Below are 283,884 nucleotides of genomic sequence, written 5' to 3' on the forward strand. Positions count from 1 at the left end.
TCGTCAATCTGGTCGCCTTTTTTCTGAAGTTTGGTTCTTTGCATATGCTTCATGAATGTTCTTATTTTGAATTGAAGTCAGTTTATCAACGGCTTCGATTTGAAACGAGTTTTCTGAAAATGCCAAGACGTAAATTAACAAACGCTGAGGCTAATAGGGCTATCGGAACGCTACAGGGTGGCCTAACTCAGGTTGTTGTAGCGGAAAGGCTCCAAGTCAGCCAAAGTGTGATATCTCGACTTTGGAATAGGTTCAGGGAGACATTTTCCGTGTTGGAAAGACCAAAGCTTGGTGGGCGACGAAAAACAACACCTGCTCAGGATCGTTTCATCACCGTTTCGGCGAGAAGAAACCCTACATCTACGTGTAGAATGCTACGGAATACTCTTCAAAATACAGATGGGGTCCAAGTTTCCATCGAAACCATCAGACGACGTTTGAGAGAGGTGAATCTAGGTTCTAGACGCCCATTGAAAGAAGTTCCATTAACGCGTGACCATAAGCGTCAAAGACTGGAATGGACAAGGCAACATATCAATTGGAACGATCAATGCCGTAGTGTCCTTTTCACTGATGAATCCAGATATGGACGATTTTCAGATTCCCGAAGAATAAGGGTATGGACAATCCCACGCATACCCAGTAATCGTCGCAATGTCCAAGAAGTCCATCCATTCCGAGAGGGTGTAGTGTTATGGTATGGGCCGGGATATGTTTCAACGGGCGCACAGATCTACACATTTGTCCTGGGAATATGACCGCCTCACACTATAGGGAGCATGTCATTGACAATGTTGTGCCAAATTTTCACGCTGCTTTTGGTGAAAATTTTCAATTTCTAGACGATAACGCTAGACCGCACCGTGCAGCCATAGTTGAGAATGCTCGCGAGGAGCTTGGTATTCCATATTTACCAATATCTCCGCACTCACCAGATTTGAATTGCATAGAACATGCATGGAATATGCTCCAAAGAAGATTAGATAATCATCAACCTACCCCAGAATCCTTAAATGATCTGAGAGAGCTTCTGCCCCGTTTATGGAACCAAATTCCTCAAGAAATGTTCAACAACCTCGTGTGTAGTATGCAAAGAAGATGTCAAGCTGTTATTGAAGCCCGTGGAGGCCATACATTGTACTGATAGTCTTAAAATGCTTGAATTCTCTGGGAATGAAATTTTGTTATTTTATTCGATTTTTCTTTACCACCCTGTATACGCTGCAGACCTACAAGCTAAAATTAATTTGCAACTTGAAATCATGTTAATATGAATTTTCATCACATAAATCTTATTTTAACTATATTTTTTTGCAATTTAAGTCAATATCCTTAACTCATGTGGAGCAGTTTATCTTAATAGTAGATTCTTGAGGTCAAAAGAAACAATTTTTTCTTATACCATTTTTTCCGTATCTTTTTCGAACACAAGATCACCCACGTCTTCTAGTTTTCTCAGTATGACCATTACGTACCATAAAAATACCAAAAATTCAAGGAACGCAACTCTTGGAACTAAGTTTTGACTGACTTAGCTCATTATGGAAACTCAAGATGGCTATATCTTTTTATCAGGGCCGAATCCGACAAAACGGCATGGGAAAAAAGTGTTCCTCTTGACCTCAAGAATCTACTATTGAAATATTCGTAAGAGTCAAAGACTCCCCCTGTATATATTCTTTACTGCTTGCTGGCCACTGCTATAACATACAGTTTTCTGTTCTTGGTATCTACATGAATAACTATTTTTGTTCCAATGAACCATACTAAATCCAACTCTGATTTGATATCATGTAGGGATGAATCTAGCCTGCTAGAAAAGGACGCGTTACACCAACCCTCTCTCCTCCTTCTTCCCGATCGTAGAAACATTTGAAATAGGCATTAGCCCTTGTATCTAACCCTTGTAGAACATTTCCCCGTAATTAAATGAAGAAGTTTCGCAGCTACACACGCATTAGGCATATAACAATTTCCAACTGCTCATTCTGAAATTGCCACCATTAGGGGTTAGTTAATTACCTGCGTTAGCTGAGTGAATACCAATGAGGCTACAAACCACTCGCTCTCTCTCCCGACTTTTTGAATCCTCACAGGTCTACCTGCCATAATTTCATTAAATTCGGACTGGGATAAATTATTTCTGGGATTGGGTCTAGGCCGGTAAAAAGGGGAGATGGCTAGGAATTACTAATTTGTCGATTGATCGAAGGGGAATCCTTGTCGGATTCCGGATAAATTATCGGAATTGAGGGATTATTCTGGCCATTGATAGTTGGATAGTTCGGATAGTTTGAGAACTTTGTTGCTCGTGGCCACGTGGTGCGATGTTCAAGACCCTAGAATATAACAGAATAGGTCTTTATAACAAAACATTGCAAAATCCCAAAAATAATTTATCATTCAAGATGAGAATATACAAGTTTCAGATTGAAAAGGAACCATGGGGCATGGGGCTACGCCCTCTTCTCCTTTGAGAACTTGAGAGAAAATTTTGCATCTTGAAGAGGTTGATCTTTTAGAATATCTATCACATTTAGATCTACTATTATTTTCATGCATACTAATTGCATACTAATTAAAGAAATACGAAAGCTGCTCTTCCTCATTCATTGTCACTTTTCTTTCTTTTTTTATTCGGAAAATACTTTTCCATAACGTTCCCTGGAGATGGCAGGCTTCGCTCTGGAGTTTGAAGATTCTTACGCAAATAAAATGCCGTCTAAAACACGTTCAATAAATAAATATAGAAACATCTCAGAACTCAAAACAAGTTTTTGTTTATTGGAAGATGCAAATTTCTTGATGTCTTCTGTCGTTAAATCCTCCATGCTGACGACACTTTTGAGCAAGAGCCTGCCCCGAGTTGGAGTCCTGGCCACCCCGATGCGAGAGTGCCAAAAATAGACATTTCCGAGAATCCAAATAGCCATAGTATCGCACCGGAATACAGAACCGTTCGAGAAGAAAATTCCTCATGCAAAATTCCGAGAGCTCGCTCAGGAATGCCGATCCATAAGGGAAAAATGGAGTGATAAATAAAAGTTCGATAGCCCGGCGTCAGAGCCCGTTCCCATTTTCCACTTAGCGATCGGGAAAAATCGTTTCCAGGCAACAGATTCAATTGAGACGCAAGCATGGCATTGTTGGATTTTATTAGAGGAAGAGGTTCACAGAATTCCCGTTAAATTTGATTGGAGCCATGAGGAAACCTTTGGGAAACGTGTTGTAACGTTCATCAGGTCATTACTGGAAGGTTGCTTCAGTATTTCGTTCTCTCCTTCCTTGTGTTGGGAAACCCTTGTTGGTTGGAAATGTTCTCTCCGGGGAGGAAAAGAACGGGGCCGTTGGAAGGGAAGTTTGTTAGGCCCGCAGTTTTTATCGTTATTGGCTCGCATTCAATTAGAATATTCCGAATTTCGGAGTTCCAATTGCTCGGAATGATGTCGATTCGTGTTTAGATGGAAACAATTATTTTTTTTTGCTCTGTGCTCAATACACTCTGCGCTCGTCACGTACAATGTTGCTGCGCCATCTAGGAATGGCGATGGAAGCATTAATATTAATATCTTAGGTTAAAACTAATTCAATTTGCGAAAGTGAGAATATCTTCAAAATTTAAATGAACAAACTACTTTAATCTTCTTCGTAGATATAAATGTGATACATATTCTGAAAGAGCAACTCTTCTAGTAATAAATCTGAAAATTTCTTTCGTTTCGGCACAACCGTTCGGTCTTGAGGAAGTTTTAACTGAACCCTGAACCCAACATTTTGGGAATTTTTCGAAGGTCATCTTTAGAGTGATTTATCTTCTAGGAAAATTATTGTAGATCTAAATGTGATACATATTCTGAAAGAGCAACTCTTCTAGTAATAAATCTGAGAATTTCATCCATCTCGGCACAACCGTTCGGTCTTGAGGAAGTTTTAACTGAACCCTGAACCCAACTTTTTGGGAATTTTTCGAAGGTCATCTTTAGAGTGATTCATCTTCCAGGAAAATTATTGTAAATCTAAATGCAATACATATTCTGAAGGAGCAACTCTTCTAGTAATAAATCTGAGAATTTCATCCATTTCGGCACAACAGTTCGGTCTTGAGGAAGTTTTAACTGAATCCTGAACCCAACTTTTTGGGAATTTTTCGAAGGTCATTTTTAGAGTGATTTATCTTCCAGGAAAATTATTTTAGATCTAAATGTGATACATATTCTGAAACAGCAACTCTTCTAGTAAAAAATCTGAGAACTTCATCCATTTCAACACAACTGTTCGGTCTTGAGGAAGTTTTAACTGAACCAAACTTTTTTTTTTTGGGAATTTTTCTAAGGTCATCTTTAGAGTGATTTATCTTCCAGGAAAATTATTGTAGATCTAAATGTGATACCTATTCTGAAAGAGCAAATCTTCTAGTAATAAATCTGAGAATTTCATCCATCTCGGCACAACCGTTCGGTCTTGAGGAAGTTTTAACTGAACCCTGAACCCAACTTTTTGGGAATTTTTCGAAGGTCATTTTTAGAGTGATTTATCTTCCAGGAAAATTATTGTAAATCTCAATGTGATACATATTCTGAAAGAGTAACTCTTCTAGTAATACATCTGAGAATTTCATCCAAGTCGGAGCAACCGTTCGATCTTGAGGAAGTTTTCCGTTGAATGAACTAATCTAAATACATTCCTGTGAATAATTTTATCCCCCCTCATTAATTCTCACCGGACAAAAACGAAAATAATTAAGTGGTCAGTGTTAATTTGTCTGAAATAACAAACCGAAAAACCCCTCCATCCCGGACAACGTCCCACACTGCTCCAATTTGTGACAACGTTAAAACTGATTTATACCCAGCAGCGGATGATGGTATCGGAAAAATTATAGCGGTATTTTTCGCATCTGAAAAAGCAATTAAGGGCGTACGGAGAGGAAACACAGGAAGGCGCAATTAAGTCGGCGAGACACGCAAAAATTTTTATCGAGGTTCGTGATTAAACCGGGTTGCATTGTATTTTAAGCGTAATTTAACAAGATTTTCTAGCATGAAATTGCACCAAAAAAGTCATCAGCTCAGACGACACGGCCGATAATAAGGGGAACTGCAGACCATGACTTATCCACCCTTGACGAGGCAGGCCTTGACTTATTTAACGTCAATTTAATTACGGGTAGGTACCAGTCGTCTGGTTGCGCACTCTGGAATCGGTCCACTTGTTTCGGAGATTCCGTTCTGCACGTTCCTTAATTGATTGCAGGTGGAACGTTTGCGATATGCGCTTTCTGCTAAATAAAAAAGAAGAGAATGCTCTACTGTTGAAATTATGCATTTCCGCAGCTTTAAAGGACAATAGATATGTCATTTATTAATTTGTGTCTTCATCTCGACAACAGATGTTTGGCCATGTATAAAATAAGTCAGTCTTAGCACTTTTCGAAAATTTTGGCTTTAATGGCCGAAATCACCTTCAGAATAACTAGCCTAATCTGTGACACTATACTCCATTCACTCTTATTTAAGCACTCGGTTGGCCATGGAACTTTGACACATTTCATTCTGTACAGTACGAAAATGTGGGGTTATGAAGATTGTCAGAACATTTTTGGGTTTTAAATCAACGCTATGTTGCCCGTTCTACGTGAAAGTTTCTGTTATTACGTATTTTATCACAATGTCAAATCTCTTCGGAAAATATGTGACGAACATAATTGAAGCTTATGCAAACTGATTGAAGGCATATCAAATCCTGTTATTTGCATGGAAAATAGAATAGATCAGTATAATATCATAATATGCACTAGCTTGAGGAGAGTTAATGTTCGTTATCTTCTTTGGCTAAAGTTTGAATATGTTACATCAGTAGTAGATTTCAAAAATATTAACCCGAAGATGAAATGCATATGATGCAGTGGTTAGAAATGGGTATCTCCCGAAGGAATTAACAGATAATTACAAGAATGTTAAATTCTTCAACAAAAGTTATCTTGCATCAATATAAGTAAAAGGAATTAAAGGAAGTTTCAAGTCAAGGTGAACTTCACCTTTGAACAAAAATTTCACATGAATAAACAATTAACAGGACAACTGGCGCGTATTTGTGGCTGTTCATCTTAATACATTGATATAATAATAACAATTAGGTATTTATTGGTACCTTAAGACATTTACTATGTATAGGACAAGTCAAATGAATAATAGAAAAATCAATTTTAGAGAACTTATTCTACGATGACATTAATCGAAAATCCTCTAGTAAATTTTTCGCATTAATTCATTCAAACATGAAATTCTCAAATGCCACCACTTTTTTGGGTCTCCCAATAGAAGGAAATTCTTTGTCATCCCCTTCATTCACAATCTTTCTGATTGTGGAACTATTCAGCTGAAATATAAGTCGTTTAGATTCAGATGGAACATTATATAAATTCTCTTACATTGAATATGTTCGCTATCGTCTGACGTATTGTTCATTTAAAATATCAGGGTATAACTATTTGAATAAGAGGACCTGAATCCTGTCTCTTTTTTCAATAACTTTCGGCATTTTCGTAATAAATATTGATATTAGTTGTGGCAACGGCGTTATGACATTAACGACATTTCATGAGTGCCAACCTTACGTTCTAGTTACAAAAACTTGAGAAAATTATTTCATGACCAACCGACTGCTAAAATAAATGTGAATGTAGTATAGTCATTTTATGTTTTCATAATGAGCTGTGCCACCCCTGGAAAAACAGAATTACCTTCACAATAAGAAGCGGAATCTGTGACACTATACATCTGAGCAAGACTGCTTTAGGCTTTAGAGCCACAACATGGTAAAGAAATCCAATAATTCAGAGTTCGCGACCTCATCTTTTTGGGATTTCTTAGAAGGTCAACGTTCGAGTAGTTTTTCTCTCAGAAAAATTATCGTAGGTCCAAATGTGATACATATTCTGGAAGAGCAACTCTTCTAGTAATAAATCTTCCGTTCTTTCTTGAGGAAGTTTTAAGTGAACCCAACATTTTAGGAACTTTTCGAAGGTCAACTTTCCAGTCGCATATCTTCCAGAAAATTATCGTAGATCTAAATGTGATACATATTCTGAAAAAGCATCTCTTCTTTTATGAATCTGAGAATTTCATCCATTTCGACAGAACCGTTCGGTCTTGAGGAAGTTTCAACTGACCCCATCTTTTTGGGAATTTTTCTTTTTGGGAATTTTTTTAATGTCAATTTCACAGTAGTTTTTCTTCCAGGAAAATTATCGCAGATCTAAATGTGATACATATTCTGAAAGAGCAACTCTTCTAGTAATAAATCGGAGAACTTCATCCATTTCGGCACAACCGTTCGGTCTTGAGGAATTTTTAACTGACCTCATCTTTTTGGGAATTTTTCGAAGGTCAACGTTCGAGTAGTTTTTCTCTCAGAAAAATTATCGTAGATCTAATTTTAATACATATTCTGAAAGAGCAGCAACTAGTAGTAGTAAATCTCGAAATTTCATCAACCTCAGTGCAACCGTCCGGTATTGACGAATTTTTAAGTGAGCCAATCGGGATTTTTTTCGAGTCAACTTTCGACAAGCGTATCTCCCAGAAAAATCATCGTACAGCCAAAAATGATACATATTGTGAAAGAGCAACTTTTCTAGTAACGGAAACTTGGCATAGTGGGAACAAATCTGATGGGACCGCCACTGTTCTTTCCAATTTCCACCGCGATCGTCGCGCGGTCCTTTAGCGTGCAATTTTTCCGTTCCACCGCAGGATAACCATTTGCATGACAATGTCGTTCAGATATCCGACGTATCGCTTCACCCCTCGAATCATGAATCATCCGAACAATACCATCGAAGATACAGGAAGCGAATCGGAACTTTCAATCGTCGCAATTACGATCGGTAGAAACGCGTCCCACGCGCGATGGGTAATGACGGCCTAATAAGCGCCGTAAAGCCGAAAAAATACGACCTTTTTCCCGTGTCTGCTCAATTACCGATTTGGCGCAATCGGACCGATCGTGACGTTCCACAAACGTCGCACTTTAATTCCAATTAATTACCAGAGATGAGTCATTTGTTACGAGAGAACTCTGATGGGCGAGAGTGACCTCTTCGTAGTCTGATTCACCTCTTGTAGCACTTCCTGCCTATCCCGTTCGTCGCCCTGCTATCTCTCTCTCTAGATGTTGCTCATTTTTTTTTCGACGGGGAGGAGATCGGCTACGGCAAATGAGAAAAAAAAACGAAATTCGGTGCTCTGCGGTCGATGGCGAGGACCTCATCGTCATGCGGCGGTGTCGGTGGACCGTGAACCTACTTGGTCTTGTGGAAGGTATCGGGTTTATACAGGGTGAGATCTCCGGCGGATTGGAGGTGGTCGTTTGGTCGTCGAGGGAACCGTTCTGCACGGCAACTAGTCCGTCTTTTGCTCCTTACAATAAGTGTACAAGACCTATTGATAACAGCCTTCTAACATATCATATAAGAAAAGCATTTTTCTAACAGATTAAGCCTGTATCGAGAAAGGAAAATGAATTTTCCACCCAACAGAGGACGTTTCCCTCCATAAAAAGGTCTTTTTTCAAGTCAACATTTCCTCTTTCACCAAAGATGAAGGGTTTATTGGGAATTCAAATGTAGATTGCAGCGACATGGTGTTGACAGTTTGAAATAAAAAGTTAATACAGTAATTGTCATTTTTGAAGGGGATTTATAAAAAAATTCCGAGTATGTTCTGAATCAGCTGATAAATAAGAGAAATATTTTTTGAATCCGAACTTCTTGGCTCTTTACACGATCATAAAGAAGGAAATTGATTCATGGTAGCCACAACTATGATATCTTACCTTCTCCATTATATATAATGGCTAAAATTGTAACATTGATGCTAAGAGAAAACTTGTCCAAATTGAACTGGGAATCAGAAATGATTTTCTGAATGAATTTTGTGTGAATGTTATCGAAATTCATTGTATATCCACTTACTAGATGAAAAAAGTCCTGTCTGAGGGAAACATACTTGTTTTTTGTGTAAATCCTTTCATTTTGAGGTTAAATATCCAGGTTATTTAATTCACCTCTTATTCTTCGTAACTGATTTGAAATGTTCAAAACCTTCATTATGCTATAAGGACGAGTTACATATGTCCTTCAACATTGAATAAAAGTTCATTTTATCCAGGAAAATTGTAAAAACTGACATCTTCACAAGATCGAAGATTTGCTCGAAGGATACAAATTATGAAAACTTCACTTGACTAGGCTTTCCCTATTATCACGAGATAGATAAAGATATTTTTAACAGATTGAGATATATTTTTTATGAAAGATCTCATGAAAACCCCAAAATATTCTCCGTTTCACGATGTAAACAAACAAAAGTGCATTAACTTTTTATTTACAAAAATTGACACCAGGGGTCGTATCGCTTGTTTTGAATTCCCAATCTTGTTGTTAGTTGTTATCTCGTATCTCCGAAATCAGCACAGCCTGTGTAAGGATTTTTTGCAGGAGGCTGGTAATACAGTTTCTACGAAAACTGTTATAGTTCAGATCAAGGTTCCTTTCTCGTCTCGAACTGAAATTCCCTAATCAATGAAAATCCCCTCTGAATTAAAAGAATGTTTTACTACCTTAGAACTTTATAAATGAAAATGTTTCGTTGTGTAATGGCTTGCCATAAAAACAGCTGAGCCGATTTTATCCAGTTTTTCTTTAAAACCTTCCTCATACTATGTAGAAGGTTCAAACGAAAAAAAAATCAGTGGAAGATGCTTAGAAAACTGGAAAACCCAAGAAAACTAGACGAAATTCAAATTTAACGCTCAAGTGTATGTTGGGTAGTCTACCCTCCAAGGAAAATTTATTGGCACTTGCTGTCGGTTGAAAAAAACATAGCAAATCGAAGAACATGCATAGAAATACCAAACAGCATGAGGATTTTGGGGTGGTTTCCCATTCTTCAATCCTCCTTTGTACTTACAGCCTTGTAGGGAATGTTTTTTTGATTATGGTTTTCTGTATCATCTTACAGGAATCTGCTTTCTTCTGAAAAATAGGGTGACTGGTCGGATTCTAAATAGTTGGGGAGCCGACGATGCTAAATCGGGATTTACTGGAGCGTCGTGGAGACCTAGTGGATTTTGAAGATTAGATGGTAGAAGAAAAAAGGTTATATGATGTATGCACTTTCAGCGGTGGGAAAAGCGTATATAGATACTGTATATGCCCTATGTATCTCTTATAATATTCATGTTAATTGACAGTTTGCGTGGTGGGGTTGGCCGTATGGAAAAGTTGAAAATGGTGAAAAAAAAATTTTCGAGCGTATCAGATTTTTAGAAGATATGTTCAATGGTCCCAGAGGAAGCTACTTAGACTGACCATTCGGACGTGACGCAAAGTCACATCATACAGATAGTTAATCTCGGTGTTGCAGACGTGTTGACTCATTAATCTGACACTCATCAGGGGGAGGTTTTCTTTATCTGACAGTTTGAAGACGATAACAAGGCATTTTTTTTAATATCTCCCTTCCTGTACCCTTAATCGTTTCTGAATTCATTATGAAAGTTGTAAATAATAAAATTCTATACAACTTTTGTCTGAAGCAATTTTGCCTACTCTTAACTCTGAGGCTAGCCACACATGCGAAAGGCCAAGGTCAATGTAGAAACCCAGTTTAATGCACATTCATCGCCATATATCTCAAAAATGTACAAACGTAGAAAAAATTGCTTCGGACAAAATTTGTAGAAAATGTTATGATCTACAACTTTCATGATGAATTCGGAAACGATTTGAATCCCAGGAGAGGAGATAATTTGAAAAAACTGATATTTGTGACCCTTATGGCCAATTTTTATTGTTTCGGCTTGCTGAAACTGCCAGATTATATTTTTCCCGTTATACTTGAATCATTAGCTTCATGATAAGAAAAAAGCCACCAAGTTCAAGACTTTTCTTTGCAAATTTGGCGCCCTCCCACACATTTTCATTACGCTCAAATTTTCAGTTTAATAAAATATATACTTTTCAACATGTACCTAATTAACCACATATATCTCAATCTGACACGCTGGAGTATGTACAATGATCGTTTTTTTTACTATTCTGACATGCTGTCGTAGACGATTCCGAATTCCCCCAATATACTGGTCTAATTTTTGGTAGAGGTACTCTACAGGGTCCAAGGTATCTCCCCTTATATTAATCTGACACAATCCTGAATGTCCCTCTTGGGCTCCCTAACTTAAAACGATCAATAACACATAAAACATTCACTTTTCTTCCTAACTGCCTATGTATAACAAATAATACCCTATAATAATTTTTACTCGAAAACTAATTGCCTCGTCGAATTAAAAAATCGCTGAAAAACAAACGACCTGTCCCATTATCGAAAACCGTTTTGTAGAACGAGAATAACTCGGGCAGGTAGATAAAAAAAGAGCCCGACATCATCCTCGAGGCGCGTTTTAATTGCCGCAGCTGATAAAGAAAAATATGGGTACCAGTGTTGTTTCCTCAGACTCTTATCCGTCCATAATTCAGTCAGTTTGAAGGTAAGAAGAGAAGGTCATACGAAACGCAGCCGATCTTGTCGTATACGAATTCGATACCGCTTGCCGGAGGCAGAGGCTCGAGTACATGGGGGTACCTCCATGCCACCGGCACCAATATGACGGGTGTAATTGGAACGATCTGCATTTTTGCACATCGGCCGGTTTCATTAAGGCGAATTTTAATTCGGGAGCTGAATGGTGTCGAATTTTTGCCGATTTATCATAGTGGTGAAAAATTTATCCACAGCGATAACCCAAAGAAACGAAAATCGCCGAAAAATTCAGATGCGACATAGTTCTCTGCTTCCTCTCGTCTGTGAGAACCCTTAGAACTATTTCGATGATTTTGCAGCAGCCTGCGCCATCTATTCGATGTTTGAAAAACCAGCATTATATATCAATAAGCAACTTATACCTTTCATTTTAACAATCTTCAAGATGATGTCAAGAATTATAACACAGCAGCATTAAAATGAAAGAAAAGTATAACGTGTACACAAAGCGGATAACGCTCATTAGGACTGAGCATGCCAAAATGAAGAAAATTTGCCTTGACAATTCACTCCATGTTCTATGGATGTTGTCATTTTTGACACATAAAATTAAGGTTATAATTACACGTATAGATAGAAAACACTGTTTTCCACCCAATTTTTTGCGTAACCGGCTAAATAAGACCAATAATACTATAAACGTAAGTATCAATTTCGTCTAGGATCAAAATCCTGAATGATTCAAATCTGATTTTATTAATATTAGTTCTATATTTCTATATAATTCATTACTGTTGCAAACAGCAATCTTATATTAGAATTTTGGGTAAAAAAGAATTTAGAACCATTTCTGATCGGATTTCATGTGAATTTCTGATGGTGATAGCATATGTATTCAGTATAATATTACTTCAACAAAATTCGAAATCTCAGAAGTAAGGTTTGGTAGGTATCAAAGGAGAATGAAAAATTTTTTTTTCCTCTTTTCCAATTGAAATGTTCAGTCTATTTTATTCGAATTTTATCACATCTAAATGTGGCAAAAAATAAATTGGAGAAAATTCAAATGAATGAAAATTTACAGTGACAAGTTGCTCGCCATCTAGCGATAATTCGTCCAAACTTATTTAATTCGAACTACGTTCATAGTTACCAAATCTGCAATGATGATGGTACTCGTACCAGTTTTCCTAAGCGAAGATATATACATTCTTGAGTTTTCTTTTTATTTCAGAATGATAACTGACGTGCATTTGATCCTGTTCTCAAATGGTTTAGGAGTAATTCTATTTTTGCTGGTCGTCCTCTACCATTACATCTCAGCCAACTACTCAAAATGAACACGTCTAATATTTGTATTTATGATTTGAACTTTGTTCATATGGAGTTACAATGTAACTTGTTCGTTAGTTGTAAGTGAATGATGTGAAATAAAAGTTTTATATTGTACCTTTTGGTATTGTTTTTTTACATTTTCCTCCCAATCTGAAAGTTTTCTTGTATTGTGCGTATATATTTACTCGAGGGCGAATCAATATGAGATAAAAAAATTTCAACCAAATTGAAAGAGAGTAGATGACCTTATTCGTCATTATTTTGTTGATTTGAAGAGGATAATTTGCAACTACTATAACGTGACGAAACTGCGTATATATTTAAAATATTCTGAAATCATTTTTCGTACACGATTGCTCATTTCCATAGACATAGAGTCTCTATGTCTATGCCATGCTCATTTCTGATTCGTTGATGCAAACGATTCACTAGTCCGGAAGTACATCATCACAGAAAATTCAAAAATCATTACATATTTCATAGTAGGCAGTTTTAATTTTGAAATAAGGGAGTCTTTGAATTGGTTTTAAATGATACTTGAGTCATAATGGGGTAGCTTTACTTGTTGCATTTTAGAAATGAACCGTTTCCGGACATCCTCTATGTATCAATGCAATTCTAGCATTTTAGAGAAATGGTTTTCCACATGTTCAGCCATTTAAGATTCTTGAAAGGGCAGAAAGACTCACTGTTTCAAGTTGACTGTTTCATACGGCCACCTTGTATATTGTAGTTTATAGTAATGGATAGCTAATTCGTAACAACCTGGGTATTCTTTCTTACGCGACGAAATCCGATACAATTTTCGATATGCAATCTCAATAATTCGATTTGGGAATCAATAATTGCAATGGAGGGGGGGTTTCCTTGAAGACCATGTGGTATACCGACAATTATTAAATGCCCTACGACATCGTTTACCTGAAGCGAGACATCGTAATGCCGCTTTCTTTGTAGTGCCTGCAATTAGGCATTGTTCCCCGAAATTATAAAATTTCGATTCGTTTCTGATGATCATGACTTACAAGATTGGTACGTTGTGTAGTTTGTGAAATTTGTGTGTAATCGAGTTAGTGGTTTGCGTCCCGGTGTTCAGTTTATGAATGAAATGCGACAGAGAAACGTGAAAATGAAGTTGTTACCCGTTGTGATTTTTGTTGTGCTCGCTGTGGTTTCTTGTGATGAGTTGGACAAGAAAATGAGTGAGGCCCTTTGTCAGCTGAGATGTCCCAAAAATGTAAGGTTGCCTTAGATTCATCATATCATTTCGAAATTTTTGTTCTTATTCAATTTATTTGCGTTTGGAAGGAACACTGTTAACGTAAAACGAATCTTTTTTTCAATTCTTGAGGTAACTGCATCATTTCAACAATTGTTTTAAAGTTAGTCTTCGTCTAACTCCGGAGACCCCAAGTAATAGGCGCATTATATGAAGAGAAATATTTTGAATTTATCACACGAGTTCATTTCTAAACTACGGAAACAAAGCTGCAAATAATGCATAATAAAAAATTATTAATTTGAAAAATGATTAAAAGCAGAAGTAAATGTTAATGATAAAACTGATTGGATGAAACCGAAATTCGAAGAAGTCCAAGAAAAAATTAACCAATTCCTGTATTTTTACCATCCTATAGTCTTCCTCATGATCTAGATTCTACAGGGTGTCCCGAAATTATCCAACGAAGAGGGGGCCTCCTACATAGGGGTCTCTCCTTATTTTGTCTGTGACTAAATGTTGTTTTGAAATCGGGACAACCTCTATAGAAAAATAATCAAATCTTCCACTCAATGATTTAAAGGTACAAAAATGCAGCTGCGACATAACATACAGAACAAAAACAATTCAAATGAAAATCTTCAGACTCACTTTAATGATCTAAAATCGAGTAGATAAACTAATTATTCAGGTTCAACGATTTTTATTCGAGGTGGCTCTAAATAGATCATGGTATGGTAATTGGGGTTTTTCTACTTAAATCCGCTTATCCCTCACAACATTCATCGATGAAAACAGAAAATTATGTGAGGAGAAATTCCGTAAATATTCACCAGAATAAGAAGTTGTCGAAGAAGTCCGCTATACATTCTCAAGACTTTTGTCTGGTATTTTGCATAGTTTTTTTTAAATGCTATGCAGTCTCGAGAATAAATAATGCATAGCCTTGTTGATCGATTACAATCTGTCATAAGATTAAATTATACTCCCAGACGTGGTAATGTTTGAAATGAAATTGATATTATTCACATTTTGATCTACTTCGATTTCAATTTCAATTGTCCATCTATTGCATGAATAAAACATGGGCAAAAGGGAAAAGAGGAATCGCAAAAGACAAATATTGTTCAGAATATAAACTTATTATCACGTTAGGTATATCTTTTATATTTCTTAGGGTTTTGGAGAATGCTTCCCCGCTGAAGATTGTGGATGCATCGACAAGAACAGTTCTGATTCAGGTGAGTTGATTTCTAGTCTATAAGGATATCTGTAAGGCATTGATTATAAAATTAACTTTTTTGTGTTACTGCGTAGAAAAAAGTTTCTTAATTCATAACAGAATTATATGCTTATGATCATAGACTCGCTTCTTCGATCAGTAGTTATTTTTTGGGAGACTCCCTGAATATATGAAGTTGGGTGTTTTCGAAAATTCGTTATAAATTATGAAATTTTTTTCATACACAGTGACGCTTAAAAGAAGTCTTGTTACGAAAACTTCTCGGAACACTTAATACACTTTACACTTTCAGATTTGACGAACTGGACTACTAAAGTTGGACTTTACGATCTCGCTGTTAAATGCAAATCTCAGGATATGTTCCACATAGAATGGGATGAAGAAGCTATACCTTTTTCTGGGAATCGGAGCAAAATCGTATATTTTTTACATATTTCCAATAGATACGAAGAAATTTACACAGAAGTGGTAGGTATATATATATATTCTTTTGAATGTATAACTAACAAACAATAATTTTTTCGAATAACACTGTCACTGTCCAGTGTGCAATGTACCTATTCCTTAATTTTTTTTTTCAGATATTATGTAATTATTACAGTGTTTTCAACGTTCTTCCTAACGAGAGCTATAGAGTAACCCTGTGGGCTCTTGATGAGAACAATATTTTTCTATCGAACAGTCTCACTCTGTTGACCCCAGAAAAAGGAAGGATTCCCTACCCAGTTCAAAACTTAACCATTGACCTCATACCGGGAAAAAAAAATTTTGAAGCAGAGGTTGTCTGGAGTCCAGCCGAAGGTCAGATTTCATCACTGCAGCATCAAATTATAATATTTATGTCACGAATATTCGTTCCTATACTTTTTCTTTTATTTTTGTTTCTGTTTTAGATCTTTCCTGCTATTATGAAATTATTTTATATTGTACACATTCTGGAAACACTCATCATACAGTACCAGCTCCTGATTTTTATGAAATCACTGATGTAAGTTAAGAAAACGTATTTTTTTAATAAGAATTTTCAATCAGACAATCTGGTGAACTGATTTTGAAAAAAAAATTCATTCAGACAAATCTGTTTCAGGCATCAAAGTTATTCAAACTCAATATAGGCGATCTACATTTCGGCTTTGGATATGCACTGACAATTAAAGCTAGGTCAGCTGATTTTGAGGAAGAAAGTACAAATAAAACCGTAGATTTTATTGTGCCCTCCTGTTTAGAAACACTGAAAAGTCTTTCGTTTTGTAGTAAGTAGATGTAAATTTTTCATAATGATTTTCATATTGTTTGTTTGGGATCCCCTGGAAATTGAAAAATCGTGAGGATTATTGTTTATTTGTTATTGTTTTTCAGAACCTGAACAGCCAGAAAACCTGACGATCAATGAAATCCAATTGTCGCCGTCCATCTATGATATCCACCTCAACTGGTCCAAACCAAGTCTAACACCGGATTATTACATAGCCAAATTGAACATTATGAATAAAAGTGTGGATACAAGCACTATTCCAACCCAGAACATATCGGGGGTAAGTTTGATTTGGAGAACCACGAGGAAAGGGTGATCCAAAAATTTTTCTTCGAAAAGTTTGACCTAGTAGTGCTTCACTATGACCTGATGATGATATTCAAATAGCGAAACACGCGTCAAACTGGCTGTCACGTCAGAAAAAGCGTTGCCAACCCCAAAAATTCCCCTGACTCAAATTTTCCGTTCCAGGAAGCAACGAACGCAACCTTCAAGCAGATCGAGCTAACCTCCTACTACCAAGTCCACCTGCAAGCGTTTTCGAAGGCCGGTAAAAGTCCATCCGCCGTCGCTGATCGACTGTCCATGCACCCCCTCCGGTTACCCTCCATGCCGGACGAGAAGTATCAAAATTTGAAAATCCTGATGATCGTTCTTTTTTCTGTAGGCTCCGTCTCTGTACTGATAGCGATCCTAGTCCCGATGGTGCTGCGGAGGTTCGGCCAAAGCTCGGAAAAATTCGATGCTTCTGAGGACCAAGTGAGTGCCCGTTTTAGCTTGATTTAGCCCGCAGCTCAAACGGGAGGTAATTATGCAATATGGCTCGGAAAGAGTGTGGGTCAACACTAACACGCATGTTCAAACGAGTGATCGTCCCAATCTAATTCAGGATCTATCGATTAGACCCAATGAGCGACTTGGAACTCCTAATTCTGAGATACAAGTCGGAATTCTGAGATACAAGTCGGAATTCTGAGATACGAGTCGGAATTCTGAGATACAAGTCGGAATTCTGAGATACAATTCGGAATTCTGAGATACAAGTCGGAATTCTGAGATACTAGTCGGAATTCTGAGATACAAGTCGGAATTCCGACTTGTAAGTCGGAATTTTGAGATGCAAGGCAGGAGGAGGGCTGAAATAGTTCTAATGACTTTTGTTTTTTTGCATTGGATCCGTGAATGTGTTTTTGGCTTCTTGGAGGAATTTTGGATGAATGAAATGATATTCTATTTTTCTCTTCGATTGCACCATAGCTGAGCACTCCCAAAGCTTCGTGCTCAGTGCTTGTTAAAGCACTTGGAGTATTTTTGTACTCCCGAGAATTATGCTCCTGGGAACTTTTCAAAACCTTTCTTAGTGATTCGAGCACATTATCGAAATTCCTACATCCAGTTTCATAATCAAGTTCAAAGTCACTTTAAGTTTCGTTTAGTTTCAGTTTCGGTAGGGTTAAAGAAAGGCTTTAAAATTTAAGGGGCTTTAAGTTTGATTATGAATTTGTCCGTTAGTCCTTAGTAATCCCTATAAAGTGCTCGCGAGAGGCCTTCAGAAATCGTGTCAAAACACGAAGAATCGATCGACTTATTGTCACCCTACGAGCATATATGGATACTACAGATATATTATATATTATCATATTATCCTGATTACCCGTAGGTAACGACGAACCCCTCAGAAGCTCTGTGAGCTTGTCAGAATCAATAACGTCCGTTAAAACTTTTGAAAGAAAAGAGATAGGATAGGCTTAGGTTAAGGGTCCAAATGTGCCTTTACATGCCTTAAATGAGACTAATCTGCTCTACAAAGGGCATTTTGCTCACATGATTCGGCAACAATCGAATGCAACAAAGCAAATGTCATTGGACCAATTTTATCTCAGAATCCTGGCTTGTATCTCAAAATTCCGACTTGTAACTCAGAATTCCGACTTGTAACTCAAAATTCCGACTTGTAACTCAGAATTCCGACTTGTAACTCATAATTCCGACTTGTAACTCAGAATTCCGACTTGTGACTCAAAATTCCGACTTGTAACTCAAAATTCCGACTTGTAACTCAGAATTCCGACTTGTAACTCAAAATTCCGACTTGTAACTCAGAATTCCGACTTGTAACTCATAATTCCGACTTGTGACTCAGAATTCCGACTTGCAAGTCGGGGAATTCCGACTTGTGACTCAAAATTCCGACTTGTAACTCAGAATTCCGACTTGGAACTCAGAATTCCGACTTGCAAGTCAGGGAATTCCGACTTGTAACTCAAAATTCCGACTTGTATTTCAGAATTCCGACTTGTAACTCATAATTCCGACTTGTAACTCAGAATTCCGACTTGTAACTCAGAATTCCGACTTGGAACTCAGAATTCCGACTTGCAAGTCAGGGAATTCCGACTTGTAACTCAAAATTCCGACTTGTATTTCAGAATTCCGACTTGTAACTCATAATTCCGACTTGTAACTCAGAATTCCGACTTGTAACTCAGAATTCCGACTTGCAAGTCGGAATTCCGACTTGTATCTCAGAACTCCGATTGTCACTCAGAATTCTGACTTAGCAAGTCGGAATTATACATTTGGATTTTTTTTTGTGTGGTCCGCCAGCGCTTTCGTAGTGTTCTGTGTCACTTTGTATAAATTAATATGTTGCTGTCGGTTGTGTTTTGTTTGATCTTCAACCGAAACTGTTTTTTTTTTCAGAGTTTCGGTCGGACGCAGCAGTATCGGTCCCTGCCACAAGTTGTGTACACAATTGATAAATGGCAAATAAATTTAGACGATGTTACTTTAAAGGCCGTTATAGGAGAAGGAGCGTTTGGCATTGTCTGGCAGGCCAATATCGGGGACACAACAGTCGCCTGTAAACTTTTAAAGGGTGAGAATTGAGAATTATTTGATGATCTACCATGTAGTTGGGGAGCCCATGAGGCAAATTTGGGATTCACTCGAGCGTGTCAGATTAAGATATACGTGGTTAATTACATGTTGAAAAGTGTATATTCTCTTAATCTGACAATTCAAGCATGAGGAAAATGTGAGGGCGTCAAACTTACAAAAAAAAAAGGCACTTGAACACTCTCGAGCGCGGTGACTTTTCTTCTTATTTTGAAGCTAATGATTCAAGAATAACGGAAAAAATATAATCTGACAGTTTCAGCAAGCCGAAACAATAAAAATAGGCCATAAAGGTCATAAAAATAAGTTTTTTTTAATTATCTCTTCTCCTGGGCTTCAAATTGTTTTCGAGTTCATTATAAAAGTTGTAGAGCATAACATTTTCTATAAATTTCGTCTGAAGCATTTTTTTCTACGTTTGAACGTTTTTGAGATATATGGCGATGAATGTGCATTAGACTGGGTTTCTACATTGACCTTGGCCTTCCGCATGTGTGGCTAAGCTCTTCACCCTCTAGCTTGAAAACGGTTAAGGGTATGAAAAATTGCTTCAGACAAAAGTTGTATAGAATTTCATTATTTACAACTTTCATTATGAATACAGAAACGATTAGAGGTACAGGAAGGGAGATATTTTTAAAAAATGCCTTGTTATCATCTTCAAACTGTCAGATTAAGAAAACCCCCCTGATTAGTGTCAGATTAATGGGTCAAAACGTCTGCAACACCGTGATTAACCATCTTCATGAAAATCTGACACCTATGTACACCTGACGCTTTTTTTTACATCTTTGATAATCTGCAGGCGGTGAAAGTGCATATATCATAGAACCTTAATTTCCTTCTACCATCTTATCTTCAAAATCCACTAGGTCTCCACGACGCTCGAAGAAATCCCAATTTAGCATCGTCGGCTCCCCAACTACTACTTATTACTGAAAACCTTAAAATGTTCGCACGTCAATCTAGAATAGATAGTAGTGAAAATTCAAATTCTATTGTTTCAAGAAGCAATTAAGGGATGGCGAACTTTTCCATCCTGTTTTGAATATAATCTAACGTAAGATACTTTGATTCAGATAACGCCACCGCTGAAGAAGTGCGCCAGCTCTATCAGGAAATCGAGATTATGAAGCAGGTCGGAACGCATCCTCAGATCGTTTCCATGATTGGGTACATAACCCGGAACGTCCAAAACGGTCCCATCTTGGTCGTCGAATATTGTCCCAAGGGCAGTCTGCTGTCCCACTTGAGAGAGATCTACACCCACTTCGAATACAGGTAAATCCTTGATTTTTTCCCAGAATTTGGATTATCACCACAACATTGTTTCAGATTGAGAAGATTGCAAGCGGAAGAATCCGAAGAAGGGCAACATGGTTTCACGAACAAACTGTACACGTTCGACTGGAAGCAATTAGACGATGAAGTTGCGATCACCAAAACGGATATGATATCGTTTGGCAGACAGATAGCGAGTGGAATGGTATGTAAACTTCAAGACCCTTTTACGTCACTAAAATTAGTGCTTCACTTCAATGGGGAATTCTCCTCAATTTGGGTTATCACTGCATATGCAAGTTTAAACTGGATAATTATGAGTTTCATTCATGAATTTTTCAAATGCACCGCGGAAACTATTCAAAATCATTCTTCAAATATGGGGTTTTAAAATTTAAATTGCTTGGTTTCGAGTTAACGATTTGGCAACAGCGCCTACTAGACAATGAAAAGAACAATGTCCGATCAGCTTGTTTATAAAATAACAGCTGTTGATCTACATGCGCGTACTTACTGGCGAGCTTCAACTGCAACCGGCCATAAAAATCCCATAAAATTTTACGACCTTCCTCGTTCGTCGCAGACTTCATAGACAGCCATCTTCGTCTGTCTCATCAAGATAGTGTATTTGTTGTCCTTTATTGTCAACGCACATTTCAGTCGATGTTGCCAACTTGTGTAATAGAAACGAAACGCTTTAAATTTTAAATACCCATTTTTATTCTTCATTTTTAAGTACTTAAAATATTTTTTTGGGAAACGGTTGAAATGGTTATTTCAAAATTTGACCTTTCAAAGATATTTCATAAAAAATACATCATTTTCGTCAGAAGGAGTATTACCTATTCGTCTTTCAGGAGTACCTATCCGGTCAGAAAGTCCTCCACAGAGATTTGGCGGCGAGGAACATACTGATGATGGACAACAAGACGGTGAAGGTTTCCGATTTCGGACTCAGCCGAGACGTCTACATGGACAGCATCTACTGCAAAACGACCAACGGCAAACTACCGCTGCGTTGGATGGCGCTAGAATCCCTCACGCACCAGATCTACACCAGTCAGAGCGACGTTTGGTCCTTCGGCGTATTGATGTGGGAGATCGCGTCGTTGGGCGCCATTCCCTACCCGGGCGTCGAAACGCACGACTTATTGGCGTTTTTGAGGAAAGGAGAACGAATGGCGAAACCGCAACTTTGCCCCGACGAATTGTGAGTAAAATCCCAAGGCTTTGCCTCGATTTTTTTAACTTTTTGTTTTGAATTTTGTTCCATTTTTTAATATTTTGTTTCAGATACTCGCTGATGATCAACTGTTGGAATGAATCGCCTAGCGATCGTCCGAATTTCACCTCATTGAAAGAGGCCCTTGAACGGATGCTGTCAGAAGATATCCTATATTTGCAGATAGCATTCAACGAAGATTCTTAATACTCGAGTACTACACTTAATTTTCGCATCAGTGTTCCGATATTTTATGTTTCAACGAAATATTTAACGTGTTTTAAACGTGAAAGAGAATATTTTATACATCTCTCTCGAGACACAACTACAAAGTAGGAAAAGTTGATTTTGTATGGAAAAAAATTGTGATTTTGGAATGTGTGATACAATTCGAGAGATTTTATGTATGAGGAATACACATTCGTATTTTTATACCTTTTATTGAAACATTTGAATAATTTATTTTTTACATAGTTTTTTATGAAATCATCATATTTGTATTATAAAATTGTATTCGTTTTAACAAGCTTTTATTCAACCATCCATGAGGTTAGCGAATCTCAAACACATTTTAGCGCATTTGTGCAAATCCTTATCCAAAGGATCTGAAATAATAACACCAATAATCAAAATGCAGAAATAATTGCTTCATTTTTTGAACGAAGAAGAAGGGATATTAAATAACATTTTACGCATATCAAGATCTGAAAAAACTTGACTCCAGAGGATTCACAAGAGTCAGAACCACTGTGCTCCATCAGTTCATCAAAAATCTCATTAAAACACCAAAAATCCGTTTCTCGAAGGAATCAGACTACCAAGTTTTAGTTTTTATCAGATTCTACATAGGAAGTGAATATTTATAGAAAAAACAAAACTGAAATTACTCACATATCTTATGTTGTCCAACGATGGGATAAAAGATCGGCAGAATTATTGGGTTCTCGCAAATCAGAACGAAGGGACTCCCGCTCTCCCCAACCGGATACTGCTTCCTGTAGACTTCCTGATTTAGACAATCCTCCACTTCTACACAACCCAACAAACAACTGGTAGGATAACTCGTGGGAAATTTCAAACTGGGATCTGAAAAAAATCAATCAATTGGAATCATAGTCGGTTGAGGCAAAAAAATTAATTTACCGTTATAGTACTCCCTGTAAAACTTTTCGACGTCGGATATTTCCTCAGGTTCGGGTTTATGTGCAGCAGCGGCTATCCATAATATACCCCTATGATTTGTCGGCCAATTTCTCCCTTCGTGTCTGGAGAAATTGGGTTTCCGATAATTTTGAAAAATTTTAATAGCAATGAACACTCACTTTTTAACCCCAGCTATTAATAAACTGGCATATGGTTGGTGCATACTCAAGCATAAACCTTGGTCGAAACCTTCTGAAAACAATTTGGTTTTGAACGTTAAATCCGGCATAAGTGAATCTTCTTTTTCGAGGTCAGGTTCAATTCCGGCTGGTTTTGCATGTCTCATCCGCAGCAGAAGATTGACCATCTCTTCATGTAAATTCTAGACAGGGAAAAGATGTAAGGGAATACTTACATTGACGGTGTCATACTTATAGGTTAAAAATAACTCACTGCAACTGGCTTATACTCTGATGATTTTTGCAGATTTTTAAACAGCTGCTCAACATTTTTCAAGTGTTTTTTGCAGTCTTCCAACATTTTTTTTCTCAACCTTTCGTCTTCTTCCGTAGACTCGATAACTCTTCTTGTAGCAAAATCCAAGGCTATCACCATAGACTTTTTCTTCTTATTTTCATCCCGTTTGATTTTGAAATAATCATTGTCATCATCGTAGATCTTATTTTCTTTTGGGGCAAAGTTTGCTGAAATTTCATTACGACCAGACTCGCTCAACTGAAAGAAATTATGGGATTTATTGAAACTGAGAAAACATCAGTTTTGGAACCTACATAGTTTCCACAGAAAAAGCAAGGCCCTGGACCCTCCTCTAAACAATGTATTCTGCCACAATTTAGACAATTATTCATGAAACCATGTTCTTGCCCTTGGCAATTACATTCAGTCCGTCCTATAACAATAAATATTCAAGATAACCAACGTATTGAAAAACTATTTCTATGGTTAAAATGTTGTTTTTCACCTTTCTTGATTTTTTCTTTCTCCTTAAATTGTTTGATATCTTGAAATTTTTTTTTCCCTTTGGAAACATTCTTATTTTTACCAATGGAATGTTCAGGAGCTCTCTCCCTTTGAATAAGGTCAACTTTAACTTTTGAGTTCCCACTGTTATTTTTATTATTGGGTTTTACATTCTTATTCCTAAATAATATATCTCGGATAGCATTATATGCTCTTTGATGTGCAGTGTTCTGAAGATCCATTATATCATGAGTGAAATCTTCAAAGTCAGCTTCGGTTTTAATTCCTAATAAATAGCTAACGAAAAATACAGTTATATTTGGAAAAAATCTTTCGATAACCACTTACTCCAGTATGTTTTCTTCTGGCTCGTAAGTCAAAATTGTTGTAAGATGTTTTTTGATTTGATGTTTATGGTTTTCCATTTTGATCCTCAAATGAAGAAATTAAATATGAAATTCCAGAAAATATTTATTTTGATTAAATTTCTGATTAAGTAGAAATCAAAATATTCATTTGACAAGAAAAAGTTGGGTTAAGGTTAAAGTGAATTTGGTTGGATCACAGAAAAATGTCTTATTCGTACTGTTAACTTTTTTAGGACTCAAATTTTTCTGAAAATATTTTTCCTGGTTGCCTTCGTGTTTCACAAAATCCATTGAATATGGCAGTGTCCATTAATTTATCGGGAATTTTTCGAAGCGCACCGAAAAAGAATTGAATAAACCAAAATATTACGTTCGCACTCTCCCACTCAAATTTTCAGAAATTCTTATAAACAGAAAAAGTTAATTGTAAATCCAAATTTATTCCTATTACTTACAGATTTTTCCTTATTTATAATCATAAATAAATAAATAATATATTATTTAGGAATGAATTTATACATAGATGAGAAAATGAATGTTGAAAATGAATGAAGTCTTGTGAGTCTATTCGTAGGACATGCAATATCCACAATACAAGAATAAATAATTACGATAAATAGAAAATTTCAACACATTTGGACACTACGTGTTGCAAAGTTTCCCTCAGTTCCTTCGAATAAGAATTTGTTTTCCAGTTTTTAGTCCAAGTAAAAAGTGACAAACTAGTTACAGTCAAAAAAATACATGCCCTCATTTTATAACAGGAAGTCTAGATAAATCGGCACTATACTTATAATTATTTTACGATTTACACCATAATCTGGACGGGAAAAAACTTGCAAGTATTCTAAATTGAGTGGAATATTCCAAAACTCATTATCACAATATCAAAATGTTCCTAGGTGATTTCATTTCATTTTCCTTTATCGTTAATATTCGAGAAAAAAGCCTCCAATGGAAGAATAGGATCTTCTGTTGAAATTGTATAATGGTTTGGCACTCTCCTACTATTTGAGGGAATTGCTTTGAAAGTCTCATACTCGTCTTTCATCGAAGAAGTCAAATCAGAGACTCTCTGCGAATATTCAAAAGCGTCATTTTTCAAAATGTCCATCGCAGGGTGTAAAGTAGTAGCTTCAACCTCTTCTTCACGTTCTGTTTGTATCTTCTCAGTAGTTTGTTCTCTGTGAATTTCTGCGTTATCTGTTGTTGTAATAATTTCATGATGCTCCTCAGTTTCATTCGGAATATCAGTTCTATTTTCAGGTTCATTCGTTCTGTTCGAATTTTGAATTCTAGTTTTCAAAGAATGAATCTGAGGTCTTCTTCTGTTGGAGAATAGGTTTGGTTTTATCGAAATCTTCATGGTTGTCGTTGGAAATTCTGTTGTGGGCTTTGTTCTTCCAAAAGGTCTTAATCTAGTATTAACAGCTTTGACGTTTTTTTCTGTGATAACTTCATTGGTTGAATGCGTTGCAGTGTACCTTGGTTCTTTTGGTATGAATCTAGATCTAGTTGTTTCCTCGTAAACTTGAGTTGTGGTGGAAGTTGATGATATAGGTCTTCTTAGTCTTGTTGGGAACCTCAGCCTTAAATTATTGTCACTAACTGGTTTCGGAAATTCCGTGCTTGTTGTAGAAGTTGAAGAGTATTGGTTAAGTCGCTGACGGTAGTCTTTAACGCTGAATCTAGGCCTGCTGGATGCGTTGTACTTGATGGGTCGTCGACGGTTGGATTTTGTTGGAGTAGTTGTGGTGGTTGTAGTTAAGGGTTCTGGAGTTGTGGTTACTTTTGAAATTTCTTCGATCACAACTTCTTCCAGATTTCTCAGTGTGGTATATTCCACTTCGTTTTCGGGTATGTTGATGGTTGTTGGGCTCGTTGGTACCTCTGTGGTTGTGGTAGTGTAACTGTTCTTCTCCACTTCGTTTCCAGGTTGTTCTTGGTCGAGAATTTTCGAGCTTTCATGATTTTGCAAAGTAACATCGTCTTCTTGTGAAGCACTTTCATACGAAGCCATGTAACCAGACTGTGCAGATTCCGTGACTTCTTCTTGATGAACATTTTCTTCTCCACCTTGTTCCTCGTTGATTCGATATGGTTGCTCCCTATGGTAGGGTCTTCGTCTAGTTTTGATTCTTTCAGTTTGGGCTTCCTCTGTTTGGGTTTCTGGCGAGTATAAGGATTCTTTTTGATCATCTTCGTGCCCTTTGTATCTTTGTGTTGTGAAGTATTGGATTATCGGTAGGACTTCTGTGGCCTCTTCTCTAGATTCTTCTGTGGGTTTATTGGTGGTACGTTCTTCTGATTCGTATCTGTTAGGTCTTACCCTTTTCCTGTAAGGACCGTTTCGATTTTCATGATGGGGTCTTTTGCGGTGTCTATCCCTGTGTCTGTTGGAATGGTGCACTTCTTCAGAGCTGGGTCTAGGTCTGACAGGCCTTCTTGGCCTATAAGGTCTCTCGGTTTCAACGTCCATAACTTCAGGGTGGGTTGTGGTTTCCAAACTTTCAGTTATAGGGTCGGTTGGGAGTTCAACTGGTGGTGTAGTGGTTCTAGGTAATGTAGGTCTTCTTCTTCGATGATTGGTTTGTATTTTAACTGGCTGTTCCGTGGTCTGCTGTTCCCACTCGGTCGTTTTCTCAGGCTCTTCAATGTAGGGTCGAGATGTGGATTTACCAGTGGACTCCTCGACGGGTTCTGTAGTTGGTATATATCCAGGTTTACCAAGGATGGGATAATGCGTCGATACTTCTTTAACATCGAAGAACAGAGAGTTGCGTGTGTACGACTCGGGATGCTTTTTGACCACGTTCGATAGTTGCCCGAAAATTGTAGACACCTCATTTTGGGTTGGAGATGTAGGAACAGCTTTATCTGGTCTATATGGCGTAGGGAGGAATGGTGGTACGTCTAATTCCACATTACTCTGAACCTGATCTGACGATGATGTATGTTCCTCCCATTTCCCTTCAGTTACTTCGTAAGTAGGTTTCTTGGGATACTCGGTAACAGGTCTTCTGGCACCGTGGTTGATTTGTCCGAATTCCCCTTCAACCTGGATGAAATTCTGCGATGGGTATTTCTGGTACTGCTGGATTTTCTCCCTGGTTATTTGGACGCTCGGACCATTCTGAGTCTGCTGCCCGAAACCGAAGAGATTGGCTTCATAAGAGGGTAGTTGAAGAATCAGATCGTTGGGTCCGAGAGGATTATGCCCGAAGATGACCTTATCGTCAGGTTTTCGAATTTCCGGATTGATGCCTTGCTGTTGACCTTGGCTGGCATCCGCGTAATTCTTGAAGATTGGTGGTGGGGACAGGTTCTGATAGCTGTCCACTTGGTAAGGTGGTATCACCTCGTTCACGTGCTGTTTTTGGAAGATGATGTGCTGGAGAGGTTGATTGGCTTGTTGGTAGAGGGAGTTCGGTGGAAAATGACTGGAGAATTCCATGTGCGGATGTTTGACTGTGTAGACTTTCTGGCCCTCGTTAGACAGTCCGGAGGATTCTCTGGTTTTGACGTTTTTTCCTTGGGAGAAGAAGGAATAAGAACCTGGAACAATAGATGGTTTTTAAGGCCAAAAAAGAGTTGAATTTGAGGCTTTTAAGGGTTTTCCAATAAGGAAATTAGTGAAACACGTTGAAGATCCTTAAAAGAGGTAATTATAAGTCGAAGCAACGCTGGAGCATATATATAGAAGTGATGTATCCTTTTTCTAACTCACCTGGAGAAGGAGCAGGAACGTAAACCTCATTCCTGGTACTGTGCGCAGTGACCAACTGTCCAAAACCCGGTTTCTTGACCCTTTTTCCTGTGTTATGGCCGTGGTGCTTCAGAGGAAGTTTTTTATGCAATCCTTGCTGGTTCTGATTCCTGTACACAACAGCGTTCAGTGGTATGTGAGGCCCATGGCTACCATGGTTGGGCAGCACGTAATATTGCGGTGCATTCTTGCTGTGTGGTGGTAGCTTTCCTAAAAATATGATTGTCAAGACGAATTGGAGAGCTGCCAAGATAGACGCTCACCTTTAGGGTAACCTGGGTGTACCACGTTGATTGAAATCGTTTTCATAGCTTTCTGATCCAGGCGGGTTGCGTTGTTTTGTGTTGTACCAGGGGTCGTGGTCGGTAGAGGTTCAGCTTTAACAGTTTCCCTGAGTATGGGGTTCTGGTAGTATTTGATTTCGTCTTGGTACTGGTTGGAAGATGGACGGTTGCTACCTAAAATGGGTTTCCAACCATCTGCGCCCATCGAAATTGGATGCTATGGAAATATATGGATTTTTTCATCATATTTTTGGGCTCTAATGAATTTAGTCGAGACTGGGGACAATAAAACTAATTCCTATTCAAGGAAGGCTCTGTATATATCGCGTGCAAGCAGTAGGTAGGCTAAATTATACACCAAATAAACATCTTACTTTCTTGTGTTACATTTTATGGGAAAGCCTGTCTACTGCGGCAGGAAACTCAACCTGTTGGAACAATATTTCCATTTGTTGAAGAACATTATTATGCGATCGAAAGTAATTGAATTAATTTCCCACAATTAAAATACACAATGGAATCGATTACAATATGGAAGACATAATTAACGATAAGCAATATATGGGGAAAGTGACTTTTTCAAATCGTCACGTGGTACTTTTGCGTCTTACCTGCATTCCACCTGTACCATCTGCCTGTCTCGCCAAATGGCATAGCAGCACGGCGGTAACTGTAAATGGAAGTGAAATTCTCATATTAGATCGGTGATCAGTCTTCCGTTGTATTTTAGACTTTTGTGAGCATTGAAAATCAATTCGACAATTGGTCGATGAAACGACACAGCCTGATTAATTCTCCTTCAAGATCTCTAGGAATCTCTTTGTTGGTTTTTTACCTTTATTCGTCAATAAACAATAGAAAAGCCGAGGTAGAATACCGAACTAAAATACTGAATTTTCTTAAAAACCTAAAAACGTCAATCAGGCACCCGAGTCGAGAGTATTTGCTGAAAACGCTAAGGTTATCCTTCTTTCCTTTGGCATTCTTCACAACCCTCAATAAGCAGCGGTTTGCTCACAAATAACAATTTACCAACCTTCTAAATCAGCTTATTCTCCACTCGAAATTAGTACTTACCGATTATACTCAATTTCCCTTCATTCGACAATTCTACACAGACACATATTTCTTCGGATCTAGTGCTTTAAATGGTTTGAATATACGAAGCACTTTCGATGATTTATTAGTGATCAAATTTGTGATTTTTCTCTATAATTCATAACACATTAAAAATGTGATAGAGATTTATACATCTTAATGAATATTTTGATCGCTCGTCTGATTAAAAATGCCAAAAATAATCAAGTTTTCTGTTCTTATTGAAATACTCTCTATTCACACATATATTCTCAAGAATTTCACTATATACAATACATTCATTCGATAACACTTATGTAAATAGTGAGAAATTATGCTAATTTATCGGCTATTAAGATATATTTCAATATTTAGTATCATTGCATAATACGCATATTTTTCCCATGAGTAAAAAAAGTATGGTCTGATGCTTTTCAATGAATCTGTGAGATGCTAATGACGAATGGACAAATTGAGTAACTTTTTTTTGAATTTCTCAAAGATAAAACAATCGTTAACTTATTCGCAAGGTGTATATAAATGTTGAAAATCTTACCAATTAATGATCCGCATTTCCATCGCTCTGATGGCATTTTACCCTAGAAAAAAAAATTGTGTTATCGAATTGTTCGCAGCTATTCCAAAATGAAACATTTCTTAGATTTCGAGCTACACATCAGTGTAGTGAAATTCGATCCTTGTTCTAACATATTCCAGCAAACTTTTCCTCATATTAAGTCGGATTTGTATGAAATGTATATTTACAGGGTGAGTCTTTGACTTTTCAGCTGATGTATACTGAAATCAAACCACAGTTGATTCAGCTGTTATGTTTAGACAACCTTACAGACCGACAAAATTGAGGAAACCATTGTCTAGGACCATGAGGTCAGGAAAGGTAACAAAAATTAGTTCAGAGACACTGTGTGATTCTTTGTGTACAGGCAGCTTTGCGTTTTCGGTAATTACACGGATAGTCCGAGTAACAATTAGGTTCAACGTTTGTAACAACAGTCAATTATTATTATTCGGTCTATAAAATACGTTTATTCCATTGATGAAAAGAGAAAGTGCTCGGAACGGAAAATGTATTACTTATGCGAGTCGTTTCTCGTTTCTATTTGCATGCCGTTTTTGAAATAATCGCTTCGCTAACGTGTGAACTGTACGTAATTTTTTTTAGTTGCAAAACATCCGTTTTAGGGCTAATCGCTTGGGCGATCCTAATGAGTAATAGCCCATTAACAATATATGGTTTCGATTATCTTTTAACGTTATGTAAACAATTAACGATCGGTGAAGAATCATACAGGCTCTTCATAAATAACATGTATAAACACCCTGTACAATCTACATATAGCTAAATATAAACACAGTCTTCTATGTCCACTATTTGAAATAAAATATGAGAATGAATGCCAGTAAAATTGAATACACTTATTTCGATTTTAACCGATGAGAAATATCTTGATACTTGAAGTCTTATCCACTTTTTCAGTTCCATTCATTGATGATTCCCCGAAATTATCATTTAGAATCCATTTTCTACAATACAATAAACTCTAATACCGCGAATTATTGTATTGTTTCGTTAATTAATCATGATAGATTCCAGGTAAACATCTAATAATATACAGTTTTCATTTCATCCACATTATGCATCTATACAACGATGCCATGCACTGATAGTCATGAGAAACTCGGATTTCAAACCGTGATAAACATTTTATTTGCACAGAAAACTGGAGAAAACACATCTATTGCGATTTTAACCAATGGATTTCCTTTTTAGTTCCATCATCCTAATCCACGCATCAAATATTGCCTCATGCATATATTATCTACCAGAAAATTTCATAGATGTGTTGTAAGAACCCTATGTGAGCATAAAAAATCGATTTAGTCGAAAAATTCTGTATGTATAACAAAAATAGGGAATTGCACCGTAAAAATGTTAAAAATAAAGTAGATATCCTTTCTGCGGTTATAATTGAGGGGTCTTTTTTGGCCTTTTGTTTTCAGTCGTCCGTATTGTGAGTTTAAGTTCTCTTTTCTACCTTAAAATTTGGTCTAATGAGTGTCCTTTTCTCTTAGGTTTTAGGAAGTCCGAATTATTGGACGCAATATATCTATAAAACTTAAGTAGGTACTATAAGTTGACAATATAGCCCCTATTGGTAAAATAACAGTTGAAAATCGTAAAGATTTCCTTATTAAATACAGTTAAATTTACACCACCTGCTATTTCAAAAGATTTTTCCTTTCTGAGAGGATAATCTTTTTTCTACTTCCAAGAAAAGTGAGTTCAGATTAATCGCACAATCATATCAAAATTAGTTGGACAGATCCTATATCAAAGTAACAATCAACAACAGTTTCTCGATGTTGTGAATTGCAGATGACTTCACCTGTTTTTGCATCAATTCATTTATACTCAAGGAGTAAACCCGAACAGAGAAAGCTCCACTTTCGCTCTGTGTTTTCAATAAGTTCATACGCTTCCTGTATCTAAGTATGGAACAATTGAACTTTCAAATTATGAATGGACCCTCTGAAAAATCACCTATTTAAATCTTATTAGATTAATCTCTTTCTCATTCTTACCATAAGCTTAATTTGATTAAACAACAAAAAATTGGTCTTTCTCACACCAGCATATCTTGGAGCTGTATTCCAGAAACGTACCAGAAATAATTCAAGATCGAGTGTTCTAGAAATTGGAAGGAATTGAAAGTAAAAACCGTAATTTCGTATGCATACCGCAGTATTTGCGTATGTGAGAATGTGTCAGAATCAGAAGTTGGAGCACGTACTTGAAATTAGCTATAGATAAAAAACGAAAGTAGAGTAGAAGTAATTAGTAATTAGATAGTTCGGATATCTGATGGATGACCATAATTCGAATTAGGTTTTGTTTTTGTTCGGCCTTAAACATGCATGGTGAAAATCATGACAAATTATGAAAGTTCACGATGATGACGAACTTCTTCTAGGTCATAGATCGATTCATATCTAATTATCTGATCGGGTAATATTGGTACTCGTTTCAATATAAGTGAAGGGTTTTCAGATATTGCAAAACGTAATTCTCACTGAATTAAGCTCTATTTCGATTTTAGTGAAACCACTGTATTAACAACGTCAAAACTGTGCTGATACACTGTACGTAGTCTTGGAAAAGCATACTATCCTACAATCGTCGAAATCCATTTTTATAAAAATAAGCGAAAGATTATGAGGTGATTAGCCTTCAAGAAACTCAAGCTGCAATCACTCCTTGAAAGGTTTTTTCAGCAGATTATGTATTAATTGATTATTATCTATTTATGGTCTGGCTTGTCGTGTTGAGAAGTAATTAAGTCTTCATAAAGTCTAATAAAAATAATATGTGTTTTCTTCTTGTTTTTTGTGAATCAATTTGTAGTTAATGCACTGATCAACTGGTCAGATACCAGAGTATATTAGCGTTCTGCAAAACAAGCATCCAATACATATATCGAACAGCTTCCGAAAGCAGTTGTGAATATCTATTGAGCTGGGATGACTCCTATATCAGAGTTATTTCGAATGAACCTTTGCGAAGCCCAACTAACAAAAATTTTCAGATTTTTAACTAGAACTCCTTCATGTATCAAGTGTCGAACAGTATTTCAGCTTTTATTTGTATTACGATGTCTTTCACTTCGAAAATTGAATTCTGGCGCTTACAAACTGTCTTTTTACCCCCCATTTCATATATACTGACCAATGAAAATAATGTAAATCCAATATAATTATTTCGGAATGAAACAGATAATATCTTACCGTTATAACTATTTATTTATATCAGCCAGAATCCTGTCGTCCTTGTCATATTACCTGCACTCATATTTCCAACAGGCGTGAATGTCACCTCATATCAAGAAAATCTAATACCTACTCTGATAAAATACTCGAAAAATTCTCATAATTTCCATAAATCTTGGTTCAATACCATTGTGCAATCGTATATACAAGATATGTCGTGTAGACTTGGTACCTACATTTAAAAACATACCAAGTTATGAAATCCGTCTTATGGATCACTCTTTGTTAATGAAGGAATTATTATTCCACCAGAGGAACAAGAGCGATGAGATTGAAACATTCGATTAACATTTCCCCACTTTGAATATAAGTATGGTGAATGTGTGCAAGTGTGCAGTGAAGATGTTCATTACGATGAAAGTTAATTTATGTGGTGAGTTTATGAGCGAGGAGAGCTAAAGAGTGAAGATTAACAAATTTTTCACCTATATTATGTGCCAATACGAGACTACAACAGGTGTCATTCGTAAATGATGCTCACAAAGTTTTAGAGTTTTAGACCGATTGGCAGAACTTTAGAAATAGCCAATATCCTGAACACCCTTTATCAAAGTTTCCATTATTCTCTTTTCAGAGATGTGGTTAGCTGGAGGTTTTATAAATAAATATGTCAAGCAATTTGTAAAGCACCCCAATCAATTATGAGAAAGATAAGCTTCATAATAACTGATTCGGTACCTATCTATACTGTTTGACCGTTTCTTATTATAATAATATGTAGTTCATCGGCCTGATTCACATATATGAATTGAATCCGGATGATAAAATCATACGTCCAATGACCGTTCGATTAGCATACTATACGATGATCAAATTGAGTCAGTCCATACTAATCAATTTTTGAACGCATCTTTAGCTCATTCACGAAATTAAGTCTGATTACAGGTCTTTAATTATGCGGATATTGGTCATCGAAACCAGTTTTTCTGTAACATGAAGTAGTGGAATTATATTCCTTATACATCGTGACCAAGTTTCATTCATGAATGGGATTAAATTCAAGAAATTTTTTTGGTAATCTGAAATGATATAGGGAAAAGGATTATCAAATTTTCTGCTATAGAAAGAATTGAATTCATAGTCGTTCATTACAATCGTGTATTTCAAATGTCCAAATCACTATTCGAGATCAATCAGATCTTCGTATTCAGAATATTTGAGTATCCTATAAATCGTAAAAGTAAACGGATTTCAATCCGATAGGGCCAGTCCATATGAGAGGCTTGAACCAACAAGAAGTTCCGATAAAACTCGTATATCTAAACGCGGGAGTTTTTGAATGATATCTAATTATGTATTACTAGAACCTCTACTTCGGAGAGTTTATACACTGTTGTGTTTTAGGTGGGTATTTTTTCAATTATACAAACAATTCGTTTCTTCATATTGATTTGTTGTTCAACAATTGTTGCCGAACAGAATTTTCTTCGTCCCAAAGTATCGATTTGCTTGTCGATGCCACTTTCAAAGTATGGATTTAAGATAACTCAAGTTAAGCCTAAAAAAAGGTAATCATTGACATATCAAAAGGTAGATCCGAAATGAATTTTTCTAAATACGTATAGGTGCATCTTTGAAACTGTGTCAATCATCCAAAATTCATTTCCACTAAGAGATCTTAATTTCTTCTCCAGGGACGCGTTGTGAATCTAATTCAGCGTAAAGATCATCTAGGTTATCTAAGATTGGACTCACCAAATATCGGAAAATCGGCGAATTTCTCACAGAATTACTGGAAAGTAGGTGTCCCGATAATCGCACCACAAATTGACGGTATCCTGCGGCTCGATATACTGCGAAACTGCACACGACAACTTCTTAACTCTTCTATCGGTTAGCGGTCAGTTGACTGCTCGGCAGTCTAAGCTGGTGCCTCGAGTAGTCTTGAGGTTCTCATGGGGGTCCCTACTCCGACTCTGGCACGCGACTTCAGTCATTCAGTGCCCGATTTCACGTTCGCTGAAAATGAGTCCGCCTCAAGAAAATCCTTCAACTATGAATAGTTGGGGAGCCGACGATGCTAAATCTGGATTTACTCGAACGTCGTAGAGGCCCAGTGGATTTTGAAGATTAGATGGTAGAAAGAAAAAAAGGTTCGACGATGTATGCACTTTCAGCGGTGGGGAAAGCGTCTGCAAGGTCTCAAAGATGTAAAAAAAAAATTGTCAGGCGTACATACTCGAGCGTGTCAGATTAAGATACTGTATATGCCCTACGTGTCTCTGATAATGAATTCATGCTTATCTGACAGTTTGCGCGGTGGGACTGGCCGTACGGAAGAGTTGAAAATGGTAAAAAAAAAATTTCCAGCGTATCAGATTTTTGGAGGATATGTTAATTTGACCCAAAGGAAGCTACTTTTCAAGGGACTGACAATTTGGATGTGACGAAAGGTCACAGCGGACTTTTGAAAATGTAAAAAAAATCGTTACTTGTACATACTCGAGCGTGTCAGATTTTCATACAGATGGTTAATCTGGGTGTTGTAGACGTGTTGGCCCATTAATCTGACACAAATAAGGGGGGGTTTTCTTAATCTGACACTTTGAAGATGATAAAAATCCCTTTTTTTCAGATATTTCCCTCTCTGTACCTTTAATTGTTTTTGTATTCATTATGAAAGTTGTAGATAATTAAATTCTACACAACTTTTGTCTGAAGCAATTTTGCATACTCTTAACCGTTCTCGAGTTAGAGGGCGATAAGGGCGAGAAGCTTAGCCACACATGCGAAAGGGTAAGGTCAAGTAGAATCCCAGTCTAATCTACAATTGTCAAAATGTTAAGGTATTTCTATGATGACAATTTCGAAATTAGTCACGAAAATTTTAGTGTTGTCTGTGACTGAACCTTAGAATGTACTATTTTCCAACGAGTGAATTTTCGCTTCAGCATGTATTGCTAAACGCCTCGCATTGATCGCCATATACATATCTCAAAAACGTTTGAACGTAGAAAAAATTACTTGGTACAAATTTTATAGAAAATGCTATGCTCTACAACTTTTATAATGAATGCGAAAAAGATTTAAAGCCCAGGGAAGGAGATAATTCAAAAAAACTGATTTTTGTGACCTTTATGGTCAATTTTTATTGTTTCGGCTTGCTAAAACTGTCAGATTATATTTTTTTTGTTATTCTTGAATCATTAGCTTCAAGATGAGAAAAAACGCCACCGCGCTCGAGAATGTACAAGTGACTTTTTTTGCAACATTTAATTAACCACATATATCCTAATCTGACACGCTCGAGTATGTACAATGATCGTTTTTTTTACTATTCTGACAGGCTGTCCTAGAGAATTCCCCTCATATACAGGTCTAATTTTTGGTAGAGGTACTCTACAGGTTCCAAGGTATCTCCCCTTATATTAATCTGACACGCTCGAGTAAATACCGAATTTCCCTCGTCGGCTCCCAAACTAGAATGGTTGTTTAAGGTTCAAACCCCTTCTTGAAATACAACCAAAAACGTCATATTCTTGAGAGTAAAGAAAACCGAACATCTTTCCATAATGTCCCAGGCGTGAAATATCGGGAGATCTAGGAGGCCAAGGCAAAAAAAATGACGAGCTACCTGGTAACTTTTGTAAGAAGTATAAATGATTACCTTTTGTCGATCTTTGAATATGGATCGAATGATTTTGAGGGTAGAAAATGAAAATGAAACATAAAACAGTTTATTTCTTATAACGTGCAAGGATACTAGATATGGAGATAATAGCTAATAGGTATATACTACAATATAAAGTTGAAGCGTAGTTGTGTAAGAATAAAATCGTTCAATATTATTTCCAACTGCGGTCCATCCATGATTACATTCATAAATCACTTGTGATTAATAAGCAATTATTCATTAGTCATGAAAATCTGCAGTCAAAACCACAGGCGGAGGCTCTGAACATAAAGATGGTGCTCTATAGCAATAATGAAGCGTGTCAAGAGTGGCTGAAGTAAGTAATTTTTGAAAGAAGTGAAATATTTCAGAAATCTTATTTTATATATAGATATGTCTCTATATTCTTTTTTTTTATAACAAGTGTTGGCGATATTTGACTCCTGCAGCGTCCAACATTCTTCTTGAAGCTATAGTATGATTTTTGTACTTATACTTGTCTGACAAATAAACGACTTCTTTGATGCCCACTTGAATTATTATTTTCGCACATTCATTGCATGGAAACAGAGTTACGTAGATAGTGCAATCCTTGAGATCTGCAATAGTTTCAGCACTTAGCACTGCGTTCAATTCTGCATGGCATACTGAAAATAAACGATCATTAAGTTAGATTCCACTTATAACGTATAAATATACTTATACAGTATAAATATAACATATAATATAATATAAATAATTTTCACCGTAATATTTTTTGTTATCCACTTCATTTGGCTGTTTTTTATGCCACGGAAAATCACATCCATTGGGCATTGTATTGTAACCTCTACCAACAATTTTTTTATTTTCCTTAACAATACAAGCGCCCACTTTTGTGACCGGGTCTTCGCTCTTTCTGGATTCTACAACAGCTAGCTTCATGAAATTGTCATCTGGGGACCTTTCATTACTAGAAATGAAGAATAAGTATACGAAGTTCCAGCAATTCTAGGAATTAGTTTAATAATTGTGATTCAATACTTACTCGAACTGGCCAGAACTCATCTTGTTGAAGAGGAATTATTTTCTAGTTTGAAATCAGGGATGTTATATTTATTATTATATTATTATTTAAGTGGGAGATAAGCTAAAATCAGATGATAGGGATGAACAATGAAGAAAAAATATAACAAGATAAGATCAATGCAGTCATAAAATAAGATAATCAGTAAAACAAAGCGTTTTGTTTGTTTATCAGTTTCTTCATTTAACGAAGTAACTAGATATCGAGCAATAATTAAGCAATTAAGATTTCGATAGGACGAAAAAAGTTGGTATAAAATGGCCGATGTTCTCGATGAAGTTAGAAAAATCATTCGAATCAGTGAGTGATGAGGTATTTGTGCCCAAGTTCTGAAGACGATATCGCTAAGATTTAATCGATTTCGACCAAAACCTGCAGTCCCTAAGGAACATAAAGAGCCCTTCCACGTCTACCTGTCCCCACCTAGACCGAACAATGACTCACCAATCGGTTCTGCCACACCCTGTATGACACCCAATATAAAGACATGTTTTAGAAAGTCCATCAGGATAAGAATAATTGAAAGTCACTTTTCGAAAAAATATCTGATTGGCATATTTGAAGAGAGAGTGTTCAATCAAGATGCCCGATTGTCTGCGTAACATATGGCATCCACGAAGAACTTAATAATACGTTTTCTTTGGCATCTTCAGTACCCAACTGGAGAGCCAAAGTCGTTATGGAATTTATTAATTTCATATCATCAGTTTCATTTTATATCGACGAATTGAATAATTTGTGACCAGGAAAATGCACAAATAAAAACTGGGCTTTTGACGACTAATATGTACATCAGCTAAAATAGTCGAGAAATTTATTTTACTTTAGAATATTCGGTCAGTGAAATGGTTAATACAAAAGGGTCCAAGGAATATTAATAGATTTGATCGTCATACATTTATTGCATACGTGACCGGAATAGCAAAATGTTGATGAACAATTGTAACTTGATTTTCAATAATTTAAGGATGAATAATTTTATTTGGCACAGTGATTGAATATTCACAATAAACATGTAGAGAATAATAATAATAATAATATTTTATATACAATTTCGACAACTAGTTTCGAACAGAGGCCATCTTCAAGTCAGCTGAAAGAGTGAACATATGAACATGCATGAAATTTAAATAACAGTATAAACGCAGAAAAATACATAGGGTTCGGGTGGCTCCTGTTCATTTCAGCGCCCATCTCAAATTTTATCACTGATTTTTCGTAAATTGCAATCAATTCGAATATTGAATTGTCTTATTTTGTTTTGGAGGAAAATTGAAATGAATATAATTCAGGTTAGATTAGGTTCTTTTGGGTTGGGACAGTGAATTATGTAATTACATCATTCGTAGATATTAATCTAATTAATCAATACCTTAACTATATAAGGTCATTCAGAGTAATATTTCAAGCACCGGACGATGAAAATGTAATAATTTGACGGATATCAGGATATAATTCGATATTTTTATACCTAGAACTCTAAAAAATCTCGTGAAACATGTACCAATTAATTTTTTCTATTAATCTTCATATAAAAAATAATTCAACCAAATCAGAGGTGGGCGCTTATAAATGAACTTTTACCGTCTCCCTTTACAAAAACCACAACTCACCGTCAATGGAAATGTAAATTGCTCGAAAATAAAACTTCAACGAAAGTTCGTGGGGGTGGAACAATGAAGAAACAACGTAACAACGAAGATAATGAATGAATCATTCAGAATGATAAAGGTGTCACATATAGGTGCGTGCGCAACAGGTCCACAGATAACAGAGTATGCAACTCATATATCTATTATGAAAGATTATAGAGTTATAATATTTGCTAATCGGGTATTTTTATTCTTAATATTTCTGCACATGCGCAGAAGTCAATTCCTCCCACGGGCTGGCTTCACTTTTCTCTGCCTCATTATCGATATAGAATATAATAGATGCAACCAAAGATATTACCTCTTTGATATTACACATCTCTGTATGCAACATTACTTATAGGGTGTAAATGAGCAGTTCAATTCCTTATCAAAAAATAGTGTGGGTCTTTCATGTAAATTTTTTGTTGAGCAGTCTCCTGCCCACATAGATACGTACAGCCCCCTGAAGATGGCACTTGAAGGGCCATTTTTAATTTTTTCCTTCGAAACTAAAAAACTGCAAAAAATTGGATCGACCAGAGCGAGAAAGTAATCAAAAAAGGGTAAACCCGCTGTTAAGACAAGTGAGATTCGGTAGTCAAATTCCGCGTGCGGTAACAGTGTCATTCGTGCTTTTTGTTGCCAGATTGTGCAGAAACCTTATATTAGAATCAGATTTTGATGATTATTTTTTTATAGATAGAATTTTTTCATGAGGAATCTAATCAATCTGCGGAAAGTTATAATTCAGTAGCTATAATTTTTTGAAATGTTCGTTAAATGCACTCAATTATGACAGCTGAATGTTTGTTCACTGTAATTCGTAATTAATTCGAATGTTTTTCTCTCGATTTTTCTCAACAATTTGGGGTTTTGAGATAATTCATTGGGAAAATGTGCATAATTGATCGGTTTTGGCCAAAAATTTAATTGAATCATTTGGGGGTTAGGTTAGGTTGTTAGGTTGGGTTAGGACAGTGAAATAGTTATTTTCCTATCAAGTGCGGAAAGTGATACTTGCCCGCACGAAACTGCCGTTGCCCCATTGAACTCTATGGGAACCATAGAGTTCAATGCGTTGCCCGAACGATGCGAAGCAGAGTTCGGGTAAGCCGTTGAGTGCGGGCAAGACACTTTACGCAAGAGTTAGGAACAATATTTTTTCTACAAGCGCTTGAAATATATAAATATATCCATTTTACGAAACAGATCATATCTCATTTGATTAATTCATATATAATGACAGACGTAATTCTGCATGTCATTACTATGGGTTTCTCACCGTTGACATTCTATGCATAGAAACATGATAGAATTTAATTTACTCTATAATATTTGCGTGCGGGAAAGTGACTCTTTGCAACTTGGAATGCGTGCGGGAAAAAAGTTGAACGCGCACGCTTGTAGAAAAAAACAATTTCATACATGAAAATATCATTTTTGTGGATTTAAGAGTAGGTTTGAAGGACCGAAAGGTGAAAATATAATATTTCATGATAATAAAATGATAATGCACGTATTCTGATGAAATTTTCGAAAACTCGTTCCTCTCAAATTAAAAGTTAGTTCCATATAAAGAATTCTAACTTTAAAAAATAATCATTAAAATCTGAGGTGCGGCATAAATCGAAGTTCTACTCTTCCTTCAATTATCTGAATAATCGTACGATCTGGCAAGGTACCGTCGAGTTACAGACCACCCCGAAGCCCACTTGTTTAAACAGCGAGTGGTTATCAATAACCACGGATAATTAAACTTGGATAATTATACTTTGAGTATCCGTCACAGATTACAGAGATCTGTGGTATCCGTGATACTCAATACTCATCACAGATCAATAAAAAACAAAGATAGGTGTTTTTTATTGATCTGAGATACTCATATCAAAGAGTTGTTACTCTTTGCTCATATATACTCATTCCCAAAGTTTAATGACCTCACTTTGAATCACAACAAGCAACAAGTGTCAATTGTCAGGTGCTAATGCGGTTATAAACAACAATTATCTCTTAATTGTTGGTTATTAAACGAGTATTTTTGAATGATGAATGATTTTTCGTAGTTCAAGAAACTATCCGGGACTGAAATTCAATCGAGAATATACGGATATGTTGGAAAATCCTCTGCCGACAATAATTAGGTTAGAAATCCCAACCCTTTCATTACACTTGTTGAATCGTAAGTGTTGAGAACCTGCTGAGTGAGAAATATCAAGGCCTCTGTACAACAATGATGGATCCTTGGAAGAAGATTGAAAATGAGAACGGTTTACCTCTTTATTTCAAGTATGTACCTAGAATTTACAATTTATCTAATATTCATTGGGGCGAGTTTTAACTGAATATAATTTTTTAGCGATGCTACAAAGGAAAAACAATGGAATCATCCCAAATTTTCAGAGATCAAGCAGAGATTGGATGAATGCAACTATGTACGATATTCAACATATAGAGTAGCCCTTAAATTCAGAGCATTACAGCAGGCACTGTCCAGTAAGACGAAACATATAAATTTTGTTACAGTTGATGAAAAAATTTGTTAATTGCAGTGGATCTTGTACCTCTTACTCTAGTTGGGGGAGTATTTGAAAGGCACAAACTTGGATCAAACGAAGGAGGATTATTTCTAGATTGTTATGATTTAGAAGCAATTCTTCATGACATATATTTCGCATGCGATAAACAAAATCAAGGGAGTATAGATGTGGAGACCTCAACAGAATTAATGTTGAATTTGTTGATAAATATTTATGACAGGTGGAAACCCTATTCAAAAACAAGTTTTCAGTGTGATTAATCCGATTTTGTTACAGTGAGAAAACGGGGAAAATTCAAGTATTATCTGCTAAACTGATACTGGCCATTCTTAGCAGTTATAACACTGCTGATTTATTCAGATTTTTATTTGAATTGAGTGCAGACCATAATTACTGTGTAACAAGACTGAGATTGCAACTATTATTGAAGAAAATTACAGAAATTGTGGATTTTCTTCATGAGGATTCCAATTTTGGTCGTCATTTAATCAGTTCCTCACTAGATTGTTGTTTTTCACAAGTAAGTTCAAACTACTTTTTCTGAATATATTGTAGTTAGGTATAAAGTACCATTTCAAGGTGAGTTATGGTTTAATTGAAGTATATTCCATTTTATCTAGTCGCCGGGACTCATAGGCATAACAGAGGGACTTTTAGTGTCTTGGTTCAAAAAGGGGCCACAAATATTATCGTGGTTACCAATATTATCGAAAATCAAACTTGCTGAGACAGGTAAACTAACTAAACTGATTTTGTTAAATTTGTTACAATATTTCCTTTCAGTTCACCACAACACTAAATGTTCTTCTTGCAAATTGAAACCGTTTACTGGTTTGCGCTACACCTGTTTGAAATGTGCCAATTATAAACAGTGCCAGAGATGTTTCTTCACTGGTAAAACGGATGGCGCTCATAAATTGTCACACTCGATGAGAGAGCATTGTGTTGAGGTGAGGTTCGATAGAATAGGCAATTTTATTAAATAAATATGTATTTTAGTCGCTTTTTTCACATATTTACTTTATAATATCTCGTTACTGTGTGCTCCTGCTTCACTTTACTTCACTTTTTCACTTCACATTCGTACGATATGATATTGATTTGGCACTTTTCTCAGGAAAATGGCAAAAAAAACGAGAATATCCTCTTAAAAAAGATTCTTGGAATCTTGATATGTTCGTCTAGCAAAAATCGGCCAAAAAAGAATGATGTAGGAACTAATTCTACAGGGTGAGTGGATCGATTTTTCTTAGTGATTTGAAAACTATTTTATCACTTGAGTGCAATCTAAATTCTTATAAATATGTTTGTTCCGAGTTCAGTGAGAATCAAATTGAGTGTTTTTAGGAAAGACAATAAATTTTTCAACAGTGACAACCAAAATGATGAAGTTACAAGCGATATCTCCGATTTGTCTTCACCATTAGGTCAACTTCAAATTATAATTCGTCAATTAGAAAAACAAAACAGGTAAGATATAACTGAACTCTCAATATTGCATAACCGTCCAAAATGTTGACTAAATAAAACATTCGTCTTCAGGGAATTGAATACAATTTTATCATCGGGAGATCGTAACGCTGAAGAAATAAAAATATATTTGAGAAGTCACAAAACGCAAGTGTCCAATCAAATAAATAAACTGAAAGTATTGAAGGTAATGTAGAAATTCTGTTAGTGTAGACAATTTTCAATCATTTCGCATTTTAGGAATATCTGAAACTTTCAGATAATGAATCTCTTATCAAAAAAGACAAAATTCACATTCAGTCCACCCCAAGGATATTGAACGGGGCAAAATCGAGAATTTTATCTAAGGAAATGGAATTTCTCAGTCCCATCGCTCAAACCGATGAGAATTGCAGTGATTCCGATAATATTAATACGAGTACGCGAAATACCCTCAACTCAAATCGAAGTATTGATGTATTTCCCGAGAATACAGTATCAAATACGACGCAGTATACTTTAGATGATATCAGCAGTTGGATTGGAGGTGAGTACTTATCCTTTAAAATTGGAGAGGTTAACTTTTTGACATAAATGTCAAAAAAAAAGAGGTTAGGGTTAGATTTTTGACAGTTTGAATATCATTTGATTTTTTCTAGACCACCCTTCCCAGCGTACAGATATATTCAAGAGCAAATCCAGTTTGTGTTTGGGACGAAAAATGCATACAGATTTAGATAAGGCTCTGGTGAAACTGGAGCAAATTTTAGCCAATAATTTCACGCTGGATGGTTGGTATTCCTTGTAAGATGTCGTTGAACGACATAAAAATTTTAATATTTTCAGAATCACTGGTGAATTACGACAATGGACAACTGAAATACGCTGTCTCAGAGGTAGAGGGGATGTTAACATCGTTCATTGACACAGTGGAAACTAGTAGAGCTAGTTCTACCCATGGTTCTACAAACAAATTTTGAAAAAAAAAAGTTTACAACTAATAATGTGCAAGAATTGGTACCAAAGTGTGAATCAATGAAAGAAATATATAAAATGATTTCTTTGCGAAAAATTTTATCTGTATTCTATTTTTGAATGAAATTTTTATATCGATTGAATAATGAAGTTATATTTACGTGGAATTGTTTTTTTTTTCTTCTGTATACTAACCCACAAAACGAATCACGTGATGAAACCATCGGAAGCTGTTGATTTGACGTCAACATATTCGTCGGGAAGATATGTTGGAAGTTCGGAGAATCCCGACGTGGAATCTTGTAGATGTAGTCAGGAAGCCAAAGAATCAAGAACGATGACCTGAATGATTCATTCAAAATAATAAATTTACGGGAAATATTCTTGGAACATAGAAACATTTATGCTCCAAGGAAATATTTGAAATTTCACAAGTCATCAGAAATCATAGAATTCACGGGGTCGGCTCTTCACAGTAGACGATGAAGTACGTGAAGATGGCTCTAGAACGGCACAGACATGGGCGTAACATTCGACTGGGCATTCACCACAGATTACAGAGTGGAATTCACAGTTGAAAATGACCAATGGACGTGTCTTGTGTCATTTTTGAATCTTTTCAGGTATTTTCTCGTTTCTAGCGGATTTTATCGCATTTATTTTCGGATTCACGAAACTTAAAGATTGCATTGATTTTTAGAAAAATCGATATTGAAAAAATTCGGATTCAGTTGAAGCTGTAGGATTTAATTAATGATGATTTGTAGGAAGGAGTAAATGGAATAAAAAAACATTCATAGATGAATAAATTATTTATAGTCACAAAGTCAGCGGAACTAATTTCGTAATCACAAGTTCCATTAATTGTAAATAAACATTTGTTCAATGTAACAATCCGATAACATGCATATATTATATATTAAAAATTCAATAAATATGTAGCGTATAAAAAGTAAAATTTAGAACAAGCAAATATCAAAAATATTTTTATTGCACTCGATAACAGAACCAAAAAGAATAGTACTCATGAAACCGGTTTTACTAGAATGGTATCCACCGTGCAAAACTTACCTAAACACTTTTCGGGCGTTCGAAAAAAAATTCGTCGTCCAAACAAAAATTGACGTTTAGCGAACCGTCGAAATTCCAAGGCCCACTTGACGAATTCTTCGAACGCTATTTACATACGAAACGAAAAAATGTATTGGAGAAGTGTAAACTTAGTATCACATAACACTAAATGATTATTCGAATTTATTAAAAACATGTACCAATTTTGGACGTGAAACGATGATATTAATGAGTTGTGTTAACAAAAAAATACACTTGTGCAATGAAAACTTTGTTGTTTTAACCGTCACGAAGTACCAACGCTAAGAAAAATTCAATAATAGAACGCGAACAATGAGAGGAAGACATTTCGATGAGGATTATTCAAAGTTAGCTCCTCGAAATCGTCAGTTACGTTTCGATGAATTTATGAGATATTTACAGCAGTGTGTGAGGAGGTGTTTCTCCCCTGGCGTGTCTAGGCTGGACGCCATTTCTCTGGTGTAGATGTCCAAGCCGTACTGCCCCTCCTCCGGGAAACTGATGTTGAAAATGACTATGTCGTCGCTGATCTGATGACTGACGAATTTCGATAGCCTCTTTTCTTCCACGCCGTTCTTGTGCAGGGTGGCCATGAAATCAGTCAGCTGACGCGACATCCTGAACTGGATCTCTAGTTCCCTTCCGGCGAACACCAAGGCATCCTGAAAAAAATCATCTATTGTCTCGCCTGCTTGCAATATTTTGACTACGGTGTATAGTTAGGGAGTGTACAAGAGTTAGAAGCTTGGCTCTACATGAGATCCAGTCATGGCAACACAGAAAGGTTTATTTACCTGGTGTGTGATGGGCACCAGACCGAAGAGCCTTGTAGCCTTCGTGGGGCCCCACTCTCCACTGGCGCAATCGGGCAAGGGCACCATGACGGTCTGCAGATCCTCGCAGCATATTTTGAACTTGCAGACGCTCTTGAATTTCATCGGCTCTCCCGTCAGGTACTCTTTGGGCGTCACAGCGTTGGCGAATATGTCCAATAAGAAGGCTCCGCTGCAGGGCGCGTGCACCCTGAAGGCCACTATGTTGCCAACTACGGACTGTATGAAAAAAAAAATGGTCATTCTTCCTTGATAACTGGATGGTTTAGATGCCAGGGTGAACGGCGCTCTTAGAAGGAGGCAAGGGAGGCTAAGCCTCCTCATACGAGGATGTGTTGATATCTAGTTAGCCTAGACCAGTTCCATGCATTGCGTTACCATAGCAACGAACAATAACTCATTAGAAGTGTCAGTGTGAAGTTTGAGGTCAAAGAAGTAAACCAGAGTTGTGCAATGAATTAAAAGAAAGAAGATGTCCACAGAAATTGTGAAAATCGAAAAATTGGAGTATCGAGGCATCATCAAGTTCCTGTATTCAAAAGGGTTAAGAGGGTTAAGATTTTCGAAAGATATGCTTAATACCCTTGGTGATCAATGTCCTTCGTATGCGACCGTGAAAAATTGGATGGCAAAGCTTCAAAAGAGGTAAATTTTCCATTGAAGATGATGACCAATCGTGAAGGCCATTTTCTATGTCAGTCCCCGAAAATATCGATGCAGTTCATGACACGATTTTATCAGACCGTCGAATTGGGCTAAAACGGATATCTGAAGCACTGAAAATTTCAGTGAACAGAGAAAAGACGAGGAAACCTATACAAAGGTGTGTTGTTTTTGCAGGAAACGCCCCTGCACACAAATTTGATGTTGCAATGCAAGAAATTCGTGATTTATGGTTCGAATTACTAGAACACCCCCCTTATTCACCAGATTTGGCTCCATCTGACTATCATATCTTTCCTCAACTGAAAAAAAGTTTAAAAAGTCGTAAATTTTCTTCCAACGAGGACGTAATAAAAGCTGTGGAGGTCTGGTTTGCAGAGCAAAAAGAAACATTTTTTTTTTTGAAAGGTCTAGAGACGTTGCAGGTTCGCTGTAATAAATGTATCCAATTAAGAGGAGAATATGTTGAGTAATAAAATATTTTGACGTTTAAATTTTGTTTTGTTCTATAGTAGGCTAAGAATTTTTCAATATATCCTCGTACAGCTGATGAGCACCAAGATTCATAATATAGACTTTTCGAACCTATGATAATTTTCATAAATAATTATTTAAGAACGCCACGCTCCCCGGACTTGACACCTTCAGATTTTCAAACGAACAATGTTTGTCCTACCTGCATCACGAACCTCTTCAGCGAAACTCCCTCGAAACTATCCCCGTCGCTGTCGTAAAATTTCAAATTGTAGTGGAAAATTAGGCTGCTCTGCATATGATTGGGCATCGCTATCCTGACAGTGGCAGCACCTGAAAGAGAAGAGTCCTCAATCAAATTGGGATGGGTGCGTCCACCTTGGCTCCTACCTATCTACGCCCGTGATCTTCCCAATCAATGTCTTCATACAACATCAAATATCTGATCAAGTTTTGATGGAAATCAATGCGTGAATAAATCGATTATGATTATTTTTCTGAGAGATACGCGTGTTGAAACTTGACCTTTGAAATATCCCAAAAAATATGGGGTCACTCAAAAATTCGTAAAGACCGAACGGCTGCTCCGAAATCGATGAAATTTCGAGTTTTATAACTTGAAGAGTTGCTCTTTGAGAATCTGTATCACATTTAGATCTACGATGATTTTTCTCGGAGATTTGCGTCTGCAAAATGGACCTTCGAAAAATTCCCAAAATTGGGGTAAGTTAAGAATTCGTCAAGACCGAACGGTTGCACCGAGCTCTATGAAATTTCGAGCTTTGTTACTTAAAAAGTTGCTCTTTCAGAATAAGTAAAAACTTGACCTTCGAAAAATCCCGGAAAAGATGGGGTCACTCAAAAATTCGTGAAGACCAAAGTGCTGCTCCGAGGTCGATGAAATTTCGAGATTTATAACATGAAGAGTTGCTCTTTTAGAATATGTATAACATCGCCCTGAGGAAGTGGAAATATGTGCACGAAACGTTGGCAAAGTTAGAAAATTTCAGTCACCAAAAGTCCTATCAACCCTGTTAACCTACATCCATGTTTTACAAGGAGGACGTGAAAAGTCTAACTTTAGTTCTCACAAAGACCTTACAGAATTTCAAATATAAAATAATGCACATCAACTCACCGGTAGAATCCGTGTACATCACGGCTTTGGTATCGCTATCTGAAAAGTAGAGTCCGTATCTGAAGAACAGAGATCGAACGAAGGGCAATTCTTCGAACTCCTGCAGCGTGATGGGGTTCTTCAGGAGCTGCCAGTCCGACTGGAGTGGGAAGAACTCGTAGATGAACTCCTTCGGGTCGGTCAGGAAATAGTGATCGTCGTATTCGTACCTAGAGTTGATTTTACCAGGTTAATAGAAGACTACCGGATTACAACGAAAACTTCAACAGCTTTTCGATGCAGAATTATAGAGTCACCGGTAAAAATGTATTAAGCCCATTTCCATTGGGGTCTCGCTCACCTCAGACTATCCGATTTGGTCTTGTTTCCCGCTTTGGGGGCTTCTTTAGCGTTCACCAGATGCCTAGCTCCCCAGTTACACTGGACGAACCTCCAGGCTCCGGCTACGTAAACCGCGTTCCAGGAATTCCTGAACCTGTTGTCCTCGAAACGCACCCCTGGCTGATATCCCGCCGACTTCGAATAGCCCTTGATCACGACGCAGTGCAAACCGGCGTAGCTGAAACGGGTAAAAGAGGGTTGTTCGGTTAGAATTTGATTCGAAATGATCGAAAAACATCTCGTAGAAGCTTCGAAGATATCTTGTAGTTGGGGAGCCGAAGAGGGAAATTCGGGATTTACTCGAGCGTGTCAGATTAATAAAAGGGGACATACCTTGGACCCTGTAGAGTACCTCTACCAAAAATAAGACCTGTATATAGGGGGAATTGTCTAGGACAGCCTGTCAGAATAGTAAAAAAAAAAACGATCATTGTACATACTCGAGCGTGTCAGATTCAGATATATGTGGTTAATTACATGTTGAAAAATATATATTCTTTTAATCTGACAATTGAAGCGTGTCGAAAATGTGTGGGAGGGCGCCAAACTGGCAAAAACAAAAAACGTCACGTGTACATTCTCGAGCGCGATGGCGTTTTTTCTCATCTTGAAGCTAATGATTCAAGAATTACGGAAAAAATATAATCTGACAGTTTTAGCAAGCCGAAACAATAAAAATTGACCATAAGGGTCACAAAAATCAGTTTTTTTGAATTATCTCCTTCCCTGGGCTTCAAATCTTTTTCGCATTCATTATAAAAGTTGTAGAGCATAACATTTTCTACAAATTTTGTCCCAAGCAATTTTTTCTACGTTCAAACGTTTTTGAGATATATGGCGATTAATGCGAGGTGTTTAGCGATACACGATGAAGCGAAAATTCACTCGTTGGAAAATAGTACATTCTAAGGTTCAGTCACAGACAACACTAAAATTTTCGTTACTAATTTCGAAATAGTCAACATAGAAATACCTTGTCATTTTGACAATTGTAGACTAGACTGGGATTCTACATTGACCTTGCCCTTTCGCATGTGTGGCTAAGCTTCTCGCCCTTATCGTCCTCTAACTGGAGAACGGTTAAGAGTATGTAAAATTGCTTCAGACAAAAGTTGTGTAGAATTTGATTATCTACAACTTTCATAATGAAAAAAAAACGATTAGAGGTACAGGGAGGGAAATATTCGAAAAAAAGGGATTTTTATCATCTTCAAAGTGTCAGATCAAGAAAACCCCCCTGATTAGTGTCAGATTAATGGATCAACCCGTCTACAACACCCAGATTAACCATCTGTATGAAAATCTGACACGCTCGAGTATGTACAAATATTTTTTTTACATTCTCTAAAGGCCGCTGTGACCTTTCGTCTCATCCAAATTGTCAGTCCCTTGAAAAGTAGCTTCCTTTGGGTCCAATTAACATATCCTCCAAAAATCTGACACGCTGGAAATTTTTTCTTATCATTTTCAACTCTTCCGTAAGACCAGTCCCACCGCGCAAACTGTCAGATAAGCATGAATTCATTATCAGAGACACGTAGAGCATATACAGTATCTTAATCTGACACGCTCGAGTATGTACGCCTGACGATTTTTTTTTTACATCTTTGAGACCCTGCAGACGCTTTCCCCACAGCTGAAAGTGCATACATCACAGAACCTTTTTTTCTTTCTACCATCTAATCTTCAAAATCCACTAGGTCTCCACGACGCTCGAGTAAATCCCGATATAGCACCGTCGGCTCCCCAACTATTGGTTGTCATCGTCGGCGACTTATGCGGCGCTGATGACGACTAACAAGTCAGGAACGTGTCTGCCTGCTACCCTCTCGATCACTTTTCGTTGCAGATTGCGACTACATCTGCCACTCCAGCTTCAAATGTTTTGCCTCCATTGGTGATCCACTTAGATGCTTATATTCCGTCCTTTATATTAAATTTGATCTCACTCACCTGCATAGTCTTTTGAATAAGACGTGATAGCTCTCAGTTCCATTTTTGATGCCCCTGAGAAGTCCCATCGGTGTGTCACCCCTGAGGTTCTCGTCGAAAGACATTGTGTTCAGATTCTTCACGGTTATCCACCGAAAAATGGTCCTAGAGAAATGATGCGTTATCGAAAAACCTTCATTATGGCATATAACCGAATCAAAAGTAATATTTATATCGAAGAAGGAAGTATACTGCTTGGTAAATTTCAAATACGAAAATTTACGGCCTGCGGACAATTATTGAATTGAGAAAAAGTACTTCTTCGAGCGGGACTCGAACCCACGACCTCCTGATTGCCGGTCATGTGCTCTACCATCGGGCTACCGGAGGACAGACCTCCCCAGAAACTTCAAACGTCAAATTTATTCATCATAACATCGAATTTCAACTTCCTTTTGTGGACTAATCAAGTCGTTTTCTGTGTTTCCGAGTTTTTCCTCGATAATTCTCACGTCAAACTCACCTGGCCTTCTCGATATCGGAACCGCACCTCCCCACCAGCTGCCTCACCAGGTCGGTGAAGGATTTCTGGTCCTCCTGAGCCACGGAGATGGCGATCTGGTCGACGTTGCTGAACTCCACCGGGTCGTTGTAGACCTGGAACTTGCTGAGGGCAGGCGGAGCTGGGGCGGGCGCGGTGCTCGGATAGGGTTCTACCTCTTCCAGGGGCATCCCGTCGCCCTCCAGGTACAGCGACTCGGCCTGCATGAACTCGCTGCGTTTCTCGTTGATGAGTTCCAGCATCTCGTGGCTCTGCTTCTCGACCAGCGCCGCTGTGGCCGCCCTGCGATCGGGAAATTTCATGAGAAAACGCCCAAGATTTGTTACCTTAAGAATGTTCCTAGCGACAGCTCGGAACCATTTGCCTGGCCTGGCGTTTACAGGGTGACTCTTTGATTCTTACAAATATTTTAACAGTAGATTCTTGAGGTCAAAAGGAACACTTTTTTCCTTTGCCGTTTTTTCCGAATCGGCTAGGTTTGAAAGATACAGGCTGTTGAAAAACCATAAAAAATTTTATTTTTAGTTTTATTTCACAAACGGTTTCATCGAATGAAATGAATTTCGGAATATAGTTCTTTATTCATCTGATGAATCTTTCCCGAACACAAGATATCACCCATGTCTTCCAGTTTTCTCATTATGACCATTACGTACCATAAACATACCAAAAATTCCAAAACCCAACTCTTGAAACTAAGTTGGATGCTATCAAATGAATATTTGAACGTTTTGTGAAATGAAAGTATTCTTCATATTATCTCGTATAATGCGCCGTTTTTGAGTAATTTGAATCGGAAAATTGGGTACATTGGCTGAATGCAACTCTGTTTAAAAGATCTACAGATGTGTAGTGTCATAGATTTAGCTTGTTATTCCGAAGGGAATTTTGTTTCTCCAGGGGTGGTATAGCTCATTATGAAAACTCAAAATGGCTATATCTTTTTATCAGGGCCGACTTGGAAAAATAGTATAGGTAAAAAGTGTTTCTTTTGACCTCTCGAATCTACATATTTGTACGAGTGAAAGACTCACCCTGTATAGGGTGAGTGAAAGGTAATGTACGAAAGCATACCTTTGGTTATTCACAATTTCGTATAAAAATGATCGAATAGGTAAATTTTGATTAAAATCACACTTATGAGGATTTTTTCATTGGCAATCCTAAATTTTTGTGTCAGAACTGGACAAACCCTTTTTTACTGAGATACTGAGAATGATTTGGTCATTGATGGTTTTTTTTTCAATCCTTTCTTCATTAGATACGGACGAAAAGGTCAATTAGAATTTTTTCATATATTTTGAGTTCAATAGCAAGCACTCTAGGAGTGATGGATATAAACACCCTCAAATAATGCCTGAGAAATTTTTCATTGATCAAATTTCCTATATCAAGACGAGTCGATGGATGTTTTAATATGAACTCTACCTGAAAAATATACCGCTCTGAACTCAGAGAGGTATATTTCATAGATGCCTACACGTAACGCAAAATTTCATAGAATAAACTGAGAAAAATACCTCTTATTTAATTTGATGGATAAACTAATGCTGAGACACATTATTTCTAGACTACAAAAGGTTAGAAAGACACTCATGCTGTTTAATCGATAACAACGTCGCTATGTTACATTTCTCAAAGCTCAAATTTTTTATAACCACCAGTTAGAATACAAAAAACACTGTAGATTTTAAACGAAGCGATATTGCCGATTGGCTCAGAAGAAATTGTAGAATACCCCTTCTCGCAGACAGCCTGTATAGATGTGAAAGCACATACATAAATAAAAAGTAACTAATTCGAAGAAGAGAGATTAAACGCTAGAGTGAAGCTTTAACCTGGAAACTCAATCATGTATGAGGAAATGTAACACGAAGACAGTTAAAAGAATTATCTCTGTGAAGATCTCGGCCATAATTTATGGGTAGTTTGGAATTAATTAATCTACTATGTAATTGATTCCATGAAACTTCAAAAAGAGACTTTCTTCGTCGATTCGACGGAAGGAACAGTCGTCGAAAGAAAAGCAACGACGCCGAGTCGGGAGCTCGTTTGAATTCGTAACCGGAGCGGTCATCCATCCAGGTGATGAACCAAACCAGATCTGCTTGGCTCCCAGAAAAAATGTTGAAAAGTATGATTTAGATTTTTATTCCCAAAACATTTTAATTTGAGGGAGAAAGTGTGAAAAAAACTAAGCTCACCGTTCGTGCTCCAGCATTTTTCTCGTCAAAGATTCTTTCTTTTTGTCTCTCCTCAATGTCATGTTTTTCTCTAAATCGTCCTTCTCTTGTTGGTGCCTCAACGTGAGGATATTCTGGTCGTCTCTTTTCCTCTTCATCTGCATCTCTCTCTCGAAGCGATGCGTTAACCTCTCGAGCTCTTTTTCCCATTCATCCTAGAAAGAATTGAAGAAACGTTAAAAAACATCGCTGTCGAAATACAAATTGAAAAGTATTTTAAATTGCTCACCCGTATTTCGTCTTTTATTCTCCTCTCTTCTTCTTCTCTTTGTCTTTGGAATTTTCTATACAAATCGTCTTCTTCCTTTCTGTGTTTCATTTCTAACTTTCTCTGTTCATCTCTATCCTGAAATAGATCGATAATTCGATGTATTTTTATAGATACGTTGATGCAAAATAACTATTTATTCGGGAAATATGAACTAAAAACAAACTTTGCTGTTTTTTTCGTGAGAATTTGATATTTCGGTATCGTCTCAATGTGGGAAGAATTGAATACATCACGGTTACGTCCTGAAATTAGTTCATTGATATTTTACACCTGATTGTCCCTGAAGGATGAAATATTTTCGCCTACGTTACACTCGATGATATATAGAATGACCCAAGGATTCTTCGTTCCAAAAATGGAACATGAATTCGTAAAAACCGCCTACTCGATTGTAGAAATTTATTTCTGTATTTCTTTTTGGTATACCATGAGAAGAAACATAGAGTTTTCAGAAATATGACATAGGTTTTCGTTGAATTCGTCACTCACAGAAAATTCTGGTTGTAAGTACCGAGAAAGGATTGTAGGAGGAACTGAATCATACTACATAAATTCTAACTGGGAAAATTCTGTATGGTTTTTCTTCTTCTACCTTTAAGTATGTGCCTGGCTGGTAGCCATCTGCACAAAACGTGGCTTCAAATAATTCGTCCTCAAATAGCCTTTTGAATTCTTTAGTTTGACATTCTGTGTCTAAACCTGGCGCATAGATTATGCCAGTAAGTTATTCGCAGACTGTTGTAGTTAAATAATTGAGAAGTGAAAATCATGTTATGCAGTTTTTAGTTTACACAAGTGTGGAGAAACAGTCGAATTCACAAAAGAACAAATCCAAAATGATGTAAGAAGGTCCCACGAAGTTTCCCATTCTAATTTTTCCGTCTGTATAACATGGGGAAAGCTTCTAATCTTTGTCATGAGCGTACATAGTTATAATCAACGAATAGGTATAATTGAAAAGTTTATTGTCTGTGCGAAACGACCAACTGACCCTATTCGAAACGTTTAATTACAACAGTTCCGTGTATTTCCTTCCATGTAGAAGCATTTCCTCTTTCCACAGCCACAGAGGATGAACGGCGGTCGGTTCACAGAGCAACGCGCTCCCACGGATGGCGTTTAACATAGAATGGAATACCTAACTGATTCTGGGTAGGTACAGTAAGTACGGCAGTTCCTGTTCGTCGAGAAATCGCGGAATTCTCAGACAACGCACGTGATTTCAAGTATATCGACTAATTTGCATGGTATTATAGCTTGATTATATGATTACAAATGAAAATAATGTGTTGAGTGGCTAGTTACGTCTCAAAACGTCAATGAGTTTTAAAAATGTGTCGTTTTATATATCTATGGTGTCTTTTTATATGTCAAAATCAGAAAATAATTGACGTGAATTGACAATTGTAACTTTTCTGTTGATTTTAACTGTGAAATATATTTCAACCATAAGAAATCACTTATTATTATAATTATATTATGTCATTTTTTTATGTTCCACGAAACTCATCGATGAATTACGTCACGATGAGGTAAGAGAGCTGCTGTTAGGAACCTTACTAGGTTAAAGGCAAGAACAAGACCGTAACCTCCTGTTTATTGTCGTGGTCGTCCAGTGAAAGTCGTGGGCTTAAGGAATCAATGACGTTCATCGAGATTGATTCCATCAATGGATCATAAGAATTGAGAGGAGATTGAGTAATTTGAACCAACGAAGGCGGTCAACTTCTGAAAATTTTCAGTTAAATCACTGCATATCTTACATCTTGATTTATTACAGTGGGTATACAGGGTGACTCTTTGAATCGTACAAATATTTGCAGCTCTTCTCTTTGTTGGGGATATCTATGTAGGATCTATTCTCCCTAACTCGTTCTGTAACTCCCTCGAGAAATTGCAGAAGGGGCAATTCATTTTCTACATTCTAGACTTATATTTTTACATATACATATTGCTCCTAGGAACAAGCACGAATGAACCAATGGTGCTAAATCTGGGAATTACGGTGGCCGTTCAATGCGACGACAATTTATGGCAAGGATGAGGTTGGATTTGAATTCAATCAACATACCCTCTTCCACTGAATCTCGACCTTATGTGTCCTCACGAATACCCAGAGAGAAACGACTTTTTCGAACATTTCAACGTTTCGATTCGCAAAATCACAACTGAACTGATAACATAACAGGGACCTTTCTCTTTCACTGGACCAGAAGTAATTGCCTCAATAATATAGTCTCGAATTTAGCAGACAGAGCAACTTTACGGGTCGGATATTAACGATTGGGATAATTAAGACCAGTTTTGATTGACTGCATACGATAAAAAAGGAGCAGGATATGCAAAATTGTGTTGTTCGAATCTAAATGTTAAGTACATACAAATTTTCGGGCTATTTTATACTGAACGAGAAAAAATAAGAACGACCAGGTACTAACTACAATAACTTTTGGTCAATATGTTACATAGGAGCCACGATACTCATTTAGATTGTTTTAAGGGTACAATGCTCAGTGGCCTTAAGACCTATTGTGTGTCCCATCATCACTGCTACGTCATCAAAAGCTCTTCTGCAATTCCAGACTTCTAATGACCTCTAGTATCTAAGGTGGCCTTTCTTACTCCTACAGGTTTCTCGTATAAGGCATTTCTTGCATTGGGGAGGCATTATGTGAACAGGCAATTCGAAGTTTCTTACTGCTCTTCATAAAATGACCTCCGGTATATGAGAAGGCCTCAAGAAGTCATCGTTTCCTTCCGAGGCATTTTTTGCCTTGGCTAACATTGGTGAGGCATTCTGTGAAGAGGTGATCCGAAGTTTTTCACTCTTCCTCACAGAATGAACTCCAGTATCTGAGATTTCCTAAAAGAGCATTTCTTCTTGCTCTTATAGGTTTCTCGTACAAGGCATTTCTTGCGTTGGAAAGGCATTCTGGGAACAGGCGATGCTGCTTCTCACAGAATGACCTCCGGTATCTGAGATGGCCTTTCTTGCTCCTACAGGTTTCTCGTACAAGGCATTTCTTGCATTGGAGAGGCATTATGTGAACAGGCGATTCGAAGTTTCTTACTGCTCATCACAGAATGACCTCCGGTATATGAGAAGGCCTCAAAGAGTCTTCGTTTGCTTCCAAGGCATTTTTTGCGTTGGCTAGCATTGGTGAGGCATTCTGTGAAGAGGTGATCCGAAGTTTTTCAATCTTCCTCGCAGAATGAACTCCAGTATTTGAGATTGCGTAAAAGAGCCTTCCTTCTCGCTCTTACAGGTTTCTCGTCCAAGGCATTTCTTACATTGGCGAGGCATTGTGTGAACAGACGATTCGAAGTTTCTTACTGCTCTTCACAGAATGACCTCCGGTATATGAGAATTCCTCAAGGAGTCTTCGTTTGCTTTCGAGGCATTCTTTGAGTTGGCTAGCATTGGTGAGGCATTCTGTGAAGAGGTGATCCGAAGTTTTTCGCTCTTCCCCGCAGAATGAACTCCAGTATCTGAGATTTCCTAAAAGAGCATTTCTTCTTGCTCTTATAGGTTTCTCGTACAAGGCATTTCTTGCATTGGCGAGGCATTGTGTGAACAGACGATTCGAAGTTTCTTACTGCTCTTCACAGAATGACCTCGAATATATGAAATGGCCTCAGGAAGCCTTCCATCTCGTTCAAGGCATTTTTTGCGTTGTCTAGCATTGGTGAGGCATTCTGTGAAGAGGTGATCCGAAGTTTTTCGCTCTTCCCCGCAGAATGAACTCCAGTATCTGAGATTTCCTAAAAGAGCATTTCTTCTTATTGCTCTTATAGGTTTCTCGTACAAGGCATTTCTTGCATTGGCGAGGCATTGTGTGAACAGACGATTCGAAGTTTCTTACTGCTCTTCACAGAATGACCTCGAATATATGAAATGGCCTCAGGAAGCCTTCCATCTCGTTCAAGGCATTTTTTGCGTTGTCTAGCATTGGTGAGGCATTCTGTGAAGAGGTGATCCGAAGTTTTTCAATCTTCCTCGCAGAATGAACTCCAGTATTTGAGATTGCGTAAAAGAGCCTTCCTTCTCGCTCTTACAGGTTTCTCGTCCAAGGCATTTCTTACATTGGCGAGGCATTGTGTGAACAGACGATTCGAAGCTTCTTACTGCTCTTCACAGAATGACCTCGAATATATGAAATGGCCTCAGGAAGCCTTCCATCTCGTTCAAGGCATTTTTTGCGTTGTCTAGCATTGGTGAGGCATTCTGTGAAGAGGTGATCCGAAGTTTTTCAATCTTCCTCGCAGAATGAACTCCAGTATCTGAGATTGCTTAAAAGAGCCTTCCTTCTCGCTCTTACAGGTTTCTCGTGCAAGGCATTTCTTGCATTGGAGAGGCATTATGTGGACAGGCGATACTGCTTCTCACAGAATGACCTCCGGTATCTAAGATGGCCTCAAGGAGCCTTCTTTCTTTTCGAAGGCATTTTTTGCATTGACGAGGCATTCTGTTAAGTTTTTCCTCCTCCCCATAGGCACCAGAGAAGAATTACCAGATGTATCGGGTGTATACCAAAGTTGTTCAATCTCCAACTCTTGATATATTCCAGAGGCTGGAATTTATCGCCCAAAATTCTAGAGTTTTCGAACCTTAAACTTAAAACTAAACAATCCTCAACGAAAAAGTGCTGCAATATGTATTTTATTTTATCTTAGGCTACAAACACTTACCAAATAGCAGTCGATGGGTTTCTCTCTCGATTGCCTGTAGGATTTCTGCAATTCGGTCTGTTTGAGGGCATGTGCGATGTGTAGGGCGCTGGCGTCGAAGCGTCCATATTGGTAACCTGGAGAATCGTTGTGGATGTTGTTTATGGGGTAGGAATTTGGGCTGTATTGCGAGGCGTGTTTTTCGCCATAGTTGGGCGACAAGGGGGAGTGCGACCTGACGCCGTTGACTGTGGTTCGGACGTGGAGTGCTGCAAAAATTCGTAAAAAAAAATAAAGAAAAAGAAACTAATGGAAAAAGTGGTCTATTCTTAAACTACTCCATTTCTGGGTATACAAGTGTCACAGACGTCAATATCGAACCAGCTGATAGGCCTAGTATTGATGGTTATTATAAAAATATTCAAAAAAAAATTTCAGTTCCTATTTTGGGAATTATAGACATTGGAAAAAACGAGCATCTTAGTCTGCTCTGTATCCTGTCACAATCTTTTCACCGCTGTTCTGTTATCTCAAGTCTTCACTTTTCTATATTTTTCTTCTAATGTAATCCTGAATAATACTTGTTAACACTCTGTCCTGAAATTTTGAGCGAGCTATTTCAGCTTCTCCGATGTGTTACCTACTCTGTTTCGACTTTAACACAAAGTAATACTTACTAGGTTAAATCATTAATATTCAGAAACCATTGCGGGTCATGATTTATGTATGCTTATAACTTTAGTCAGTCTAACAAATTGTTTACATGGCCGTGGACAAGAAATGGATCCTACTGACTGCGTTAGTTGAAAAATCAGCGGCTACTTTAATTTTATGGATGTTAAAAGTCATGACAACTCTTAAAGGTAGTCGTTGGTTCATCATCAGGACCTATAAATCATCTGAATAATTCATGCAAATTGGAGATTCTTCTTAGTTGCGTCTAAGTAATTTGATATTTACAAATTATACCTATGGTGATGTATGTTTATTGGAGAATAATCATGGTCTTGTAGTTGCATTGATAATTAAGACTTCATACGATGATTTCATTGCTGTCTGATATTATTAGATATCATTATTGCCGTTATTTTTTAGATTTATAGAAAATATATATCTTGTATTACAAGATCTCTTGTTATTTATGAGTCGAAAAGCGAAAACGTGCATACAGGGTGGGCAAAATTCGATGGGATTGAATGACAGCTCTGTAATCATATTTATCGGGTTTATATTAAAAAAAATTAAAAATAGGCACTATTATATCACTGAAGTGGCGGAGAGAAAAAAAACTTTGACTTCACCACTGCATTCTGCATACAAAAGTATCTGTAAAATGTTACATTTGTTTTTCGATAATACTGAAACGTGGCATCAATTTTTCTCTAGATCTTACGGTTACAGAGCTGCAATTCAATATACCATCGAATTTGGCCCACCCTGTACAAAGGATAGTTATAGAAAGTGGAGAAAATATGACGATTTTTGTAGATTTGTCAGTAAACTTTGCAATTTAAAACATTGACTAAGAAATGAATCGCACTACTCTGAGTTTCTTGCTTCGTTTACCAAAACTTATTGTAATCCTTAACCCAAGAATAAACAGATCATTGATGTAGCAGCCACATGAATAATCTTCGAAATAATACATCTCGTCCTTTGATATATTTAACCTGTTTCCATTAGGGAAGATAAAGGAAAGGTGCCTAGGCAATTGTATGCGTTTTTCGAGTGACTTTGAATAGACTATAACTGAAGAGCAGTTTCTGCATCCTTGTCACATCTTCAGTACAGCGTAATTATGATCAGCCCGATTGAGCCATAGTGCTCAAAGCTTCTAATTGCAACCCCTCGACAAAAATATAGAAATACCTTCACCAGAGAGGATTACAAGAGTAAATTGATCCTTACCTTCAACATCTCCTCTTCCTGGACCTCTGATCTGCTCGTTGACGAAACTGGTAGATTTGGGCACGTTCAAGGCCGACCTGATGCCCACCGAGGACCCGTCCAGATGTCCAGGACCTATCTTGGGCACGTGACTGTTACAGTACACTTCTTTGTCCTCCTGCCTATGCTGATTGTTATAGTACGTCTTCAGAGTCAACTTAGTCCCGCACACCGCGCACTTAAAACAGCCACTGTGGAAAAAGGTGAAGTCTTTCAGGGGTCCGACCCTGTCCACCTGATACACCGTCTCGTTGCATCTCAGGCACGTACTCTCGTAGAAATTCGGCCGGTACATGGCTTTGTAGCTGCTCTGAATCATTTCCTCGGCATGGACTGTTCGATCTTGATGATGGTCGATGTTTCATGTGGATGGCCGCCTATCATTGACACACTTCCCCTGGTGGCTCGGTTGGCCGGTCCTCGTGAGCTGCCGACGAAACAATGGGTTCATTAATCCGCTTTTCATTAGGGCTAATTCACACGCTTAGTCCGGGCACGTTGTTACGAGATAGGGGTCAACCTCGGAATTCGAGATAAGAGGCTGATGAAAACTCGTGAACACCTTTATTTTTACGTTCTGAAAGTTGTCTCAAAAGTCTCGTAGAATCTCGTGTTTGCGTCGTAAGTTATTCAAGGTCAAAGGTTATAAATTCGGTTTTACGCTATTATCTCGGTTTTTATGGCTCCAACGGTGTTAACATGCATTATCAAAGTTGTGGAGCATGAAATTTGCGAAAAATTTTGTCTGAAACTTTTTTTCATACGGTGAACCGTTTTTGAGTTACAGGGCGGAGAGAGCGCCCTTATAAACGTATCAAAAAGTGAATGTTAGGACGATTCGCAGATTTTTTTCGTAAAATACTTGCGATTGAAGACTGGTCGAGGAATTTTCGATCCGTGGTTATTGCTGCTTTCACTCAGGTTTCGTTTTAGCTGGCGGCTAGGCCATCGACAATGCTCACGCTTAGTGTTGTGTTCGGAAGGAAATTTTCGCTTCTGTCGTCTGGTAGTAGGTAAAAGTAAAAGATTTCGGACGAAAAATCGCTACTCTCGGTTCTGCGAGAGAGGTCGGAGAAAGACTGTATTTCAGTTATAGCAAAGCATAAAGCATGTAGGCATTTTGCTGTATCAACATTACAATTTTTATATCTATGAAATTTAAAAAATTGGGTACTATGACTGAATACAACTCTGTTTGACATATCCACAGATGTGTAGTGTCTTTGTAACTAGAACGGAGTAAGGTTGGCACTCAATGAAATGTCGTTAATGTCATAACGCCGTTGCCACAACTAATATCAATCAATATTACGAAAATGCCGAAAGTTATTGAAAAGAGAGACAGGGTTTCAGGAAGCGTTATTTAAAATTCAAGGTCCGCTCATTCAAATAGTTATACCCTGATATTTTAAAATCCACAATACGTCAGACGGTAGCGAACATATTCAATGTAAGAGAATTTATATAATGTTTCATCTGAATCTAAACGACTTATATTTCAGCTGAATATTTCCACAATCAGAAAGATTGTGAATGAAGAGGATGACAAAGAATTTCCTTCTATTGGTAGGCCCAAAAAAGTGGTGGCATTTGAGAATTTAATGTTTTATGAGTGAATTAATGCGAGAAGTTTATTACAGGATTTTCGATGAATGTCATCGTAGAATAAGTTCCCGAAAATTGATTTTTCTATTTTTCATTTGACTTGTCCTATACATTGTAAATGTCTTAAGGTATCAATAAATACCTAATTCTTATTATTATATCAATGTATTAAGATGAACAGCCACAAATACGCGCCAGTTGTCCTGTTAATTGTTTATTCATGTGAAATTTTTGTTTGAAGTTTTGACTTGAAACTTCCTTGAATTCCTCTTACTTATATTGATGCAAGATGATTTTTGTTGAAGAATTTAACATTCTTGTAATTATTTGTTAATTCCTTCGGGAGATACCCATTCCCAACCACTGCATCTTATGCATTTCATCTTCGGGTTAATATTTTTGAAATCTACAACTGATGTAACGTATTCAAACTTCAGCCAAAGCAGATAACGAACATTAACTTTCCTCTAGCTAGTGCATATTTTGATATTATACTGATCTCTTGTATTTTCCATGAAAATAACTGGATTTGGTATGCCTTCAATCAGTTTGTATAAACTTCAATTATGTTCGTCACATATTTTCCGAAGAGATTCGACATTGTGAAAAAATACGTAATAACAGAAACTTTTACGTAGAACGGGAAACATAGCGTTGGTTTAAAACCCAAAAATGTTTTGACAAGCGTCATAACCCCACATTTTCGTTCTATACAGAGCTATACAGAGTGAATTGTGTCAAATTTTCATGGCCAACCGACTGCTAAAATAAAAGTGAATGGAGTATAGCTAGTTATTCTGAAGGTAATTTTGTTTTTCCAGGGGTGGCACAGCTCATTATGAAAAATTAAAATGGCTATCGTCCAGTTGCAGGAAAGTCCATTAAAATTTGATGTCCCATCAAAATTTAAAACTGTCATTTTTGAAGGGGAAAATGGAGGATTAAGATTTTAATGAAGTATTAAATTTTAATGAACTTTCCTGTAACTGGACGTATATCTTTTTATCAGGGCCGAATTGTAAAAAAGAAAAAGGAAAAAAGCAAGGGCGGCTCGTCAGAGGAGGCAAGGGAGGCTAAGCCTCCTCATGAAGCTTAGAGCTAAAATACATTCACTTCGGGCATGTCCTCATTTTCAGAAAGTAATTTCTATATACATTTTCCGAACACCTGAACTAGATATTCAGATAAAAATTAGTTCATTTTTCGGTCCTCCGCTCATAAAAATCCAGCATAACAATCATACAATCCACCGGCTGCGTACGCGTCCGCCGCGTCGAATGTGAATATTTCCTAGTACTGCCTATTCGGACGGAGGCTGTTGGGCCTGCTGCCTCCGTTGATAGTGTAACCCACGCATACGTTCTCTGGACTCGCATACTAACCGAACAAGAATTCAGCTGACTTACTGTACCATATTCGCCCGTAAAATGTACCAGAGGAGGCTCAGCTCCCCTGTTCTCCATCGATTCTTTCGTGCCGTCTTCGACTATATTCGCTTGATCTCCGACGGTAGTTGTTATGATTTCAATTTTCAATTTGAATGTAACGACTTCGTGGAGAACTGGAACTTCGGGAAATTTGTGATATACATATTCTTGTTAAGATAGGTTGTTTTGTCAGGGCGTTAGGGGTAAGTACTGATACGGATCAAAAAATAAAATGGAATTGAATATTGAGAATTAACTGTACACGTTGTTAAAACCTTCACAAGACCTCCACCAAATTTAATTGCACTAAAGTCTACCGAAAATCGTCAGAATAGAAGTTTCAGTGTTGTTTGGTACGATAAATGTGATTGGTTAACTGGATCGATCAAACAGGAAAAATTATTCTGCTGGCCATATTTACTATTTTCTCATCAAACAGAATATACTTCATGGTTCAAAACGGGGTTTTCAGATTTGAAAAATTTACCGCGATCTATCGAAAGGCATAACAAGTCAAAGGAGCATATAGCATCCTCTTGCATTCAAAATTAATCTTAGAACTGACAACTTTTCATTATGCTGAAGAAGTATATTTTATTGACTGATAAGAGTTTGTTCCAACACTCCTCGAAAACTATTAGCCTCCTTAGCTCTCATGACCACGAGCCGCCACTGGAAAAAAGTGTTTTTTTGACCGCAAGAATCAACTGTTAAAATATTTGTACGAGTCAGAGACGAGAATTGCGCTTAGTCAATTCCGAATGTAATCATATCATCGTACCTGTCGTCCATACCATAGACGAGGAAGTTAGCTTACTTAATTGAAATCTCATTTCTTTCGTCTCCCTCTTATAGACGGCCAAAGTAACGGTTGTGTATTTCCATGCCCACTTTGCTGCAATGCATATCCATGACATGAAAATATTCGAAATCGTGGCAAATATGCCAATTAAATCTATTAAGTCATTTAGTAGACGTGGTGAGGAAGAATCTCATCGGTTTCTGCATGTCCGTTCACAAGTATTTCGTACTTTTATCGCAACAATTATTGCCTACCTTGAACTGTGTTTATTACCAACATTAAATATAGTTATAAGGTTTATCTTATGTGTAATTGGTTTATTACTTCGTCGTGTTTTATCTGGGTAGACATTTTCATGTTTCAATTTTGCTTCGTACCCTTTCTGTTTGAAAGGAATAAAATATCGAGTTTCTCAAGAGGAAAAGACCTGTAAATCAGAAAATTTAAGGCGTAATTCATAGAACATTCTGTTTTGGGACATTTGGGAACCTATTTAGAAACAAGGAGCGTGTGTCAAGTCAACAAATTCATGCGCTTCTTTCCTGTATTAGAAATCGCACATGAATCATCTTCATTTTCTCTGTGGCAATTTATCATCACATTATTTCTTCGAATAAAAGAATTGACTGCCACTAAGAGAAGAAAGTAGCACAATTGATATTATGATATAGCGGGTATATATTTATATTCGACAAATGCCCCAAGGCTAGCTGAGGTCATACCTAGGTAGGAACATAGAGTTTCGAGGGTTCTCTGATTCACACACAACCACAGAATTATGTTTTTACGACTAAAATAGAAATCTTCTCCTGATTGTTATTTGATAATGAAATAGGTGTACACGTAGGAAATGAGTATCATTCCGTGCTTTTCAATAATCCTCTTCGCTTTCAAGACTATATATCCTGAAATCTGCATCTTTGCAGATCTCTCCGGAGAGGACATTTATCGAGTAGTTAAACAACCGAACATTAGATACGCCCACCCGCCTTTTTTCGCCATTGTATATTACAATCACATCCAAAAATAGTCAGCACTAATGAAAATGAATGAATATGCAATCAATCCACGATGAATATTTTATCCGATTCACGAAGGTTGTAAAATATGAAAACAACATCCATCGGCTATACGGATCTCCCCCACAGGTATATATAATTCTGTGGGATTCGTTCGGAATTTTCTATTTCGAACTCTTTTCAATTACGGATTGTTCGGAATAGATCGATTGGGGGCGGGGTTTCAATGAAGTTCGATGAAAAAAATTAATGAATGAACTGAGAAGATGAAAACGACTGATGAAAATCATAGAAAATGGATTTTCCTCACTTGGAGAATATTTGTTCTATGATTTCTTGAGAGAGATGAAGTTCTTTCACATTATTCTATATCTTAAATAGATAGACATGACATAGAGTCTCTAGGTCTATGACATAGAGACATAGAGTCTCTATGTCTATGACCTTACAGAGACAACCTGTTGTCTGGTTGTCTCTGTGACCTTATATCTTATAGTTCTATGTGTTCTTTATAGACAGAAGTTTGTCTTTCTATGACAGACGTCGATAGTCATCGATGGAAGTTCTTCAGCCCAATCCATGAATAGTTGCGAATAAACTCTAGGGGTGATTTCTCGTCAAAAATAGCGTGGGTCTTTCGTATAATTTTTTGGGCAGACCCTGTTTCGATACAGGGTCGATATGGGACCTAAGAAGCAAGTTTTAATTTTTTTCTTAGAAACCAAGGAAGTGAAAGGAACGAAATTGGGCAGACGGCAATAAAAAAAAACGTATATTTTGGTGATACCCTTTAACCCTTTAGGTAAGTAGAAAAAGCCAGACGTAAATTTTATTCGCAAGAAAAAAATCTATTGCCTTTTCCATACCATAGAATCTGTCACTTCTTTCAGTTTTCTGGTATCTAAAAAAAGTTAAACCTTCTTTTAAGGTGCCATCTTCAGTGGGTTTTTTGCAAACAAAAATTCACATGACAGATAGATACACTATTCTGTGAACCCTCAAATTCTTTAGCAACTATTCTATACCTATAGATTTGTTTTATTCGAAATAAAGTATCTATGTTTTATTGACGTAAAGAAAATTTATAAGCGTTTTATGCTCCGTGTGTATCTACAGGGTGGTTGCAGTTTCAAGGGTAGTTCGCGTCGAAAAAAAATGTTTAATTCTGAATCAGAATGGTAGAATTTGTAAAAAGATTGATTTTGATTTGGAAAGATTCTTTGTTGAAGCTTGAAGGTCTCTTTGCGACTATTAATTATGTCACTCGTATTATCTATTATACTGTCCAAAACGTCAATTCTACCTGAAATGAAGCAAACTATGATTCATTTCCTCAACAAAATCAGGTTCGAAACATCACTCTCCTTCACTTAACCACGTTTACCGTGCTTAAATCGTCGGAAAAAATGAGGTTGGAATTTCCCATTAAAAGGAAAACCTATTTTCGAACAGTTCCAAAAAGAACATTTAGACAGACGTCAAAACACCTCCAAAGTGCGAAACAAATCTCTCCGCAACAATTATATTTTCTCTCACCTTATATCCGACCGGATTTAGGGCGGCCCAAGCTGCCAAAACCGCCAGCTGTCCCTCCGATGGCTGGTAGAATCCCTTTCCCGAAGCCCTTCGCTTCTATTTTCACAAATCCGGGCACAAAACACCTAGAATTATAAATTTTCACGCCAACGTCCGCGACGGTGACTTCAATGATCGAGCAGGCGAGGAGCCATGTTGCATTCTGATGGCGAAACAAGTGAACGACGATTCTATCGCACAGGTTGCTATTCGATCCGCTGTTTCTGTCTCCGTTCACCTGTTCTCTGTTTCCTCTTTCAGAGAGAGAGTGTTTCGGAAATTCTCTGAATTGTGGTTCGGATTTAGTCGAATTTGGGTAAAATTCGATAAAAGTATACCGATTTGGTCCGAAAGAAATCCTGCACGTATCTTAAACTCCAAAGTTTGGACGTCTGGTAACAGCATTACTTCCTATTTTCGCAAGGGTAGTTTCAGTGAGGAGGGCCATGACCCCCTCTCCCTCTCCCTTTGAGAATAACTTGAGATAAATACTTTTTCAAATATTTACTTCTAGAAAAGGTTGCTCTTTCAGAATATGTATCACATTTAGATATACCGTAGTTATTCTGAGATACGGGACTCGAAAGTTTTGACATTCGAAAATTTCCCAAAAAGATGGGGTTAATTAAATTTAATAGTAAATAGATTCGATATAATACTACGCTGAAAAAATCTTGCCCCGGGTGAGGATCGAACTCACGACCTTAAGATTATGAGACTTACGCGCTGCCTACTGCGCTACCGAGGCTACATTAAGTGGAACAGTTCATTTTCTTATACTCCATCAACCTCAACTTAAATTTTTGTTTATAAAATGATGGAAACGTTGAAACGACCTATTAGGACCCCTTTAGGATAAATTAAGCACTTATTATCTCATCGTTCAATTCATACTTCATTTTGGTTAAAATAAGGTGTTATCGCCTTCTATGACTGAATTCATCCCCCATAAAAAAAAACTGTTCTTCTTACATGGATCTAACCGTTCATCTCTAACAAAGAAGTTTACTCCCTAGTTGAAGTGCAAATTTTTTTCTTACCTAAGTTGTCTGAATTCAAAACATTTGCACATAATAAATTTGTATCAGTATAATTAATTCTTTTCTTAATCCATTTGGTTCTGTGCTTCCTCTAGTGATCTGTGATCCGAACGAATTCGTGGGATTGTTTATCGTATTTCTATTGAAGTATTTCTGAATTAAAGTGATATTCTTCAGAAATCTGAGTGGTTTCAAATTCTTTCACTTACCTATATATGCAATATTTATCTAAGCGTATTGGAGTGTTATTACAATATGGTAAGGGTGGAATGTTGTTTTTTTTTCGTCATTGTATATGTTGTTACTTCGTTTTGCAGTCTGTGGCTGAATTTCTCAAAGGACTTCCATCCTACGACGAGAGTAACTTCACGAAATTCCATATAGATAATAACAATCGTTCCAGTTTGAAAAGACCATCTGTATATATTCCTACGAAGGATTACCCAGCTGCACAAAGTATGTAGTTCAATCGAGATATAAGTGCTCAACTTGAAAAATATCTCGACGTATTTTCTTTATAGTACACTGAAACTTTACAATGTACTATCATTTGTATGACATGAGTTGAATTGTCATTTTTCTACGTGTACAAGTGGTAGTGCATTAAAGGCTTTCAGTCCTTGTTCCCTTATAATTGGCAATGCAATTTTTTTTCAGTTATAGTAACAGAAAAAACCACCATATTACTGAAGTATATGCAACAACATTGGGACAAGAAGGTAAAATGTTGTTTTAGTGATGTAACGGTTGGTTCTGAAATGGAATGATTTTTTTCAGCAGGCTTCGCAGAAAAGAGATCATCTGGTGGAAAATGAGGAACCGTCTAGAAAAAGGCAAAGGGTCGAGTAACTGCTAGTTTGAAATGGTGATCATTCTGTTGTATAAAATTCTCTAATATTATTTCCAAGATTGAAGATTATCAAATAATCTGACTTGTTTTTATTGTTCATTCATTTATTGTATTATTAAGTTTATATCTTAAAATATGAAAAATATTTGTAATATTATTTAGAAATAAATATGATCCCGGAAGGGAAACTGCTTCACTATTCATTTATTGCCAACTCTGATGCTATATTTGGGCTAAATCGGTTGAATGTATTCTTACATTAATTTGAGATAAATGAAAGTTGCAATATTGTTCTTTAAATAAAATCCTTCGCTTTTGTAATGTAATTTATTTGAGTCAAGACTAAGAATTACAAGTATAACTTATCTGAAACACATTATATACAAATTTACAATTGTATTTTTTCAAAATCGTTATTTGACGAAAGGCAGGCTGCTTCACAATGTCAATCCTCAGAGTTACAATAAAAATTCTCAGAAATTATAACCGTAAATTTGATTTTTAATCGCTAAGTGTTTGGGTTGCCTGGCGATCCTACCACATCGATGATTTCCCCTGAATTCAAGTGCTTGTTGTCATTTTCCGACGAAGATAGCAACTGTGGTGGAATATTGAGGGTCTAAAGAAGAAAAAGTGTCAGATTTCATTTTATATCAGGTTTTAATTATTAATTTCTACCTTTCCTGGATTCAAAGCTTCATACTGATGCCTCAGAGATTGTAGCTCAAATTCACAAGAAGCAAGGGCCGATTTCAGTTCCATGAGAAGAACCATATCGCTCCTAAGTTCATTGAAATGCATGCAAACCTCTTCCGTTGGAGTAGGATTTAATTCTGCAAAAACACCACAAATAATAAATGAGTTCTCAATACTAAAATGAAGGATGGTCAATTCCACTCACCTAATCCCATGTCTTGTATCATCTGTTCAATACCTTTCGATTTCTTCTGTCCAACATTAGCTGGTAGTTTCATTCTTTGCGATCGTAAAGAAACACCGCTATTTTTATAATCTGGAAATTTGATTCCAGCTGTTTCTATAGCCTGTAAAATATGCTGTTAAAAAGAATTCATAAATAATTTATTCACCACATGATTATCTGAAATTTATAAGAGAATAATGCAGCAAGGTAACTACAAGATTATGATGTGAAAATATCAACAAAAAGTATGATTCATATTGTTGAGAAAAGAATATTACTCACTGTGGTATCGACTCTTGAAGGACGGGAAGGATTTGACAATTTTTTTTTCGGTAATTTTTTGTCAATCTTTTTGGGTGTTTCAACCTGGCTGTCTGCTTGACTGATCAACTTCTGTAAATCTTGAGTTTTACGTTCACGCTCTTTCTTTCTCGCTTCTATCTTTTTCAGTTCGCCAAGCAAGAACTGCTCTTCTTCAATCTGAAACAATCTCTCATGTATATCTTATAATCTACATTCCAATATACCAGCAAAGCAAAGATATCACATACCTGTTCTGTTGTCCTTTCATGCAGCCTTTTGAGCTGTTCCTTTCTCCTCCTCTCATGGTCTGCATCATATGTGTAGATTTTTTTATCTCCATTCAACTGAAATGAAGCTTTAATAAAAACTGGTAAAATGATTATCATCATTTACCTTTGCTAATGTTCCTATCACTTTGAAGTACCTTTCTTTCAAATCTTCCACAGATCTTTTAGTAGAGAACTTTTCTCTGTCAAACCTATCGGCCATTATGATGAACCTGAGATCAAATCTACCTGCTAGATCCATCAAATGATCCGTTTCATCTTTGGACCATTTATCATCTTTTAGGTACTGCTGATACTCTGCATCGGTATAGGTTGGAATTTCAATTTTCTGAAAAGTTAATAGATTTCATCTCGTTTACATGATGCTTTCAATTGAGAGTTCCTCACTTTATTGAACTTTGCAAACGGATATTCCTTAGGCTCATCTGAAGGACGTCTCCAATGGTAGAATGTGGCCCCATCAGTCCTGGCTGGGTTCTTGAATTCCATCCAAGCCCATTTTCTTGGTTTTCGCATTGTCAAATCAATTTTTTGTTTATAACCTATAAAAAAGCCTATGAGTGCTTTCAAAGTGGCATATAATCTTTGCATGTACATGTATCTGTGGGAAATAAAGGTGGAGCATCTTTTGTATCATTATACAACAGAGCAAAAACCTCCCGGTGCATTCCCTCAGGACGTTTAGGAGCTTTTGGAACATTTGTGAATTTCTTCTTAGGTTTATCGCTACCAAGGATGAATTCTTTTGTTACTTCCGGAGTTGGAGGCCTCTCCAGCTCCATAATATCTCGTATATCAGCCATTATCACAAAAAGATTAAACAAGGGAGAGAATGATTAGTCAAAGCCCTAACAGGTAACCTAAAATATTTCACTGACTGAAATATTCAATCGCATATAACTGTATTGTATTTAGTTCGATTTAATTTAAACAAGCAAGACGGTTATTATGTCTTCTTGAAATCTAAATACAAAATACAATTTTCTAAATTTTTTACTGCCGCTTTTGCGTAAACAAATAGACTTCTTTCTCTGTGCGTCAAGTGACAGTGACATTGACATTGATCATAGAATATTGGAAGCCAAATTTTTCTGAAGATATTTTTTTTGAAAATTCACTTCAAATTTTCACCGGGACCTTGAAATACTTCAATAAATGCCAAGGATGATTATCCCTACTATTCCCTACCAAACGATTCATATTTTGGAGAGCAAATAATTTTAGTTTTTTGACAGATTGCATTGATTGCAGTTGGTACTTCTGTTTTTTCGTTTTTGGTGAAATACATAACTCCGGCTAAAGTGCGTGAATAATTTATTTGTTATTGTTTATATTGCTAGTGGTAATAAATAAATTGATACTCTTTAATAACTTATCCTCTGAAATTATTTGTTCCAATCTACTTTTTTTGCTATTGGTTGATTTCTGTTATTCCTTAAATTGCTTAAGACAATACCTTATCATGAGTCATTTGATTCAATCGTAGTATGCTGTTTTTGGATAGGTTCCATTAATTAACTTTTTCATCTAAGTAAATCAATCTCTTTGTAGCAATGTCATTAGCTGGGGAGTTCAAAATACCAGAAGGCCCTAAGCCTATGGCTACTATGGAATCAGAAGATGAGGAATCTTTCGTTGTACTTGGCCAATCTTTGATGCCAGAAGTAGATCTGTCCTTCAAAAACTTAACAATTGAAAGTATCAAAAAAGAACCAATTGAAGAAGGAAAACAGTTGATGAAAAATATGGAATTGTCACAGTTGGAAATGTCTGGCTTAAGTAGAGCGCCTGTTCTGGCTGAGGTATTTATTCAGTGGAATAGTGGAAATTTCTATTTGTATAAAGTTTCTGTCAGTTAACACCTTCTGATTTTGATTTTTGTGATAATTTTTTTTCTGCATTTAAATAGTATGTCAATATTAGGAAAGTTATAGTTATAGATTGTTCTATTTATAGGTCAATAAGGCCCAAGATCTAGCCATAAGCCTGCCTTCGATTGCCAGCCATTTAGCTCCAACAGAAATCCAAGAAAAAATTGAAATGCTTATTGACGAAAATGTAAAACTTCGAGGCAAGTTCACTGAACAATTATATCACTGATGTGCTCTTATTCTTGTCTAACTCTTCAAACTTCTTTCTTAAAAATGTCTTAAAAGTTATAATGTGATTTCTAGAAATAATAATCAAAAATAATGCTGCAATGGAAACTCAACATGAAAAAATTGTTGCATGGAAGGAAGAGGTTCATAATACCCACCTACTGCATAAGGAGAAATTTGCTGAAGCCAAAAAATACATAACAAATGTGAGTTGCTAGTCATCCATATGTGTTTGTTTCAACGAAAAAAATTTTATAGTTGGTGCAAGAGAAAGCCTACTTGACAGGAGAACTTGAAAAAAACAAAGAAATCAGAAAATTACAGGAAACAGAATTATTTCGATTGAAAGAAGAACTCAAACAAGTTTCCACACAAACAAATAGTCAGTATGTTCCACTTGTTAATAAGGAAGACGAGACCCAACAGGAGATAGAAAATTTAAAGAGAGAACTGAATGAAGTTGTAAATAAAAAAAAAGAGATGGAAGAATTTTTGAAAATAGTTTATGCCCAAAAGGATACTTTGAAAAAAGAGAAGGATGAAATGGAATTGTTTAAAAATAATTTTATTTTTGATTTGCAGAAAGAATTGCAAAATAGAGATGATCATATTGTGAAGGTATGAAAAAAGCCTTGATTCTTCCCAACATATTTTATACACAATTTTTGTAGATTAAAAACGAGTTTAAAGATAAAGAAGAAACCATGAATAAGAGGATTTCAGCACTTACTACAGAAATAAAAAGCCTCAAAACACAGGCAAGTGAATCTGTTAATCTCAAAGAAGATCTTGAAAATGTTCGTAAACAGTTGATGGCCTCCCAAGAAAATATTACCTGTTTACTACAAACCAATGGCATATTAGAGGCACAACTGAATGTTGAAAAGGAGAAAGTGAAGGAATTGAAGAAGTTGGAGACTATGAAAGATGATTACTTTGCTCTACAGCAGCAGGCAAGTTTTGATAAACTTCTTATAAATTTTTAATATCTAAAAGGTACCATAGAGAGAAGTTTTCAAAAATAGAGGCTGTCAAAATATTTCTTCAAGATAGGTTAGGTTAGTTTTGGAAATTTTAAAAATTCTGACGTGAAAGGGAGACGACGTGGAATGTTGTCCATGTAGATAGAAAGTCAAAAATTTGAGCTTGATCTGCAATGATTACGAGGAATGTCCTCAAAACCAAAAAAGTGTCATGACAGATACAAAGTAAAGTGTCTCGTTTAGCATTTGTCGCGCAAGTCGACGAACGTCTTTGTCGACTTAAGTTTTCCTTTTTGAAAACCGATAAACGGAATTATTTCAAAAAAATAGGCAGCATACGAAATTTCCCAAGTTATCAAAACAAACCATCGAATTTACTGGATTTGGCTTAAGAGTAACGTTACGTTACTCTTTGGTTCGGCTAACTTCACGTTATACGACTACCGCCGATGATAACCGATGGAGAGGACGTGAAAGTCGACATGGGCGTAACATTCGACTGGGCAATCACGATTGGAAATGACCAATGACGGGTTGTTTTCGAATATTTCAAGGTTTTTTTCGATTCTAGCTGATTTTATGCATTTTTTTTCCTCGGGAACGAAACATAAAGATTGCATAATAGTCGTAGATAGTTCTATGGGCTATTTCAAAAGGGTTTTCTCAACAGATTTTCGTATTATTACTGATCTGATTTGAATTAAAATTTTATACAGCTGGAAATATACAAGGCAGATTTCGAAGAGGAAAGACGACTGAAAGAGAATTACAAGGAAGAGAACAAACAGCTCTCCAGCGATTTCCAACAAATTCAAAAGCGTAACGGTGAACTGCAGGACGAATTGGAAGTATTGAAAGAACGTGGATGGGAATTTGTCAATAGAGATCATAGGACTTCGAGCACTTCCAGTGCCTCTGCAGAGGTAAGAATTAGCCTTTCTTATTTTGAAATATGCAAAACTTTTTTGTACTCCTGAAAGTTTATAAATTGTCCTATTTTCTTTACTTTAAGTTGTTGTGGAAGGTGAAGATGTTGTAATCATAACCATCTTTTGAACTTGCAAAACTTTACCTACTAATTCTCAAAAAAAAAATTTTTTCTTTTTACCTTTCAGTCTCCCCCACCTTTAACCTATGAATGTCCCATTTGTTTCATGAAGTACAGAACATTAAGATTTTTAGAGGACCATGTAGCCACTTGTAATCCTGAACCAACTTGGTCATAATCTTCTGGTATGAGTTGTTTTTTGTTTGATTGCTTGTCGGGTATTATGAAAAATTTATTCTGAATTTTTCCTACACTTATTGAGCGAGTGTTTTGATTGTTTTTGTTAATTCCAAGTATGTTATTATTTGTTGTGGTATTCCTCAGGTGTTCAAATTAATAAAATCAAATATATATTTCTTTCTTGTAACCTTTTTTTTTTCATCAAAAATGTTCTTTAAATTTTGCAGAGAAATATATATTTGAAATTTTGTACTGAGATATTAGGCAAAAAACCCCGTATATTGGTGCTATGAATTGCAATAAATGAGTTGGAAGAAAGGTGAAATCATCCTTAATTTCTGCTTTTTACACTGATCTAGTCTATTTTTATTACAGAACCGATACATGTGCCCAATCTGCAAATTTGGCTTCTTGTCCTATCAGGCCCTCGTAAATCACGTGGATAGATGTATGAATTTGAATGCATCCTTGCCATAAATTCAGAGTTCCTTAATTTTCTAACTTTATCAATCAATTTCCCTTTTTTTGATTTCAAAGCATCCTTTTCACCTCTTGTTTACTTTATGGAAAAATATTTTTATTGGAGTATTATTCATATGTCGTAGGTAGAAATTCAGTTTACTGAAATTAAATTAATTTGTCTTGGACTATTGATGGCGAGATTTTTAGCCACAAGTATTTATTTTTAATTTTGGTCGACTTCATAATGGTGATATTAGAATGATAATGAGTGTATTGATGAAATACAGATAGTGTAGATATTAGGGTATTTAAACATGTATGGAATAAATATTTTTTTCTTTCCGAGTTATTTAATTGATATTATTCTGTTATCTATGATTCTGACGTTTCCCTAAAGATTTTTCCTGACACATCGATAGTTTGACAATCGCTGTCAGATTGTGGTTAACGTCAGTTATGAAGTTAGCGGCGATCACAGAACGAGATTTTCATCGATCGGACTGGTAGTTTATGGCCTCGGTATTTATGAAAACCATAGACGCATCGACCTGGATCTCTAGCATTACTAGTCGATGCTTGCGGGTCATATGACCGATAAAAAGTACCCCTTGGTCGATTATTTGCAAATTTGGGTATGAGGAAGAGTTTGGTGACAAACACATACACGGTAAAATTATATATTATATAAAGAAAATATATACAATTGAATAAAAACTGATCATCTCTTCAATGCTTTATCTATTCTCTTCATTTTCTTCTTTTTGCTTCCTCCCAGCTTCCTTTGGAAACGTTTATTTTTCTTATTCACGTTTCGCATCTTGCTTCTTACAATTTTCTTCATTTTTTCTCTTTCCTCTTCCAATTGCCCTTCTTCCCTTTTTTGGGAAGCCAGTCTCTTTACAAAGTCTAAGCCCTCTGCAAAATGAAATTTTTCATTAAAACACATTAATAATCTAATATAAGTCTACCAAACGAATCGTAATAATTAAATAATTCAAATTCCTAATTTTTTACCTTGAAATCGAAAATCATTATCTTGGAGAAAAAAGGGTTCGGTCCATGCTTTCTTTGGTCTCTTTGGTTGAGGTTCTACCTGCTCAATTTCATCCTCTTCGTCAGAGGAGTCATATTTGAAAGGATTTCCTTTAGTATCATTTTTTAATGGTACTAAAGTTTCTTCACAAGCAGGTTCATTTTCTGAAAAAAAAAAAAATGCCACTTGGAGAAATAACTTCCTTTCCCATAAAAATAACTCAATTGTGTAGCTCCATCTATATATATCTCTCAAGGGCTTAAGAAGAGCAGTTATCAATGAAAATGTTCCTTACCTTTTATCTTATCACCACCGAAAATTTCAGTCAAGCTGAAACCATCACTTTTTCCCAATACAGATTTGAAATCTACATTTTTGGAAAACACCCTCTCATTGGAAACTTCTGGTGCTTCTTTGATCTCTACGGCTTTTTCATTTGTCCTTTTTTTCTTTCTTTTTAATTCGTCTCTTTCCTCACTTACTTCATATTTACTATGATCCAAGTTTGAAGGGTCATATCTAATATAGCCCGGCCCATTTTCATCCCTAAAAAGTACAAACTGATCACTAATTTTTCCAAGTTATCATTACATATTTATACGCCAGAAAGATATGTAGCAAATTCTGATAATCTCGATCAGGAATGATTTAAAAAAAAATGGCCAGTATTCGGAATTTCAAAAGTAGTCTGGAGAAACCACAGAATTTACGGGGTTCCGCTAACTTCAGGTCATACGATAAACGCCGATGATAACCGATTACTCCTTCGTGAAGATAGCGCGAGAACGGCACAGACATGGGCGTAACATTCAACTGGGCCTTCGCGATTGAAAATCATCAATGACGTGTTCTTTTCCTATCTTTCAAGGTTTTATCATTGCATAATGGTCTATGTGCGCTCTAAATGGTAATTTTTGTCCGACTTTCATCTTTTTTTAACGGCTCTAATGAAATTAATGTTTTTTGAATTGTTAAGATGCATTTTCCAAAAAAGTTGTATTGTAATAAAAAATATGCTGATGAGATAAACCCACCATCTCTATAGTACATTTTCAAGCCAAATCAACTTACTGCCTGAGATTTCTCTTTACTTTCTGGCCCAAAACCTCTTCCAAAATTTTCAAATTTCGTTGCCCATCTTCATTTAGTCCATCTTGATTCTTTTCTATTTCGTTCGGTTCAGCTTCTTCAAATCTGTGATCAAGAGCAAATCTTTGTTCACTTTTCATCTAATAAAAAAAAAGGTTAAAACAAAGTATTCTCAATTTTACTGAAGATTCACTTACCCTATTTTCAATATTTTTTTGCACGTCAATTTCCTCTGTCTCTGAATCGGATGAATCAAATAATTTAACCTTCCCAGAACCCTTCTTTTTACCATTGTTATTTTCAACAGTTTCTTCTACTTCATCATCATCAGTAAATTTGATAATTTTAGGTTTAGTCTTGAACGTAGTGAAGGCTTTTTTTTGTTGGTGGTAAGCCCTAATCTTATCTTTGACTGCTTTTTTTCTTCTAGCTTCAGCTTCGGCCTGACCTTCATCCAAGATTTTCTTATTATCAACCGATTTATTTGGAACAATATGCCCCTTTTTGAAGTCCTCAATTTTCAGTAGACCATTCACAAATTTTGCTCCAATATTTTTTGCTTTCTTGATTTGAAGGAGTTCACTCTTTGTATCTTCTTTATTATCATCTGTACATGTCGTGTTTCTTTTCTCCGAGATCTTTTCTTCATCATCAGAGGAATCAGAGGAACTTGATTCTATTTTCTTTTTATGACTTTCGTGTAAACTTTTTTTATTGATGTCTACTGAAGAATATGGAGTATCTTTTTTTTTTGTCAGAGTGGTAGATATTTCCTTCGATTTGGGAGGAATTAGTGCAGTACTTTCCACAGTGGGTGTATGATTAGCAATGTTTGAAGACTCATTTTTTGATTCATTTAATGCCCGCTCCCTTTTCAATCTTTCCAAAAAGCTTTCTTTTGCTATTTGTAATTTAACGAATTGTCCACACCATGGAACTTCCTGGAATGTCTGAAAACCTAACAATAAAATAGAAAAATTAATTTCTATATTTCAACGTTCAGCAGTGAATTATCTAATATTCCAAAAGATAGAATTTTGCATATAGGACTTCTTAGCATCAAAACCTCATTCGTTTCACAACACAGTGAATGATTGAGCTTGATTTCCAAGCATAGGATTATTCTGTTGCTTTTTTTTCAACATCGCACTACTCGCTGACCTGCAAAACGAACGAGGTGATAGACTCGAACTTTTAACGAAAAACAACTCCTGCTAGACGGATGAACAGTCACATTTTGTTTATAGTTTGTAGTCAATTTACCAGTAATTAAATCTCAGATGATGAAGTGGTCAGTTGAATACTTACATTTTTGAAGTTCATTATCATCGGTACTTAGATTGACATAGGCAAAAAAGCAAGAAGTATGTTTTGCTGTAATAACTTTCCTTTCTTTGATTTCAATACTTTTCACTTCTCCAAATGGCGAAAATTTCGACCCGATTTCAGGCTCAGTGACTGTTTCGGGTAGATTTTCTATAAATATTCTATATTGCTTCATTTCATACAAGAAATACGTTGTTCCATTAAATTTCGAAGTATTTTTGTTGTATGATTGATAACCTCAAAAAAAAACACGCTCATAACCAATAACCATAGACATATATTTATGTCTATGCTCATAACCTACAGGTTGCGTTCACAAACTTACTCAGAGCAAGCTCTGAGTAAGCTCTGATTACCCGAAGCGTTCACAAACGTACTTTTAGTTCCTCAGAGTATGCTCTCTGAGCATGACCATACTCGTACTCTACTCTCGGAGTAAGTTTATGAACACACCCATAGACTCTTTTCTACAGATCACAGAGTTAAACCATAGACCATACATTATCCCTTACTTCTTTTCCTTTGGGATCTTTCATTTTTATAATTTTCATTCCTTATCTCATTTCGCAAAAAATTCTTGAACTGTTCCGTTCGTTTCCAAATTCAAAGGTTTCATGAAAAAAACAAAGATTTGACTATTTTTTTAATGAAATAGTAACATAATAACTAACAATCTTAAAACATAGTAGAATGTAGAATATAACAAATGTAAACAATGAAAAAAATATCCATCCAAAAATTACGGATGCATTTTCAAAAATAAAAATTTCACACGCTATTATAAAAATTCGAAATACTGCATTAATTAAACTGTTATCTGTGAGATTATTATTTTCCGTCATTTTCTTCGCCTTCAGAAGAATCGCTGATCAACCTGCGGTTTTTCTTCGGCGCCACTTTCGCCTTCTTTTCTTGTGGTTCACTAGAACCTTCAGATTCCTCCTCCTCCTCCTTGTTTTGGCCAAATCCATATTTCGCCTTCAGCCGTTCTCTGATCATCAAACCTCTGATCAGCTTCTTCCAATTACCATACACCCTCTTTTCATATTTCTCCTGGTCTTTCTTCTCCTGTTCTTCTTGCTCCTGTTGGGAATTTTCCAAGTTTGAACTTGCAGTTCGAGCTAGTGAAGCCAATAGACTCCAGAAAAATTGGGGGGAGATAGAAGGAGGAGAAAGAGAGAGTGAAAAATAAGGGAGAGGTCCTTTTTTCAAACAGCGAACTCACCATATTCCAGGCAGCCACTAACTTATCTTCATATTCTTCGCAGACAATGAATCCATCGTAAACAGGATGACTCCAGCCCCCGTGGAAGTCGAATCCCACTATGGCCGAAGCGCAATCGATATTTAAGCGTCTAGCAGTTTTGTTCAACCCAGGCACTGAAAACAGACACATACGATAGAAATAAAATGTCACCAACCGCTTTTTCTCCACTCACATCTGAGATGCACGCATTTCTTGGGCAGCATGGAAGGTTTGAACAGATCCACGTTTCCGAAGGCATTCCGAGGCACGATGCCGTTTTCTGCCGTTGGAGGATCGTAATCTTCCACCTGCCACGGTCCGAAAATCTCCAGATTTTGCCCTGTTATCATGGTGTTCGACAACTGAAAAGTTAAACGGATTATGCGAAGCAGTGAGAGACGTTCGATGTACCTTATCGTATTTGGGCCTTGCTTTCACGATTTTGTAAGGCTGCTCCTTGCGCTTAACAACCTTGGCCTGCTTCAACCAGATATCTCTCGAGTGACAGACGAACACGCAGTCTCTCGAATACACCGGTTCGTTTCTGACGTATCCCAAAGGAGCAGCGTTAGGCGGATATAACGCTTCGAATTTCAACAAATGCCTCTCGAGCGCATACAGTGGGTGATTTTTGTACCTGAAAATTATACGATAAATATAATGATTTATGAATCTGGCTTTCACGAGCGCATCCGGGAACGCGTGAAGTCCAGGAAACGTTTTTTGTTTACAGTTACATCGCCCCTATGAGCCGGGATCGATTCGCCACATCGAAAAAAAAAAACGGTAAAATTCGACCTCGGTCCCAGACGTTGACGACGGCACTGGAATAAAACTGACCTATTTCACTCGTTCCTAAGTAATTTGAACTCGTTGCTAAGGCGCTTTCACGAAACGCTTTCTGATTGGTAGAAAATCAAAGGCTTTCTGTGCTCTCCACAAATGTCAAAATTCCCAATTTCAAACGCGTGTCTTGAATCTTGAACATTTCATAAGGCCTCGACAACAAGATGATCCCAAAATGTTTCTTCTGATCGATTATATTGAATTTCGAAATATTTTCGTGTCGAAGTGGTGGTTCCAAGATGGAGGGCATAATGTTATATTTGCAATTCTGTAAGGTATTTGTTGATATAAAATAGCGTCATCTTTGTAATATAACTACCTCAGTCGAACCGTTTGGTTTCGACGAATTTTCAAAAGATGAGGTATGTTTGATGAAATTGTTCTAAGGTAAACTTTCGAACATGGTGGGACGCGTAAAGAGCAAAACGAAAGACTACCGGAGAGTTCCCAGCAAAAATTCATCACTCACTCTGATATTGTAGTAGGCAGTGGTTTTTCTTGTTGTTGTCTGTCTAATTCATCATCTTCTTCCCTATCTTTTGCGTTCTTCGGGCCCAGGAACGGTTTCAAAGATTCCTCCCACCATTTAGCGTCAATCCTGAGTTTTCTTGTTGCAGTGTTGAAATTTTGACAATACCTTCTGGTGATGTCTTTGATGTGATTATTATTGTTCCATGCTAAAACGTATGAAACGGGATGGGTCGCCCTAGACTGAACAGAATTCAATAATACATTAAAAAACCCGATTTCAGCGATGGCGCAGAGTTAAGGATTTTATTAAGAACGTCACTTACGTATAGTTCATTAACGCAATGCGCCTGGCCGAAAACAACATCCACGCTGATCCACTTTTCCTCCATCTCGAGGAAAACCTCGAGCCATGTATCGCAACCTCTCTTCTTCTTAACGGGTTCTTCTTTCTTCACCACCAATTCTTCTTCCGTGTACTCACTATCACTCGAGATCACCTTCCTGCTGTTAGAGTCTTTTGGCTTTTTCTTTTTAATTTTCTTCACCTCTTCTTTGACCTGAGCACTTCTTTTAACCTAAAAACGGAACAGAAAACTAGTTGATCATCACACGTTGATCATCGCGGCTAACCTTCATTTTAGGATAGAACTCATCGTCGCTATCCGCGTATTTTTTCTTGATCGGTTCTGGAACATAATCGCTGTCTTCGGAATCAGAATCGTGGGCCGGTTTTCGCTTCTTGACCATTTTGCTTCTATCGATGTGTTTCTGTTCTTGAATCCTTCCCTTCACCAGATTCATTATGTCCTGCTTAACATCAATCGTCTTCTTAGCAGATTTTTTCTCGATATTTTCAACTGAGGAATCATTTAAAAAATACTATAAGAGATATAGTGGGTAAAATAGCCAATTCACAGAATGGTGGATGCATGCAACAAAAGAACTTGTATGACCTTGAGAATCCATTTGTTATCTCTGTACTTACCGCTTGTAGTCTTTGATCTTCTAAGTTTTTGTAGATTGACTTTATCTTTTTTGGCGGATTCTTCCCTGTCAGCCTTTTTCGGTTCTGCTCTTTCTGAAATCCTCTTTTTTTTAGGTGAACTGTTTTCGAAATCGTCTTCTGAATCTGTGCTAGTTTTCTCAGCATAAGACAATTTTTTAACACTTCTTCTGTGCTTCCTCGATTTACAATCCTCATCGTCGGGGCTCGAAGTACTGGTTTTGAGTTTTTTTAGATTCACTTTCGAAGATGACGGTTTTTGAGAAACTTGTTTATAGATCTGGGTGTAGAATTGTTCGAAGGTTTTGCCATTTGTGGTCCTGAAAATCGAAAAAAACTCTATCGCAATCATTTCGGGGATTTAGAAATGGACGATTTCTTCCATAATTAATTGTGAAAGAAGCGCCATTAAGCTACCAAGGCTAAAATCTGATTTTAATATACGAAGTGAAGTTAGCCCACCAAGCTTCGATTATCAATAAAAAAATTTGCAGAATGGACGAGTTCAGAAACGTTTAGCATCCTTATATACATTCGACTGAAAGCTCACAATGGAAACGTATTTTTTTTATTTGTGCCTTTGGGTTGCTTCAGCTTTGCTTTGCACGTTACAATCCTTGAAAGGTCGCCAAATTCAAATCCAAGTGATAAGGAAATATAGAATAAAATTGATATTGTATTTCCATAGATTTCATAAATCTAAGGTATTTTCTATGAAAATTTGACATTATTCAGTGGTTTTTCGTGTTCTGTGCATTACATTTATGGTTTCGTCACAGAACGCCATAGCGTCAAAGTTTTATTTCACCTCCATGCGCAGTCTGTTCAAAATACATATCCTACAATACGGAAAAAATAAGATTCAGAGGGATTGGAAAATGGCCCAATTGTCCAAACCGATGAGTCTCGTCGGTCGCGGTATTTTTACCAAACACAAATGAGAACAAAACCACGATCACAGATTAAACCGAAGCTTGACGTTTCTGACAAATAGAGGTTAAAGTCAGTTTGACAAAAGTGAGGTTAAACATCTTCATAGAGCAGAGTTTTGTTTTTAGCCTCGGCTTTTTTTGGTAAATTAAAAAAGTGGATCTATCAAAAAACTTCTTCATTCTCTCGATGGGAATTGAAAAAGAGATATAGGCATGAAATGAAGCTCAAATTTACTCACTTTGTCTTATCTGGCGACCCTTTGAAACCTTTGAAATCCCCAGAATCATCGAGACCATCCAACTGGGGAATCTTTTTACTCTTAGCACTCCCAGTATTCGACGATGAACTTTTGGAGCGAAGTTTACCATGTACCTCATCTATCCTCTCCAACCTCACCTTCAATACGTTCGCGCTTTTAGATCTAACACTCTGAGATTCATTCGAGGGGCTCTTTGATTTCAATCTTGTAGCCCTTTTGGGTTTTGGGTCCTCATCTTTCGTTGCTTTCAATTCTTTGTTACTTTCTTTCAACTTCGTTTTATTCAAGTTTTGACCTGCATTTTTTTCCACAGTTCCGCTACTTTCGTCTTTTTTTTGACTTCTTCTACTACTTCTTTCACTCTTTTGTGAATCGAGTTGTTTAGGATCTTTTTTTGCATTGCTGGTATCCTTTTTTTCGATTTTCCTACTATTCACTTCATCATCCTTTTTATCACTATGTCCCGTTTGATCTCTTCCTTTCCTTTCTTTCTCAATATTCTTTTTTTCAGAAGCACTATCTTTCTCTTTGGATGAATGGATACTTTTCCTAGATTTATCAATTTTTTCCTTTGTAACGGTGTTATTCTTTTTCTCTGAAGACCCTTTTTTACTTACTTCTGAACTATTTCGAGTGGTTTCACCTTTCTCCAAATAATTTTTTTTTGTCGATTTCTCTCCCTCCTTTTCGGTACTTTCATCAGATGTCGATGACTTAGTAGTTTCTCCACACTTCACTTTAGTTTTTTCACTTTTATTATCTTTAGAAGTAGAAGAATTCCCCAAAAAATGTAAATCACTATTAGGAGGTCGCAAAGGTTCAACTTGAAGTGAAATGACCAACCTACACTGTATGCCTAAAGACCTCAAAATAACAATGAATATCATGGCCAGCATACTCTTTGTGTAAGCCTCCTTTTTGTCGATTTGTTCAATTAATAACTCTTCTAATGATAAATTTTCGGGAACCTTCTTCTCTGCAAGTTTCACTGTTTTTTTGTACCACTTCAATATTTGTTCTAAATAATCTAAATCAACTCGTTTGGAAGGAAAACTCTTTTCTGATGGCATTAAAGACAAACCGAGTGCAAGCATACTTTGATCACTGAGAAGATTGTTTACAAAATTTCCGTGAGCTATCCAACACAAAAGATGGACCTTATGAATGAGAATTTGATTTTCCTTTCTTATTCGATTTAAACGTCGTTTTACAGCAGCCAGTAAGTCGTTCCCTACAAACAGAAAATGTAGTTACTTATAATAGAACAGCCTTCAGAAATAGCTATTTTAGCATACCTTTTTTCTTTTTCAGATTAGATGGCATTTCCACAGTTATTTCTAACTCCTTCTGAGGAATCAAAGATTCCTCTCTATTTGTTTCTCCCTCTTCTATTTCCTCCCAATTTTCTAGTTCAGAATCATAAGGATCTTTATACGGATCTTTACTATACTTAACAACGCTTTTTCCTACTTTTGCCTTATCTATGCTTTTCTTAGCTTCTCCAATAGCTAATAAATCTTCAATATTGATTTCATCCTCACATTTCTCCCCTTTACCTTCCGTCTCTTGTAATTGTTTAGCCTGGTACTGTTCAACACTTCTTTTAGCTTCTTCAATTTTTTTAGTATAATCCTGTAATCTTTGAAAGTTCAGCCTTGCGATTTCCTCCCCTTCTTCCAAAGACTGAATTGTTTCTTTATCTTTTTCAGCTGATTCAATATTGATAGATATTTCGGGAATAATTTTTTTGTCAATATTAATAGATTCAGTCTGTTCATCATTAGATGAATCGGAATCAGATAATCTGGAAACTTTGATATTTGAGAATATTTCTTTTTCGATTTTATCAAATGAAGGAACGTCGCCCTTAGATTCGTTACTTTTGAAAAATGAAGAATCGAGATCAATCTCACTAACATGTTTGAGGTAGTTTTCAATATCACTTTCACTAGATGAAGAGTCTGTTATTTTTCTTCCCTGTTTCTTGGTTACTTTTTTACAATTCTTCTGTACAATTTCTTGATCATCATCGCTGCTTTCAGAATCTGCATTACATAAAGTGCTTCTTTTTGATGCTGCCCTTGATGTTCTAACTGGTTTGGAAGATTCCAATTCTTTGACTGGCGAGGACGATTTTTTCATTGACCTCGTAGATCTTCGTTGCATTTTCTTCAATTCAAGAATTAATATCAGCTATTTGTAATTTTTACTCAAATAGTGTAAAATTTCAAACACACTTGTAATAAAAACTTGTCATTCATAATCAAATATTACACACAATTGTGAAATCAATTCATATTCAACTATCCCAAGAATGTAGAAATACTTTTCGACTTACGTTTTTTTTGTTCAAATTGAAAATCAAGAAATGCCGCCAAAAACTAATAGAAGGAAACTGTTGTGATTGTGATGATACTTTTGTTTTGGTTTCCTTATTCGGTACCTACACGCAAAATTTTATGATTATCAACACTTCTTATGAAAATATGTATCTCACTACCGAATATTTTATTTGAAATGAAATAACTTCTTTTTTTTGTTCGATAAACACAAGCCATAAATTATAAATAACCTTGAGCTCACGAAGAGAAAGGAAAATAGGTTAGAAGTTTCCCTAAAACACAGGGGCGTAACAAATATTTTGAAGGTACACCACGAATATGAAAAACCGACCTGTTGGGAACCTTTTGCCGAACTTTAAATAACAGACTTTAAATCAAGATTTATCGAGTTTAATGGCTTTAGCATTCGAATACGTGTTTTTTGGAATATAAGGTGTTAAAAAAGGATTGTATTTTTCTTTCAAAAAAAAGTTGGTTTTTGTTAACAATGATCTCCTATGAGCCTGTGATGGAGAACTTTTATTTTTTTTGCCAAAGTTAGAAGATGTGAAAGGTTAATCTGCAATTTTCAAAAGTATCTTAGGTATAACTTTTCTAAAGACAGCCTGTATATACGGTTAAATATTCCCTTACTACTTGAAGACCTCTGAAATCTCGTCAATAAAATTTTGACAATCCCTGCATAATGTTGAGTTGTATACACTCCAATCAGTAAGCGTCATGCTAATGCACATGCGCAATTAATGCCACGATGTCATATCCACCAAGTTAGCGACCAATTCCTGATAACTTTTCTGAGGATAATACAAATAAGCATTACCTACGATTAAATGTTTGCATATTGAATTTGTTGATCATTGTCTTCACAATCTTCTCACGCCTTTTTAACTGAAAAATCTACAACGCTTCACTGTTTGAAATATTACTTTATCAAAACTTTACAACAGCAGGAGAGCCGAAATTTTTGATAAAAAATTACACTCTACTGATGAAATTCCATTATATTATTTTTTATCAAGATTGATAGTATTCGAGTAGCAAATTTAATCAATTGTGACCATGATATAGGTGTGAAAACAATAATATCGTTAATTGAAGTTCTTCAATCAATCAGTTTATACCTTTCTTCTGGAAATTTCTACGGTACATCTGACAACACTGAATTCTCATAAGACATCCCAGGGATCGCCATTTTCTAAGCGTCTAGTGATTGTTTGAGAAACGCTTTCGGGCTAGTGTTTTTACCAGGATAGTACCTTAAATTTAGGAAAGTTGAGTTAAAATTATAAATTAGCACCGGCCGGTATGGGTGATTATCAAGTTACAAATGTACAACAAGATACTCTGGGAAGTGTTCAACTGGAACTCGGAGGAAATCCAAATGCTTTAGCATTGCGGCGGCCTTTCGACCCTTTGGCTCATGATTTGGAGGCTGGTTTTAGGTTGACGCGATTTGCAGATTTGAAAGGAAGGGGTTGTAAAGTTCCACAAGAAGTTTTGAATAAGTTGGTCGAAGGACTGCAGCAAGACTTCAATACCGCAGCAGATCATGAACATGCCCACTTTATGCATATGGCCATTCCAAGAATTGGAATCGGCTTGGACTGTTCCGTGAGTATTTATTTTTCTTGAATGTTTGTTTTCAAATTGCAAATTTACCTGAAGTAGTTTATCTTTTTTTTATCTATTATCATCTACTTCCTCTGATACCAAAATATTAATTATACTGAACATCAATTGATGTATTTAAGGTTACACCACTTCGTCATGGGGGATTATGTTTGGTGCAAACAACAGATTTCTTCTACCCACTTGTGGACGATCCTTACATGATGGGAAAAATAGCTTGTGCAAATGTTTTGAGTGATCTGTACGCTATGGGGGTTACAGAATGTGACAATATGTTGATGTTATTGGGTGTAAGCACTAAAATGACAGAAAAGGAGAGAGATGTTGTTATTCCATTGATAATGAGGGGATTCAAGGACTCTGCTTTAGAGGCAGGAACTTCCGTAACTGGTGGACAGACAGTTGTGAATCCTTGGTGCACTATAGGAGGTGTTGCCACCACTGTCTGCCAACCAAATGAATATATAGTACCAGACAATGCAGTTGTTGGAGATGTATTAGTTCTCACAAAACCTCTTGGAACACAGGTGAGAAAATTTTGAATTTTTTTATTCTACAGCACTTGCTATTCAAACAGCAAAATTGTGAGAATTATTGCTTCACTCTACCAGAGCTTGAGCTGTAACTGATAGTTGTTGATATTTTCTTTATAGGTGGCAGTGAATGCCCACCAGTGGCTGGATCAGCCAGAACGTTGGAATCGCATCAAGTTGGTCGTAAGCGAAGAAGATGTACGAAAAGCCTATCATAGAGCTATGGATTCTATGGCCAGGTTGAACCGCATTGCAAGCAGATTGATGCACAAGTATAATGCCCATGGTGCAACAGACGTTACAGGTTTTGGACTCCTGGGTCACGCCCAAACCTTGGCATCCCATCAGAAAAATGAAGTTTCATTCGTCATCCACAATTTGCCAGTTATTGCAAAAATGGCCGCCGTAGCCAAAGCTTGCGGAAACATGTTCCAACTTCTTCAAGGACATTCGGCAGAAACTTCGGGTGGTCTACTTATATGCCTGCCAAGGGAGCAGGCAGCTGCCTATTGCAAGGATATTGAGAAGCAAGAAGGGTATCAAGCTTGGATTATTGGCATTGTAGAAAAAGGAAACAGAACAGCCAGAATCATTGACAAACCACGAGTGATAGAAGTGCCAGCTAAAGAATGAGTGATTCTCAACAAGCAACAGATATTTTCTCTTGATATGACTTAGCTGTTGATTTTATAACCGCTTTCGTCATATATTTGTAGACGTACATCTAAAATGATTTTCAGTTCTTCCTATTTGAATCGGGAAACGGAAATTGCGTCATATGTATGAACATTATCAAAAGAATGTTTTCGAATGAGTTTATCCTTATTATAATTAGTTTGTATGGTACTATAATAAAAAAGATGTTCATATTTGGTATTTTGTATAGAATTTTAATTACAAGACTATTTAAGAAACTTTACATTCTCTTTTTTTCAATTATTCCCTTGAAAATGTTTCTTCTATGGCAACAAATAAGAAAATGTTCTTGCTCAACAGCTTGTGAATTGACTGAATTGATTAGTAGGGCTGTACAAAGATCTGTCTCGATCAGACAGACAAATCGTTTACTTCATTATTTTTCCGTCCTTTTTTTCAATCAGCGTAACTACTCTTTGGTAACGTGTGCGAAGACAACTTGTCTCTGATGTGATGTGTCGCAACAAAACAAAACACAACAAAATTTCCATAGAGAAAGGGAAAGAGTCTCTGAAAATTTCAATCACAGATTACAGAGATTCTCTGTAATCTGTGATTTCAATATTGAAAGCAAAAAGAACCAGATTACTTTTTGTTAAAAGTAGATGTCAACATATGGTTCTATGATTTAACCTAACATGATGACAGGATTACAGAAAATCTGTCATCTGTGTTTAATCTTCAGTTTTAAAGTTTCAAAAAGAATTTTATATCTGAATTTCAATTTTTACCACTATTCAAGAATACAAATGTCGAAAAGAAAGTTACCCAATGAAAAGAATTCGGACGAGAAGAAAGCCAAAACAACCCACTGGTCCTTGGGACTCTTGGAGACGATAAAAGACCCCAAAAATTTGATACAAGAGGATTCATATACCTACGTTATAGCGGATAAATTTCCTAAAGCAAAATATCATTATTTAGTGATAAGTAAACAGGAAATCTCTTCCATTAGTAAAGTTACAATTAACAATTTAGATCTTTTACGGCATATGGAAAAAGTGGCTAAGAAAATTGTCCAGGACGTACAATCAAAGGAGGAAGAAAAGTATAATTTCAAAATTGGTTATCATGCCCAACCTAGTATGGCTAGATTGCATTTACATGTAATAAGTGATGATATGAACTCGGCATGCTTAAAAACTAAGAAGCACTGGAATAGTTTCACTACGAACTTTTTCATTCCTTCTGAAAATATAATTGAAAGTTTGGAAAAAAACAAGACCATTCAACTCCCATCTGATCAGCAATGTAAAAATTTATTGATGAAAGATCTGATATGTAACAAATGTATTTATGTACCAAAGCATTTAGGCGATTTAAAAAAACATATTCTGGAACATTTGAAGAAGTAAAGCATTTGAGACTATGCCTGTAGAACATGAGATTTCTGTTTTCAGATTGAGCAAGATTGCTTCAAGAGAATTAAGAAAATGTATTGTTAATATTCTCAAATTTTCCATTGAAAATTCATGATTAAGGAAAATTTGCTCAAGAAATATGACCATCGAAAGCCAAATATCTTTCGTGTATTTCTTCTTCTTATTCCTTACAAGATTTGCTCAATTTTCAAGTGAAATTTGTTCTTTCAATCATCAATCCAGTTGACCGTTATATAAGATACTCCATCATCGATTAAAGAAGCTAAAACTGCTCTTTTCTTAACAGAAGTTGCTAGTCTTCCAAATGCTATTATTTCACAAGGTAACATAGGAACATTTTCTTCAATACATCTTACAATGAATATCGCATGATGAGTTATAGGATCACCTGAAAAATTTGATATATAATTGATAAGTAATATTTTTCCATTTTATAAATTGTAGATTCACCTTTATAAACTAAAAAGTCACCACCAAATTTTTCACCTGAGGTAATATAATAGCCTTTCTCCCATAAGTCTTTGAAAACAGAATATCTCTGACAATTTCTTGTTTCAGGTAGGTAGTCCACAATTTCTGAAGCAGTGATTTCAATAAGTGGAAATTTATTGGCAAAATTTATATTTTCTTACCATTATCTGTGCATATTGGAGTGGATGTTATGGGCCATATCATTTTATCATTTGTTATTTCACAAGATTTACTCAATTCTTCATTGAATATTTCAGATTCCTCTCTGTTATCACCCTTCTTCCTCTTAGAGGCCACAATCTCATTGAGCATTTCTATCAATTGTTTCCTTCGATTATTCATGTAAACAACTTTTTGTTCCTTCAATAAATTCGATTCAAAGTCCTCATTATATTTCAACTGAGCATATTTGACAATTTTACCAATTTGTTTTTCTAGCAAAAGATGAACCTCCTCAGGCATCAATTTCAAAGGTAATACTGTAATGTGTACAAAGTTATGTAAAATTCTACGAAATCTGATGATGTGAATACCTGGTATTGAATTCAAACTTCCTACAAAATCACCAATTATCCTATATTTCTTTCGGAGAATCGACCAATCTGAAACAAACAAAATTTATAAGTGGAACTAAGTTGCTGTAAAGTGATCACCATTAGCATCAAAAATAAAAAGTTCAGACTGCAATAATATTAAGTTGATTTTCATTTTAGTATATATTTCAAATTTTCGTTCAATTTTCAATTTCCTAATATTTTGGTTATGTTATTACATTTCACAGAATTGAGTTCAATGTTCATAGAAAGTCGAAAATTTTCTTGCCCTGGATACATGGGCTCTAAAATTTTGTGACCTATAAGCCATAGAGTTTTGTATATAAGGATTAGATATTCTGTGGTGCGGATTAGTACTCTGTGGTTGATAACAGTCTTCTGTGGAATCTGACAGCTGAGTTTGCTAACAGATTTGTTTTCTCTATGAAATAATTAACGAAGGATATTTTTCTTATGAATACTGGTATTTCTAGAATAGTTTATTAATCGAAGTAACTCTTTACGATGGGCAGTTACGCGAAGGCCGTAATGGTTGGTTATATATGCCGTTTGTGTTCCGAGCAGAAGAAAAAAGTTATCCACTTATATAGCAGCAAAGCCCAATCTCTGAAACTTCTAGAAAAGATAAAATTACTGCCTATTACAGTAAGTTTTCGAAGAGAGCTATTGATGTGTGTATTAGTAATATTGAAGTCTATTTCTAGGTACAGAAATATGATAATTTACCCAAAACTATTTGCGAAACTTGCATTGAAAGATTAGACACACAATATAAATTAATACAAAGAATTCGGAAAAATAATATAATCCAGAGAAGTCATAGGATATTTCACGTAGGTTTAATTTTAAGCATATGAAATTGATGAAAACAGCAGTTTTGAATCAATACAAGTTTAAATTTCAGAGCAATGGAAGGTGCCCTGTTGAATGTCCCTTGCATGGGACAGTTGATCCTTCTTGGTCTGACGACAGTGAACCATCAGGTTCTACTAGTTGAAATTTTATTTATATCATAAGTGTATCGTTTATACATTTCTATTTTTGTATAAAATGAGCAAGTATTGCTGATGAAAATATTTACTTGGTTTCTTTTATCGCTATGTGTAATTTAACGGAGAAGTTTTAATTTTGGTATTTATTACAGTAGAATACTTATTTTAAATAATTTTACTAGGAGATTTTTTCATTGCCTTTTGCACACTGGCCGTCATTATGCAGTCTTAAATGTGTCATTTTTGAAAGTAAACTGTGATTATGTGTTTTATACTGAGTTGTTAGATTATCTGTGATAAAAATACTTCACAGTTTATATTGTAGATATCTGGAAATAGCACGGAAAGGCTATAATATATAATATGATTTTTTGCCTTAGTGTGTTTTAATTTAATTGTATATGTTTTGTTGCTGTTTATATTTGCATTATTCTTCATTTATATTAAAACTTTCAGAGATAAGCCTGTGTTTATTGAAATCAAAGAGGTGATGCAATCAAATTGGCTTTAAAATTTACCTAAAAGTAATCATGTACCTTGCTGTTGGTGGAAACACTTAGGGATGTGAAATTAATGAAAGTCATGGTTAATTATAGTTCGATTTTATTCTTTGAGGATGGTTATTTCTATTTAAATAATGCTCAAATTCTATTTTAGACATGAAAACTGCAGGAATGAAGATTTTGCAAGAAATGTAGGATTGACCGATTTAAATTTTTATTATACAAAATGAACACGCTTGAATTATTATTTCAAATAATTACTCAATTTGTTCGGTTACCATAGTTCTGGTGGAATATAAATTCAAGGTAAGAGTACTGAGAAAATTGGGCAAAGAGTTCTGCTGCCTAAGATGAAGATCTATCATACTCTCTAAGCTAGAGCTAAACGGGGTCTCAAGTAATTGCAATAAACCATCCTTTTTTAATTGAAAGCAAAGAATGTCATCTTCACATTCGGAGTACATGTTCGTTAATTTATACAAAGCCTTGGAATTTCTGTCAATCTTATATCCTAATAGCATATATACAACATCTCTGAACTCTTGTATAGACGACTTAAAATAGTCTTTCATTTGGTTATGTTGAGCTTCCTTGCTTTTTATTTCTTCTTTGAGCAATTGCACTTCTCTGGTAGACATAGAGATATCAGCTAATCTGCTGCTCTCCATTCCTTCCTCCATGTTTTTTACTTTTCTCTTGAGCCTATCGACCTGGAATTTAGAGAAATGTTTCTATCCTATGTTGATGAATAGAAGTAAAAATTGAATTAATAAAAAGTGCTCCAAAAAATTCCAGAAAATAGAAAAAGAATGATGAAAAATTCGCGGCGTACAGATATTGAATTCTGAAAAAATTATCTCTCCAGGCGAGCCTCGAACCCGCCGACTCTAGATTGCCGGTAAAGTGCTCTACCACCGAGCTATCAAGAATTCCACTTTTTCAGTATTCAACTAACGTCTGTACCTCGCGAATTCCTCATTATTAATATTTTTATTACGTCAAATCCAACATTAAGTTGAGGTAGAGTTCATCCATTTGTAGACGCAGTAGCTATCCTTACATTACTTAGATGGTCCAGTAACAAAGTGTTAATTATGGTTTCATGAAATAAAATCATCAAATACGAACAATAAAATTTGAATACTAACCTCATCTTGTAATTTGTCTATAAGGACCTCTCTCTGGTTGATACACTCTGTTAAGGGATTATTGGCAAGGTGATAAACATTACCACCTCTTAAAGTATCGTTACCAACAATGTATTCTTCGAGTTGGATTTCCAATTGGTCCTTCCTTTCCCTCAAACGTGTATTCTCCTGTTTCAAACGCTCCAGATCGTTCTGTAATCTTGAGATTTGTTCCAATTTGACCGGAGGTAAATCTGGAACACATCGAATTGAAAATACGAAAAGCCGTCAAAAATTTTCTTGAAATATGCTTGTAGCATCAAGTGTTACCATTAAGCAATCTATATGTATATCTCGAAAAATAAAGGGATAAAATGCGTCAGAACCGAAAAACAAATTAAAAAATACGAAAATAGCACGTTATTGATGATATTCGATCGTAAAGCCCAGTCGGATGTTACGCCCATGTCTGCGCCGTGACATAACGTGAAGTTAGCCGAACCCGTAAATTCTATGGTTTCTTTTGATGACTTTGAATTCGAAAAGTTCCATTTTCGTAAATTCTTCGAAAATAATTCCGTTTATCGTTGGTCAGAAAGGAAAACTTTAGTCGGCAAAGACATTCGTCGACTTTCGGCATATTCCAAAAGTAGAACTCGACTCCGAACCGGCGAAAACTTTTTCCGATTTTAGGCTTTTTCCATCATTGAAGATCCAGAAGCAACGTTAGAAATGTCGTTTCCGTCACCAATCGAAGGCTCAATTTTTTGACTTTCTAATTACAACTTCAAACTGCCCAAATATCGATTTTTGTGGAAATCACGTCCGATTGATTGAAATTTGTGTTGGAACTGCTAATCTCACATCAATAATGCCCCTTGGCATTTTTGTCATTTGAATTAATTATCATTTCTGAAGTTCCTTCAGTTTTATCTATGTTATCCCACTTGTGTTCATAGATGTTATACAAGCTGTCATTATCAAGAGGAAATTTTTTCGGAAAATGGTCTATTTGTCTAAACCGCAGCTTCTCGCCCATCTAATAATCGGACCGTGCCAAGGTAACACTCTAAATCCAGCAGTCAGATAGGAAAAGACCGAGAAAACTGAGATTTTCGACGTTTTACAAAAGCAAAGTGAACATTTGACATTGGTGGGGTTAGCGCCAGTCATGGACAGGGGTGTGTAGTACCGATTCGATTCATAGAGCACAGAGTAGTATTTTTGGCCTCAGTATTTATGAAATTAATTTAATTAATCTAAAGATATTAAGAAATATCGAGGATGTAAGTACAGCTAGAATTTTTCTTACCTGAACCAAATTCACTTTCGGCATACTGAATGTCATTTTCTAATTTCGCCACCAGATCTCTATATTCGCTGACGATTTTTTCCAGCTCTTGAACACGTTCTTTCAAACCCTGTACTTGGTTAGCTGCTTGGCTGCCCAAAGCTGTGGTGTTTACGGTCATCGTCAAATCTCTCTCGTACGAATCTAACTGAAGCCTGTAAAATGAGCAATGGTTTTAAGTTTTCATTCGGTTTCCATCTAGAAATTTCCAACAACGACAGAGCATTCAGAAACACCAAATGTCATCAGTCATTGTCGCTTGTCACATAGACCATAGAACATACCTGTAGCTGTCTCGTTCCCTACTGACTAATAATAATTTTTTCTGCATACGATGGATCAGGTTTTTCTTCTGCTCATCAGTTCCACTCAATTTGGTGAGTAGTTTCTGGTTCTTCGCTAATTCTTCTTTGGCTACTTTGGCTTCCTGAAACAAAAATTTCATTATAAATTCAGCTGACGAGAACTGAAATAAGGTATCGAATGGTAATACTTACATGTAGAGCAGTGTTCAACTGAGATTGTAGGTTGACTTTTTCATCTGTTAAGTTCAACTCTTGTTGTTGAAGGCGTTCAACGGCCGACCTTAGTAAGTGAGGTAAAGCCGTATCGTTAGCTTCAGACTCTTCCAAAATTCCTCTTGCCACAGCTTTCCATTCATTCAAATACATATCTGCTTGCACCAGTTGCATCTAAAAGTCATGGTGAAATAAGAAAAAGAGATCAACCTAAAAAAAATTTCCTACCTGTACTGAAGCAAACTTTGATTCCTGTTCTTTGAATTTCACAAGTCTACTTTTCAAATCGTGGACTTCCTCTTCCAAAATCAATTTGTTCCTTATTTCGTCTTTGATTCTCTGGTTTTCTTCTCTCAATTTTTGATTTTCTTTCTCCATGTCAATGTATTGGGATAATTTACGAGCCTGTGTCTGAAATTCAAATTGATATAATGAGAATGAAAAAATTCTATAGCCTGAACAATTGCTATCACCTTTGCTTGTTCCTGGTATTCTAAGTAATTTTCTTTCACATACTCATATTCTTTCAATTGAAGTTGCAGTTTCTGTATCTCAGCATTTTTCTGTTCCAACTCTCCTACTGCTGAACTTTTTCCAACAAGCTCTTTTTCTGAAAACAAAAAATAAATCCTTACAACAATAATAAATGTGAAAATCCATATGTTTGTTAACTCAAGATAAGCAGTTTTGACATTTGTAATTTAATCCAGAACAATATTCTATTAAAAGAGGTCTTTTGACTGGCATAGAATAGAAATTAATGTCACCTTCAGCTCCCTGATTCATTCCTGATGAAAAATGCACCTGGCAGCATAGTATTTTAACATAGAAAAAACTTTTCATTTCAAAATACGCACCTAGTTCCTTATACAACTTTTTGTGGACATCTGCATCTTCTTCTGCTGTTTGTAGATGATCTTGTAACTCTAATATTTGTCTTTTAAGAGAGGCAATTTCAGAATTCTCCTCTCCCTCTTGTGCCTTAAATTCTGAAGTCATGTTACAAATTTTCTTCTCCATTTCTTCCAGCTTTTGATCCGTTTGAATTTTCAAGTTGTCATGTTTGGATTTCATCTGAAATTGAATATACCAAAATGAAAATGTTGAGGCATAAGGCAAAATATTTTTCTTACATTTATAAATTCTTGTTTTAATTCTTGTTCCCTTCTTCGAACTTGTTGTAGTTTATTCTCCAGCTCCATGATTGTTTTTCTATCCACTTCCTGTTGTTTTTTCAAAGTTTGATTTTCATTATCAAAAATAACTTGCATTTCCTTCCTTAAATTGTGCATCTGACTTATTCTGTTTTCCAAATTGAGGATTGTATTTCTGGCTTCTAACACATCAGAACGGAGCCTTCTCATTTCACGAGGAGATCCCAGGTATTCGAAATCCATTTTCAAGTCACCCCGGAATTTTTTAGGAGTCATCACTTCATCATCATTCATCATATTCGAAGCAGGTCTTTTCAGTGGAGTTTTATCAATAATGGGAATCGTATCATTCTTCGCAGGCTCTTTAGAAACGTCCACCAATGTGTTTACTGATGCTGTCATATAGTTGACCATTTTGCAAATAGTATCATTCACTTCGTTAGTTTTGTTTTGAGACATCTTTCTTCAGCTACAAAATAAAACTTCTAACAAAACCATAATAAACAGTTGCAGAAATTACAACGCCAAGCGGTTTCATAAACTGTCAAAAAAACCTCTATAACCTAACCTAGAAAATTCAGTGCTTTATCAGACAACAGATAAAAAGTTTTTTAGAGTTCAATGGTCACAACAGAAATCGGAAAATGAAGTTAGCTGTCACCAGTGGCGTAGACTTCTGGTTCAATTTACAAATAATGACACTAAATTTTCGATCATTTAAAAAGAAAACTAACATTTCTCAATGTAGGATCAAAGGTTAGAGATCTGGTCTTTAACTTTGAGTAGGATAATATTCATAAATCGTATAATTGAAAAGCATTAAATAATTTAATGAGAACCCTTTCGTTCAAACATGAGCCTATGCCACTGGCCTAGGCCTGCTTTGCCATTTGCCACAGATTACAGAGATCTGTATTTGCCAGCAATGCTACATCGCACAGCTGATTCATGTTTGTTGATAAAAATTTGTAATACCAGAAGCCTGATTTTACGTACTTAACATAAAATCGAATTACTCGGTTAAGATAAGTACTTCTATTGTACTGCAAATCTCACGGATAAATGTGGTGTGATCTCATGTCAACAGATTAAAATGACGAACGGCAAACGTCCTAAAGTAGCCTTTATTCATCCCGATTTGGGAATAGGAGGAGCAGAAAGACTGGTACTAGACATGGCGAATGCACTCTGTGATGAATATGAAATTATGTTCCTGGTCAATCACTTTGATCCAAATCATTGTTTCGATGAGTTGAAAGATGAACGTTACGAAATAAATACATTTGGAGATTGGATCCCAAGAGACATCTTTGGTAGATGTCGAGCACTGTGTGCCTATATAAAAATGATTTATCTGGTTATGGTTTTACTTCTTTTTTATAGAAAACAATATGGCATTGATTTCTTCATAGTTGATTTAATTCCAATAGCAGTTCCATTCTTGAAATTATTCAATCAAAAAGTCTTTTATTACTGTCATCATCCAGATTTGTTGGCAACCACTAGGGAAAATTTGTTGAAAAAATTTTATAGAAAACCCATTGATTGGATGGAATATAAAGCAACAAAGTCATCCGACATAACTTTAGTTAATAGTGAATATACAGCAAGTGTTTTTAAGGAGACTTTTCCAGATATTGATAAACAAGTTAAGGTACTATATCCCACCATATCTTCATCAGTTGTTAAACTTTTGAAATCATCTGATTCAACCATAATCCAAGAGAAAATATTAGATGTACCAAAGGATTCTATTATCTTCATGTCAATTAACCGTTTTCATCCCGCTAAGAAGTTGGAGTTAGCCATTGAAGCTATGAGCCGTTTGAGAGTAATGGTTGAAGATTCATTATGGAGGAAAATTTATCTTGTTATGATTGGGGGATATGATACTAAATCAGATATAAATATGAAATATTTTGATGAACTCTTGAATTTAACTGAAAATCTGAAGCTGAAGGATAATATAATTTTCTTTAAATCTCCATCAGAGAGCAAAAAGGTTCAGCTTTTACTTAGATGTAGTTGTTTAATATACACACCAACCAATGAACATTTTGGAATTGTACCTCTTGAAGCAATGATGGCAAGGAAGCCAGTTATAGCTTGTAACAGTGGTGGTCCAAGAGAGACCATAAGTCATGGTCAAAACGGATATTTATGTGAACCCAATCCGGAAAATTTAGCAGAGTATATGTTCAAAATAATGAATGATAATAATTTCGATGAAATGGGACAGAAAGGAAGTCTTAGGTTAGCAAATTCATTTTCTAATGAATTATTTTCCAAAAAGTTGAAAACTATTATATCAGATGCTTTAAAAAACGGAACTTCATGACTGTACACCTTGGAAACAAAATAATAAATCTTTATTCATTCAAGTAACACTAACTTGAAAATCATTCCAAAATGAAAATTTTTTTGTAAATATTACTCTAACTTCAAAGCTGAAAGACCATAATTTATTGAGGTATCTGAAGAGAATGACCATTTATTTGTCAGAACTGAATATCTGAAACCATGTACCAACGTTGTTTGACATTTATCTGAAATAAAAAATAATTTCAATCTGGAAATATCCAAATTCATTTTTCTTTCACCCTCACTAGTACTCTTATATGAAGACAAAATAAAAGGAAATAAATAGTTACATTTTTCAAGTATCCTTTGTACTTCATGTGGCTCTGTGAATTTCTCTATCTGATGTGTTCCTCTAGGAACCAACTTTATGCACTCAGCGATTCTTATTCCCAAAATATCAGCTAAAAGTGTCTTATTCATAGTTGTTATAATAATACTCCCTCCAGGCTTCAAGCACTCAACACACATCTTTAGGAAATTTTCCCTATTCGACACATGTTCAAGAATTTCAGAAGCCACAACTGCATCATATTTTCCTTTATTTCCAACGACATGATCTTCAATAGATGATGCAACATAGGAAACATTTTCTAAACAACTTTCTGTAGAATGTTTTTTGGCTACTTCGACTGCTTGAGTATCAGCATCTAAACCAGTTACTTTTGCTCCCAATTTAGATAATGGTTCAGATAAGAGACCTCCTAAAAATTCATTCAAATTTTCGTATCTTTATCACTCATCCGATTGTTAACTTCTCACCTCCACAACCTACATCAAGTATATATAGATCTTTCAGAACATTGGAGGTATTTATTAATTCTTTTTTGACAGATCCATTTTGAACAAGACTCTCTCTTATGAAAGGTATCCTTATTTTATTGAAGGAATGTAAAGGTTTGAAGGCACCAGTTTCATTCCACCAATCTGCCGATAATTTATTGAACAAAACTATTTCATTTTGGTCAATAGAAGAATTACTTGACAAATATCTATTAAAAAATTGAACCGTCTTGAGAAAACAGTTTGATAAAGTCCGATTTCTTATACCTGATATTTTTAATGAATCTCAAGGAAATTTTTCCCGCATTCATCTTCATAAAAAATATAATAAAAATCTTCACTTTTTATTATTATTTGTCTTCTAAATTCCTAACCAGAGACAACCTCTCTGTCTCTGTTCCTAACCATTACTGCGGGTTTTATTACCTACGCACAGATAACCTACATCATACAACATTACGCCTACGCCATAGACCCAAATTATATGAAATGTTATTCCTTAATTATGCAAGATTGAAATTGAATACGGAAAATTCAAAATAACGAATAATTAATATTAAATTCGCCTTGTTGATTGTTTTTTTTTATTTTTATTCACTTTTGTATTTCAAGTATATGTCATTAGATAATGAAAACAAAATAAAAATCTATGACGAGCAGAGCTTCAGAAAAATATATAAATAATAATAAATTAATAAATTATTTCTGCTCTTTCATAAAATCAAACAAGTAAAAATGAAACGGCAGGTATATTCTTAATTAGAGGAAATTTGAATTTCATATGTCTGATACATGTCTTTATCTAGGTCCTACAATCGTTCAAATCTCTTCATAAAGCAGGAAAAGTAGTATTTGAGGGTGATTTGGCTGCGTTGGAAAAAGTGCGACTGAAAATAAATGATGAATATAAGAAAAATAAAAATCTGCGAGATAAGACTGTAATAGATGAGGTAATTAAATCGAAGGCTGGGCCAGTTTTTCAGTCTTACATTCGATACAACTACTTTTATATACATATTTGAAAAGAAGACGGTAGAACATTACCAGAACTAATCAGGAGTTATGTTACCCTCATAACTATAGAACGTTTTGAACCTATCAGAGTTTAATATATTCTTTACATAATGAAACAGTTTCATTTCAAGATAAATAATAAAAGCGAATTGATATCCTCTTTTTTTGTAGAAGATAAAATTTTCTAAGGAAGTTGAGAAAGAGTTGAGAAGTTCTGTTATACAAGCAGTTGAAGTTGCACCTGGAAAATATGGTGAGATTGAGATAAAAATTGTAACTCTAATATTTTGAATCTGTTTTATTTGTAGAAGCTAAAATACGATCAGAAACAATTAAACTGGATAATATACCATTCAAGGAGACATGTGAAATGAAGGTGGAGAAAACTTGAATCTGCAGTGAAATTTAATCAATGTATATAGTGATATTTCTAGTCTAATAAATAAATGCAAAAATAAACTAGTATAATTTATTATTCCTTCCAATTTCTCTTTATATTTGTATTGAAATGTTTTAAATTTGATTGTAATCATTTTCAACATATATTTTTAGTTGAATAATCATATAAACTGCTCCGTCTACCGCGGGATATCTGTGTTTATCTTTGAAATTGAGACAATATCATATACCTTAACATTATTATCACTACACACTATCTGAAGGTTAATCGCGGTAAATCGGATAAATAAAAAGATGGCATATCATCCTAAGTGAAGTACTAAAAAATGGTTATAAAAAAATTTGATGATAACAAAGGTATTTATAGTATTCTCATGTTTGTATCTTTTGTATAAACAAAAATGATCTTTGAAAAAGTTCTCCTGCGGCTTTAGGCTTTGTTTATTTACATCTTTCAGAACTAACCTTAAAATCTAAGAAACTTTTCTGCAATTTTCTCAAACTGCCCCCGAAAAAAGATCAATAATATCCACCACCTTCTACAATGCGCATGTTTCGAAAATACAACCCCCTGTTACTTCTCACCCCCTGTGTACAGTGGTTTTCAATGGATCTCAATCTAATCAATAAAAGATGTAACTCCAAAACGTTTATATTTTAAATACGTAAAAATGAAAACATGCATTCTTCTGAGTGTCGGTTTGTATTTCAAATTTGAAGAATAATTGGCCTCTTCAAATTGACCAAAATATTCAAAATGCAAACTTTGAGGAAGAAAACAAGCCCCTTCAAATGTAAGTCGATTATGCCTAAGGTTTCTGAAGACTTTATTCTTACAAGTAAAGTAACAAAAAAAAAAATATATTAGTGGGGAAAGAAAAAATATTGAAATTTATATCTTTCAGACAAGCATGAGACCTCCAGGTTTGGAGGTGAAGGACAATGTTTTAAAGCAAAACTTATTGGAATATTGGAAGTTTCCGAGGCTAGGGGGGACAGAATGTGCCAAGAAGCTCTTTCAGATCTCAAAATGGCTATCAGAGCAGCTGGTGAACATAAACAGAGAATTACTGTCCATATTGCTCTAGATGGTTTGAGACTACGAGATGAAAAGACTGGTGTAAGCAGTTTGGTTTTTATCAGAGTATTTTTTTTTACCTGAATTTCAAATTATCTTATCCCAACGTTTAAAAAGCAATGTGGGGTGTGGTGCTTTTTAATGAACTACAGTTTTTTCATAGGATTGCTTGTACCATCATCCAGTACATAAGATTTCATTTATTGCTCAAGATATGACAGATTCTAGAGCATTTGGCTATATTTTTGGATCTCCAGATACTGGTCATAGATTTTTTGGAATAAAGACTGATAAAGCTGCTAGTCAGGTGAGACTCATCTATGTCTATAGTTTCAAATCTAATTTGCCAGTTACAGTTCATTTTATTGAATTAATATTTTCCTTCTAGGTTGTTATTGCCATGAGAGATCTCTTCCAAGTTGTTTTCGCTTTGAAAAGAAAAGAAATAGAGTTAGCCAAACAACATCTGGAGAAAAACTGTCTTTATAACTCACCACTATTTTCTGACAGTTCCAGTAATAAGGTGAGGTTATCAAACATCAACTGGTATGTTATTACATTATTCACTTTATAGAGTGTGACTCCAGAACTTCCTGCAAAATATGAAGCCATCAAGGGGGATAGTAAAACTGTTTCTAATTCCGCCGAGGGTAAGATGAGTGGCACAGCTGTAGCGAATTTGGTGGATCTACAATTGGAATTGAATAGCCTTCAACAAGGGCTTAATCAGATGGAGAAAATCACTCCTTCTGAACCCTTTGGGTCTAAGGATGATCCTTTCGGGGACAGTTTCACATCCTTCCCGGTAAGTGAAATTAATAGGATTTTTATGATTTTGTGGCATAATTTGTGAAACTTTTATGAATTCTAGAATCCTATACTTCCTCCACCACCATCCTCTGGCAAAGAAAGGGGTTCTAGGACGTCAGATTCAAGTAATCTATTCAGTCCGAAGACGCCTCATACTGGAGACAGTTTAGCCACTTCAAGTGGGCTTGATTCTTATTCCTTCACAAGTATGCCAACAACTGATTTCAAATTCTCCAGGTCAGTTCGATTTTTCACGTACAATGTTTATGTATATAGCTGACTTGTATCTTGTTGAAACACCTCACAGAGATTTTAGTAGCAGCCATGAAGAACCCAGCAGTGGAGAGTGGTTCACTCCTTCTAACAGCTTATTCGAAGATTCAACTCTGTTATCGGATACAGCTCAGAAGGAAACTAAAGAAGATAAATTGGAACAGACAAAAAAAGAAATATTATCTCAGTTTGACGTTTTTACAGAGTTAGATCCTTTGGGTGAGCATTTCTAGACGTTATTCATAGTTTGGTGTTCGTGATACTAAGTAGCTGTGCATGAGGTATTGTTTGGAATGAAATATTCAAACTTTCTCCCAGTTTATCCCCATTCAAATTAAAAATGAATTATTAGCCCTCGGAAAAACAACTAGGTGCATTTCTATATGTTTCCTTGAGCTTTCCTCAATCACTTGTCATTAATGAGCCATTATTCACTGGTCTTTCAGAATTCAATGTCAAAACCACGGGCAAAGGCTCTGAATATTGAAGAGTAAAATAAAGAAAATACGAAAACTTGTTGAAAAATCCTGTTTAAAAAATGCCAGTTGAACCATCTATGACCATCATGCATTTTTATGTTTCATTCCGTCGAAGAAATTGCGAAAAAATCAAGTAAAATAGAAAAAAAAATCTTTCAAGATGCGAAAACGAAACGCCAATGGTCATTTTCGGTCGTGAATGCCCAGTCGAACGATACGCCCATGTCTGTGGCGTTCTCGAGTTATCTTCACTTCCTTACGAAAGCGTAATCGGTTATCATCGGCGTTAGTCGTGTAACGCGAAGTTAGCTGAAGCTCGTAAATTCTATGGTTTCTTCTGATGACTTGGGTAATTTTGAATATTACCCATTTTCATAAATAAAAAAAAAATCAGTTTATAGTTGGTCGAAAACGACTCGACTTCGTCTCGTTTGGGAAAACGTCATTCGAGTAATTTTTATATCATTTTCATTTCTATAAGAGTGAACAGAAAATTCTTCGAAGTCTTGAGAACAATAAATTCAGTGGAATTTATTCATTGAAAGGTTTTCATAGAAATGACATATCGTGAAAGCTTTGGAGAAAGTTTGAAGGTAATGAAATTAAAAAACAAATGTAAGGTGTTGAAATTACCCATAGGTTTTATTTTTATTTATGATTTGTAGACTGAAAAAATTTAGTTGACAATAATTTGAGCACCTTACAAAACTTGATATTCTGTATGCGCAGTGAATTAAAAATTTCTGTAGCAAAACTACTGTAATGATTTAACTTTGATACATAGTAGATGAACATACAGAATAACATTTAAGATTGTAGTTTTCATTAAGTTTAATCGAAAATATATTCTTGAAAATTCGCAACAAAAAATTTCAACGACTGAAGGATTTATTATTGCCGAGTTTTTCTACTTGAAGTTGATGTGGAACTATTTCTCAGTCCCATTATTCATGAAAGTACTTAAAACTAGAGAAAAAAAAATTGCAAAAGAGATAAGGTACCGTTCATTTCAAATTTTTAACAGCTCCTTGTAATCATGAACACTCAACTCCATCATAGGTACCCAGTAATGAAATCTCTGGTAAAATAAAATAAAATATAAACTACTATCGATTTTTGTGTTTGTTGTTATCGTTTTGGTGACTTTTTCGTCTCAGTTAGTTTTATATTTTATTTTACCTCAGGTACAGGTAGAAGTAAGCCCTATATTGATAAGAAACATTTCTTTCAAGAGCTCAAAAATCCGCCTAAAAAAGTACTCAACGATCTGGTGCAACAAAATCAGACCGATGTCAAAGAGAAGGGCTCTAAAATGGCCAACGTGAGCACCACTCCTAAGAGTTTGAGCGATTTCGAAACAGATCCATTTGGCGAAGATCCTTTCGTGTCTTTAGATCCGTTCGCCGAGGCGGAGTTCAAGCAAGACCCCTTCGAGAAAGATTTCAACGAATACAAGAAGAACAAGATAGATGTTGGATTTTTAACTAGGCCTCTTTCGAAATCCCCTAATTCCTGCGCTCTGAGCACTATATCTTTGACCGGAGGGTCTTTCAAGAACGTGCAATTCAAAGAGAGTCTGACCTGTGGGAAAGATGAAGAGGTGAAAGATGAAAGTGCTCCAGAGCCACCTCCACGTCCGGACACGGCTATACTGCAGATAAAACCGCCACCTCTTCCTCCTAAGAAACAAGCCAATGATTTGTTGGTGAAACCTCCCCCAAGGCCGCCTCATGTTGAGGATTCTTTATATGGTTACATGGATAACTACGCTACGGTGTCTAGTACTTTCAGTTCTTCCATTGGTGTGGAGAGGAGTCCGGCCTTGCCGATTCCCATGCGTAAATCGAGGTTTGACAATGATGCTACAGCTCCAGACAGACCGGCTAAACAAGGGTTGGTCAATAGTTTCGAAGATGATTACCTCACTCCCATACAGTTTTCGAAGCCGGGACAGTATAACCTTCCAACTAACTCCTTGCTGTTACCTTCGACTAACTTGAGTAAATCCCCACTTAATACTCAGAACGTTACAGCAAGTTCGAACAATCTCGCGAAGGAAACAAGTGGCGTAACTGAAGGTTTAAGTGAGAGTCTAGATGGATTGGATATCACCCTGAGCCAGTTGACCCTGAGCGGTTTGAACGAGTTGGCCGTGAAACTCAACATACCAACCACTCAGCTGAGCAACATGACCTTGGTACAATTGACCGAGTACCTGTCTAACGTCATCAAGTCGAAATCAAAGGCCGCTGAGAACGCCGTCGAGAAGGAAAAAGTAAACGAGACCATCGAATTCCCAGCATTTCAAGCTGACTTCGAAACGAATTTCGAGGGTGGTAAGACTGTCAACACGGGGACGTACGATAGATACGCCGTTTTTAGGGAACTGATCAACGAAGAGATCAAACAGACTAAGATAGACACCGAACCGCAGGAGTGCGAGGAGGTTAAGTTGGAGGAAAAAGTGGATTTGCCTCCCAGAGAGGTCAAGACTCTGATTAGCGACAGCAAGACGGCGGAGGATAGGTACGCCGCGTTGAGGGAGATAGTCGAGGAAGAATTGATGAAGAACGAGAACAAAATAATCGAACAAAACGAAGAAGTGCCTTCCGAAGAAAATCAGGAATTCGAAAAAATCGGAGAGAGTGACGTTAGAAAGGAGGAGGAAAGTGTGGAAGCTTGCGAACAAAGGGGCGCAGACAATGAGAAGAATGCGAAACTGGATTCTCCCAAGTCGCCCCATAAGATACTCTCTAAGAGTCCGATTTCCAACGTTATCACGGAGATAATACAGACGAATACTAGATTGAATTCGGGATCTTTGTCTGACATCATTAGTGGGAGCTCTCCGGAGGTGGACAATATCATGGGAAGCTCGGAGATGGGAAACAAGGATACGGAAGCGACTGGTAAGTCAAATCTGTCATTAGAGTCATTCGGGGCAACTGTGCGCACTTTTGCCTTTCAAGCCATACCCTGTTTCAAATGTTGAAGCTAGGAAAATTAAAACAAATTCATAAGATAGAGAATTTTCTAATCTATAAAAAAACATCAAAAAGCAAACAAACAAAAACGTTTTCTTTCCGCAAAAAAGAATTTAATAGAGAAAGTCGGAGTGCGTTCACATGCCCCGTATTGCGGGTAAATGTGCGCACCCTCACGGGGTAAGTGAACGCAGTGCTTAGTCATGGGCGCCCACAGGGGGGGCCAGGGGGGGCCATGGCCCCCTCTGAGATTCTGATAGACACCGTTAGAGAAATTTTTCTTTCAGTAAAACTAATCGTAGATGATATGTTGCCCCCCCTGAGAAAAATTTCTGCGGGCGCCCATGTGCTTAGTGAACCACACAATCAAAACAAATTACAAAATAATGTCATCAAAATGTTACAATATTAGAGAAATGCTGTTTATTGTCAATACAGAAGTGCCTTTTTACAAGCAGTGCATTATTGTTCGTGCTACAATTCTTGGTGAACACAACACTTGATACATTTCCCTGTTGGTGGTTCTTCATATTTTTCTGAACAAATAGGACAATATTGATCGAGTCTTAACCAAGAAAATCAACAATGTCATAATTTATTACTCACTGAGCTAATGCTCATATAATGAATCTATGCGCACACTTACCCGCGCACACTTTCCCCAGTGAGCCAAAATTTGAATTGACGTTCTTATAGAGTTGAGCAGCTAAGAGAACCTAAATTTTTTTATTATATATTTAGATTAATATGCCCATGATCGAATAAAATATTGTTTAACACTGAGGGACTCGGAACTTGGACCTGGCAGAATGTGCAGAGATGCTAAAAATTAACAAGAAAACTAGTGAATTTGATTGATTGCAAATAAAAAGTTAAAGAAACGTGGCGCGGCGCACTCCTATGAAAAACTAATATGGCGATTCTGCGCCCTTGCTTCACCCAAATGAACCCCTCTTTCATACATTGCATAGTCGAGATATACGCACTGCGCACACTTACCCACTGCGCTCAGTTACCCCGAATGACTCTATAGGTTTATCGATAAAACGTTCGGTGTTTTTCACAGAGATATTATAGATAGAGGGGACAAACGCTCACTATTTCAACCTTTTCGTCTCAATTCGTCGAAACGACTGGAAAAAGAAAAGCATTAAGGGGCCTACAAACGACCAATATGGTTGCTGACAACCACGTTGGTCTTCTGTGGGCTTTCCAGTCAACAAACAGCCTACTTTACACAATTAAAGAGGTTTTCCTCGGAATAAAATACAAATAGTGTGTAGTGGTGAATTGGACGGAAAGAAAAAGAACGTTCCAATCTCAAACGCGCTACGGGTGTTACGGATTAGTTCGCCAGCCAGAACGAAGACTCACCCTTAACAGGCAATGAAGTCGGGACTCGGTTTCAAAACTACGTAGGTCCCGCAGACAAAGCACGGCGTTGGGAGACGATTCTCTACTCTGTTTTCCGCTTCCAACGGGTTTGCACGCCAGCAGAAATCTTACTTCCAGCGGAGAGAAACCCAAAAGGATAAGGGGAGAGGGTGCACAATAGGGAATACTCCTTATATCTTTGAAACGTCATATTTTGAAATAACCATTTCAACCGTTTCCCAAAAAAAATTGTTTTAAACATTTAAAAATGAGAAATAAAAATGGGTATTCAATGTTTAAAGCGTTTTTTGATAATTGCACAAGCTGGCAACATCGACTGAAATATGCCTTGATAATAAAGGACAACAAATGCATTATCTTGATGAGATAGACAAAGATGGCTGTCCATGAAGTCTGCGACGAACGAGGAAGGTCGTAAAATTTTATGGGATTTTTATGGCCGGTTGCAGTTGAAGCTCGTCAGTAAGTACGGGCCTGTAGATCAACAGCGGTTATTTTATAAACAAGCTGATCGGACATTGTTCTTTTCATTGTCTTGTAGGCGCTGTTGCCAAATCGTTAACTCGGAACCAAGCGATTTAAATTTTAAAACCCCATATGATTTTGAATAGTTTCCGCGGTGAATTTGAAAAAGTCATGAATGAAACTCGATAATTATTCAGTTTAAACTTGAATATGCAGTGATAACCCTAATTGAGGAGAATTCCCTATTGTTCACCACTCTGGTTTCTGCTTCCAACGGGTTTGCACGCCAGCCAGTAAATCGTACTCCCAGAAGTCATAGAACCTTTGAGTATAGAATAACAGGAGGGAGCATAAGACCTGGAATTGAGAATCGGAAAGGTACTTGCATTATAATATATTATAAATATATTTATTATTGAACATGTAAAACACTTACATGTGAATTGTTCTAACAACGTCGTTTTCGTTCGCAAGATTTTTTAAAGGAAAAGCCCGGCATGCTCCTTCCTGATATTTTATATTCTATGGATAGAACGGATTAGGTTAGGAGAAAAGGCACACTTATTCACCAGTCTAGTTTATTCTGCTGCCAACGGGTTTGCACGCCAGCCAGAAAATTGTAATCCCAGCTGTGATAGAACTGATTAGGATAGGGGAAAAGGCACACTTCTTTACCACTCTGGTTTCTACTTCCAACGGGTTTGCACGCCAGCCAGAAAATTGTACTCCCAGCAGTGATAGAACTGATTAGGATAGGGGAAATGACACACTTTTTCACCACTCTGGTTTCTGCTCCCAACGGGTTTGCACGCCAGCCAGAGAATCGTACTCCCAGAAGTGATAGGTAGGATAAAGGGGTGAAACTGAGCTTCCCAAGTAAGAGTACGGAGTTCTGTCTTATCTCGATCTACGGAAGTTGAGTTCTGCGGTTTCTCTTAAACGCTAAGAACAAAAAACCTATAATATCTCTGTGATGGTATGACATGTGCGCACAGTCATCAAACTCAACTAAACATTAGAAACTGAGCAAACGAGTCTTGTGTACCGTGACCGGTTCTTGCAGGAGAGAGTTGGGCAATCTTCGACCAAACGAACGCCCCCCAGGTGTCCGTGAGGGAAAAGCAGGCCGTTCAAAGCGAGGAAGGCCTCTCCTGGTCCAGCGACTCCAAGGACGGCAACGGTTCGCCCTCGGATTACAGAAAAGGGGACTCTGAGAGCGGTGGCGACCGCTGGTCTCGAAAGCCCGGCAAGAAGGATCAGGAGGGATGGTGGGATACCTCGGCAGAGCCAGAAAGTGAGTACCCTTTTTTGGCTTCGCTTTAAATATGCAGTGTGCGGCATTAAACTTTAAAACTTCCAAATTTTTTAACTGATACTGTACAAGTTTTGTTATTTTTCAATTCCAACCGGTCAATTCCGATTCTTCCAGTGCCGTACAGCTCCTCGAACAGAAGATCCACGGATAGCTACGACGACGAGTACTACGAGTGCTACGAGAGACCCAGACGCAGGAGACAGGGCGGATGGGTGGCGCACGGCGGCGGGGGTGGTCAAGTGGCTGGAGGACACTCCTCCAGTTCTAGAGACGTGAGCCCCTGGGAGGAGGAGCCGAAGAGGAGAGAACCGAGGGAGAGCAGGAGCGCCGAGAGGATCGGCTGGTCCAGGTCTTCGAAGCAGCAGTTCGATAGGTACAGGGAGAGGAGACACACCGACAGCTGGGACGAGGAGGACGAGTACGAGTAAGTGATTGATTTATTTGCAAAATGAGGTACAACATAAATGAATTTTTCAAGATACGACGACCCTAGGAAGTTCCATTGGTCGGATAAGTACGGCAATAGGGAATCCGACAGATTCTGCGCAGGAGGTAGGGATGTGGACAATGAGCCGAGGGGGAGGTGGAACGACGACGATAGGAGACGTAGAAGAAGAAGAGAGAGCGATCGGGATCATCGCTGCTGTCCGGATTGGGAAGAAGAAGAACTTGGTAAGTTGAGACATCCGTACCCTTCGTCTTTGAGAAACTAGATATAAAACCTTGATTTCGAGGTATTTGTAAGAGGAAGAACCTTTTTAAAGCCTACAGACTCCACCACTTTACTATTATGCTGTGTAATGAAAGGGTTGTTTTCAAACATACCCCCTCATTTTAGAATAATTCTTTTAGTTTCATTTTAGTATTTTTTTTTTTTAATTAATTTTGAGAGAAAGATTTTCAATTTCTAATCCAGGATTCCGCCATCGTTCGGAATTGTAAACATTCCGCAACGTTTTTATTCCGTTTTCACTTCTGAAAAACGATGTCGCACCGTATAAAACATCCTGAATTGGAAGATAACCGTGTTTTTTGTTCGCTAGCACAGATAAGTCGAAATTAAGACGTCTTCATCGACGCAATCGATTATCTGTCAATAACGTACCCTGCTGGTGTGGATACCCGGGGGGTACAGAAGGCACTTTGTGGTGGCTACCCTTCCTAGAATATTCCCGTTCATTCCCGTGTTCACCCCTACGGTTAGGAAAGCACTCTGCTGGTGTGGATACCCGGGGAGTGCCGAACGCGCCTAAGGACGAGCCGTCGTAATTTTGTGTCGTCGTATTTCATCCCCTAACCTGGCTGAAGTCCAATACCTGTCCGTTAAGTGTGCGTCTTAGGTTCTTGCTGGCGAACACGTATAACGTTTGAGATCGGATCCTGTTTTATTCCGTCCGTTTTGCCCTGTAAATTCACTGATCTCGAGTCTTTCACTTTACGAATTTATAGTGCCATTTGTGTTTCCTTATACGAGTCGACAAATATAAGTTGTGTACGTTGATTTTGACTTTTACTGGCTGTCGCTAACACCCCAGACACCGAGGAACCTTGTCTTCGGCTCGTAGCTACCAGGGTAGGTTTGCTATTTTCCCTTAAATAGCTGGCGCTCGAGTACCCCGAGAAAATCCGTGTCAGTTGTCACTCCAAAGCAGTCTTCATTCTTTTTGGCATCTTAGGCGGGTATAGACACCTTAATACATCAGTGCAGATACAAAAACGTTTTTCATTTTCCCCTATATATTACATCTACGCAAATTATCCACTTCAGTAAGCATTTTTGTAAGACCCGTTTGCACCAAACGCACTTAGTGTTAAGTGTCCCTTAAAATGAACCCTTAACTTAGATTATGTTGCAACAACTGTTAAATGACATTTAAATGGCTAAAGCTAGCCTTAAATTTAAGCGCTCCTGTAATGATCACTCAGGTATTTAGGGGAGGTATTCTAACCTAAAATAATTTGTTGAACACATAAACTGGCTGCAGAACTGCTGTGGTTTTTCTAATAACGTCAAGTACCTCTTATTTGACAATCCATTTTATTATCAATAATAATGCTAATTCAGCAACAAAAAGTTGTCACTATTTGATAATAATATAATAGTTTACTTGGCACTGACTGACAGGAAAATAAAGATAGGTTAATGAAATGACAACGATCATCGGCAACCGGCCAACCAATGAAAAGGCTTTATTGGACTAGAATGAAGTTGCACCAAAATAAAAAACTGAAATATCACTAGACATGAAAACTTAAGGGCCCCTTACTTAAGATTTTGTTAAACCATAGTCGTGCAACTGGGAATGAAATTAAGCGTCCATTAACTTACGCTTAGTTAAGTACTCATTTTAAGGGGGATTGGTGCAAACTGGCCTAAGCAGATTATCTTATACTCGACAGACAAACCTTCGGGAAGATACAGCAGTTCCGGAAGATGGTCGAGCGCCAGCACGCCGCCCGGTCAGGGAAAGTGGAGGGACCGAAAACACGACGATCGGTATTACAGCAGGGAGGAGTCTCCCTGGGAGGACGAGTATCCCCTGGAGAAGGAAGAGACGCATCCCTCGCATTACGTACAGTCCAAGCGGAATTGGAAACGGCCGAACAGCGCGTCGGAGATGGAGAGAAAGATCGGAGATTTCAAATCGAGGCATTTAGGTAATTAATTTATTTCGGGACACCTATAGAGTCATTCGGGGTAACTGAGCGCAGTGGGTAAGTGTGCGCAGTGCGTATATCTCGACCATGCAATTTATGAAAGAGGGGTTCGTTTGGGTGAAGCAAGGGCGCAGAATCGCCATATTAGTTTTTCATAGGAGTGCGCCGTGCCACGTTTCTTTAACTTTTTATTTGCAATCAATCAAATTCACTAGTTTTCTTGTTAATTTTTAGCATCTTTGCACATTCTGACAGGTCCAAATTCCGAGTCCGACAGTGTTTAGCAATATTTTATTCGATCATGGGCATATTAATCTAAATATATAATAAAAAATTTTAGGTTGTCTTAGATGCTTAACTCTATAAGAACGTCAATTCAAATTTTGGCTTACTGGGGAAAGTGTGCGCGGGTAAGTGTGCGCATAGATTCATTATATGGGCATTACTTCAGTGAGGAATAAATTATGACATTGTTGATTTTCTTGGTTAAGACTCGATCAATATTGTCCTATTTGTTCAGAAAAATATGAAGAGCCACCAACAGGGGAATGTATCAAGTGTTGTGTTCACCAAGAATTGTGGCACGAACAATAATGCACTGCTTGTAAAAAGGCGCTTCTGTATTGACAATAAACAGCATTTCTCTAATATTGTAACATTTTGATGACAATATTTTGTAATTTGTTTTGATTGTGTGGTTCACTAAGCACTGCGTTCACTTACCCCGTGAGGGTGCGCACACTTACCCGCAATACGGGGCATGTGAACGCACTCCGACTTTCTCTACTAAATTCTTTTTTGCGGAAATATAACGTTTTTGTTTGTTTGCTTTTTGATGTTTTTTTATAGATTAGAAAATTCTCTATCTTATGAGTATGTTTTAATTTTCCTAGCTTCAACATTTGAAACAGGGTATGGCTTGAAAGACAAAAGTGCGCACAGTTGCCCCGAATGACTCTAGATTGTTTTTCCAAGTTCTAACACTGAAAAAACCCGTACATTTTCAGCGGGGAGCGACGGCGAACGCGACAAGCGTTACAAGGGCGGCCGACGGTCCAGAAGCAGGGATTCCCAGTACTCGGAACCGGTGTACAGACACAAGCCCGACACCGGGTCCCTGACCAGGGACGGCTACAAGACCAAGCCGCACGGCCCGTACGTCAAGCCCCAGTTCGAATCGGACTTCTCCGACGTCCCTGCGCCCAAGAAGCAACTGGACAACAGCCCGTCCGACCTGAAGAAGTCCTTCACGATGCAGAGCCGCAAGAAGAAGGACGGTCCGAAGGCGGAAGAGAACACCAACACGTTCCCCAGGAAATCGTCGTCCAAGCCCAAGCAGAGCTTCGACAACAACTTCCAGCCGGAGCTTCGAGGTCGCGAGAACGACTTCAAGGTCGACGGCGAGGTCAACGTGACGGCCAAGACGGCCAAGCTGAAGCAGCAGCTGTCTATGATCGAGTTGCAGAGGAAGGGGCCGAAGGACGCGAAGCCTCGCCCGTATCAGAACCGCTCGAAGTCCCTGTTCGAGGACGATTTCTCGATGGACAAGATCCATCATCCTTCCGATGACAATTCCATATCGGTGATCAAGGAGGAGGAGAACGACACCTTCGAGTTCGGCCAGCACTCGAACAGGCTGAGCAAGAGGCTGTCGGGGGTGCTCAGGGCCGACCTGAAGAAGTCCGAATCGGTCAACATATTCTCGAGGGAGAACGACCCGTTCGACGACGACTTCTTCTGCGAGGACGCGGGCGATGTGCATATATTCGGCGATAGTGATAAAAAAGATTTAAAAAATGGTGATAGTAAATGGACTGAAGATTGATACTACTTAGGCAATTTAGAATACTCGAATCGATGTGTTTTCAAAACCTGAGACTTTGTTCCAGAGCGGGCCGGGCTTCACGAAATTATCTTTTGGTGCCTTAGTCTCAATTTGAGTAGTGCTGAGGTTTCGGATGGTCCGAAATCGCGTTTTTTTCTTTTTGAGGAACGTTGTTCTGCATACGAAACGACGGCGATGGGTGGAATTTCCGTTTCGGAAAAAATGGTAAAGGAAAAAGTTTTTCTTTTGACCTCAAGAATATACTGATTAAGAGTCAAAGACTCAGCCTGTATAGTAGGCCCTTTCCCGGCCTATTTTGCTTAAAAAGTCGTAATGAAATGAATTTCATAGATATCGACGCCAAAAACACTTCGCTATCGATGAATTGAATCGGTACTACCCACCCCTGTCTCGCTATCGATGAGTTGAATCGGTTCTACCCACCCCTGTCTCGCTCTCGATGAGTTGAATCGGTACTACCCACCCCTGTCTGTGATCGGTGCTAATCACAGAACATTTTTGTCAGTTTTGCGACCTCAGATCAATTTTTTATTGAGTTTTTTATTGATCTGAGTTTGCGACTGACATAGATTTGTTAATTAGTCCATTCAAGAATTATTGACATCTCGGGTGGCTATGGAAAATCGAATTTAAGTTGGTAATAGCCCTTATGTTCAGATTTTGTGTTGCGGAATTCAGGTTGGTATTGCGAATAAACGGCGATCCACAGACCAATTATTGTGAATCTATGCACTGACCGAAGGTAATTTGCGTAGTCTAGAGGTGTTTACATCAAAGAGTAACAACTCTTTGGTTTACATTATTAATTTAATCCAACAAATTGGAAACATAATTATATCAATTTTGATTGCTGATTAATATGCTCTGAATTTGAATATTTCTTCTTTTCAAATACTCTTCTAGGTTATATTCCACTTCTGTGATTGAAACTACAGAAATTATTGAAGATCTTTTATGACCAGATTTAAGATTCGACTTTCAAGTCCTACTGGGATATCAATCAATATTGAATGGACTATATTAGGTGTGGGCACGATCGGATTATTCGTCTTTATTTGGCATTTTTTCGCTCACAGATAGCGATTTCCCAGCCACCTGCATCGGCGGAAGGTGCCGATTTATTTTGTACCTTTATTATCTACATCACAATTATCAGAGTACCTGAAACTGTTGAACTTAATTTTCCCCGTTTTCATCGATGAACAGCGTTTCTCAATTCTTCCGGAATCGCATCGAAGATACCCTTATCGCCTTATAAAAACTGCTTTTGCATTTTTCCGAACGCAACCTCGGGGAACCGCAGTTGAAATCGAACAGCAATCCTTAACCAAAGCACTATGACGAATCAACAATAATTCTCATTTTTATTTATAATGTTATATATAATTTGAATCACAATATTTATTAAAATTTTATTGTTTTATGTATACATATTGTCCAATTAAATTGTTTTCCTATGAAATGGTTTGAATACAATAAATTATGAACAGGAAACGGGTATAAATAAAAGATCTGCTACTTTTTATGAACTGAATTTGTCTCTGAAACAATCCATAGACAGCTGATGAAACTTAAGCTACTTCATTGAGCTATTCGTTTTTTTACAAAAATCACAGATATTAATAATTTCTCCACAGGGACACTGATGATGATGGGACTCAAAATCTTGCCTTCCTATATGATCTTAGAAATGAGTATTCTTTATCGTGTCTTTTCGTTCCTCTTTGCAATTTTTTTCAGTAAATCACCGTTGTGATGGACCTCCTTTCCAGATTCAGGTTGATGTGTCTCAACTCATCCTTAATAGTCACAGGTACATCCTCATTATTCCTGAGAAAAAATTGCTTGGTTTAATACAATTTATCGCAAAAGCATGAAATACAAATTAACCAAACTGTTTCAAACAATCCGAAATTGTGCCTCAATTTGAAAGGTTCGTTAAAAATAACGCTGAAAAGAAATCTGGTTCTGTGTCCACGTATCATAGACGTGGTTCACCATAGACTCCAACTTTGTGATCACAGATGAATTGGAACATAGAAACATGTAACTTTTTTTTTCTTTTCATTTCGCGATTTGTACTTACTTGTTCAGTACCACCAGAACTACTTTTTTATCTGGTCCAGGTCTGGTGAGAGCCACCAATGGCAAATTTACGTCCGACTTTGCGTCGATTCTCACAGATCCTTCGGGAATGAACTTCGAGAAGTGGGAAATTGCATAATACATTGGTTGTTTGTAAAATTCTCCAGCTGTAGCGTTTACTATGATGGCAGCATCGATATGATTGTTAATGTAAGTTGGGCCACCTTTGGTGTCTAAGGCTAGATTCCAATCCACCCAGCCAGTTACCCAGTTGTTGAGATTCTGTATCAGTCGAAACGTGAATTTTTACAAAATAAAATTTTCATATACCAACTCACTTCCAATATATCATTTGCGTACTTTTCTGCCCTGTCCCAAGCGCCTAAGTCAACGTGTGTTTGCCAAGGAAGAAAACCTACCAAGAAATACGTATATATTTTTAGGTTTCACCGTGAATTTGTTCAAAACGTTATTATTAAACGTAATAATCGAGAGCTACATACCAGAGCTAGCTTCTGTGGATAATATGAATTTTTCAGGGAACCTTTGATGGGTGTTCTCCAAAACTTTTGGCGAAATATCTGTGTCCAAATACCAATGCACTGAGAAACCATCAACATAACTTCTTGTCGTTTCATTTTTCATTACCTAAATAACAAAGAATTTAATATAAAAACATGAAAAAATTTATTATTTTGCTCACGTTCGCCACATAGTCCTTGAAAAACAATCGCTGGTCGTCTATAGCCAATAATTTGATATCTGAAAATCTAGAAGATCTAAGAGTGGGTCCTAAATGATCTCTGATCCATATGCTCTGAAAGTCCAATAATTCATGCAATCGATAAAGAACCAAATCATATCTTCAATCAACTCACAGCTGTTTTGGAGTCCCAGTTAACGGAGGGTATTTTTATGAATGGGAGTTTGGCTAACAAGGGCTCATTACCGGTTGATATAGCCCAGAATTCTAGTCCCTGTTTTTTGTACTCTTCCAGGAATCTCACGAAATAATTGGCCCAAGTTTGGTAGTGTTCCTTTTTGAGATGACCGCCTGCATATTTACCATTTTCTTTCATCCACTTCGGAGCAGTCCACGTTGAAGTGAAAAACTTCAGTTTTGTTTGACTCATGCTCAAATTCAGAGCCAGGTTCATCAAAGGTATCTGTGAAATCAGGCCAGATGATCTTTTATTGCTTACAGCGAAATCAAAATGTCAATTCACCTTATATTTGAAATCCTCTTCTGCTAGTTTAAAATTACTCAAGTTCTTATCTTCGGGTCCATCATCATAGGAGTAACCACGAGTTGAAAAATCTGTTCCGCCCATAGGTACGCGACAAAGGTTGTACATAGATCCCGTTCCGGTGAAATACGATCTGAAGAAATTTTTTTGTTTTTAACAAATCGATATGTTTTAAACATTTATGCACCTCATTAAATGTTCTGCTGCTCCTGCAGGAAGTGACATGATGTTGACACCAGCAGTATCTGTTAACGCACCTCCAAACCCATTAATTTTTTGGTATGTCTTGTTTCTATTTATTGTAATGAGGTTTGTGCTGTTTGAGACAGTTTCGAAATCTTGAACGCTTGTTCTGTACCTAGCCCCGGATTGCGTTGAAGTTATAATGTTCACTTTATCCAATGCCAGGTTCTCGGAGAAATAGTCGCAGTGCTCTGAATTACAGACGCAAACTTTTTTATTTTCCCCATATTCTCTAAGGAGACAATCGGATGCCGCAGAAGCATACACTGAAAATAAAATTATATGGAGGAATGGCATTGATTTAGGGCTTCTTAAATCATTATAAGTAATTGGGCACGAAAAACCAAATTTAAATAGCCCCAGCAGTTCACATTTTGCCTCATACCGTTTTCAAAAAAAGGGGGCTAATCTAATATTTACATAATATATCATGTTTGAAATTTTCAGCGTTTTCAAAGCCAAAAGATTCATTTATGGCATTTTCATGAAAAATTTCATGTTCTGTTAACCTGTGAAACCGCCATTTTCAAATGTAATTATGTATTTCGAATCAATTTCAATATATCGATGAATGAACTTACCGAAAAGAAAAATTTCACATATAAGTAACGGAAACATTTTTTCGAGAGAACACAATCCTTGGCATTCAATCCTACATAAATATAGGCGTTCTTTCGAGATAAACTGATAGATATCGACTTTATATTATCTGAAAATCATTCAAGTGGGGAGACAATGAATGAATTTCAAAGGTGGAGCATGATGAACTTGAAAATTTTCGAACTATATTGGCGAAAATGCTATCTACGTCAAGGCTCAACTTGAAATTGATAAATTGAGAATGATAACCAAGGAAATTTCCTTCGAATATAGCTACATTGAAATACAAGCAACGGTTTTTGAAATGAGGTAAGTATAGTCGCATGCATATTACCAGTTATTTGTAGATAAGTGTGGATTTTTCATTATATCATTTTCTATGATACCTATGTAGATTTCGAAAGTATAGATAAGGAATTCTGATTTCTATGGAAAACCACACTTCCGAAAAAGATGATGTGTTTAAAATTCGTCAAGATCGAGCTATGGCAGTAAGGTCGATAAAATTTTTAGATTCATCAAAAAAAAGAGTTCATGTTTCAGAATATGTATAACTTTTAGCTTTACGAGGATTTTTCTGGCAAATACACATGTCGAAAGTTCCGGAAAAGATGTGTTCAATTCAAAATTCGTCAAGACAAGACGATTGCAGTAACGTCGATGAAATTTCGAGATTTATCACTAGAAGAGTTGCTCTTTCAGAATATCTGTAACTTTCAGCTCTACGATGAGCTTTCTGGGAGTTACGCATGTCGAAAGTTGACCTTCGAAAAATTAAGAAAAAGATGGGGTCATTTAAAAATTCGTGAGGACCAAACGGTTTCACCGACGTCCATGAAATTTTCAAAGGTTATTTTTGAATGGTTTATATAACCAGAAAAAAATCAAGGGTTCTTTGCATAGACTAGTTTTGGCGTAATGTGGTCGCAAACTTGCTCTTCTCAAAATCTCCAAAAAGGTTATAATTGTTCCAAATTAATCAATTTCTTCATTCTATTATTCCAGACAATTTAAAAATCGACTTTAACCCAATATTTGTTGAAATAAAAATCATAAGAAATAATTTTCTCAAATATATTTCAACTCAAAGCATTACAATATAACTTATTGTCGAAGTTTAAGTTACCACTAAATAAATCATAGGAATTCTCAGTAACAAACACACCCCCTAAAAAAATTAAAGGTGCGATAGAATAAAACAAGTAGACTAGAATACAACACTTCACAGTTTGTATAAAAAATTCTATCCGACCTGCTGATAGTGTCATCCAAAGGTGTTTCCGATGGTGAAGGAACAAATTAATCAAATAAAATTACAAACAAAAAAATGATAACAGTCGTAACTTTGGACAAACTGAGAAATCTCCCTTACACTTTGTCGTTATTATAGTGAAAAAATATTGCAACTTGAGGTTTCAGAGTATCACTCACAGATGGTAAATTGAGCACATCAAGCCAGACTGTGTAGAAATACTCTTGAAATGTCTCGAAACTCCCTCTAAAGCAATATTTACAACAAAAATTGGCTACTTAAATAATATTATGAAGACACTGAGGGTTCCTATCTAAACAGTGATCCAATCAGTCATCAGGCTGAAAAATGGTTTCCTGGTAAAAACCAACTCCGAAGAAAAAAAAAATAAATCATGATACTTTGTTATTCGAACAAATAACAATGGACGAGATCAAAAACGCTCACCAACTTTATTAATACTCTGTTGATTGATTAAGGCACAAATGGAATCAAAGAAAATATTTTTACATTTTAAGCGTTTCTTAAAAATCCTTAAAGGTTGGCAAGCGTTCATCTAGAGACGTGTCCCATTGGAATAATTCCAATCATTCAACCTACACTAATGTGATTCTAATGGCTGAACACTCTGGATTGAATGCTGTCAAATCACTTTAACACACCCTAATTATTATTTAAAAATTTCCTTCTTACCTGTGCGTCACAATATCAAATACCATTTAAAACTTTCCTAAAAACATAAACTCGCATCATCCATAAATCTCACCCACAAAGTGTAATACCTTCCTTTATAATTGACCAAATAAATAAAAATAAAAAATCATATTCGGATTATATTCTCATATACATCCATAAATATTTACAGCTGTCGATTAACCTAAACCAGTTCCTCAGTCTTCATGCAAATATTTGAATATTATGTACAAATCACACCCTATCTGTTGTCCTCGAAATTTATCACTTTACGTATACGATCAATCCTACTTTCCGGTTTGTTCGTAGTCATTTGGGAGGAGGAACTTTTAGTCACTGAGTCGCCGCTGTTGCTATCTCTGTCTCTCAAGGCGGACTCTCTGCTATAGCTGGACTCACGAGGGAAGGGGTTATAGTCTTGGGGGGCTATGTACCCTTGGGGTTTTATATTTTTAACCCTGGTTTTGTGCACTTCGCTCATTATTTCTTCCACCGATTTTCCCTTAACGACCGCGTAAACATGACGTCTCGCGACTCTGAGAATTTTCTCGCTGGTCCCACTTCCTTCTAGGCGGATATTGGAGGAAACGATGCACCTTCTAGTAACCCTGGCCAGAACACAGGCGAAGTCTTTGAACTGGGGATGGGCAGTGGTTATATTCTGATCCTTCAAGGAATCATAGACAGCCCACTGCAATTTCTGAAAAGATAAGTAGAATTTAAAGTTTCCTATAAACCAAAATATACTAGTATGGTCAGGAGATTCACCTTTACGGACCGATTTGCAGAAAAAATCATGATAAAGTGAAATTTATGAATACCCAAGCCAAAAACAGTATTCTTTGCTCTATGTAAAACACCCCTTCTGTCATCAGTGTCGAACTAACATCGATGGAATTTTCTATGATAATCGATGTCGGCCACAAAATAAATTAATTTAGAGAAATGTCAAAATTTTATATTTTTCTTACGTATTTTTGAGATAGATTTAGGGGATTAGGGTTGTTTTATCGGGAAATCGACTGTTCGTAGATAAGCGGCCGCAGCGCCCCGGATGTCGCAGTTTCCATGGAGTAGCGTTTTGAAATGACCACTCGAGGTTCCAGAACGAAAAGCTGTTGAAATTGAACTTCTTGACAAGGAATCTTGTAGGTGTTGTTAGGAATCCATTGAATCGAGCTTCCGATCGGTTGCGAAACGATATTTCCAACGTCACTTCTCGATCTTCAATGAATACCAGAAATAGCTTGAAAAAGTGACTATATTTATTGTACGGAATTTTCTCCGGAACAAAGTAGAGCTAGGCATATATCGTAAGTCGACGAATCTCTCTGCCGATTAAAGTTTTCCTTTTTGACTAACGATGAACGTAATTCTTTCAAAAAAATTCACGATAATGGACGACATTCGAAATTTCAAAAGTCATCAGACGAAACCATAGAATATTTGGAGTTCGGCTAACTTCACGTTATACGAACAACACCGAGAGGAAGCGAAGATAACCGAGACATGGGCGTAACATTCGACTGGGCATTCACGATTGAAAATTACCAAAGACGTGTCGTTTTCGATTTTAACGGATTTTACGCATTTTTTTCGAGGGAACGGAACATAAAGATTGTATGACGTCCATAGATGGTTCCCCAGGTACATTTTAAAGGGGATTTTTTTTTGACAGGTGTATCCGTATCTTGTCGTCTGTCGTTTAGATCCCTGAAAAAAAATTACCTACCTTCTTATTAGCAGCGCTCAAATCAGTCATTGTCTGCGAATTCACCAATACGCTTTCGCTCTTTGTCCTCGTCAAGGAACTTTCGGGTTTCACTTCCCGTTCGGCGTAGGACTGGCTTCTGAAGAATTTGGGTTGATTGGCGATATTCTCGTCGTCGTCGTCCCTCTTCCTCTTCTTCTCGAAGGTGTGTTGGTTCTTGAAGGGCGACTTCTTGTTGGGCGACGGAAAGAGCGAGGCTCTGCAAGAGATCTTGTTCGGGGAGGAAAACAAGGATCTTTTGGCGCCCCGATTGGCCAGGTCCCTTTCGAATGAGGAGTTCACGGCAGTGGATGCGCCTGTAATTTTTTACACATCAAACTCCAGATGTTTAAACACAACTGATGATAAAAGTAAAACAATTTACTCAAAGTAGATAAATCAAAAACGATGATAACCACTCACCCGTTAACATATGTTTAAATTTGGTTTCTTTGTCGGGACTCTGGAATAGAGCCCTTTTGGAACTGGATGCACTAGAGCTCGGTTCCGAGGTCATTTCCTTGAAATCCCCAGAGAGTAAACGGAAACGCATTCTCAACTTCTTTTTAGCCGAACTGCTAGGAGTTCTACCATTGGAAGGGCTGGCCATTGGGGATTTCATGGGCGTCTTTATGGGGCTCTTTTTCGGACTCTTCTTCCTGTTAAGCAGCTCCAGTTTTCTGTGGACATTTCAGCAAAGTCAATACGAAGATTCTCCTTCAGTCTTGATGATATTATAATAGAGAATGAAGTCAATCAAATAAATCTCGTGAAATTCCAGTACAAACTTTGCCTTTTGCTGTTAAACTCTGTCTTTTACATTTGCTTTAGTTTTTTCTACATTTACTTACTTATAATCGATCAAGATCTGTCTGGCCCTAGATGCAGCACTCGACGAACTGCTGGCCTGCAAACTTGCGCTTGAGAATGTGATCCGTCTCTTGGCCAAATGGCTCAGCCGTCTGCCTGGCGATTTGACAGCCCACTTTGGCCTTGCAGATTTGCGTCTGCCAGGACTCATGTATTCAGTCTCTACGGCATTACAGGTGGATTGCGTCTCGGCGCCGATGTACCTCTTTGCGTATTTATCACATAAATGTTCTATTTCTTCGGAGAGTTTGCTCCGGTTATAACTAGAATAAGAGAAAGTTTCATCCTATTCATATTTGAAGTCAATTCATTACTTTTATTAATAGAGAGTGAAGATTTGAAAACCTAATCTAGATGACTTTAGCAAGGTCCAAAACAAGTAATTTTTGAGTATACTGCAGGGGTAGTTCTCTATTTTTAGAAATTCAAGCATTCTTTAAACAATCTGAACGTATCAAAATCTTATGACCTGCCAATAAGTGCATTGATTGTTCAAGAAGGGGTCTATCTAAAAAATGGTGTACGATCCTTGAAAGAACAAAAATTCTCTATCTATTAAAGCCAAAACTGACCTATTTTTCAATTAAATTTTGTAATGGAACATTATGAATTTAAATATGTCTGATTCTTTTACTCTTGAAGGAATTCTGAAAGGTTTTTCAAAGCCATTTGTATAAATTTGATTTGATATGAAAAAATTTACTAAGCTTTTTGTACTCACTGTAACCCATGATGCCTTGAATAGAGGATGTCTGGGAACTCCTTATTGACGGCTTCTTCATGCTGACCTTCAATCAGTATCGAACTAGTGCATCCGAGTGACGAATTGTGACTGCCATTCAACGATGCCTTCTCTCCCTCGGATTTTTCTATCGTCGCTTGCGTCAGATTTTCTGTGGTCCAAAAGTAACTTTTGTTCGCCTCCAGTTTTTCCAAGATGTCATCCACAGTCAATCTAGTGATGGTTAGGTCCGGTGGTGGGGGCACACCGCTCAAAGTCTTTTGCACTCTCTTGATCAACCGATGATCAAATTTGTGAACGAACCTCTCCTCAATAATTTTCGGAGAGGCCGAAGGTTTGGCCTTACTGCTCTCATCATCAGAAAATAAGTCAGGGCTTCCCACTTCGCTGAATTTCCTTTTACGGCATTTGCTTGGCGTCTTGAAAGTTTCAGCGAAATTCTCCTTGTTTTTCGTCGAATTTCTCCGCTGTGGGATGGAGATTTTACTTGGACCTGCTTCTTCAATATCACGAATACTAATATTTGTCACATTTGTGAGAACATTACTTCCGGTTTCTGTCTCATTTGATATCTTGGTTTTGTCTTGAAGTTGTTCTGTCTGAACACTAACTGCATTATTGGTTTCATTATTCAAATCTAGAACGCATGCGGATGAACAGCTTCCATCATTTCTAACATTCGAAATTTCTTCAACTTCAATATTTTCCAACTTTAGAGGAGTTACATTGTTCATTGTTTCATTCTTCAACAATACACTGGTAGATAATATTGTAGCATCTTCAGGTTTCCCTGATGAAATAGGATACTCTTCAATAAAAACAGGAAGATCTTCTATGTTGATCAAAGAATCATCTGCAACTGGGTCAGAACTTTTTTCAACAAAAGGTCCATGTGTTTCTTCAGGAGTATCAGATTTTTGTACCAAGATTTCATTGACTGTAGGATCTGTTTCTGTTTCGGAAATATTGGGTCCTTCCCTGGGTGAAATAGCCTCTTTCACAGAAGGACTCTTTCCTGTATGTTTCTGTGTATTACTCAAGAATCCCAAAAACAGTGAATTGATCTGGTTTTCAGTTGAACTGTACCCATTTGTGCAAATATCGAAACAATTTCTGAACGCTAGATTTGTACCTTCCATAGGAACATTTTCATATCCAAAAAATGGACCATCACTAGGATTACTGCTGATATTTTCATCATCATTCAAGAGGGGAGGACTTGAATTCAGTTTGTTGTTTAAATCATAATATATGGGTGGAGCTATTGGAACCACTACGGAATTGATTGAGCTACCTGAATCGGATTGAAAACTATTGAACTTAGGTAAAGCTGCACATTCTGCTGCAGCATTGGCACAATTCAACACAACATTAGACAAATTGTCAGAATTCCAAACCGAAAATTCTTGAATACCCTCTTCGCTGGTAGTAGCTGTGATAGTTTGATCTGGATCTGGACGCTCCAGGAGAGCATCTTCGCTAATGTAGACAGATTTAGGCAGAAGCGATTTCAATATTTCTACAGATGAATTGTTCAAAGTATCTGGTACTGAGTCGGAGTTAGATTCTTGATCTAAGTTGTTAGAAACATAACCACTATCGTTATCCATTATCAAAAAACAACCGGAACCTTGAGCGATATTTCCCGATTCAAAAACAACATCCATAATTTGTTTTCATTTAGTCATTAGAAAGTTCATGAGGTCAAACAAGTTATCTGGAGAGCCCACATTTTCAACAAAAGGTACTCACAGCTTCGTTACTCTTCATCCAGTCATCCACAGATAGCAGTAACCACAGCTGTCCACTGCATTTTCATTCGGAGCAATAAATTATATTATGAAGCGTCAAAGTTCAACGTACTTTTTCGGCAGATCACATATGCGAACTTACTTTACGAAAATATTTAGAAAAAAGTCTATATAAGAGTGTATAATAATAACCGCGCTAAATAAATTTCATAGTGCACAGAAAACAGAAAAATATACACACCAAACTCGTAACGTCATAAGCAGAGAACCACAGAACAGACCCATATAGAAGGGAAACTCCCCTACTAAGAAGTGGGGTCAAGTTTCAGCGCCCCCATGCGGTGGTTCGAGGAAATAAAAGCGCCCTCTGGCGGCCGGAATTCGAAACAAATGAGCGGGAAAATTTGAAATGCTTCCTATTTAAAATCATTTGATTTGATTTTTGAAGTTCGGGATTGAAACAACGTACTGGAATGAGTTAATATAGCATGTCAAGATGCTATATTACCATTCCAGTACGAGTTGTTTCAAATCCAATGTTCTCAGAAGCTTGATGACTTGAATAAAAAAAACACATATGTAGGCAATGATATAACTATATTTCTTCATAAATAAATCATATATACATCACAGTGTATGTAAAGAATAAAATAAGAATAATTCTAATGTCCATATAATATACATCAAAGTTTATGGGTTTATAAGTAAAAAATAAAATAGAAATAATTCTAATGTCCATATAATATACATCAAAGTGTATGGACTTGATAGGAAAAAAATAAAATAGAAATGATTCTAATGTCGATATATACATCAAAGTGTATGGCCATATATGTAAAATATAAAATAGAAATAATTATAATGTCCTATGGGAATTATTGGTTATAGGACTGAAGGAAAACACTGTTTTTTTTTAACTTAGTCGACGTTTCATCAGTACTTTGCTGATTTTTTCAATTCAATTCAATTTGGGAGAACCCTTCATCATAAAGCACTAATATTCATGTAACCAATAATTCCCATATATATGTAAAAAATAAATTCACACTTTCACTCAAAATAGGATTTTCGTATTTGTTCAGTACTTTTAGTAGTCAACAAGGGATTACAAACTTTTTCCATCCAAAGTTTGATAATTTCCGGTTGTTTATTATCTGCTTCAGGAAACCGATGACGTTTACTAGTCTTATCACCACAGTTCGGCACACAAAATTTATTGCTTTTAATATTTCTATTTTCCGACATCCTATTCAATTATCAGAAAAAACACTTAGGGATCACGATGCACTTCACACTGCAGACAAAGACGAAAAGAATGAGGTTATGGAAATGTTTACAAACGTAAAATCAGCGATGGAAGCGACCCCATGCGGTGGTTCAACAAACTAAATAAGGGGTCCAGTTTTTGTAGCTGAGTTTCCCCTCTATCTTGACTTACTTTATGCAGAGAACATCAAATATCAAATCGAATGTCGTCATTGCAAAGACTTCAATGCTTCTTCTACTTGAAATGAAACAGTGGCGTAACACGGATATCAAAGCAAAATAGCAAACAATCGTATATTATATATTGTTGTATAGTTTGTAATTTATTGTTCTGTAATTTGTACTATTCACTATTCCACTAAGAAACATTGGTAATGCAGATGAAAAGAGGATGCCCTTCGAAGTTTACATTTTTACTGCCAGAATCTAGCAGAAGGATTACCGTTGTTTAATTTTTGGGAATATAATTACTATTATTACGTATACTTAATATAAAGAAGGTTAATTGCTATTAACAATACAAAGGAATTGGACTGGAGCAGATTGATGTTCAAGGTTAAGAAAGTGAATAGCAGGCATAACGACAAAGATTAACTCTTTGATGGAGGTAGGAACTTTATCTAGGTGAACCAGTTCTTTTTTTATTTGATCTCATCAGTACCGCATACCTCAACCAACGATGACAACCAAGATCTTTTGTGGAATGCTGAAAGCTACTAAAGATTAAAGCCAAAATTGTATTACTGCGAGACACCGTGAACTTGGCGATCCTGGCAGTCTCCCTGATTGATAGATTTTTACATTCTAACATGTCTTGCTGTGATGATTACTCGTGAGTATCAATCATTAGTGATGATGATTTACACAATCGTAAATAATATATCTTCTAGCACAAAAGTATATTTACGTACGATGTGAATGGGATGGTTAATTAAAAGCAAAAAGCTACCCCCATACAACGATGCAACGCCACTGGCGTTCAAAATATTGCTGGTAAACTGAATGACATTCGATCTGTCACATGAATGAAATTTCAAATTTTGACATTGGAATTGGATTGTATGGAAATCCAGTTAGGATAAAACTTAATTTTTTTATTACTGGGTCTGTTTTCACAATAACTGGTCTATACAAAAAACGAAACTTCTGCAATTAGCACATTAGATAGGAATGAAATTCAACATTTAGATAAGCTTATTAATTTTTTTCTAGAGCACAAAAAGGTATGCTTCCACTGTGCGCGATAAATTTGCTATTACCCGGATTTTTCCAGTTGTTCTAAATAAAAACAGAAGAACTCTTTTCACTAGTCTTCCATTTTGTATGTTTTGATTTTGCCTTTGAGGAACTCAAGTATTTGTGTTCTGTTACAGGGGAAATTTTCATGAATACTGAGTAATGTCGGCCAATAATCCACCTGAAGTTGCACCTGAAGGAGTTAATCCAGAAAATAATGTAATAGGAAATGCCCCACTTATTGACATTCGGATAAGAAACAATCAACAGAGCCCGATATTCCATATACGAGACAGATTATTCCATACTTTATTCTTCAGAGCAGCAATTGCCTATGCAAGAACCTTTCCTCCATCTTTCAGACGTTTTATAGAGTTTTTCATCTTGTTGCAAGCTCTATGTTCGTTCTTCATATTAGTGTATATACACATAGCATTCTCGAGAACCTCTTCATGCCTTCAAAATGTTAAAGAGGTTTGGCCGAGAGATGGAATATTAAGGGTTGAGATTATGACAAATCCTTCACCTGATTACAATATTGAACATAGTTACGCCAGAGAACACAAATTGAAACAGGGGAAAGTAGATGATGTTCCCACAGTTTTAGGATTATTGACAATTGATAATTTTATCAATCTTGAGCCTTCAACAGTAGAGCAAGTTCCTCAAGAAACAGAACCACTAGATCAGTCTTTACTCGGTAAGTGTAAAGTGTAATTTTTAGTAACTCAGTCAAATGAAAATATGGAATTCTATCGGCAACTGTTTTTCTAGGATATCACAATGTGAATGATCATCCAGTTAGTAGGAAAAAAGGACCACTGGTGAATGTCACAAAAGTAACTTCCAATATTTGGGATAAATTAGATGCTGCTACCAATTTTTTCTTTTATGGTAGCGCCCCCAATTTGTCTACGTATTCAAACGCATCAGTCACCGAGACGAATCGGGAAAATATAGAATTTCAAAGTCCCAATGAAGAGAAGGAAAAGGACGATTTTAAAGATATGGGTAACAATATTAATTTCATTGTTTGTTCTTTATCAAAACTGACAACTTGATTTCAGTTTGGCCCGATGATCATTATATAGTTGAATATTCTCTGGAATACGGTTTCTTGAGACTGAATCCTTCAACAAGGGCTAGATTGGGTATTCCTGTTCTCATAGTAACCTTAGATCCCAATAAAGACCAGTGCTTCGGTGACTCTTTCAGTAAAATGATATTGAATGAATTTCTGGGATATGACGATGTTTTAATGGCTTCTATCAAAGCCCTGGCAGAACAAGAAAACAACAAGGGGTATATGAGGTAGGTAAACCACAGAGAAATATGAATAATAACAATATAAACGAAAATGTATGAAAGATCGTCTTGAAGCTGAATTTTTTTATCGACAGGTGCATCTGAAAATAATTCTTGAAAATACAGTGATATCTTGTGGAAGAGTGAAATTTAAATTCCCATCTGTCTTGGTTATGTTGACTTTATTTTACACAGAAAATTTAATTAAGCGCTCTATGACAGATTAACTTTCTATGAGTTTTGAAAAGAAGAAGAAAAATTATTGATTTCTTTCAACTTTCTTGCTTGATTTTCTTATATCTCCCAGAATATTTATTACTTTCGTTGATTCATAATTGTTTGTTGAATAACGTTTTTTATGGAAGAAAATTTGTTTTAGAAATGTTGTCACAGGAGAACACTATCGCTTTGTCAACATGTGGATGGCAAGAAGTGCATATTTTGCTGCTTTCTTCATCATGATAATATTTGTAAGTTTTCATTTTGATTCTTTCATTTATTAGATACGATCTTTCTGGTATATCTTTCTGAATGTTTTGAATGTGAGGTTAAACAATATTTTTAAAAATACTCAAATTAGTAAAAGTGTGGAGTTTCTTCAATACCACATGATATACAATCTTTACATTATTTAAAACCAACATATAAGTGATTAAAAATGAGAATACTAAGCCTTTATTGTGCAATTGATTTTCCCATTTTGAACATAATTTTTTTCAACGAAAAATTGATTTGTTATTTCGTTGATAAGTGGAAGGAAAAAAATGAGCCATTGTAAGATTGAAAATTCGAAATTTTGCTGACCGAATTTTTTTTTCGAAAATTCGTTTTTTTTCATTTTGAGTCTAAAAAATGAAAAAATGCATATTTGGCGTGAAAAAATCGCTGCTCAGATCAAGCAGATGGAAATCTATGTATATTTTCAGCGATTTTCATTCAAATCTATACATTTTTGAAAATTTGAACGAAAAATAGGTTTTTGCATCGGTAAATAAAAAAGTTATAGTCTGCTAACATAAGCTTTATTTGAAAATGGCGCTCAGGGTCATAGAAAGACGCTTCGTTTAAATCGTGGGGTGAAATCTCTCGTTCCTCTTTGGTACTACCATATCACTCCTTCATTGGGTACGTTCGAAATACAATGGAGGAGTTCCCTACATGTTGGGCAACCTAGAAAAAAGGCTAAAAGGTCTACCAACGGGGAATGATTGCTTTCTAACGAAACCTACTTCATTCTTTCCGCAATGCTCAAATATATTTATGAAATTCTACCGAGCTTTCTAGAGTTAACTGTTAAAGAGAAAAAAAGATTTTCATAACCTCGATTGCTGATTGGTTGAAATTTATGTTGGTATTACTACTTCTTTTTACAATTGACATATTTCATTGGCAAATGTCATTTTTACTGATGTATATAATATTAATATTGTCAATGTGCTGTATAGCTTACAAAATACAGTAAAACAAGAATGCGTTCAAGCAAAGATTGTGCACATAACCAAAACTTTGCCCATAACCTAACAGATTACTTTGTCCTTCTTGACATTTGCCAACGAAACATGTCAATTGTCACAAGAAGTAGTAATACCAACATAAATTTCAACCAATCAGCAATCGAGGTTATGAAAATCTTTTTTTCTCTTTAACAGTAAACTCTAGAAAGCTCGGTAGAATTTCATAAATATATTTGATCATTGCGGAAAGAATGAAGTAGGTTTCGTTAGGAAGCAATCATTCCCCGTTGGTAGACCTTCTAGACCTTTTTCTAGGTTGGCCAACATGTAGGGAACTCCTCCATTCGTCGTTTAGTAGGCTGTGGATTTTTGACAGTTGACGTTTTGTGTTAAAATTTCAAATAAAAAGTGTTCAAATCGCGTGTTGGATGACGATTCAATAATCGAACTCTCATTTTGGAATTTCGAATATTTATTCTATGCCGAAACGCTTAGTGGGGTGGTTTAGACGACAACGTGACAACGTCGCCTCGATCCCGGATCGTCGAGATGACGACGAAGCATCCCCGTCACCCGATAGGTGACATAATTACGTTGTAGTAGGCCACTGGGAGTCAGTTAACCCCTAACGACTCCGGAAATGATTTATTCGGTACCGGAAATATGATCACCCTGATTAACATCCAACACTTCCCCCGACCGTTCGCACCGATTCCCTTCACGCCGCTTATTTTTCCGCTCTATCTCTCTCTCTTTCCCTCTCTATCTCCTTTTCTCCTCCCACCCCCCTTCACCCGCTCGAGGAGGATTACTTTAATTAACTCTCCCGAGATGTCCCTTTTTTTTCGACCTTACCTCCTTCTTTTTACGGAATCGCGAGAGGCGGCTCCGTCCCTTTGATCGTCGCCGGAAGGAAGTCGCGAAATTAAAAACTAATGAAAAATATTTCCCAACTTTTTTTTTCACGTCGGGAAATCGAGTGTCACGATGGATTTGTCCAAACAAGTATTTTTAAGGGGGTCGGATTGAAATACTTCTCCGAGTCTTTTCTCCGTCCGTTTTTAAGTATAGGATTCCGCGTTGTGGGGAATTTTCCGTTTCGAGGTAATGCAATGATTGTTTAACCAAAAACATCTGCATGTGAAATGTTGCCAAGATAAGCATCGAAATTTTTCCAACTGCCTTGAAAATTTGCCAACTCCCCTCAGCATTAGGGGAGATCATCCCAGTTTGAACAGGAGGGAGGGAATACGAAGACAGCAGTGGGTCGAGGATCAACGTAATGCACAGTGGAACAATGGGGCCAGTGTTTATAAACAAATGAGTTTAGATTTCGTCAACTCCAATGGATGCACTCTTGTTTGAAGGGAAGGAGGTCGAAGATATTCATAACAGATTCATTCATTGCTGTATCCTGTTACCGGGATACAAAAAGACATAAAAAAGAACGGTTGTGGTTTCGAGGCACATCGGTGGGTTCTCCGCTTTGTTTTCTGCACCCTACGGGCTTTCGCACCAACAAAAATCGTACTCGCAGCGAGGGCGGAAGCCGGACAGGACGGTGTGTCTCTCCTTTCTTGCTTTCGGTTGTTCACGGGCTTTCGCACCAGCGCTAACCCTCCTTTTTTGCATTTAAAAAAACGAAAGTTCGCCCAACGATTCGAAATGAAAATGTTTCTCGAGCTCGTCAGTAGATTCCACGTAAAAAAGTGCCTGTAGAAGGTTCAAGTTTCAGATCTGTAACTTCAAATACAAAACAGGTATGAGAACTTTGCGAAATCGTCAAAATATCGTTTTTGCCAATAACTCAAAAACGAATAATCGTAGGAGGCTACTTTGAGGAGCTGTAGCAGCAACACTTTGTAAATGTCTCAGGCGCCAGCTATCCTCTAGAGGAGAAATGACAAACCAACTTCGGTGGCTTCGAGGCACGTCTGTGGGTTCTCCGCACTGTTTTCTGCTCCCTACGGGCTTTCGCACCAGCAAAAATCGTATTCGCAGCGAGGGCAGAATCCGGAGAGGACGTTGTGTCTCTCCTTTCTTGCTTTCAGTGGTTCACGGGCTTTCGCACCAGTGCTAGCCCTGATTACAATGGGGAGAGAAGGGCCACGATAGGGTGGGTTGAAATTGAAGCTACAAGTTAACAGTACGGGGTGTTGGTTTACCTCTGGACTCGCTACACTGCGAGTCTACACATAGACTAAAAAACCAGACTATTAGGCGACCAAACTTACAATTTCTAAGGGCTAATTGCGACTGTGTGCCCTCCTGTGACTGAAGAGACCCAACCGTGACCTACTGAACCTTCCACACTCCAGGCATGGATAGTCACCAACCAGATCTGGCCACCGCTGTATTCTACTCGAGTCTCCATTATAACTGTGCACTATAGATCTCCACTGTGACCTGTCTAACGCTAGTTGTTCCCAGTTATGATTGGCATTAACTAATTTTAGGGATTGATGTAGTGTATCCTTAAACCGCTTATACTGGCCTCCTGGTTTCCGAGCTCCCTCTGTGAATTCGCCATACAGAGCTATTTTGGGGAGTCTTGTGTCTTGCATCCTCATAATGTGGCCGCTCCATCTGTGTCGGGACCTCGTTACTTGAGTCTCAATTGTTGTACAACTCGCGCGTTGCAAGACTTCTGCATTCGAAACTTTGTGGAACCATCTGATGTGCATTATATGTCTTAGATGACGTTGCTGCGTTTGTAACAGACTATAGTTCGCACAAGTGCTTTTGAAGGAGCTGGCCAGCTCACTCTCCAGACATGAATAGCATAGAGAATGTCTAGACAACTACTGTCTTCCCCAGAACAACCGAATTACGATATAGAGGAACTTTTTAACACTTCGCTGGATATTTGGACCAATTTGTATCAAAAATTTCATAGATTGCCTACCAGAGAGTATGCCTCGAAGAGTAGAATACTCCAAGTGAGCTCATGGGGGACCAATCAAGTGTTAGCCTTATCGAAACTTCCAATTCTCTCTTCATTTGATTCTGTTTTTCTGTTACTCAAGAATTTTCTTTAGGTAAGACTCTCTTCTTCATGTTTTCAATTGAAAATTTTTTCCGTGAAACTCTTCAGGATATTCTTGCAATGAATTGATGGAACATCAGATGTAATCCCTATCATTTGTTGAGCATTGTTCCATTGTAGTTACTGCTGAATCCGTTTCCAAAAAATTCAGGTATCTATAACTTCGCTAAATAATTTTGCTCAATGATAATATCTACTGAAATGGGCAATTCTCAATTTGGGTTATCACAGCATATGCAAGTTTAAACTGAAACAAACAAACGCAACAACGTCATCTAAGTCACATAATGCAAATCAGATGGTTCCACAAAGTTTCGAATGCAGAAGTCTTGCAACGCGCGAGTTGTACAACAATTGAGACTCAAGTAACGAGGGCCCGACTCAGATGGAGCGGCCACATTCTGAGAATGCAAGACACAAGACTCCCCAAAATAGCTCTATATGGCGAATTCACAGAGGGAGCCCGGAAACCAGGAGGCCATTATAAGCGGTTAAAGATACACTACATCAATCCCTGAAATCAGTTAATGCCAATCATAACTGGGAACAACTAGCGTTGGAGAGATCACATTGGAGGTCTTTGGTACACAGTTATAATGGAGACTCGAGGAGAATACAGCGGCGGCCAGATCTGGTTGGTGACTATCCATGCCCGGAATGTGGTAGGATCTGTAGGTCACGGTTGGGTCTCTACAGTCACAGGAGAGCACACAGTCGCAATTAGCCTTGAAAAATTATAAGTCTTTTTGTAGATTCATTCCCGGAAACGGGATACAGCAATGAATGAATGAAAACTGAATAATTATGAGTTTCATTGATGAATTTTTCAAATGCCACGCGAAAACTGTTCAAAATCATGCTTAAAATATGAGGTTTCAAAATTTGAATCGCTTCGTTTCTAGTTTACGATTTGGCAACAGCTCCTACTAGAAAATAAAAAGAACAATGGTTTTTTTATAAAATAACAGCAGTTGATTTACAGCCATCATAAGGCGCTTAATCACTGGCGTGCCTCAACAGCAACCGGCCATAAAAATCCCATAAAATTTTACGACCTTCCTCGTTTGTCGCAGACTCCGTAGACAGCCATCTTTATCTATCTCATCAAGATAGTGTATTTGTTGTCCTTTATCATCAACGCATATTTCAGTCGATGTTGCCAACTTGTGCAATAGAAACGAAACGCTTTAAATTTTAAACACCCCTTTTATTTGTCATTTTTAAGTATTTAACGCACGGGGCTTACTTGAAGTTTATCGAGGAAGGCTTATATTGTTTTTTTTGTCGTTCTTTCTTCCAAAATTCCTTTGTCGAAAATAACAAACCGACCGAGTACGTAGTGGACGTCAGCGTGACGAGCACCGGGTCGGGATCCGTCACGTTTCCCCATCATCGACGGCAAATAACTTTCCGGGCCAACCGAGGCGTGGAAAATGAACAGCACCGGGAGACCAGGAAATTGTGCATCGATGCGCGGGGCGCCTCATCGGCCTCAGTCAGTGCCACGTGAGCCCAAAAACACGAGGCTACACCTCGTCGATTTCCCAACTTCCCGGACCTGACGTTGACACACGTTGTCCAAATTCGTAACGAGGCGAGATGAATGAAAAGGGGGTCATCGATCTGCTTTGGTTTTATTGTCGAGTTTGTTGGGAACTATCCACTTTCGGGCGTCCGAATGTGGAAATTGTTGCGTACTTGATTAGGGAATGAAACATTTGACATATGCTTTGATATCCAGCACCCCATCTTTTTGGGGATTTTTCGAAGATCACCTTTTTTTCACCAGAAAAATCATCACAGACCGGAAAGTGATGCACATTACGAACGAGCAACTCTTCTAGTAATACATCTGAGAACCACAGTGATCTCGAAGCAACCGTTCGGTCTTGACGAATTTTTAACTGAATTTTTTCGAAGGTCACTTTTCCAGTACAGAAAAATTATCACAGATAGGGAAATGATGGTATGGATCATTTCGTTGATTAATTCGAGATCTCAGATTATGAATATTCAACTAGATTTTTTGTAACATCAGTATTTCAGGGAATAAATCACTTTTAGTGGAAAATTTCGAAAAAATTGGTCAACTTTGGGGAGCTGTAGCAGCCAGGAAAAGAGATTTAGACATATGCTGGTTTTTTTTGATAATAGACGGATCTTTTGCAAATAGAAAATTCAAATTTTCATTCAGCTACCGCGAACAGTTTAGATTTCATGATTTTTTCCGCGAAGGTCCAAAATTTCCTATTTTCCATTGACCATAACTTGAAAAATAAATTTTTTAAAAAATATCTGTTTGCATATTTGTGTTCTACGCCCTCGAATTAGTTGACAGTATAAATTCGGTTTTGATCGGAGATCAAAAATATTTTTCGAAAAAATCGCAGTTTTTCCATACATATTATGGAAAATTTGAAAAATTTTCGATCTTCCCGATTCCCACCGAAATTGGGCTATTTACTAAATCGAGGGCGTAGATTACGAATATGCAAACAGAATTTTGCTGAAAGGATTAGTTTTAAAGTTATAGTCGATGGAAAATTCGAAATTTCGGACCTTCGCGGAAAAAATCATAAAATCTGAACTGTTCGCTTAAGGTGGATAAAAGTTAGATTTTTCCATCTGCAAAGGATCAATCTATCACAAAAAAAATCAGCATATGTCTAGTGCCTCTTTTCTGGCTGCTACAGCTCCTCAAAGTTGACCAATTTTTTCGAAATTTGATTTATATCCTGAAATACTAATCCTAGGAAAAATCTAATTGCATATTCGTAATCTACGACATCGATTTAGCCAAAAACATGACCCAGATCGATATAGTTCGAAAAATAAAAAAAATTCAAATAATTTCGTCTGCTCCAACACCGAAAGGCTTAATCTCGGAACCTATCAGGTGTACAGAGACAGTTTTAGTATCATATTGTAGCAAATTTAGTCTTCTTCAAAAACGTTCTGAAGAAGTTTCTTCAAAAACTAGTCTCTTAGGGTTATAATCGCCGAAATTTGAAAAAAATAAGGTTTTTTTCGATTTTTGACAGAGTTGCGTTCGGCGCTCAAGGTCACAAACTTGGATTACTACTATGAATTGTTTAGAATTTCTATACACTATATAGGCAATTCGATTCTGGTAATGTGACACAAGTGAGAATTTACATCTTTGCTGGCAGGGTTTTTTTTCGGTCGATCCTGTCAACTGCGACCCAACGTTTTAGGTCGATCCAACATTCCGCCTCCCAAACCAAACGCGGCTATCGCACAGACCAAGCTCTACCCCGAGATTTTTTCCCGGCCATCGATCATCCAACGTGTGGGATATAACCGATATTTTCGACGCGAAAAAAAAATATGTTGGGTCAAACGCGAGACTAATTAATTTGTGGGGGCGGAAGGGCGCGGGGTCGGGGGTAGGTTGGGGTCGAGATACGGCCTCCGTCGTATCTGATTGATTGGTGAAACAACATGTTGACGTAACCTGAGCGATTGTATCGGAGAGTTCGTTATTTTCGATTGGAAACATACGGCATGCAAATTTATCCATGTCGATAAGTTTGCCGTCATCATTTGACGCAAAGCCCCCTTTAATGGAATGAGTACGGCTGGGAGACAAACAAGGATTCTTGCCCGGGGGGTGAGGGTAGGCGGGGTGGATTGCTAGTGTCGATACAGGGATTATCGCGTTCGTCCTTCTGCAACTTACTGGGCATAAATTAAGACGCAGAGCTGGATGACTTACAGTTCGAGAGGTTTTTTCGACTTTTATGGCAACTCCAAGCAACATATTAGCATCAAACCATACGGATTTAAGGCAGAAACACTCTGTAAATGTCTCAAGCGCCAGCTATCCTTTAGAGGAGAAATGAAAAACCTACTTCGGTGGTTTCGAGGCACATCGGTGGGGTCTCCGCTTTGTTGTCTGCACTCTACGGGCTTTCGCACCAACAAAAATCGTACTCGCAGCGAGGCCGGAACCCGGACGGGACGGTGTGTCTCTCCTTTCTTGCTTTCGGTTGTTCAAGGGCTTTCGCACCATCGCTAGTCCTCCTTTTTTGCATTTGAAAAAACGAAAGTTCGCCCAACGATTCGAAATGAAAAATTTTTTGAGTTTTGAGCCCGTCAGTAGATTCTACGTAAAAAAGTGCCTGTAGGAGGTTCAAGTTTCAGATCTGTAACTTCAAATACAAAAAAGTTATGAGAACTTTTCGAAATCGTCAAAATTTCGTTTTTGCCAATAACTCAAAAACGAAGAATCGTAAGAGGCTACTTTGAGGAGCTGTAGCAGCAACACTTTGTGAATGTCTCAAGCGCCAGCTATCCTTTAGAGAAGAAATGACAAACCTACTTCGGTGGTTTCGAGGCACATCGGTGGGTTCTCCGCTTTGTTGTCTGCACCCTACGGGCTTTCGCACCAACAAAAATCGTACTCGCAGCGAGGCCGGAACCCGGACGGGACGGTGTGTCTCTCCTTTCTTGCTTTCGGTTGTTCACGGGCTTTCGCACCAGCGCTAGTCCTCCTTTTTTGCATTTGAAAAAACGAAAGTTCGCCCAACGATTCGAAATGAAAATGTTTCTCGAGCTCGTCAGTATATTCTACGTAAAAAAGTGCCTGTAGAGCGTTCAAGTTTCAGATCTGTAATATCAAATACAAAAAAGTTATGAGAACTTTTCGAAATCGTCAAAATTTCGTTTTTGCCAATAACTCAAAAACGAAGAATCGTAGGAGGCTACTTTGAGGAGCTGTAGCAGCAACACTTTGTAAATGTCTCAAGCGCCAGCTATCCTCTAGAGGAGGAATGACAAACCTACTTCGGTGGTTTCGAGGCACATCGGTGGGTTCTCCGCTTTGTTGTCTGCACCCTACGGGCTTTCGCACCAACAAAAATCGTACTCGCAGCGAGGGCGGAACCTGGACAGGACGATGTGTCCTCCTTTCTTGCTTTCGGTGGTTCACGGGCTTTCGCACCATCGCTAGTCCTCCTTTTTTGCATTTGAAAAAACGAAAGTTCGCCCAACGATTCGAAATTAAAATGTTTCTCGAGCTCGTCAGTAGATTCCACGTAAAAAAGTGCTTGTAGAAGGTTCAAGTTTCAGATCTGTAACATCAAATACAAAAAAGTTCTGAGAACTTTTCGAAATCGTTAAAATTTCGTTTTTGCCAATAACTCAAAAACGAGGAATCGTAGGAGGCTACTTTGAGGAGCTGTAGCAGCAACACTTTGTAAATGTCTCAAGCGCCCGCTATCCTCTAGAGGAGAAATGACAAACCTACTTCGGTGGCTTCGAGGCACGTCTGTGGGTTCTCCGCACTGTTTTCTGCTCCCTACGGGCTTTCGCACCAGCAAAAATCGTACTCGCAGCGAGGGCAGAATCCTGACAGGACGGGGCGTCTCTCCTTTCTTGCTTTCGGTGGTTCACGGGCATTCGCACTTTTTTGCATTAAAAAAAAACGAAAGTTCCTCCCAACGATCGATTCGAAATGGAATTTTTTTTGAGCTCGTCAGTAGATTCCACGTAAAAAAGTGCCTGTAGAAAGTTTAAGTTTCAGATCTGTAACTTCAAATACAAAAAAGTTATGAGAACTTTTCGAAATCGTCAAAATTTCGTTTTTGCCAATAACTCAAAAACGAGGAATCGTAGGAGGCTACTTTGAGGAGCTGTAGCAGCAACACTTTGTAAATGTCTCAAGCGCCCGCTATCCTCTAGAGGAGAAATGACAAACCAACTTCGGTGGCTTCGAGGCACGTCTGTGGGTTCTCCGCCCTGTTTTCTGCTCCCTACGGGCTTTCGCACCAGCAAAAATCGTACTCGCAGCGAGGGCAGGATCCTGACAGAACGGGGCGTCTCTTCTTTCTTGCTTTCAGTGGTTCATGGGCTTTCGCACCAGCGCTAGCCCTGATTACAATGTGGAGAGAAGGGCTACGACAGGGTGGGTTGAAACTGAGGTTCCAAGTTGATAGTACGAGGATTTGGTTGACCTCTGGACTCGTTGCACTGCATTCCTTTGACGTCGGTCCCACTGGTACTTCTGGTACACGGTGTAAACAAGAATACCGAGTGATATTCGAAATCCTCATGGATTCTGCGCCATTGTTAGATCATGTCTACACTTTTAAACAACCTTCTTTACGCCTGGGTTAATTATTTCGCTTCAGAGGTTTATTATTGGAAACGATAGACCGAAAACCGGCAGATTTAAGTACAGATTCGTAATAAAACCGAATCGTCGCGCTTTAAATGTATGTTTTTATAGGCCCACCGCCCACGCGATTCCCCTCGCACCGGACGCCGATAAGATCGACGCCCGCTAAGGCGTCCGGTCCATAAAAAAAAAACGGTCGACCTGCAGACCCCGAAAATGAAGCGGGGGGTGAATCAGACGCGGACGGGGGCGCCTCTGTAATTTGAATATTTATGGCGTGAGAATTCATTAAGGGCCGTTTCTCTATCGACTGTGAAATTTTACGGTTCACTTTTTGACGATAATATAATTAGGAAGTTGGCGGGGTCTCGGGTGGGCCGGGTGTGGAACTGCCGCCGAATTAACATAACGCGAAATTGGGCTTGGAAAAAGGGCCGTTAACGTCGCGAATCCGAACTTGATGGAACGTTAGTTTTCGGTCCGTGCGTCACGTCAAGTTGTCGAAATAGAAGAGAAGAATATGGACGTTTACCGGAAATAGTAGACCAATCGGTGCCTAACCTCACTTTTGTCGAACTGTCAAATGTCAGAAACGTCAGGCGGGAGTTTATTCTATGATCGTGGGTTTGTTTATATTTCGAAGGTCAAAACTCTCAATTTTTACTATACGATTATTCTAATTTCGTTTGGCTGCTTTAGCGGCCGAAGAGGCACAGCAGCGGAAGTACTAACAAAAAAGGTCAAGTGTACAGGGTGTCCCAAATTCGATGTCCATAGTGAGGAAATCTCGGAAACTGGAATAGCTAGAGCTAAACCGATGACACGTTTCCTAGTTCTTTTTCAGAGTAACAAAGAATGGTGGAAACCTTCTACGTAGCCTTCTACGATCCTTCGTTTTCGAGTTATTAGTAAAAAACGAGATTTTGACGTTTTCGAAAAGTCCTCATAACTTTTTTTGTCTTCGAAGTTGCAGATCTGAAACTTGAACCTTCTCAGGCAGTTTTATACGTAGAATCTACTAACGATAGATTTTTTCCAACTAAAAAATGAAAAATTCAATAAAATTTTGCATTTTAAAAAACGAAAGTTAGGAGAACCTTTTATGGCAACTCAAAGCAACAAATTTGTATCAAATCATATTGACTGAAGGCAGAAACACTTTATAAATGTCTCAAGCGCCAGCTATCCTGTAGAGGAGAAATGACAAACTTAAGTAGGTTTGTCTTCGAGGCACATCGGTGGGTTCTCCGCTCAGTTTTCTGCTCCCTACGGGCTTTCGCACCAGCAAAGAATCGTACTCGCAGCGAGGGCAGAATCCGGACAGGATGGTGTGTCTCTCCTCTCCTGCTTTCGGTGGTTCACGGGCTTTCGCACTAGCGCTAGCCCCCCTTTTTTGCATTAAAAAAAAAACGAAAGTTCGCCCAACGAGTCGAAACGAAAAATTTTTTGAGCCCGTCAGTAGATTCTACCTAAAAAGGTGACTGTAGGAGGTTCAAGATCTGCAACTTCAAATACAAAAAAGTTATGAGAACTTTTCGATATCCTCAAAATCTCGTTTTTGCCAATAACTCAAAAACGATGGATCGTAGGAGGCTATGGTTTTCGCCATTCTTTGTTTCTCTGAAGAAGAGCTCGAAAAGTGTCATCGGTTTTGCTCTAGCTATTCTTGTTTCCGAGATCCCCTCACTGGACATTGAATTTGGTACACCCTGTACAGACAATCCGTTACCGGTTTTTCAAATATGTCATAATTAGTCATTTTTTCAGAAACGCTTTGTAACTCTAGAACGAATCAGGATGTCTTTGATCTGCTTCCTGATATTTGATTCATTTGAAAAATATGGTCGGGCTTTTTGAAGGTTTTTGACCTAAGTTTTATAGTTCTCGATATGTTTTTAGTGGGCATCGAATTTGAGACACCCTGTACATCATTATTGAAGAGTCAATCGAAATACCTTTAAAACAAGGTGTCACCTTTCCCATTCGAGTATTTTAGAGGTATTTTATAGGTCTGATTAAAATTTATTGGAAACTCGTACAACCGTATAAAATGTCATTCTTTTGGCATTTTTTTCCAATTTTGCACAGGGGCTGAGATTACCTCTTCAAATTGACACAATGTGTATATATATATTCGAAAAAGAAATTGGGTGTTCTGCCCAACAACTTTATTCAAAATCCTTAACCTTCGATGAACATTGTAGTTCCTCTAATCGAGAGACTCAGCTATATCAAAACATTTGCATAGTAACAGCAATGTTTTCGCACGAAAAATACATTCATATTGTTTTTAACCTAATCACCCTGATCGTAGAGGTGAAGTACCTACCGGTATGTTTTGATCGCATTCAAGCTTTATGTAGTGTGCTTGTTCAGTGTGTGGTTTGTTTTCAGACGGTGTCCGTGTCCATGCTGCTGCGATATTCTCATCATCAGATATTCGTGTTCATAGGTGAGTCCTTTGATTTATCCTTTTAACACGTTTCGCGTACATTCGTTGCACCGCTTTAGAAGGTGGAGAAAGCCCGCTATTCGCGGTTTTCAGTGTTTGCTGCCAGGGATCGATGAGGAGCGAACGGGATATTTATGGGAGATTAAGAGAAAAATCGAGACCTCTGATTACTCGATTTACACATACTAGGCATTAGTAGGTTGGGGAGAAGGGGCGATGACTAGCAAAAGCTACTCCAATGGATACCCGACAAAAAGGAAATAAACAAACTGAAATACATTTTTCTCGTTCACCAAAAAAGAAAGTTAACGATATATAATAATAATAATAATAATGATAATAAAGAGCCTTTATTTTGTATTCCATGAAATACAATCATGAGGCGAAGTTTATCCTATAGTTATTCTACTTAACCTTAACGTTCCTTTTTACTTAAACGTTATTGTACATATTGTTACGAACACCCTGAGTACGCTTCTGTATCTGGAACAATCCAGAAGCCTCAAGGATGCCCCCTGTAATGGCGACCAAACAGGATGGTACTTACGATTGTGATTGCCAGATACAGTCAGCGATACAGAGGCGGAGTTGTACAGGGTTGAAAAATTCGTTTTATACTGAGGGGATCTCGAGAACTATAAGAGCTAGAAGAAAACAGATGACACATTTCCAAGCTCTCTTTCACAGAAACAGAGAATGGTGAAAACCATAGCCTCCTACGAATCTTCGTTTTAGAGTTATAAGCAAATAATGAGATTTTGACGATTTCGAAAAGTTCTCATAACTTTTTTGTCTTTGAAGTTACAGATCTGAAACTTGAACCTTCTACGGGCACTTCTTCACGTAGAATCCACTGACGAGCTCAGAATATTTCTTTATTTCGAATCATTAGGCGAACTTTTATTGAATTTGTTATTTTTGAATTGGAAAAAATTGTTTTGTCAGTAGGTAGAATCTACTACTTATAAAAGTGCCTAAGAAGGTTTAAGTTTCAGATCTGTAACCTCAAAGGCAAAAAAGTTATGAGAACTTTTCGAAATCGTCAAAATCTCATTTTTTCTAATAACTCAAAAAGGGAGAATCGTAGGAGGCTACGGTCTTTGTTTCTCTGAAAAAGAGCTCGGAAATGGGTCATCCGTTTCCTTCTATCTCTTATTGTTCTCCAGATCCCCTCAGTAGACAACGAATATTCCCACCCTGTACATAATTCGGTGTACACAAATAACTGTTTATAATAATTGTAAATGGAGTTTGATTTATCAGAGTGTACTACAAATGTATGGAGCCCACTATGCTATATCGGGATTTTCTTGAGCGTCGTTGGCATCTAGTGGATTTTGAAGATAAGTAGAAAGGGCAAACAGCGGAAATAGTGAAAGAGGTAATGTGGAATCTATCTAGACAATTCTATTCGTATCCGATACATTTCAAAAGTATTTAGTAGTTATGTTGAAAGCGACGAAGCGAGGGACGTCGCTGTCTTAGGTCATGTAGCAATGGATCCGACGTTTAGTACTAGGAAATAGCCCGATGCATCTGGTGATCTCACTGTATATGTAGATCGGCAACGTTGCCGGCTCATCGAAAAGTAAAGGGATTCCGGGACTCCTCCGGGTTTTCCCCTACATCGACCCCGGAACTCCGCCTTCTTGTACGTATCTCCGGAGGTGGCAATCCGGCCTACGTCCTCCTATTATTCATCTTCCAAGACGACGCGGCGTTTGACTCTTGGGGTCTTTCAGCGTGGCCGGATTAGGGCCATCAATCATCCGCAACAATTTATGCCCGACTCGTCGTCCCGTTTGTGTGTTCTTTTCAGCGGAGGAACCCGCGATAGCGCCGCGTATTATGGCCACGTTACTTCCGGTGAGAGGACAAGGGAGGGAGACGGACGCGAAGCACCCCAAGATGATACCCCAATGGGGGTATCGATTGGTGGATGCCGAGTATGGACTTGTCGAAAAGTTGAGCCTATTGTGAAGTTTTCCTCGAACAGGGGCTTCTGGTCCAAGTCGTCACTCAAAAATTTCGCAGAATTACCTGTAAAGGGGAAAAACGATTTCGTCATTTTAAGGCTCGCCTTCAAGTGTTCGAGGAAAATTGTGTTTGCTCATACTCTCATACTGCCCCATTGTCGCTCCCAAGCCCAATTGGGAGTTCTATATAGTTCTATATTGGCCCATATTTGTAATTGTGGCTACATCAGTCTATTCTTGCTTATAGCTCTGTTATGTCTTATATGGCCTATTGTAGTTTATACACAGGCTATTGAAGTTGAAAAGGTCGATTGTGTTTTCAACTGCCTATGTGGCGCACGTAGAGCCTATTGTGGCTCATACGGTCTATTGTGGCTCAAACAGATTTATTTTCCATATTGTGGCGCACATTTTAGCTTATACTTGCCCGCATTATCACTCCTACGCCCAAATGTATGCATATGTTCTATATTGGCTTATGTTTTTTATTGTGGTTCCACCAGTCTGTTGATCATAGATCTGTTATGTCTTATATGACCTATTCGAGTTTATACACAGTTTATTGGGGATGATGAGATCAATTGTGGCTCGAAGTGCCTATTAAGGTGCTCGTGTGGCATATTGTGGCTCATACGGTCTATTGTGGTTCAAACATAAGGTCTAATCTCGCAAATTTTTGCTCATACTGGTCCATTAAGGCTCCAACGCCCAATTGGATGCATATGTTCTATATTGGCTGATATTTTTAGTTGAGACTCTACCAGTCTATTGTTGCTCATAGATCTGTTATGTCTCATATGGCCTATTTGAGTTCATACACAGTCTATTGAGGATGACAAGGTCGATTGTGTCTCGAAGTGCCTATTGTGGTGCTCGTGTGGCCTATTGTGGCTCATACGGTCTATTGTGGATCGAACAAAAGGTCTATTTTTCCTATTGTATCGTCTATTTTATCTTGTTCTTGCCCATTGTCGCTCCTACGCCTAATTAAATGCATATGTTCTATATTGGATCATATTTTTAATTGTGGCTCCATCTATTCTTGCTTATAGATCTGTTATGTCTTATTGAGGTTGAAAAGGTCGATTGTGTGTGGAACTGCCTATGTGGTTCAAGTATAGCCTATTGTGGCTCTTACGGTCTATTGTGGCTCAAATATAAGGTTCATTTTCCCTACTTGAGCGTCTATTTTAGCTCATTCTGGTCCATTGTCGCCCAGTTGGATGCATAGTTCTATATTGGATCATATTTTTAATTGTGGCTCTAGAAGTCTATTATTGTTCATAGATCCGTTATCATTTATATGGTCTATTGCAGTTTATACACAGTGTATTGGGGCTGATGATCAATTGTGTCTCGAAGTGGCTATTAAGGTGCTCGTGTGGCCTATTGTGGCTCATAGGGTCTATTGTGGCTCAAACATAAGGTCTATTTTCTCTATTATGGCACATATTTTAGCTGATACTGGCCCATTGTCGCTCCTAGGCCCAATTGGATGCATATGTTTTATATTGGCTTAAATTTTTAATTGTGGCTCCACCAGTCTGTTGTTGCTTTCAGAACTGTTAAGTCGTATGCGGCATATTGCAGTTTATACACAAGCTATTGAGGCTGATAAGGTCGATTTTTCCTCGAATTGCCTATTGTGGCGCTGATGTGGCTCATACGGTCTATTGTGGCTCAAACATAAGGTCTATTTTCCGTATTATGGCGCACATTTTAGCTCATACTGGACCATTGTCGCTTCTACGAGCAATAGGTTGCATATGTTCAATATTGGCTTATATTTTTGGTTGTGGCTCCACCAGTCCATTGTCGTTCATAGATCTGTTACGTCTTACATGGCCTATTGTAGTTTATTATCCGTCTATTGCGGCTGACAAGGTCGACTGTGCCTCGAAATGCTTATTGTGACCCTCCTGTGGCCTATTGTGGCCATCCTGTGGCCTATTGTGGCCAACCTGTGGCCTATTGTGGCCCTCCTGTGGCCTATTGTGACCATCCTGTGGCCTATTATGGCCAACCTGTGGCCTATTGTGGCCCTCCTGTGGCCTATTGTGGCTCATACGGTCTATTCTGGCTCAAAAATTTGATTCTCATCGTTGTCACGAGTGTCACGAACATCTGTATATCTCAAAGTAGCGCCTTTATTCCACCTTCTTTTCTCCATTCAATTTCTCTCAATTATGCGTGGGGCTCCGGAAGTATCCTGCGCCGAATTTTGCATAACGTTCGTATTCCCCCGAACCTCCCGGATCATCCCTCCAAATCTCCCGGATCTCCTTTCCCGGTACGGTATACCTTGGCGGCGTCACCTTAACTCCGGATATAAATCACGCGCGTACGGAAGCACGGCCGTTTCCGTATTTACATCGGACACGCGACGAAATAAAGAAAAATAGCCAGATTTGGCTGTTTGGTCCGCCCCGGGGAACCCAGGGCTGGACGGACACGTTTCTTGAGTTCTCGCGGGTTTCAATATTCGGTTCCAGATAGGGTCATTGATGATAGATGCTCGCCCTTTCACAATTTACTTTTTTTGCGACACTCTGCAGAAAAAGTTCATCATTTTCCTCTATCTAACTCAGTGTTGGCCCTGAAAGTCTGTAAGGAACTGGTTCATTCACGATATACACTGCGCAAAAAAAATTAACGCACATTATGGAAATCTCAAATTTATTCTACGACTGAAGGTGTTCTCAATGATAATTATTTTTATCAGAATCAGCATGCATATGTTATCCACTTTCAACGGTTTTCTTCAATACAGATTACAGATGTTTTTTCCCAGCAGGAATAAAAAAAGGTAATATTATCAGATTTCGAATGTATTGGCTCCATTCTAAAATCAGTTGTTATCGATCAATTTTAGTGATCAATAGTTTTTCTTTCGTTTGATTTTGTACACACGCTATGCAACGTGAAACACGCAATTTGACCCAAGAGGAATGTTCCCAAGCAGTAGTTTTGCGAGAAGAAGGGTGGACATAAACAAGAATTGCAGAAAGGTTTGTAGTTTCCCATACAAGTGTGTCCAGAATGTTGCAGCGATTCAGGGAGACAGGTATGAATGTCCGAAGACCAGGACAGGGGTAACAACTGCCATTCAAGAACGTTACTGGAGAGTTTCTTCGTTGAGACAATGGTTTGCAACCGCTCGCCTCCTTCAAATTCATCTTGAGCAATCTCATGAGGTGCAAATTAGCACTCAGACAATAAGAAATCGCCGCAGAGAATATGATTTAAGGCCTCGTGTCGCGGCAAGAGGCCCAGCTCTTACCCCAGCCCATCAAAGGGCGCGTTTGGATTTTTCGAGAGAGCATATCCATTGGGAACAGGCCGATTGGGAAAAAAGAGTTCTCTTCACAGATGAGTCTAGATTCTGCCTCTACCATTGTGATCGGCGTTCCCTTGTATACAGACGTCCACATGAAAGATATGCTCAGTGCAATTTCCTGAATACTAGTGGTTTCGGGGGAGGATCGATTATGGTTTGGGGTGGAATATCTTTGAATGCTCGCACAGACCCAGTGGTCGTTGATAATGGAGCTATGAAGGCTGATAAGTATATAAGGAACATTCTTGAAGAGCATGTAGTGCCATTTGTCCCATACATTGGTGAAAATTTCATTTTTATGGACGATAATGCCAGACCCCATCGTGCGCGCATCGTTCAGGAGTACCTTGATGAGGTTGAAGTCTCTCGAATGGAATGGCCAGCAAGAAGTTCAGATCTCAAATCCGATTGAGCAGCATGACTTAGGAATCTAACACGGAGAAATCTGGGAAGGATTAGATCAGAACATTTTAAGATCACTCATTTTGAGTATGAACCGTCGTTGCCGAGGTGTAATTAACGCAAGGGGTGGAAATACCAAGTATTAAATCACTTACCAGCATTTCAGTATTTTGAAAATTGTTCATTTCTCTTCTTTCACATAAGATTCGGTGAAATCCTGAATTTTTCTTCCATTTAATGTGTCTTGTTTCGTTCAAAACCGTACCCTAGAGAACATAAAAAATAAGGTATAAAGTCAATGTAGAGTTAACTTTCATTAAAATTGAGATTTTCAGGATATGCGTCAATTTTTTTGCGCAGTGTATTTTCTCAAGGAATGAATGTTGCGTTAAAATCTCATCGAGTGAATTCTCTACACTATAGTTGAATGCCCATCAGAATGTCACAACAGGTTGCGGAGTCGTGCAAGCACAAACAAACAAACACACATGTCCAAAAAAAATCGAAGAATGTAGATGTTTGAAAGTGAATATCCGATGGGAAATAGACCGATATGGATTCGCGAATAAACTACTCGATTCATGGATTAAGCTTCGTGAAAACTGCGGATTGAAATACAGCGAAATTAATCAGGATTCATGACGAAATAATACCTATCCCAAATGATTTTCGGCCGGAGCTGGAAGTTGAAAAAAAAAAGGGGGAATATATATGCTCGTACATGTGGGAAATCAGTTATTCATACGTGCAATAGCCAAGTGGAATTATGTAACGAGTTATATACTGGACGTGTTGAGTAATTTAGGCTTAGGCTATTTCCGCCAGTTGATCATTTGTTGTCTCTGGATATTTCAATGTGGAACTGAGTAAAATAGAAAAACTGCCAACCGGAAGTATATGATGAATTTCGTTGTAGAGGTATTGAAATTCCGGAAAAATATCGCCCTTTATCTCTGAAATGGCTGATTCGAATAGGTTATAAGGCATCATTCATTGCCAAGAGGTCAATAAAAAATTCTACTCCAATCATTATCGAATGGTACAAGCATAACAATTTCTAAATGATTCTCCGAGAAGCTGCGACATGCATGCAAATCTGACATTTGCTGTGATCGGAGAAGCCACATTAACAAGAAATAATATTATAATTTCCACAACACCTATGCTTGCTCAACTGAAATCCTTGATGCTGTAAAAAGAACAAATTATCAGCAAAGATTCTGAGAAGTGGTAAGAACGTCCGGATGTTCACGAGTTTTGGAAAAAACAACTTTTGTGTGATTTTATGTTTGGTCCTTCTACTCAAGATTACTCTGTCTCCCCCTGAAAATAAAGTAATAACCGAACTATTGATTATTTGAAGTTTCCTATCGGAAACTAACCAATCTTCCGGAATATTCAGTGTACTGAAATACTCAGACGTGCAACCAACAATGAAGAAACGGAGTTGTCGAAAAAAAAACCTTGTTGGAGGCGAGCAGGGCGTAATTCAAAATTACGGCAGTAAAACACCGGTTGAATTTTCCGTTTAATAAAACGAGATCGATGAGGTAGGTACTTTGTAAGTCGTAATCTAAGCAGCGCGCCCCATATCGGTTACGATTCTTGGCTGTGAGTTTTAATGAAGTTCGGAGATGTTTTTGTGGCATTATCTACTACCTGTTTCCGCGGTACAAGTTTTATGTATCCGACGGAGGCTGGTTAAGTGAATGAGCTAAGTTATGCGGGAAAATAATCGCAGGGAATTGTTCATTTTCATTTTGAAATATTCGGGATTTATTGTTTCGGACTTAGTCGACATCGCAGTTGTGCTGTTTATACTGCTAAACTTACAAAAATCTGTTGCGATGCAAATCTACCTTCGATGAGATAATTTATGGAACATCTCTGCCCAGACGTGCTCGATGCAAATCATGTCTGGAGAGCGAGCTGGCCAGTCCATCGTTTTAGGAGTTATATCTCCCTTTGTTTAGATTTTCATCGTTGAAATAGCATTTTTAAAAAATTGCGAAAACCTGTATTTGCTTACTGAACTTTCGGATATCTAACACTGTTTGACAGAAAATCAAATTCTTAATTTTTCCATTTTTCAGATTTCGAGTTAAGTGGTAAGTTTCTCTGAAGGAGCAAATGTTCTAGTAATAAATCTGAGAATTTCGTCCATCTCGACGCAACCGTTTCATCTTGAACAGGTTCAAAGTTCAAAGTTCGAGTAGTTTTTCTTCCAGGAAAATTGTCGCAGATCTAAATGTGATACATATTCTGAAAGAGCAACTTTTCTAGTCACAAATCTGACAATTTGATCCATTTCGGCACAACCGTTCGGTCTTGAGGGAGTTTCAACTGACCCCATCTTTTTGGGAATTTCTCGAAGGCAACTTTCGAGTAGTTTTTCTCCCAGAAAAATCATCGTAGATCTAAATGTGATACATATTCTGAAAGAGCAACTCTTCCTGTAGTAAATCTGAGAATTTCATCCATCTTGACAGGACCGTTCGGTCTTGAGGAAGTTTCAACTGACCCCATCTTTTTGGGAATTTCTCGAAGGCAACTTTCGAGTAGTTTTTCTCCCAGAAAAATCATCGTAGATCTAAATGTGATACATATTCTGCAAGAGCAACTCTTCTAGTAATAAATCTGAGAATTTCGTCCATTTCGGCGCAACCGTTCGATTTTGAGGAAGTTTCAACTGACCCCATCTTTTTCGGAATTTTTCATGCAAAAGTTACCCTTTGCCACGCTTCATTATTGACGAACGCATAACGACCCCCGATTAGCTTTTGGGAGACGTCGATCGTGCAGAAGCTGTCGTCCGAGAGTTCTGTCGGGGAAACAAAGTTTCCCCTCTATGGAAACAAAGTTATTACCGTCGTCAACATATGATGATACCACGGGGCTGTTCGTAGTTTGCAGTTGGCGAACAAGTATCCAGGAACAGGGTCCTGGCGGTTCACCGCCAAAAAATTGGACCCGACCGAGCGAAAATGACCGGATACGGCGGTTTCGGCGGCCTACGTCGGACTTTCTCTCGATAATCTATAATGTGTCCACTTTGAAAATGAAGTCTGAAAACTGAATACGAGGATGTATTGATATCTAGTTAGCCTAGACCAGTTTCATGCATAAAAAAAATATTGCGTTACCATAGCAACGAACAATAACTCATTAGAAGTGTCAGTGTGAAGTTTGAGGTCAAAAAAGTAAACCAGAGTTACGAAATAAATTTAAAAACATGAGATGTCCACCGAAATTGTGAAAATCGAATAATTGGAGTATCGAGCCACCGGTTTTTAAAAGGGTTAAGAGGTAATCAGATTCACGAAAATATGCTTAATACCCTTGGTGATCTATGTCCTTCGTAGGCGACCGTGAAAAATTGGACTGCAAGCTTCAAAAGAGGTAAATTTTCCATTGAAAATGATGACCGATCGGGAAGGCCAGTTTCTGTGTCAGTCCCCGAAAATATCGATGCAGTTCATGACATGATTTTATCAGACCGTCGAATTGGGCTAAAACGGATATCTGAAGCAGTGAATATTTCATACGAACGCGTTCATCATATAGTTTACGTCAATTTGGACATGAGAAAAATTGCTGCAAAATGGATCCTCAAATGTTTGAATGTTGACCAAAAGCGTGCAAGGGTAGAAGCATCGCGTTCGATCTGTGCTCGATTTGAAAACGATGTAGACTTCCTAAACCGAATTGTTACCATGGATGAGACTTGGGTACATTTCTACGATCCATAAACAAAGCAACAATCGATGGAATGGCGACACTCTGGTTCTCCAAGACCTAAGAAGTTTCGTGTCCAAAAATCTACTGAAACAGTTCTTGCTTCAGTGTTTTGGGATTGCCATGGAGTAATCATGATTGATTTTTTGGATAAGGGTAGAACAATAACCGGAGATTACTATTCGACATTACTGATCACTCTACGGGAAAAAATTAAAGAGAAAAGACGCGGAAAGCTATCCAAGGTGTTTTGTTTTTGCAGGACAACGCCCCTGCACACAAATCTCATGTTGCCATGCAAAAAATTCGTGATTTAGGGTTTGAATTACTAGAACACCCCCCTTATTCACCAAATTTGGCTCCATCCGACTATCATCTCTTTCCTCAACTGAAAAAAAGTTCAAAAGGTCGTAAATTTTCTTCCAACGAGGAAGTAATAAAAGCTGTGGAGGTTTAGTTTGCACAGCAAGAAGAAACATTTTTTTGAGAGGTTTAGAGACGTTGCAGGTTCGCTGTAATAAATGTATCTAATTAAGAGGAGAATATGTTGAGTAATAAATATTTTGACATTGAAATTTTATTTGGTTCTATAGTAGGCTAAGAGTTTTTCAATATATCCTCGAATCTCAGAAACGAATGACATTTTTGAAAAAGCGGTGACTGGATCTGCGACTAAAGAACTGCGTTGAGAAATTCGGGGTGTCCTTTTAAGAAAACCGTCTATATCACTGAATCGGTAATCAAAAACTGTTCTGGAATTTTTCGAATAACACGAACATAAGCGAGGGCCACTGTGAGTGTCCGAGATTTATTCCGTATCCAGGTATAAAACGTAGCTTCGCATCTCCGTATAATCAAGGGACACTCGTAACATATTACATTTTCTCACCCCGTTTCTCGCGCGCGTCCCTTCAGATGATCCGTAAAAACAATAGATCAAGAGACGAGACGTCCGCCTCGAAATGATGCGGGTCTACAGTCCGCCATCAGGGCTCCAGATTGAATAAACGCCTGATTGATATTTATTATGTTTCAGTCGACCTGCTGCAAATGTTGGAATTCAACGTAACGGTCAGCTTTCCCGCCGCCCCCCTTCTGACCGTCATACTGGCCCTGGTTGGTAAGTGACAAACGATTTCCTAACTCGTAGGTGATATTGGCCCTGCAGACGAGAGGGAATTCTCCGCCGATATCGGAATTTATTGGCGAGATGAGCCGATGCCGAGAGAGGTCGACTTCTGGGCCCATAACCTGTTACGAACATTTTTTTTAGCTACAGAGCTCGAGTAACTTAGACGGTTCCACTGGCTTCACTAGCATGCAACAACGCCGAGTATCATACATTCATTGCTGTATCTCGTTACCGAGAATAAATCTACAAAAAGACAAAAAAAAAAGATCAAGGGTGCGAACAGACTTGTAATTTCTTAGTGCTAATTGCGACTGTGTGCCCTCATGTGACTGAAGAGATCCAACTGTGACCTACAGATCCTTCCACACTCAGGGCATGGATAGTCACCAACCAGATCTTGCCATCGCTGTATCCTTCTCGAGTCTCCATTATAACTGTGTACTAAAGACCTCCACTGTGACCTGTCTAACGCTAGTTGTTCCCAGTTATGATTGGCATTAACTGATTTTAGGAATTGATGTAGTATATCCTTAAACCGCTTTTACTGGCCTCCTGGTTTTCGGGCTCCCTCTGTCAATTCGCCATACAGCGTTATTTTGGGGAGTCTTGTGTCTTGCATCCTCAGAATGTGGCCGATCCATCTGAGTCGGGCCCTCGTTACTTGAGTCTCAATTGTTGTACAACTCGCGCGATGCAAGACTTCTGCATTCGAAACTTTGTGGAACAATCTGATGTGCATTATCTGTCTTAGATGACGTTGTTGCGTTTGTTCAAGTTGTTTAATATGTCACCTGTAGGGCGTCCAGCTTACGCTTCCGTAAAAAAGCGTTGGGAGGACGACTGTTTTGTAAACAGCTGTCTTGGTCTTCAGATTGAGGTCGTGATTTTGAAACACTCTGACCTTTAGCTTCCAGAATGCCCGTGATGCCGAATTGATACGGTTGTGTATTTCCGTGTCTAGGTTAGCCCTAGTATTTATGAAGCTTCCCAAGTATTTGAACTGCTCTACCTGTTCCAGAAATTCATTCTCCAAGCTGATATGTGTTTGAAGGCTTTGTGGCGGACTTACCAGGATTTTGGTTTTGTCGATATTGAGTCTAAGGCCTAAAGCTTAGCATATATGTTTATAGGTGTCCAGCATTATCTGTAGATCCTCTGGGCTGCTAGCTATAAGTGCGCAGTCGTCTGCATATTGAAGTTCCATGATAAACTTCGAACGGGTTTTTACTCTGAGGCGCTTCAGGTTAAATAGGCCTCCATCAAATCTGAAACTTATTCCAACACCTCTTACAGGCATACTCATGTCAGCAATTATCGAGACAGCTATGGCGAAAATATTGAACAGTAAAGGCGCTAATACGCAGCCTTGTTTTATTCCAGAGTTGGTTAAGAAATGGCCGGTTGTAGAGCCATTATGCTGTATCCTAGCGGTGTTGTTGGTATGAAGGCTTTTACACACGGCTCAGAATTTTTCGGGTACTCCAAGGCGTTCCATGATTTTCCACAGCGCTCTCTGATTCACCGAGTCGAAGGCACTTGAATCGATGTAGGGTGTATAGATCCTTGATTGTTGTTCACGGGCCTTCTCTTGCAGCATTCGCAGTGTGAAAATTAGGTCCACCGTTCCTCGATTTGGTCTAAAGCCGCACTGGGATTCAGGTAAAAGCTCGACTAAGAGTGGAATCAGACGATCAGCCATAATCTTCGAGAGAACTTTGCCGGCCACGCTAAGCAACGACATGCCCCTGTAATTGTTGCAATTTGACGTATCGGCTTTGTTCTTATAGAGGTTGATAACTAAGGCGTCTTGTGGCACATCTCCTTGTTCTCAGATCTTGCGGAAAAGTGCTAGGAGACTATTGACAATGTCTTCAACCAGAGCTTTGAATATCTCCGCTGGAAATCCGAGTCGATATTTTAATTCAGGACCTGTGAGTAATGCTCCTTCCATCTTTCGAGAATTTTTCTATCATCCGAGTATCCTAATTTAAAAACTCGACGATTTTATAATTCCGGGAAATGACCGGGCACAATCATCGCTCGTATGGATATAGACGCGCCATAGAAAACTCTCGTAATCTGTCATTGTTGCTGGCAAACATCGACAACGTATCGGAACAAACATCCAGCCCGATTATACCCTCCTTTTCCGCGTTTCCAACGGGAACACATCATAGGCGACCCGACAAAACGCGGTTCAAGGAAGCCCGTCTATTCGTTTTATATTTTCCCGTCCTTTATACACTGTTCTCGGAAACTGTATTTCACTTAAGGTGCGACAATAGTGTGAAGCTTTACGATTGTCTCTTTTATTCGCCATAAAGCGTTTTTACGGTTCGCTTTATATAATACAAATTTACGGGAAACCGCCCTCCACTTGACGGGCGTCCCCCCACCCCCCTACGACCTTGAAGCGTTCCCGTTTTGAATTTGCGCCATTTGCTCACGTTCAGCCCCTTTTTTTCGGTCGGTCCTGTAGGGTAGGCCTGTAGATTTTGGACCGGTCGTTATTTTCGAATCAATCCCGGTAAATATTTGCTCGGGGAGTTGGGATTTTTACGCCGAAGGAGTCGGGATGGCGATATCGGTTTTTTTTGACCATCGGGGAGATGGGTTTCGTGTCTACTGAGCGCGATACGGTTTCTGCTGGCTCTAATAGAATGCGGAGGCTTTTGCCAGTGCATATTATATGCAGTGTAACGCTCATGCCTGTTTGATCTAGGAATCTACAAACGGCACGCGCGGGCCAGGTAGTAAATCCGTCTACCCCTCGATAGGTGGCGTAACCATCGGTATATTTCTCAATGGAGCCACTCCATTTGAATATGGGCGCCCAAAGGCTATAAAAGGATAGATGTGTCATGGTCTATGCATAATTTAGCGATCATAACTTCACTTTTCTACGGCAACTTATAATAAACCACTAAATTCGTTCATTGCTGTTGGTTTCCGTAGGAAAAACAAAGTGTTTCTTAGAAAAGTTTGCCTTATTCCTCTCGTGAATAATATTGGCACCGTTTTAGATCAGGCTACTCACGGAACAGTTAAAGAAACAGTAATATCCTTCCTTCTAAGCTTAGAAGCAGATGAATTACTATACAGGCTAACGGAGCTTCGACTCCCCAACGATATGTTACAAGCCGCTGCTCTCTACTCAATCGCAGTTCTTCTTGCCCCAAAATTGTAACTTTCGTCAATCTGATTTTGGCAAAATTTTGTGAGAAAAGTCCGGCAAGAGGGGGATTCTTCGTCTTTCGTTTGTTTCGCGGCTGGCTAGACGGAGCGGTTTCGTCAAATGGGATTCTTCTACTCGTTACTCACGTAATTAGCAGATAGGTACCGATAAACAAGAATGACCAGGAAATTTGTCTATGGGGGGACTGATGTGCCCATAATGACAGTTCTACCTCGCGAGTAATTCCGTCTTCGATAGATTTACCTATCCCTGTTATGATCGAGAATGTTTTGTTACAATATTCAAGAAAGTTGTGGTCCAAATGGCCTCCACCCTGGAAAGGGAAGCTCGAAAATTGGTCCAAACAACCATCGCCCGCCTCGTTGCGATGATTTTTGAATGTGTTGCTAAGGAAAACTTTTACGTATTACTTTCTGATTGGTCGGGACGCTTTCTGTGGTCTCGATAAATGACATAGGGTACGTTCACTCCGAGAGTAGAGTATGAGTATGGCCATACTCAGAGAGCATACTCTGAGGAACTAAAAGTACGTTTGTGAACGCTTCGAGTAATCAGAGCTTATTCAGAGCTTGCTCAGAGTAGGTTTGTGAACGCAACCATAAATGTTTTAAAATGTCGAACCAACTGTCAAAATTTTTGCTTTTTCCGACTCAGTTTTTATGTATTTCTGGGACGTTTTAGCGGGTGCAAGTGTCAACTGAGAATGATTTGATGCAGCAGCCGAATTTGGGTTAAATCGCTGGCTGCCATGGCATCCCGGTCCGCTCTGGTGCCCGCGCGATGGCTCTAATTCTTCCAGAAGCCTTCGCTTCCCATCACGCGCTTCGTGGTCGTTGTCCGAACGAAGTTTCTCCATAGTAACGCCGCAGGTTAGGACTCGGCCCACGTGAGCGGCGGAGTTTCAATTAGCGGCTTTTATGATTCACGTATAACAGACATACCGTAAAACATCCCTATTGTCGCCGTTGAATGGGAGACTTTCTCTAGGAATTATCTATAAAACGACGAAAAACGAGGCCCTATTGCACGCGGGAACTACGTTCGCTCCGCCTACCTGATCTGGCGAACAAAGCCCCGTTTACTGGCGACGACAAAAGGAAATATTCTATCGCTGAAACGGTCGGTTTTACATCCTGCCGTAGAGACTTAGAAGACTCTGCTTTGCTGAAGCTCGTTTTGGACGATCCTTAACCTCTTCAAAGATCTAAATGGACCCCAGAGCTAGAATATCTCTTTCAACCTTTTTCGAGCAGTATATTTCTCTGGCATCAGACCAGGTCTTGAATATACTGCTGCCTTATGTGGAGCCCATACCCCATACCTTCATTGGAACTCTGGGATCCAATCCAGAGAAGAGCAGAGCAACTGCCCAACACTAAAAGCTAGTCTACAGAGGAAACTCTCAGATTTGTATCTCTTCTATAGACACTATACTATACTATACTATCCTGATACTCCGTAGGTACCGAAGTCCCCCTCACCAGTTGTGTTCTGTGTAGACTTTGTTACTGTGTCCTTACGCCACCTTAGGCACAGCACTGTTAATTTTAACCCAGCAGTGAATAGTCACCCGTACCCGTATCGACTAGAAAATTTCTTCCCTAGCCTGGGATCGAACTCAGTACCTTGCGGTTGCAATTTACTGAGCCGACGCTCTAACCACCAAGCTACAGACGCTGTTCAGCTAAATTCTCAAATTAACGCCAGTTTTTCACTAGGCCTATACATCTCGTTAATCTCTTTGCTGTTCTATTCACAACTCCAAGAAACTCAGTGTATCAATAATACGCCTTTACGGAACTGGAAAACTGTGGAACTCGCTTCAATCTTCTGCCACCAAAGAGAGCAATAAACAGCGGTTGATCCCCGTTCGGTGCTCCACTAGGTGAAGGATTTATTTCCTTGGACGGACGTTTCTGGAAAAATTCGATATTTATGTCTTCTTGGAAAAAGCCAGTTGGAGAATAACCAGAATCATATTGTGAATTGAAGTTGCGGTCTAATGGTCTATTGTGGTCGCATGTTTTGATCTTTGGCCCCAGTTCGCATCTACTGAGAATTCGAAAACCACATAGTTACCAACTTCAGTAACAGGGATGGGCTTAGTGCTGAAATTCCGTTTTCCTATATAGCTACCCTGGCTAATTGACGAGATGAACCATAATCTGGAAGGGTAACGATAACGCTTCGTTATTTATTGGTCCAGTAGATATGTACATTGTACCTAGAAAATTCCGACTCTAAGACCCTGTGCCAACTTGAGGGGGGCTGAAAAACCTCAATATTTTCGGATTTTTTCGGTTCCTTGTTCGTAACTTCTAAAGTAAGCGGTTTTCGACCAAAATGTTTATCTTCTTAGCTGTAGGTGTTGAGCCTACATTTTCTAGAATTCTTTATGTATTAACTCACTATTAATCAATATAGAGCTGACTAACCAATAGATAGCTATTAATCAATGGATGTGCCGATCGAATATTGGCAAATTATGAAGGTTTAGCCCTCATAGCCACCTTGAGGTCCTTGGAATCACGCTGCCAGGGATCTCAGCTGACATGGGAGTGCCATAATACCATAAAGCAACTGGCCAGAGGCAATAGAGTCACTCTACTATGGGTACCAGGGCCTTGTGGTGTTGAAAGAAATAAAAAAGCCGATGAACTTGCAAAAAGAGCATCTAGGTTAACACCTGCTTCTGTGGGTTCGGCAAATACCAATACAAGGCAGCAGTCCATCATTGGGAGTTGAACAACAGAATAACTCTCTGGAGAAAAACTGCTGGACTCGCTCAGTCGAAGAAATTCGACCTGCTGAAGCTGTCATGAGTTGAGCTTCGGGTGATGGTGGGACTTCTGACGGGGCACTATATGTGAAAGTCAGCAGATGAGATGTGGGCTCTGTGGAACAGAAGCAGAAACAGCTGAACACATGGTTTGCAAGTGTCCAGAGCTGGCTGGCCTAAGAACCATTCATATGGGGAAATATGTCCTGAATACTCACGAACTAACGGCCAAGGCTCCTAAGGATGTTGTCGGTTTTATCAACACCGCTGATGACCTCATTGGGTTCCTATGAATGAGTCGCAGTTCCTGAAAGGCTAATCAAGCCACAAAGGCCGAGCTACAACGTGGAAGCTGTTGGTCCTTGATCTTCAGAGATCCGGAAATGTGATCGGCTGTATCTCGGATAATAGTAAGCTTAGAAAAGAGTATTGTATTAAATTCAACGCTGAGATACAAGTCAAAATTCTGAGATGCAAGACAGTAGTGGGGCTAGAATTGATCGAATGACATTTGCTTTGTTGCATTCGATTGTTGCCAAATCATGTGGGTAAAATGCCCTCTGTAGAGCAGATTTGTCTCATTTAAGGCATGTATAGGCACATTTGGACCCTTAACCTACGCTTACCCTATCTCTTTTCTTTCAAAAGTTTTAACGGACGTTATTGATTTTGACAAGCTCACAGAGCTTCTGAGGGGTTCGTCATTACCTGTGGTAATGACGATATATAATATATATATAGATATATAATATATCTGTAGTATCCATATATGCTCGTAGGGTGTCAATAAGTCGATCGCTTCTTCGTGTTTTGACACGATTTCCGAAGGCCTCTCGCGAGCACTTTATAGGGATTACTAACGACTAACGGCCAGTTTCATAATCAAACTTAAAGCCCCTTCAATTTCAAAGCTTTTCTTTAACCTTACCGAAACTGACACTAAACGAAACTTAAATTGACTTTGATTATGAAACTGGGCGTTTCGATAAAGTGCTAGAACTACTAAGCACTAAGAAAGGTTTTGAAAAGTTCCCAGTACAAAAATACTCCAAGTGCTTTCACAAGCACTGAGCACGAAGCTTTGGGACAGCTCATCTATGGTGCAACCGAAGAGAAAACACATTCACGGATCAAATGCAAAAAAACAAAATTCATTTGACCTTTTTTAGCCCTCCTCCGGCCTTGCATCTCAAAATTCCGACTTTCAAGTCGGAATTCCGACTTGTTATATCAGAATTCCGACTTGCATGTCGGAATTTTGACTTGTACCTCAGAATTCCGACTTGTATCTCAGAATTCCGACTTGTATCTCAGAATTCCGACTTGTATCTCAGAATTCCGTCTTGCATGTCGGAATTCTGACTTGTATCTCAGAATTCCGACTTTTTATAACAGAATTCCACCTTGCATGTCGGAATTCTGACTTGTATCTCAGAATTCCGACTTGTATCTCAGAATTCCGACTTGCATGTCGGAATTCTGACTTGTATCTCAGAATTCCGACTTGCATGTCGGAATTTTGACTTGTACCTCAGAATTCCGACTTGTATCTCAGAATTCCGACTTGTATCTCAGAATTCCGACTTGTATCTCAGAATTCCGACTTGTATCTCAGAATTCCGTCTTGCATGTCGGAATTCTGACTTGTATCTCAGAATTCCGACTTTTTATAACAGAATTCCACCTTGCATGTCGGAATTCTGACTTGTATCTCAGAATTCCGACTTGTATCTCAGAATTCCGACTTGCATGTCGGAATTCTGACTTGTATCTCAGAATTCCGACTTGTAACTCAGAATTCCGACTTGTTATATCAGAATTCCGCCTTGCATGTCGGAATTCTGACTTGTATCTCAGAATTCCGACTTGTTATATCAGAATTCTGCCTTATTATATCAGAATTCTGCCTTGCATGTCGGAATTCTGACTTGTATCTCAGAATTCCGACTTGTAATTCGGAATTGTACATATGGATTTTTTTGTGTGGCGCTTTCGTACATTCACGCCGTACCGCCAAGAATTCTCGAAAATCGAGAAAACCATCAACCATGAAGCGTCTTCCGCGTCTCTCTCGGAATCCAATTACGTGTTAATTAACACGGAAGGGATTTCTTTCCCAGTCATAACTCCTCCGCTCTTATTGTTCCGCGTTGGGCCGCCTTCGGACAGATCCGGGAAAAAAAAAAGAGGGAAAAGAGAGAAGTCGACTCCTCGGGAATTATATGCGAGAAAGTTGGCGGCGGCAACTCTTCCCGTTTACGGTTATTGTTTATATCGGGAAACACCTGCACTGGGCGCGCCGCCAACCGGAAACTTTCCCGGAAGAACTTTACGCGTATTTTTGCGGTTTTTCACAGATGAAAAACGCCACTTCGGAACAACGAGTCGAGTCGGACGGGATTAATCAGCCGAGGGAGGAAAGTCTCTCGCGGTTCGCGGAGAAATAGTTCGTGCGTACTCCTGTCGAAGTGAAAAAACGTTTTGCGGCACGGATATTGAGAGAAACTATTGTTCCAATTTATAAACAGGCGGGTCACCCATCCAGATGATCAACTCGTCCAATGCTACAATAATACATATTCGATTCAGAGGAAAACTAGTCGATAATTTCATTATTATGAAAAAAAATTGACATTCCGCACTGTACAGAGTGGGCAAAATTCGTGGTCAGCTAGAAGAAAACAGATAACACATTTCCGAGCCCATTTTCCAAAAAAAAAAAGAATGGTGAAAACCGCAGCCTCCTACGCTACTTCATTTTCGAGTTTGACAATTTCGTAAAGTTCTCATAACTGTTTTGTCTTTGAAGTTACAAATCTGAAACTCGAACCTTCTACAGGCACTTTTTTACGTAGAATCCACTGATGAGCTCAAAATATTTCTTCATTTGGGATCATTAGTTGAACTTCCATTTTTTCAAAATGCAAACTTCTATTGTATTTGTTATTTTTGAATTGGAAAAAAATCTATTGTCAGTTTATTCTACGTATGAAAATGCCTAAGAAGGTTTAAGTTTCAGATCTGTAACTTCAATTCAAAAAATTTATGAGAACTTTTCGAAATCTTCGAAATCACAATTTCTGTTTATAACTCAAAATCTAGAAATGATAGGGTGGTTCTGTTTTCAGATTTGGATAAGTCCTTGAGAATGTGTCATCCGTTTTTTTCTAGCTGCTGTAGTTTTCGAAATCCAATCAGGAGACATCGAATTTTGCCCATCGTGTACAGGGTGGGTAAAATTCCATGGGGTTGAATGGCAGCTCTGTAACCGTAAGGCTAGAGAAAATGGATTTTCAAAATATGGATAATGGCCAAAACCGCATTGCTCTCTATCTACTTTTGTTTTCAAGTTATGGTTGGACACTCATTTTTTTTTGAATTGGTGCCTCTTCGTCGTTGACATCGGCGATATCGAAAAACAGATGTTACACCCTACATGCACTTTTTTATGTAGAATGCATTGGCGGTGCCGAAGATTTTTTTCCTATATCACTTTTTTTTTACATATTCCACTGCCATTTTTATTCTGATTCATCATATGCTGGGTGAATCTAAAAATATTTCAACAGTAGATTCTTGACGTCAAATGAAACACTATTTCCTCTACCATTTTTTTTGAATAGGATCGGTTTGACAGATACAGGCTGTTGAAAACCAATAAAAAAATGTTATTTTCAGTTTTATCTCACAAACGGTTTTATCGAATGAATTATAGTTTGGAATATAGTTTTTTATTTATTTGATGAATCTATTTCGAACACAAGATATCACCCACGTCTTCCAGTTTTCTCATTGCGTACCAAGAAAATACCAAACATTCAAAGAACCCAACTCTTCAAACTAAGTTGGACGCTATCTAATGAATGTTGGAACGTTTTGTGAAATAAAAGTATTCCTCACATTTTCTCATATAATCGAATTTTCGAGTAATTTGATGTTCAAAAATTAAAAAGTATCTATGAAATTTGAAAAATTGGTTACTTTGGCTGAATACAACTCTGTTTAAAAGATCCACAGATGTGAAGTGTCACAGGTCAAGCTAAATTTTAAGGTAGTTTTGTTTTTCCAGGGATGGAATAGCTAGTTCAGAAAAAAAGTGTTTCTTTTGACTGTTAAAATATCTGTACGAGTTAAAGACTCACCCTGTATATGGTGGTGACAAATTCGATGCTCACCACTAATATCTATTCCAGATAGAAACTCCTTTTATTGACAAAAAAGTTCTGCCTCTGCAAGTCCTCCTTAGGTCACTCCAAAGTGAAAAATCGGTAATACATATATGATATTCCAAAATTGCTTACATTTTCTTTCTTTCACGGGCGATTGCCATGAAATTTTGAAATCTTTCAATTTTATCACCATTTAACGAATTATAAGAAGGATTTACAACAATAATTGTAGAAAAAAGCTTTAACGGCATTTGGCACAGAAGAAAGATCGAAGTAATACGAAAAACTGACTGGTCATAAATGGGAAAAGTGTGGTAGAAATGGAAACCAACAGTTAAAAGGGTGATAAAATTGGCTATTGCACCAATAAAATGATGCATATTGAACGGGAAAACACCGAGTGAGAATCAGTTGTTGTGGCCCACCGACTATTCTTCTATTTCAAGAGTGCTGTAGACTGCGTACAACCGAGAACAGCCTTGATGGGGGACTTTATGTGGCAGTGCAATGAAATTCCCCTCAAATTTACCATCTGCAAGATGACAATCAGGACTTAGCTGCAAATTTAAGTGCCATCTGCCAAAACCTTTTTTGGGAATTCTAGTTATGCTCTATATAAGAATTTTTGCTCATGTCCTCGTATCGTTGCTTGAGGACTAGTCACTATTTTTCAATTCCAGTGGGTTGGTATTTTCTTTTTAACATTGAAAAATATTTCTGACTCTGAAATCATCGGTAGGTTTTGCTCCTTTTTAAATGTTTTCAGTTAGGCAGTATTGAATTTGACTTCTGAGATGGTTTTTCCCAATGAGGCGAATCGTTCGCTCAATTCGGATGAAAAAAAAAAACGTCTCGAGCAGGCCCGCGTTTCGAAAATTGTTCGGAGCGGGCGCATCCGACAAAAACCGTTTTCCACCTTTTCGCAAATTAAATGAACACGGGAAAAACCCCCCCGAAAGGAACGAGATAGGTCGGATCGGCCTGCTCGGCGATTTTTTTATCTTTCCATCTGGCGGGGCAGGCCCGCTCGGGGCCAAAACAAGCGAACATCGCGGCGAAGCCCAAGGAGCGCGAGCCGGGGGTGTGGGTGGGGTGGGGGGCGCGAAGGGACGGCGGAAGGGCGGAATCAAGGTTGTTGATCTCGTTTTCGCGAAAGGCTAATTCCGGCCTTTCATTTAATGGTGTATCCATCCATTCTTCACAATTGCGCATTTCCTGTAATATCGATCGAAGGGTTGCCTATCTCGGTTCTGCGAAGTGCGTCGGGCGATCGGACGCCCAGCCGTCTCTCATCATGGCGTTGATGGGACGGTCACCGACGTATCCTACCTACGTCGACAGGCCATAATTTTTCAGGAAACGTCGAAAGATTCCGCAAAAAGTTCCATTATTTCCTCAGTGTTCTAAATATGCCCTAATTGTGTTGCTCTGAGGAGAACCAATAAGTATGAAACCATGACCAATATGCAGTTTGTCAATTTGAAAAGGTACCACCCTTAATCACTAAAAAGGCAAAAAGAGGTAAACTTTGGATCGTAGAGGGACATTTTATACGGTTGGTTCTACTGTGAACGTATAATGACAGTCAACCCTAAAATCCTTATTGGGCATATATTGGGAAAATATCATCCATTTCCAAATTCGGCTCTTACATTTCGAAAAACTTGAACAGCAAGTGTGTATTCTTACTTTCAATTCTTCTAGATCTCGGGACTGTGCTTTATAGACTACTTTACATCTAAAGGTGTCAAGTGTGGGGAACGTGGTGACCAATCAATCGGCCCTCTTCTATCAACTCTTTAATTTTCTTTCAGAACAAAAATGAATGAACTAAAAATAGGTTTTCAAACCACAACACGTGTTTCGCTATCACAAAAGCCTCTTCAGGTGGGTGAAGGTAAACTTAAATGAACATTTTTGAGCTGAAGGGTGAAGTGGGCGAAGAGCTTAGCCATACATGCGAAAGGGGTTTATGTAGAATCCCAGTCTAATGTACATTCAACGTCATAGAGGGCGTTTTCAAAGGTGAGGCTTTTGTTTTTACAGAAGGTAGAACTCACCTAAATACGTCGTTCAACCAAAAATTGTCTATATGAAATATCCAATATGGCTGAGATACACCCCCTAGAAATTCGACAAAATTTCACTGAACGAAACAAGACATAAACATATGGCTGGACAATGAATGGTTCAGTACCAAGTTTATCGGATTAGATGCATCAGATCACTTTTGAGAGAATCATTATTGTTGTATCGTGCAATTTAGGGTGAAAAAAAAAGTCGAGGCAGTTTCTTCAAAGTACTTATGTTAGTTATGTTGAAAAAGTGTCATGATGTTTTCCCATTTCATCCCATTTTTACAACGATTGTTAATATGTTCGAACAAGAAGATTGAGATGCCCATTGTGAAAAAATTCGTGAATAATTTAGACGATTTTCATTGGAGAGATTTTGAAGAATTATTGTATTTTTTTCACTTGTGTCCTAAAGTCTCTTCTGTCAGTTGGTATTGAAATGAGCGATATCATAAAATCGTGTAAGTTAGTAAAAAATAATGGGAACAATTCGACAATCCTAAGTTTGCATTTTTATCACTACGTAAATATCGAACTAGCCAATATCCTAAACGAAACCACATGGTCGAATCGGGAGATGAGTTTTTTCCCACTGCTTTGCGATAATTCAGCTAACAAACGGTCTAGGATCGTATTTGGGTCTATTTAAGTAATTATTTGGAAAATTTTTCTCAACTTTGTCATTTTGAAAGTTTTATATTGGTGATTTTTGGTGAAACGCTTCATTTTGACCAGCTCTACCATCTGTTGAGAAAAAAGTGTCACCTTCAAATACACCCTGTATTTTGAGCAGCTTCATAACCTCACATTTTCGTCCTAAACAGTGTGGAATTTGTGAAATTTCCATGGCCAACCGACTACTTTTATAAGAAGTGAATGGATGATACGTTATTTAGACGACGAGGATTGTGCGGAACTAGCACTATTCTGCAGGCATGTCGATGAGCAACTTTGGTAGACAATCTTCAGTACTTAAAAATGTAAAGCGTTTCGTTTCTATTGCACAAGTTGGCAACATCGACTGAAGAACATCAAATACACTAACTAGACGCTATAGACAAAGATGGATGTCTCTGAAGTCTGCGACTAACGAGGAAGGTCGTAAAATTTTATGGGATTTTATGGCCGGTTGCTGTTGAGGCTCGCCAGTGAGTACGCGCCTCATCAACTCTGTTTTTTTATAGACAAACCATTGTTCTTTTTATTTTCTAGTAGGCGCTGTTGCCAAATCGTAAACTAGAAACGAAGCGATTGAAATATTAAAACCTCACATTTGAAGAATGATTTTGAATAGTTCCGCTATGCATTTGAAAAATTTATGAATGAAATTCAGTTTAAACTTGCATATGCTGTGATAACCCAAATTGAGGAGAATTCCTCATTCCCCTCCCTGTGAACGTCTCGATCTAGCTGTCCCAGCCGCTTCAGACCGTTCACACTGCGTATGCGTTGGTCACGTTTCGGACTTATTCGTCCTCCTCAGAGCTCGCGCAACTGTACAACTGGGATTTCCGTTCGAACGACCCCCGTGAAGTTCGGCGGAACGATCCGGCCGTGAACGCGTGGGATGCAATAACGCCGGATCGATTGTGGCGGTCCATTGAACCAATTTGAATGGCCGATATTCGATTTGGACGCTCGGTCGGTCGTCGACTCGTAAACCCATCAATTCATCGACGCCGCCGAACGTTCCTCGATAGGGCCCGGGTGTAATATGTTCTTCTGCGGTTTGACACTCTAACGTTGCGGCCGCGTCCGTCGCCGCCTCTGGTGGTCGATGGATGGAGTTCCAGTAATTATCGCCGGAGCAATCCGGTCGACTGCGTACGCGGCTACGATGCGGTCCGGAGACAAAGCGGAATGTTGTCCTAGGGACGGCGATATGGGCGCCGGCCGCATTCGGGAGATCGCTCACTTTGATTCTCTCGGATGGCTGCTCCTGTTCCTCCATTATTCTGTGCCGCTCTCGAAGGATATCGTGTTATTTGTTTCTTTACTAGTTTTAGCCACAAGATTTGCTTTTAAAAACTATGATGAATAAGTGGTTTCCGAGGCCAAAAACTCTATTATAAACCGAATAGGTACTCCTCACCTCTGTCTGTGTTTTTTTTTTTTTTTTTTGGTGTAGCAGGGGGAAAATCTGCAAGTCACACCAACCACCCTCTCCTGAGGGGGAACAAGTGTGGCGTTTCTCACTCTCCTGAGCTCGAGACCCCATAAAAACCCTTAACTGCTTCTTGAATTTTGGTTCCGGGCATCTGCCTATAAACCGTTCATCTCTTAGTCGGTTTTCTTCTCGCACACTATCGTGCTAAGATTTACGTGTTTATCCTCTATTGGATTAACACTTTATTGAAATTTTCAATAAGTTTCTGTTGTTATTTTAATCTCTTTTTAATTGATCTCTTGGTCTCTTTCGGTGAATTCGCATTCTCCTTTTGTCTTCATCTGGGTCGTAGTCCACTAGTCTCCTGAGTTCTTGATTCGGATGGTTTTTCGCTGTTTCGAATAATTTATCTGCTTTTCTGTTCATGAATTCCGTTATGGTTTCCCATATAAATCTGTCTATTCCTGACAAACCTAGGTGCATCTATTGCACATCGTAGCAGCTTGTTTTCAGTGGCCTGAATTCTTTTCATATGGCTCTTTGCCGCGAAACCCCAGGCAACTGATCCATAAGTCAGTTGAGGCCTAGCAACGGCTTTGATTATCTTCAATTTTGTCCCTTTCGACATGTGGCTTCTTCTTCCTATTAGAGGATAGCGTCTATTCATCGCTGATTTCGTTTTGTGGATTGCTTGTTTGATATGACTCTTCCAAGTAAGTCCTTTGTCGAGCGTTATTCCTAAATATTTGGCTTCATTTTTCCAGTCGATTTCTTCGCCGTCAACTTCCAGTTTCGTTGTGGGTCGCAGTTTTCTCTTCTGTAGTAATATTGCTTGGCTCTTTTGTCTGTGGTCGTTGCCAATCTCACATTTGTCAAATTGACTTTACCAGTATTTGTAAGAAACGCCTGGCGGAAGTTCATTCTGTGGTGTCGGGACCTTAGAGGAGAGTGGATAAACAGTTTTAAATCCAACCATAGAATTAACGTTCAGATTGGTGAATCCTTTTCCCGAAAATACTCTGCTGACTTGGGAGTTCCCCAGGGTTCAGTCTTGGGGCCTGTGTTGTTTTTACGCTTCCTCAACGACTTGCTAAACCATATTTTTGCCTCCATCCTGAATCTTTTTGCTGATGATACTCATTGCTCTTTGTGAATCTATCATTCAGTGTTTTATTGCCTGGTGCCGTTGTAACACTCTGGATGTGTAGACTGGGATTCGCAACATTTTCATGACGGAAGTTTTTGATCAGTGTGGGCTGTCTGTTTTTACCTATGGTGTAGAACTCCTAACACACCTGAAGGAAATCCAGCGGAGGATTGAGAGCCCTGGAAGAGAACTCGACCCGATAACTGTTGCGGTATCATTTTTTCGTGGAAAAATTCCACTTCAAATCCCAGACTGAAGGATCGATGAATTGCCCGATTCACGAACCGCTAATGGGACCTACCTGTCGCAACTCGTTCCGTTTGACTTTGGGCCCGTAGTCGGCTTCCCGGCCAATTTAATGCCCGGATGAAACGAGAAATTAAACACTCTAACATTTCAACTTGTTAATTATGCGTCTTTGACCGAGAGAGCTAGGGCCGTCGGTAAATTGAGATTTTGGGACCGGTTTTGGTTCCGTCGTCCTTCTGAGAGATCGGTTAGGGTCAGAGCAAGCCGGAAAGAAAATCTGACGGAAGATGATTTTACAGGTCTATGATTACGGTTTAAGTTGGCTCACTGCAAACAAGTGCAGATTACGGATTCACTAATCTGGAGCCACCAGATCTGCCACCGCAACCAAGGCACACAAACAAGAGCTTAACTTCCCCTTCCAGTGTCATCTTCTCAATAAGAGAGTGAGTCATGGGTTCCTCTAGGTTCAGATTGAGTGAACGAAGGTTCCAAGGCTGCAAAGCTTGAAGAGTGTTTCATTGACGATGTTGAGTTTGTGTAGATATATTTCAAATAAGTTCTAGGACATCCTAGCCCTCCTCTGGCTATAGCATCCGATGACTCGTTTTCCCTTAAGCGTGAGTGTCCATGTACCCAGAAAAGTTGCAATCATGCAAGGGATGCATCCTGCATACAAGAGTTGACGTGGATGAACAGTTCCCAATTGACTTGCAGTTAAATGTCCACTGCACGTTGTGTAGTCAGTAGTGTTTGCTGAAGTCATTGTCTTTATGCCCTAAAAATTGTATCCACTTCGGTGCACCGAAAATAAAAATCAATGAATCACCAAATCGAAACAGCAAACAAACAAAAAACAAAATGAATCAAAACATTCAAAACCTCTTTGATCAATCTCGATTTTATATATCTCTGCAAATGGCCCTCAAATCAATATTTAACCAGTCTTCGGGCATAAGTAACACATTCGAAACACAGATGGCTCTCACATCACTTTAGTCGCTTCGTTTCCCATCTTTCTACTCTATAATCTTTGAAGCGTTTCCGAGCATTATCTATCTTTCTTTCTCTCTAGCCTTTGCAGTTACCATTGCCACTTGATCCCAACGAATTCTACACACTCTTTTTGATAGGGAAACCGTAAAAAGATGGAATAAAACGCCGCAAGTGAGAAGCCACCGGATGACGAATGGAAACAATAAAAGCGATTAGTTTTTATCAAGTTTATGCACACTTCATCGAGACCATCAGTCTCGGAATTCTCCAGGTGTATCCGAGAAAACGCGTCGTGACCCTCGAACTTCTGTGCCGCTCTTAATTTTATTCAAGACGCAAGTTGGCCGTGCCGTCCCGCGGAGTCTCGGGCCGCGGGGGGAATCATCAGGAATTCCGAGCAGCCAGGCGTTGCCGGCTTTAAAGTCCCGATCATAATAATAATATCCGTGAGTTGCTTCGGTTATAACCCGGAGCGTTCGGGGAGCGAAAACAATTTGTTCCTATTAATGCTTCATTCGGGAAAGAAATACAGAGATTCAATTTGCGGAAAATCCCCTCTCCGCGGAAAAATGTCCCGTCGTTCGACGTTAAGAACCCGCCTCGCTCGGAAAATCCACTTTTGCGGCTGCTACTATCAGTGGGGCGGGTTTTCCGCGTTTTTGTTTTGTTTTTTCGATGCCGGGGATGCATTAATGGGCTGCTAGTATAACTAGAAGCACTTATGTGGACGAAAATGTAAAGAAAACCTCGTATTATGCAAACTATGGATCATTAATTAGATACGGAATCTGTGAGGTACCTCATGTTGAAGATCTTAGCGAGTACTATCTGATCATGAAATTTCGCTTCAAAATTTCCATCGATAACGAAATGACAGCTAAAATAGTGGAAGAGTACTTACTTTAGTTATAAGTTTATTAAATGATGGAAATGGGGACCATTCACGTCCATGTATTAATATAAGTTTAGCTGAAAACGTTCACGATTACTCAAGATTTATGGTGTTATTTGAGGGAATTCATTAATGATCCGAGTTCGCAAATCATCCAGTGACTCAGGCTGGGTAGCGTAAATCTTGGATTTCAGGTGACCTCATAGAAAAAAGTTCAGTGGAGGCAGATCAGGTGATCTGGGTGGCCACTCAATATATCCTCTTCCAATCCAGGCGCGAGGAGAATTTTCATCTAAGAACTGACGCACTGGTTGAACGAAGTGAGGTTGTGCGGCATCATGTTGGAAAATGAACGTTTGATGGTCTTCTGCATTCTCCAATACTTGTACGAGGGCTGGATAAATAGCGTTCTCCAATAGATCTGAGCGTATGGTCCGTATATACACATTTGGTAACCGAGAGTTACCAGAGCGGTTACTCTGGTGACAGATATTGAACTAAATTGTCAGGAATTCGACATTTACGGACCGCCCACTTACTAACCAGAAGAAACCAAAGTGTATATACGGACCACAGCCTAAATAACTTTGGTCAGTGAGATTACCCGGTATGAAAAATGGGCCGTATTTGTGATTTCCATAATACCCGCCTAAACTGAGGAAGCTGAGAATACACATCACGAAATAATCTTGGATTTTCATCTGACCAAATACCGACAGTTATGCAGGTTTGCAATGCCGTTAATGTAAAATGAACACTCGACCGAAAAACAGATATCGATAATATAGTTTTGATAACCGTAAATCATTTCACTGGCCACTTCACAGAACTGGGTCATCCTCATTCAGTTCCTGAACTAATCGTTTCTTAAAAGGATGGAATTTATCTTGTTTAAGGTGTAATGATCTCCAGTATTCTGAGAAAATTGGAGTTCATCGAAATCTCTTCTTTTCTATCAATCATGGTGCGTAAGCCCTTGGGGTAGAGAATAAGAGATACCGCTCGTCGTCAGTGAAATCCCGTAGTTGTGTTTCTTTCACTTCTGGAGAAATACAATTAATTACATCCCGATACCGTATAGCAAGTCATTTCACTTCGCGAGGTCATCCTTAGTATCCATTTCGTCAGTTCTGGTTGGCGCATTTTATTGAACAACCTTTGATTTTCACTGTACCCGGTATAAACTTTATAAAGTGCTCGTGAATGGATAAAATTTCCCGAATGTATGTTCGCTTATAGATTCGCTCATATTTCATACCTACACATATTTCCCTTGTACATATGATCAGTTTCCGAAGGTGTGAATAAACTAGTACATAATTTGATTTTGACTACTTCGTTATCGCTACCACCCTAGATAACAGCGAACTCTGTCTCCGACTAGCAGCTACTCTGGTAGGTTTGCTATTCTTCCTAGTGAAAAGAATAGCTGGCGCTCGAGATAAGTTTTCTCCGAGGAAACCACGTTACAAAGGATTCTCATGATTGTTGTGCGTGAAACACCAGATACATCGGGCAATTTCCTAGTACTAAAGGTCCTATCCTTTGCTACATGACCTAAGACAGCCACGTTCTTCGCTTCGTCTCTTGCATGCACACTCTTTTTGTTTCCGACTGAACCAGTAGCGTCAAATTTGACAACCAGTTTCATATAGTAAGCAGCCGATACATTTATTCCAGGTTGTCGTTCGTTAGATGAAGCCGTTGTTGTTCGCGTAATTCAGATTTGATTACTGTTGTCCAAACATTCATGATCTCAACAGATGACGTGTATTTGGAGTTTCAGACATATGCGCTACCCCTTAAGTCCTCCAAGTTTGCATCAGACAATTTCAAAAAAGAACTTAACGTGACGAATCTCATTCTTTACGGAGCGCCCTTCAACGAAACGTTTTTGAGCAAATCATAAAGTTGTTTCGTGATGAAAAACCTCCCTCATAGCTCAATAGTATGGTCGACGACGAATCTTTTCGAACGCTCGCAATTTAATTGTCACTTAAGACCATTCTCAGAATTGTCCCCCGGCGCAAAAAAGTGTCAGTTTCCAAATAACGATATAATTACCCCTGGGCATCCGGGAGTTTTCCCGAAGAACATCGACGACCCCGATCGAAACAAAGATAACAACGAGAAAAACAACAATAACAACAACAACAACAAGAAAAACAACGTCGAATATCGGGCCCTCACCTGACGCAGGGCCGTCCTTCCGATTAATTAGCAATTTGAAGGGAGGCTGGGCGGAGGGAGAGACGCCCGCTCGTGGGGGGACAACGTCATGCTGAAAATAGAAAGGTCGGATTTATTTTTAATGGAATCAATTAGGGGCGCCTCGGGTGGAGTACAAATCCAGTAACCGAAAACAATTGTTTGTTTGGAGGCTTCTCTTTCCTATTTACTCGTTTTTTCGATCTCTTACCTCCCTTCTGCCTGAGAAGAAGAGGCTCCAAACATTCCACGATCATGATCACATTATCTGCATCTCAGATTAAAAATCTGAGGACGGCCTAGGTGGGTTCACGAATACAATTCATCTTTTAGTTTTTATACTTATTCTCCTGAATTCTTTGACTCGTACGAATATTTTAACAGTAGTTTCTTGGGGTCAAAAGATACACTTTTTTCCCTTACCATTTTTTCCAATTCGGCCCTGATAAAAAGATATAGCCATTTTAAGTTTTCATAATGAGCTGTGCCACCTCTGGAAGAACGAAATTACGTTCAGATAACTATTTAAATCTGTGACACTACACATCTGTGGATTTTTTAAACAGAGTTTTATTCAGCCAAAATATCCAATTTTTCAAATTTTACAGATACTGTTTAATTTTCGAACATCATTCCTTGCTAATGTGGTATTTCCTCACTTTTTCGAAATGCACTGTATGTCCTTTCAAATTTATGCGTGAAGCAATAAACCCTCTTTGTTTTTTTTCAGGTATGGAAGCTATAATGTCAGAGTTCTTCAACGATACCACTACAGCATTCTACATCATCATTATAGTATGGGTGGCCGATCAGTATGACGCTATATGCTGTCATACTCCGATTACTAAGAGACATTGGCTCAGGTATGTGCTTTGTGCAGCCTTTTCTTATAACGTCGCTTAATAACCTCATCCAAATCTGATTTGTTTCGTTTTGCGTCACTTCACTTATTGATACTTACGAGGATGTATTGATATCTAGTCGGCCTATACCAGTTCCATGCATACAAAAAATATTGCGTTATCATAACAAGGAACAATATCTAATAGAAGTGTAAGTGTGAAGTTTGATATCAAAAAAGTAAACCAGGGTTACGCAATGAATTAAAAGAAAGAAGATGTCCACCGAAATTGTGAAAATCGAAGAAATGGAGTATCCAGCCATCATCAAGTACATCTACGGGAGATGATTCCCCAACATTAGGGTCCTGTAGCGTTCCTCGAACACCTGAAGAACGATTGAATCATCACTTGGAAGACCGGACCTGTTCCAAAGGAATCTCCCGGTCAGAGAGTGGAATTATTAGAATTATTTCGTTGAATATTGAAGGAATCTCCAAAGACAAAAGCGATTATTTATCTAAATTATCGATTGATTGCGGTGCAGACATTATTCTTCTCCAAGAAACTCACTGTGCAAACCAAGAACAACTCCAAGAAAGAGGCCTTTTAGCAGGTTATGTATTAATTGATTATCTTTTGAGTCCCATTTATGGTCTGACTTGTTACGTTGAGAATTCTTTAATTGGTAATATTAACTTAATTCGAAAAGGTGATATTGACGGTGTGTTTTTCATTGCTTTCAAATTTAATAACATTTCTATAATCAATATTTACAAACCCCCCAATACTCTTTGGCCTCGAAATTTCGATGTTATTTTTCCTCATCCTTCAATTTATTGTGGAGATTTTAATTGTCATCACATTATGTGGGGTTATGCGGTTAACGATTATAATGGGACAGCTTTAACTGAATGGATTGAAAATAACGACCATCATCTAATTTTCGATGCAAAAGATAGGCCTACTTTTCATTCGGCCAGATGGAACAGAGGATATAATCCAGATTTATGTATAGTTTCCTCTGATGTAAATTCCAGACCTCTTTCTGTAAACCGTAAAGTTTTAAATAATTTCCCACACAGTCAACATAGACCAATTTTACTCTGTTTAGGTAATATTCTTCACACAAATGCTTCCTTACCTAAGTCAAGGTGGAACTTCCAGAAAGCTCGCTGGGATAAATTTAAGGAAAAAGTTGATAGTGATATAAGATGGTTTCGTCCTTCTTATAAAAATTACTTTAGATTTATGGGTGTTATTAAAGCTGCTGCGAAAAAATTTATTCCAAGAGGTTTTCGAAAAAATTATATCCCTGGTTGGTCAAGGGAAACAGAAAGTTTGTATGAGGAATATCAACGATCCCCAACAGAACAGAAATCAGATGCATTATTAAAATCTATTAATGTCGGTCGTAAAGAAAAATGGAATGATATTGTGTCTAATATGAATTTCACTCATTCGAGTAGGAGTTCTTGGGATGTTTTACGGAAATTAGGAGAAGCTGCTCCTTTAACTAAAGCCCCTTCAAATGTGAATCCAGAACTGATTGCTCGCCGACTTGTAAATGTAGCGAACACAGTTAAAATCTCCCAATCGAAAGTTGAAGACATGAGGAAAAAATTACATAAATTAAGGAAATCGGCATCTATTGTTGATGTTATTTCTAATCCTTTTAATATGGATGAATTAAAATCTGCAATTAAATGCACGAAATCTCGAAAAGCTGCTGGGTTTGATGGCATTTACCCAGAATTCATAAAACACTTGGGAGTAAAAGCTTTATCTTGGCTATTATCGTTTTATAATGATATTTTGAATTCTGGTAATTTTCCAACTGAATTTAGAAAAGCAAAAGTTATTGCAATTTTGAAGCATGGTAAAAATTCTTCGGATCCGAATAATTATCGTCCTATAAGTTTATTAAGTGTCCCTTTCAAAATTCTTGAGAGATTGATACAATTTAGGATTGAAACATATGTTGAGGATGTTTTACAAAATTGCCAGGGAGGTTTTAGAAAGAATAGAAATTGTTCTGATCAGGTACTGAGCCTGACTACTTTTATTGAATCGGGTTTCAATAATAAGAAGAAAACAGGAACAGCATTTGTAGATCTATCATCGGCGTACGATACGGTGTGGAAAGATGGTTTAATTTTTAAACTTCACAGTCAGTTAAAATGTGGTAAAATGGTTCGTTTGATAGAAAATATATTATCTGATCGAAGACTTCGTGTTTTTGTTAATGATAAAAGCAGTAGTTTCAAAACTTTAAATAATGGACTTCCACAAGGATCGGTATTATCTCCTCTCCTTTTCAATTTATATTTATGTGATATCCCCGATACGTCTTCCGAAAAATTTATTTACGCCGATGATATTGCTCTTGCTTTTCGCCATTCTGATTTCGAAGTAATAGAAAATACTTTAACGCAAGACTTAGAAATCCTGAAAAATTATTTCCTTGAATGGCGGTTATGTCCTAATCCAAATAAAACAGAAGTTTCCTGTTTCCATTTAAATAATCAGCAAAAATATAGAAAATTGAAAGTAACTTTTAATGATGATGTTTTACAACATAATTTCAATCCTAAATATCTCGGAATAAAATTAGATTCTTCATTGAATTTTAAGGTTCATTTGGAGAGTTTACGTTTGAAATTAAAATCGAGGAACAATATAATTCAAAAATTAGCTGGTTCTTCATGGGGTGCTGATGCCATCACACTTCGTACGGCAGCTTTGGCCCTAGTTTTTTCTGCTGCTGAGTACTGTTGCTCTGTTTGGTTCAACAGTGCTCACGTCAATAAAATCGACACCATACTCAATGATTCTATGAGGATCGTTACGGGGACTATCAAATCTACACCTTTGCATTGGTTACCCGTTCTGTCAAACATCGTACCACCTCATATTCGCCGACAGGTGGCAGTCTCGAAGTCTTGGAATAAATTCCATTCCTACCCAAATTCATTTCCAATTTTATCATATTTACCAGATTCTAGAAGTGCCAGATTAAAATCTCGTAAGCCTTTATGGACTAATGATTTTCTGTATTCAACTAATAACCATAAAGAATTTTGGCAATCAGAATGGAATTCATGTAATCTCTTTAATAAAGATTTGATTACTGATCCTTCAAAAAAAGTTCCTGGCTTTGATCTTCCAAGAAAAATTTGGTGTACACTAAATCGACTGAGGACTGGCCATGGTCGGTGTAATAGCATGCTCTTTAGGTGGAATGCTGTTGATAGTCCAAGATGTGAGTGTGGTGCAGAAGAAGAAACTATAGACCACTTGGTAAAGAGTTGTCGAATATATCGTTTTCAGGGTGGTTTCGAAGGTATTCATTCGGTTACCGATTCTTTTTTGAGTTGGGTTACTAATTTCAAAATTATTTAATGAGTAATATAAAATTCAATACACCCCTCTCGTTTTTTTTCTTTCTTTTTTGTTTTCAGATTATTCTTCGTCAACCATCATAGTAGAAAGAATGGGAAGAAGTTTTTGGATTTTGTCATATGAAGAAGATGTCCTTCAATTTCAATTATTTTCAGCTTATTCTTTACACAAATACATCATCATTACACTTATACGGGCAAACAGAGAGTTTTTTCTGAGGTTTTTATCTCTGTTTTTTTCATGTATCATACGAAGATATGTATGGTACCCCGTTGACATTTTTCCTCTGCTTACACTGAGATCTGGAACGAGAAACAGGTTTTTAGGATCTGTCTCTTGTTCCATTTCTTTACACCCGCTTCATTGTTATTTTCAGATTGTAAAAGTTTGTAACACTCTTTTTCAAAAGAATATATATATATATATATATCAAGTACCTGTATTTGAAAGGGTTAAGGGGTAAGCAGATTTACGAAGATATGCTTAATAACTTCGTATGCGACCGTGAAAAATTGGACTGCAAGCGTCAAAGGAGGTAAATTTTCCATTGAAGATGATGACCGATTGCTAAGGCCAGTTTCTGTGTCAGTCCCCGGAAAAATCGATGCAGTTCATGACATGATTTTATCAGACCGTCGAATTGAGCTAAAACGGATATCTGAAGCACTAAATATTTCATGCGAACGCGTTCTTTGTATAGTTCACGTCAATTTGGACATGAGAAAAATTGCTGCAAAATGGATCCCCAAATGTTTGAATGTTGACCAAAAGCGTGCAAGGGTAGAAGCATCGCGTTCGATCTGCGCTCGATTTGAAAACGATGTCGACTTCTTAAACCGAATTGTGACTATGGATGAGACTTGGGTACATTTCTACGATCCAGAAACAAAGCAACAATCGATGGAATGGCGACACTCTAGTTCTCCAAGACCTAAGAAGTTTCGTGTCCAAAAATCTGCTGGAAAAGTTCTTGCTTCAGGTTTTTGGGATTGCCATGGAGTAATCATGATTGATTTTTTGAATAAGGGTAAAACAATGACCGGAGATTACTATTCGACATTACTGATGACTCTAGGGGAAAAAAATCAAATAGAAAAGACGCGGAAAGCTATCCAAAGGTGTTTTTTTTGCAGGACAACGCCCCTGCCCACAAATCTCATGTTGCCATGCAAAAAATTCGCGATTTAGGGCTGCTTTCATTTCCGAACCTCAGATTTGGGATGGGAAAGTTTCGTTTCCCCACCGTGTATCGTGATCGTTAGCCGACTCATCCGTGATCTAATTTCCCATCGTCCGAAAAATAATAAAGAAATATCGAACGGAAATATCCAAGAACAACAACAACATGTTGTTTCTCCTCTAGTCGACACGTCGATGAAGGGCCATAGAGACGCTATTAGAAACCGAACACCTTGTTTACACGTCATCGTATAGCACCGGACAAACATTGACAGTAGCCGGAAGAGCGGAGGCCGAAGAAAGCAATCAGATCTTTTGCCGCGGGCCGCGACTCCCCCTCACCCCCTTCCTTGTCCTTTCATCCGCCGGATTTCATATCGTCCTTTGATGTCAATAACGTACGATGTCCGCGTCGTACGTATTATTTCATTAGCGCAATCTCGGTCAGAAAACGGGCGTCTTCGCTCTGTCAAATTCTCGTCTTTTCGTTGGACTGATTGACGTCAACGGTTTCCGAGGTGTGTTGTTCACCGATTCGCGCAAAAAATGTTTGGAACTCTGTCAGAATAAGTGAGGGAAGGAAGGCTCTGAGAAGAATGTGTATGAGAAAATGATATTCGGACGTATAACACTTGCCGATTCAAAAATCTACAAATGTTACGATCTGAACCCAACTAGCTATCCACCATTACAGAAGGTTCCCAATGAAAGACCGATTCATCAAGGAAAAGTAGATGCTGACCATGGTTTCGATCTTGTTTGATCTCGTCAGAGCAACACAACTCCATCTTGGACGCAATATTTCAGAGTTCGCCCCTAATATTTATAGAATTCTATCCCGTTGCTCGATGTATCTATCTTGAATCGTAGATTCAAGTCTTCGTAAAGACTTTCTGATTAGAAAAACTGTTCAAGAAAACCCCCCGAAAATTTCATGGATCTCAGTGCAACCGTTTGGTCTTGACGAACTTTCAAGTGTTTCAACATTTTTCGACTTTGTCGGATTATTTCCAAGCTCAACTTTCGGACGCGTTTCTTTCAGAAAAATTATCGTAGATCTAAATGTGATACATTTTCCGAAAGAGCAACTCTTCTAGTGATAGATCTGAGAATTTCATTAATCTCAGCTAAACCGTTCGGTCTTGAGGAAGTTTTAACTGACCCCACCTCTTTAGGAATTTTCAGAAGGTCAACTTTGGAGACGCGTATCTCCGGAAAAAATGATTGTAGAACTCAAAGTGATACATATTCTGAGAGGGCAATTCTCCTAGTGAGAAATCTCGGAATTTCACCTACCTCAATGCAACCGTTCGGTCTTGACGAATGTTTAAGTGAACCCATCTTTTTGGGCATTTTTCGAAGGTCAAGTTGGAGACGCGTATCTCCGAGAAAGATAGAGCTAAAAGTGATACATGGTCTGAAAAAGCAACAGTCCTAGTGAGAAATCCGAATTCTAAACAGTATCAACATACTTAAGCGTCATCCAGCAGCCAATAACCCCAGATTGAATCATGAATTGAAATCAGTCATGGCGCGTAAGCCCTTGGAGTACTGAAGGGAAAGTCCCGTCGACCCCCCTGCCAGGGTTCCGCGTCATAAGTGTTGAATCCGAAATCTCTTCTTTTCTATCAGTCATGGCGCGTAAGCCCTTGGGGTAGAGAATAAGAGATACCGCTCGTCGTCAGTGAAATCCCGTAGTTGCGCTCAAGATAGACCTTTTCTTCGCTATCAGTCATGGAGCGTTAGCCCTTGGGGTAGCGAATAAAAGTCTCGAATAGATCCGCCCTGGTTGTGTTTCTTTTCATTGGAGAAATACTATTAATTACATCCCGATACCGTATAGCAAGTCATTTCACTTCGCGAGGTCATCCTTAGTATCCATTTCGTCAGTTCTGGTTGGCGCATTTTATTGAACAACCTTCGATTTTCACTGTATCCGGTATACGCTTTGCAAAGTGCTCGTGACCGGATAGAATTTCCCGAATGTATGTTTGCTGATCGGTTCGCTCATATTTCATACCTACACATATTTCCGTTGTACATATAATCAGTTTCTGAAGGTGTGAAAAAACTGACGACTTCGTTATCGCAACCACCCTAGAAAACAGCGAACTCTGTCTCCGACTAGCAGCTACTCTGGTAGGTTTGCTATTCTTCCTAGTGAAAAGAATAGGTGGCGCTCGAGATAAGTTTTCTCCGAGGTAACCACGTTATATAGGCCTCAATATTGTTAGGCAAAGGCAAAGAATGCCTTGGACCAGAATATATTTGGAGGAACGAGGCCTGAGCTACCCTTAAGCCGTGCCAGAAACTGGAGATCATTGGCACTCTGGAGTTGGAGCGAGTTGTAAATGGCGCAGTGATGAAAACAGCTCTGATGGTTGGGGAGGCTAAAGAAGACCTAAAGGTTCATAAAATATGAACAATAGATGAATCCGTATACTCTGTCGAACCATCGTAACTCCCTTTTCCTCGGTTAGAAGGAAAATATACCGGAAAATTCTACGGCCGTTTTTCCGAAGCGAGTTTCCCAGACCGGCAGCGGCGCACCCGCCACCACATAAACTAATTAAGACCGATACCGGCATTCGTATCGAGTCCATTACGTACAAAACGGATCTTCTAATCTCGGTCGGAAGGCCATCTCTTCTCGGGACACAAAAAGGCTAATTGGATGAGCCCATCCCATGAGCGACGACGGGGGTCGGAGCCGGGCTAGGGCGGGGGGCGGCAGCTGCTGCTGCTGCACGGATTATGCAAGCGATAAGACGGCCGTGGGGCAAACATGGGCATCTCCTCTGCGGGAAACCGATGCGGTACGTGTCGGAGACAACGGCCTCCAGATTTCATCTTGCCGTAAAATTGGGTACGCGCGCTCGAACCGGGGTTTCACCTCCTCAGGGGGATGATTGGCCTTCCGAGGCGTCAGTTTGGAGGTCCGTGACGTGATCCACTCCGACTTCGGTTATTAATGGGGACGAAACTGAATTTTTCGACGCCTCGAGTTGCTTCGAGACTCATCTGGAGATAACGTGGAGTAGTCGGAGAATCGAAGAATTCGTTACGTTGAATAGGGCTTAGTTTTTCGAACTGGCCGAGGCACTGGTCTTCAAAAGGGTCTGAAAAAAACCTTGCAAGGGCGCTAATAGACTGACAACCCTCCCTTAAGGCTCTGGATTCACTTAGCTTATTTGCTTGAATCGAAATGTAGTAATACCATAAAACAACTGGCTATAGGCAATAACGTGACTTTTCTGGGGGTACCTGCGGGTTTCCGACAAAGAAACTTCGACGAATATCAAAATTCCGCTCCTACATACACTCCGCAAAAAAATTAACGCACATTATGGAAATCTCAAATTTATTCTGCAACTGAAGGTGTTCTCAATGATAATTACTTTTATCAGAATTATGCATGCATATGTAATCCACTTTCAACGGTTTTCTTCAATACAGATGTTTTTTCCCAGCAGGAATAAAAAAAGATGATTATCAGATTTTGAATGTATTGGCTCCATTCTAAAATCAGTTGTTCTCGATCAATTCTAGTGATCAGTAGTTTTTCTTTCGTCTGATTTTCTACACTCGATCGCTATGCAACGCGAAACACGCAATTTGACCCAAGAGGAATGTGCCCAAGCGGTAGTTTTGCGAGAAGAAGGGTGGACATACACAAGAATTGCAGAAAGGTTTGGAGTTTCCCATACAAGTGTGTCCAGAATGTTGCAGCGATTCAGGGAGACAGGTATGAATGTCCGAAGACCAGGAAAGGGTAGACCACGGGTAACAACTGCCATTCAAGAACGTTACTTGAGAGTTTCTTCGTTGAGACAACGGTTTGCAACCGCTCGCCTCCTTCAAATTCAGTTTGAGCAAATTCATGAGGTGCAAATTAGCACTCAGACAATAAGAAATCGCCTCAGAGAATATGATTTAAGGCCTCGTGTCGCGGCAAGAGGCCCAGCTCTTACCCCAACCCATCGAGGGGCGCGTTTGGATTTTGCGAGAGAGCATATCCATTGGGAAGAGGCCGATTGGGAAAGAGTTCTCTTCACAGATGAGTCTAGATTCTGCCTCTACCATTGTGATCGACGTTCCCTTGTATACAGACGTCCACATGAAAGATATACTCAGTGCAATTTCCTGAATACTACTGGTTTCGGGGGAGGATCGATTATGGTATGGGATGGAATATCTTTGACTGCTCGTACAGACCTAGTGGTCGTTGATAATGGAGCTATGAATGCTGATAAGTATTAATAAGGAACATTTTTGAAGAGCATGTAGTGCCATTTGCCCCATACATTGGTGAAAATTTCATTTTTATGGACGATAATGCCAGACCCCATCGTGCGCGCATCGTTCAGGAGTACCTTGAAGAGGTTGAAGTCTGTCGAATGGAATGGCCAGCAAGAAGTCCAGATCTCAATCCGATTGAGCAGGTTTGGGACAAACTCAATAGAAGGAAATCTGGGAAGGATTAGATCAGAACATTTCAAGATCACTCATTTTGAGTATGAACCGTCGTTGCCGAGCTGTAATTAACGCAAGGGGTGGAAATACCAAGTTTTAAATCAGCATTTCAGTATTTCGAAAATTGTTCATTTCTCTTCTTTCGCATAAGATTCGGTGAAATCCTGAATTTTTTTTCCATTTAATGTGTCTTGTTTCGTTCAAAACCTTCTCGAGAGAACATAAAAAATAAGTTATAAAGTCAATGTAGAGTTAACCTTCATTAAAATTGAGATTTTTCAGAATGTGCGTTAATTTTTTTGCGCAGTGTATTTGAAATATTCTGAACTAGGTAGTGAAGCTGTATCGTCCAAGGATGCAGGTTGCAAAGCTGTTCGTACGTTCAGAAATACCTTCATCGAAATCCGAATCCACGTTTAATTGCTCATGATGAAAATATAGCATAACTTTTTTGTGAGCATCCCCATACTATCGCATTTCTCTCGTTCGTCCGCTACTGCAAAAAAGGGAAGAGCAAGAACGGAATCGGAGAATTCAATAAAAACTGTTGGACATTTCGGGGAAAACAATGGGATAAAATTTGAGAAGAATTTAATAACCCCCGCCTTTATGTACCGTCTTTACTCTTTCCCCTTATATACGTTCAAATATTTGACTTTTGCTCGTTGCTTCCCTCGCTCTTGGCATAACAGAAAATTAAACCGGTTATAATTCGTGTCCCCTTGAAGCACGGTTAGCTACATACAAGCTCCTACATCGGGATATGAACCGTTAAATGACTGTTTGGGGTTGTGAGATGTGATGGCATGCGAGCTATCCAGATCGGGAAAATTCGCGGGAAATATGTCGTCGAATTGGGATGAATTTCTGCTAAACTACATTGGTCCATCGTTCGTCGAAATCTAGCGCTCAACAAGTATTGAAATTTGACATATGACTCCAAAAAACTACACTGCGTAAAAAAATTAACGCACATTCTGAAAATCTCAATTTTAATGAAAGTTAACTCTACATTGACTTTAAAACTTATTTTTTATGTTCTCTCGGGAAGGTTTTGAACGAAACAAGACACATTAAATGGAAGAAAAATTCAGGATTTCACCGAATCTTATGTAAAAGAAGAGAAATGAACAATTTTCAAAATACTGAAATGCTGATAAGTGATTTAATACTTGGTATTTCCACCCCTTGCGTTCATTACAGCTCGGCAACAACGGTTCATACTCAAAATGAGTGATCTTAAAATGTTCTGATCTAATCCTTCCCAGATTTTTCCGAGTTGGATTCCTAAGTCATTAAGAGTAGCTGGATGATTTTCTGAACTTCTCGGCCTTCTATTGAGGTTGTCCCAAACCTGCTCAATCGGATTGAGATCTGGACTTCTTGCTGGCCATTCCATTCGAGATACTTCAACCTCTTCAAGGTACTCCTGAACGATGCGCGCACGATGGGGTCTGGCATTATCGTCCATAAAAATGAAATTTTCACCAATGTATGGGGCAAATGGCACTACATGCTCTTCAAGAATGTTCCTTGTATACTTATCAGCATTCATAGCTCCATTATCAACGACCACTAGGTCTGTGGGAGCAGTCAAAGATATTTGTTTTTCAAGGGGTGGCACAGCTCATTATGAAAACTTAAAATGGCTATATCTTTATATCAGGTCCGATTAGGAAAAAATGGTATAGGAAGAAAGTGTTTCTTTTGACCTCAAGAATCTACTCTTAAAATATTTGTATGAGTCAAGGACCCACCGTATAGATATAGCGTGAAATGCAAAACATCAGGAAATGCAATAATAATTCCATGACCCACCGCACAGCCAGAAGTTGGGAGTTGATTCACTCCCAGTTCATTATTGGCCCTTGACAGGTCCCGATGTCGGAAATTTTCAGTGCCTCGCGAATTAGGTAAATTCGCGTTAATTTCACAGGTTGACAACATCCGGCAAAATGAAATCAGAGCGCGCGGACTTCGGGTGGGAGTGCAACGGTAAATTGAATTTCGCACACATTAAAAGGGCGTCAGGTAATGAAATGTTGCAGTAAGTGGAAAGTTTTAATAGAAAATTGGACCGAACAAAAAGTTCGCGGTTCGCGGAGAGTGCTCTCGTGCCCTCTCCATGCACGTTGATTGGATCATGGCGGATTTTTTTCTCGTTTGGATGCAGGACGTTGAATTTTTTGAACCATTTCGGATAAGTTTTCGCAGAGTTGAAAGATTATAATAATAATAATATTAATAATAATTTTATTCGTCCTTTAGACAAAGTACATTTGTATAGGAAACGTCGAAGAAACCAATTGCTACAATTGAGAAAACAATAAAATAAAAGGAAACTCTATATAAGACATGTAACAAAACAACGATGCAGAAGAGAGTGCACCCTATTTCTTGATTGCTTGAAAATATTCATTCACATCATTGAAGCACCTTTCAAGTAGCAAGGTCTTGATCTCAATCTTGAGCTTTCTGTACTCCAAAACCTTTAATTTATCAGGCAGATGGTTGAAAATTTACACAGGTGACTGCTGACATTTACTGGTCCGGTGTTTTGGAATATAGAGTGTTTCTTTATGCTCCATGTTATAATCATGAAATTCAGAGCATTTACTCAGTGAAGAAATATTTCTACATGTGTACAATAAGCAGTTGTAGATATAAATACATGGAAAACACATTATTTTATTCTGAATGAAACAGGGTCTACAGGACCAGGCTTCATAAAAATATTGATTCAAGTTCATCAATCATTTGGTTGAGAAACCACTGGTAGAAGCCAATCTTGTTGATTAACTTTGGGGTTTTCTTCTTTGCTAGACCACTTTCATCTTCGGACACTAGGTGTTTCACGAAAAACCCTAACACGTCGTGAAACTATGATTCGGAAAGATCGATAATCTACAAAAACATTTTCCATAGCAAAAAGGAAGTCCATTTTATTTGATTAACAGTTTTTCAATTTTCGAACGATAGTTTGAAGTATACTTGAAGGAGCGAAGAGGTAACCTTCTTGAAGTCATTCAATATACTGGAGTAGAGTCAGAGCTCTTTCTGGTACTGTACAGGACAAGAATACGGCTCTAATGGAGAATTCATCTCAATTTGGGTTATCACAGCATATGCAAGTTTAAACTGAATAATTATGAGATTCATTCATGGATTTTTCAAATGCACCGCGGAAACTATTCAAATTCCTCATATATGAGGTTTTGAACTTTAAATCGCTTCGTTTCTAGTTTACGATTTGGCAACAGCGCCTACTGGAAAATAAAAAGAACAATGGCTTGTTTATAAAATAACAACTGTTGATTTTCAGCCTTCAGAAAACGCGTACTCACTGGCGAGCCTCAACGGCAACGGGCCGTAAAAATCCCATGAAATTTGACGACCTTCCTCGTTCGTCTCAGACTTCATAGACAGCCATCTTTGTCTATAGCATCTAGTTAGTGTATTTGTTGTCCTTTATTATCAACGAATATTTCAGTCGATGTTGCCAACTTGTGCAATGGAAACGAAACGCTTTAAATTTTAAATACCCATTTTTATTTTCATTTTTAACTATTTTTTTCGGGAAACGGTAGAAATGGTTATTTCAAAATGTGACGTTTCGAAGATATTTAATAAAAAATACATAATTTTCGTCAGAAGGGGTATTTCCTATTGGGGGTAACTCATAGAGTCATTCGGGGTAACTGAGCGCAGTGGGTAAGTGTGCGCAGTGCGTATAACTCGACTATGCAATGTATGAAAGGGGGGTTCATTTGGGTGAAGCAAGGGCGCAGAATCGCCAAATTAGTTTTTCATAGGAGTGCGCCGTGCGACGTTTCGTTAACTTTTTATTTGCCATCAATCAAATTCACTAGTTTTCTTGTTAATTCTTAGCATCACTGCAAATTCTGCCAGGTCCAAGTTCCGAGTCCCTCAGTGTTAAACAATATTTTATTCGATCATGGGCATATTAATCTAAATATATAATAAAAAATTTTAGGTTCTCTTAGCTGCTCAACTCTATAAGAACGTCAATTCTAATTTTGGCTTACTGGGGAAAGTTTGCGCGAGTAAGTGTTCGCATAGATTCATTATATGGGCATTAGATCAGTGAGGAATAAATTATGACATTGTTAAAATGGTTAAAACTCGATCAATATTGTCCTATTTGTTCGGAAAAATATGAAGAGCCACCAACAGGGGAATGTATCAAGTGTTGTGTTCACCAAGAATTGTGGTACGAACAATAATGCACTGCTTGTAAAAGGGCGCTCCTGTATTGACAATAAACAGCATTTCTCTAATATTGTAACATTTTGATGACAATATTTTGTAATTTAGTTTTGATTGTGTGGTTCACTAAGCACTGCGTTCACTTACCCCGTGAGGGTGCGCACACTTACCCGCAATACGGGGCATGTGAACGCACTCCGACTTTCTCTATTAAATTCTTTTTTGCGTAAAGAAAACGTTTTTGTTTGTTTGCTTTTTGATGTTTTCTTATAGATTAGAAAATTCTCTATCTTATGAATATGTTTTAATTTTCCTAGCTTCAACATTTGAAACAGGGTATGGCTTGAAAGAAAAAAGTGCGCACAGTTGCCCCGAATGACTCTAACTGTTGAACCTTTGATTTTTCATTGCTAGATTTTCGTTTCTGAACGATATTGAAAAAATACGAATCTGACAAGGTTGACCGAGCGATCTCAATTTCCTAAACCTCTACTATTAAATTTTGTTTTGCGGAAAAAAAAAAAAAAAACGTTTTTGTTTGTTTGCTTTTTGATGTTTTCTTATAGATTAGAAAATTCTCTATCTTATGAATATGTCAGCCATTTTCCTAGCTTCAACATTTGAAACAGGGTATGGCTTGAAAGGGCAGTTACCCCGAATGACTCTATGTGAAGGTTTCAATGCAAAGCAAGCTAGAAAACTATTTGCGTTTTTCGTTTTGTTTCGATTAGATTAAGCCGCTGCGAGACTAGTCGAAGTTTCACCCTGTGTACGGAGGAATTGAGGGGTCGTTGCTAGAATTCCTCGAATAAAAAAAAATCGTATCGCAAATGATCGGCACGTATCCGAAATTTCCCGCCATCCGTCGCTCGGCCGCACCGTCTCATAAAATTCCCGAAATTCGTCGAGATAGAGAGAGCTTTTCTCGCGTCGTCGTCCGGAAAATTCCGGGCCGACGTGCGGCCGGATTCCTCCAGACGACGCCCGAGAAAATCCACGGCGTCTCCTTGTAAAATCGCTACGGGGGCGCATAATTGAGGTCGGGGGATCCCTCTCCTGATTAGGGGGCGTCGCGTCGCCCCCGATCGCGAAAAGGACGTCGTTTTTCACGCCTCGCGCCCGCCGGCGCTGGATTAAAATAACACAAACGACGGTGGATTAGCGGGACGTCGGTGCGTATTAACGTCGTCGTCACGACGCCTCTCGACGACGACGTGCGAAAAATAATCACCCGCGAGTGGAGATCAACAAATTATGCCGTCCGGAAAAACGCCCCGGAGAAACGACACACGAAGAGGGAAAAAAAGGATAATCCTCCGGAGTGAAAACATCAAGTACCGTCGAGGCAGTGGCTCAAGATGTTGGTTAATTGAAATGACGAAGGGATCTCCGAGGTTTCAGCTATTTCAACAACCCGAGCAAAATTTATTATGGCTCGATTAACCCCGGGTTTTATTAAGCTTGATCGGGGAATCAACGCTTGATTGAGGAATAGACGTCAATTTGTTTCCGATCGATAATTCAGTCACGATAATTCAGAATATCATTCTCGCATCAAATTGTGCTCTATATTCATTCATTGCTGTATCCCATTACCGGGAATAAATCTACAAAAAGCAGAAAAAAAAACTGGATCTGGCCGCCGCTGTATTCTTCTCGAGTCTCCATTATAACTGTGGACCATAGATCTCCACTGTGACCTGTCTAACGCTAGCTGCTCCCAGTTGCGGAGTTATTAGTCATTAGCCATTAGTATTACCTTCAATAATTTACAAGGTGCGTCAATTGATGTGAATCATGCTACACTTCATGAGATGAAAAGTACCAAATATGACACAATTGAAAAAAATGCGTGCATAAACTAAATGAACAATTAACAAATGGATATATAAGTACAAACACACTCAGTAAAATCAAAAGACGAACGACAGAAACTCATCCATATTGTAGAAAGCTTTGGCAATCAGTAATGCCCTCATCCTTCTCTTGAAACTCCCGTTTGGCAGGCACTTCAAATCTTCAGGAAGTCTGTTGTACAACTTTATTCCGTTGTACAGATGTGTGTTTTGATTGGTATCAACTGATTTGATCTATATACGTCCATTCGATTACAATTCCTAATTGCTACTTCTTTAATATATTCAGAAATGAAATAGTTTCAGTAGAAATCGACTGACTGTCAAATCGTTGATCGGACAATCAAACTTTGATGAAACCCGCTGTTGGTCTATTTACATTAGCAATGGTATGACGTCGGGAGTCGCTTGGGAAACACCGTTGCTAGGGCTGTGGTGGAAGCGTGTAAATGTGGAAGGGCTCTTTATGTTCCTTAGGGTTTGGAGTTTTTAGTCGACACCATGATTTGGGCCGGAATGCTACGGTTTTCACCTTTGTTCTTCTGAAAAAGAGCTCAGGAACCTTTTATCGGTTTTGCTCCAGCTCTTCTAGTTTCCGAGATCCCGTCACTGGAAATTGAATTTGGGACACCCTGTACGTATCGAATGTGCCGCCGCACATTCGGTCGGATCGTTACTCGAGTGCCGCCGAGCAATAATAACGGACCGGACGATATTTCATTAGGGGTGGCTCGATTTCACGAATCGACGAACCCTCGCGCGCGACCGTTTCACACACGGAACGTTTTTCAATCGTTTCGCGTTTTCCGGTCGACGGAATCAATCCGGAACCTATCTCTCTCTCTCTCTCTTGTCCTCATTACGGCGTTAAAAGTAAACGAGCAAGTCAATCAGACTGATTTACGGTAACGGCAGTCGATTAGCGACGATCCGGGCCATAACGAAAAAATCCGGAGGCTTGATGTCGCTTCGAGTCGCGTCATTTTGGACCTGTGTAATTGAATGTTTCCGAATTATTATACCGTGTGACATTAAAATCAGAACGTTGGGTAGGGATGGGTTGAAACATTTTTGTTCCACATGGTGAAATATTCAGATTGTTTAACTTTTCTCGATCGTTTCAAGGTGTTGGCAATCTGGACATCGATCTCGAGAACATAATTAGTATTGTGATGAAGTGGTAACGCCTTAAGGCAATGAATACAATAATAAGGAATGAATTCAGATGCATAAAACCCGCTAATACGAATATCAATCTGAATTGAACAAGCCAATTTGCCATCGTCGAGACAATTAAATTGAGAACGTTCCACCGAAGAAGAGTAGATGCTGATCATGATTTCGGTCTCATTTGACCTCGTTAGAGCATGGTAGCTTCTTCTTCGGCGGGAAAACGTTTGGAATTGATGGACCCTAATTGAATACTGTTAGTAGCCTCTGAGTATTATCGAGTAGTACTCGAGCGCTATCCAGTATGAAACGAGATCAGGTTCAATCCCTTCCAGATCGAAACCCAGACGAAGACAATGGCATATGTCCCGTATTTCTCCTTATTCAGTACGCTGGTCTGCACACAACATGCGTGTAAGAATTGAGAATGTGGGAACACGTTCAATTCACGGCAGAGTTGATGCCAACAGTAAAATAATGAAACGATAACGCCCTAAGGTAATGAATACAATAATAGGAATTGAATTAAGATACATACGACTCGCCGATATGAGTATCAACAAGTGTTACGATCTGAATTGAACAAGCCAATTTGCCATCGGCGCGACAACTAAATTGAGGACGTTCCACCGAAGAATAGTAGATGCTGACCATGATTTCGGTCTCATTTGACCTCGTTAGAGCAACACAGCTCTTTCTTTGATGGAAAAACGTTTGGAATTGATGGAGCCTAATTAAATACTGTTAGTAGCTTCTGTGTATTATCGAGTAGTACTCGAGTGCTATCCAGTATGAAACGAGATCAGGTTCAATCCATTCCAGATCGGAATCCAGACGAAGACAATAGCATATATCCAATATTCCCTCTAATTCAGAACCCTGGTTTTCCTCATGCAGACAACACGCGTGTAAGAATTGGGAAAGTGGGAACACGTTCAATTTACGGCAGAATTGATGAAAACGATAAAATAATGAAGCGCCTCAAGGCAATTAATACAACCCGTCGATATGAATATCAACAAGCGTTACGATCTTCTTCTAGGTTTCGATCTCGAAAGGATTGAACCGGATCTCTTTTCATACTGGATGGCGCTCGAGTACTACTCTATAATACTCAGAAGCGCCTCCCAATATTTAAGCGTCTTAAGGCAATTCATACAGTAATTAGAATCAAATTCAAATGCATACCACTCGTTGATTAGAACCAGCCAATTTGTCATCGTCAGGACAACTAAATGGAGAACGTTCCACCGAAGAAGAGCGGATGCTGACCATGGTTTCGATCTCATTTGACCTCGAGGGAGCAACACAGCTCCTTCTTCGATGGAAAAACGTTTGGAATTGAGATTTAATAAGGGTCCATCAATTCCAAACGTTTTTCCATCGGAGAAGGAGCTGTGTTGCTCCCACGAGGTCAAATGTGACCGAAACCATCTGTTCTTTTTCGGTGGAACGTTCTCCATTTAGTTGTCCTGACGATGGCAAGTTGGCAAGTTCAATTTAGATCGTAACACTTGTTGATATTCATATCGACAGGTGGTATGTATCTGAATTTCATTCTTATAAGTATTTATTATTGTATCACTAGAATAGATAGATTATCCAAAGTTTATAATTGGAAATAATATACCAAATATCATTTATTTCATCCTAACGTAGCCGATATCGACCACGGACATTGAAACGGCGGTGGCGTCGGCGTCGGCAAGATTGATGTCGCAAGATTGAGAGATCCGTCTTCTAAGCGCGCGGGGGGAGGATTGATATAGACAAACAGCGATCAGGGATACGGAAACGATAATTGTAACGCATTGTTCCAGCCGCCGTGGGACGGGTCGCTGCATCTGTCTACGCTCGCCCCTCTTATTAATCGCGCGCCGCCACCGACAATCATGCAAATGCGGAGACCCGCTTTTCGACCCATTAGTTCCCGGCCTGACGCCCGACAATCGCTCTCTCTGCGAAGACGTCGGACGGACGCCGACGACGCCGCCTCCCACCACCACCCCCCGGACGCAATAACGGAGACGATCCGGAAAATTAATTACGGTATAAGATGGATGGGATCGGTACCGGTCCTGCGATCCCGTTGTTGCGTTTCCGGACGTGACGATTATCGGTGTATCGTTGCTCGGGGGTGGAAATGGCAGTTTTCTCGATTCCCGGTCGAGTTTTGTTGGGTTACTGTAGGAGTTTTCGTTACTGCCAAGCTCAGACATGATCTAGTGAGCTGAGAGATTCGTTTAGACCTCCTGTCCGTGTTCTGATGGAACTGGAAGTAGTTTGACTGCCGGTGTGCAAGCCCCTGAGGAGACGAAAAGTAGCGGAGAGCTAAAAACGTCCGAGAAAGACCTGTCCGAGTTCTCACGGCTCTGGAAGAGACTAGAAGTAACGCAAAACTGATTTCGTTCTTAGAACGTACGTATACGTTCGTGAACGAGTGAAATCGAAGTTACCGTTCGCTTAAATACAGATACTTGATGATGACTCAGTGGACATCTTTTTTCTTTTAATTTATTGCGTAACTCTGGTTCACTTTTTTGACCTCAAATTTCACACTGACACTTCTAATGAGTTATTGTTCGTTGCCACGGTAAAGCACTATTTTTTATGCATGGAACGGGTCTAAGCTAACTAGATATCAATACATCCTCGTATGTTCTTTCTAGTGATGCCCACGAGACTCTTCTCGTTCTTTGAGTTGTTCATTGAAAACCATGGGGATGTGCACAATGTGGAACAAAATAAAAACAATCTGACAGCAGCCAACATCACTTCCCAAAGCTGAGCTGATATAGCACAAATCTTGAACCATTCTCCGATGTTCTAACGGCAGAAGTCTGGCTGTGAAAGTTAGATAGTCAGTAAGTTCTCTGCTCCCTGATGGAAAGAATCTAACGGATTCACAACGAAAGCTTGAAGAGCAGTCCAGTTCTGATCTGGACCTCGTGAATTAGAAGAATCCGAACTGGCGAGAAAAACAGATCCCAGATTATTTGAGGCTAGCCCAAGGTGATGCATGAACCCCATAAGTTGAAGCACCTGATCCTCCATCATCAACCCAGAGGACTCGAATCTTTCCAGAAAAATTGTTTGGTTCTTCGAAACATCCTATTGCCTATCTCCTCGAGGCCGCAAAAACCAAAAATACCCCCACTCGTCCGTGTATGCGTGGGTGGGCGTGATCCCATTTCCGGATTTAGAAGAGGGCTCGTTATCGTATCATTCATACCGACGTGGCCTAATCACGGACCCTTCAACCTCTCGAAAACCGCGCAATCCGACACGGTGTGGCGTCTGATTATGAAACGCCGCACGACGACGCCGGGCGTCGCCGGAGCGTCGTCGACGTCGCTAATAATACGCGATCCATTCCTCTTAATCCATGTTTGCCAATTAGACATAATTCCGCCAAATTGTCCTCCATCTATCATTAGTTAATGACCATTGAATGGGGTCTAATTAGGGCCTCTACTGCAGTATATATCGGATTCCTGTTTGAACTAGTCCCGGGTCGGGGCCCGAAGGAAAAAAATTACGACGGTTTGAAGGGCGGAAGCGACGCCGGATCGGTCATTTTGCCCCGTTTGATTTGCGAGTGTTTGCCCGGTAAAGACGGCTCGACGAAAATATGCGATCGGAGTGGCCGCGACAGGGACGTATCTTTTTTTTAATATTCTCGTTAGCGTTTCGAGAAATTTGAAAAAATTCCTGTAGAGGCCATATATTTCGAAATGTTCAATAGTATTATTAGTTACGGTATTATTGATTTAGGTGGTGCTCATAAGAACTCGAACGTGAACTCATTTCAGAGCTTCCAAAACAGTGTTTTGATAAGTATACATAAGAAGATAAGTATACTGGAACAACTGTTCAGTTTGGAAATGAATAAATGGATATATATCCGTGGAAAACGAATTCCTAGTTGCTGATTACTTCAAACAACATGAGAAATCTGTACAGGGTGGGCAAAATTCGTTGTCTACTGAGGGGATCTCGAGAACTATAGCAGCTAGAAGAAAACGGATGACATATTCTCGAGCTCTTTTTTCATGACTAATCCAAATCTGGAAACAGAATCGGCCTATCGTTTTTAGATTTCGAGTTATAAACAAAAGTTGAGATTTTGACGATTCCGAAAAGTTCTCATAACTTTTTTGTCTTTGAAGTTACAGATCTGAAATTTGAAATTTTTTAGACACTTTCATACGAAAAATCTACTGACGAAAGATTTTTCTCCAATTCAATAATAACGAATTCAATAAAAGTTTGCATTTAAAGAAATTAAAGTTCACCTAATTATTAGAAATGAAAAATTATTTTGAGCTCATCAGTGGATTCTACGTAAAGAAGGGCCTGTAGAAGATTCAAGTTTCAGATTTGTAACTTATACTTCGTAGGAGGCTGCGGTTTTCACCATTCTTTGTTTCTCCGAAAATGAGCTCGGCAATGTGTCATCCGTTTTCTTCTATCTGTTATATTTTGCGAGATCCTCTCAGTAGACAACAAATTTTGCCAACCCTGTACAAGTGTTCAAAAATTCATCAGAAAACTCACACAGAATGGAAATTCAACGAGGGTCAGTTGAAAAGTTCATCGACTGAAATTTCGAAGGTTTATTTCCTGCGTTTTCTTTAGAATTTGACAGAGGGACTGTTAAGTTAGCGTTTCGAATTCTCAAAGAAACTGCCAAAATTTTCGGAAAAAAGTTCGTTCATATCGAAGTTCTTTCGATATAATAACACAAAAAGTCATATCTGAAATTCACTATAGGGGATGCTCTAAATCCAGACCTGTTTCAAGACAAACAAGTGATTACGATGGTTTTCTTTGGAGTGCCCATTATTTGACACTCTGTTCGAACAAATTGATAGGGAAATTTCTTCTGGTCATTCCTCGAATTGCATCGTCATATTTCAGTTGACATCCTTAGATGTAACTGTCAAAAAACTCACTTTCAAATGTTTCCTCCTAGGTATGTACAGGGTGGGCAAAATTCGTTGTCCACTGAGGGGATCTCGAGAACTATAGCGGATAGAAAAAAACAGATGACACATTTCCGAGCTCTTCTTCAGAGAAACAAAGAAAGGTGAAAACCGTAGACTCCTACGATTCTTCGGTTTTGAGTTATCAGCCAAAAATTTGACGATTTCGAGAAGTTTTCATAACTTTTTTTGTCTTTTATGTTACAGATCTAAAACTTGAACCTTTTCAGGCACTTTTATACGTAGAATATACTGACAGAAGATTTTTTTAATTCAAAAATAATAAATTCGATAAAAGTTTGCATTCAAAAAAAGGAAAGTTCGCCTTATGATTCGAAATGAACAAATTTTGAGCTCGTCAGTGGATTCTACGTAAAAAATATGAAGACTGAAACGGAAAAGAGTTGTCTGACATCCAAAAATCCCAAAGCAGTGATATGGTCTTCCCCAAATAACATATATTATCCATATTTGCAGGGTTTCAATCGTAAAGGAAACATCATTTTTTTTTCATACTGCAAGCCTTGAAGACTCAGCTACAAGGATCAAAATGAACCATTCTTTTGTTCACGATCGAGCAAAAATTTGAAATGGCCAATCAACTTGAGAGTTCCTCTGGAAAATATTACAGTAGAAACTGAGAATTACGTATGGAGACAGAATAAGGACCTTGAAAATTTCCATAGCCTCCTTGACAACGATTTTTTTTTCGAACGCAAGTGACGTGTTATGTATCTTCATGTAAAAGTCAAATAAAAATAGTTTGGGGTTGTCTTGGCCAAATGGTGGAAAAAATAAAGTGAAATTGATGGAAATATGAAGGATTTTAAAGGATAGTTCATCTAATGAGGAGGCTGTGTGGCTAGTTCGAATGGGAGCGTTTCGGTTCATTATTTTCAATGAAGCCTTCGTCTGGGTTATGCTGCAAGCAGATATGCGGGCGAAATCCAGGACGGCAACATAACCTCGTCCCAATTTTTCAGTTGCTCGCGACATACATCACGAGCGTATATCCGGGACGTAACAGCGTGCACCCGGTATTTTATCTTCCTCCCCTTCGCCGGTAACGCGAGATCCTGGCCTCAGGTAGCAGCGGCAGCGGCTCTAATCACGACCCTCCATAAGTTGCCTTTTCGTCGGGATACGAGCGCTCGTCGCCGAACACCGGAAAGAAAAAGCGAAATTGGCTTTCGACGCCGCCGTCGAAACGCCACCCTCGTGGGGTGTACTCATGTATCATATCTTGCCGTATACACGCCGAACCTTACGAATATCGTATAATGTTACTCTTGTTCCGTCTTTCTACGATTGGAATGATCGATATACTATATACTTCTCTTCGTCGTTTTCGATGAAGACTGATGCAGTCTGATGGTTTGTCTGCTGCTAAAGTCAAAAACTCATCAGTAGAGGTGGACACTGGCAAGTTGGGAAAAAAAGGGAAGACAGTTCACCCCCGATTGCGTTCTGCTTCCCCGAAGTTTCACACCAGCAGAGAAACTTACTAACAGTAGGGGTATAATACAAATTGAAACATAGCTCGTGTTGCAGTCCGTTTTATGAAGTCAAAAATGCATTGATTTCAGAACAAAATGAGTGAACAGACATTCAGAGTATTTTCCATCGTTGGCTCTTACTTTTTCCTAGTTCTCAGGCTATTTTCTTAATCCATCTCGAGAAAATGCCTCGTCTATTGATGCCGAAATACAGATATCGAACATTTTGTTTTGAATACCGTTAATCATTTCACTGACCTCTCCACAGAACTGGATTCGACGATCTGGATCATCGTCATTCGGTTCCTGAACCAATCTAACTCATAAGAGGATGAAATTTATGTTGTTTGATGATTCTCATGCTTGTTGTGCGTGAAACACCAGATAAATCCTAGTACTGAAGGTTGACTCCATTGCTGCATGACCTCAGTCAGCCACGTCCCTCGCTTCGTCTATTTTGAACACCGTTTTTTTGTTTCTGGCTGAACCAGTAGCGTCAAATTCTACAACAGCGGGCATACATTCTTTCCTGGATGTCGTTCGTTAAATGAGGCCGCTGTTTCGAGCAGAATCGTGATTTCTAAACAAACCAAAGAGTTAAGCTCACCTCCGTTAGGGGGAGAAGTTGTTCCACCTGGAATTTTCCACATTTTCATTTTAAAGTCGAAAAATTTTAAGTTTTCGTTGGATCACCCTGTTTGAGGCCTTTCAACCTATCAGTGTTCAGTTCATGAAGCACTGAATGTCTTGCTTTTGAATGGTGTTCTCTGTGATCAACTCGCAATCTAGGTCCATGACTCCATGCTAGCCCAATTCCTTCAGTTGAACGCTATGCTCGTTCAAAATCTGTTAATAGACTTTTCACACAAATAGGACGACCATTTCGGATTTCATCGAGTGGAACGTCTTCCAAAGACTACCCAAGAAGTTCATAGATATTCAGTCCTATCAAATGTAGTCATGGACATAGTGAAAAAGTATAGAAAATCTAGTCTCAAATGGACTCGCATAACTTGAGCATTCTCCTTCCAAATCAGTGAAATGTACGCCCTTCATTTTTTCAATAATCGAGTTCCACTTTTCCGAATGCCCGAAATTGAAAGCATTTCTCACAACGTTGATCACAAAAAGGCAGAATGATTAAATCGATTTTTACGAAATGATGATTCGTGCACGATCGCCCGTCCACTCATACACCCAATAACGGACTAGGAATTCAATAACGAACTGAATCAAAACACTCATAGCGCCGTATACGAGCACACAATTCGGCGTTGCAAAATAAATTATTCCGAATATGTGAAAAATTGTATTCGAACGGCTGTCCATTTTTTTAGGAATCCTTTGATTATTTGTACATCGTACACGCCGTCAACAAACTCGAACGTTTCATCATACACGAGTAGCTTTGCCGGGAATAATACACCTACAACTAATATCTGAGTGGGGGTTGGGGATGGCCAATTTGAAGAACACATCGACCTGAGAAGAGAGACTGTGTCTGGCACAATATCAACAAGAGTTACGATCTGAATCGAACTAGCCCATTTGCCATCGTCAGGACAACCGTTCCACCGAAAAAGAGCAGATACTGACCAAGGTTTCGGTCTCATTTGACCTCGTCAGAGCAACACAGCTTCTTCTCCGACAGAAAAACGTTCGGAATTGATGGACCCTTATTAAATCTCAATTCCAAACGTTTTTTCATTGGAGAAGAAGCTGTGTTGCTCTGACGAGGTCAAATGAGACCGAAACCATGGTCAGCTCTTTTTCGGTGGGACCTTCTCTATTTAGTTTGTAACATGGTTACCTCGGAGAAAAGTTATCTCGAGCGCCAGCTATTCTTTTCACTAGGAAGAATAGCAAACCTACCAGAGTAGCCGCTAGTCGGAGACAGAATTCGCTGTTATCTAGGGTGGTAGCGATAACAAAGTAGTCAAAATCAAATAATGTACTAGTTTATTCACACCTTCGGAAACTGATTATATGTACAACGGAAATATGTGTAGGTATGAAATATGATCGAATCGATAAGCAAACATACATTCGGGAAATTCTATCCGGTCACGAGCACTTTGCAAAGCTTATACCGGGTACAGTGAAAATCAAAGGTTGTTCAATAAAATGCGCCATCCAGAAGTGACGAAATGAATACTAAGGATGACCTCGCGAAGTGAAATGACTTGCTATACGGTATCGGAATGTAATTAATTGTATTTCTCCAATGAAAAGAAACACAACCAGGGCGGATCTATTCGAGACTTTTATTCGCTACCCCAAGGGCTAACGTTACATAACTGATAGCGAAGAAAAGGTCTATTTTCAGCGCAACTACGGGATTTCACTGACGACGAGCGGTATCTCTTATCCTCTACCCCAAGGGCTTACGCGCCATGACTGATAGAAAAGAAGAGATTTCGGATTCAACACTTATGACGCGGAACGCGAACAGGGGGGTTGACATTTACTCTGCCTATCGGAATGAATGTACTGAATATTTGAGAATTAAATATATTCAGAGGCGAAAATATGAAATGAAAGGAATGCACTAAAATGAACTCCAATTTTTCTCAGAAAACTGGAGATCATTACAAGTTGTCCTGACGATGGCAAATTGGCTAGTTCATTCAGATCGTAATAATTGTTGATATTCATATCAGAGGGTGTTATGCATCTGAATTTAATTCTTATTACTGTATTCATTACCTTAAGACTTTATCATTCCATCAGATTCAATTTTTTTCATTTTTGGAAGGCGACAAATCTGATAACTGCGAGAATTCCTGCGTCGGTCGTAATTTTCTTCCACAATCGAAAGTATCGATCGAATCGACGCATCGCACCCATCCCTGGTCGCGTACGCAGTGTTTTCCGCACCGAATTTCGATGTTTGTCCAACGGAGCGCCGATTATTCGGCCAATTTTTTTTTTCGCCGTTCGGTCGGCTAATGAAACACGATAATCAATGGGGTGTAGATTGGACGGTATTTCATTAAAGCTCGAATTTCATGTAATATCGCCCGGCGGCCAGGCCGCAGCGGTCCCTGCCGATTGACAATCGTTCGATTCCGGACCAACGGAAATATTATTTATTTCGTGCGAAGCGGTTTCAATTCGCGGTATACGGTATTTGTTCATATCTCGGGTATAATTATCGGTGGGCGAAATCGGTCACGGTTTCGATTACATCGCAGAAGGACGACTTCACGATACAGGATGTGGTTGTGCTGAAGATAGATAAAAAGTCCGAAACCGTTGAAGGTTCACTCTTATCTTTTCCTGGGAGTTCTACAGGCCAGCTACTCTTTATAGGGGAATTAGCAAACCTACCCTGATGGCTTCTAGCCGAAGTCAACCTCCACCTCTTTGCAACCTTCCTCGTTGACTCGAGCGCCAGCTACTCTGTAAAGAGAAACTAGCAAACCCGCCGCAATAAGAAACACAAGAGGCACTGTTATAAAATCAGTCAAGCGAAAATCACGTATGCCAAAATAAAAGGTAATAGAGGTGAAGCGTTTTTTTTAAATCGTAAAAACCGACTAATTGACGAGACATCCTTCACCTGCGAGGTGAAGATTTCGTAACACCCCTATACATTCCCCCATGTTTTACGCGATAGAAACAACGAAAGCATTTCGGCTTTCCCGCTGCCACCCCCGTTGTCTAATCTCGTTAAGACCGAGATAATCAACCGATAACGTAATCAATGTTTACGTTCGTCGATACGGGGCGATCGAGGGAGTCGAAGGGACAATCGCCATCCCCCTCTCAGCGGGACAGCCACCCCGCTGCGACCCCTTTATTCTTATCCGGGAACTGACATGCCACTTCGATTATCGGCAGCGGTGCGCTGGGCAGTAAACACGTAGCCGAACCCGCAGTCGATATCATGTACACTGAAAGCCAATTGTACACACATAAACTTAGTTTAATAACATAATTACCGCGAGAGGACGTGCCTGTGTCGGGCACTATGAGTGGGAAAAATTTCAGGCTCGATTTTCGATCGAGGTTAACAATGACGCTCTAGAGTTGGGCTTCTGCGTCGGTCAATGGAAGTATCATAGAATTTACGTATTGGCGAATCCAAAAATCTAGACGCCCTCTACCGACTGAATTACGAAACTACTTTGTCAGTACTGCAAAGTCAAAACAAGTTTTGTTCCTCATGTTTTTTCTTATCTCACGTTGTCCAACAAAGTATCATAATTGTTATTTCGAGAAGTTATATTGGGATTATTGTCTGGGTTTCTGAATAGAAATATTGATTCCGAAAAAATATTGGAAAAGGTATTTATAGCAGTGCTTCCAACTGGCAGGAGTTAGGTTAAACGATTTTTCTTTGCGAGAGTTTTCTGCTAAATTGAATTGACGATTTAGAAATACAATTTCAAAATTTTCATACATCCAAATGAATGCTTTTTCTCATCTGTAGAACGTGTTCCATAAGCCGAATCATATTTATGTCTCTTGAGATTTCAGTATGAGGAATACCTCTATATCATAACATGGAATTGAAATACTTTAAATAGAAACTTCACAAACTCAGTATATGCTATCTCGACATTATTAGCTAGGTTTAATTCAAGAAAGAATCTGTGAAATAATAGGATTTTGTGTCTAGGTACAGTGGATCACCAATATCATCGCTCGATTTTATTCCACAATTCATCCCTTTCAAATGAAGTAGGTATTTCCAAAGAATGTTGATCTTCCTTTACGAAACTAAATCAATCAATTCACTTCCGATATTTCCGATAAATATCTTGATTTACTAGAAAAACTCTGTTAGGCCGTACAAATCTCGAAAAGAGTACTGACAAACGTCAAAGTTTGTTTTCATTTCGCAGCGCCCTCAACGGTAATTGGATTCGCGAATAGTAATACGTTGACGTTTTGAAACTAGTCGTAGACAAGAGCAAGATCTACTGGGCTGTAAGTGATGTCTCGGGTAATATGAGTGGGCTTTTCACCGAGAACACCGGAAAAATTTCAGGCTCGATTTTCGATCGAGGTTAACAATGACGCTCTAGAGTTGGGCTTCTGCGTCGGTCAATTGGCTGTTTTCGAAGTACCATAGAATTTACGTGTAGAAATACGTTGACGTTTTGGAACTAGTCGTAGTAGCGTAGACAAGAGCAAGATCGGAGGAGGCATCACTGAATTTTTAACAGACGCAGTGTAACTGGAACCTCCTTCAAAATCTCCTGGGCTGTGAATGAAACACTAAAAACTAAAAGACTCATTTTACTCTCGCTTTCGTGGGATTGAAATCGCGTGCGAAAAATCACCCTTTTACCCATTCCTACGTGTCTCTGAGAATTAAGACCTCATCGGGATCATCGGTTCGATAGGGCAGAAACGGAAAATCCCACGTTTGGACAAAGCGGAATTTACGAGTTTCCAGATGAAAAAAAATACCGCCTGTCCCCATAAAAACGCTCGCGCGGCTATCCCTCTCTACGTCGAAAGCAATCAGAGCCGCACGTGATCCGGTCCGGAACTCGTGTTTGTCCATAAACATTATAACATAACTGGAGTATCATCTCGGACCTAATGAAGTGTGTGATGTTTGCACACTAGATGGAGCCGGTCGAGATTAGACGATACCTAGCGCGAACGGTCAACGAAAATCCCGGTCCGATGATGCACGGGCGTTTATTGAATTTTTTACGTCGTTCACGGCGATAGTGACTATAGCTGGATGACGGATACAGAACGTGAGGCGGAGTTTTAGCATGGAGGTTTTAATTTCGTCCACTCTATCTCATTTGGCAGTGTCCGAACGATTGAGGTGGATTTAGAAATGGTAATGGACACGCGAATGTATTCTTTCGCGATGTAGCTAATTGAAAGGACACATTCTGTATAGGGTTTATTGGGAATGAATGTGTTTCACCGGGTTTCACTTCTATTGTTGCTTCAGATAAACCACTTCATGAAGAAGAGATGTTGAAGCATGGCTTGGTGATTCCGATGGTTCTCTATTGTGTGTGTTATCTTAATAGATCATTTCATTATCGATGAATTCTTATGATTTCACTAAAAATCGTAAGTTCATCCTTGTTCATCTTTTTCAATCCTTTCAAGAAAGACAAGGTCTGTTCTGAGTTCCCAGTAGCTGTCTCGAAAATCACAGGAAATGCACTTGTCAGGAAAAGAGCTCAAACTCCTTTCATTGGCCCAGAACCTTCTCGTAGTATAGAAAATGTATCTACAAGATAGAGCTCCAGGAGAAGGACAAAATCGAAAGAGAATAGCGAGCGTGGTTTCGTGGTTAAAGCGTCGGCTTAGTATACTGCAAGGTACTAAGTTCGATCCTAGGCTTCTCAAGAACTCTTCTAGTCGATACGAATACTGGAAATCATTCACTGTTGAGTTAAAATCAACAGTGCTGTGCCTACGGTGGCTTAAGAACAAAGTAACAAGCCTACACAAAACACGACTGGTTCTCCGAACTCGTATAAAGCTCACAGAGCTTCTGAGTATACTGAAAAGGTACTGAGTTCGATCCCAGGCTCCTCAAGAACTTTTTAGTCGATACGCATACTGGACATCATTCACTGTTGGGTTAAAATTAACAGTGCTGCGCCTAAGGTGGCTTAAGGACACAGTAACAAGCCTACACAAAACACGACTGGTTCTCCGAACTCGTACAGAGCTCACTTAGCTTCTGAGTATACTGAAAAAGTACTGAGTTCGATCCCAGGCTTCTCAAGAACTTTTCTAGTCGATACGAATACTGGACGTCATTCACTGTTGGGTTAAAATTAACAGTGCTGTGCCTATGGTGACTTAAGGACACAGTAACAAGCCTACACAAAACACGACTGGTTCTCCGAACTCGTACAAAGCTCACAGAGCTTCTGAGTATACTGAAAAGGTACTGAGTTCGATCTCAGGCTTCTCAAGAACTTTTCTAGTCCATACGGATACTGGACATCGTTCACTAATGGGTTAAAATTAACAGTGCTGTGCCTAAGGTGGCTTAAGGACACAGTAACAAGCCTACACAAAACACGACTGGTTCTCCGAACTCGTACAAAGCTCGCAGAGTTTCTGAGTTTACTGAAAAGGTACTGAGTTCGATCCCAGGCTTCTCAAGAACTTTTCTAGTCCATACGGATACTGGACATCGTTCACTAATGGGTTAAAATTAACAGTGCTGTGCCTAAGGTGGCTTAAGGACACAGTAACAAGCCTACACAAAACACGACTGGTTCTCCGAACTCGTAAAAAGCTTACAGAGCTTCTGAGGAGTACTTCGGTACCTATGGAGAATCAGGATAATATAATGATATGATTACTCTGGAGGACATTGCAAGATTTAAGAAGTATCTCGATCTTGGCAAAAATATGCTACATCATCAGCACATTGTCGCACCAGAAGGCTTTTGATGATAATGAATTTGTCAGAAATGATGAGTGTAGATTCTGTGGGGAAGAGAGGAGAACTCCTGTTCACCTTATCATAGAGTGCTTCGCTATTGTGAGTCAACGCAAAGGATGCTCTGGGAGGTACAATAAGTTAGCCTCCTTGAACCCCTACCAGATACTGAAGTTCATTGGAGCCCGTGAGCTGTGATGAGAAAGAACAGCTCTGATGGAGAGGCACAACATACCGAAAGGTTGCATTGAACTGCAACCCCTTTTTTGTACTTGAACCTTTTGGTGCAATTTTTGGCTGTCTATCTATTTCAGATACATGCCAAAGGGTCATCGAGCTCATTTGGTTCGACTATACTAGACTGTTTTTTAGTGCTCTGACTCTGAAGCTGTATGTCTGATATTTTTGACGTACTAAGCAGCTGCAAACACTTGAAAGATAGAGACATACATGGTGCTCAAATAAATCCCACTAAAACTTTGCATCATTTAACATCGATCGACAACGATACAATGAACTCATTGTATTATCCGATACGGAAATGGAATTTGAAAACGCAGAATTCGCCTTGTTGTTAGATCACGAACAGTCGAGCAAAAACAAGCCATCTCCATTCTGGTTGATTCCATCCGTCGTCGTCCGGTGAGACATCAAAGAAGCTGCGGAGTCCACTTATCCGAAATATTCAAATGTAGACGCAGATTTCCGGGTATATCTCCGAAATAAGAAGATTACGGACGCGGTCGGGCCAAATCCGCGGACAATAACATCACCTTATTCAAGGTATGCAAATGGGGGACGCGGTCAAAGACGGCGTACACATTTTTCTACTTTGCCGAAGATAATACGCATCCGAGGAGATCGGACTGCGCGCGAGAAGAACACACAAAAGATCCGGGTAATGCCCGTCCGTACGGCACACAATCGTCGTCGTCGTGGGCGGATTATTTATTCGCATCAGGCGCACAGTTTCCAAGAAAACAGAGTTAAAAAGGCTCTTTATTTCGTAGTCGTAGCGGAAAATACGGTTACAAGGACCTGGGCCTCCCACGCTGGCCTGATTTCGTTGATACTTTACAGTTACACGTACGTACGTCGCCCTACGTCATTTACGAATCGTTAAAAATGACGGATACGTCAAGGCGCTCTCGTTTAAGTCGCGGTTAGATCAAATCTGACCTGATCTGGACTGCACTTCGCCCAAAAAAGTAGACGGATCATGTTTTTGATTTATCTAAGTCTATCGTGAGTTTTAAGAACGTTAGAAGTGTGTCTAAACGATTGTAAATTTATTTAATCAAGGACATCCTGAAAAAAAAGAATCCGCTGCTTATGTTGTGCAACTGGTTGCCATATTCGACGCTACTGGTTCAGTCGGAAACAAAAAGAGGATGCATGAAAGAATGGAGCGAGGGACGTGGCTGTCTTAGGTCATGTAGCAATGGCTACAAGACTTCAGAGACGCTTTAGTTGTCAACCTCTATAAGAACAAAGGCGATACGTCAAATTGCAACAATTACAGAGGCATATCGTTGCTTAGCGTGGCCGGCAAAATTCTCTCGAAGTTTATGGCTGATCGTCTGATTCTACCTGAATCGTCTGATTTCACCTGAATCCTAGTGTGGCTTTCGACCAAATCGAGGTACCGTGGACCTTATGTTCACACTGCGACTGCTGCAAGAGAAGGCCTGTGAACAACAATCAAGGATCTATACAGCCTACATCAATTTAAGTAAGACCTTAGATTCTGTGAATCGGAAAGCGCTATGGAAAATCATGGCCCGCTTTGAAGTACCCAAAAAATTCTTTGCCTTGTGTAAAAGCCTTCATACCAACAACACCGCTAGAATACAGCATAATGGCTCTACAACCGACCATTTATTAACCAACTCTGGAATAAAACAAGGCTGCGTGTTAGCGCCTTTACTGTTCAATATTTTCGCCATAGCTGTCTAGATAATTGCTGACATGAGTATGCCTGTAAGAGGTGTTGGAATGAGATTCAGATTTGATGGAGGCCTATTTAACCTGAAGCGCCTCAGAGCAAAAACCCGTTCAAAGTTTATCACGGAATATATGCAGACGACTGCGCACTTATCGCTAGCAGCCCAGAGGATCTACAGATAAAGCTGGACATCTATAAACATATATACGAAGCTTTAGGCCTCAGACTCGATATCGACAAAATCAAAATCCTGGTAAGTCCCCCAGAAAGCCTTCAAACACATATCAGCCTGGAGAATGAAACCCTAGAACAGGTCGAGCAGTTCAAATACTTGGGTAGCTTCATTAATACTAGGGCTAACCTAGACACGGAAATACACAACCGTATCAATTCGGCATCACGGGCATTCTGGAAGCTAAAGGACAGAGTGTTTCAAAATCACGACCTCAATCTGAAGACCAAGACAGCTGTTTACAAAGCAGTCGTCCTCCCAACGCTTCTTCACGGAAGCGTAAGCTGGACGCCCTACAGGCGACATATTAAACAGCTTGAACAAATGCAACAACGTCATCTAAGACAGATAATGCACATCAGATGGTTCCACAAAGTTTCGAATGCAGAAGTCTTGCAACGCGCGAGTTGTACAATAATTGAGTCTCAAGTAACGAGGGCCCGACTCAGATGGAGCGGCCACATTCTGAGGATGCAAGACACAAGACTCCCCAAAATAGCTCTGTATGGCGAATTGACAGAGGAAGCCCGGAAACCAGGAGGCCAGTATAAGCGGTTTAAGGATACACTACATCAATCCCTAAAATCAGTTAATGCCAATCATAACTGGGAACAGCTAGCATTGGACAGGTCACAGTGGAGGTCTATGGTGCACAGTTATAATGGAGACTCGAGAAGGATACAGCGGCGGCCAGATCTGGTTGGTGACTATCCATGCCGTGAGTGTGGAAGGATCTGTAGGTCACCGTTGGGTCTCTTCAGTCACATGAGGGCACACAGTCGCAATTAGCACTAAGAAACTGTTCGCACCTTTGTTTTTTTTTAATCTTTTTGTAGATTTATTCCCGGTAACAGGATACAGCAACGAATGAATTAATTAATGAGTAATGGATACGACCTTTAGTACTAGGAAAGTATATGTAGTTTCACAATCCTTCAATAACATAAATTCTTATAAAATACGATTGGTTCAGGAACCAAGTTCGATTCTGGGATTAATAAAAAGTTTTCAGGTCCAGGTGGTTCTCCAAACTCGGACGAGCTCTTTGAAATTAGCTGCTGAGGAGAACCACCTTGGTAGCTAGGACAATCAGGATAATGATACATTATATTCAAAATATCACAGTTAAACTTTAAACTCAACATGCTCTTCTCTTCCTTTCAGGTTCTTCTACCTTTACCAGTTCTCATTTTACGCCTACCACTACCGTTTCAACGGACAATACAGCAGCTTGGCCCTTATAACTTCATGGCTTTTCATACAGGTGAGTCACCGTCGTTTATACGGCAGTTAAACGGTAACGCCCGCTATATCCGCGGACGAAACCAACAGTTCTGCGTCCGAATTTTTATCGGCCATGATGGAATGAAGCTGGGCCGAGGTATTCGCAACGCATTCCATGCTCATTCCAGTTCATAAAAGACCGTGGAGCATTCTCTATTAGGATTTCATAGTTTCGGGAATGATATCGGTTTTTGTTTCCTGTTTTCCGAACGCACGCACCATTGGTTCCGATAGAATCGAAAACATATTTTTATCTAATCCGCTTAGCATCGCGATGGGCAACCGGATTTTATTCAAAATATTTCGATGCGCGTTGCGGACTTTCGCAAAAACCCGCGCTTTGATGTTGGAAATTCGATAAGCGGTGGATTTTTCGGGTTCTTGTAGCGCGCATAGCATTTGGATTCATTATATCCGATCACGAATCACTGATGATGGAGGGCAGAGCGGAAAATTCGTTCCCTGCCATATTTCTCCATAGTTTTGTTGGAGTAGGTATTGTCCAGCTTATAAATTTCATTTATTTATTAATTTATAATACCCGATTCGAACTTTACGACTATATGAGGATATCTAGTTAGCCTAGACCAGTTCCATGCATAAAAAAATATTACGTTACCATAGCAACGAACAATTACTCATCAGGAGTGTCTGTGTGAAGTTTTAGGTCACAAAAGTAAACCAGAGGTACACAATAAATTAAAAGAAAGAAGATGTCCACCGAAATTGTAAAAATCGAAAAATTTTAGTATCGAGCCATCATCAAGTACCTGATTTTAAAAGGGTTGAGAGATAAGCAGATGCACGAAGATATCCTTGATACCCTTGGTGATCAATGTCCTTCGTATGCGACCGTGAAAAATTGGACTGCAAGCTTCAAAAGAGGTAAAATTTGCATTGAAGATGATGACCGATCGGAAAGGCCAGTTTCTGTGTCAGTCCCCGAAAATATCGATGCAGTTCATGACATGATTTTATCAGACCGTCGAATTGGGCTAAAACGGATATCTGAAGCACTGAATATTTCATACGAACGCGTTCATCATATAGTTCGCGTCAATTTGGACATGAGAAAAATTGCTGCAAAATGGATCCCCAAATCTTTGAATGTTGGCCAAAAGCGTGCAAGGGTAGAAGCATCGCGTTCGATCTGTGCTCGATTTGAAAACGATGTAGACTTCTTGAACAGAATTGTTACTACGGATGAAACTTGGGTACATTTCTACGATCCAGAAACAAAGCAACAATAGATGGAATGGCGACACCCTGGTTCTCCAAGACCTGAGTAGTTTCGTGTCCGAAAATCTGCTGGAAAAATTCTTGCTTCAGTTTTTTGGGATTGCCATGGAGTAATCATGATTGATTTTTTGGATAAGGGTAGAACAATAACCGGAGATTACTATTCGACATTACTGACCACTCCACGGGAACAAATTGAAGAGAAAAGACGCGGAAAGCTATCCAAAGGTGTTTTGTTTTTGCAGGACATCGCCCCTGCACACAAATCTCATGTTGCCATGCAAAAAATTCGTTATTTAGGGTTCAAATTACTAGAACACCCCTCTTGTTCGCCAGATTTAACTCCTTCTGACTCTATCTCTTGCCTCAACTGAGAAAAAGTTTAAAAGGTCGTAAATTTTGTGCACACGAGGAGGTCATAAAAGCTGTGAAGGTCTGGTTTGCAGAGCAAGAAGAAACATTTTTTTTTAGAGGTCTAGAGACGTTGCAGGTTCGCTGTAATAAATGTATCCATTAAGAGGAGAATATGTTGAGTAATAAAATATTTTGACATTGAAATTTTGTTTGCTTCTATAGTAGGCTAAGAATTTTTCAATATATCCTCGTAATAGGTCTTGAAGTCCACCTCCCGTAAAATCTACAGTCATGACGGCTAATGCTGTCTTAAGCCGGGTTCAGGCTATGTAACAAAACATTTTATTAACAAAGTTATACAACAAATGTGTTATACAACTTAACTTGTTATAAAATAGCAGAGACATCCAGACTTTGTAACAAAATAAAACTAAACAAAAGTGCTCATCTGGAAGCAGTGGCATCAGTAGTATTGAAAATGTCCTCAAACGTAGAGGATGCCATTTTGGCAGCAGCAACTTGCGTGATTTTATGTAGACGACGGGTGAAATCTAAACGGAGATTTTGGGTACGGCTATCGTTGAGAGCTGGAGGAACATATAGTGGAACAACTCTTTTGAAGGATCTAGCAGTGGATGACATAGACCCATTGACAGGGGACATTAAATGTGATGGTAGTTTTAAAAATGGATGACAAGTTCTGATTTCGAATACCTGATGGCTGGCTGGCTCTGCAGTAAATGTTTAATGACACAAGTGTGGACAAGTTGCGGCGTGTTATATAACAAAGTTATATTACTTTCTTTTATCTTTACAGACACCCAATGGATAACATAAAATTTGCTATAGAGTCATTCGGGGTAACTGAGCGCAGTGGGTAAGTGTGCACAGTGCGTATATTTCGACTATGCAATGTATGAAAGAGGGAATCATTTGGGTGAAGCAAGGGCGCAGAATCGCCATATTAGTTTTTCATAGGAGTGCGCTGTGCCACGTTTCTTTAACTTTTTATTTGGAATCAATCAAATTCACTAGTTTTCTTGTTTATTTTTAGCATCTTTGCATATTCTGCCAGGTCCAAGTTCAGAGTCCCTCAGTGTTAAACAATATTTTATTCGATCATGGGCATATTAATCTGAACATATAATAAAAAATTCAAGGTTCTCTTAGCTGCTCAACTCTATAAGAACGTCAATTCAAATTTTGGCCTACCGGGGAAAGTGTGCGCGGGTAAGTGTGCGCATAGATTCATTATATGGGCATTAGTTCAGTGAGGAATAAATTATGACATTGTTGATTTTCTTGGTTGAGACTCGATCAATATTGTCCTATTTGTTCAAAAAAATATGAAGAGCCACCAACAGTGGAATGTATCAAGTGTTGTGTTCACCAAGAATTGTGGCACGAACAATAATGCACTGCTTGTGAACAGGCGCTTCTGTATTGACAATAAATAGCATTTCTCTAATATTGTAACATTTTGATGACATTATTTTGTAACTTGTTTTATTGTGTGGTTCACTAAGCACTGCGTTCACTAACCCCGTGAGGGTGCGTACACATACCCGCAATACGGGGCATATGAACGCACTCCGACTTTCTCTATTAAATTGTTTTTTGCGGAAAGAAAACGTTTTTGTTTGTTGGCTTTTTGATGTTTTTTTATAGATTAGAAAATTCTCTATCTTATGAATATGTTTTAATTTTCTTAGCTTCAACATTTGAAACAAGGTATGGCTTGAAAGGCAAAAGTGCGCACAGTTGCCCCGAATGACTCTATAGCAAGAAAAATGTTGTATAACATTGTGTTAAATAACTTTTTCATTGGAATTTCTCCAACATGTTATGTAACTATGCTATATAACATGTTTTGTTACATAGTCTGGACCCGGCTTTAATGTTGTCCCCAACTTTGAGATTATTCATACTGAGGGAAGAAATATCAGATTAACAGCGTGATATTGAACTACTGTCATCAGATACTTGTTCGAGGTCTTTAAGGTGTTGAAATTTCCATTTGGAATTCCCCTAACCGTCCCCACTTGAAGTCCTATGTTAGTTCTACTCGTTTTGAAGGATTCCACCGGAATTTTCGGTGTTGACTATTAATTCGTCAGGATTTCGGGCAAATTCTCTCGGCATCTCCTCGAGAGTCCTCCTCGTGACCTCCGCGTAACTAATTTCGGCGCGCTACGGTCCGAACGAAAATCCATCAGGGCGCCTAAACACAGACAGGACTGTCCCTGATCTTATTAAGTCGCGAGATGGGAAAATATTGCGAGGTAGTATCGCCGCCCTTGGATCGTGCCGCCGCCGTCTCTCCGAAATCGTTCTCGAGATCCTCCGGGGACCTAGCGCGGAATTGGGTTTTCCGGTTCTCCTCCGTCCCTCCCGACGGTGACCGTAAGACGTTCGCCGACACGGCGTGAAGGAAAAAAAAAGACGCGGCCGAAACGGTCAAAGGGATGGACCGGTCGGGATTGCGAAACGTTTCAGCGCATAAATTAGCGGTAATTGAGTATCGGCGTCGCTCTGGGGGTGGATTAGAGAGGCGAACTCGCTTACACGATCAGAAACTGTCAAGTTTCATTTACGACCCTGTATGTAATCCAAGAAGAGATGACAGGTTTTGAGGTCTGATTATGAAGAAAACCAATTATGTATAGGCCGACGTTTCGTTCATTTTTATAAACATCCTCAGGGCACTAGAAAAAGTAACAGAGAGCTTCGTGTTATGACTCAACCGAAATAAGAAATTTGCAGGCAAAATTACAAGGACAATAATTTAACAAATGGACTAACAGTATTACAAAAACAATTAAAAAATTTAAAAAAACGACGTTAAAATCAGATAAATTTATGTCAAGTGAGTTGGTTCATTGTTGTATTACTGCAGCGTATTTTTTGACAAGGAAAATCATATAGTATTGTAAGTAATTTATTTGTGCTTTATTGTTATTTTACCTTTTATACACCTCATATTTTGTTGACTTGTATATAAATAATTTTTTATTCAATTTTAACGTCGTTTTTTCAAATTTTTTAATTGTTTTTGTAATACTGTTAGTCCATTTGTTAAATTATTGTCCTTGTAATTTTGCCTGCAAATTTCTTATTTCAGTTGAGTCATAACACGAAGCTCTCTGTTACTTTTTCTAGTGCCCTGAGGATATTTATAAAAATAAACGAAACGTCGGCCTATACATAATTGTTTTTCTTCATAATCAGACCTCAAAACCTGTCATCTCTTCTTGGATCAGAAACTGTGGTTGGAGTCGGCGAGGTCGATGAAAAAACCGCTGAAGGTGCATTCTGGAAGCTAAAGGTCAGAGTGTTTCAAAATTACGACCTCAATCTGAAGACCAAGACAGCTGTTTACAAAGCAGTGGTCCTCCCAACGCTTCTTTACGGAAGCGAAAGCTGGACGCCCTACAGGCGACATATTGAACAGCTTGAACAAACGCAACAACGTCATCTAAGACAGATAATGCTCATCAGATGGTTCCACAAAGTTTCGATGGACTCAGATGGAGCGGCCACATCCTGAGGATGCAAGACACAAGACTCCCCAAAATAGCTCTATATGGCGAATTCACTGAGGGAGCCCGGAAACCAGGAGGCCAGTATAAGCGGTTTAAGGATACACTACTCAATCCCTAAAATCAGTTAATGCCAATCATAACTGGGAACAACTAGCGTTAGACAGGTCACAGTGGAGGTCTTTGATACACAGTTATAATGGAGAATCGAGAAGGATACAGCGGCGGCCAGATCTGGTTGGTGACTATCCATGCCCGGAATGTGGTAGGATCTGTAGGTCACGCTTGGGTCTCTACAGTCACAGGAGGGCACACAGTCGCAATTAGCCCTGAAAAATTATAAGTCTGTTCGCACTTTTTTTTCCTTTCTTTTTCTTTTCTTATTGTTTTTTTCCTTTTTTCGTCTTTTTGTAGATTCATTCCCGGCAACGGGATACAGCAATGATGACAATGAAGGTGTGAGACTAGTGGTACACTTGCGATAGTCTCGTCTCGAAAACTAGACGAGACCAGGTGGGACAGTAGTCTCGTAGGCTAGGAATATACTGCCTCATGGCAGTTGAGAAATTTCGGGCCCATTATTTCACCAATTTTTTCAAATATGAGAAACCACTTCCACCAAGGATATAATCTGAAATTAGACGCAACTGGCGTCAATTACTCTGATTAGGTTCGGTTAATGTGGAGTGTCTCTGTGTTTCGTGATTTCTCTACCCACCTTACTTCACTTCGTAAATAAAGCAGTTGTCAATGTTAGAAATAGTTTGTTCAAATTGGTCCCGAATGCTTTTCCACTTATAGTTGGGGAGCCGAAGAAGGAAATTCGGGATTTACTCGAGCGTGTCAGATTAATATAAGGGGACATACCTTGGACCCTGTAGAGTACCTCTACCAAAAATTAGACCCGCATATAGGGGGAATTGTCTAGGACAGCCTGTTAGAATAGTAATAAAAAAACGATCATTGTACATACTCGAGCGTGTCAGATTAAGATATATGTGCTTAATTACATGTTGAAAAGTATATATTCTCTTAATCTGATGATTTAAGCGTGTCGAAAATGTGTGGGAGGGCGCCAAAGTTGCAAAAAAAAAACGTCACGTGTACATTCCCGAGCGCGGTGGCGTTTTTTCTTATTTTGAAGCTAATGGTTCAAGAATAACGGAAAAAATATAATCTGACAGTTTAAGCAAGCCGAAACAATAAAAATTGGCTATAAAGGTCACAAAAATCAGTTTTTTTGAATTATCTCCTTCCCTGGGCTTCAAATCTTTTTCGCATTCATTATAAAAGTTGTAGAGCATAACATCTTCTACAAATTGTGTCCCAAGCAATGTTTTCTACGTTCAAACGTTTTTGAGATATATGGCGATTAATGCGAGGTGTTTGGCGATACATGCTGAAAATTCACTCGTTGGAAAATAGTACATTCTAAGGTTCAGTCACAGACAACACTGAAATTTTCGTGACTAATTTCGAAATTGTCATCATAGAAATACCTTACCATTCTGACAATTGTAGATTAGACTGGGATTCTACATTGACCTTGCCCTTTCGCATGTATGGCTAAGCTTCTCACCCTTATCGCCCTCCAACTCCAGAACGGTTAAGAGTATGTAAAATTGCTTCAGACGAAAGTTGTGTAGAATTTTATTATCTACAACTTTCATAATGATTAAAAAAACGATTAGAGGTACAGGGAGGGAAATATTCCAAAAAAGGGATTTTTATCTTCTTCAAAGTGTCAGATTAAGAAAACCCCCCCTGATTAGTGTCAGATTAATGGGTCAACACGTCTACAACACCCACATTAACCATCTGTATGAAAATCTGACACGCTCGAGTATGTACAAGTAACGATTTTTTTTTTACATTTTCAAAGGACCGCTGTGACCTTGCGTCACGTCCAAATTGTCAGTCCCTTGAAGAGTAGCTTCCTTTGGGTCCAATTAACATATCCTCCAAAAATCTGACACGTTGTAAAAATTTTTTTTTTATCATTTTCAACTCTTCCGTACGGCCAGTCCCACCGCGCAAACTGTCAGATGAGCATGAATTCATTATCACACGTAGAGCATATATACAGTATTTCAATCTGACACGCTCGAGTATGTACAGGGTGGGCAAATTTCGATGTTTTAGCACTACAGCTTTTAAACTAGTGGAGATAGACAAAATCTGATACCCCATTCTCGGTCTCTTTTTCTGAGAAACTAACAAGAGTAGTAGTCATTTTTGTCCACCTTCTTTTGTTTTCGAGTTATAAGCGAAAAGTGGAAAAATGGCGATTTCGAAATAAATTTATATCTCCGCTAATACTGATGATAGAGCTCTGAAATTAAAACATTATACAGGCACTTTTTTAAGTAGAAACCAGTGGCGTGCTTGCCTTTTTAGCAGGATTTTTAATTACGAAGCTATGACCCAAAGTTATGTTTTTTTAAATGGGAACACCAGATTTCTGCGCAATTTTCTGAAGGCTTAATTCTTACTGATTTCAAAAATATATAACATCATATGGTTTGTATTAATATAAATAATAAAAAATGGTCAATAACCTTTTTTCTCAATATTTCTATGGTTTCAACTTTTGATGAGAATAGAAAAATGTAGCATCTTATGATTACCACAGTCTCCTACTATCCTTTCATTTCTATGCTTCTTACTCAATTTCTCCAAGATTCAAATTTTGTGAAAATTGGTAAAGAGCATAGAAAGAATGACATTGCCGGAAGGAGACTGCTTTTGTTATAGGAAGCTCTATTTTTTTGTGCTCGTCAAAAGTTGAAACCATAGAAATATTGAGAAAAAAAGGTTATTGACCATTTTTTATTATTTATATTAATACAAACCATATGGTGTTATATATTTTTGAAATCAGGAAGAATCAAGCTTTCAGAAAATTGCATAGAAATCTAGTGTTCCCATTTAAAAAAACATAACTTTGGGTCATAGCTTCGAAATTGAAAATCCTCCTGAAAAGGCAAGCACGCCACTGGATTCTACTTAAAAAAGTGCCTGTATAATGTTTTAATTTTAGAGCTCTATCATCAGTATTAGCGGAGATATAAATTTATTTCGAAATCGCCATTTTTCCACTTTTCGCTTATAACTCGAAAACAAAAGAAGGTGGACAAAAATGACTACTACTCTTGTTAGTTTCTAAGAAAAAGACACCGAGAATGGGGTATCATATTTTGTCTATCTCCACTGGTTTAAAAGCTGTAGTGCTAAAACATCGAAATTTGCCCACCCTGTACACCTGACTATTTTTTTTTTACATTTTTGAGACCCTGCAGATGATTTCCCCACCGCCAAAAGTGCATACATCATAGAACTTTTTTTCCTTTCTTCATTCTAATCTTCACTGGGTCTACACGACGCTCGAGTGAATCCCAATATAGCATCGTCGGCTCCCCAACTATTACTTTTTATCTCAGATCTGGAATCTAATAAATGTAGCCTACGCTAATGTAATACAGGGTCTTCATAAATGATGACAACATTTTACTGAGCTTTGAAATCTTCTTTCTCTAACTTTTTATAAAAATTTCCAACTTGGCTGGCGATCTCTGGAAGAATATAAAAAAATGTATGGAATAAAATACAAACAACAACGTTTTCTCGACCAATTTCGATACAATACACCCGATGGTGAGGGAACAGGACCCCCGATCAGAATAATCGATAGCAGCATCTTCAAATGAGCTCAACGTCACCATCTGAGTAAAATATCGTAATAATTCCGTCTTTTTCATGGTCTCGACATCGATTGCCTCTCATAAGTCGATTCCACTTCGCTCAGACAGGTGAAAATCCGAACGTCATAATGTAATCCGAAATACGAACATCCTCTCCGAAACTTTTCACCCACTTGTAGTCGTTTGTCGGTTAATTAAAGGCTTGCTGCCATCCCCCGAGACGAACGGGGATGTAGACCCCGAAAATCGGAGGGAAAGTTATCGGTGAAGAAAAAAAAAAGTCGGAAGTAGGAACACGATACAAAGACCGAGAAGTAGTGGGTACTATAAAAGTCGCGACTCGAATATACGAGCGCTAACGCTAATGATGTCTCATCTGCTTTTTTCGCCGCCTTGTCGATGATGGATCCACGTTAGGGTCAATTTTTAATAAGGCGCAATTTTCAGATTTCGATCCCGACGGGAAACTTTTATACGGGAAAACTTGTTCCCTCGAATTTATGCGCGACGTCGACTCGATAAGGGATTTCTACGTGTTACTCACAAATGGGTTTTTTGAGGTGTTAATCCTGGAGGTAAACGAATTGATTGACATTCAGTCAAATGATAACATCGATGTTAATTGATATCGAACAAATATTAGTAGTTGTTGTAGCGTACATTTCCTTCTTTCGTTCACAATCATAAAATGATAGTGGGGCTGCTGCGTCGGTCAATCGCCTGTTTTCGAAGTACCATAGAATTTGCGTTGATGTTTGGAACTTGTCAGGAGCGTAGACAAGAGCAAGGTCGGAGGGGCATTGCTCAATTCTAACAACTGCCCTTTTTTATATGGTTCTGGTTAAAGAAGTTCCACGCGTGTTAAATATAGAGTATCTTTAAAAGTGCTGCCTTTCCCCCATGTGGTTCTTTCGGCCACATTTAAAATTTCTATAATATCTCCCAAGTTTTAGGTTTTTCATATATAATCCATTCACTTTTATTTCAGCAGTCGGTTGGCCATGGAAATTTGACACATTTCACTCTGTATAGTACGAAAATGTGGGGTTATGATGCTTGTCAAAACATTTTTGGGTTTTAAATCAACGCTATGTTGCTCGTTCTACGTTGAAGTTTTTGTTAATACGTATTTTATCACAATGTCGAATCTCTTCGGAAAATATGTGACGAACATAATTGAAGTTTATACAAACCGATTGGAGGCATACCAAATCCAGTTATTGGTATGGAATATACAAAAGATCAATATAATTTCATAATATGCACTAGCTTGAGGAGAGTTAATGTTCGTTATCTTCTTTGGCTAAAGTTTGAATACGTTACATTAGTTGTAGATTTCAAAAATATTAACCCGAAGATGAAATGCATATGATGCAGTGGTTGGGACTGGGTATCTCCCGAAGGAATTAACAGATAATTACAAGAATGTTAAATTCTTCAACAAAAATCATCTTGCATCAATATAAGTAAATATAATGTAGAAACTGGCTTTCCTGATCGGTCATCATCTTCAAAGAAAAATTTACCTCTTTTAAAGCTTGCAGTCCAACACTTCACGGTCGCATACGAAGGACATTGATCACCAAGGGTATTAAGCATATCTTCGTAAATCTGCTTACCTCTTAACCCTTTTAAATACAGGTACTTGATGATGGCTTGATATTTCAATTTCTTCTTTCTTTTAATTCATTGCTTAACTCTGGTTTACTTTTTTGACCTCAAACTTCACACTGACACGTCTAACGAGTTATTGTTCGTTGCTTTGGTAACGCAATATTTTTTTTTATGCATGGAACTGGTCTAGGCTAACTAGATATCAATACATCCTCGTATACTTCCTATTTCTCTCCACAAGGCTTACGTTTCTTCCCTTCCTTCAGACAGAAATGTCGAAGTGAATTTCTTAAAAATTGATGTATATGTATGAAAGTATCCCTCACGAGTGAAGAATTACCCTCAATTTGTAAACATGGCAATCAGAAATCCAAAGTGAGGTGAAGATATTTTCTCGAACAGAGAATATAAGGAGGTCCAAATGACAACCAATCAAATCCTCTAAATTTTGTTACTTTTCCTGCAAATTGAAATGGTCGAATGCGAACCTCTTTTTGTCGATCCGGTCCTTAGCCGAAATACCCCACTTCCTACCTAGGAAACACAGCCTCCCTTCCGTCGTCAACCCCCAGACGCAGAGGACCTGAAGGGTTTCTGGAAGTAGCTCCATAATATAACTGTTAAAAAAAGCAACTGGATATCGTGTGCAGTTGTCGTATCCAGGTTGGCGAATTACAAGCCCCGCAGGAGGCTTTTCTCGAAAGGGGAGGAGGTCGGGAGCGAGAGGGGAGCGGAGAGCAGAAAAGCGACATTGTTTTTCACCCACATGCCGAGGCACATCTTGCCGTTTCGACGGGGAGGGGAGAGAGAGGCTCATGAAAAAGTCGCATGTCTTTAGAAAATGGAAACGTCAGCTTACGTAAACAATTCCCCTTTTATAATGGACCGTTAATAGATACACAATACGCTGCCGTTTCCAGGGATGAATCCAGCTCGGCCGTCAGCCAATTATTTACGGATGCGAGGAGGAATGTCGAGAATAGACTCGGAAAGGATCGCGAGATACCGGTCGAGCATCTCCTAGAGTTCCTCATCGGGCGAGATGGATAAATCACACAAGACGCAACTTTTACTCCCTTCTGAATGCTTCGAGTGCTCGATTTGAAAACTATGTAGACTTCTTAAACCGAATTGTTACTATGGATGAGACTTGGGTACATTTCTACGATCCAGAAATAAAGCAACAATCGATGGAATGACGACACTCTGGTTCTCCAAGACCTGAGAAGTTTCGTGTCCGAAAATCTGCTGGAAAAGTTCTTGCTTTAGTTTTTTGGGATTGCCATGGAGTAATCATGATTGATTTTTTGGATGGGGGTAGATCAATAACCGGAAATTACTATTCGACATTACTGACCACTCTACGGACAAAAATTAAAGAGAAAAGACGCGCAAAGCTATCCAAAGGTGTTTTGTTCTTGCAGGACAACGCCCCTGCACACAAATCTCATGTTGCCATGCAAAAAATTCGTGATTTAGGGTTTGAATCACCAGATTTGGCTCCATCCGACTATCTTCTCTTTCCCCAACTGAAAAAAAAGTTTAAAAGGTCGTAACTTTCTTCCAACGAGGAGGTAATTGAAGCTGTTGAGGTCTGGTTTGCAGTACAAGAAGAAACATTTTTTCTTTAAAGGTCTAGAGACGTTGCAGGTTCACTGTAATAGATGTATCCAATTAAGAAGAGAATATGCTGAGCAATGAAATATTTTGACATTGAAATTTTGTTTGGTTCTATAGTAGGCTAAGACTTTTTCAATATTTTCTCGTACTACCAGAGAGAAGAACAATGATTTGTGCATTTCTACAGTTTTGATGGTGGCTAACGAAACACAAGAGAATTTGGAAAGAAAACCCTAATTCCTGAATAAGCGTTAAATAGATGTCCATAAAAAAATTGTATAAGAATAAGTTATCATTCTATAATATGTGTTCCGCTTTCTGTGCATCTCAGTATTTACGTCCGTGATATTTCTTTAAATTTCTCGATTAGTTTTTGCCACGATTCTCATTCGAATGAAACTTCGAACGATAGAATCTGAATTATTCACTTCCAAATTTCGTCAAATTGAAGGAAATTGCAGAGGAACTTGTCAGTTTGACAGTCGCTCCGTGACAAAATTCAATCTGTTGGAATTTTGAAATGTTTTCCACTTGAAAATAACATGGAATTTCATCGTCTCCATCTTGACCATTCAGAAACCTCGTTGAAACAGCCCCCGATCATAAGTTCACGATTCTGAAGTCAGTAGTGAGTTGTCCCATTTCTCGTGTCAAATACTGGGAGCTTCGAACCTCACCCTGTACCTTATACCGAAAATTTCTCGTTGCAGCATTCTATGGTGTACTTTTTCCACCATTACGAGCTACCGACCATCCTCCAACAGGCCCACATCCAGCAGTTCCTGCTGAGGAGTTCTCAAAATCAGCAGCAGCTCATACTCAGGACTACGCAGCGTAGACAGGGAAACAGGTCCACCGGAACGGACAGCAGGGCGAACCAGGTGGTGCTGCGGCTGAATCCGATACGTCGCATCAACCAGTTCCTGAGCACGGTGAGATCATCGGTCACGACGCAAACCAGCGTCACCCCCACGACCCAGGTAAGGGAAATAACCGATCGAAAATTTCGGTTTCTTCAACGCGAGGTTTAGGAAATTGAGATCGATCGGTCGATTTTGTCAGATTCGTATTTTTTCAATATCGTTCAGAAACGAAAATCTAGCAATGAAAAATCAAAGGTTCAACAGTTATCTCGGACGTCTCCTGGAATGAACTCAGCACCCGTATGCTTTTTTGACTCTTACAAATATTTCAACAGTAGATTCTTGAGGTCAAAAGAAACACTTTTTTCCCATACCATTTTTTCCGGATAAGCTCGGTTTAAAAGATAAAGGCTGTTGAAAAGCCATAAAAAAATGTTATTTTTAGTTCTATCCCACAAACGGTTTTATCGAATGAAATGAAATTCGGCTTATACACTGCGCAAAAAAATTAACGCACATTATGGAAATCTCAAATTTATTCTACAACTGAAGGCGTTCTCAATGATAATTATTTTTATCAGAATTATGCATGCATATGTTATCCACTTTCAACGGTTTTCTTTAATACAGATGTTTTTTCCCAGCAGGGATAAAAAAAGATGATATTATCAGATTTTGAATGTATTGGCTCCATTCTAAAATTCAGTTGTTCTCGATCAATTCTGGTGATCAATAGTTTTTCTTTCATTTGATTTTCTACACTCGATCGCTATGCAACGCGAAACACGCAATTTGACCCAAGAGGAATGTGCCCAAGCGGTAGTTTTGCGAGAAGAAGGGTGGACATACACAAGAATTGCAGAAAGGTTTGGAGTTTCCCATACAAGTGTGTCCAGAATGTTGCAGCGATTCAGGGAGACAGGTATGAATGTCCGAAGATCAGGACAGGGTAGAGCACGGGTAACAACTGCCGTTCAAGAACGTTACTTGAGAGTTTCTTCGTTCAGACAACGGTTTGCAACCGCTCGCCTCCTTCAAATTCAGCTTGAGCAAACTTATGAGGTGCAATTTCCTGAATACTACTGGTTTCGGGGGAGGATCGATTATGGTATGGGGTGGAATATCTTTGACTGCTCGTACAGACCTAGTGGTCGTTGATAATGGAGCTTTGAATGCTGATAAGTATATGAGGAATATTCTTGAAGAGCATGTAGTGCCATTTGCCCCATACATTGGTGAAAATTTCATTTTTATGGACGATAATGCCAGACCCCATCGTGCGCGCATCGTTCAGGAGTACCTTGAAGAGGTCGAAGTCTCCCAAATGGAATGGCCAGCAAGAAGTCCAGATCTCAATCTGATTGAGCAGGTTTGGGACAACCTCAATAGAAGGCTGAGAAGTTCAGAAAATCATCCAGCTACTCTTAATGCCTTAGGAATCCAACTCGAAGAAATCTGGGAAGGATTAGATCAGAACTTTTTAAGATCACTCATTTTGAGTATGAACCGTCGTTGTCGAGCTGTAATTAACGCAAGGGGTGGAAATACCAAGTATTAAATCACTTATCAGCATTTCAGTATTTTGAAAATTGTTCATTTCTCTTCTTTCACATAAGATTCGGTGAAATTCTGAATTTTTCTTCCATTTAATGTGTCTTGTTTCGTTCAAAAAAATAAGTCATAAAGTCAATGTAGTGTTAACTTTCATTAAAATTGAGATTTTCAGAATGTGCGTTAATTTTTTTGCGCAGTGTAGTTTCCGCGGTGCATTTGAAAAATGCATGAATGAAATTCATAATTATTCAGTTTGAACTTGCATATGCTGTGATAACCCAAATTGAGGAGAATTCCCTATTCGGTACTTACCTACTTTGGCTGAATGCAACTCTGTTTGAAAAATCCACAGATGTGTAGTGTCATAGATTCAGCTTGTTATTCTGAAGGGAATTTTATTTTTTCAGGGCTGGCTTAGTTCATTTCGAAAACGTGAAATGGCTATATCTTTGTATCAGGGCCAAAACGAAAAAATGGATTGACAAAAAGTGCTTCTTTTGACTTCAAGAATCTACTGTTAAAATATTTATACCACTCAAAGACTCACCCTGTATAAGCTGAACGGTAACGAGGTGTTATGGGTATTATAGGGGAGTAACTTTTATAGAAAACCTCGAATAACTTGGACAAGCAGGACCATCAACTCCTGAGGCAAATAATTCTGACCCAATTGAGAATTTTTCCTTTTTGTGTGTAGCTCAAGTTTTTCTTCTCGTTTCAGGCGGCGACGTCAACTTCTAACGAGAACACGACATCGGTGGGTACCTCGGCCTCGCCGACTACCGCGAGCACCACGAGTCAGACGAGCAGCGCCTCTCTTGCCACGCACTCCGTACAGACACCCGGAGGTGAATACGTTAATGAGGGTATACAGACCACGGATTATCCACCTAGACCGCCACCCGGTGGACCTGATCAGCCTTAAGGTCAGTAAAAATCGGTGTCGAAGGATAGGGATCTTTTTTTTTACATTTAGAAGAACTATCGTTTATATATGCCATATTCCTTTACAGCGGAAATATATGAATTTGAATGGGTCACCCTGTATATTTTGGAGGTTTTGAAAGATCTTGTTTTTCGGATTCGAACAAATTAGTTTCGGTTTCATGATCAATTTCAAAAGCCTTTTAGTTTAGTTTCGTTTTTGGTAGGACCGCAAAATAATCCCGATGAAAGAAACCTTTCTATTTGACCATCTTCTGAGATGAAAAATTTTTCTACAGTACATGTTACGGTTTAGTCAGGGTGTCTTAGAGACAGGTGGGGTATAAACCCCCATTTAGCATCGTGGGCTCTGCGAAATATCCTGCTCTGCTAATGCTGAAACTTTTGCAGATTCATAACTCGTACTTAGTGTTACCTGTCCATACAGACCACGGAAACGTAATATCCTGACGAGGAGAGGAGACGCATCCTTTCGTTCATAGAAAAGATATCACCGGAGGCAATCTTCACGATGAACAAAACGCTTTGTTCCGTTTTTATCGCCATATAGTGTATGTATTTAGATCATAGATTATCCGAATACTGTTTTGTATAGCAATCCACAGACGTGTATGTATTCACACGATGACTATTCTCCGAACGATGTGTACTTTTTGATTGTTATATGATCGAATAAAATATTTTATGTAAATTGCAATCGGTCTGTGATGTTTGTTCTATTCTGAATTCGTTTTCAGTTCCTGGTTCTGGTTGTTTGTTTAAGATTTGTAATGTAAATAATGAATGTATAAATAAAAAGTGGATATTGTGGATAATTGGATATATCAATAAAGGAGCCGAAAAGAGTGCGTTATTTTTATCATCCTGATACAATCTACGGACCTAGTGATTTGGTTCTAGGGTTTGTTGATTTACATCCTTATCATGATCACTAGCCTGTATTTATTACTTTGTGCAGCGTAAATGAAGGGGACTTGACTTGATCCTAGTTGAAGGTAAGTGCGACCAAAATGCTATCGCTGTTTTAACAGGGTCATGGAGATCATTTCCCAAATGACAGAAACCGAGGAACCTATTCTGTACTCTTGGGGAATCATGATCGTGAAACACAGGTGTAAAATCATAAACAGGGTATCCCAAATTGCTTGATTTTGGCTCTTTCTGGTATTTCTAGACTACATAAGTGAAAACGTTGAAAGGAGTCCTGGGCTCGATTTTTGTGAAAAGTCCATTAGTGAAAACCGTTTCACGATATATTCATTCTTCTTGAAGAAACAACCAAATTTTGTCGATTTCGAAAATATCTGAAAACGATAATCACTATCAACCCAAACGGAGTAACAATAATCAGTTAGAACGTCAAGAACGTTACTTGAGAGTTTCCTCGTTGAGACAACGGTTTGCAACCGCTCGCCTCCTTCAAATTCAGCTTGAGCAAACTCATGAGGTGAAAATTAGCACTCAGACAATAAGAAATCGCCTCCCAGAATATGTTTTAAGGCCTCGTGTCGCGGTAAGAGGCCCAGCTCTTACCCCAGCCCATCGAAGGGCGCGTTTGGATTTTGCGAGAGAGCATATCCATTGGGAAGAGGCCGATTGGGAAAGAGTTATCTTCACAGATCAGTCTAGATTTTGCCTCTACCATTGTGATCGACGTTCCCTTGTATAAAGACGTCCACGTGAAAGATATGCTCAGTGCAATTTCCTGAATACTACTGCTTTCGGGGAAGGATCGATTATGGTATGGGGTGGAATATCTTTGACTGCTCGCACAGACCTAGTGGTCGTTGATAATGGAGCTATAAATGCTGATAAGTATATAAGGAACATTCTTGAAGAGCATGTAGTGCCATTTGCCCCATACATTGGTGAAAATTTCATTTTTATGGGCGATAATGCCAGACCCCATCGTGCGCGCATCGTTCAGGAGTACCTTGAAGAGGTTGAAGTCTCTCGAATGGAATGACCAGCAAGAAGTCCAGATCTCAATCCAATTGAGCAGGTTTGGGACAACCTCAATGGAAGGCTGAGAAGTTCAGAAAATCATCCAGCTACTCTTAATGACTTTGGAATCCAACTCGGAGAAATCTGGGAAGGATTAGATCAGAACATTTTAAGATCACTCATTTTGAGTATGAATCGTCATTGCCGAGCTGTAATTAACGCAAGGGGTGGAAATACCAAGTACTAAATCACTTGTTAGCATTTCAGTATTTTGAAAATTGTTCATTTCTCTTCTTTTACATAAGATTCGGTGAAATCCTGAATTTTTCTTCAATTTAATGTGTCTTGTTTCGTTCAAAACCTTCCCGAGAGAACATAAAAAATAAGTTATAAAGTCAATGTAGAGTTAACTTTCATTAAAATTGAGATTTTCAGAATGTGCGTTAATTTTTTTGCGCAATGTACTTGGTGTACTCTGAGATGAAAAGGAAAGACTATTTTTTGAGGCGAAATTCAGGGGCTATAGCTCCGAAATATAGAACCTCCTGGCAAAATTCCAAAAAAGAAGTCTCCCAGTTTTGTCTCGACAATCTGTGACCAAATTTTGGGACATTCTATATCTATATGGAGTACTGTCCGCCGCTGATTTCATCTAGCTCTCGCTTTCTAATCCCATAATTGCACTCCTTCCTCCCCCTATACGACGCCATATTAATAATTACCAAGCCATACGATAACAGAAATCAATTAACCGAATATGAGGTTCGGTAGAATGGTTCCTAAATGGGATATATCGGAACTCGCTACATCGGTTCATCAATGGAGAGCATCTTTGAGCTGGGACGGAGGAGTGATTTCCTTTGTTCCTGTGTATTATGCCGAGGTGTTTCCGACCCCCAACCCCTCAGATAGTGGCGAAGGGGTAGGTTCGCACCGATGGCTGTTTGCCTTGCCATTACCTGATGAAATCGAAGCCTCTGGCCTCCCAGAACTGTCATGTTTGTGCGAGATGTAACGTCTCTGCGAGGAATAATACGGGATACCCTTGACTCTCTGCTAAATTAATTTCTTTTCGTTTCGGAAAATCGATTTTTTGCGAGGTTAGTTGCTAGGAGATTCATCGTTTTACACAAATATCTGAAATTTTCGAATTTTCAACCAAAAATTGTCGCGAACACGAGATATTCGTTATGATCAGATGTCAGAGTATGTTTAGTTAATATTATTGTTCATTACAGAAAAGAATGAAAAGTTTCATAGAAATTCTTTTCCCAAAGGAACACATACGAGGATACATTGAAAAATTCTTAGCCTACTATAGAACCAAACAAAATTTCTATGTCAACATATTTTATTACTCAACATATTCTTCTCTTAATCGGATATATTTATTACAGCGAACCTGCAACCTCTCTAGAACATGAAAAAAAAAAGTTTCTTCTTGCTCTGCAAACCAGACCTCCACAGCTTTTATTACCTCCTCGTTGGAAGAAAATTTGCGACTTTTAGAACTTTTTTTCAGTTAAGGAAAGAGATGATAGTCGGATGGAGCCAAATCTGGTGAATAAGGGGGGTGTTCTAGTAATTCAAACCCTAAATCACGAATTTTTTGCATTGCGTCAACATGAGATTTGTGTGCAGGGGCGTTGTCCTACAAAAACAAAATAATTTTGGATAGCTTTCCGCATCTTTTCTCTTTAATTTTTTCCCGTAGATTCAGTAATGTCGAATAGTGATCTCCGCCCTTATCCAACAAATCAAAAAATGACAACAAAGAAATGTACCCAAGTCTCATCCATAGTAACAATTCGGTTTAAGAAGTCTACATCGTTTTCAAATCGAGCACAGATCGAACGCGATGCTTTTGTACTTGCACGCTTTTGGTCAACATACAAACATTTGGGGATCCATTTCGCTGCAATTTTTCTCATGTCCAAATTAACGTGAACTATATGATGAACGCGTTCGTATGAACTATTCAGTGCTTCAGATATCCGTTTTAGCTTTAGCCCAATTCGACGGTCTGATAAAATCATGTCATGAACTGCATCGATATTTTTGGGGACTGACACAGAAACTGGCCTTCCCGATCGGTCATCATCTTCAATGGAAAATTTACCTCTTTTGAAGCTTGCAGTCCAATTTTTCACGGTCGCCTACGAAGGACATAGATCACCAAGGGTATTAAGAATATCTTCGTAAATCTGCTTACCTCTTAACACTTTTAAATACAGGTACTTGATGAAGGCTCGATACTACAATTTTTGGATTTTCACAATTTCGGTGGATATCTTCCTTCTTTTAATTTATTGCGTAACTCTGGTTTACTTTTTTGACCTCAAACTTCACACTGACACTTCTAATGAGTTATTGTTCGTTGCTATGGTCTAGACTCTAGGCTAACTAGATATCATTACATTCTCGTAACAAAAGGTACGAATAAAAAGAAATCCTATCAATTGTTGAGCGGTGTAATTGTTTCATCACTAGATGATTGCCAAGTTTTGGCAAGTACTTAAACATGATTGGTTTACTTCGACCATTTCTATGTTCTATCAAACAAAACCTTCAAGATTCGGATTGGACAAACATAATTTCTATCCACTGACTGTATCCGATTTATTATTTTTTCAATAACAAACAACAGATGAAAATTGTCAGTGTGAGTGCATGAAAACAGGGCGGAAGACGAGAAAAATAAGGGAGAGGGAGGAACGTCAGTTTTATCTCGAGATGCAGGACTCGCGGTTCATTGATTTCAAATTATTTTTCTAGCCGTCGAAGTAGAAGAAATACTGATAGACGATGTACAAGTAAGGGTTACGGAGCTTGGTAGATCGTCCTGTCTCCTGTTTAATATTTTCACCTCCTCCCTCCCCCGATTCTCGCTGGGGGGCTAATCATTATCGACAGTTCGGACGTATATGTTCTTCTCGTGAATTCTGTCGAGGAAATGACGCAATTTTTCGTCGAAAATGTTCGACACGAGTGTGCAGGACAGGTAGTCTATATACACTCACATAGAGGGTGCTGAAGAACTGAAAAATCAATCAATCTTTTTCCAAGTAGAACCATCTGTGCAAAGGGCAGCCTTCCGTCAGCTAGTTGGTGGAGTAAGCAAAAGCAATTTCCGGTTAATCCTCTTCTTGAAGAGTTGCACTTCGCTGGAAACAGATCACTGAGGGTATGATCCACAATTTGTGGTCTGGTAGAAGGGCTGAGATTCATTGCTGCTATGATGCTGCAATAGTTACTTCTTTCGTTATGGCAGCTCCTAGGCTGTTCAAACACAGCATCGCAGCAGCTCGATACACCCACCCCAGGTCAATTAATCTTTAAAAAAAGAATCCCCTTTATGGAATACAAAATTTTTCAATGTTTCATCAGACAAACTTGTTGGGCAGTTAATAAAATCTACTAGGATGAAACCTGGGGCCAATATGCCTCCATTCACTCCAAGTGACAGTGTGAGGAACTTAACAAATTCTGGACTTCTCTTTGTATCAGAGCTTTTTTCTAAAATCTCACTCAATTCAGATACGATAACAGTAAAAGAAGAATGTTTCAAATTGCAATCTTGCAGCTGATGTTGAAGTAGGCAGAAGTTTGCCTTGATAAGCATTGTTGCCCTGAACAAAGCCAGGAATTAATTCAAGTATTGAATGAATTCCTCTAAGTATTCTTCATCCGAGAGAGTGCTAGTTCGACCTAACTTATCGAAAAAGTTATTTATATTGGATTTAGTTCTCATGGGCTGCACTAGGGAACCATAAAGAGAGTTCCACTTTGTGGAACAGTGATTGTTTCTGATGTCCAAGACAGTCTTTCATGGCTTCAACCGTAGAGTGGTAGAAGGTTAAATGTATTCGTATTCAAAAGTATCGAAATACGAAATGCTAAAGCGTCAGGTATTTGAAATACTAATTAGAAATTATATAATATTTTTTTTTAGTGTTGAATTCTTTCTTTGCTCAGATATCTGCACACTATTTTCCCTTGTCACGATCCAGATTCGACAAACTATTGTCGAATTGCATTTCCCTCAATAATCCGCCTAGATCACAGAGACGTATAAGCTGGACTAATTATAACGTGAAAAGAATTAGTGGGCATTCAGACGTAAAGCTAATTTTCGGAAGCTCCACTACCATTCATTCGTAAGATTCGATAAACGAGTGCACAACACACTAACGCGAGTCGAAAATAATGACGAGGTGCTTTGTGATATTTTCCAGAGCCCGAATATACACTTCCGCTCCTTGTCGTATATATATGAAGTGCTTGTTAGGCTCCCTGCACAGCTGAATTACAGAGAAGCATTGAGGTATATTTTTATATTTCAATTTCTGAATAGAATTCGTTGCTTGACAAAAATTCGTTTGCACTAAATGCGCCTTTTATAGGCGAACCTTTCCCTTAACAAGGAGATTTTATCAATGTTATCGAGCGTTGCGATCCCTAATTGGGCATCTGAGGTCTTTTATGCTGCCTTTCCCATCGTATACACGTATAACAGTTTGTTTTTATGTTATGTAAAGCTTCTTTATTATTCCCTCGGATAACTTCCTTCTATTTGCAGTCGATTATTGATTTCCTCTCGAGGAAATGGCAACTTTTGATCCTATCACATCGATATCCTCTCTTTATGCCAACAATAAAATTCGTAACTGTCGCATCTTGAATATTGAAGTTGTGGGGGTGGAATCTCAACTTTGCGTTTACGAGAATAATAATTCACTTCGTGACAGCATGTCAACAATCAACACAATACTTCTAGGAGAAGGGAGAAGATAATCGGATAATTTTATATGCAGAGTAATTTGAAATGTGATTTTTTTTTTATTGAAAAGAATCATGAATGGATCACGCCTTCAAGAGTAAGGCAGATACATAACATCCGCCGATAATTAAATCAACAAATGTTACTTTCTAACTACCATCACTCAAAGTATTACCATAAATTCCATTTCGTCGTCGAAGGAGTAATGTCGCTCTGACGAGGTCGAATAAGACCGAAACCATGGCCAGCATCCACTCTTTGTCTACGAAGTGGTATTTGTTGTAATATTTTGAGTGATGGTAGTTTGTTAGGCATTCAGGTGCTTCCTAATGAGGCTGTATCTCAGCAGGGTATCTAAAAAAAAATTATATGAAAGATCCATACTCCATACTATTTTTTGTCTAGGAATAGTCCCTATAGTTTTTCGCAACTCTGTATTTGAACCCTGTATACAGGGTGGTCCAGATCGTAACCAAGAAATATTAACCACGTATTCTACATCAAAAATAAGCCCTAGTTTGACATATAAACATATGTCGAGAAATGTTTCCTCTCCGAGATACGGGGTGTTAAAATTATAGAAAAAAAAATGTTTTTTATTAATAACTTTCACACTGCTTGAAATATTTTTATGAAATTTGAGAAACAGGTTTTGAACGTCAAGGAGCACTTTTTGCATAATATTATTTTTTTCAATTCTACCATTGGCGTCCGTACTGCAGCGAGACTCAATATTTTCAGATAAAAAAATGATACGCCACTGGTTTTCCGACAATAAAAATTACTATTTAAATCCTTATTTAATTTGGAGCAAATTCGGTCTCTTGACTTTTTGCTGTACGAGGCACCGTTTCCGTTTAAAAAAATAAAACACATTCTCATGCATGAAGAAATCGCCAAAATTTGATATAGCAAAAATAGTCTTATTATTATTAAGTACCAACCATATCAAATTTTGGCGATTTCTTCATGCATGAGAATGTGTTTTATTTTTTTAACCGGAAACGGTGCCTCGTACAGCAAAAAGTCAAGAGACCGAATTTGCTCTAAATTAAATAAGGATTTAAATAGTAATTTTTATTGTCGGAAAAACCAGTGGCGTATCATTTTTTAATCTGAAAATATTCAGTCTCGCTGCAGTACGGACGCCAATGGTAGAATAAAAAAAAATGATATTATGCAAAAAGTGCTCCTTGACTCAAAATCACATTTCAGACGTATTTATTAATTTCAAAAATGGCTCAGCACAGACGGGTTCTGTTCGACTAAAGCACATTTATGTGTATCGATAAATCTAGATGCCGACGCAAGCTCACTAAAACCTTCGTGCAATATCCGAAATTTTCCTACGGTAGAAGGAAATACTGGCAACGTAATCCGGGAAAGAAAAAACCGTGGCGCATCTTTAAATAAAACATCGTGCCCGAGATTGAGACAAATGGACCGGCGGAAGATTAAAGGGGATGCGGCAAACAGAACAGAGGTGCAACTTACCCCCGATCCGTTTGACAAACAAAGACGGACGTGGATCCGTGAAAGACGGAGAATGAATGACAAATAAACCTGAAAATCCCATGAATTACAAAGAAGTGTCTCCGGTTACTGTAATTTAGCTCAGCTTGCTCTCCTTCCTCTGCTCTTTCCGATCTGGCCGAAATTAAATTGGAAATTACATATGTATTTGTTGCCTTGAGGGGGAAAACTAATTTTCTCTCTCTTAGATATCATTTCGGTTTTCTTCCTCGGATTGCTTCTTCCATCGCTCTTCCGAGGAAACGTTTTTTATCAGAGACTCTTGACCAACTAGCAGCGATCAAAGGACTTCGAGATTGTCTTCCGTCTGGAAAAAGTTCAACGTATCTTTTACTAGAATACGGGGTGATACAAAATATATACGATGATTTTTCTGGGAGACAGTTACGCGTGTCAAAGGTTGACCTTCGAAAAATCCCCAAAAAGACCGAACGATTGAACGATTTCGTTGATATTAAAAGATTTATCACTAGAAGAGTTGCTCTTTCGGAATATTCATTACTTTTTGAGCTACGATATTTTTTCTGGGAGATACGGGTCTTGAAAGTTGATTTTCAAAAAATTCCCAAGAAGATTTATTACTAGAAGAGTTGCTCTTTCGAAATATGTATCACATTTTGATCTACGATGATTTTTCTAGGAAAAAAACGACTCGAACTTTGAACTTCGAGAAATTCCCAAAAAGGTGAGGTCAGTTGAAATTTCCTCAAGACCGAACGGTTCTGCCAAGACAGATAGAATTCTCAAATTTATGACTAGAAGAGTTGCTCTTTCAGAATATGTGTCACATTTAGATCTACGATGATTTTTCTGGAAGAAAAACTACTCGAAGGTTACCTTCGAGAAATTCCCAATAACATGGGGTCAGTTGAAACTTCCTCAAGACCGAACTGTTCTGTCGAGATGGATGAAATTCTCAGATTTATTACTAGAATAGTTGCCCTTTCAGAATATGTATCACATTTATATCTACGATGATTTTTCTCGGAAAAAAAACGACTCGAACTTTGACCTTCGAGAAATTCCCAAAAAAGTGAGGTCAGTTGAAACTTCCTCAAGACCGAACTGTTCTGTCGAGATCGATGAAATTCTCAGATTTATTACTAGAATAGTTGCCCTTTCAGAATATGTATCACATTTATATCTACGATGATTTTTTTGGAAGAAAAACTACTCGAAAGTTGCCTTCGAGAAATTCCCAAAAAGATGGGTGCAGTTGAAACTTCCACAAGACCGAACGGTTCTGTCCAGATGGATGAAATTCTCAGATTTACTACTGGAAGAGTTGCTCTTTCAGAATATGTATCACATTTAGGTCTACGATAATTTTTCTGGAAGAAAAATTCTAGCTCTACGATACGCTTGTCAGAAGTTAACCTTCAAAAAATTCGGAAAAAGATGCACTTATAAACTCTTCAAGACCGATCGGTTGCGTTGAGGTGGATGAAATTCCGAGACCCAATTTTTCATACAATGCGGGATAACTATGTACATATCTTACACAATGGCGAAAGCGCATGGTTGCAAAATGGCGAAGGAATATAATTCCCATGAAAGGCTATTGAAACTTTCAGTGAACCCCCAGCTCGAAATTCAAATGATTTCCCGTCGAATTTCAGCACATCCTTATGGGAAAACCGTGTACTCGACGTCATATCCGCAAACAATGACCATGGAGATCGTGCAGTGTAATCGAGCCATTAGCCTTGGCGGTTGAGGCATTAGTGTCCTGCACGCAGAACAACAAGGCGGCTCTGAGAGCGGATTCGGTGTGTCAACACATCGCCATTAATACAGTTACAATGTACACATTCAAGGAAAACATTTCGAAAATGAATATTACCAATTACCGCACCTTTTTATTCAATAACTACCGCCTTCCTTTGAGCCGGCCGCTCTGTATAGTCACGCGAACTCCTTTCGCTGATGGGGAAAATTTAATTAACTGACGGAAAAAATTCCCGCTGAAATTTTTCACCGCTGGGACCGAACTAACTTTTTTCGATGAGGCTGGGTGCGCGAGAATCGATAAGCGTGTGTTTGAGGCCTCATTCGGTGATGGGATAGTGAAAGTCGAAATTATTTTCGACGTATCGGAACCATAGAGTAATGGGCGAGTTCAGAAATGCTTGCCAAACTAGTGAAAACTCGAAAAAACTCTTACAATATAAACGTATTTTTTTAAATTCTATTTGTGCCTTTCAGTTGTCTAAATCCGTTAATAATGCTTGCACTTTTTCGAGAAAAAGGGTTATTCTTTGTCAAGAAATAGTGAAGGTGTTTCATAGAACTTTTAAACAGCCTCTGCTTAATTTTTTTCACGAACAGGAAACTGACAGAAATGAAATTCAGCTGCAGACATTTTATGAAAATTGAAAGGCAATAAATCCCGATTACAAGGGGTAGAAAAAGCTAAAATCTCTCATCCTTATCATATCATAACTTCAAAAACCGATGTTTTCCAGCTTCATTCATTTGGAACAAATTCCTGTAATTTCTTGCCAAAAATGAAAAAAATGGTTATTCAGAGAAAAATTATTCATCAAATGTATGTAGCATGAACCGTCTTCTCTATTTCAGTTTTCTGATTTCTAAGAAAACAATTAAAAGTTACTCTTTACATTTCAGGAGCTGTATCTAAGTTTTAGATGGAAATTTTTTTTTTTACAGGAATCAATTCTCAAACTTTTTCGTTATTATTTATTTAAAACCGTTCGCTTGTTTTTTTGTGAAAAATCATTAAATTTCTACATGCACTGTGTTAATTTTATCATCGAAAGTAACGAATCAGAAATCAGATGCAAATAGAATGAGTTGGCTATCATCCTTTATGTATGTATAAGGATGAAAGTTCAACTCCAACAATCTGATTAATATTACAAACATGAAAATTAGTTTGTTCGTTTGTTTTTCTTTCTGTCAGGTCTGAACGGATTTACATAATTTTTGCACGGGGTATTAAGGTTGCCGGGAAAGGTTTTGAGCTATTTTCAAACATAATCGAGCTTTAGGTGAGAAGGAGTAAATGTTTCAAAATAAATAATATGAACTTCTCGAATCTTCTGAAAAAATTATATAAAGGTTTCATAAGCATGATAATTGTGTATAACAACATTTATAGAAATCATTCAGCAAGAGCGATATCTAAATAGCTCAATGAGTGAAATACAAAACAGATAAAAAAACAAGTCAAGTATCAACATAGGAATGAAGATAACAACTGTTAAAATGGCATTTTGATCAGTTAAAAAAAAAAGATGAAAATAAAAGATAATGGACATCGAAAAGGTTAATCTCTATTATTTTCATGCCTACAAAGTTGTTTAAGAAATTGGTCCACCTATTTCTCTAGCACCTTCAAGTAGACGAATAGCACATAGATATCATTTTATCATGGGACTCGCTGTCGTCATAACTTTTCTCTCTGTTCGTCAACTGGATAAAAATTATAAAGAAATGGGAATGAAAAATCTCTTAGTATGTCTTTATTATTATGAATAATAGGTTATACTTACAATGTACAATCATAAAAAAACAATAATTGACATAATTCGCAGGCTTTTTCCATTTTGGGCCATTTGATGACGTTACTTGTTCGCTACGTGTATTCTCAAGCAATAACATTTCTAGATATGTGTTAATTACCCCAGAATACACGTGACTAACATGGTAACACTTCTGGTTCTCTTCCTCCATCGCAGTTCATCTGAAAAGCCATCAACTCCTGAAAAACAAACGTTATTTCTAAGACATTTCTTTTCATAACTTACACGAGGATCAAGTGGAGCTTTTGAAGTAGAAAATGATGCAGGTTGTGAATGAATGGTTCCAAAAATAGTGTGGGTGTTTCACACACAAAATCGTCCCTATTTTCGTCGTTTTCGGAAATTTTTACTCCCCAACCCAGGGGCTCCGCGGAACCTGTACATCTGCGGAAAAGCCCTTTCTCGCCCTTCCAGAAAACCGCCATCTCTTTGCTGCAAACAATAACTCAGATTGTTACTAGTCCCGGCATCCCGATGTATTCAAGCCTCGGGCAGGTGGAGCGGCAGCACTCTTTGTGGAATTCGGTAACAGGGCACACCTTGTTTATGTTGTCCTGTGTGAGATAGAATGCGGGAAGCTGGTTGCTACGTAAACAGCCGCGTTATTATTCCAACAACAATATTTTCCTTTAATGAAAGCATTTTTACTCGGCTGAACACGCGAACGGGTTAGTTGTGGGGGGGACGCGGGGTAAATGTCTTAGGTGAATTGTTGTAAACTGAAAACTCCACGAGTAGATTTGTTATTTTTGCATTTCCATAACTTGCGATCCGGTAAAAGGGAGGCTTGGCTCCTTATTCTGAACACGAAAACGAATTTTGAAATATGCAACATCCATAGGATTGACTATACAGGTTGTCCCAACTATCTCACCTAAGGACATCGCACCATTTGTATGTGAAATGACTTTCCTGGGCTTTTGGAGGTTGTAGATTGTAGTGTAGTGTCCAATGGCACATAAACACTTTTCTACCCGTGTATCCAGAGAACGAAGCTATCGATACAAATTCCGAGGTAATGGCATTCGAGATGATTCTGAGTTGCATAGTCAGAGATGTTTACCGATAAACGTTATATGTTTCCGTTGCTCGTTGCGAGAATCTGTATCGGGATCCGAACCAATTTACCTTCCACTCGAATTGTCCCTTCAGGCTCAGCTTAACAGTTACCTGCAACCGATCCCAAAGCAACAAGTACCGTTTCTGATCATGCTAATTGGTGTTTCACATCGGATTTGCTACGAATCATATTGTATCGTGGATGCCGAAGCACCGGCCCAAATGAGTGATTCCGAGGGATAATCGGTTTCGGTCTTACCGAATTATGCGAGTGTCGGTGAATGCTCACGAAATGGATCGTTAGAATAGCGAATTGCCGGAGATTCCGATGGTTATGGGTTGATCCTATTCGGCTAAGTTTGGCCTGAAGCGATTAGAACTATCCGGCGAAAGGGAAATCGACACCCATGCATTTTTTCCGCATACTTTCAGTATTTGAGTGATTCAATAGGTCCTTTCGTTTGCATAAAAATAATACTCGATTTTGGTATTCGTTTGGTGATTGAATTTACACCAGTGTAGAGGAGGTGTAGTTTATCTACATCTCCTTTTGGCTATGTGTAGATAAACTACACTGGTATAAATCAAATCGAGTATAGAAAAGTGCTACACTTTTCATGCAAACGAAAGGACCTATTGATTCATTGCTGTATCCGGGAATAAATCTACGAAAAGACAACAACAAAAAATCAAGGGTGCGAACAGTTGCTAATTGCGACTGTGTGCTCTCCTGTGACTGTAGAGACCCAACCGTGACCTACAGATCCTACCACACTCCGGGCATGGATAGTCACCAACCAGATCTGGCCGCCGCTGTATTCTTCTCGAGCCCCCATTATAACTGTAAACCAAAGACCTCCACTGTGACCTGTCCAACGCTAGTTGTTCCCAGTTATGATTGGCATTAACTGATTTTACGGATTGATGTAGCGTATCCTTAAACCGCCTATACTGGCCTCTTGGTTTCCGGGCTCCCTCAGTGAATTCGCCATACAGAGCTATTTTGGGGAGTCTTGTGTCTTGCATCCTCAGAATGTGGCCGCTCCATCTGAATCGGGCCCTCGTTACTTGAGTCTCAATTGTTGTACAACTCGCGCGTTGCAAGACTTCTGTATTCGAAACTTTGTGGAACCATCTGATGTGCATTATCTGTCTTAGATGACGTTGTTGCGTTTGTTCAAGCCGTTTAATATGTCGCCTGTAGGGCGTCCAGCTTTCGCTTCCGTAAAGAAGCTTTGGGAGGACGACTGCTTTGTAAACAGCTATCTTGGTCGTTATATTAAGGTCGTGATTTTGAAACACTCTGACCTTTAGCTTACAGAATGCCCGTGATGCCGAATTGATACGGTTGCGTATTTCCCTGTCTAGGTTAGCCCTATTATTTATGAAGCTTCCTAAGTATTTGAAATGCTCGACCAGTTCTAGAATTGCATTCTCCAGGCTTATATGTGTTTGAAGGCTTTCTGGCGTACTTACCAGGATTTTGGTTTTGTCGATATTGAGTCTAAGGCCTAAAGCTTCGTATATATGTTTATAGGTGTACAGCATTATCTGTAGATTCTCTGGTCTGCTAGCTTAAAGTGGGCAGTCGTCTGCATATTGAAGTTCCGTGATAAACTCTGAATTTGACTGATAAGGGTTGATTAAGCGAAGAAACACGAAGTTAGCAGTATTATCGCCCTGTACTCGTAAAATTTCATTTTATTGAACTAAGATTGGAACTTTGAAGACGAATATCACCTTAACGAACAACAAAAATAACATTTTTGTGGGGTTCTTCAACAGCCAGTATCTTTTGAACCGAGCCGATTTGGAAAAAATGGTAAAGGAAAAAAGTATTTCTTTTGACTTCAAAAATCTAATGTTAAAACATTTGTACGAGTCAAAGACTCAGTCTGTTTACTACACATACCCCAGTATCTGGGATCGAAATAAACATCTTTGAGGAAAGATTCCCGAAATAAATCGATGGAAGATAGATCCATATGAATTGTTGCGCAGTGCATGTTCTCTATGTGTTGATTCAACGTAGGATGTAAGCCAAAATCGCGCGTTATTGACGTACTTCAAGGCCCTTCAGGCATTTTCGCATACACATGCAGGTCGTGGGGGTACGCGACAAGTTCTACGCGGGCGTACAACAGACGCCCCAAAGTGCAAATCTCATTTCGGCGCGGGCTAATACAAATTGGGTTGAACGTCACTTTGACGAAGTTCCAAACATGCGGATTTAATTCGACGCTAACCTGTTTTCAACTCGTTTCGCCGGATCCGTTTCCCGAATTCATTAGACTCTCGGATTCGGTGGATATCGCTTATCGGGCGGTCCACACGGCTTAGCTGCAGTTAATGATGCCATCCGGTCCTGGGGCAGTTTGGGGTTTGGATGGAGCCGTTTGAAAATTTCCTGTGTCGGCGACTTCGCTCGGATATAATTGGAGCTCGGCGGTCGGTACAGTTTCACGGGGATTTCCCCTCAGAATCCAGGATGACGCGAATTACATACATACTGATTAACCGACTAATCTTTGATGCTTTCGAAAAACAAAAAATCACATCGTGAACAGGGTGTATTTGAAGGTGGGGCTTTTTTTAAACGGAAGGTAGAACTGGTCAAAATGAAGCGTTTCACCAAAAATCACCTACACAAAACTCTCAAAATGACAAATTTAAAAAAAAATTGAAAATTTTTACTGAAATAGATCCAAATACGATACTAGACCGTTTGTTAGCTGAATTAGCGCAAAGCAGTGGGAAAAAACTTATCTCCTGATTCGACCATGTGGTTTAGTTTAGGATATTGGCTCGTTCGATATTTACGTGGTAATGAAAATGGAAACTTAGGATTGCCGAATTATTCTCATTATTTTTTAGTAACTAACACGATTTTATGAAATGGCTCATTTCGATACCAACTGACAGAAGAGACTTAGGACACAAGTGTAAAAAATAGAATAATACTTCGAAATCTCACCAATAAAATTCGTCTAAATAATTCACGAATTTTTTCACATTGGGCAACACAATCTTCTTGTTCGAACATTCCAAGAATCGTCGTAAAAATGGGATGAAATAGGGATACATCATGGCACCTTTTCAACATATCTAACATAAGCACTTTCAAGAAACTGCCTCAATTTTCTACATTTTTTTTTTCCACCCTAAATTGCACGGTACAACAATTACGATTCGCTCAAAAGTAACCTGATGCATCTAATCCGATGAACTTGGTACTGAAGCATTCGTTGTCCAGTCACATGTTTATGTTTTATTTCGTTTTTGCGATGCCAGAGTCACCTTCTACAATCCCGTACTTGACATTCAATTAAATTTTGTCGAACTTCTAGGGGTTGTATCTCAGCCATCTTGGATATTTTATATAGACAATTTTTGGTTAACCGACTTATTTTTGACGAGTTCTTGTCAAAAAAAAGCCTCACTTTTGAGAAAACCCTGTAAATAGGTAGTCTTGGCCTATAATACTCGAAAACATGTTATACAGGTTGAGTCTTTGACTCGTACAAATATTTCAACAGTAGATTCTTGAGGTCAAGTTATTTTCCTTACCATTTTTCGAATCGGCTCGGTTTAAAAAATACAGGCTGTTAAAAAACCATCAAATATATTATTTTGAGTTCTATCTCATAAACAGTTTTATCATATAGGTTTATAGTTCTTCATTTATTTGATAAATCTTTTTCGAACACAAGATATCACCCACGTCTTCCAGTTTTTTCATTATGTATGACCATTACGTACCATAAAAATACCATAAATCCAAGAACCCAAATCTTGTAACCATCTAATAAATATTTGAACGTTTTGTAAAATAAAAGTATTCCTCATATTTCCTTGTATAATGCGCCGTTTTCGAGTAATTTGATGTTCAAAAATTGAAAAGTATCTGTGAAATTTGAAAAATTTGACTGAATACAATTCTGTTTAAAAAAATTCACAGATGTGTAGTGTTACAGATTGGCAAGTTATTCTGAAGGTAATTTTGTTTTTCTAGGGGTGGCACAGTTCATTATGAAAATTTAAAATGGCAAATCCTTTCATCGGGACCAAATCGGAAAATATGGTACCAGAAAAAAGTGTTTCTTTTGACCTCAAGAATCTACTGTTGAAATATTTGTAAGAGTCGAAGATCCACCCTGCATACAATACGACTCCTCATGACGTATATACGGAGTGATCCATTAAGGGTGGCAAAATCGATTAAATGCCAATATCTTCGAAACGACATGAGATATGTGTTTGTAGTTTTGACAGGTCAATGAGTAATGGTGTAGGGCTTTCTTTTCCACCATTAAGTTATATCACTGCATTCGAAATTTCTAGAAAAAAACCATAGACAGAGTAAAGTGCTACATAACTTCCTCTAGTTCCCAAATGAAGCATTCGATGTGTTGTCATTAGCTATTCCTGAAATTTACGTTCGAACAGAGCCTAAATTCATTAATCTCGTGTTACGTTCACGAAAGTTGCAGTATTTTTTCCAATTTTCGATTCGTAACGAATGGGCAGTCCTAAAACTCCAAAATCGAATTTAAAATCATTTATGGAAACCCTTTTCCATTAGATATCCAAGACGTAAAAGATTCGCTTCAAAATTAAGGAATATCAGAAATATACCCTTCGAAACTTATTAAATATTCGAATATGTAAAAGCTTGCGACTTAGAATGCCTTTACTAGAGTCTAATAATTTTTGTTAATTAGACAATAGTGGAACTGATCAAGAAGATATAGAATTCTATATCCACACATTACAAAAATTGTTTCTGTAATCTGTGTCTATACATTCCATAGACATAGAGACATGGACTGAGCAATGCCAGCATGAAATTGGCTATTTATTAGAAAGAGAGAAAAGCTCGTCGGGATATACCTTTCTCTTTTTTGTTCACATAGAGGTGAGTGTAGACCAATCAAAATTCTAGAAAAAGACAACTGCATTCCCGACGTGTTTTTCTCTCTGTCACTTTTTTTGACCGTATTTCATGCATAGATATAAAGGGAAGGCACAGTCCATGTCTCTATGTCTATGATACATTCTTAAAAACGATGACATTTTGTATAAATGTCTGATATTTCTATGCACAGTTTGTTTACCTTGTCAAATGTGATCACCAAACTTGATATTTATTAAGTCTATGATGATCATAAAACTTTCAGGACCTTTATTAATTCGACGGGCGTTGCCGGATTGTGAAAATGACATAGAATGTTCATAAGAGATATATTTGAGTTATAAGGATTTCGATGACATATATTTTGAAATTTAGGACAATACCCCATTGTCCTAAAATGTCCACTTTTTTTTTGCAATTCGTTCACTGAAACTTCTTCTCAGAAAGCATCAATTCGCACCGACGAGTCCTCTGTTTATTTTCTTCCGTATCGTGGGAGGGACACGCAGCAGTCGTCCTGGCAGCGGAGTTCCATTAAAAGTCCGAGTCCGGTCTCTCACGCGATATTAAAAATGATTAGGAGTCCGGCCGGTCCGGAATGCCCGGAATGTAGGCTATCGTGCAATAACCGATCCGTCCGCATCGTGAGCTTCGTCTCGCTCTATTTTTATATGTGAAGAGTGCTCCCCCGTCTCTCCCTCTCTCTCTCACTCCGGGCCTTTGTAAAGTTTCTATTGAACGATGGAGTTGAACGTTGCCTCGATTCCGGTTAATTATTCGGTTATAATAGAGGTCCTGCGAGTCAGACGATGCTCTTTTGTCTCCTGTTGGATTTTATTGTCGACAGTGGCGGGGCTTTTTTATAGTTAGGGGCGAATTTGGATGATTCGGGAATTTTACGCTTTCTCGTTCGCGACTTTGATGGAAACGGTTTTAATTTGACCGTTTTTGATGCAACATTCTTTGAGGGTTTGCAGAATGGCGTATGCGCCGGTCGCTTGTTGCTTCAAATTTGATTCGTTACAACTGTTACCAAGTTAAGATCAGAAATGTTTGGTCGCCTAGGAAACTTCTGAAAAACATTAGGAAATGACGATGAATGTCATGAATAATTCCAGTGCATGCGCAAGATTCGAATGGACGACTTTTGCCAACCTTATTACAAAAAAACTCTATAACTAGAAGAATATTTTTTTTACTCCCGTATGTTCTACCTCCTATTACTACACTGAACAATGGAGAACTATATTCATTTTATTCGATAAAACCGGAAACGGATATGTGAAGCACTGAAAACTGAACTGAAAACATATAGTTCACGTCAATTTGGACATGAGAGAAATTGCTGCAAAATGGATACCCAAATGTTTGAATGTTGACCAAATGCGTGCAAGGGTAGAAGCATCGCGTTCGATCTGTGCTCGATTTGAAAACGATGTTGACTTCTAAAACCGAATTGTTACTGTGGATGAGACTTGAGTACATTTCTACGATCCAGAAACAAAGCAACAATCGATGGAATGGCGACACTCTGGTTCTCCAAAACCTGAGAAGTTTCGTGTCAAAAAATTTGCTGAAAAAGTTCTTGCTTCAGTTTTTTGGGATTGCCATGGAGTAATCATGATTGATTTTTTGGATAAAGGTGAAACAATAACCATAGATTACTATTCGACATTACTGACCAATCTACGGGAAAAAATTAAAGAGAAAAGACGCAGAAAGCTATGCAAAGATATTTTGTTTTTGTAGGACAACGCCCCTGCACACAAATCTCATGTTGCCACGCAAAAAATTCGTGATTTAGGGTTTGAATTACTAAAACAACCCCCTTATTCACCAGAGTTGGCTCTATCCGAATATCATCTGTTTCCTCAACTGAAAAAAAGTTTAAAAGGTCGTAAATTTCCTTCCAACGAGGAGATAATAGAAGCTATGGAGGTTTGGTTCGCATAGCAAGAAGAAACATTTCTTTGAAAGGTCTAGAGACGTTGCAGGTTCGCTGTAATAAATGTATCCAATTGAAAGGAGAATATGTTGAGTAATAAAATATTTGACGTTGAAATTTTGTTCTATAGTAGGCTAAGAATTCTTCAATATATTCTCGTACACCTCCAGCATATTTTCTACCTGCTTCCCATTCATAATTGCTGAATCAGCTCATCCACATATACCTTACAATATCCGAATCACATGGGTCCAATTGATGTACAACAACTGAATCAACAACGTCAGTAGCAATTCCAGGTCACTGGTCACTGCTTGTTTACAGACGTAATATCATATAAACATCTATTCTGCACAGTTCACTTCAGATACCACTCTGATTAGTCAACAGGCAGAGCGATACGATTCATATGCTGCGACCTTTAATGGTAGAAAACATAATAAGTAAAATAGTTCATGTGAGTCTTTTGAACTTGATTTAACTATTCACTTTCACGTCAAAGAAGGAAGGTCTTGCACTTTCCCAGAAGATTTCACCATCGTTTAGCCACAACTGTCAATATCAGGAATTGTATGTGATAGGAGGAAGGTATAAAATATACCTATGAGCAAAGGATTTCGAATGAAATTGGCCCTAAGTATCATGAGGACCATATTTTGTAACATAAAGTCTGCACAAGGTCAAATTTGATTTAAATGCAAAAAGTAAGTTTTTTCTCAAACTTCCACTTCAGTTTTCGAGCAGAGCCTTTATCCTTATCGATAAATAATCGATCTATCCTAGAAATTCACCATCCCTCGACAGTGTTCCACACGTTGCCATTCTTCGTAAATTACCCTTCTTCTCTCGTATTATTTATCCTTTCCCGACGCTCAAATTGGGGGCATTCATCCCAAATAAGCAGTTCATAACGAACCGAAGCCGCCTGTCAAACTCCGGGCCCGGAAACGGATGAAACAAAACAATGGGGCGCGATGTAATTGAGACCGCACCAGAGCCCGATATGATGGTATGACGCTCAGCTGGCTGTGTGCGGAGGCAGACCTGTCCGTGGACCAATTATATCGGATGCTCAATCGATAGATAGGCTGCACCGCCGCTACCCCGCTCGGAAGGGACGATAGATGGGGCGCGTAAGGAAGATCAAAGGAATTCGCGGCGAGCTACCCATCTGTAGAGCGACAAATTTTCGGTCGCTTTCAGGAAACGTCGGTATGTGTGACAACGGTGTCGGAAACTTTGAACCGATGTTGACTCGATTTGTAGCGGTGGTGGGAGACGAACAGGGGTGGATTCAGGCAGTAAGGGGCCACGAACCGGAGGTTCGCGTGATAGTTAGGAGCCCGAGAAGGAAATACGGGACTTACTTGAGCGTGTCAGATTAATATAAGAGGATTACCTTGCAAAAAAAAGTCACGTGTACATTCTCGAGCGCATTGACCATTTTTCTCATTGTGAAGCTAATGATTTAAGAATATCGGAGAAAATATAATCTGACAGTTTCAGCAAGCCGAAACAATAAAAATTAGCCATAAAGGTCACAAATCAGTTTTTTGGATTATCTCCTCTCCTGGGCTTCAAATTGTTTTCGAATTCATTATAAAAGTTGTAGATCATAACATTTTCTACAAATTTTGCCCGAAGCGATTTTTTCTACGTTTGAACGTTTTTGAGATATATGGCTCTGAGTGTACAGGCTGAGCAAAATTCGTTGTCTACTGAGAGGATATCGAGAACTATAGCAGCTAGAATAAAACGGATGACACATTTCTGAGCTCTTTTCTCGTAGAATCCACCGACGAGCTCAAAAATATTGTTTCATTTCGAACCATTAGGTGAACTTAAATTTTTTAATGCAAACTTTTATTGAATTTGTTATTTTTGAATTGGAAAAAAATCTTTTGTCAGTAGATTCTACGTATTAAAGTGCCTTAGAAGGTTCAAGTTTCAGATCTGTAACTTCAAAGACAAAAAAGTTATGAGAACTTTTCGGAATCGTCAAAATCTCAATTTTTGTTTATAACTCGAAATCTGAAAATGATAAACCGATACTCTTTTCAGATTTGGATTAGTCATGGAAAAAGAGCTCGAGAATGTGTCATCTGTTTTCTTCTAGCTGCTATAGTTCCCGAGGTCCCTTCAGTAGATAACGAATTTTGCCTACCCTGTACATTAGACTGGGCTTCTACATTGACCTTGCCCTTTCGCATGTATGGCTGAGCTCCTCGCCCTCATCATCCTCTAGTTCGGAAACGGTTAAGACTATGTAAAATTGTTTCAGACAAAAGTTGTATAGGATTTTATTATCTACAATTTTCACAAAGTATACAATACAAAAACGATAAAAAAAAGATCATCTTTATCATTTTCAAACCTTCAGAATAAGAAAACTATGCAGGATTACTGTCAGATTAATGGGTCAACACGTCTGTAACACTGAGATTAACATTAAGATTTATGATCTGAAACGCTCGAGTAAGTACAAGTAACGATTTTTTTAGCAACTTCTAAGGATCTAATGGACCATTTTTGGTCCATTCAACATATCCTCTGCAAATCCGACACGTTAAAAAAAATACCATTTCAACTCTTACGTACGGTCAGCCCCACCACGCAAACTGTCAGATTAACATGAATTTATTATCATAGACTCAAAGGGCATATGAAGTATCTTAATCTGACACGCTTGAGTATGTACACCTGGCGATTTTTTTTTACATCTTTGAGACCCTGCAGGCGCTTTCCCCACCGCTGAAAGTGCATACATCATAGAATTTCTTTTTCTTTCTACTCTCTTATCCTCAAAACACAAAATTCACTAGGTCTCCACGATGCTCCAGTAAATCCTGATATAGCATTGTGATCCCTCCAACTCTGACAATCGGCATCTCGGAACCAAATAATTTTAGATGCAATCTTTCACAATTTCATAGATAGTTCACGAATGTGAACATACCCAACGTTAAGTGGTCGAATTTGAAGCATTCAGTATACATATTTTCAATGAAATCACACATATTCCACGCAAATCTTACAGAGTCCGACCCTGTCGTGAGGTGGTGTAAATTTCGCATTCTGCTCAGTTCGCGGATACACGGCCGTAGTTTGAGTGTGAATATGTTATAACGAAGTCACCCCCCCATGCCAACTTCGCACCATGATCTCTGTTTCCATATAAATGAATCTATTAATTTACCCCATTTGTTCACCTAATTGGGCCCTCTGAGCCGCGACGGCAATAAATTACTTGTTTAGCAGCGGATTTCAGCAGGCATGGGTCTTCCGAATAATTGCCAGTCGAAGTTCGGAAGGTGTAACACTACCCCTCATAAAAGGGGAATCGACAACTATCAATTAGGGCGTCTATGATTGCCTACAATCTTGCAGCTTTCGAGACTTACGTCACACTAAGCAACGATGCAAATTTCCTGTCTTTAATCCTCGTCCGCTGCTTCGATGGTGGGTATAAGGAAATATGCTCCAATTGTATAGGTACTTGATTCGATATACCCACAATAATACACAGTATATTATATATTTTTCTGACTGAACCAGTACCGTCTGCAACCTTGAAAAGGTTCCTTCTGAAGAATAAAAAAAAATGCTTGTGGAACTTTGAGCAATCGTTTCTTCGTTTCTTTCTCAATACACTGTAACGTGGTTACCTCGAAGAAACTTATCTCGAGCGCCAGCTATTCTTTTCACTAGGAAGAATAGTAAACCTACCAGAGGAGCTGCTAGTCGGAGACAGAGTTCGCTGTTATCTAGAGTGGTAGCAATAACGAAGTAGTCAGTTTATTCACACCTTCGGAAACTGATTATATATACAACGGAAATATGTGTAGGTATGAAATATGAGCGAATCGATCAGCAAACATACATTCTGGAAATTCGGTCCGATCACGAGCACTTTATTAAGTTTATACCGGGTACAGTGAAAAATCAAAGGTTGTTCAATAAAATGCGCCAACCAGAACTGACGAAATGTATACTAAAGATGACCTCGCGAAGTGAAATGACTTGCTGTACGGTATCGGGATGTAATTAATTGTATATCTCCAGAAATGAAAAGAAACACAACCAGGGCGGATCTATTCGAGACAGGACTGATAGCGAATAAAAGATCTATTTTTAGCGCTACTACGGGATTTCACTGACGACGAGCGGTATCTCTTATTCTGTACCCCAAGGGCTTACGCACCATGACTGATAGAAAAGAAGAGATTTCTATTTCAACACTTATGACGTGGAACGCGAATAGGGGGTTGACGGGACTTTCTCTTCACTACCCCAAGGGCTTACGCACCATGACTGATAGCGAAGGAAAAAGTCAGACTCGCGAAACAGGGTAAAGTACGGCAAAAGATAACAGAAAGCGATACAGTACAGCAGTGTCAAAGAAGTAACCGGTGTAGGTCTAATGAAGAAACTGAACGATAAAGACGGGGACCTACCTCCTATATTTCAGGCACTCGTGGAAAACAAACGAAAACTAAAAATTAATTCCTAAGAGCACTAACTTCGTAATACAAAATTTATTCTAAATTCGCTGAACGGCATGTCGTGCACACAATTAAAATCGAATCGCAGAGAAAAGAGAGTACAGAGCGTAAAAGAGACTAAAGAGTAAAAGAGTCAACAGTCAAAGTGGCCGTCGCGGGGGAAAAATCTGCTTTTATAGGCAAATCCCCCCCCCCACGTTAAAAATCTGAAAATTCCATAAAAAACGTCGTCAGCTCCGGTTTATCGCATATCAACATCAGAAAAACGTAAAAATCTTCAACGGCATGCAAGAAAAACAACGTTAAACACAGATAAACGATTTTTTACATTTACTCTGCCTATCGGAATGAATGCACTGAATATTTGAGAATTAAATATTTTCAAAGGCGGAAATGTGAAATGAAAGGAATGCACTAAAATGAACTCCAATCTTTCTCAGAAAACTGGAGATCATTACAACACCTTAAAAATTATGATCGATACAGTGGGCTAGAAACAATATAAAGTTACACCAAGTAAAACAACAAGTTCAGCCAATTTCAATTCCATGAAATGGAAGAAACAATCTTTCAGTCTTGGAGAAGCAGCAGCGAAAGCTCCCTCATTCAAACAGGCGGATACAACAACATGAATCACAACGAACAAAGACCCGAAAACAGAGTTAACAAATAATAGCGGTACAGTATAAACTTCAAACGGCCATAATTCAACATAGTAACCTCCATATTCTCCACATCGGTTATCGGTCGTAGATTTATGAAAGAAGTTTTGCCTTTATTGGAATTTTATGAGGTTTCCCTAATAGAATACACTTCGAACTCATTTAGTTTACGACCAGACCGATTCTGTCTCGTACCGTCGACTGGAAAAGCGAGAAGGGAGAGGTCTGAGAGTCTGCAGAAATTGATTTTATCGGTCTAACGTTGGTTCGAAGGGGTCTGATGAGGTTGGCACTGAGCAAAGATGATGTTATGATCGGGCCTGAAGAGATGGTTCACTATTATATGGTGCTATTTGGAAATACGCACTCGTGAGGGGAGGTTAATGTTATCTTCTCACGTAGGACGATCGTTCTTCATTTGATTTTCGAACTTGAGATACACAGGACGTGTCGTTGGCTTGACATATTTTCAACAGTAGATTTTCGAGATCCTTGTCCTTACATTCGAATTAAGGAAAGTGTTGGACCATAAGGGTTCACGCGACTTCAGTCTGGGAATCGTATTTTGTGGAATATAGGAGATAAATGGACATGAGTCGAGAAAGGAGTAGAATTTGTTCCAAGAATTTATAACTGCACTCTGTCTACGAATATGAGGCGGTACAATGTTTGAAAGAACTGGTAACTATTGGTGAAGGTGAAGATCTAATAGTTCCAGTAATAATCCTCATAGAAGGATTTAGCTGTGTATCAGTTTTTTGCACATAAACACTATTAGCCTAAACGGGGCAACCTTCAGAAGCAAATTTTTCAAATGGGCTTTGAAATTCAGTGAGGAATGACGGAATGCGAGGGCAATACCATCAGCGAAGGTACATAAATTGCGAATCACACAATTTTACCCAAGAGGAATGTGCCCAAGCGGTAGTTTTGCGAAAAGAAGGGTGGACATACACAAGAATTGCAGAAAGGTTTGGAGTTTCCCATACAAGTGTGTCCAGAATGTTGCAGCGATTCAGGGAGACAGGTATGAATGTCCGAAGACCAGGACAGGGTAGACCACGGGTAACAACTGCCATTCAAGAACGTTACTTGAGAGTTTCTTCGTTGAGGCAACGGTTTGCAACCGCTCGCCTCCTTCAAATTCAGCTTGAGCAAACTCATGAGGTGCAAATTAGCACTCAGACAATAAGAAATCGCCTCAGAGAATATGATTTAAGGCCTCGTGTCGCGGCAAGAGGCCCAGCTCTTACCCCACCCCATCGAAGGGCGCGTTTGGATTTTGCAAGAGGGCATATCCATTGGAAAGAGGCCGATTGGGAAAGAGTTCTCTTCACAGATGAGTCTAGATTCTGCCTCTACCATTGTGATCGACGTTTCCTTGTATATAGACGTCCACGTGAAAGATATGCTCAGTGCAATTTCCTGAATACTACTGGTTTCGGGGGAGGATCGTTTATGTTATGGGGTGGAATATCTTTGACTGCTCGCACAGACCTAGTGGTCGTTGATAATGGAGCTATGAATGCTGATAAGTATATAAGGAACATTCTTGAAGAGCATGTAGTGCCATTTGCCCCATACATTGGTGAAAATTTCATTTTTATGGACGATTATACCAAACCTCATCGTGCGCGCATCGTTCAGGAGTACCTTGAAGAGGTTGAAGTCTCTCGAATGGAATGGCCAGCAAGAAGTCCAGATCTCAATCCGATTGAGCAGGTTTGGGACAACCTCAATAGAAGGCTGAGAAGTTCAGAAAATCATCCAGCTACTCTCAATGACTTAGGAATCCAACTCGGAGAAATCTGGGAAGGATTAGATCAGAACATTTTAAGATCACTCATTTCGAGTATGAACCGTCGTTGCCGAGCTGTAATTAACGCAAGGGGTGGAAATACCAAGTATTAAATCACTTATCAGTATTTCAGTATTTTGGAAATTGTTCATTTCTCTTCTTTCACATAAGATTCGGTGAAATTATCCCCCTTGAAGGTAAGATTCGAATTATAACGCACCCTGTATATCGTACGCTCCGTTGAAATATTTTTAAATTGTCACCCCCTTCATCGTGGTCGCAGACAATTTAAAACAATCTTTGGGTGTTTTTACGCCATCTTCTCAACGTTTAAACTCCGCATCGCCGTTTTCTCCTCACCTACTTATCCCCGACTTCATTTTCCACGGAAAATTCCGGCCTGAAATAATATTTTCGTAGCGAGACGCAAGGCCGTGAAAAATTCTCCGCGAATAATTCGAGATGTCGAGTTAAATTCGCGCAATTACGCGATATAATTATTCATGATGAAACTGCAGATTCCGAAATTATAATTTACACTGTGCAATCTAGTCGGCAACGATAACAAAGTGGCGGAGGGCCCGGGGGCGGCGCAGGTATGCGGCGGCGGCCTTTTCCCCCTTCGCGCCCAGTTTTCCAAACCGGAAAACGGGGCATCGAACAGGCGGCATTCCTCGAATCGCGGAAAAAAAATTGGAATGGGGCAGATATGATGAATCTGCACGGTATTCGTCCGAGTATGACGAATATTTAGGGTTGATCGTGGATGGAAGCTCAAGATTTCCTTCGAATAATTTCCAGCCCTCAACTACTAAATATCTAAATTTAAAAGTGGACTATTGCCCTTCAACTCTTTTTGTCCTTTGTGTATTTATTTATTTCTAGAGGAACAATAGGTGTTCATAATAAGCAAGAATGGATAGTCATATCGATATGGGTATCAGTATCACTACTCCAGAGCTGAGGGAATTGGCAATTACGGCGACGTAGCCGAGGCCAGCAAACAGATGAGTGTGAGTACCTTCATGAAGTTATGTGAGGTCGACGAAAAAATGAAATGATCAGGCTCGATTATAATAGAAAGCTACTTCATCCTTGGTATGAAAATAACTACTTTTTACCTCTCAACTATCCCTCGTAGAGAGCTCATGGTTATCTCATAAATCATGCATAAAGATTGCGCGGTTTGTAATAAAATTGACCTGCTCTAACAATTGTGTACAAAACTGTAAAGAGAGCAGATATACGAGGATGTATTGCTATCTAGTTAGCATAGACCAGTTCCATGCATGAAAAAATATTGCGTTAACATAGCAACGAACAATAACTCATTAGATGTGTCAGTGTGAAGTTTGAGGTCGAAAAAGTAAACCAAAGTTACGCAGTAAATTAAAAGAAAGAAGATGTCCACCGAGATTGTGAAAATCGAAAAATTGGAGTATCGGGCGATCAAGTACCTGTATTTAAAAGGGTTAAGAGGTAAGCAGATTTACGAAGATATGCTTAATACCCTTGGTGATCAATGTCCTTCGTATGCGGCCGTGAAAAATTGGACTACAAGCTTCAAATGAGGTAAATTTTCCATTGAAGATGATGACCGATCGGGAAGGCCAGTTTCTGTGTCAGTCCCCGAAAATATCGATGCCGTTTATGACATGATTTCCTCAGACCGTCAAATTGGGCTAAAACGGAAATCTGAAGCACTGAATATTTCATACGAACGCTTTCATCATATAGTTCACGTCAATTTGGACATGAGAAAAATTGCTGCAAAATGGATCTCCAAATGTTTGAATGTTGACCAAAAGCGTGCAAGGGTAGAAACATCGCGTTCGATCTGTGCTCGATTTGAAAACGATGTATACTTCTTGGACCGAATTGTTACTATGGATGAGGTTTGGGTACATTTCTTAGATTCAGAAACAAAGCAACAATCGATTGAATGGCGACACTCTGGTTCTCCAAGACCTAAGAAATTTCGTGTCCAAAAATCTTGCTTCAGTTTTTTGGGATTGCCATGGGGTAATCATAATTGATTTTTTGGATAAGGGTAGAACAATAACCGGAGATTACTATTCGACATTACTGATCCCACTCTGCGGGAAAAAATCATAAAGAAAAGACGCGGAAAGCTATCCAAAGGTGTTTTGTTTTTGCAGGATAACGCCTGTGAAATTCAAAAATTGGGTGAATACTCTGTTTAAATCATCCACAAATTTCTAGTGTCACATATTCAGCTAGTTATTCTGAAGTTAATTTCGTGGCACAGTTCATTATGAAAACTAAAAATGGCTATATATTTTTATCAAGAGCCGAATCACGAGAAATGGTATAAGAAAAAAGTGTTTCTTTTGACCTCAAGAATCTACTGTTGAAATATTTTTAGGAGTCGAAGTATAATGAAGAAATGACGAAACCAATAGGTCGTTCATGAAGCCGTTGATTGCAGACTTTGAGTGGATCTCGAGAACTATAACAGCTAGAAGAAAACGGATTTTTATGGTTTATCAACAGCCTCTATCTTTCAAACCGAGCCTATTTGGAAAAAATGTTAGAAATGTAGGAAAGAGCGTTTTTTCCTACCTCCAGATTATTACTTTAGTGAATTATAGAGGTTCTGGAGTTATGGAAGACAAATATACAAACGAAGTAACATAAACACATTTTTTTTATACCTAATATTAGTGAGGGTTTGTGAACTTTCAACGCTTTGTATCTTGGAAAGAAAGCATTTATAGACATATGCCTACAGGACTTTTCCCACTCTAAATAACTCGGAGAAAAACACCCCATGTTCAGTAACGTAGTGTTGGAGGTCAAAACAGCCAAAAAAATTCTTCGAAATTTACTCGACCACTAATAAAAGTTATTCGATTATTCCGCAACACCTGAGCGACTTGCCCGACAACCAAATTCCAATTCTGCGTCGAAACCCAAATAATACAACAAAAAAATCGTTCCATATTCACATGTTCACGCTCAGGATCCGGCCAATTTCACCCCCCACCCCCCAATAAGCGCGCCCGGTCGTCGATACGGGCGCGAAACTAATTCCCGATTCCCGGAAAATTTCATTCGGGCGAAATTTTTTCAGCCGGTTTTTTCGTCGTCCGCTTCAGAAGTCCCGAAAGGCCTTTGTTGCCGACGGGACAATTTTCGTTTGCATGCGTGCACACTTTAACCTGGCCGTTCTTTGACGTTTGACACGCGGCGCACGTGACCGCTTCGGGTTTCGTCCTCTCATTGTTTGACAGGTAGCTGTGACGTTCCAATTCGGCGACAATCAGTCAGAATGCGCTGGATAGAGGATAAATTGCGCTAGAAAAGCGAGACGTTACAAACGTGACGAAACCGTTGTTTCTATTTCGAATTTTAAAAATTGTCTGGATATGAGAGCGCGATGAGAAGAACGTGGCACATATCAGACCAAAATCCGTTTTTAAAGTGAAAATATAAGGTTATGGAATTATGACAATTGACATTTCGAATTGTCACGAATTATCCTAAGAACGGCCCTGTCTTTTCTGGCATTAGTGAGAGCCTTCTTCTTTCAATGTGTGGATTTTATGATTAATGTTCATTAATGACTGTTGTGTTTCCCTCTTTCGAGGTACTGAATCAATTTGGAACTCGGATTTTGCCTTCAATAGTTATCGCTCTCACCCTAGATAACAGAGAACATTGTCTGCGACTAGAAGCCACCAAGTTAGGTTTGCTACTTCCGCTATAAAGAATAGCCGACGCCGAGGAAAAACCATCACAAGGTGCATCAATAGATAGGTATCTATATCTACCGATAAGGGAGATATGTGGGCTCACCTGTGGCAATATTACTAAACAATAAACCATGGGTTCCATGAAACTTTCATTGCCCGATCAACGGCATGACAGTCACTAGATTTCCAAATCGAAATCACTGCATTTCTGAATATATCATCGACTGTGAATCATTGAATGGATATACATATGTATACTCCATTCACGTTTATTTTAGCATTCTGTTGGCCATGAAATTATTTTGTAACTAGAACGGAGTAAGGTTGGTACTCATGAAATGTCGTTAATGTCATAACGTTGCCACAACTAATATCAATTTTTATTACGAAAATGCCGAAAGTGATTGAAAAAAGAGACAGGGTTTCAGGAAGTGCTATTTATAATTCAGGTCCGCTCATTCAAATAGTTATAGCCTGATATTCTATAAAATCCACAATACGTCAGACGGTAGCGAACATATTCAATGTAAGAGAATTTATATAATGTTTCATCTGAATCTAAACGACTTATATCTCAGCTGAATATTTCCACAATCAGAAAGATTGTGAATGAAGAGGATGACAAAGAATTTCCTTTTATTGGGAGACCCAAAAAAGTGGTGGCATTTGAGAATCTTATGTTTGAGTGAATTAATGCGAAAAGTTTACTAGAGGATTTTCGATGAATGTCATCGTAGAATAATTTATTTTACTATTTCTCATTTGACTTGTCCTATATATTGTAAGTGTCTTAAGGCACCAATAAATACCTAATTATTATTATTATATCAATGTATTAAGATGAACAGCCACAAATACGCGCCAGTTGTCCTGTTAATTGTTTATTCACGTGAAATTTTTGTTCAAAGGTGAAGTTCATGTTGATTTGAAACTTCCTTCAATTTCTTTTACTTATATTGATGCAAGATGATTTTTGTTCAAGAATTTAACATTCTTGTAATTATCTGTTAATTCCTTCGGGAGATACCCATTCCCAACCACTGCATCTTATGCATTTCATCTTCGGGTTAATATTTTTGAAATCTACAACTGATGTAACGTATTCAAAATTAAGCGAAAGAAGATAACGAACATTAACTCTCCTCAAGCTAGTGCATATTATGTTATTACAATGATCTCTTGTATTTTCCATGCAAATAACTAGATTTGCTATGCCTTCAATCAGTTTGTATAAACTTCAATTATGTTCGTCATATATTTTCCGAAGAGATTCGACACTGCGATAAAATACGTAATAACAGAAACTTTTACGTAGAACGGGCAACATAGCGTTGATTTAAAACCCAAAAATGTTTTGACGAGCGTCATAACCCCACATTTTCGTACTATACAGAGTGAAATGTGTCCGGGAGTAGGTGTGCTGAAAAAAACGTGGCAAATTCGATAACAAAGCGTCAATCATACATTTCAGTGCTCGTGACTTCGAAGATGAAGAGTCCCGAGAAGCCTCGGATGCAACTCCATCTCGACCGGACTTTTCCCGGTACGCACAACACCTGTCACGTAGACGCGAATTAACCGAGACCATTGTTTACTTCGGGAACGTGCCGGCAGGATACCTACTAATCCCCCAGGACGCCTGTATTTCTTCATTTGTCCCCAGATGGTGCTTTCTCGGCGTATCCAGCGAGGTGCGAGGGAAATTGGGGGACACAATACCAACGCCATCAGGCATTCACAACCGGAAAGAGTTTGGCTCTTCAAACTTTCGACGAATCGGTAAAAATTAAGGAAGTTATGATTGATATTCGAAGTAGCTTGTGTCGAACTATGGCAACTGAAACTGAACTCACCATTCCTGGAACATCCTTGATCGTCTAAAGTTCTCTTGTTGAGCTGCAAAGAAAAATCAGAATGAATCTCTCATGGTCACTTATAACATATGTATTACTCAAAGATTATAGAGTGGAAATATGGGAATGGAAGCGACTAAAGTGGTATGAGCGCCATCTGTGTGTCAAATGTGTTACTAAGACCCTAAGCTGGTTAAAATAGTAATTCGATTGCCCTTTGGAGGAACATTTGAAATTTTGTAACATTCAGGATGGCCATTTTGATCAGAGGGGTTTAGAATGTTTCTTTTTTCATACTGTTTTTTGTTTATCTTGCTCCTTCTAGTTACTGATTATTTTTTGTCTAATTTCGTGGTGAAAACCTCAAAATATCGTTCGAAAATCATTGTATGGTGAAGAAGTGTGGATCAAATAGAATGGATTTTCCGAAGTTAAGTTGCTTTACTAAGGAAAATGGAAATATAAGTATGAAAACCTAACATGTGACTAGGTCATTCATTGGTTTTTGTTTTCGGTACTCCGAAGTGGATAAAATTTTCAGGGCGTGAGGACAAGGACTTCAGGAAACACTACTGACTACACAATATGCAGTGAACATTTAACTGCAAGTTAAACTGTTCATTAACGTGAATTGTTGTATGCAGGAAGCATCCCTTGCATGAAGGGCCCATTTAGGGGAAATTATAACCTTTATACGTCCATTCAATGATTCTCAATTGCTACTCCTTCCAGAAATGCAGAAATGCCAAAGATTTTATTGATTTCATTTTCGAACCGAATGAGTTTTATGAAACCTGCTGAGTGTTTTGTTCATTCATTAATCAATTTATATATTGTGACATAAACAGACCATATTATAAAAGAAACATAAAAAAAGCATAGAGAAACTATACTGACTGGCTAACATACAGGACTTGTATACCTCTGTAAAGTGTTTTTTTTTTAATTGTGGTGCTGAAAATTCTGTAAATAACTAAAATGTGTGTGCCATGATGGTATATGAATTCAATACCTCCTTTGACGTATAAGAGGTCAGCATATACTTTTGTGTCCATAATTTTCAATTGTTGTAATTTTTTTATTAATTGCCAATAAAAATACACAGCGTATTTTATTGATATCAATTGATATCAAACAATGTTCGGATGAAAACTAACATCCTGATCACAAAACAAAACCATACTGTTATTAAACAGTTTTCTGCATTGACAGTAGGTTTTCAGCGCCATCTCATTGTCAAATGTGTCAAACACAGGCCAAAATGTGGTCGATTTTTAGTACTAGATCTATTTTTCTACTTTATAATCTTCGATATTAGTATATATTATACCTCGATGGTGGGAACCATCAAATTTCGTGAAGATTCGATATAAATGGATAGTAGAGCAATTTGGCAAGTCATTGATGAATCGTAAGATCGCTCATCCGTCCACGAGTTTAATTAAGTACGAACTCGGGATTCGTTTCGAATGACTCGAGTTTATTCTTCACATAAATCCAACTAATTCTAAAGCAATATAAATCAGAGCGTATCTGCGTCAAATTACATAAGTGGCCGCACAGAATGGAGAACGACACGAGCGCCCTCTGACCCCCCATTCCCCTCCAAATTAGAAGGCATGCTAAGTAGAAAATTGCCCATATTATAAGGAGAGTCAGGCGAGTCCCCGTAGTATATTTACCCCAATATAAAACGTAGCCTTAATCAAATGTTATTTCCTGTAAAAGTTACCCCGAAGCCACCTGCAAGAGTTTATTGCTCTTGAAGAAGAAGAAGAAGAGAAAGAGACAATCGATATCCCACCCCTGCTTCGGAAGTTGTTTGGTGTTCTCATGGCCCACTTCGTTAAGGAAGGATGCGGGGAAGATTGCTAAGGTTTACCAGACGCTCTAGTTGGGAGGTTAATGGAATTGTTTTGGATGCTCGATCTCGTCAAGGATGAGACCCCGATGTTTTTGCCCGGAGTGGTGTATGAATATTGCGGAGAAGATGACGTGGCGCGTTTCGTCAGAAACGTCTTTGCTTCCTTCGAAAAGACCCTTTCCGAACTATTCTCTGTCGGAACGAAATTGCGAAATTTCTACTGCATTTTTTTTTCTTCTATTCTATGCTATGCCAACGTCTCTGCTCTTTGTTTCGGGTCGAAATTAATTTCTGTATCCACAATATTCTATGACGAGGCGTTTATGATTAACGAGGTGGAAGTTTCACAGAAGAAATGTCCAAAAACGGGGGACAATAGGGGGCGCTGCGATCACTGAGAGGTATTGAAAAAAGCGAGAATATTGGCGTCAATGGAAGAGTTCAGAAACGTTTGCCAACCTTTTAAATGTTGGACTACAACGGAAACGTATTTTTTTTAATTATATTTGTGCCTTTTAGTTGATTCAAGCATTTTACAATCTTTGGAATGTCCCCGCCTCTCAAATCCAAGTGATATAAAAAAAATTATATTGTGCCTTCAAGGTAAGTTTGGACATTATTCAGGCGTTTTTTTTCGTGTTTCGAGCATTATATTTATGGTTTCATCCATAGACTAATAATTTATTCATTATTGGACTATGGTTTGATCACAGAAACCTTTAGTTGAGGCGTTCTGTGATGGAACCATAGTCTAATAATCAATGAATTATTAGTCTTTGTATGAAACCATAACATATGGTTAAAAACCATATGTTATGCTATGCCAACAAAATTTTCCAGAATATCCACTTCATATAGTTTTATTGGTTAGATATTGTTATTCAGAAGAGTCCACTTTTCACGAAGGATGACAATTTCGATTTCGTTTATAATGAATCCACCATCTTTTTTGATATCTTCATCGCAAAAGTACTCTTGACACACAAATTCATTCCGAGTCCATTCTTGAGGTTAGGTTTTTTCCAATTTTCTCCCAAAAATGCACTCTGAAATTTTATCTCTCCTCATTTTCTTTCCGATGCCAAAACACCCTTACACTAGCGCACGCTTCAACATTTCACCATGTTTATAGGTTGTTCTCTCATCAAAAATCGAAAATAATAATATAGGGAACTCTAACGAATTGTCAAAATCAGCTAAGCATTCGCTGTCGTGGGGCACACAAGCTTTTCCCTCCATTGATTCGCATGCTGTTTTGGTCGAGTATTGTGTTTTGTGCATGTTTTTGGAAAAAATGTTCTTCTCGACGTTAGATTAGAGTGATTAGACTATAACTGTCTAGGAAATGCCTCTTTACACTGATAATAGAAAGCTTTGTGTGCCCCACGGCAATGAAGGGTCAGCTGATTTTGACAAATCGTTAGAGTACCCTATTCTTATCATCTGTCACCAGGAAGACAGTTCACTCTGCCAACGTCAACTAATTTAAATCAAAATTTCGCCATCCCGTGATCGTCAGCGCCGCTATTGACAAAAACATGAACTCCTATTGGTACATATTTCAGGAGACAAATAATCTGTGGTCTCAAAGCAGCGAACGTTCCCCTTCTCTCTACTTTCCATAATAATGGACGAAACACGAAAAAACGCCTGAATAATGTCAAAACACTTGTTCAACCACAGAATACCATCCTTCCAAACTTCAGAGTCAACTTGACGACGTATTTCTTTCACCGTCTTTCACCGTTATAACAGCAGAAAGATATAAATAAGTCCTCATCCCTTTGAGCAGCCATTCTTCCTTACATTCGCGAAGTCCTACGCGCGCCGAAGACGTAAGCGAAAAAAACCTGGTTATTCCGACCGCTAATTCACCTCTCTGATCCTAATGAAAACACATCCGTCAAAAAGACCTTCTAGGATTCCCGAATTCATATCAAATCGCAAAGCAATTTCCGTTGCTCGGTAACAGAAATAAGCGAGCGAAGCCCGCGTAGTGACGTCGTTCTGTGGAACAATTTCCTCTATGCCGGTGGGGGCAGAACGGCAAAAATAATCTGGGGAGAGAGAGACGAAGACGACGTTCTTCAAACGGCCGGGATTGAGTCGGTCGTCTTGGTTGTTTTCGAAAAAGGACTCTGTAATCTGACATCGTCGTCGTTTTCGTTCGGTTTCTGTTTTATCCGAATCCTTGCAACTTTATCCGACGTATTTCGTTCTTGTGGGTCGGTGTTGGTTTTGTAATTAGTCCGTCTTTTGTTATTTACGCCGTTTGTAAGGGAGATCATGCGGAAAATCGAGTCAAATTGGCAATTGTGATACTTTAAGCCTCCCTCTGTTGAAAAGCTGAACCATAGTGCTCATAAAAAGGTAGAGATTACCCTGGATGTCTGAGATAGAGGACATTCAGGTGCTAGGATCGTGATAAAGATCAGACCAAGAGAACTTTCAACGGTCTGCCACCCAGAAAAGTAGAAACAAATAAGACAACAATCAAACTCTATCTGATAAACCTTTTTTTAAGAGGAACGGGACTGAAAGGTCAATGGAAATCCTGAAGAATAGTCCAGCTGCCATCATATCTTTGGTAGCTGACAAACACAGCTGGGAGCGGGTGCTTGAGTACAGATCTACCCTCTAGATTGGAAAATCTGCAACTCATTTGGGTACCTAGATTTCAGAGGCGACTAGACGTGAATACATACTGTCCAGTGTTACTAACCTAACGAGTGGACAGGGTGACACTCAGGGTTCTTCAGTGCTCGTATAGGTAGCCCAGGCTACGATACTTCCACAAAACTGTTTCAGGACCGTCCACCTGAATCTTGGCTGGAATTCTCTAGAACCAATTGAATACCTACGAAAGCGCTGAAGTGCCACACAAAAAGAATTCCAAATGTTCAATTCCGACTTGCAAGTCGGAATTCTGAGATACAAGTCGGAATTCCGACTTGAAAGTCAGAATTTTGAGATGCAAGGCAGGAGGAGAGCTGAAATAGTTCTAATGACTTTTATTTTTTGCATTGGATCCGTGAATGTGTTTTTGGCTTCTTGGAGGAATTTTGGATGAATGAAATGATATTTTATTTTTCTCTTCGGTTGCACCATAGCTGAGCTGTCCTCAGTGCTTGTGAAAGCACTTGGAGTATTTTGTACTCCCGAGAATTATGCTCCTGGGAACTTTTCAAAACCTTCCTTACTGCTTAGTGATTCGAGCACATTATCGAAATTCCTACATCCAGTTTCATAATCAAGTTCAAAGTCACTTTAAGTTTCGTTTAGTGTCAGTTTCGGTAGGGTTAAAGGAAAGCTTTAAAATTGAAGGGGCTTCAAGTTTGATTTTGAATTTGGCCGTTAGTCCTCAGTAATCCCTATAAAGTACTCGCAAGAGGCCTTCGGAAATCGTGTCAAAACACGAAGAGGCGATCAACTTATTGTCCCCCTACGAGCATATATGGATACTAGAGATATATTTTATATTATCATATTATCCTGATTCCCCGTAGGTAACGAAGAACCCTCCAGAAGCTCTGTGAGCTTGTCAGAATCAATAACGTCCGTTAACACTTTTGAAAGAAAAGAGATAGGGTAGGCGTAGGTTAAGTAAGTAAGTAAGTAAGTATTTATTTTGCCATAAAAAAATACAAAAGTAGCATTGACACGTCAAAAAAATAATACGAATTGTTGTATAGAACATCTCACAATACAAAGAAACATCCTTAATGCTATCTTTAAAAAACATAAATTGTTGGAGTCATATTAAAATTCCCCATCCCAAGTCGGCCCAAGGAGTCGGAACAAGCAAGTCATCCACTGGATCTCCCCTCCTTACAGTATTGAATAAAATCGGAGATCGAGTAGAAAGCATTTTCACACAATATAGATCTTAATTTACTCTTGAACACTCTCAGCTCCACAGTACTCTTCAATAACTTTGGTAGTGAATTATAAATAGATACGCCAGCAGTTAAAGGTCCAAATGTGCCTATACATGCCTTAAATGAGACAAATCTACTCTACGGAGGGCATTTTGCTCACATGATTCGGCAACAATCGAATGCAACAAAGCACATGTCATTCGAGCAATTCTAGCCCCAGTACTGTCTTGCATCTGAAAATTCTGACTTGTATCTCAGAATTCCGATTTGTATCTCAGAATTTCGACTTGCAACTCAGAATTCCGACGTGTATCTCAGAATTTCGACTTGCAACTCAGAATTTCGACTTGCAACTCAGAATTTCGACTTGCAACTCAGAATTTCGACTTGCAACTCAGAATTCCGACTTGTATCTCAGAATTTCGACTTGCAACTCAGAATTCCGACCTGTATCTCAGAATTTCGACTTGCAACTCAGAATTCCGACTTGTATCTCAGAATTCCGACTTGTCACTCAGAATTCTGACTTGCAATTCGAAATTCCGACTTGTAACTCAGAATTCTGACTTCCTATATCAGAATTACGACTTGTTATATCAGAATTACGACTTGTTATATCAGAATTACGACTTGTTATATCAGAATTCCGACTTGCAACTCAGAATTCCGACTTGTATCTCAGAATTCCGACTTCTTATATCAGAATTACGACTTGTTATATCAGAATTACGACTTGTATCTCAGAATTCCGACTTGTCACTCAGAATTCTGACTTGCAATTCGAAATTCCGACTTGTAACTCAGAATTCTGACTTCCTATATCAGAATTACGACTTGTTATATCAGAATTACGACTTGTATCTCAGAATTTCGACTTGCAACTCAGAATTCCGACTTGTATCTCAGAATTCCGACTTCTTATATCAGAATTACGACTTGTTATATCAGAATAACGACTTGTATCTCAGAATTCCGACTTGTCACTCAGAATTCTGACTTGCAATTCGAAATTCCGACTTGTAACTCAGAATTCTGACTTCCTATATCAGAATTACGACTTGTTATATCAGAATTACGACTTGTTATATCAGAATTCCGACTTGTATCTCAGAATTTCGACTTGCAACTCATAATTCCGACTTGTATCTCAGAATTCCGACTTGTCACTCAGAATTCTGACTTGCAATTCGAAATTCCGACTTGTAACTCAGAATTCTGACTTAGCAAGTAGAAATTATACATTTGGAATTTTTTTTTGTGGCCCGCCAGCACTTTCGTAATTGTCAGACCTAGTGTTTGAAAAAATAATGAGGTCGATAGATTAGATAGAAACAAAGTTATAGACGCACCCCTGGGTCACCCTGTATAGTATAAAGATTCTATCGAGTTGTCTTCAAAAATGAAGGAGGAATTTGATCAGAATCCACATTTTCCGTCGTTTTTCCCCTCCTTTTCCTCCTCCGAACCGACGCGGAGTAAAATCGAAGCCCTCTCGATCTATCATCACCTTTTTCGCGAATTCACCCGCACGTATCGTCTGTTCCGTTCCGCCCCGCGACCGACGGAGGGCTCCGATATTATTTCTCTTTCATAAAATTGAAATGAAGGGCCGGAACTACGAATCATGATACGGTCCGAAATTGCACTTAGCGCGGTGCTCCCGCGCGCCCGTCGAGGGCATTAGCGCGATCGTGCCGAGGCATCGCAAGCGGGGATTTGCGAGAGAGAAACAACGCGGCGGCGGCGGGGTGGTCGGGCAGGGCCCCCCGCGCGCGGATCGGACCGGCGAAAATAGAAATTAATGAATTTTTTAACGGTGCGCGAAAGGCGGAAAATTCGAATGTTTGTGTTTCGGATACGACGTCTCTCTTTCCGGAGATCGGACAAATTGGGTTCCGTCGGCAGGAATGCCGTATATTAAAAATGAGAACGGATCCGTATTAATCGTCGAAATATTATATTTTCGTCTGATATCGGGACGACAGCGGAGACTCGGGTATGCGGTGATTCTCCACGACTCGAATTTAATATTTTAATACTTCATTTTTCGACAATGAGGGCCGTTTTCGATCCGCGTTTCGGGTAGCTGGACTGCTGCGTCTCGATTCGGTATTTTTTTCTTGTCGCTCGTACCGAACATGCGCCTCTGAATATTTTTCAACCGGTGTTATTTAAATCGTAATCAACAACTACTTGTGATACGGTATATGAATATTATACTGGGCGAGTATTTGAATCGTACGAATATTTTACAAAGATGGGGTCAGTTAAAACTTCCTCAAGACCGAATGGTTGTGCCGAAATGGAAGACATTCTCAGATTTATTACTAGAAGAGTTGCTCTTTCAGAATATGTATCACATTTAGATCTACGATAATTTTCCTGGAAGATAAATCACTCTAAAGATGACCTTCGAAAAATTCCCAAAAAGTTGGGTTCAGTTAAAACTTCCTCAAGACCGAACGGTTGTGCCGAAATGGATGAAATTCTCAGATTTATCACTAGAAGAGTTTCTCTTTCAGAATATGTATCACATTTAGATCTACGATAATTTTCCTGGAAGATAAATCACTCTAAAGATGACCCTCGAAAAATTCCCAAAAAGTTGGGTTCAGTTAAAACTTCCTCAAGACCGAACGGTTGTGCCGAAATGGATAAAATTCTCAGATTTTCAACTGGAAGAGTAGCTCTTCCAGAATATGTATCACAATTAGATCTGCAATGATTTTCCTGAGATAAAAATTACTCGCAAGTTGACCATCGAAAAATTCCCAAAAAGATGGGTTCAGTTAAAACTTCCTCAAGACCGAACGGTTGTGCTGAAATGGATGAAATTCTCATATCTATTACTAGAAGAGTTGTTCTTTCAGAATATGTACCACATTTAGATCTGCGATAATTTTCCTGGAAGATAAATCACTCTAAAGATGACCTTCGAAAAATTCCCAAAAAGTTGGGTTCAGTTAAAACTTCCTCAAGACCGAACGGTTGTGCCGAAATGGATAAAATTCTCAGATTTTCAACTGGAAGAGTTGCTCTTCCAGAATATGTATCACAATTAGATCTGCAATGATTTTCCTGGGATAAAAATTACTCGCAAGTTGACCATCGAAAAATTCCCAAAAAGATGGGTTCAGTTGAAACTTCCTCAAGAGCGAACGGTTGTGCTGAAATGAATGAAATTTTCATATCTATCACTAGAAGAGTTATTCTTTCAGAATATGTACCACATTTAGATCTGCGATAATTTTCTTGGGAGAAAAATGCCGAAATGGATGAAATCTTGAAATTGCAAATTTCAATCTCCGATATCTCCTGTTATATTCGTCTGAACAAATTGGGATTTCCGGTTATATAATCAGCGTTGCCTAGGATTCCACCCTAGCACGAAAACTCGATTTCGAAAAGCCCGATTTTTTGGGTAAAAAACGAGCAAAGGGTTAGACCAACAACACCGAATGTATTCTCAGTGTTTTTGGTTGGATCCGTCCCGTCCGACATACAGAGCAGACACTTCATCATGGACCAAGTTGAAAGTACGCCAATCCTCCGTTGTCTTACACCCCTAATGCTATTTTCCGATCCATCGCGAAGAATGACAGAAGAGACGGAAAAATATTTATGTCACGAGACGAGGCACGATTCGATATTTTCAATCTTCGGAATGGTGTACATAACATGAATTCGAAGCAGATCACGAAACGATGCAAATTATATGTCGGAGATTCTTCTTTTGCCGTAAGGGGAGGGGATCCATTCACGGCATAGTGCTCCATATGAAGCATCCCGGAGGAACTTATTATAATTTCGCTCCGAGGGAATGCAAATATGTTTCCCGTTTCCTCGTCGGGACCTGGGCAGGAAGGGCGAGGGCGCTAGTTTCGCTTTTTCGCCGTCGGATTCGGAACTCCACGAAAATTGAATTTTCCGGGAGTAACCCGCGATTTCGACGCTCAATTTTCGCGACGTTTCGTTTACCTGTGCTCGTGACGTTTGGAGGTTTGACTGCACACTTCGTTAACTAATATACAGGGTGTATTTCAAGGTTACGCTATTTTCTCAACAGATTAGTCATAAATACAGAAGTTGAAATAAATATGAATAAGATAGATATAAAATATGTAGAGAACATAGAACAGTTAAAAGTCACTGAAATTAAATAATAAATAATAATGAAGACATGTATACTCGAAAATAATTTAAAATAAACAAGTAGTGTTCAGAAAACCTCAAATTTACTCACAGACAAAGAATTCGTTCACTGAATATAACACATTTCTGATTAATTCCTCTTTCACTTTATTTTTGAAATGTTTAATTGGTAAATTTTTGTAAGAACTAGGTGAAACATTGTACATGGATGTTGCACAGAAGGCGGGAGAGTGTTGGGATCTACTTAGTCTTAGAAAATCTTTTCTAATGTGAGATTTATTTCGTGTGTCGTAATTATTATCAGAGGGTAGAACTGGTCTAAATGAAGCGTTTTACCAAAAATCACCTATACAAAACTCTCAAAATGACAAAGTTGAAAAAAAGATTGAAAATGATTGCTGAAATAGATCCTAATACGACCCTAGACCGTTTGTTAGCTGAATTATCGCAAAGCAGTGGGAAAAAACTTATCTCCTGATTCGACCATGTGGTTTCGTTTTGGAAATTGGCTCGTTCGATATTTACGTGGTAATAAAAATGGAAACTTAGGATTGCCGAATTTTTTTCATTATTTTTCAGTAACTTACACGAATTTATGAAATGGCTCATTTCGATACCAACTGACAGAAGTTCCTTAGGACACAAGCGTGAAAAATAGAATAATACTTCAAAATCTCACCACTAAAATTCGTCTAAATTATTCACGAATTTTTCCACAATGGGCATCACAATCTTCTTGTTCGAACATTCCAACAATCGTCTTTAAAATTGGATGAAATGGGGAAACATCATAGCACTTTTTCAACATAACTAACATAAGCATATTCAAGAAACTGTCTCGATTCTCTACATTTTTTTTTCAGCCTAAATTGCACGATACAACAATTATGATTCTCTCAAAAGTGACCTGATGCATCTAATCCGATAAACTTGGTACTGAACCATTCATTGTTCATCCATTATGTTTATTATGTTTTGTTTCGTTTTTGCGATGCCGGAGTCACATTCCACAGTCCCGTACTTGAAATTCAATGAAATTTTGTCCAACTTCTAGGGGTTGTATCTCAGCCATCTTAGATATTTTATGTGGACAATTTTTGGTGAAACGACTTGTTTTGATGAGTTCTACCTTCTGTAAAAACAAAAGCATCACCTTTGAAAACACCATGGCGAGTCATTGACTCGTACAAATATTTTAACAGTAGATTCATGAGGTCAAAAGAAGCACTGATACAAAGATGTAGCCATTTCTGCACAACAATTATCGACAATAGTAGTACCTATAGCAAAGAGAGTTCTGCCTCACTTCATGATTCGAATCTTGACTTCGCGCTCAGTTAGGTTGTGTTGACCATGAGGCCCTCAGATTATATTACAGAGAGGTTATCTTTGGAGGTTCCTTCATTTCACAAAAACGTTCAAATATTGATTAGATGTTATCCAACTTAATTTCAAGAGTTGGGTTTTTTGAATTTTTGATATTTTATGGTACATAATGGAAAAACTGGAAGTCTGGGTGATATCTTGTGTTCCAAAAAGATTCGTCAAATAAATGAGAAACGATATTCCTAAATTCATTTCATTCGATAAAACCGTTTGTAAGATAAAACTACAAATAACATTTTTTATGGTTTTCACCAGCCTGTATCTTTTGAAGCCAGCCGATTTGGAAAAAAAGGTGAATGAAAAAAGTGTATCTTTTGACTCCAAGAATCTACTGTTGAAATATTTGTACGAGTCAAAGACTCACCCTGTATAACAATGTATATCGACACTGGGTATGTCGATAAACCTACTAGTATCTTGAAAATATTATTCGTCCCTCCAAATGATAAATTCTACCTCCTATACAGGCTAGTCTGCCCATTCAATATCCTCTGTGAGAGTCAGAAGAATTCGGCGTAAGTCTAAACTCCATTTCCGATGGTGCGAAATGCGAGCGATTTTCGCAGGACCGGACCGTATTGATTAATTGCCAGATGGCGTCGAGGAATGACGGACAAGACGCGTCGGAATAGCCCTCCATCTTCCAGTCCTGTCGATATTTATACGTCAGAATGGTTTACGGCTTCGCGCTTCCTTTCAGACGCTGCTCCTTCGTGCCGTCGGAACGCCGACGGCCAACGTCGGGGGATATACGTCCGGATCTTTCACGTTTTGTGAGCGTCTTGGGCTTCGACGGTCTCCGATGAATACGGTTCGATCAATCTAAAAGGGTCTCGCTAAGAATTTATACCGCATAATCACACATGATGTATAGGTACATATAGGTAGACCGTTTCATCGAATGAATGTTGAAAATTTTAACAATAATTGAAATGCCGCCCAAAAAGCTGATTATGGGCATTTCACTCCTCTTCAGGGCAACATTTGAAGGGTACCAGGGAAAAACAGGGAATGGAATGTCCATTTTCTTTTCAGAAGGTTTAAAACATATCAAGAGAAAACTTCGGGTATCATATTCTTCAAAAATATATACAGGGTGTGCTTTAATTCGTACAGATATTTTAACAGAATATTCTTAAGGTCAATAGAAACACTTTTTTCCTTTACCATTTTATCCGAATCGGCTCGATTCAAAAGATACAGGCTGTTGAATAACCATAAAAAAAATTCAGATCTACTTCGCAAACGGTTTTCTCGAATGAAATGTATTTCCGAATATAGTTTTCCACTTATTTGATTAATCTTTTTCGAATATCACCCACCCACGTCTTCCAATTTTCTCATTATGGGCATTACGTATCATAAGAATACCAAAAATTCGAAGAACCCAACTCTCGAAACTAAATTTGTCGCTATTTAATGAATATTCAGACGTTTTGTGAAATAAAACTATTCTTCATATTTTCTCGTATAATGCGCCGTTTTCAAGTAATTTTATACTCAAAAATTGAAAGGTATCTGTGTAAAAAATTGTGTATTTTGGCTGAATACAACTCTGTTTGAGCTCCACAGATGTGTAGTGTCACAGATTTAGCTAGTTATTCTGAAGGTAATCTACTGTTAAAATTTCTCCAATGAAAAGAAACACCACCAGGGCGGATCTATTCGAGACTTTTATTCGCTTCCCCAAGGGCTAACGCTCCATGACTGATAGTGAAGAAAAGGTCTATTTTGAGCGCAACTACGGGATTTCACTGACGACGAGCGGTATCTCTTATTCTCTACCTCAAGGGCTTACGCACCATGACTGATGGAAAAGAAGAGATTTCGGTTTCACTTATGACGCTGAACGCGAACAGGGGGGTTGACGGGACTTTCCCTTCAGTACCCCAAGGGCTTACGCACCATGACTGATAGCGAAGGGAAAAGTCAGACGAAACAGGGTAAAGTACGATAAAATATAACAGAAAGCGATACAGTATAGCAGTGTCAAAGAAGTAACTTTTATTCAGTTTTATTGTAGAATCACAGCTTGAGTCTTTCCTCCCAAGTGAATCTCTTACGGGTACCATTCGCTGGACAGTGGATCCGGTCGCCACTTTGAAGCAGACGCCGGCACCAGGGTCCACAGGCCATTTCCGGCCATCGCTCGGATTCAAAGCGGAAAATCCAGCGTCGGGAATCGCGAAGCCCTTAAGTCCAACGAGGTGCGATAGGAATCCGGAGCGGCCGATCCCCCAGGACTCATCCCGACACAAACGAAAATAATACGAATCTAATACATCCCCGAGTCGGCGAGATCATCCCCGTCGCAGATGGGACTGTCGCGAGAGGGCTTTGAAGGCGACACATCCGAGGAATGCAGTCATTATCGCGCCCGGGTCCCTGAATTAAACATGAGCGCTCCATATTTCGACGCTGCCGGCCGGGCGTCGTTTCTCCGCACGCCGAATTTTATCGGCGTCGAAATTGGTAGTTTCCCTTACGTGTACGCGCGACAAATTCGTGGGGGGATTTATATTGGAGTTTATGGGAAAGGACTGTTTCCGATTGTACCGCCGGAGACCTGTTGACGTTCGATTTTGTCAGCGTTGTCGGGTCTGGCGTTTTTCCGTTTTTCCTGCCGCAACACGAAAAATCTCACACGTTTTTATTGGTCATCGAGTACTATCTGACCTAAAATTACGCTTCGAAATATCCATAGATGATGAAATAACAGCGAAAATAGTGAAAGAGACAATGTGGATTTCATCTCGAGAATATTATTCGTATCCGACACATTTCAAAGGTATTTAGTAGATATGTTGTTTATTTTTATCCAATAAGTAGACCGACTATACTCCATTCACATTTATTTCAGCAATCGGTTGGCCATGAAATAATTTTCTCAAGTTTTTGTATCTAGAACGGAGTGAGGTTTGCACTCATGAAATTTCGTTAATGTCATAAAGCCATTGCCACAACTGATATCAATTTTTATTACGAAAATGCCGAAAGTGATTTAAAAAAGAGACAGAGTGAGACTTATGGTATTTTTGTGCAATACAATTTCAATATCGACTTTGTTGAGACCTGAAAACAAACATCCTGAGCGACAAAACAAAAGTACATCCGCTGACGGATGTGCTATATTTTCATTTGCACTTTACAGAAAGGTTTGAAAAGGACACTAAAGTTTATGGTGATCTGTTATACGTCAAAGGTGTTACTTTTGTGCAATACATTGTTTTGAATTGAAGAACTCAATTGAATTTGTACAATTTATATCAGCAAGTAATATCAACGATCATAGAATACACATTTCAGTTTTTTACATATTAGTTACAGAATTTTCAGAACCACAAGTGAAAAAATCCTTACAGATGTATACAAGTTGTATGTTAGCTTTCTTCTTTATGATTTTTTAATAATGCTCTTATGACACAATATACAAATTTATTAATGAATGATCTTACAAAATTTCATATGTTTCTGCAAAGTTAAAAAGTTTTAGACACATTTGAAACACAGATGGCGCTCACACTTTAGTCGCTTCGTTTCCCATCTTCCTTCTCTGTAATCTTAGGGAGTCGCATTTAAACACTGACTCTCGTCTATATCTGTTAAATGGTGATTAATTTCCGTTAAGAGCATCACATAAAACAGAAGAATAACTCAGAAAAATGTTTTGGGGACACCCTTTACCGGCGCATTCGTCAAGTTGCACCAGTTCAATTCCGAACGTTGGCGTCTATACTGCATTCACATTTATTTTAGCTGTCGGTTGGCCATAAAAAAATTCTCTCAAGTTTTTGTAACTAGAACGGAGTAAGGTTGGCACTCATGAAATGTCGTTAATGTCATAACGCCGTTGCCACAACTAAAAATATCAATTTTTATTACGAAAATGCCGAAAGTGATTGAAAAAAGAGGCAGGGTTTCAGGAAGTGCTATTTAGAATTCAGGTCCGCTCATTCAAATAGTTATACCCTGATATTCTAAAATCCACAATAAGTCAAACGGTAGCGAACATATTCAATGTAAGAGAATTTATATAATGTTTCATCTGAATCCAAACGACTTATATCTCAGCTGAATATTTCCACAATCAGAAAGATTGTGAATGAAGAGGATGACAAAGAATTTCCTTCTATTGGGAGACCCAAAAAAGTGGTGGCATTTGAGAATTTTATGTTTGAGTGAAATAATGCGAAAAGTTTACTACAGGATTTTCGGTGAATGTCATCATAGAATAAGTTCCCGAAAATTGATTTTTCTGTTTTTCATTTGACTTGTCCTATACATTGTAAATGTCTAAGGTACCAATAAATACCTAATTATTATTATATCAATGTATTAAGGTGAACAGCTACAAATACGCCCCAGTTGTCATGTGAAATTTAGGTTCAAAGATGAAGTTCATCTTGACTTGAAACTTTTACTTATATTGATGCAAGATGATTGTTGTTGCAGAATTTAACATTCTTGTAATTATCTGTTAATTCCTTCGGGAGATATCCATTCCCAACCACTGCATCATATGCATTTCATCTTCGGGTTAATATTTTCGAAATATGAAGTATTCAAACTTCAGCCAAAGAAGATAACGAACATTAACTCTCCTCAAGCTAGTGCATATTATGATATTATACTGATCTCTTGTATTTTACATGCAAATAACTGGATTTGGTATGCCTTCAATCAGTTTGTATAAACTTCAATTATGTTCGTCACATATTTTCCGAAGAGATTCGACATTGTGATTAAATACGTAATAACAGAAACTTTTACGTAGAACGGGCAACACAGCGTTGATTTAAAACCCAAAAATGTTTTGACAATCTTCATAACCCTACATTTTCGTACTATACAGAGTGAAATGTGTCAAATTTCCATGGCCAACCGAGTCCTAAAATAAACGTGAATGGAGTATACGTTCAACTATCAGGAAACCTTGTTACCGCTCCTGGTTATTCAGCTCCCATCGATCTGTCACGACATGTCATTAAGACAGCCGGATTGCCGCGCAATCCAAATCTTTCAACCTTATCGAAACCCCTTCAACTCTCCAAAAACGGGCTATCCAGATAAGACGAACGGGAATAAGGGTAGCGATCTCCCGTTCTACGATGTACACACGTATCAGAAAGTGGTCAATCTATATAGGGAGGGTATATATGCGAGCTGGTGCAACCCTGCCGCTAATGGATTGTTTTCGAGTCCCCCGGAAAGAGCAAGGCGCATTATCAAATTGTGGTTACGTCAGCCGAGTGATTATATAATGGCCAACTAACGGTTTTCTTGCCTTCTATATAATTCATCAGCCGAATTAAACTGTGCCCATTCTTCGCGAGAAGTTTCGCAGAACACCACTCACTCCGGTGGTGCGACAAGATGTTTCAATATTTGGAAAGAGAAATGGAATATCTGATGAGATGTGCGCCGGATGGGTTGGAAAATTCGCGTGATTTATTTGTTTCTGCGGAGGGGTTGAACATGACTTTGGGCCATAACATATTATTGCGTTCCTGCTCCGTCACTGCCCTGGGATTTTTTAATGTTGCCTGCAGAAGGCCTAAAAACCCTAAATATCTCCTTCCTTCGTATCTGGCAAAACTAAATCATTAAATACTTGAAATAGTTCGAAATCAGCTGACATAATGCATAGCAAGTACACTCACGAAATAATCTAATATTTGATAATTTCGAATTCATAGTTTCCTAATACTTTTTTCAAATACGGGGATATATTGAAAAATTCTTAGCCTACTATAGAACCAAACAAAATTTCAAATGTCAGAATATTTGATTACTCAACATATTTTCCTCTTAATTGGATAAATTTATTACAGCGAACCTGCAACGTCTCTAGACCTTTCAAAACAAATGTTTCTTCGTGCTCTGCTTTTATTACCCCCTCGTTGGAAGAAAATTTACGATCTTTTGGACTTTTTTTCAGTTGGGGAAAGAGATGATAGTCAGATGGAGCCAAATCTCTTGGATAAGGGGGTGTTCTAGTAATTCAAACTATAAATCACGAATTTTTTGCATGGCAACATGAGATTTGTATGCAAGGGCGTTGTCCTGCAAAAACAAAACACCTTTTGATAGCTTTCCGCGTCTTTTCTTTTTAATTTTTTCCCGTAGAGTGGTCAGTAATGTCGAATAGTAATCTTCGGTTATTGTTCTACCCTTATCCATGATTACTCCATGGCAATTCCAGAAAACTGAAGCAAGAACTTTTCCAGCAGATTTTTGGACACGAAACTTTTTAGATCTTGGAGAACCAGAGTGTCGCCATTCCATCGATTGTTGCTTTGTTTCTGAATCGTAGAAATGTACCCAAGTCTCATCCATAGTAACAATTCGGTTTAAGAAGTCTACATCGTTTTTAAACCGAGCACAGATCGAAAGCGATGCTTCTACCCTTGCACGCTTTTGGTCAACATTCAAACATTTGGGGATCCATGTTGCAGCAATTTTTCTCATGTCCAAATCGACGTGAACTATATGAAGAATGCGTTCGTATGAAATATTCCGTACTTCAGTATCCGTTTTAGCCCAATTCGACGTTCTGATAAAATGATGTCATGAACTGCATCGATATTTTCGTGAACCGACACAGAAACTGTATAAATGATGACCGATCGGGAAGGCCAGTTTCTGTGTCAGTCCCCGAAAATATCGATGCAGTTGATGACATGATTTTATCAGATCGTCGAATTGGGCTGAAACGGATATCTGAAGCACTGAATATTTCATAGGAACGCATTCATCATATAGTTCACGTCAATTTGGACATGAGAAAAATTGCTGCAAAATGGATCCCCAAATGTTTGAATGTTGATCAACAGCGTGCAAGGGTAGAAGCATCGCGTTCGTTCTGTGCTCGATTTGAAAACGATGTAGACTTCTTAAAGCGAATTGTTACTATGGATGAGATTTCTACGATCCAGAAACAAAGCAACAATCGATGGAATAGCGACACTCTGGTTACCCAAGACCTAAGAAGTTTCGTGTCCAAAAAATGCTTGAAAATAATAGAAAATTTCGACGCTTCCATGAATTGTATAGATGAAAAACATACATAGGTTCTCTTTTTTGAAATACAATGCTCAACAACGACTTCCTTCTAAGAATATTGAACCTCTTGCTGCTGAACTTCAGATTCTCGGAAGTTTATTTCCGATTACTCATTCCAATCTCTCCTGAATCCCCAGAACATCCTGGTTAGGAGCATCCCTCCCATTCGACAAAAGAGCAAAGATATCACCGTAATTTTCAGCCATTCAAATGGAGCCGAATACAGTGCTCCATAATTCCAGCGAATTAATTAAACTCGGGATACACAGAAGGGAATAACTCCTGGGTCACGTAGACAGCACGATGGCATCCGATGCATCCGCACCATGGATTATGCGATGGCCATGCTATTGCCCCATTTTCCAGACACTGAGTTACGCCGCTGTGAAACTGTTCGTGGTTCGTCCACGTCCCTTTGAAAACGCGGTAAATCTCATACCAAGATTCGCTATTCAGAAAATCTTCGAAAAAATTCCTATTTAACTACGTACAGGGTGTCCCTGATTCCAGTGAGGGAATCTTGGGAACTAGAATAGGTAGAGGAAAACTGATGATGCATTCCTTAGGTCTTTTTCATAGAAACAAAGGATGGTGAAAACCGTAGTTTCCTACGATCTTTCGTTTTTAGTTATTAGCAAAAAATGAGATTTTGACGATTTCGAAAAGTTCACATAACTTTTTTGTCTTTGAAGTTACAGATTCAAAACTTGAACCTTCTACAGACAGGCGTTTTAGATTTCGAAATATCTGGCAAGCTTTGATTTTTCTAAACTTGTAGAATTTAAAATTAACTCCTACTGACATAATATTTCTTGTAATCTAACTCAATGAAGGAAATTCTTCTCTTGAGTAAATCATACAGGAACTAAATATGATTCACATCGCTGAAAAATCAGGCATGTACCTAGAAACGTAGAAAAGAAAGGATTCGCGAAGAATGGAAGAATTCTAATTACCAGTACGCACCCCATCGCGATCCAACAAAGGCTCCCGTAAAAATTCGGAGGTGGATGAAGCTCTCCTCCCTCAGACTTTCATTTAATTATTTTTGGCGTCCTTACCCCCACTTTATCTACTTCAATTATTCGGGGCTTCCTGGAGGAGGCTCGAGTGGTTATTTGACCCACTTCTCCTTCAGGTTTATGTCTTGCTCATCAAGAATTAATTGGGCGAAAGTCATCGCCCCATCGGTAGATATTGTCCCTTTTTATTCGTCATTAACTGAGGAGGGTAATCCGGTCGCATTATTTCGTTTATTTCATCGAATGGGATAGGGAGAAAAACGGATCTATACTTTATTTCTACGACCACCTTGTTTTCCTGGCAGATCACCCTATAAGTTTCCTCTCGACGTTTATGGATTTTTTATGAGAAGAACGGTGAAATTTCCCGAAAATTTCTTCAATTTCATCGAAAATCATTCATTCAGGTCCATGGAGCCTTCAAGACGTGAAAATCGATAAAATACGAGGATTTATTAAAAAAATTTTAGTCTACTATAGAACAAAACAAAATTTCAATGTCAAAATATTTTATTACTCAACATATTCCCCTCTTAATTGGATACATTTATTACAGCGAACCTGCAACGTCTCTAGACCTTTCAAAAAACAATGTTTCTTCTTACTCTGCAAACCAGACCTCCAAAGCTTTTATTATCTCTTCTTTGGAAGAAAATTTACGACCTTTTAAACTTTTTTTCAGTTGAGGAAAGAGATGATAGTCAGATGGAGCCGAATCTGGTGAATAAGGGGGGTATTCTAGTAATTCAAACCCTAAATCACGAATTTTTTGCATGGCAACATGAGATTTGTGTGCAGGGGCGTTGTCCTGCAAAAACAAAACACCTTTGGATAGCTTTCCGCGTCTTTTTTCTTTAATTTTTTTCCGTAGAGTGGTCAGTAATGTTGAATAGTAATCTTCTGTTATTGTTCTACCCTTATCTAAAAAATCAATCATGATTACTCCATAGCAATCCCAAAAAAAAACTGAAGCAAGAACTTTTCCAGCAGATTTTTGGACACGAAACTTCTTAGGTCTTGTAGAACCAGATTGTCGCCATTCCATCGATTGTTGCTTTGTTTCTGGATAATAGAGATGTACCCAAGTCTCATCCGTAGTAATAATTCGGTTTAAGAAGTCTACATCGTTTTCAAATCGAGCACAGATCGAACGCGTTGCTTCTACCCTTGCAAGCTTTTCGTCAACATTCAAACATTTGGGGATCCATTTTACAGCAATTTTTCTCATGCCCAAATTGACGTGAACTATATGATGAACGCGTTCGTATGAAATATTCAGTGCCTCAGATATCCGTTTTAGCCCATTTCGACAGTGTGATAAAATCATGTCATGAACTGCATCGATATTTTCGGGGACTGACACAGAAACTGGCCTTACCGATCGGTCATCATCTTCGATGGAAAATTTACCTCTTCTGAAGCTTGCAGTCCAATTTTTCACGGTCGCATACGAAGGACATTGATCACCAAGGGTATTAAGCATATCTTCGCAAATCTGCTTACCTCTTAACCCTTTTAAATACAAGTACTTGATGATGGTTCGATACTCCAATTTTTCGATTTTTCACAATTTCGGTGGACATCTTCTTTCTTTTAATTTATTGGGTAACTCTGATTTACTTTTTCGACCTCAAACTTCACACTGACACTCCAAATGAGATATTGTTCGTTGCTACGGTAACGCAATATTTTTTGCATGCATAGAATTGGTCTACGCAAACTAGATATCAATACATCTTCGTAGACCCAAGTACAACTCTCGTTTATTCTGTATATGTCGATATATCACTGTCCATTTGAAGCCAAATAAGCATTGTAGGGAAATTATAAGATCTGATACAATATTCTATGAGATTCTTTACAGGATGAAACTTTCTATTGCTATGATATGAGATTAACCCTCGAAATTTCAACCGACGAAAAATCCGAAGAAGGGATCCTTCAACGCGACGAACAGCATTCATCCCCGAATAAATAATAACCGCTACAGTCGGACGGACTGTCCTAATTGGTTATTAATGAGATACGGAATGATCGCCCGCGCCCGTCCATCGAAATAATATAATATTATTTCGATTTGATGAGCCCACTTCAGGTTCGCGATTTTAATTAACTGCTATCTCGAATTTTATCAGGGGCTCTCTGCCGCAATGACGTTTGCGCGTTTCCGTAATTAACGGACGATATTCGGTTTCCGACGGTCGTTCCGTGAAATCGGAGCATCTGTACAACGGCAGGATTCGCTTTTGTCTGTGACGAAACGCCCGGTTCTGTGTCTCGTCGGGAAATCATGTTTCATTTCGATGCGCGCCGGGTTGATCTAGCTATAATCCATTCACTTTTATTTTAGCACTCGGTTGGCCACGGAAATTGGACACATTTCGCTCTGTATAGTACGAAAATGTGGGGTTATGACGCTTGTCAAAACATTTTTGGGTTTTAAATCAAAGCTATGTTGCCTGTTCTACGTAAAAGTTTCTGTTATTACGTATTTTATCACAATGTCGAATCTCTTCGGAAAATATGTGACGAACATAATTGAAGTTTATACAAACTGATTGGAGGCATACCAAATATATTTATTTGCAGGGAAAATACAAAGGATCAGTATAATATCATAATATACACTAGCTTGAGGAGGGTTAATATTCGTTATCTTCTTTGGCTAAAGTTTGAATACGTTACATCAGTTGTAGATTTCAAAAATATTAGAATGTTAAATTCTTCAACAAAAATCATCTTATATCAATATAAGTAAAAGGAATTGAAGGAAGTTTCAAGTCAAGATGAACTTCACCTTTGAACAGAAATTTCACATGAATAAACAATTAGCAGGACAACTGGCGCGTATTTGTGGCTGTTCATCTTAATACATTGATATAGGAATAATAATTAGGTATTTATTGGTACCTTAAAACATTTACAATGTATAGTAAAAGTCAAATTAAAAAGAGAAAAATCAATTTTCCGGAACTTATTCCACAATGACATTCATCGAAAATCCTGTAGTAAACTTTTCGCATTAATTCACTCAAACATAAAATTCTCAAATGCCACCACTTTTTTGGGTCTCCCAATAGAAGGAAATTCTTTGTCATCCCCTTCATTCACAATCTTTTTGATTGTGGAAATATTCAGCTGAAATATAAGTCGTTTAGATTCAGATGAAACATTATATAAATTCTCTTACATTGAATATGTTCGCTACCGTCTGACGTATTTTGGATTTTATAATATCAGAGTATTAACTATTTGAATGAGCGGACCTGAATTCTAAATAGCACTTTCTGAAACCCTGTCTCTTTTTTCAATCACTTTCGGCATTTTCGTAATATTAATTGATATAAGTTGTGGCAACGGCTTTATGACATTAACGACATTTCATGAGTGCCAACCTTACTCCGTTCTAGTTACAAAAACTTGAGAAAATTATTTCATGGCCAACCGACAGCTAAAATAAATGTGAATGCAATATAGACGCCAACGTTCGGAATTGAACTGGTGCAAGTTGGCGAATGCGCCGGTAAAGGGTGTCCCCAAAACATTTTTCTAAGTTATTCTTCTGTTTTATGTGATGCTCTTAACGGGAATTAATCACCATTTCAGAGATATAGACGAGAGTCAGTGTTTAAATGCGATTCCCTAAGATTACAGAGTAGAAAGATGGGAAACGAAGCGACTAAAGTGATTTAAGCGCCATCTGTGTTTCAAATGTGTTACTAAAACTTATTAACTTTGCAGAAACATATGAAATTTTGTAAGATCATTCATCAATCAATTTGTATATTGTGTCATAAAGGCATTATTAAAAGAGCATAAAAAAGAAAGCTAACATACAGGCCTTGTATACATCTGTAAGGATTTTTTCACTTGTGGTTCTGAAAATTCTGTAACTAATATGTAAGAAACTGAAATGTGTATGCTATGATTGTTCATATTACTTGCTGATATAAATTGTACAAATTCAATTGAGTTCTCCAATTCAAAACAATGTATTGCACAAAAGTAACACCTTTGACGTATAAAAGATCACCATAAACTTTTGTGTCCTTTTCAAAGCTTTCTGTAAAGTGCAAATGAAAATATAGCACATCGGAGAGCGTATTTCATTGAAATCAATTGATTCCAAACCATACTTTTGTTTTGTCGCTCAGGATGTTTGTTTTCTGGTCTCAACAAAGTCGATATTGAAATTCAATACATGGAATAAAATAAGAATTTCGCCCCATTCAATTATAAAACAGGAAACTGTTATTGAAGAGTGGACAGTACGTTTTCAGCGCCATCTTATTGTCAAATGTGGCAAACACAGGCCAAAATGTAGTCTAGTGATATGAGGGCGTTTCCTATCTTTCTCCTCTATAATCTTCGGCTAGTTCTGTTCTTATTGAACAATGTTCAGATAAAAATTAACATCCTGATCACAAAACAAAACCAAACTTTTGTTTTGTCGCTCAGGATGTTTGTTTTCTGGTCTCAAGAAAGTCGATATTGAAATTCAATACATGGAATAAAATTAGAATTTCGCCCCATTCAATTATAAAACAGGAAACTGTTATTGAAGACTTGACAGTACGTTTTCAGCGCCATCTTATTGTCAAATGTGGCAAACACAGGCCAAAATGTAGTCTAGAGATATGAGGGCGTTTCCTATCTTTCTCCTCTATAATCTTCGGCTAGTTCTGTTGGTACTGGAAGATTTTTCGGTATTTTTAAGAAGGTTTGGCTTGAGATCTTCGGGGTTGTACTCATAACAGTTACCTTATTGAACAAGTTGGGAAATATAAATGATATCGTCCCAGTGAAGCCCATAAAAGGGAGATGCGAGAAGATTTATAAAATGGGGCTTGAGAAGAGTGTTCAAGACCCCTGGAATGTTCATTTCCCACCAGTCTGACGTCATCCGCGTGGGAAATGAGCGTCATTACGTGTTCGTTGAACAATACGGCGTTCGGAATGGATATCAGACGATAACGAGGAATCGAAACTACCCCTAAGCATTGTCCCTTACCTTCCGCAACACCCCGTCCAATAAAACGGATAAATTGGTAATATCGGCTAGTCCCATTGATAGGACACCGAGGCGTACTGCCGGATGGAGACATTTGCATTTTAAGCGTTTCCTGTACATATTGGCGCCGCGTCCAGGACCGTGCATCGTGATAAAACCAGAGCGGCTTCAGGGGTTGGGGATGGGGGTGCAATATAGTTGAAATTCAGCCGTTTGCCTTCTTTTTATTATAACCGCGCAGTTGCCTCGAGGAATATGAACTTTTCGGCAATAACACCGTCTCCGGAATGGATTCAAGACGATTTTTACGTTTACGTATAATAAACACTTATTATTATGAACGGGGAGACGGAGATAGAGAGATGGGGGAGAAACGGAGATGAAATTCCGGGAGAGAAGGGTTGATAAAGAGGGACGATTGCGGAATTGTAATTGATTCTTGGCGGAAACCTAGAAAAGGGGATTGTTGTGAATATGAATGGCGAATGGCGATTCCAGGGATCTCAAATGGGGCCTTAATGGGAAATATCCTCATAAAATTATGGAATACACTTCGCTTCACGCTTCTCACAGTATTGAACACTCGAAGGCGGAAAAAATCTTATGTGTTGTACAAACATAGGGTCGATCTACAGGCTGTAAATGAAAAGATGCAGAAAAAATTTAAGGGGTGATTCTTTGTCTGAAAATAGTGAGGAGCTATCCTATGAAACATTTTTTTGAGCAACCTCCACCACCAATTTTTTCTTGATTGCCTTCTCCTTCCCATTGAATCTCAGCTTAATTCCTTCAATTTTCCGATTCCTAAGAAAAAATTATCTAATGTACGAAAGACCCACACTATTTATTTTTTCACAAGGAATCACCTCATGATTTTTTTTTGAACTATTCATATACACCCTGTACGTTCCATGCAGTGGTTACTTCAGTAATTCATCCACTCAATATTTTTTCTAAACTAGCTCTGATTAGCAATAAATATTGCTTGAGAATACACATAATTTTCATAATCGATAAAAATTCATTTGAAAATCAATACAAATTCCATAGGGTGCTACTTCAACGAAAATTGAGGGGCCTTTCGCATTTTTTTTATCACGTTTTCAAGTTAAAGAAAAATCAACCCTAATAATATTTTGCATCTTTTCCTGATGATTCAATATCAATATTTCTCAAATAAAAAACTCGATTTGGAAGACAAATTCATTGAGTACCTTTTATGTCTTCCCCTTGATTTTCGGTGAAGTATAACCTTCTCAAAATCCTTAGCATAAATTTTGAAACACCATGTCTGGATATATTATCCAGACTTTATAAGTGGTTTTTCCATATTATCTGTACTGAATTGTAATTGTGAATTGTAAGTTCTGGAGTTTGTTGATTTTATTTGGGGCAATTTTATACTTTCCTGTAACTTGATAAATCTTACTATTTCAGGAATGAATTAAGTTCGAACTTTCCATGTATTCACATATAAAACAAAAAACTTCTTCTGCGCACCCCCAAATTAGAATTGAAATTTTTGACATGACCCAAAAAAAAAAACTATCTACTCACTATTTTCACGGAGAAAAACAATTTTACTGGAAGCATATGCTGTCAGGTCTTCTTCGGTACTCACGTTTTACCTGAAACAAAAACCTAGATAAGTTGCTTTTTAGTTAACACATAATCGAACATACTCAGGAGAGTAGAAAAAATCCAAGCGATATGAATTGAATATTATGGAGCGATGTCTAACCTCTCTGAAACCACTAAAATCAGTTGCCACTATGAGATATTATTATAAGAGTAAAAGCCGTTGTACACTCAATACATATATAAACACAAACAGAACAAATATCCCAAAAACCTTGAATACATAGACATTAAAAACATTGAAAAGTCATTTTCAAGTTTATCTATGGTTGAATATTAATTTATTGAACACTGAAATAACCTAGGCACATAAATACATCTATGTTCCGAGGAAATAACTCGTTTTTGACTTATGCAATAATGGAAAATCATAAATTCTTGAATTTTCATTCTGAATAAGTATAACTAGTGTTATAGTGTGGTCACCTGAAATTACAACAGCATATATGTATGTGTCGACAAGTTCCATTGTAGTTGGAGTTGATTTGGTGAGTAAACATAGGAATTGTTTATCGATGCTATACGGAAAATTGAATCTTTTTGTAGAATTTTAAGTGTTTTTACCTCAATATTAACATGATTTCCGTGCATCCTTCAAAGAGAAGGAAGACGCAATATGAATCGATTTCCACAAAAAAATAACAGTAAATATCTTGAATGAATTCATGAAACGTGACCCATTTATTTCCTGCCTTATTTAACATTATGAAAGCAGGGAATCGTATCATATCATTGTGTAATATGAGCGCAGGAGTCATGAAAGAAAACAGAACAGTCCGATATTATCTCGCTTCCAGCTGAAATATTCAACAAATCCTGCGAAGAGCACTTTTGGGGATCGTGAATTAAAGTCATCATGTTACGGGGAAGTACGTCCCTGGGGAGCCCCTCGGAAAACTAGACAATATATATAAGAAATAAGAAAACAATCGACTGTTTCCCGGGTTTGGCCTCGGGAGAATCAGGTGACGTCATCTTTGAAATGGCCCTGGAGTATCAGGAGTCTACTAGATTATTTTCCTATCCTGTGGAGGATAGAAGTAACAAAAGGAAGTGGTTGAGGTCTTCATATACAGGTGGTTTATTGAAGGTGGCGACTAAAATTGATAAATTTGAAAAAACAAAATTACCTTCAGAATAACAAGCTGAATCTGTGACACTACACATCCGTGGATCTTTTAAACAGAGTTGTATTCAGTCATAGTACCCATTTTTCCAAATTTCACAGATACTTTTCAATTTTTGAACGTCAAATTACTCGAAAACGGCGCATTATACGAGAAAATATGAAGAATACTTTTATTTTACAAAACGTTCAAATATGTTTATGGTACGTAATGGTCATAATGAGAAAACTGGAAGATGTGGGTTATTCACTGCGCAAAAAAATTAACGCACATTCTGAAAATCTCAATTTTAATGAAAGTTAACTCTACATTGACTTTATAACTTATTTTTTATGTTCTCTCGGGAAGGTTTTGAACGAAACAAGACACATTAAATGGAAGAAAAATTCAGGATTTCACCGAATCTTATGTGAAAGAAGAGAAATGAACAATTTTCAGAATACTGATATGCTGATTAGTGATTTAATACTTGGTATTTCCACCCCTTGCGTTAATTACAGCTCGGGAACGACGGTTCATACTCAAAATGAGTGATCTCAAAATGTTCTGATCTAATCCTTCCCAGATTTCTCCGAGTTGGATTCCTAAGTTATTAAGAGTAGCTGGATGAGTATCTGAACTTCTCAGCCTTCTATTGAGGTTATCCCAAACCTGATCAATCGGATTGAGATCTGGACTTCTTGCTGGCCATTCCATTCGACAGACTTCAACCTCTTCAAGGTACTCCTGAACGATGCGCGCACGATGGGGTTTGGCATTATCGTCCATAAAAATGAAATTTTCACCAATGTATAGGGCAAATGGCACTACATGCTCTTCAAGAATGTTCCTTATATACTTATCAGCATTCATAGCTCCATTATCAATGACCACCAGGTCTGTGCGAGCAGTCAAAGATGTTCCACCCCATACCATAATCGATCCTCCCCCGAAACCAGTGGAAATTGCACTGAGCATATCTTTCATGTGGACGTCTGTATACAAGGGAACGTCGATCACAATGGTAGAGGCAGAATCTAGACTCATCTGTGAAGAGAACTCTTTCCCAATCGGCCTCTTCCCAATGGATATGCTCTCTCGCAAAATCCAAACGCGCCCTTCGATGGGCTGGGGTAAGAGCTGGGCCTCTTGCCGCGACACGAGGCCTTAAATCATATTCTCTGAGGCGATTTCTTATTGTCTGAGTGCTAATTTGCACCTC

At 38.4% G+C, this 283,884-nt stretch overlaps 24 protein-coding genes, 1 long non-coding RNA gene and 1 other non-coding gene across 35 annotated transcripts; 12 read left to right on the forward strand and 14 right to left on the reverse strand.

The window, feature by feature from the left end:
* Positions 1 to 12,780: 12,780 nt before the first annotated feature.
* Positions 12,781 to 12,995, forward strand: LOC123307851 (dolichyl-diphosphooligosaccharide--protein glycosyltransferase subunit 4). Its single transcript, XM_044890311.1, has one exon. It carries the CDS (start codon positions 12,782 to 12,784, stop codon positions 12,884 to 12,886), a length of 105 nt encoding a protein of 34 aa, XP_044746246.1. The 5' UTR covers position 12,781; the 3' UTR covers positions 12,887 to 12,995.
* A 760-nt stretch (positions 12,996 to 13,755) lies between these two features.
* LOC123307712 (tyrosine-protein kinase receptor torso-like) lies at positions 13,756 to 22,522 on the forward strand. Of its 2 annotated transcripts, none has more exons than XM_044890124.1 (13): positions 13,756 to 14,118; positions 15,278 to 15,341; positions 15,630 to 15,811; positions 15,925 to 16,144; positions 16,237 to 16,331; positions 16,431 to 16,596; positions 16,703 to 16,878; positions 17,070 to 17,357; positions 19,302 to 19,476; positions 20,576 to 20,777; positions 20,832 to 20,982; positions 21,635 to 21,987; positions 22,071 to 22,522. In XM_044890124.1, exons 1-13 carry the CDS (start codon positions 13,981 to 13,983, stop codon positions 22,204 to 22,206), a joined length of 2,346 nt encoding a protein of 781 aa, XP_044746059.1. In that variant the 5' UTR covers positions 13,756 to 13,980; the 3' UTR covers positions 22,207 to 22,522. The 2 variants fall into 2 exon arrangements, with proteins under 2 accessions (XP_044746059.1, XP_044746060.1); XM_044890125.1 differs by having other exon boundaries at positions 13,757 to 14,118; positions 15,636 to 15,811.
* On the reverse strand, positions 22,424 to 24,657 carry LOC123307713 (activating signal cointegrator 1). The gene is made up of 8 exons (XM_044890126.1): positions 24,472 to 24,657; positions 24,125 to 24,420; positions 23,934 to 24,052; positions 23,596 to 23,877; positions 23,322 to 23,524; positions 23,143 to 23,264; positions 22,891 to 23,085; positions 22,424 to 22,604 (listed from the first exon to the last, which is right to left on the reverse strand). The coding sequence occupies exons 1-8, from the start codon at positions 24,546 to 24,548 to the stop codon at positions 22,534 to 22,536; spliced, it is 1,365 nt and encodes a 454-aa protein (XP_044746061.1). The 5' UTR covers positions 24,549 to 24,657; the 3' UTR covers positions 22,424 to 22,533.
* Positions 24,658 to 24,911: 254 nt separating this feature from the next.
* On the reverse strand, positions 24,912 to 40,306 carry LOC123307260 (proteoglycan 4-like). Of its 2 annotated transcripts, none has more exons than XM_044889496.1 (6): positions 39,757 to 40,306; positions 30,175 to 30,217; positions 29,153 to 29,211; positions 28,521 to 28,758; positions 28,219 to 28,467; positions 24,912 to 28,046 (listed from the first exon to the last, which is right to left on the reverse strand). In XM_044889496.1, exons 2-6 carry the CDS (start codon positions 30,209 to 30,211, stop codon positions 25,405 to 25,407), a joined length of 3,225 nt encoding a protein of 1,074 aa, XP_044745431.1. In that variant the 5' UTR covers positions 30,212 to 30,217; positions 39,757 to 40,306; the 3' UTR covers positions 24,912 to 25,404. The 2 variants fall into 2 exon arrangements, with proteins under 2 accessions (XP_044745431.1, XP_044745430.1); XM_044889495.1 differs by lacking the exon at positions 39,757 to 40,306 and adding an exon at positions 35,160 to 35,359.
* LOC123307263 (deoxycytidylate deaminase-like) lies at positions 37,128 to 38,206 on the reverse strand. The gene is made up of 3 exons (XM_044889499.1): positions 38,105 to 38,206; positions 37,824 to 38,029; positions 37,128 to 37,724 (listed from the first exon to the last, which is right to left on the reverse strand). Exons 1-3 carry the CDS (start codon positions 38,122 to 38,124, stop codon positions 37,492 to 37,494), a joined length of 459 nt encoding a protein of 152 aa, XP_044745434.1. The 5' UTR covers positions 38,125 to 38,206; the 3' UTR covers positions 37,128 to 37,491.
* Positions 40,307 to 41,682: 1,376 nt separating the features above from the next.
* On the forward strand, positions 41,683 to 44,905 carry LOC123307261 (dystrophin-related protein 2-like). Of its 2 annotated transcripts, XM_044889498.1 has the most exons (13): positions 41,683 to 41,755; positions 41,841 to 42,063; positions 42,134 to 42,270; positions 42,327 to 42,534; positions 42,591 to 42,834; positions 42,935 to 43,046; positions 43,098 to 43,264; positions 43,432 to 43,544; positions 43,662 to 43,784; positions 43,857 to 43,971; positions 44,025 to 44,310; positions 44,423 to 44,554; positions 44,610 to 44,905. In XM_044889498.1, exons 2-13 carry the CDS (start codon positions 42,008 to 42,010, stop codon positions 44,741 to 44,743), a joined length of 1,827 nt encoding a protein of 608 aa, XP_044745433.1. In that variant the 5' UTR covers positions 41,683 to 41,755; positions 41,841 to 42,007; the 3' UTR covers positions 44,744 to 44,905. The 2 variants fall into 2 exon arrangements, with proteins under 2 accessions (XP_044745433.1, XP_044745432.1); XM_044889497.1 differs by having other exon boundaries at positions 41,717 to 42,063.
* A 630-nt stretch (positions 44,906 to 45,535) lies between these two features.
* LOC123307865 (hillarin) lies at positions 45,536 to 67,581 on the reverse strand. The gene is made up of 12 exons (XM_044890336.1): positions 67,332 to 67,581; positions 60,904 to 61,369; positions 59,017 to 59,264; positions 54,286 to 54,402; positions 54,018 to 54,211; positions 51,775 to 52,095; positions 51,273 to 51,416; positions 49,279 to 49,497; positions 48,939 to 49,147; positions 48,003 to 48,133; positions 46,625 to 46,882; positions 45,536 to 46,492 (listed from the first exon to the last, which is right to left on the reverse strand). Exons 2-12 carry the CDS (start codon positions 61,259 to 61,261, stop codon positions 46,196 to 46,198), a joined length of 2,496 nt encoding a protein of 831 aa, XP_044746271.1. The 5' UTR covers positions 61,262 to 61,369; positions 67,332 to 67,581; the 3' UTR covers positions 45,536 to 46,195.
* A 464-nt stretch (positions 67,582 to 68,045) lies between these two features.
* Trnam-cau lies at positions 68,046 to 68,118 on the reverse strand. Its single transcript has one exon. It is a non-coding gene; the product is annotated as a tRNA-Met (tRNA).
* Positions 68,119 to 68,498: 380 nt separating this feature from the next.
* Positions 68,499 to 69,456, forward strand: LOC123307484 (DET1- and DDB1-associated protein 1). 2 transcript variants are annotated; one of them, XM_044889811.1, is made up of 4 exons: positions 68,499 to 68,668; positions 68,728 to 68,866; positions 69,068 to 69,129; positions 69,188 to 69,456. In XM_044889811.1, the coding sequence occupies exons 1-4, from the start codon at positions 68,666 to 68,668 to the stop codon at positions 69,257 to 69,259; spliced, it is 276 nt and encodes a 91-aa protein (XP_044745746.1). In that variant the 5' UTR covers positions 68,499 to 68,665; the 3' UTR covers positions 69,260 to 69,456. The 2 variants fall into 2 exon arrangements, with proteins under 2 accessions (XP_044745746.1, XP_044745747.1); XM_044889812.1 differs by having other exon boundaries at positions 68,500 to 68,668; positions 69,191 to 69,456.
* Positions 69,457 to 69,572: 116 nt separating this feature from the next.
* On the reverse strand, positions 69,573 to 71,820 carry LOC123307585 (DNA methyltransferase 1-associated protein 1). 2 transcript variants are annotated; one of them, XM_044889955.1, is made up of 8 exons: positions 71,368 to 71,820; positions 71,160 to 71,314; positions 70,879 to 71,100; positions 70,734 to 70,829; positions 70,465 to 70,662; positions 70,162 to 70,303; positions 69,939 to 70,093; positions 69,573 to 69,879 (listed from the first exon to the last, which is right to left on the reverse strand). In XM_044889955.1, the coding sequence occupies exons 1-8, from the start codon at positions 71,573 to 71,575 to the stop codon at positions 69,769 to 69,771; spliced, it is 1,287 nt and encodes a 428-aa protein (XP_044745890.1). In that variant the 5' UTR covers positions 71,576 to 71,820; the 3' UTR covers positions 69,573 to 69,768. The 2 variants fall into 2 exon arrangements, with proteins under 2 accessions (XP_044745890.1, XP_044745889.1); XM_044889954.1 differs by having other exon boundaries at positions 70,162 to 70,315; positions 71,368 to 71,819.
* A 144-nt stretch (positions 71,821 to 71,964) lies between these two features.
* On the forward strand, positions 71,965 to 75,893 carry LOC123307584 (NF-kappa-B essential modulator-like). Of its 3 annotated transcripts, none has more exons than XM_044889951.1 (9): positions 71,965 to 72,114; positions 72,324 to 72,574; positions 72,729 to 72,843; positions 72,947 to 73,077; positions 73,130 to 73,489; positions 73,543 to 73,824; positions 74,571 to 74,777; positions 74,970 to 75,087; positions 75,458 to 75,893. In XM_044889951.1, the coding sequence occupies exons 2-8, from the start codon at positions 72,326 to 72,328 to the stop codon at positions 75,078 to 75,080; spliced, it is 1,455 nt and encodes a 484-aa protein (XP_044745886.1). In that variant the 5' UTR covers positions 71,965 to 72,114; positions 72,324 to 72,325; the 3' UTR covers positions 75,081 to 75,087; positions 75,458 to 75,893. The 3 variants fall into 3 exon arrangements, with proteins under 3 accessions (XP_044745886.1, XP_044745888.1, XP_044745887.1); XM_044889952.1 differs by having other exon boundaries at positions 71,984 to 72,073; XM_044889953.1 differs by lacking the exon at positions 74,970 to 75,087.
* A 314-nt stretch (positions 75,894 to 76,207) lies between these two features.
* Positions 76,208 to 79,264, reverse strand: LOC123306789 (probable RNA-binding protein CG14230). The gene is made up of 6 exons (XM_044888932.1): positions 78,975 to 79,264; positions 77,864 to 78,624; positions 77,649 to 77,806; positions 76,873 to 77,123; positions 76,559 to 76,741; positions 76,208 to 76,459 (listed from the first exon to the last, which is right to left on the reverse strand). The coding sequence occupies exons 1-6, from the start codon at positions 79,165 to 79,167 to the stop codon at positions 76,263 to 76,265; spliced, it is 1,743 nt and encodes a 580-aa protein (XP_044744867.1). The 5' UTR covers positions 79,168 to 79,264; the 3' UTR covers positions 76,208 to 76,262.
* Positions 79,265 to 79,622: 358 nt separating this feature from the next.
* On the reverse strand, positions 79,623 to 86,461 carry LOC123306479 (DNA repair protein complementing XP-C cells homolog). The gene is made up of 11 exons (XM_044888503.1): positions 86,089 to 86,461; positions 85,046 to 85,919; positions 83,730 to 84,981; positions 82,541 to 82,878; positions 82,186 to 82,412; positions 81,879 to 82,130; positions 81,554 to 81,795; positions 80,650 to 80,875; positions 80,432 to 80,600; positions 80,218 to 80,372; positions 79,623 to 80,075 (listed from the first exon to the last, which is right to left on the reverse strand). The coding sequence occupies exons 2-11, from the start codon at positions 85,914 to 85,916 to the stop codon at positions 79,821 to 79,823; spliced, it is 3,987 nt and encodes a 1,328-aa protein (XP_044744438.1). The 5' UTR covers positions 85,917 to 85,919; positions 86,089 to 86,461; the 3' UTR covers positions 79,623 to 79,820.
* A 792-nt stretch (positions 86,462 to 87,253) lies between these two features.
* LOC123306480 (inactive selenide, water dikinase-like protein) lies at positions 87,254 to 89,173 on the forward strand. Its single transcript, XM_044888504.1, has 3 exons — positions 87,254 to 87,703; positions 87,844 to 88,248; positions 88,375 to 89,173. The coding sequence occupies exons 1-3, from the start codon at positions 87,398 to 87,400 to the stop codon at positions 88,885 to 88,887; spliced, it is 1,224 nt and encodes a 407-aa protein (XP_044744439.1). The 5' UTR covers positions 87,254 to 87,397; the 3' UTR covers positions 88,888 to 89,173.
* Positions 89,174 to 89,610: 437 nt separating this feature from the next.
* On the forward strand, positions 89,611 to 90,321 carry LOC123306810 (aprataxin). Its single transcript, XM_044888964.1, has one exon. It carries the CDS (start codon positions 89,700 to 89,702, stop codon positions 90,303 to 90,305), a length of 606 nt encoding a protein of 201 aa, XP_044744899.1. The 5' UTR covers positions 89,611 to 89,699; the 3' UTR covers positions 90,306 to 90,321.
* A 138-nt stretch (positions 90,322 to 90,459) lies between these two features.
* On the reverse strand, positions 90,460 to 91,593 carry LOC123306809 (tRNA-splicing endonuclease subunit Sen34). The gene is made up of 5 exons (XM_044888963.1): positions 91,457 to 91,593; positions 91,337 to 91,405; positions 90,965 to 91,282; positions 90,783 to 90,908; positions 90,460 to 90,720 (listed from the first exon to the last, which is right to left on the reverse strand). The coding sequence occupies exons 1-5, from the start codon at positions 91,509 to 91,511 to the stop codon at positions 90,539 to 90,541; spliced, it is 750 nt and encodes a 249-aa protein (XP_044744898.1). The 5' UTR covers positions 91,512 to 91,593; the 3' UTR covers positions 90,460 to 90,538.
* A 143-nt stretch (positions 91,594 to 91,736) lies between these two features.
* LOC123306811 lies at positions 91,737 to 92,724 on the forward strand. The gene is made up of 3 exons (XM_044888965.1): positions 91,737 to 92,002; positions 92,062 to 92,190; positions 92,262 to 92,724. Exons 1-3 carry the CDS (start codon positions 91,862 to 91,864, stop codon positions 92,352 to 92,354), a joined length of 363 nt encoding a protein of 120 aa, XP_044744900.1. The 5' UTR covers positions 91,737 to 91,861; the 3' UTR covers positions 92,355 to 92,724.
* Positions 92,725 to 92,935: 211 nt separating this feature from the next.
* Positions 92,936 to 97,551, reverse strand: LOC123306808 (mitotic spindle assembly checkpoint protein MAD1). The gene is made up of 9 exons (XM_044888962.1): positions 96,982 to 97,551; positions 96,706 to 96,922; positions 96,322 to 96,458; positions 96,077 to 96,259; positions 95,828 to 96,022; positions 95,615 to 95,757; positions 95,292 to 95,485; positions 94,001 to 94,233; positions 92,936 to 93,562 (listed from the first exon to the last, which is right to left on the reverse strand). The coding sequence occupies exons 1-9, from the start codon at positions 97,459 to 97,461 to the stop codon at positions 93,110 to 93,112; spliced, it is 2,235 nt and encodes a 744-aa protein (XP_044744897.1). The 5' UTR covers positions 97,462 to 97,551; the 3' UTR covers positions 92,936 to 93,109.
* A 367-nt stretch (positions 97,552 to 97,918) lies between these two features.
* On the forward strand, positions 97,919 to 99,578 carry LOC123308702 (alpha-1,3/1,6-mannosyltransferase ALG2). Its single transcript, XM_044891474.1, has one exon. The coding sequence runs from the start codon at positions 98,096 to 98,098 to the stop codon at positions 99,338 to 99,340; it is 1,245 nt and encodes a 414-aa protein (XP_044747409.1). The 5' UTR covers positions 97,919 to 98,095; the 3' UTR covers positions 99,341 to 99,578.
* LOC123308703 (ubiquinone biosynthesis O-methyltransferase) lies at positions 99,355 to 100,517 on the reverse strand. Its single transcript, XM_044891475.1, has 4 exons — positions 100,411 to 100,517; positions 100,123 to 100,352; positions 99,654 to 100,064; positions 99,355 to 99,548 (listed from the first exon to the last, which is right to left on the reverse strand). Exons 1-4 carry the CDS (start codon positions 100,458 to 100,460, stop codon positions 99,433 to 99,435), a joined length of 807 nt encoding a protein of 268 aa, XP_044747410.1. The 5' UTR covers positions 100,461 to 100,517; the 3' UTR covers positions 99,355 to 99,432.
* Positions 100,518 to 100,730: 213 nt separating this feature from the next.
* Positions 100,731 to 101,616, forward strand: LOC123308704 (complex III assembly factor LYRM7). Its single transcript, XM_044891476.1, has 4 exons — positions 100,731 to 100,890; positions 100,950 to 101,093; positions 101,329 to 101,410; positions 101,466 to 101,616. Exons 1-4 carry the CDS (start codon positions 100,879 to 100,881, stop codon positions 101,546 to 101,548), a joined length of 321 nt encoding a protein of 106 aa, XP_044747411.1. The 5' UTR covers positions 100,731 to 100,878; the 3' UTR covers positions 101,549 to 101,616.
* Positions 101,509 to 101,899, reverse strand: LOC123308705. The gene is made up of 2 exons (XR_006537156.1): positions 101,787 to 101,899; positions 101,509 to 101,749 (listed from the first exon to the last, which is right to left on the reverse strand). It is a non-coding gene; the product is annotated as an uncharacterized LOC123308705 (long non-coding RNA).
* Positions 101,760 to 115,445, forward strand: LOC123308701 (protein disabled). 3 transcript variants are annotated; one of them, XM_044891472.1, is made up of 13 exons: positions 101,760 to 101,913; positions 102,462 to 102,676; positions 102,798 to 102,941; positions 103,023 to 103,157; positions 103,209 to 103,439; positions 103,506 to 103,681; positions 103,752 to 103,936; positions 105,381 to 107,105; positions 110,104 to 110,334; positions 110,470 to 110,779; positions 110,834 to 111,027; positions 112,756 to 113,013; positions 114,021 to 115,445. In XM_044891472.1, the coding sequence occupies exons 1-13, from the start codon at positions 101,883 to 101,885 to the stop codon at positions 114,836 to 114,838; spliced, it is 4,653 nt and encodes a 1,550-aa protein (XP_044747407.1). In that variant the 5' UTR covers positions 101,760 to 101,882; the 3' UTR covers positions 114,839 to 115,445. The 3 variants fall into 3 exon arrangements, with proteins under 3 accessions (XP_044747407.1, XP_044747406.1, XP_044747408.1); XM_044891471.1 differs by lacking the exon at positions 101,760 to 101,913 and adding an exon at positions 101,947 to 102,350; XM_044891473.1 differs by lacking the exon at positions 101,760 to 101,913 and adding an exon at positions 101,948 to 102,350 and having other exon boundaries at positions 105,429 to 107,105.
* An 812-nt stretch (positions 115,446 to 116,257) lies between these two features.
* On the reverse strand, positions 116,258 to 119,173 carry LOC123308707 (lysosomal acid glucosylceramidase-like). The gene is made up of 9 exons (XM_044891477.1): positions 119,016 to 119,173; positions 118,379 to 118,700; positions 118,171 to 118,324; positions 117,823 to 118,110; positions 117,648 to 117,761; positions 117,448 to 117,592; positions 117,283 to 117,359; positions 116,946 to 117,226; positions 116,258 to 116,689 (listed from the first exon to the last, which is right to left on the reverse strand). The coding sequence occupies exons 1-9, from the start codon at positions 119,050 to 119,052 to the stop codon at positions 116,596 to 116,598; spliced, it is 1,512 nt and encodes a 503-aa protein (XP_044747412.1). The 5' UTR covers positions 119,053 to 119,173; the 3' UTR covers positions 116,258 to 116,595.
* A 921-nt stretch (positions 119,174 to 120,094) lies between these two features.
* Positions 120,095 to 126,355, reverse strand: LOC123307229. Its single transcript, XM_044889457.1, has 5 exons — positions 124,321 to 126,355; positions 123,581 to 123,862; positions 123,153 to 123,409; positions 122,712 to 123,046; positions 120,095 to 121,679 (listed from the first exon to the last, which is right to left on the reverse strand). The coding sequence occupies exons 1-5, from the start codon at positions 126,006 to 126,008 to the stop codon at positions 121,221 to 121,223; spliced, it is 3,021 nt and encodes a 1,006-aa protein (XP_044745392.1). The 5' UTR covers positions 126,009 to 126,355; the 3' UTR covers positions 120,095 to 121,220.
* Positions 126,356 to 128,382: 2,027 nt separating this feature from the next.
* LOC123307625 (membralin) lies at positions 128,383 to 224,140 on the forward strand. The gene is made up of 12 exons (XM_044890011.1): positions 128,383 to 128,581; positions 128,732 to 129,294; positions 129,369 to 129,605; positions 129,662 to 129,905; positions 130,279 to 130,369; positions 142,933 to 142,990; positions 153,477 to 153,560; positions 174,121 to 174,253; positions 207,746 to 207,845; positions 220,643 to 220,912; positions 223,071 to 223,275; positions 223,685 to 224,140. The coding sequence occupies exons 2-11, from the start codon at positions 128,757 to 128,759 to the stop codon at positions 223,272 to 223,274; spliced, it is 1,959 nt and encodes a 652-aa protein (XP_044745946.1). The 5' UTR covers positions 128,383 to 128,581; positions 128,732 to 128,756; the 3' UTR covers position 223,275; positions 223,685 to 224,140.
* Positions 224,141 to 283,884: the final 59,744 nt, after the last annotated feature.

Source organism: Coccinella septempunctata, chromosome 2 (genome assembly GCF_907165205.1).
Source record: "Coccinella septempunctata chromosome 2, icCocSept1.1, whole genome shotgun sequence".
Lineage (NCBI taxonomy): Eukaryota > Metazoa > Arthropoda > Insecta > Coleoptera > Coccinellidae > Coccinella > Coccinella septempunctata.

Excerpts from the sequence above, each read along its gene's own strand:
- LOC123307261 (XM_044889498.1), top strand. The coding sequence starts at position 42,008 with ATGATGGATCCTTGGAAGAAGATTGAAAATGAGAACGGTTTACCTCTT. Across the intron at positions 43,265-43,431 it reads TGAGAGAGCATTGTGTTGAG|GAAAATGGCAAAAAAAACGA; the intron begins GTGAGGTTCGAT and ends CACTTTTCTCAG. Across the intron at positions 43,972-44,024 it reads ATAAACTGAAAGTATTGAAG|GAATATCTGAAACTTTCAGA; the intron begins GTAATGTAGAAA and ends TTCGCATTTTAG.
- LOC123307585 (XM_044889954.1), bottom strand. The coding sequence starts at position 71,575 with ATGGCTGATATACGAGATATTATGGAGCTGGAGAGGCCTCCAACTCCG. Across the intron at positions 71,315-71,367 it reads TTTATTTCCCACAGATACAT|GTTATAAACAAAAAATTGAT; the intron begins GTACATGCAAAG and ends GCTTTTTTATAG. Across the intron at positions 70,094-70,161 it reads GATACAAGACATGGGATTAG|AATTAAATCCTACTCCAACG; the intron begins GTGAGTGGAATT and ends GTGTTTTTGCAG.
- LOC123307263 (XM_044889499.1), bottom strand. The coding sequence starts at position 38,124 with ATGAGTTCTGGCCAGTTCGA. Across the intron at positions 38,030-38,104 it reads ATGAGTTCTGGCCAGTTCGA|TAATGAAAGGTCCCCAGATG; the intron begins GTAAGTATTGAA and ends CTTCATTTCTAG. Across the intron at positions 37,725-37,823 it reads GGATAACAAAAAATATTACG|TATGCCATGCAGAATTGAAC; the intron begins GTGAAAATTATT and ends GTTTATTTTCAG.
- LOC123307865 (XM_044890336.1), bottom strand. The coding sequence starts at position 61,261 with ATGATTCAGAGCAGCTACAAAGCCATGTACCGGCCGAATTTCTACGAG. Across the intron at positions 54,212-54,285 it reads GAATAAAAGACGAAATACGG|GATGAATGGGAAAAAGAGCT; the intron begins GTGAGCAATTTA and ends AATTCTTTCTAG. Across the intron at positions 46,883-48,002 it reads TGAAGAGGTTCGTGATGCAG|TCCGTAGTTGGCAACATAGT; the intron begins GTAGGACAAACA and ends TTTTTCATACAG.
- LOC123308703 (XM_044891475.1), bottom strand. The coding sequence starts at position 100,460 with ATGAAGATGAATGCGGGAAAAATTTCCTTGAGATTCATTAAAAATATC. Across the intron at positions 100,353-100,410 it reads AGATTCATTAAAAATATCAG|ATATTTGTCAAGTAATTCTT; the intron begins GTATAAGAAATC and ends ATTTTTTAATAG. Across the intron at positions 100,065-100,122 it reads ACTTGATGTAGGTTGTGGAG|GAGGTCTCTTATCTGAACCA; the intron begins GTGAGAAGTTAA and ends ATGAATTTTTAG.
- LOC123308702 (XM_044891474.1), top strand. The coding sequence starts at position 98,096 with ATGACGAACGGCAAACGTCCTAAAGTAGCCTTTATTCATCCCGATTTG.
- LOC123307712 (XM_044890124.1), top strand. The coding sequence starts at position 13,981 with ATGAATGAAATGCGACAGAGAAACGTGAAAATGAAGTTGTTACCCGTT. Across the intron at positions 14,119-15,277 it reads AGCTGAGATGTCCCAAAAAT|GGTTTTGGAGAATGCTTCCC; the intron begins GTAAGGTTGCCT and ends TATATTTCTTAG. Across the intron at positions 16,879-17,069 it reads CAACCCAGAACATATCGGGG|GAAGCAACGAACGCAACCTT; the intron begins GTAAGTTTGATT and ends TTTCCGTTCCAG.
- LOC123306789 (XM_044888932.1), bottom strand. The coding sequence starts at position 79,167 with ATGAAGCAATATAGAATATTTATAGAAAATCTACCCGAAACAGTCACT. Across the intron at positions 77,124-77,648 it reads GTAAAGAGAAATCTCAGGCA|GGATGAAAATGGGCCGGGCT; the intron begins GTAAGTTGATTT and ends TGTACTTTTTAG. Across the intron at positions 76,460-76,558 it reads TAATGATTTTCGATTTCAAG|AGGGCTTAGACTTTGTAAAG; the intron begins GTAAAAAATTAG and ends TTCATTTTGCAG.
- LOC123307484 (XM_044889811.1), top strand. Across the intron at positions 68,867-69,067 it reads GGATTACCCAGCTGCACAAA|TTATAGTAACAGAAAAAACC; the intron begins GTATGTAGTTCA and ends ATTTTTTTTCAG. Across the intron at positions 69,130-69,187 it reads AACAACATTGGGACAAGAAG|CAGGCTTCGCAGAAAAGAGA; the intron begins GTAAAATGTTGT and ends GATTTTTTTCAG.
- LOC123306811 (XM_044888965.1), top strand. The coding sequence starts at position 91,862 with ATGGGCAGTTACGCGAAGGCCGTAATGGTTGGTTATATATGCCGTTTG. Across the intron at positions 92,003-92,061 it reads TAAAATTACTGCCTATTACA|GTACAGAAATATGATAATTT; the intron begins GTAAGTTTTCGA and ends GTCTATTTCTAG. Across the intron at positions 92,191-92,261 it reads GAAGTCATAGGATATTTCAC|AGCAATGGAAGGTGCCCTGT; the intron begins GTAGGTTTAATT and ends TTTAAATTTCAG.
- LOC123308707 (XM_044891477.1), bottom strand. The coding sequence starts at position 119,052 with ATGTTTCCGTTACTTATATGTGAAATTTTTCTTTTCG. Across the intron at positions 117,762-117,822 it reads ACTGGGACTCCAAAACAGCT|AGCATATGGATCAGAGATCA; the intron begins GTGAGTTGATTG and ends TTGGACTTTCAG. Across the intron at positions 116,690-116,945 it reads GTTCTGGTGGTACTGAACAA|GAATAATGAGGATGTACCTG; the intron begins GTAAGTACAAAT and ends ATTTTTTCTCAG.
- LOC123307851 (XM_044890311.1), top strand. The coding sequence starts at position 12,782 with ATGATAACTGACGTGCATTTGATCCTGTTCTCAAATGGTTTAGGAGTA.
- LOC123306809 (XM_044888963.1), bottom strand. The coding sequence starts at position 91,511 with ATGAAAATCAACTTAATATTATTGCAGTCTGAACTTTTTATTTTTGAT. Across the intron at positions 91,406-91,456 it reads TTTTATTTTTGATGCTAATG|ATTGGTCGATTCTCCGAAAG; the intron begins GTGATCACTTTA and ends TGTTTGTTTCAG. Across the intron at positions 90,909-90,964 it reads TCCAATATGCACAGATAATG|AAATTGTGGACTACCTACCT; the intron begins GTAAGAAAATAT and ends TCACTGCTTCAG.
- LOC123307625 (XM_044890011.1), top strand. The coding sequence starts at position 128,757 with ATGTCGGCCAATAATCCACCTGAAGTTGCACCTGAAGGAGTTAATCCA. Across the intron at positions 129,606-129,661 it reads GGACGATTTTAAAGATATGG|TTTGGCCCGATGATCATTAT; the intron begins GTAACAATATTA and ends ACTTGATTTCAG. Across the intron at positions 153,561-174,120 it reads CGTCATACTGGCCCTGGTTG|GTATGGAAGCTATAATGTCA; the intron begins GTAAGTGACAAA and ends GTTTTTTTTCAG.
- LOC123307584 (XM_044889951.1), top strand. The coding sequence starts at position 72,326 with ATGTCATTAGCTGGGGAGTTCAAAATACCAGAAGGCCCTAAGCCTATG. Across the intron at positions 72,575-72,728 it reads GAGCGCCTGTTCTGGCTGAG|GTCAATAAGGCCCAAGATCT; the intron begins GTATTTATTCAG and ends TTCTATTTATAG. Across the intron at positions 73,490-73,542 it reads GAGATGATCATATTGTGAAG|ATTAAAAACGAGTTTAAAGA; the intron begins GTATGAAAAAAG and ends CAATTTTTGTAG.
- LOC123308704 (XM_044891476.1), top strand. Across the intron at positions 101,094-101,328 it reads ATAAGACTGTAATAGATGAG|AAGATAAAATTTTCTAAGGA; the intron begins GTAATTAAATCG and ends CTTTTTTTGTAG. Across the intron at positions 101,411-101,465 it reads AGTTGCACCTGGAAAATATG|AAGCTAAAATACGATCAGAA; the intron begins GTGAGATTGAGA and ends TTTTATTTGTAG.
- LOC123306808 (XM_044888962.1), bottom strand. The coding sequence starts at position 97,461 with ATGTCTCAAAACAAAACTAACGAAGTGAATGATACTATTTGCAAAATG. Across the intron at positions 95,758-95,827 it reads AGTTGAACACTGCTCTACAT|GAAGCCAAAGTAGCCAAAGA; the intron begins GTAAGTATTACC and ends TTTTTGTTTCAG. Across the intron at positions 93,563-94,000 it reads TAGACAAATTACAAGATGAG|GTCGATAGGCTCAAGAGAAA; the intron begins GTTAGTATTCAA and ends TCTAAATTCCAG.
- LOC123306810 (XM_044888964.1), top strand. The coding sequence starts at position 89,700 with ATGTCGAAAAGAAAGTTACCCAATGAAAAGAATTCGGACGAGAAGAAA.
- LOC123307713 (XM_044890126.1), bottom strand. The coding sequence starts at position 24,548 with ATGGAAAACCATAAACATCAAATCAAAAAACATCTTACAACAATTTTG. Across the intron at positions 24,053-24,124 it reads GAAAGAAAAAATCAAGAAAG|GACGGACTGAATGTAATTGC; the intron begins GTGAAAAACAAC and ends TTATTGTTATAG. Across the intron at positions 22,605-22,890 it reads CGTTGGACAACATAAGATAT|ATCCTTTGGATAAGGATTTG; the intron begins GTGAGTAATTTC and ends TTATTATTTCAG.
- LOC123308701 (XM_044891471.1), top strand. The coding sequence starts at position 102,314 with ATGCAAACTTTGAGGAAGAAAACAAGCCCCTTCAAAT. Across the intron at positions 110,335-110,469 it reads TACCTCGGCAGAGCCAGAAA|TGCCGTACAGCTCCTCGAAC; the intron begins GTGAGTACCCTT and ends CGATTCTTCCAG. Across the intron at positions 110,780-110,833 it reads GACGAGGAGGACGAGTACGA|ATACGACGACCCTAGGAAGT; the intron begins GTAAGTGATTGA and ends GAATTTTTCAAG.
- LOC123307260 (XM_044889496.1), bottom strand. The coding sequence starts at position 30,211 with ATGCCATCAGAGCGATGGAAATGCGGATCATTAATTG. Across the intron at positions 29,212-30,174 it reads GAAATGCGGATCATTAATTG|TTACCGCCGTGCTGCTATGC; the intron begins GTAAGATTTTCA and ends TTCCATTTACAG. Across the intron at positions 28,047-28,218 it reads CGTTCCTGCTCCTTCTCCAG|GTTCTTATTCCTTCTTCTCC; the intron begins GTGAGTTAGAAA and ends CTATTGTTCCAG.
- LOC123306479 (XM_044888503.1), bottom strand. The coding sequence starts at position 85,916 with ATGCAACGAAGATCTACGAGGTCAATGAAAAAATCGTCCTCGCCAGTC. Across the intron at positions 81,796-81,878 it reads ATTGCGTTAATGAACTATAC|TCTAGGGCGACCCATCCCGT; the intron begins GTAAGTGACGTT and ends AATTCTGTTCAG. Across the intron at positions 80,076-80,217 it reads TAGTGGCTGCCTGGAATATG|GAGCAAGAAGAACAGGAGAA; the intron begins GTGAGTTCGCTG and ends AATTCCCAACAG.
- LOC123306480 (XM_044888504.1), top strand. The coding sequence starts at position 87,398 with ATGGGTGATTATCAAGTTACAAATGTACAACAAGATACTCTGGGAAGT. Across the intron at positions 87,704-87,843 it reads GAATCGGCTTGGACTGTTCC|GTTACACCACTTCGTCATGG; the intron begins GTGAGTATTTAT and ends GATGTATTTAAG. Across the intron at positions 88,249-88,374 it reads CAAAACCTCTTGGAACACAG|GTGGCAGTGAATGCCCACCA; the intron begins GTGAGAAAATTT and ends TTTTCTTTATAG.
- LOC123307229 (XM_044889457.1), bottom strand. The coding sequence starts at position 126,008 with ATGGATGTTGTTTTTGAATCGGGAAATATCGCTCAAGGTTCCGGTTGT. Across the intron at positions 123,047-123,152 it reads ATTTAAACATATGTTAACGG|GCGCATCCACTGCCGTGAAC; the intron begins GTGAGTGGTTAT and ends AAAAAATTACAG. Across the intron at positions 121,680-122,711 it reads TGAGCGCTGCTAATAAGAAG|AAATTGCAGTGGGCTGTCTA; the intron begins GTAGGTAATTTT and ends TTATCTTTTCAG.